The sequence below is a fragment of the Hyaena hyaena genome, unplaced genomic scaffold (genome assembly GCF_003009895.1).
Source record: "Hyaena hyaena isolate Hyena2069 unplaced genomic scaffold, ASM300989v1 scaffold_1553, whole genome shotgun sequence".
In the NCBI taxonomy this organism is placed as follows: Eukaryota; Metazoa; Chordata; class Mammalia; order Carnivora; family Hyaenidae; genus Hyaena; species Hyaena hyaena.
This window is the reverse complement of record NW_024082190.1, coordinates 34,731-296,890: the sequence shown is the minus strand read 5'-3', so window position 1 is coordinate 296,890 and position 262,160 is coordinate 34,731. Positions and strand designations below refer to the sequence as shown.

At 34.5% G+C, this 262,160-nt stretch overlaps 2 protein-coding genes across 6 annotated transcripts; one reads left to right on the top strand and one right to left on the bottom strand.

The window, feature by feature from the left end:
- Positions 1 to 19,233: 19,233 nt before the first annotated feature.
- On the bottom strand, positions 19,234 to 225,715 carry LRRIQ3 (leucine rich repeats and IQ motif containing 3). 4 transcript variants are annotated; one of them, XM_039224202.1, is made up of 8 exons: positions 225,578 to 225,715; positions 199,136 to 199,384; positions 195,790 to 196,113; positions 165,558 to 165,691; positions 109,912 to 110,089; positions 82,890 to 83,019; positions 28,537 to 29,260; positions 19,234 to 19,492 (listed from the first exon to the last, which is right to left on the bottom strand). In XM_039224202.1, exons 2-8 carry the CDS (start codon positions 199,382 to 199,384, stop codon positions 19,363 to 19,365), a joined length of 1,869 nt encoding a protein of 622 aa, XP_039080133.1. In that variant the 5' UTR covers positions 225,578 to 225,715; the 3' UTR covers positions 19,234 to 19,362. The 4 variants fall into 4 exon arrangements, with proteins under 4 accessions (XP_039080133.1, XP_039080135.1, XP_039080134.1 ...); XM_039224204.1 differs by having other exon boundaries at positions 109,912 to 110,065; XM_039224203.1 differs by lacking the exon at positions 225,578 to 225,715 and adding an exon at positions 225,488 to 225,536.
- Positions 225,716 to 225,845: 130 nt separating this feature from the next.
- FPGT (fucose-1-phosphate guanylyltransferase) lies at positions 225,846 to 233,463 on the top strand. Of its 2 annotated transcripts, none has more exons than XM_039224200.1 (4): positions 225,846 to 225,969; positions 227,414 to 227,581; positions 228,951 to 229,043; positions 230,845 to 233,463. In XM_039224200.1, exons 1-4 carry the CDS (start codon positions 225,888 to 225,890, stop codon positions 232,293 to 232,295), a joined length of 1,794 nt encoding a protein of 597 aa, XP_039080131.1. In that variant the 5' UTR covers positions 225,846 to 225,887; the 3' UTR covers positions 232,296 to 233,463. The 2 variants fall into 2 exon arrangements, with proteins under 2 accessions (XP_039080131.1, XP_039080132.1); XM_039224201.1 differs by having other exon boundaries at positions 231,656 to 231,822.
- The last annotated feature ends 28,697 nt before the right edge of the window (positions 233,464 to 262,160 follow it).

Below are 262,160 nucleotides of genomic sequence, written 5' to 3'. Positions count from 1 at the left end.
AAAAAAAAAAAAAAAAAGACCTAAGTATAAGACCTAAATCCATAAAATTATAAAAATTTTATAAAAATTATAAAAATCCTAGAAGAGAACAGAGGCAGTAATCTCTTTGACATTAGCCATAGCAACATTTTTCTAGGTGTCTCCTTAGGCAAGGGAAACAAACAAGTAAACAAACAAAAATCAACCAAAAAAACAAAAACAAAAAGTAAACTATTTGGGACTACATCAAAATAAAAATCTTCTGCACAGCAAAAGAAACAATCAATGAAACTGAAAGGGAACATTCAGAATGGGGGGAGATATTTGCAAGTGACGTATTGGATCAAGGGTTAGCATCCAAAATATATAAAAAAGTGATACAGCTCAACACCCAAAAAACAAATAATCCAATTAAAAAATGGGCAGAAGACACAGATAGACATTTCTCCAAAGACGTACAGACAGCCAACAGCACATGAAAAGATGCTCAATATCACTCATCATCATGGAAATACAAACCAAAAATACAATGACATATCACCTCACACCTGTCAGAATGGCTAAAATCAACAACACAGAAACAACAGGTATTGGCAAGGATGTAGAGAAAAAGGAACCCTCATGAACTTTTGGTGTGAATTGAAACTGGTACAGTCGCTGTGGAAAACATTATGTAGGGTCCTCAAAAAGTTAAAAATAGAACTATCCTAGAATCCAGTAAACATACTATTAGGAATTTACCCAAAGAATACAAAAGCACTAACTCATGGGGTACATGCACCCATGTTCATGCAGCATTATTTCCAATAGCCAAATTATGGAAGCAGCCCAAGTGTCCATCAATTGATAAAAGAATAAAGAATATACGGCATATATATATACATATATACCATGGAATATTATTCATCCATTAAAAAGAATGACATATTGTCATTTGGAAGAATATGGAAGGAACTGGAGAGTATAATGCTATCATTCAGAAAGAGATAGATGTCATATGATTTCACTCATATGTAGAATTTAAGAAAAAAACCAGGGGCATGTGGGTGGCTCCGTCAATTAAGCACCTGATTCTTAATTTCAGCTCAGGTCATGATCTCACAGTTTGCGAGTTCAAACCCAGGGTGGAGCTCTGTGCTAACTTCACAGAGATGGCTTGGGATTCTCTCACTCCCTCTCTCTCTGCCCTTCCTCCAGTCTCTGTTTTTCTCAAAATAAAGAAATAAACATTTAAAAAATAAGTGAAAATGAATAAAGGAAAAAGAGAGAGACAAACCAGGAAATAGACTCTTAACTATAGAGAACACACTGATGGCTATCAGATGGAAGGTGGGTGAGGGCATGGGTCAAATAGATGATAAGGATTAAGGAGCACATTTATTATGATGAGCACTGAGTAATGTACAGAATCATTGAATCACTATACTGTACACCTGAACTAACATAAAACTGTATGTTAACTATACTGAACTTAAAATTAAAAATTCAATAAAAGAATAATAACAGACACAAGATTAATGAAAAGAAATTGTAAATAGACAGCAATCAGATTATCTGAATTACATTGGTGAAAGGTATACCTCTAAATGACTTCCCAGGACCAGGAAAGGACAACAAAGTGTGAGTGAATAGCTTGCATTCTGCCTATTATAACGCCTTGCCCTAGAACAAAGTCCTCTCAACACATCTTCTAGGACCAAATTCTATAATAACATGAGAACGATGGTTCCAAGGAGCCTCCAGACCTGAGCTTTCTAGTGGGCCATGGTGGTTATAGGGCTGTTAATTTGGGGACTTGCAGTTCAACTTCTACTCGTTTCAAAAGCTTCCATTTTACGTCTTCTTATTCAATAGGGCTAAATTAATATTATTCTTAGGATACGAGGGTTTATTTAGGAAAACTAATAGAAACCTACCACTCTTTTTATCTTCCTTTAGATCAGTAGGAATCCTGAGCCCCATATAAATCCAACAGTATTATGTTTATGAATGGTACTTCATACCAGTCAACTTCAACCAGTCATAATGAGTCTACATGCAGAGCAGTATTGGTATTTAGGGAAGTCAATCTCAGTGAACAGTACTATTTTCTCCTTTCTTTAAGAAGAAATCTGAGTGGAAGGGAGTAGTTAAGATGGCAGAGAAGTAGGGGGACCTGGATCTTCCTTGTCCCTCAAGCACAGGTGTATTGAGGTCAGATTACTTGGAAGACCCAGGAAATATATCTGTGGAACAGTAGAAGGATCTCCACAGTTGGAGGGAGACAGGTTGGCAGGACAGAGGTGCATGTATGTGAGATGGAGAAGATAAAAAGGTGGAGCTATGGAGGAGAGGGAACCCTTTCTATGGAGAGACAAAAGGGAGAGAAAGAGAAACATGTTGTAAAAGTGCAGCATCAAGTTAGCACAAGAGGGAAACCTCTCTGGACCAGGGACTGGGGAGCAAGAAATACTGAGTGTCCCAATTCTTTTTTTGCAAACAGCCTTTGGAACTGAAACTCTAAGGTTTTGGAAGTTTGCAACTTTCTCTGGAGCAGAACCTTGGCACACATTCCTGGGGAGGAGAGAGCTGGCCCCTGAGTGCATAGTGTATTGTAGCAATCTCTGGGGCACACTGTGAGAGAAAAGTCCCTTTCCTGGAGCACTTTGGGAAGAGGGTTTATGGCCTCCCCAAAAACAAAAGACCTTGTAAGTGCCAACCAAAGGCCTTATATCAGCAGTAGAGAGGCTCTATTCCAGAGAGGAGGAGTGGATCTGCACCACTTAGGGTCCTTTAAGACTGGTTTTGGATCCCAGCCACACACCAAGGAGAAGGCACAGGAGAACTGTGGTGCAGGGCAAGCTGACTGCCCTCTTTATTCTGTGAGGGCTGCCTGAACAGTGTGGGTTGAGATCCCCACGGGGGAGGAGAGATTGGGGTGATGCCATTATTCCCCCAACACCAACATTGTGGGACTTCAGAGAGCAGTACAGTGGCCATCAGTGGAGGCAGGACATGCTTACACCAAATGCTGCCTCTCCGTGCCTGAAAACTGCTTATTTATTGGAGCAAGACTGACTGACCAAATGCAGCTACCCTCTCCTCCAGACTAGCACAGCCACTACCCCTCAGGCACCAATAGACAACTCTTTTTCTTTTCTTTTTTTCCTCCCTCTTCTTTTTATCCTTTGGAATCAGGCTCATAGTTTCTGATTTGTTTTTGTCATTTATTACTATATATAATAATTATTATTATATATTAATATATATTTAAGTGTATACATATATATATATTTGATCAGGCTTTTGTATTCTATTCTTTGTCCTTCTTTTCTCCTCTGCTTTTTTTTATTCTCTTTTTTCCTTTATTTTACCCTGGAATCAACCTTATCATTTTTTATTCATTTTTGGTTTTCTTTTCTCCCCTTTCCTTTTTCATTTTTAAGGGGATCAGGTTTTTCCAACACTCTACATCTGCAAGCAAGGAGGAGCTCTGCAGAGGACTGACCAGTAGGGTACAGCAGCCAAATGCAACAGCAGAGTGCATCAGCACACACCAGAAACACTTGCTGAAGTACCAGTCCCTGGACATTGTATGACCCTTTTTAAATATAGGATAACTCTCAGGTACAGGAAACATAATAAGCTTTCAAAACACACAAAAGACAGAAACTCACCCAAAATAACAAGATGGAGGAATTCTTCCCAAAAAAAAGGTCAAGAAAGTATTACAGCCAGAGACTTGCTCAAGACAGATATAAACAATATATCTAAACAAGAATGTAGAACAATAGTCATAAGACTAATAGCTGGGCTTGATAAAAGCAAAGAAGACACCAGAGAAAACCTTGCTGCAAAGGGCAAAGTTTTAAGAACTAATCAGGATTAATTTAAAAAAAAAAATGCTATAGCTGAGATGCAAAATAAACTGAATACAGTGACAGTGAGGATTTAAGAAGCAGAGGAGAGAATAGGTGAAATAGAAGATAAAATTATGCGAAATAATGAAGCTGAAAAAAAGAGGGAAGGGAATTTTTAGATCACGAGGGGGGAATTAGAGAACAAAGGATTCCATGACTAAACAGTATCTGTATCATAGGAGTCCCAGAATAAGAAGAGTGAGAAAAGGGGGCAGAAGGTATATTTAAACAAATTATAGCTGAGAACTTCTGTAATCTGGGGAAGGAAACAGGTATCCAAGTCCAGGAGGCACAGAGAACCCCCTTCAAAATCAACATAAACAGGTCAACTCTAACATATCATGGTGAAACTTGCAAAAATACAAGGATAAAAAGAGAATTCTGAAAGCAGCAAGAGACAAAGGGTCCTTAACCTACAAGGACAGTCACATAAGGTTAGTAGCAGACCTGTTCACTGAAACTTAGCAGACTAGAAGGAAGTGGCAGGAAATATTCAATGTGGTAAATAAGAAAAAAATATGCAGCCAAGAATCCTTTATCCAGCAAGGCTGTCATTCAGAATAAAGACTTTCCCAGACAGGCAAAAACTAAAGTAGTTTCTGAAACCAGCCCGACTGGTTTAGAAACTCTAAGGGAGATTTTCTGAGTGTAAAGCAGCAAATACTATAAGGGACCAGAGAACGTCGTCAGAAACATGAAATCTACATTTAACACAATGGTACTAAATTCATATCTTTCAGTAATCACTCTGAATGTAATAGACTAAATGCCCCAATCAAAAGTCATAAGGTATCAGAATTGATTTAAAAAAAAAATAAGGTCCATCTATATGCCTCCTACAAGAGACTCATTTTAGATCTAAAGACTCCTGCAGACTGAAACTAAGAGAATGGAGAACCATCTAACATGTTAATGGACGTCAAAAGAAAGCTAGAGTAGCTATACTTCTGTCAGACAAATTATATTTTAAAATAAAGACTATAACAGGAGATAAAGAAGGGCATTATATCGTAATTAAGGGTTCTATCCACCAAGAAGGAACAATTGTAAATACTTATGCCCCAAACTTGATGACACCCAAATATATGAATTAATCACAAACATAAATAAACTCATTGATAATATTACCATTATTGTAAGAGACTTTAGTACTCCACTTACAGCAATGGACAGATAGAAAATTAACAAGGAAACAACAACTCTGAATGACATGCTGGAGCATTTTACACTAAAGCAGCAGAATACACATTCTTTTCGGGTGCACATGGAACATTCTCCAGAAGAGATCACATATTGGGTCACAAATTAGCCCTCAACATGTACAAAGAGATCAAGACCATACCATGCACATTTTCAGATCACAACATTATGAAACTTGAAATCAATCACAATAAAAATATTTGGATAGCTCCCAAATACATGAAGGTTAAAGAACATCCTACTAAAGATTTAACCAGGAAATTAAAGAAGAAGCTAAAAAATACATGGAAGCAAATAAAAATGGAAACACGACAGTCCAACCCCTTCGGGATACAGCAAAGGCAGTCCTAAGAGGAAAATACATTGCAATTCAAGCCTATGTCAATATTTGTGTATTGTATCCCAAATACACAACCTAACCCTACACCTAAAGAGCTAGAAAAGGAGCAGCAAATAAAGCCCAAAGCTAGTAGAAGGGAAATAATAAAGATGACAGCAGAAATAACTGATATAGAAATCAAAAAAACAGTAGATCAATGAAACTAATAATTGGTTTATTTAAAGAATAAACAAAATTGATAAGCCCCTAGCCAGACTTCTCAGAAAGAGAGAACCCAAATAGACAAAATCACTAATGAAAGAGGAGAGGTCACAACCAATATCACAGAAATGCAATTATTAAAAAAAAAACTATGAAAAACTATATGCCTGCAAACTGAACATTCTGGAAAAATGGACAAATTCCTAGACACTCACACACTACCAAAACTGAAACAGGAAAAAATAGGAAATTTGAACAGGACTATAACCAACAAAGAAATTGAATTGGTTATCAAAAAATCTCCCCAAAAAGAAGAGTCTTGGGCCAAATGGTTTCCCAGGGGAATTCTACCAGACATTTGAAGAAGAGTTAATATTGAAGTGCCTGAGTGGCTCAGTCAGTTAAGCATCCGACTTCGGGTCAGGTCATGATTTCATGGCTTGTAGGTTCAAGCCCAGCGTCAGGCTTTGTGCTGACAGTTCAGAGCATAGAACCTACTTCAGATTTTAGGTCTCCCTCTCTCTTTGCCCTTCCCTTGCCCACACTCTGTCTCTCTCAAAAATAAATAAATATTAAGAGATATTTTTTAAACAAAGAAGAGTTAATACCCATTCTCCTCAAACTGTTCCAAAAAATAGAAATGGAAGGAAAACTTCAAACTCATTCTATGAAGGCTTCATTACCTTTATTCCAAAACCCATTCTATGAAGGCTTCATTACCTTGATTCCAAAACCAGACAGAAGCTAAGAAGAATTACAGGCCAATATTCCTGATGAACCTGGTGCAAAAATTCTCAATAAGATACTAGCAAATCAAATTTAATAGTCCATTACAAGAATTATTCACAATGATAAAATGGGATTTATTCCTACACTGCAGGACTGGTTCAATACTTGCAAATTAATCAGTGTGATACACCACATAATAAATGATATGAATCATATATTTTCAATAGATGCAGAAAAAGCCTTTGACAAAATACAGCATCCTTTCTTGATAAAAAGCCTGAAGAAAGCAGCAACAGAATGAACATTCCTTACCATCATAAAAGCCATATATGAAAGGCCCATAGGTAATATCATCATCAATGGGGAAAAACTGAGAGCTTTCCCCCTGAGATCAGAAACATGACAGGAATGTCTACTCTCACCACTGTTGTTTAACTTAGACTGGAAGTCCTACCCACAGTAATCAGACAACAACAACAACAAAATAAAGTAAAAGGCATCCAAATTGACAATGAAGTCAAACATCCACTCTTTGCAGATGACATGATACTCTATGCGGAAAACCCAAAAGGCTCCACCAAAAACTACTAGAGCTGTTACATGATTCAGCAAAATCGATAGCTTCCCCGACCTGTGCTAAACTGTGTGTTATCAATGACCATCACTTCCACCAGGTATGCAGCCTCTAAACTTCTGCGTGGGCACCAGCCTCTCCACCTGTGCTTCTGGCTGTAGTACTCAGTGACTCTTCCAATCCTCCGGCTCTGCATTTCTGGCCTTCTCTTCCCCAGCTCCTCACATTCTTTCAGTGCTAAACTCCCTTTACTCACCAAACACTTTTTGAAGCTGAGGCTGATACAATCCGCAGTCTATAGAACTCCTCTTTCTCACCTTTATTTGTGTAATTGTGATCAATTTTCAAGAGACAATTCAAGAGAAAGGGAACTAGCATTAACTGAGGAGCTTCTGTGCCTTGAACTAGCATTAATTTAGACAATCTCTGCTGGCCCTTTTGCATATTACCTGGTTTTATTTCCAGGAAATCTTTTTTTTTTTAAGTTTATTTATTTTGAGAGAGAGAGAGAGAATGTGTGTGTGCACACAAGCTGGGGAGGTACAGACAGAGAGGGAGACAGAGAATCCCGAGCAGGCTCCCCACTGTCAGCGCAGGGCTTCAACCTATGAACCGTGAGATCATGACCTGAGACAAAACTGAGTCGGAAACCTAACTGACTGAGCCACCCAGGTGCCCCTGTTTCCAGTAAATATTGAAAGCTTAGGTAATTGCTTACTCTCCTGTGTGTTTATGGTATTTATTGATTCAATTTAACAAATGTGTGTCAAGTGCTCATTTTATATCAGGCACTGTGTGGGTTGCTGATTAGAAAATGATGAGAGGAGAGATGCCTGGGTGGTTCAGTCAATTGAACATCCCGACTGACTTTGACTCAGGTCATTATCTCAGGGTTCGTGGGTTTGAGTCCCACATCGGGTTTGCTTCTGTCAGCACAGAGCCCACTTCAGATTCTCTGTCCCTCCCTCTCTCTACCCCTCTCTGCTCATGTTCTCTTTCTCAAAAATAAATAAAAAACATTTTAAAATATTAAAAAGAAAAGAAATGATGAGAAGACATATCTCTAACCTCATGAACTTTACAGCTATTGGAAGAAAGTCAATAGGCAAATATATCACTGTGTAATAAGAAATAATGACAGCTATGTATAGGCCATAGCACATATGGTAGGGACATCACACTCAGAAGGGAATAAGAAGGGTGGACTGAGAGACAAAATTTTCCAAGAAAGGTATATGTAGGAAGTCTCTAAATTAGGAATACGGTAAGCCAAAGCATGTATGGTTGTGGGGCAGAACACAGGCAAAGTAGCACCATCTTCAGAATGGCTGTGTGTGACTGGAACACAGAGTGGTAAAGGCCAGGTGGAGATGAGGTGGGAGACAGGAGAATGGAAGTTTTGAGGGGCTTTCTGTGCCATGCTAAGTTGCTTGGATTTTAATCTGAAGGCAGCAGGGAGACATTAAGGATTTATTTTTTTAGTTAAGCAGGTCTGGATTTATATTTAGAAAGAGGTACGGAGAGAAAAGCTGGAAGGGAGTTTTAAGCAGCTACATTGTGGTATATCCAGGGAAAAGACGACAAGAGTTTGAACTAGCGATAGCAAATGTCCTTTGATTTAAGAGATAGATTTTAAATAGTTTATATGGAAAGAATTCACTGATTTTTAAGATGAAGGGAAAAGGGGGACCGTGAAGTAGTGGGATCCAGAATGATGCCCTGGTGTCTGCCTTGAACAGAAAGAATCAGGGAGGGTAGCCTTGGTGGGATGTAGAAGGAGATGAGGGTGCATCCTGTTATAGCTTGAGGTGCCTACCAAACTTCCAAATAGGGATGCCCAGTATACATTTCTGTGTGAATCAACTGGGAGGGATCACATGTTCCCTAGTATTCTACTTCCCATTTCATGGGCACTTTTTCTCTGACCAAGTTTTTTTTTTAAATTATTATTTCCTTTTTAAAAGTTTAATTCCAATATATACAGTGCTCTATTAGTTTCAGATGTTTCAACAATTCTATACATCACCCGGTGCTCATCCCAAGTGCCCTCCTTAATCCTTATCACCTATTTCACACATCACCCCATGCACTTTCCCTGATACCAATTTTTGTTTTGTTTTAATTCCTGGAGCAACGAAGAGGTACTGTCTTACAATTCTTTGTGTCCATCACAGGCCAAGCACAAATATATTTTGTATAAGTGGAGCTCCACAAAGATTTGTTTCTTGACAAATGGACTGATTGACTGATTGCTATGGGTTGACTAGTACGTGCTACGTGAGGGTGGATAAAGTTTTCCCGGGGAGGCTTTTATGAACATTTTATGTGGGAAGGTGAGAAGAGCAGCAGCACTGCAAATTCATGTATATCTTCTACCGTAAGTATTTATGTGTACCCTAAATACTTGGTTTCCTGGAAACTATTATTTATATATTTTTGAGAGCAAAGATTCTGTTGCACTCCATTTTGTCCCTAGTTAATTTCATGGTATATGGTAGGTATTCAACAAATATTTGTTGAATAAATGTACAAATTATAATCACCAAGTCACAGTTTATGTATCACAATCACTAGGTTATAGTTTATGTAAATAGTTACATGCACAGTTTATATGCCACAATTGTAAATTGTGAAAGCCCATATTTAATAACACTTACATTAAATAATAGATGGAGTTTATGTAATTTTTACCATCCAATAATCACAAAGTATCTTTGTTTGCTATCTTTGTGATATATTTGTAGTTGGAGTCTGTCCCTTTATATCTGAGCAATTCTGCCTCCATCTGTTAGTGATGCCAGATGGAGGAGAGGCAGGGAGACCAAGAGATTAATGAAGCAACTCATCAAGTTGTGTGAAAGGCAAAAATATATAAGAAAATCAAATCTGTTGAAATGCCCTTTCCAAAGAGTGATGGTTGCATATTGTATAAGTTTAAAGTTTCTGGAGAAAAAAAAAATGAGGAAACTTCTGGAAGATAAAATTGTTAATGACTTGTAAAGATGTCCAGTTTGAAAAAACAGAGGGTATCATCTTCTCCCCAGTGTATACGTTACAACCTGGTAGCAAAGGACATTAACTCTTTCTGACCATAAGGGTGAAATTAAATACACTGGGTAGTACAGAGTCCATTAGTGAAAATGGTTTCCCAAGGCTCTTAGTTGGTGATGGACTCAGACACCATGAAATAAGGGTGCAAGCTAGTTTTTTCAAAGAAAAGTCAGTACTTCTCTGAACAGGGATATTGCTTGTAATTTATTGGAGGAAGGAAAGACAAAATCAGGTGAACTCTGTTGGATCTTGCAATTCTTTGGAAAGCAGTAGTAAAAAATGGGAAATGGGGAATCCCATACACAGTATTTTAGGATAGAACCATACCTCAGCCAGTGGAAAGCAAATGAGAAAATGTCCCTCAAAGAATGCTATAATGCAATAAGCTATATAATACAACTCACCATACAAAATATATTCCAGTAGAAATTAATTCATTTAAGATGGGAGTAACTTAAAAAAATCCCATGACAAGGAAATGATATTGGTAGTATTACAAATAAAAAATATGGAATGAGAAAATACATTTAAGTAACAATCAAAAGAAATGAATAAATCTGCAAATCAGCCCAAACAAATGTCATTAAGAAAGTAATCATGGAAATATATTCATTAGAATTAGATAATTCTTCTCTCTAAAGAAAACTCCTATATACTTGGCTCCTTCTAAGGCAAATGCCATGTAGACCTATTAATTGACAGTCAAATTCTCCCTGGGCCTAACTTTACTTTTCTTTACATTACTTGTCTCAAGGTCAATCCTAGTAAGAATTTTGAGTTCAAATTCTTTATTAAGCCTGGCTGAGTGGGCAGAATATAAGATTTTGATATGCAAATAATTTTATTCAGCAACAGTGATAATCAGGTCAGAACTGAAAAGAGATATGGGTAAGGGGGAAGCACAGAGTTAAGTATTAGGGCTTTCTTGATGGAGATTTTAGGAACACATTCTTGCTTTTTGCTTCTTATAGGAACTGAAGTCATTACGAACGATTTGCACTCAGTTCATCTATTTCTCATTCACTTGTCTATTCAGCAAACATTTTTAAGGGTTCACTGTGTATCAGTCATCATGCTCATTATTAAATATATGTAGCTTAGATCTTAAGTTCCCATATCTGTATAAAGATTAGAAAGGAAGTCTTCTTGTGATGATTGGTTAAAGAGAGTGTCCAAATATTACCCATATTATAGGTAAGTATGGCTATGCATGTACTCATATCATTTTATCTACTCCCCAGCATTTTCCAAAGCCCTTATGTCAGGCAGGTCCATGTGAAAAGTTCTGAAATAAAAGGCTGCAAGCAGATGTGGCATATATCATTGGAGCCAGCGCATTTAAGTGCTGTTGGACTACCTTCTTTCCACCATGCTCTCTTTCTTGCCATAACAGACGTGGAGGCCATGTGTAACAGATGCTAAAGCTATAAAATGGTGACACTTTCCTCAGTCCCACTGGACATGTAGTTTCAGTGAGAAATGAACTAAATTGGGGTAAGCAGCTGAGATTCAAGCATCTTTTACTGTAGCCTGACAATTTCTGGATGTTAACTGGAGATTATCCTGAAATGATAGAGGAGGTGTTGTATGAAATCTAGAGGTTATTAAATATCAGTTCAAAGATTTCTTGATGTCGGGGCACCTGGGTGGCTTAGACGGTTAAACGTCCGACTTTCGCTTAGGTCATGATCTCTCAGTTCGGGGATTCGAGCCCCGCGTCGGGCTCTGTGCTGACTGCCAGCTCAGAGCCTGGAGCCTGTTTCAGTCTGTGACTCCCTCTCTCTCTGACCCTCCCCTGCTCACGCTGTCTCTCTCTCTCTCCTAGAAATAAATAAAAATATTTTTACAAAAAACATTTCTTGATGTCTAAAAACCATGCATATCGATTCTGAAGTATTACTGCATATTATACAAATGTATCATTCAGTTCTTGCCTGGTTGGTAACCACTTCTATTCGTGAGAAGATAAATGAAGGTTCTATAGCTCCAATAGTGACATTTTCTCATGAATTCTTTTCATCTTCTTCAAGAGATTTCTAGTTTTTCAGGCTGCAGGAAAATCTAGAGTGAAGATAATGAGGCTTAAGGTTAGTACCCCTTGTTTTATAAGCCCTGAGGTCTTCTGCCTAACTTCATATCTGTAATTTCAGATAGTTTTCCTAAAATATAACTCTCCCAAGTTGAATAAACCTCAAGTTTCACAAAAATATGAATCCAGTCCTAACTGGTCTTTCATAATACAACCTCTTATCTGGCACTATTCTTTTTTTTTTCTTTTCACTACTTATTTATCACACTCTCCAAAACTAAACTAGTTAATAAGTCATCTTTCTTCAAGGCCTGGGAATTACTGTATATTTTTCTCCTTTAGGCAAATTGAACTCAAAAGATGTTTCCTGTGGCTGAGTGTCTGAGCCACTGCTTTTCCTATCTGTAGTCCTTTTTAGTAGCTCTTATTTACACATACAGACTGGCACCCTTTGTATTTATGTACACATGGAAACACATGCACACACCCATAGACTTATGAGTACACAAAGGAAGTACATTTTATGATGCATTATGGTTTTTCCATGTATTAAGACAATTTTGTAATAGAGAACTTATTACATGTCAGTATCAAGGGAATGAGGCCAACAGCTACAGATTTTCTGACATATAAGTCAGCTATTTTCATGAGGTCCAGTTCATCTCACAGGCATGTTGTAATCTGAGGCAAATTAGCTAAGCAACTAAAAACCTGTTCTAATGGGATTTTTTGGAGTTCAATGTCCCTGGCCCTTCAAATAGAAGAAAGCCAATGTCTGTATGATAAGCAGTGGCTTTCCTCTTTTCCAATGTAGTTTACTTTGTGAATCATGAGGGTTGGGTCATGACAGTGGCTGACATTTTCATAGGGAGCCTGATGGCAATCTGTATTCTGGCTAGCAAAAGAGCAGCAGGAGGAGAGAGAAAGGGCCAGGAAAAGTATAGTTAATAATTATGCATGCAGGTAGTATGTTAGGAACTCTTTCCAAAGCTATGATAAAGTGCTTCATTCTTTATTTAAACTCTCATAATCACTCTTCTTCTTTATCTAAAGAACCACATTTTTAGAAGAAGCAAAATTCTAAAAAGAAAAAAAAAAGTCAGCTTTCAAGTCTGTTTTTCCCCTCTAAATGTGGGAAAGAAGGGAGAGTAGGAGGTTTTTGAAATTGCTATAAATGGGGCTTTTAACCTAAAAGTTGATTTCTCAGCAGAACAATTGAGATAGTTAATTCAAAGAATAAAGCAGAAGATTGTTTTCATCTTGAAATTTTAGTGGTACTGAATGCCTATATCTCAGCTTTATCAGTCTGTAAAATATATTCATTAATCTGTTGCTCCTACACAGGTCAAAAATTTTATAAGAACAAGTATCTTGAGAGGTAATCTTTTGTTCTTGAAACTATTTGAAGGAATAAATAGTATACTCAGAAAATTAAAAATATCCTTCTTTCTTGACTTTTTTAGCAGTGGGAGATACAAAAATAAATAAAATACAGGGAATCTACAGTCAAATAGATGGAACAGAATGTAATCAATCTGTTTCAATGCTATGTAGTAAGTATTATAATGGAGCCATGCACAGAAACGATGTGAAAACTCTTACAGAGCATGCTCATTTGACTCTAGAAGGCCATTCAGAAATTCTGCCAGCAGAAAAGAGGATAACCAGGCAGAGGAACTTGAGAATTGTGAGTTGTCTGATATCTGAAAAATTGGAATTGGGAGTTTTGAAGGCAGGAGACAGCTGTAATGGTAGGAACTGGCAAAATGATTAAGGATTTTTTTTCCTAAGTGAAAAGGATTTTGACTTTATCTGATAGGGATGGGACCCCAACCAAAGGGTAGATTTGCATTTTAGATTTACAGCTAGGAACAGAAAGAGGGTGACACACATAACTGACTCCAAGGATTTTATAAACTAACTGGGGAAATTAAACAAGTATAAAGATGACCAGAATACAAGGTAAGATAAGTGTCACAGGACTGTACCAAAAACTACCATGATTGATGTTTAATTTGTGCCTTTTGATTATCGGCCTCTGATGCATCCTCTTCCAATTTCCCCAAAAAGTTAAAATATGACAGCATTGAAAATGAATATTAATACTTTATTAACATAAATAGAAATTAATATAATTATTATAATAATCTAGACATCTAATGGCTCTGGCACTGTTTTGGGTGATTAAGACAAAAAGCCTATTGTGTCAATTTTAGAAATAATCATTTAGATTTGAAAATCAATGTTGAAATGAACTAAATGTAGAATTCTTATTCTTCTTGGGGCACCTGGGAGGCTTAGTTGGTTAAACGGCCAACTTCATGATCTCACAGTTCATGGGTTCAACCCCCATGTCAGGCCTGTGCTGACAGCTCAGAGCCTGGAGCCTGCTTCAGATTCTGTGTCTTCCTCTCTCTGCCCTTCCCCGACTTGTGCCCTTTCTCTCTCTGTCTGTCTCTCTCAGAAATAAATAAACATTAATTTTTTAAAAAAGAATTCTTATTCTTCTTACAGGCAACTGAGAACATTGCTAGTGAGAGCAGGAAAAGATACTCAGTGGAAGGATATTAGGTAACATATGAATCACCAGGGAAAATCTGGGAATTAAGCTCAGAAGATGGGTAAAAACCAAACGGGGCTAGGTAGGAAGAATCCAGGCTGAGCAATGCCTCAAAAATTACCTTTTGGATTGGTAACTGAAAATTTGCTGGTGCCACTATTGGACTCTTAATGCCACTGTGAATGACTTATTTATCTCTGGTGTAACACTCTTTCAGAATTAAAATTGCCAGCATGAGCATCAAATGGCTGACTATATGCCAGAAACTGGGGTGAAACTTACTCAATTCCTCTAAATTTTGTGTTGGGACATGAGTCCATATCTCAAAACATGAGTTGGCCAAAGCTTATTTCCACAAGAAAGGGCATTCAGATGATTTAGATACAAAAATAAATAAAAGAACCTGACAAATTGTCTACCTATATCCATCTTCTGATACCAACACTTCTTATTCCCCCCCAAGGTGGCTCAATTCTAACATAAGTATTCTTTATAACAACCAAAAAAGTATACATACAAATCTCTAAGGGAAATAATTCCAAGTTTCATTAGTTACTATATAATACAGAGCCCATGATTACTGTACAGTGTGCATTACTCTGTAGTTCTATTGTGATGTTACATTAATATTTTATAAATAAGGACTGGGGAGGGGCACCTGTGTGGCTCAGTCGGTCAAGCATCCGACTTCAGCTCAGGACATGATCTCACGATCCGTGGGTTCAAGCCCCGAATCGGGTTCTGGGCTGACAGATCAGAGCCTGCAGCCTGCTTCAGATTCTGTGTCTTCCTCTCTCTCTCTGCCCCTCCCTGCTTCATTCTCTGTCTCTGAGAAATGAATAAATCTTAAAAAAAAAAAAAAAACCTAGGGGAAATGGAGAGGAAGGAAAGACATATTAAACTATGAAAATATATCTATGGCACAACAATGAAAACAATATGAGTAGAGGCTGTGATTTTTATTTTTGCATGTATACTTGACTCTTGAACAATGAGGGAGTTAGAAGTATGGACCCCCTACAAACTAAAAAATCCATGTATAATTTTTGACTCCCCAAAACTTAACTTCTAATAGCCTTGCACTGACCAGAAGCCTTACTGATAACATAGTTCCTAACATACAGTTGATTCATAGATATTTTGTATGTAATATATATTGTATTCTAGTGATTAAGTAAGCTAGAGAAAAGAAAATGTTAAGAAAATCATAAGCAAAAATTCATTTGCAGTACTGTATTTATAAGGCCATAGTTAGAATGTATGACTACCTCCTATACCACCTATCAGTGTACCTGATGTCTTCAGCTAACACTTCATTAAATCAGATAAGATTAACTTTAGGATTAAACTGGTCACAAGAGGAGCATCTGGGTGGCTCAGTTGGTTAAGCATCGGACTTCGGCTCAGGTCACGATCTCTTTGTTTGTGAGTTTGAGCCTTGTGTCCTGATCTGCACTGACAGTGCACTATCCTCAAAAAATCAAAAATAGAATGACCACATAATACAAAAATTCCACTTCTAGGTATTTATAATCAATCAATCAATCAATCAATCAATCATTATATCCAAGAGATATCCACACCACTATTTTCTTTGTGGCATTATTCACAATAGCCAATAACATGGAAACAACCTGAATGTGTAAGACAGAGATAGTTGATACATAGTTGAGACCTCTTTCCCAGCATCAACATTCCAGGAGCAGCAGCTACTAATTTCTTATGTCAACAGTACCAGAAGTTCTTACCGAGTTTTTCCTCTGTGTGCCATCTTTTTGTTTCATGCTGCCTAGATTCTCTAAGCCTGCACATGTGTTAGGCTGGGAATCTCCAAACTTCCTTTGATTAATAAGTCTCCAAGAAGGGGAAACAGAGCATGGGAGAATATGGATAGAGTTCCAGCCATCCTTGGAACATCTCCATATAATTCTCTATGTAGGGCTTAAGTTAATGGAGACTACTGCAACACTTCACAAGCAGGAGCTTGTGTTTCTTGGAAGTGAATGTTTGGGTAAATCTACCAGGTGAAATGTCCATATTTTCATTCTGAATGTTAGTTTCCTCACTATCCAGGAAGACCAACATCATATATTTTGTGATGACAGCACTCTTACTTTGGGTACCAAGTTATTTATTGATTAAATCACTAGTAACTGCTAGCTTGATGTAATTGATTGGGTTACAAAGCCTTTAACATAATTGAGTTTTCCTTTGGGTCATATAAGGAACAAAACATGGGTTCTTTTTTTTCCCCCAGAACAAGTGTTTTTGATCACACTAGAAGCAGTGATGCAGGAACCCATGACGCTCTTTTCATCTTATGGCTCAGCCATTTATAGCATATGTTTTCCAAGGTGGCCAAAGAAGAGAAAAGATTGAGGGGGACAGTGCATGGTACATACCTGAAGAGTTGGCAGTCACTTTTACTCAGATTTCATTGGTCAAATCTGGTCCTGTGCTCCAATGAACTGTGCAAGGGAGGCTGGAAAATATAGACTAACTGTGTCCTGGAGAAACAGGAAACAGGTTTGGTGAAAAGCCAGCCAGTCTGACACAAGAGACCTTCTGCAAATAGAATTTACAGGGTTTCATATTCCATAAGATGTGGTGGGGTAAGAGAAATAAATTAAAAATATCTTCTAAACTTTTAATTTGAAAGAGCATTTTGATGGTTATGAATCTATGGGAATTTGGCAATACAGAAAAAGAAACAAGATTGAGGAGGGAGGAAATAGTAAACAAAAACACAGTGAATTCCATTTTAATGTATGATTTAAAAAATCATTTTAGGCCTTCCAAGTTTAGCATGCTTTTGGAAATATAGGAGACATATTGTACACCTAGAGATATAACCTAGAGATACAGATTTATTTATTCTTCATAACAGGAAGTGGCAGTAAAGATCATTAGATTGACCTGGGACAGAGCTTAAATAAAAAAAGAGATGTAAACAAACAAACAAAAAACATTGTGTGTAATACAATATCTGCCTTAGTACAAAGTAAAAAACAGCCCACAAAGATGAGTTAAAAAAGTTTTTCCTTCAAGAAGTTCAGAAGTGGGTAGATAGAAATGATTAAGGATATTATTGATAGATAATCCTTATCCTTTATCCTGTTGTGTGATGAAGGTTATAAAAGATAAGTATGAAGTGGGAGAATAAAGGAAAGTAAACATTCAACAAATTTACTGATCAAATGAATAAATTATACTTAAATATATCATGCAAAAAATTCTATTTCTTGATGCTGTCTGTCTCTCTTCAAATCTTACATAAAAAGGTGACAAATCCTCCTGTAACTACACAGAAAGACTTCTGTCTTCATTACTACACATTTACCTTTATTAAGTGCATACTATGTGTAAGGCATTATGCTGCTTTATGTGTTTTCTTTCCATTTAAGTCTCATAATAATACTATATAACATGGATTGTTCTTTGCATTAAATCTCCCAAAGATATGTATTGTTTCCAAATACAGAATGGAAAACTGGGGTAGCAGAGAGATGATCTAATTTGTTATGGGAACCTATATCTGTCATGTGCTTTACCACCTCAGAGTGTCTACCTTTGTTTTTTTTTTTTTTTTTTTGAGAATAATTAGAAGTATCAATATGACATATTCATTGGTTATCTGCAAATTAACCAGAAAAGTGAGAGCTGGTGCCATGGGATTAAATAGATAGCTATTATTTTACCAAAATTAGGAAAATACTATAAGCAGTTTTTAGCAGTCCAGCATAGAAGCACAACTGAATAACTGCTGTTGCAAAATACTTAATATTTGACAATTTACCATAGACTAAAAAAGTAAGAGAATTTTAAAAATAAACACTTAGACATTTGTGTATATAACTGATGGGTATTAAAGGGATATTTAAATGGCAGTAGCTACACTGTATTAAGAATGTAAAAATAAATCTGAGGCATTAATTTTTCTAGAAAAATGAAAAAATATTGAACATTAACTTAAATTTTACAAAAGATTTTATATCTTCTTTCTATTTTTTCTAATTTTATACCATGAATATACATTAGATTTAAAATTAATATATATGCTAGTTTTATATACTTTGTAATCACAATTATATAATTATGTGTCTTCTGTCTCTCTGTTTCTCCTCTTTACCCTCAATTATATGCAAAAGGCAAATACATCAAAAGTAAATGTACAAAAATCTTTAATCTCCAAGGAAGCCAAAAGGAATGTTTAATTTCCCTTTTATATTTCATATTTTTAAAGTTCTTATAAGAATGTGAATCACTTATATAATGGTGAAATTTTACTTTGAAATAAAAAATTCAGATATTGTTTTAACAAAATAAACAGAAGATATAATTAAATATGTGAAAGTAGGTAATGAAACTAATCAAAGTACACAGTGTCTTAATAAAAGTCAGCGGCTGGGGCAGAAATTACTATGCTAAGATTGCCAGAGAAACTGAAAATAGCTTTAGGATTGCTATCCTTGGGATATGAAACAATTTAAGTAATGCCTTTCACCATTTCCTGCAATAAATGAAATAAGCTTTAATTGTTCTTTGGACATTTGGACATAGAAGGCACCTTTTGGGGTGCCAAGTTAACTTGATTTAAATTAAATTATGATCAAGAAGAGAAATACTTTAATTATTCTTTATATTTTTAGAAGATTTACATACAAATCCATCTTGTTACATACAGTATTTCTTCTTTCATAGTATTATTTCAAAGTCCTTTAAGTAAATATAATAGCCATAGTTCAAAATGACCATGGATGTGACATGGAATTGGTGCATTTTGTTGTTCCTTTGGGAATGTTAGACTGAATTCTTTCTCAGAATTGCAACTTTTGTATTAGCATCTTGAAATCTTTCACATGCTTTTTGAAAGGCAATCATATCAATAACAAATTTTTCTTCACAGTGTTTTCTATATGTTTCTTGAGTCCTAAGAGGAAAAAAAGTAATAGAATGAGATATTTTTAAATGACTAAAAGTATAACATTCATTCAGGGTGTAAATGATAAAAGCAGATGCCTTTAAGATACACATATACAAATGGGAAAAAATTAGAACTCCACTTAGTGCATATAATTTTATTATATCAATAATATCCATAACGTATTCAACAATATGTATATTGGGCTAATATTTCTAAGATTTCTCTTGGCTGTAGCATAATTCCCATAAGCCCTGGTTTAGATTGCCAAGAGGCATTGAAACCAGACTATGCTCTAATTTGCAGAACTTTTACTGAAGCCTCACTAAATCCAAGCTCCTTCTAGGACTCCATTAATGGACTGAATTGTGTCCCCATCTCCAACCCCCAAATTCATGTGGAAGTTCTCATCTCTAGTACCTTAGAGTGTTTCTGTGTTTGGAGATAGGGTCTTTAGAGGTAATTAAGTTTAAATGATATCATACGAATGGGCCCTAATCCAATGAGTTGTATCCTTATAAGAAAGCCTTCAGAATTGAAATAATCCTTGAACTTAGTCTTGAAAAATGTGTATTTTTCAGGCAGAAAGTGGAAGGGGAGAACATTTTTTTTGCGTATGTTTATTTATATAGCATGAACAGCTAAAATAAAGGCAATGATGAGACCATAGTGATAACACTCTAATTTCTGGGTCATGAAGTTCTGGGAAAGAGAACAGTGGAACAGATAAGCCTGGAGAAACAGACTTAGAGTAAGCAGATCATGGAACTTTTCATTTGTATTCAGATATACTCAGAAATCAGGACTTAAGGAGTAGATGAAAGGCCAAAGTCTAGAAAGTCTGCAACTTACGAGTGTGTGATTTTTGGACAAGTTATTTAAGTTCTCTTTACCTAATTTTCTTCATTTTTAAAAACGAGATATCCAACTCATGGGGGTTAGTAAAAGACTAAATGAGTTAATACATATAAAATCCTTAGAATTGTGTGTGACATTTAATAACTCCTTTTTAAAAATTTTTTAATGTTTATTTATTTTTGAGAGAGAGACAGAGAGAAAGCATGAACAGAGAAGGGGCAGAGAGAGAGACACACAGAATCTGAAGCAGGATCTGGTCTCTGAGCTGTCAGCACAGAGCCTGTTGTGGGGCCTGAACTCATAGACCATGAGATCATGACCTGAACCAAAGTCAGATACTTAACCGACTAAGCCACCCAGGCACTCGACATTTAATAACTCCTTTTATTGGATGGATAATAGTGGTATTTATCAGCATAGGAAATACATGAAGAACAGCCAGATGAAGAGAAAGATTGGAATTCTCTTTTGGTAATGTTATGTTTAAGGAACCTGGGTATCAATGTGGCAATGCACAGGAATGAGGAGAATGGCTTATGGTTTAAGAGAAGGGTAATAAAGCTATTCTGCTTGGGACTGGGATCCAGATCTGCAACTTACTGACTATGTGATTTGGGGCAAGTTATTTGAACTTTATCTGAATCAATTTCTTCATTTTAAAAAAGGGACAATCTAACTCATAGGGTTTAGTAAGGAGTAAATGAGCTAGTACATTTAAAGTCCTTAGATGGATGCCTGTCATTTAATACTCCATGAAAACAGCTGTAACTATTTTGAGTCTGGATCTCTGGGGAGTTAGCTATGTCTGGACATGTAGAAGAGTAGAAGTCACAGCAAAAGAGACTTTGCACATGTAATTAATAGTATTAATTAAGTCTAATTAATGTATTAAATACATAAAAATCATAAACTATGGACAAAATGTAAAAAAACAAAACAAAGCAAAAACTATTGAAAGCACTGAAGAGTGAGAGAAACACAATGAACTATTATATTTATATATACCAGGATCAAACAATTGGAAAGCAAAATTAAGAAAGAATTCTGTTTACAATAACATAAAAAAAACCCCACAAATACTTAGATGTAAGTTTAACAAAAGACACACAAGGCTTATGCGTGAAAATAATAAAATACTGCTGAAAAAATAAAAATGATCTAAATTAATGGAAAGTTTTACCATTTCAAGGACTGGGAGACAATATTATCATGATGTCAATTCTCTCCAAATTTATCTATAGATTCAATGCAATCCCAATTAATTTGCCACAAGTCTTTGGGGGTAGAAATTAACATTTAAATTTGTTTTAAATATATAGAAGATTAAATTTAGATTAAAATATTTTAACTTATTAAATTTAGGTATTTTGAATTTATTAAAATTTGTATTATATGGAAATGTTACGGTCCTAGACCAACCAAAACAAACTTGGTGAAAGGAAAACAAAGAGTTTGGATATTTCTACTGCTGTATAACACATTACCATAAGTGTTTTGGGTTACAACAACCACCATTTTATTATCTCATAGTTTTCATGGGTCAAAAGTCCAGGCACAGCATGGATTAGCTGGATTTCTGCTTAGGTTTTCACAAGGCTGAAATCAAGGTGTCAGCCAGGGCTGTGATTCTGATCTAGACTGTGAGGTCCTCTTTCCAAAACTGTTGGTTGTTGCCAGAATTCTTTTCTCTCACTTTTCCACATAACCCTTCTCCATCTTCAAGTTAGCAATGTCATATCAAATCCTTCTACTTTGAATCTCTCTGACTTTCTTTTCTGTCCCTATGTTTGAAGGCTCATGGGATGCATTGGGTCCACCTGCATAATATAGGATATTTTCTCTATTTTAAGGTTGATTAATAGTTCCCTTAATTACATGTGTGAAGTTTTTGTTGCCATGTGTGTACTTTGTGAGTAAAAGGAAAAATAGTAAGCAACCAAGGAAGCAGCTAAAGTTGGAGGCCATACAATTAACATTAGTGTAAATCTACAAATTAGTAATCACTTTCAGTCATTTTAACCTGAATGCAAGAAGTAAAGATAGCTGGATTATTCCAAGATGGGAGTTGGGGTTGTTAACATTGTGGATGCAATGAAAGGACTTCAGAGACACTGAACGAAATGGAGAAAAGAATACCTGATATGAACCCTGGATGATACACTAAAAATGAAAAGAAGTTTATTTGAGGGCCGAGTATCACAATATATTTGAATAATATGTGAAGTGAAAGTAAAAGAAGAAAAGAATTGAAAAGACAGAAGATTTTACCGATAAAATAGCATACAAGAACTTAAAATTTAAGAGGCCATTCAGTTCCAAGTGATGAGGAGGCTTTTACATGTCTATGTAAATGAGTTTACAGGCTGTTGAAATCCAAAAATATTCATTAGACAATTGGGAGGGTTGTTCTTATGAATTTGGAAGTTCACTGTGATTATAGCTATAGTTGGACAAAGAAAAGCTTTATAAATCAGAATATAAACATCACAGTGAACAAAGAGAATAGTCTAGGATGACTAAATGAAGGACAAGGAGAAGGTGATGCAATTAGCTAGTACCTTATGTGCCAGATCTTCCATGCTAACTGATAGTCTATTTCAAAATGGATACCCTGTTGCTCTGTCCTGAACAGTATCATCCCTTTTTCAGAGTGTGAACAAGAATATGTTATAAAGCTCATGACAAGCTTTTACCTGATATATAATAAATTCTTTCATTTCAATGTCTCTTTTTTATTCACTCTTAAATACCCTTGTGGGTATTTTATCAACTTTCTAAACTAGAGCTTTAAGGTTTCTCTTTCTTTTTTCATTCATCCTCATTCCACAGTAGGATCAGAAATTGGATTCTCAGTAATGACTTCACTGGTTATTGAGATTCATCAAAATGCTTTTAGGTCAAGTGTTTGATACATTAATGAAGAACCAACCAAGAGAAAAAGAACCAAAAAACTGCTGGGCTCTAGAAAGATTGTACTTTTTTGACTCACAGCTATTTTCTGCATGTTGATATAAAATCTTCACTTGGAAACATTTATAATAAAACTCAGTAATGCCTTTTAAGACATATTACCTAAATAACCAGAACATTTTCTTATTCCTGTTTGTTTTCAAGGATAAGGATATTATCTTTGCAGCAGCTTGCAAGGAAAGATAATTCAGTTAAGATACATTAGGAAGCTTGGGGCGCCTGGGTGGCTTAGTCGGTTAAGCGTCCGACTTTCGCTTAGGTCATGATCTCGCGGTTCGTGGGTTCGAGCCCCGCTTCGGGCTCTGTGCTGACTGCCAGCTCAGAGCCTGGAGCCTGTTTCAGTCTGTGACTCCCTCTCTCTCTGACCCTCCCCTGCTCACACTGTCTCTCTCTCTCCTAGGAAAAAAAAAAAAACATTAAAGATACATTAGGAAGCTCATTTGACTTTGTATCCTCAACAAATTAATGATGGCCAGGCATTCAATTTGCTGTGATAAAACTAAGCTGATTGAATTTCTCTAATGTTGATTTGCACTAGATTTGTATTTTGACATACTAGACTAGTTTTCATCATCTTTCCAAAATATATTTTTATTAAATTATAGAAAATTTCCAAAAATCTTACACTCATACGTGCGCTCACGCACGCACGCACACACACACACACACACACACAGTATGCATTAGTGAAAATATTTTTAAATTTTGGAAGAGAAAAATATGAAATATTTTTCATGTTTAAAAAGATATGTAAAGAACCTCAGTAAGTAGTTTAAAATTGCTTATGACTAGGAAAAGGCAGGTCCTTTCTCATTATTTTATCCTCCTTTCTAGTAGAATTTATTAAGTTTATTTATTTACAGAGAGAGAGAGAGAACACAAGTGGGTGAGGGCCAAAGAGAGAGGGAGAGAGAATCCCAAACAGACTGTCTACCAGCCCAGAGCCCAAAGGCAGGCTCCAGCTAATGAACTATGAGTTCATGACCTGAGCCGAAATCAAGAGTCCCATGTTTAAGTGACTGAGCTTCCCAAATTCCCCATAGTTTTTAATTATAGCATTTAAAAATGCAATTTATTTATTTATTTTTTAATTGGAAGGTGCCTTTTCATCCCTTTCACCTATTTCACCCCTCCCCCTACCAATCTTCCCTCTGGCAATAAAGAGATGAAAAGTTCAGCATCAGGAATATAGTCAAAACTATTGTGATAATGTTATATGGTGACAGATGGTAACTGTACTTAAGGTGGTAAGCACTGAGTATAGCATTGTCAAATCATTACGTTATATAACTTTGTATGTGAACTATACTTTATAATTTTTAAGTGTAGATGAAATAAGTAGCTATATGGATCTCTAAGTATTTCTAGGCAAGCCTTATACATATGTGTTTACATTCTTAGGACAGTTAAAATGTCACCAGGATAAAGCTGTGACTGATAAGCTTCAATCTAATGTTAGACAAAATTATGTGAAGGACTCTGAAAGAGTAAAAAAAAAAAAATTACTGGGAATTGTGTTTAGTGAACCTTTCCGAGTTACCTGTGCCTTTCAATCTCTTTGACCTATTCTACAACTCTATAAGTTGAAGAAAACTATGAGTAAATACAAATGATTATAAAGTGTAAATGAATTTTGTCCAATGGAGTTATAATTGATAATTGTTAGTGGATAATGACTAAATTTATTTTGACATTCCTGATTTATATAGACGTGCTTTTAAAACTGTCATTTGAACTGGTTGTAACATCTAACTGGTTCTTTAATGAGTTAAATAAAATCTTTGATGTGTTCATTTTATATTTGAGTCACAGTTTTACATTGTTTTTTAAAAAATTTTTAACATTTATTTATTTATGAGAGACAGAGAGAGACACAGCACGAGTGGGGGAGGGGCAGAGAGAGAGGGAGACACAGAATCCAAAGCAGGCTCCAGGATCCGAGCTGTCAGCACAGAGCCCGACATGGAGTTCAAACTCAGGGACCATGAAATCATGACCTGAGCCGAAGCTGGATGCTTAACCGACAGCCACCCAGGTACCCCGACAGTTTTACATTCTAAAAAATATCCTTTGTAAAGAAGATGTGGTATATATACAATGAATATTATTCAGCCATAAAAAGAAGGAAATCTTGCTATTTGCAACGAATGGATGGATCTTGAGGACACTATACTAAGTGAAATAGATCAGAAAGACAAATATTACATGATCTCACCTATATGTGGACTTTAACAAGCAACAAACAGAGCTCACAGATACAGAAAACAGATTGGCATTTGCCAGACGAAGGGGATGGGGAGTGGGTAAAGTGTAAGAAGGTCAAAAGGTACAAACTTCCAGTTATAAAATAAGCAAGTCATGTCATGTAATGTACAGCATGGTGACTATAGTTAATAACACTTGTATTGCATATTTAAAAATTGCTGAAAGAATAAATCTTAAAAGTTCTCATCACAAGAAAAACAATTGTAATTATGTGTGGTGACAGATGTTAACTAGATTTATTGTGATTATTTCACAATATATACAACTATTAAAACATTATGGTGTACACTTGAAACTAACATAATGATATATGTCAATTATACCTCAATAAAAAGATCCTTTGACAACTAATAAAGTTTAAATTTACTAAATTTAGTTTAATATATTTTGAGCCAAGGCTAATTTTCAGAGCCTTTGCACAAAATCATCATGAAACAATTTTCAAAAGGTTTGCGTTTGTTTGAGGCTGCTTTGTCCAAAACGTGTTCTAAACATTAGTGTTTTAAGATATTTCTTAAAAAGCAGCTTCTGTGGTAAAATGCATGTTTAAAATGCAACTTTTTTTCCTGGTAGGATTCCATATGGTCTTTGACATGTGAATTTCCACTGAGATTTACAGGCCATTTCTAGTCCAATTTAATGTTTCTTAAGCAATTGCACTTTCAACTACTCTCCTTCATAAACCTCCTCCATGAGTAGAGCAATATTCACGACACCCTTCTTCTCCCACCACATTTCCTATTCTGAAGTCTCCAATTTTGCTCATCCACTCTGCCAATAATGATTTCCTCTCAGCTCTCTTCTTTACCAAATTCAAATTGACAGTTGTAATTTTCCTTCTTCTATGTTTTGTAATGATTCAAATATATGCTTATATTTGCCATCGAACTATGAGTTCTTAGAGGATCAAGAATATGATAAGAATTTTCATATGGTTGTTGGGAAGAACTGAAATGAACTAACACTTTGATAAGTTTAGTTATGCCCTCCCTTTAAAGGTGTCTTAGATTATTCTCATCTATTTATTATTTACCATTTAACTGGAAATTTTAATTTTGTCTCTTGATAGATTTTATATTATTGCTTGCATTATTATTTAACTCTGGCAGTCTTATTGCCTGATGACTTATCTCCCACTTAGATTTTCAGTTTCCTGGGGCCAGATAATCTTTATGTCCCCACATCACCTGACATCTTCAATAGCTGAAAGTGAATTACTATGTGAATAATTTGAACTGAAGGTAAGAAACGCCAATGATCACAGAAAGAAAAAACTGTGTAGGAAAAATTTATTATCATGTAATAAGAACTTATTCTTGGATATGCATTCTAATAGCTAGTGAAGCTATTTTCAAAACTTGGTTAATTACATTTTCAGTATATATTTAATAATTCTGGTTACATATCTTCACCATACAAGCATTTTGAAAATATATGCATTATTTCTCATTGCAATGGCTTAAGTATTAATAAGTGTACTTATTGAGATATACATACATATAATGTAAAATTTGCCATGCCCCACAGGCTCTAATATATGACTTAAATGGACTTACATACAACTATTACTAATTAAAAAACTGGATTTCAAAAAAAATTTTTTTACCTATTTTCCTCAATAAATAATTACTCAATAATTTTGGAAGCTAGGTATTGTACTAGATACTGAAATGGAAAGATAGACCAAATTACCTTATAAAGGACTTTACAAGCTAATCTGATATAGGCTGTCTTAGGATAACTGCTGTAATTAAGATTTAAATAAAGTGCTATGAAAGAACCGCCAAATGAAAAGGATTAATTCAGAATGGAAGAGCAGTTGGGGAAGGGTTAAAAGTGAAGATCCTATTTCAGTTGGCTACTAAAGGATGCATAATAAAAGGATGAATTTTGTCAGTGGTTGTACAGTTCATACACTGAATGATGGGAAGAAATAGGAGTGAAACACAGTCACATTCAGGGAGCATTAGCCGCTAGTGATGATGTCTCCCTGGAGAAACAAGGTTCTTATTCTCACCAATCAGAACACTCCAAAGCACTCTAAGCTGCATAATAAAATAGAGACTTGTGATGCTTAATGATATGCAGATAGTACTAACTGTGTGGGCTGGTAGCACTCTTTGAGAGTGCGTATTTGAACAAAAAGGGGATAGTTTCAGTAAGGTCACTGGAATAAAAACTCCAAATCTGAGTAGAGAATAATTTAGTCTATCTGGAGCAAATCCAGAGTGCTGTTAGGTGAAGAGCGAGGAAGCCATGGCAGAAAACTTAGTGAGATGAGTCTAGATAAACTGAAACACAGCATGATGTCTGAAATGCCACTTTAGATTAGATCTTGTCCTGTGGACAACTGCAAGGTGTCAATATATATAAGTAGGAAGTGGCATGAACAGAACTGAATTTTAAAGACAGTTGAGGCTTGTAGGCTGGAGAAAAGCTATGGGTTGAGGAAAGGAAGTCTTGAAAATGAGATGGAGCTTTCACCTGAAAGGATAAAATGTGAATTCTTAGAGTGGTTATGAGATTCTGCATTCTAATGGGAAAAGGAAGATGGAAAAGGATCAGCTTGAGACTCTCTTGAGCAGGAAAATGAATAAGGAAACATACTAGATGTTGGTGATGAGACAGATTGAGTTGTAGAAGACATTGAGGTTTCTAGCATCGGTCAAGAGGCTGTGATGATGCCATTTGAAATAAGAAACATCACTAATCAGAAACATCACTAAAAAGAAGCAGATTTTATTGGATGAGGGTGGAGAGGGGATGAGATACAGCTGTTTTCTTGTCTCATCTTTGGTAATATATTAGAATGTATTTGTCCTTTTTTGTGGTAGTTTCTCTTTTTATAAAGAAAATATATCATGTTAAAAACAGTATTGTTTATTAGATATCAGCAGTTATTATGCAATATTTACATGTATTTGACTTAAAAGTTTCTATAATATCAAAACTGTACTTACCTAATTTCCTTCATTTGTTTAAGTAAATTCTTTTGATATTTTTCCATTTCTAGTCTTTGCTGAACAATCAGATGTTTCTCTTGTAAGACAGCCTGATTCTTCTTCAATCTGTCCATTTTAATCATTCCTTTGTACAAAAGAGTGCGCTCATTGCTTATGTTTTGAATTAATAAACGGTCTTCAGTCTTTTGTTTTTTTTCTTTTAGAAACAGAGCTCTCCTCTCTCTAACTTCTTCAAGGTATTTGAATCTCTCCTGCCAAAGTTGTTGTAGACCATTTTGAATTGTCTCATTATATTTTGCAATTAGTTTTTGTGTGGCATTTTTCTTCTTATTTAAGTTTTCTCGAACAGTTACGTTAACTTTTTCTTGGGCAACTTGCGCCAGAGTTATAGCTGTTATTTTTTTTTTATGGCTTTCCTGCTTCTTTTGTTCTGAATAATGTTTATCAATGTCACAAAGTGTTTGGAGTTTTATTCTAGTTCTGTGTGTTGTAAAAAACTCTTTCTTTACATTATCCTTCAATGGCATGTCTTTTTTTTTAATTGCTGGTTTTTGATGAGTGGTAGAAAATGGCTGGACGTCTGTAGGAAAATAACCTTCTTCCTTTTCTTTCAATAATGCAGCACACTTCAGTGAATCTGAAGTATGCATGAGTAGTTTGAACACTGATATCCTAAAACTGGCATCCAATTCTTCATCCTTAGCTTCAGATTCCTTCTGACCTACATCACAGGGAAGACAAATATAATACATTATATAAGTGCTAAGCACAGTTTATTTTCTGTACCTATTATTTCGAAAGCAACATTAATAAAGTTGACAAGAACCTGTTATTGGTTTTATTAAGAAGCATTTTTCCCAACTGATGTTCTTTTTAAACTTGTGTTTTAATAGTGATTTTGGAAAGGGAAATCACTATTGAATGCACTGATTCCTATATTTCCTGCATTACCTCTCACAATTACTTAACTTGCAATAATTTAATAAGTGTCTTACCTTACACTTAGTACTTCATCATGCATATTAGTTTTACATATATTTATTATCTCATATTGTAAAGGGCTTTGTAATCCACTTTACCATATTTGTCTTAACTCTGGTAGGAAATAATAGCTGCCATTAAAATTGTTTTTTCTTATATTGGACACAGGAATCCCTCAGCTTTGCTATTATGTGTGGTAATGAGACTAAGTCCTCTACAGTGAAGTGTGGGCAGAAGTGATATGTGTCATTACTGGTCCAAGGTTATTAAGAAACATATATATCTTCTTTATATATTCTCTTTTCTTCTGGCTCACCATACAGAGATAAGGACAAGGCCCTTAGAAGATGGCGAATGCACAAGGTGGAAGGTCACTGGCTCCCAGAATCACTGCTTGAAAAACTAGTTGCTGGGAAGGATTAATCAAACTTGGACTCTTATAGAAGCTAGAAATAAATGGCAATGATGTTTGAGCCAATATATATTTCTGGGTCTATTTGTTATTATAGCCAACCTAACTAATATAACAAGCTGAATCACATTATTGTTCACATATTTATTTTCTGACAACCCTAGTTATGAATTCAGTATCTGACAGCAAATACAGGTTAAAAGAAAGTTATGTTTATTAGACTTAGAAAAAGATGTTTTCCATGTTTGATTAATTCCCTCTATCAAAATTACATCTCTACTAACTGTAGTCTACAAAGATTTTAGTTTTTCTAATAGAAATTCTCTTAAAGTCTTTATATGTTAAATGCAAATCTGATGGTGGAGGTTTTATGGAAGTTGAGGTGGTCATAAAGAAGGTAGGACCTGTGGTCTAGGCAGGGAGTAGGGAAGGAGCAAAGAGGCAAGATTTTCTCTAGAGGTCATAAGAATGTCAACATTAGAAAAGGAAGTAGAGCCTAAAGTGAAGCAGAAAATCAAGTTTAGCAAATATAAAAGGTAATCCCAGAATACAGTCATCCAGGGGTGCCTGGGTGGCTTAGTCAGCTGAGCCTCCGACTTGAGTTCAGGTCATGATCTCATGGTCTGTGGGTTCCAGCCCTGTGTCAGGCTCTCTGCTGACAGCTCAGAGCCTGGAGCCTGCTTCTGATTCTGTGTCTCCCTCTGTCTCTACCCCTCCCTTGCTCATTCTCTCTCTCTCAGAAACTAATAAACATTAAAAATTTTTTTAATAAAAAAAAAGAGTTTGGGTCCAAAGCAAGGCACTAGATACAGGTTTGTGACTTCACGCCCCGCATAGGGCTCTGTGCTGAAAGCATGGAGCCTGCTTGGGGTTCTCTGTCTCTCTCCCTCTCTGCCCCTTCCCCACTTGCTCTCCATCTCTCTCTCTCTCTCTCAGTCTCTCTCTTTCATAAATAAATAAACTTAAAAATTTTTAAAGATTATTCATCTTTAATAACATAAATACTGCCATTTATTAAAGCCTTATCCTGCAGTAGTTACTAGGCTTACTTCTTTACATGTGTACTTAACATTTATTTTAATATTGAAAACCTTCTAAAGTAGATGTTATTAACCACGAGTCATAACAATACAGCTAATATATGCTTAGTGTTTGCTATATGTCACATTGTTCTGCATCCTTTAAATTATCTCATTTAGTTTCCTCAACAATCTTAGAGTAAGTACTGCACTATTTTCATCCCCATCGATCTTATAAAGAAACTGAGGCTTAAAGGAATAGCCAATATTTTGGAGTAAGATTCTAACATATAGCTGATGTCCAACAACAAAACAAAGAACAAATATCTGAGGACTCTGGAAAATAAACAAAAATAAATAGAATGTGACCTCTTAAAAACATCAATACTTTTATAACAGAATACAAAAGTATCTAATATAACATTTGTGATACCCACAATATAATCCAAAAGACATGATGAGTGAAAAGAATATCATGAAGGATATTACTTTATATAAAAAAAAGAAATCATGCAATCATATAGGCCATTTAGATTCTTCCTTTATGTATTTTATGTGAAGTGGTACAATATTAAGTAGACTGTGCAAAGCTAAAGATTTATATTATAATCTTCAGAGAAAATAAATATATAATGTAAAGAGGTCCAACTAAAAATCCAAAGGATAAATTGAAATAGATTATAAAAATATTTGAATGAACAAAAAGAAGATAAGGAAAAGGAAACAGAGGAACAAAAAAACTTAGGACAGAAGACAAATAATAAAATGGTACTGATCTAATGGGATTAATGTCCTCAAGAGAAGAAGCACCAAAGAGTTCCCTTTCTCCATCTCTCCATGCACACATGCCCTAAAGAAAGGTCATGTGAACACACAGCAAGATGGTTGCCATTGACAAGCCAGAAATCTCACCAGAAATCGACCATGCTCGCACCCTGATCTTGGACTTCCAGTCTCCAGAAAATAAATTTCTGTTTAAGCCAGTCAGTGTGTGGCATTTTGTTATGGAAGCTTGATGAGACTAATAACCTTTCTGGTGAGTTTCGAAGAACTACTCCCCTAGTGACACACTGGTATGTTGTTAATGAATAATGGGATTGCCCAGTGACACTCATCACCCTGGTGGGGCTGGAGTTGCTATAGCCTCTAGGCTCCCTTTAGCATAAGTTTCATCTAGAGACTTTGGAGTTCAAGTGGGGTCTGACACATTATTCTACAGTCATAGCAATGGGTGGGGGGGTCTCAGGAGGTATTTTAATGCTTAAAAATGGATTTTAGGCAGTGTGTTACTGTGTGTGGTGCTATATACTACTGACGAGAGACTTATGAAATAGGTGCTTAAAAAGCATGGCACATAGCCCAAAGTGCAGCGAATCTGGGGTGGGAACTCCCAAATTCTGGTATATGTATATCAGATACTTCAATCCATTTTTGGTTGATATACATTTCTAATGATAATATGCTTAGCAGCACAGTGGATCCTCTTCTGTTAGTTTCATAATTTTATTTATGTATTTATTTTATGAGAAAGTGCATATGCTCACAAAAGCAAGGGAGGGGCAAAGGGAGAGGGAGAAAAATCTTAAGCAGACTCCATACCCAGCACATAGCACGAGTTGGGGGCACATCCTCACAACTGTGAGGTCATGAGCTAAGTCAAAATCAAGAGCTGGAGGGCTAATCAACTGAGCCACACTGGTGACCCTCGTAATTATTTTAAAATATAGAATGATATTGGGGTGCCTGGGTGGCTTAGTCGGTTGAGCGTCCGACTTTCGCTTAGGTCATGATCTCGCAGTTCGTGGGTTCGAGCCCCGCGTCGGGCTCTGTGCTGACTGCCAGCTCAGAGCCTGGAGCCTGTTTCAGTCTGTGACTCCCTCTCTCTCTGACCCTCCCCTGCTCACGCTGTCTCTCTCTCTCTCCTGGAAATAAATAAAACATTAAAAAATAAAATAAAATAAAATAAAATAAAATAAAATAAAATAAAATAAAATATAGAATGATATAAAAACTCAATTAGATTGAGTCCATTAACATTTTCTCACACACACACACACACACACACACACACACACACAGTGTTACATATTTCAATATGAGAAATGGAAAAAATTCACACACGTGTAAAACTCCCTTGAGCCAAAAGGTGAGGGGCTTGCAAATGAGGACATACCAACCATTGTTTGATCTCAAACTCTATTTGGGTAAAAGGTCAGGGGTTGAGCAACCTAGCTCCTCCTGGCTGCAGCAATTCCCTGAGATATATATCTTTAGTGAACATTGTGATTAGAATTGTCAAACATGTTCTTCAAGTTACTGTTAAGCAACCCCCACCTCTAACTGCAAAATTCTCGCTTCTGTACACCGGCTTCGCCCCTCTCCCTATATAAACCCTGAGCTATGGCTCAATGGTGCGCTCTTTGAGGACTCTTTGGGTGCTCAGGAGTGGCCATTCGGCCAGACTAAAATAAACCTGAATAACCAACTCCTTTTGTGTTTGTGGGCTTTGTCCTTGGTAATTCTCCTTTGGAAAAGGTGGTCTAACACACAGAATCTTTCAATTATTAGAAATGCCTGAATGACTATAAAAATTATTTTATATTTTTATCAGTTAGTCAACCTAAGTTACTTCTTATTGGAGACTATCTAGGCTTTAAAAATATTATCCTTAAAACTTGGTATATTAGTTACCTATTGCTATTTAAAAAAATACTCTAAAACGTATGGGTTTTAAAACTATAAACATTTATACTTCACATTTCTTTCTGTTAAAAATTCAAGAGTAGCCCAGTTGGTAATTGTGGCTAAGAGTTTCCCAACAATGTCACAGTAAAAATGTCAGATAGGTTTGCAGTAATCCAAAGCTTAACTGGAGTTGGAGGCCTTCATTCCATGATGGCTCATTTACATGACTATTCAGAGGTCTGCATTCCTTAATAGCTATTGGCAGAAGGCCTCAGTTCCTTGCTCTGTAGGCTTTGAGAAGAAGTGTTTGGTGTAAGTATAAATTCCTTCTGACAAGGCAGCTAACTTCCCACAGATCAAGTAATCTGCCCAAAAGAGCCCAGAGCAGGACACAATATCTTTTATGATAGTCTTTTGAGACACACCATTTCTTTTGCAATATTCTATTTGTTATATGGAAATCACGAAGTCCACTCCACAAAGGGAGGAGAATTAGGCTCCACTTTTTTACTTTTTTGAAGGAAAGAGTGTCAAAGGATTTGTGAACATATTTTAAAATCACTGTGTCTCATATAAAGATTTTATGTTGGGGCACCTGGTAGCTCAGTCACTTAAGCATCTGACTAGATTTCGGCTCTGGTCATGATATCACAGTTCCTGGGATAGAGCCCTGCATTAGGCTTCATGCTGACAGTGCGGGGTTCTTTCTGCCACTCCCCATGTGTACAGTCACACATGCTCTCTCAAAAATAAATAAACAAAACAAATTTATGTTCATGGAAATCAAGCTCAAGTTCATCAAACATTTGTAAATTGATTATTTAAAAGTTTTATATAAATTCAATATTTGATATCTTATTTAATAATATAATCCTAGGTGCCTGGGTGGTTCAGTCAGTTAAGCATGTGACTCTTGATTTCAGTTCAGTCATGATCTCACAGTCCTAAAATAGAGCCCTGCGTCGGGCTCTGTGCTGGTGGCATGGAGTCTCCTTGGGAGTCTCTCTCTTCCTCTGCCCTTCCCCTATTCCTGCTCTCTCTCTCTTAAAAAGACATTTATATCCTATTGTTAACACTATAATTAAATAATACAAATGGAATATAATTACACATTTTTTCTCTAGATTACAAAGTCTTTTTTTTTCTTAACTCAGTAGACTTTACAAATATTATTATTGATTTGTTCCATAACTGGAAAAATTTGGAAGCACTGTCTTATAGCAGTGGGATAGAACTTACTCATAGACTTTATACAGAAGTCTGCTTATACTGCAGCTGCCCATCTTAACTCCTTGGGTAAATTTTAAGTTTTGGAGAATAGAGAATATATCTTTAAAAAAATTTTTTTTTAATGTTTTATTTATTTCGAGGAGAGAGAGAGAGACAGCGTGAGCAGGGGAGGGTCAGAGAGAGAGGGAGTCACAGACTCTGAAACAGGCTCCAGGCTCTGGGCTGGCAGTCAGCACAGAGCCCAACACGGGGCTCGAACCCACGAACCACGAGATCATGACCTAAGCGAAAGTCGGACGCTTAACCAACTAAGCCACCCAGGCGCCCCAGAATATGTCTTATATATCCTTGTGTCCTCCACTACAGTAGGTATAGTATTTTGCATTTTGGGAATTCAATTTTAAAAATTCAACTACTTATTGAATATGAATATTTGTACTTAAAAATTGGAATACAAGTTGTACTTATGGGGTGCCTGGATGCCTCAGTGGGTTAAGAGTCCCACTATGGCTCAGGTCATGATATCATGGTTCATGAGTTTGAGCCCCATGTTGAGCTCTGGGCTGACAGCTCAGAGCCTGGAGCCTGCTTCTGATTCTGTGTCTTCCTCTCTCTCTTCCCCTCCCCTACTTGTGCTCTGTCTCTGTCTTTGTCTCTCTCAAAAATATAAAAATAAACATAAAATTTTTTTAACATACTGACGAATAGATCAAGAAGATGTTTCTCATCTATACAAAGAAATACTACATGGCAATGAGAAAGAATGAATTCTGGCCATTTGTAGCAACATGGATGGAACTTGAGGGCATTATGCCGAGCAAAATAAGTCAGGCAGAGAAGGACAGATACCATATGTTTGCATGTATAGGAGGATTAGGAGGAACTTAACAGAGGACCATGGGGGAGGAAAAGGGGAAAAATAGTTGGAGATAGGGAGGGAGGTAAACCATGAGAGACTCTTGAATGCTGAGAACAAACTGAGGGCTGATAGGGGTGAGGGAGAGGGGCAGGAGGGTGATGGGCATGGAGGAGGGCACTTGTTGGGATGAGTACTGGGTGTTATATGGAAACCAACTTGACAATAAGCTATTTAAGAAAATAAAACAAAAATCAAAAAATAAAAATACATTTTGTACTTCTAAATATATTACTTTCTCTCAAACACAGTTGTTTTACATGGAAGTCAAGAGTCTCACTGAAACTAATATTGTGTGCCAATTATACTTCAATTAAAGAGTCCCATTATAAGATTTAGATATAGCAGATAACCAAGTTTAGATTAGTGATGATACTTCTTTCATTACACCATTAACTTATTTTACTTTCCTTTTCTCTTACTCTGACACCTTTTATCTGTTTATTATTCTATAGTCTTTTTGTTTTGCTTTTCCCATATCTTATACGAAAATGGCATCAAGAATCTTTATTAGATCCAGCTGACAGCATTGAGGGTCAAAACAGTGACTATAATAAGGTAGAAGATTAAAAAGTTAACTTTTTATACAAACTTTATAAGGTGTAATGTGTAACAGCTTTGCATCAGTTACATTTTTCCTGCCACTTTTGCATTATTCTAAGATAAGAAAAATAATCACAAAAGCCATTCATGTACAAGCTCAAATCTGTGAAGTAGAGTGGTGATGTGATATATAAGCAGCTTCAATCTGATAGAGAGCAGCTCAATATCCAGTAAAAACTTTTCAGTAACAATAGGACCCCAAATGGTATTCATATTTGTGAATTAGGGAATTGATAATAAATATAACCCAAAAGAGCTGAAGGTCATCTTCTATACATACAAGGAAAAAGGTAATGTAAATGACATTACCTTTGGATATAAGGGAATTGACATAAAGTAATGTAAACTGTCAAATCATAGTTCACATAGAAAAAGAAAAATGTGACATGAGGTAGTTTGGATACTGCATCTCTCACCCAAGCTTACCATAGGAAAATGCCTAGAGATAGAAATAATACACATTCTCCAAACATTGCTTGACATTAAGACAGAATTAGCCCTTTACCTAAATTACTGATTCTGATACAGACTGAAAATTGGGTACACACATAGGTGTTCTCAGAAACCCTTGGTTGAATTCTTCATATATCAGAAGCCCTTTAACACTCACCATAAATAAATGATTCTTACTGCCTCTTGCCTATAAAAAGAGATGTTTAACAAATTGTAACTATTAAGCAAATAATAAGAAAATCTGAAGTACCTCCCATGCAACATTCATCCTAGCTTTAAAAAAAAAAAAAGTTGCTACCAAAAAACAGAAAGGGATCTGCCCATTAAACAATCTTTGAGTAAAACAATGGAGCCATGATTACATGTCATGCCTGCCAGTGATTTCTGTCCCCAAACATGTATACATGGCCTGAAAATCTCCATTATTGTAAAGAACAGCATCACTGCAAGGAAATCTTTAGTATCTAACACATATTTCTCTCCCTAAAAACAGTTCAGAATCCAAATATGCTCAGAAATTTTTCTGTTTCTTCCTTTTTTCTTTTGTCTGTTTCTTAAGTAGAGGGTTGATAAGAGTGTACATAAATACAAAATGATGAAATATTGTCTAATTCTATTTTGGTAGATAATAAAGGAGCATAAAAATAACCTTTTGGTAGGTCTCTGTCTTGGAGACTTAAAGTGTCTAACTCAGTAATTATATTACATGTACATAGTTGGTCACATTGTTGGTTAGCATTATTTTCTTTCAACTTGAAGAACTCTCTTGAGCATTTTTTATAAGGCAGGTCTAGTGGTGACAAACTCCCATAGTTAATATCATACTCAATGTTGAAAAACTGAAAGCTTTTTCTCTAATATTAAGAACAAATCAAGGATGCCACTACTGTTCAGAATAGTGCCAGAGGTCCTTGGAGAAGTAATTAGATAGGAAAAGTAAATAAAAGGCATTCAATTCAGAAAGGAAGAAGTAAAGTTATCCCTATTTGTGGAAGAAATGATTTTATATCTAGAAAACTCTAAAAAAATCCCCCTGCCAACTGGGTTAGAACTAATAAATTTAGTAAAGTTGCTAGATATAAAATCAACATATGAAAATTGATTACTTTTCTATAAGTTAACAATAAATATTTTCAAAAAATCAAGAAAACAATCCCATTTATAATACCCATCAAAATAATTACTTAGGAATAAATTTAACCCAGAAAGTGAGAGATTGTACACTAAAAACATTAAGATACTGATGAAGGAAAATGAAGAAGACACAAATAAATAGAAAGGTAACTTGTGTTCAATGGATTGGAAGAATTAATATTGTTAAAATGCCAATACTACCCGAAGCAATATACAAATTCAATGCAACCATTATCAGAATCCCAACTGCATTTTTTATAGAAATAGAGAAAACAATTTTACAATTTATATGGAACCACAAAAGGCCACAAATAGTTACATCTATCTTGAGTACAGACAAACCTAGAGTCATAACACTTCCTGGTTTCAAAATATATTACAAAGCTACAGTAATCAAAACAGGAAGATACTAGCATAAAGAAAGATATATTGACCAGGGGCTCCTGGTTGGCTCAGTCGGTTAAGTGTCTGACTTCGGCTCAGGTCATGATCTCACAGTTTGTGGGTTTGAGCCCCTCTGTGCTGTGCTGACAGCTAGCTCAGAGCCTGGAGCCTGTTTCAGATTCTATGTCTCCCTCTCTCTCTGACTCTCCCCTGCTCACGCTGTCTCTCTCTTTCTCTCTCAGAAATAAATAAAAAAACAAAAAAAAATTAAAAATAAATAAATAAATACATCCTTTAGAAAGATATATTGACCAGTGGAAGAGAATAGAAAGCCCAGAAATAAATTCAAACACATACAGTCAAATGAATTTTAACAAAGGTGCCAAAAAAACACAATGGGGAGAGGATAATATTTTCAACTAGTTGTTCTGGGAAAACTGGGTATCTACATGGAAAAGAATGAAATTGGAACTTTTCACATACTGTACACAAAAAATCACTCAAAATGGATTAAAAACTTCAATGTAAGGCCTAAAACTATAAAATTCCTAGAAGAAAATATAGGGGAAGAGCTCCATGACATTGGTCTTGATAGTAATTTAACGGGTATGACAGCAAAAACACAGGAAACAAAGCAAGAGTAGACAAGTGGAGTTACATCAAACTAAAAAGCTTTTGCAGAGCAAACAATCAATGGAGGAAAAATGCAATCTCCAGAATGGGAGAAAATATTTGAAAACCACATATCTGATAAAGGGCTACCCTCCAAAATATATAAGCAAGCCCCTTAATTCAATAATAAAAATAATATTGGTATTTAAAAAAAAAGTTAAGTGGACTAAAGATTTTAATAGACATTTTTCCAAAGAAGACATACAAATGGCCAACAGGTATATGAAAAAATGTTCAATGTCACTAATCATCAGGAAAATGTATGTCAAGACCACAATAGGATATCACTTCACACCTGTCAGGATGGCTATTTAAAAAATACAAGATGAAAAATGTTGGTGAGAATGTGGTAAAATTGGAAGTCCTGTACTCTGTTGATGGCAATACAAAATGGTACAGACACTGTGGAAAGCAGCATGAAAATTACTTAAAATATTAAAAATAGAACTACCATTTGATCTAGTAATCCCACTCCTGGGTATTCCAAAAATAACTGAAATTAAGATCTTGAAGAGATATTAGCACTGCAATGTTCATTGCAGCACTATAAACAACAGCCAAGGTGTGAAAACAACTTAAATGTCTATCAACAAATGAATGGATACAGATAATGTGACAGAGACACATAATGGAATACACTTAGTATTAAAAAAGAAGGAAATTTTGAAATCAGGAGACAACATAAATTAGTTTTTGAGGACATTATGCAAAGTGAAATAAGCCAGTCACAGAAAGACAAATGCTGTATGATTCCATTTACGGGAGGTATCTAAAATAGTCAGATTCATAGAATCAGAGTAGTATATTTTTGCCAGGGCCTGGGGGAGAGGAAGTAGGAAGATCCTAATTAACTGGCATAGTCTCAGTTAAGCAAGATGAATGAGCTCTAGAGAGCTGCTTGTAGTACACCATTGTACCTTTAGTCAACAATACTATATTGCACACTTAAATTTTGTTATGAGGTAGATCTCGTATTAGGTGTTTTTACTACAATAAAATAAAAGTACACTGTTAGGACTAAGCCGCAAAATGCACACCTCCCCTCCTTGAATTTAACAAGTGTCTACAGTGCAAATAATGATGACAGATAGATTTCCTCATTCTCACTTTCACATTTTTTACATTTTTTCTTCAGTTGAAAGATATTTTGGTCTTCAGAGACCAAAAGATATTGCCAAATTTCAGTTCAGTGATAAGAGCAGCCAAAAAAGCTAGACCTTAAGTATTACTTTAAGTAATTCTTCGAATATCAGCCTCTAAAGGATGTAATTTTATGACAATTTCCAATGACACAAGCTTCAAAGTAGAAATCAATAAATAGAAATGTCAGAAGTTTCACTGAACCTTCAGAGACTATATATAGTCTACTATAAAATAGATATTTAGGATATTTAATTGCTACTTGTGTTCATATTAGAGTTCATTTTTCTCTTTTCCTCATTCCTAAATTATTGATTCCTATTCCATTTCAATTGTAATTCATCCTGGTATCTTAATGATTGTCCTATTTTAATTTCTTTTTAGATAATGTACCTAGTATGTCTAAGATTCTGTGAGCATTTATCCAGTCTCAGACCTCAAATCTCAATTTCAGTGTTTTATTAATGTAATAGACACCAATTTCTTCCAATGGCAGCTACTTAAAATTATATATGGTCTCAGTGAATAACTTAAAGCTTCTAACTTCCTAGAATCATTTTAATTTATTCATCTATTAATTCATCTATCTATCCATCCTTCCATCCACTCATTCATATTTTAGTAGCTTGCAAATTCAATTGAAATTCAGGAATTTCAATTATGAAATTATGAAATCTCTTATTAAAATTCCCTCTAGTTCTTAATTTTTCCTCTAATTTTTATTTTCCATTTTCATTGTTTGAGAATTATTTGGTTTCTATGGATATTAACAATTTTCTCTCTAATGAAAACATGTTTTCTTTGCTAACCATAGTATATATAACAAATATAATATGTGTGAAAAGTGTATACATAACATTGAATATTTGCTATGTGCAAGGCACTTTTGTATACAAGGGTACTATGAAAGGCATGATCCCATGTGTCATGGAACTTTTATTCTAGTGGTAAAAGATAGAAAACAAATTCATATATATAAAAATATCAAACAGTAATAAATGCTCTGTCAGGGTAAAATGACAATGAGTCTAGTAATTATACTAGATAGATAAGAAATATTTTTTAAGAATTCAATTTCACCTCAAATCTGAAAGAAAAGAAATAAGCAGTGGGGAATTTGGGGAGGAAGGAGAGTTTTCCACTAGAAATCAGAAGCTATTGTAAAGATACTAGGCAAGAACACATTTGGTGTTGTTAGGGATACAGAGAGAAAGCCATTTTTTGCTGGAACCCGGTTAACAAAAGGAGGGGTGTGTGAGGTGTGGTTAGAGAGGTAAGACAGGGTCCAGATTACATGTGACATTGCAGGCCACACACACACACACACACACACACACACACACACAGATTTTAGATTTTATTCTAAAATTTACAGTTACTTAAGTTGGGGAGTAATATAACATGTGATTTTACCATGAGGAAAATGGATCTGAATGTGGATCCAAGAGTGTAAGGAGAGAAACTGGTTAAACAACGAACTACTATAGAGGCCCAGGTAAGATTTGATAAGTAGGGCTAGAGTAAATGTAATGAAATTTCACAGTAGAAGAAAGATTTGGAATATGTTTAGATGCAAAGCTGAAAAGGCTTGCTGATAAATTAGATCACAAAGCGGGGATAAAAACAACACAAAGTCAAGGATGAATGCTAGCATTTTGGCTTGAGGAATCAGTTCAATGGTGGTATCATTTGTTGTGATACGAAATACTGGAAGAAAATCATAAACATAAGAAAATCATTCATAAACTAGATTAAATATTTATATATATATGATTATTTTTGAAGTTTATAGTTTTCATAGTCAAATGTTAACATTTCACGAATGTGTCATATTTATATTATTTATATTAAAAAATAATTTTAATCTTTCATTAAGACAATGTCATTTAAAAACATATTAACCTAGGAGCGCCTGGGTGGCTCAGTTGGTTAAGCATCTGACTTTATAAAGCTCAGGTCATGATCTCATGGTTCGTGGGTTCTAGCCCCACATTGGGCTGTGCTGACTGCTCAGAGACTGGAGCCTGCTTCAGATTCTGTGTCTCCCTCTTTCTCTGTCCCTCCCCAGCTCACACTCTGTCTCTCTCTGTCTCTCAAAAAATAAATAAACATTAAAATTTTCCTTAAATAAAAATATATTATCCTAAATAAAATAATTTTGAACTATTTGTTTCCATTTACATGATTCCTAATAACACTCTGGTAAAAATGAGGAAACTGATACCTTTGTATACTTTTTATTAATAATATTAATATCAATAAGAATATTTTGTATCAATAATACAAAATATATTAATTTTGAGGCACAGCCATAATTTCCACAACTGAATTTTTCAATACAAAGGCAACAGAATTATTTCTTTCAGGTATAGTTTTCATATTCTATGAAAGAAACATATTATATGTTTGCAAAAATCCCCCAAATTGTCCTTATATTTGTACTTTATATAAACTTCTCTGTTTAAGAGCAAAATAACTAGGCTATGTTGTAATCTATTTATTTTAAGTTATCTCAACAGATAGTGTTGTCACATGAAACTTTTAGAAGTCAGGAACACAGAGGCCAGTACCATTTGTGATCAACAGAGCTCGTTTGGTTCTCCTAAATATATTACAGATTTATGAGCCATCTGTGAGGAAATAAATGGTCTATTTTAAAACCAGTACAGATATGATCTGAATGTTCATAAATGGGTCTGAAGCAGTTGCTCTCTTCAGCAAAACTGTCTGACACCTTAGCACTAGCAGATGGCCTTGTGTGGTAAATAGGCTTTGAGGCAGCTTTGAGTTCAGGTAAAGCAAAGAATATGAGGAAAAGGAAAAATAAAGTAAATACAAAAAGAGAGAGTAGTGACATCAACTTCTGTCATGCATTGAGTTTTCCCTGATGTGTTAGGCACATAAATGTCATTGAAATTATGGTCAGAGAGGAGCCATTTTCTTCTTTTGAGATTAATTTTCTTAGTAACAATACAAAAAGGTTTGAGGTCTTCCTCTAACTCATCCATTTACATATACACACATACTGTGGTATAAATGGCCTGAGATATGAGCCAAGATTGCCACAAGAAAAGAAGTTTATTAAAAAAATCTACATTCATATATAACAGAACATATTGGGGATGATTCTAGTAGGATAGAAAGTTAAGAGAAGTAGACAAATTATTTTCTCATGTAATACCATTAATTAGATATTCTGTGTGAAAATGCTATCCAGGAATAAATTTCCCTATAGTCACATGGGAAAAATTATAATGCATTACATGTTAACCACAAAACCATAAATTAAAAAAATAAACACAAAAGCAATAAAACTGTTATTTATAAGTACCTTTCATTTAACATGTAAAATACTTAAAACACTCTTACTTGATCATCAACTGGTTGGGTTACTTACAAAAGTTGTTTCAATTGCAGTGAAAGGGCTCTTGTTAGTGACAGCAACATCTCAAATGAATATCCCCACTGTTGACATCCAGCATGCTTTAAAAACGTCTACATGTGACTTTTTTTCAAGATTTTTATTGAGATATATTTAACATATCATAAAAATTAACTATCAAACCATTAAAGTGTACAATGCAGTGGTTCTAAAATGTTCAGAGTTGTGCAACCATCACCAAGATCCAGGTTGACAAATGTTTCTTTCCACAATAAAGAAATGCTATAATTATTACAGTCAATCTCCATTCCCCAACCTCTACCATCTCCCTAACTCTATGCAACTGCTAATCTGCCTTCCATCTCTACAGATTTATGCATTCTAAACATTTATTATAAATGGAGTAATACGATATGTGGTCTTTTATAATCAGTTCAATTATTCTAAGGAAGTCAATTTCAGCTTTATGATTTCTTCTCTTTTAAGCTTGCCTTTTATACAGTTCTCTTTCACCTCCATCTTCACCTATCCCACCATGAGTTCAACTCATCTGGTTTATTTTAAACAGAACAAAATATTCAAACCAATTCTGCCTGGCCATAAACAGAGAAAAACAAATTAACTTCTGTCTGGGCAAATGTGGCTTAGTATTAAGGTCAAACTTCCTACAGGTTCCTGAATAGCTATGATTTGGTATTTTGATGATTATATTATTTTACTTTATCCAGGCTTTCTGTAATCTTCTAAAGAACATGATTCCTCAGTCTTTCTCCACTAATGTTGGGATCTTAATTAAAAGATCTAAACTTCTCAACTTATATTCTAGGATCAAACTTGTGTGTCCAACTTATACCACCCTGGCTACACAGACTGTACTAGTCCAATGTTTATTGAAAAAATGCTTTGCCTACACCATTCCATTGTTTCTGAGCCACTGTACAGTAAAAGCCACTATTGGATACTGCTTAGAAGTATAAAACTATGAGCAAAATCATTTGGATTTCTGAAATAGCCTATTTAGGCATTTAAGAAAGTAACATTAAGCCACTTACTTAACTCCACAAAGCTGTAGTTTCTTCATCTATAATGTTGGGAGCCGCATGGGCCTCCCTGGATGAAAGTCACAGCGAGGAAATGGCAGCGTTTGCACAGCTCCTGCCATGAGAAACGAAAACTGGTATCTCCTTCTGCTACTACTGGCTCATGGTGGAAATGAGCCTGATGGTATTGACCGGGCCTCACAATATTCCAAATCAGACCAATTTTCCCCACACAGATTCCTCATAAGGAAAAGCATATTCGTGCCTTTTCAAAAGAGACTTCAGATGAAAGCATTGTGGATGATTGTCAAAAGGCTCTTCCTATAGGCCTTGCAGATCCAAGACTTACGTAATAAAGGGGGCTAAGAACACAAGAGTTACAACTGAGTCTGGCTCTGAGACAAAGAGCCTAATTTAGAGTTAAGGAGAGATATCCACCCCCACCCAATTGTTTCTGCTTGGAGCACAGTAGTGACTTGAATATGCTGATTGCTCCCTGTGAAGGAACCTATTGAGGAACTTTTTCTTTTGTGATTATGGGAGCAAACACTTTGTTTCCTGAAAGACCTGTTTTTCTTGATACTTCTGCCTTAAACAAACAAGCTATTGACCCCTGCCCACAAAGAAGTAACTTCACCCTTTTTATGCTAAAAACATTGTCTGGTATGCTAAAGATACCTTCCTTCCCCATAGGATAAGCATCTAAATCCCCTACCTCAATCACTATTGATAAGGTCATGCATGAGTCTTCTACAAATCTATGTTCCAGGAAATTCTTACATATCAAAGAAGTTTGTCATCAGAAATCATTGTCTAAGGTAAATGCCACTTCTGTGCCATCCCCCCAAACACTTAATTATAAAATAAAGTTGAGCCCCAGTCAGAGTGGAGATGCCTGCCTGGTGACCAGAAAGAATCTTGCAGCTCTCTCATCCCTCCCTCGCCGACACCGTCCATCCTTCAGGGACCCCTGGACCCTGGGCAGAGCATGTCTCTATGAAATGTAAGAATGAAAATGCCAATCTTATAAATTAGCTGAGAGGACTGAGGGAAAGATGAGTGGCATGTAGTAAGAATGTTTATAGGATGGCCTGGGTGGCTCAGTTGGTTAAGTGTCCGACTTCGGCTCAGGTCATGATCTCACAGTTCATGGGTTAGAGCCTGGCGTAGGGTTCTGTGCTGACAGCTTAGAGCCTGGAGCCTGTTTCAGATTCTGTGTCTCCCTCTCTCTCTGCCCCTTCCCCTCTCATGCTCTGTCTCTCTCTCTTTGTGTCTCAAAAATAAACTATTTTTAAAAATTTTTAAAGGAATTTAAAAAAATCTAGATATTATTAGTTTCAATTATTATCAATTTCATTTTGAACTCTACAAATGAGAATTCATTTCTCATTTACGGAAATTAAGTATCACACTCCTAAATAACCAATAGGTCAAAGAGAAAATCAGAAATGATGTTAAAAAATACTATAAGATTAATGAAAACAATAAGAAATTATAGGTCAGCTAAAGCAGTGCTCAGAAGGAAATTTGTATCTATGAAGACCTGTATTCAAAATGAAAATCTCAAATAGACAAGCTAACCTAATGCCTTAAGAAACTAGTACAAGAAATCAAATCTAAGCCCAACACAAACAGAAGAAAGATAAAATTAAAGATTAAAGCAGAAATAAATGAAAGTGGTAACAGAAAAACAACAGAAAAACTCAGTAACATTAGTTGGTTTTATTAAAGGATTAACAAAATTTAGAAATCTTTAGAAAAAGGAGAGAGAGGACTTGAGTTACCAGAATTGGAAATGAAAGAGGAGCCATGACTACCAAATTCATGGAAATAAATAAAAAGGATTATAAGGAATACAATAAACAGCAATATGCCAGCAAATTAGATAATTTAGATGAAATGAAAAAAATTCCTAGAAGGACACAAACTGCCCTACTGACTTAAGAATAAATAGAAAATATCAATAATCCTATAACAAATTAAAAAATTGAATAAATAATTTGATTTTTTCCACAAATAAAACACTAGGTCCAAATGATGTATTAGCTTACCACAAATCTGTTGGATTAAAACAACAAAAGAATTTTATTTCACAATTCTAGAGGCCATTAATTCAACATTACTTTCACTGAGTTTAAATTGTCAGCAGGGCTGCATTCTCTTCAGAAGCTCTGAGAGAGAATCTGTTTATTGTCTCTTTCAGCTTCTAATAGCTCCCAGCATTCCTGATATGGCTTGAGGCCACATCATTTCTATCTGCCTCCTTCTTCACATTTCCTTTCTCTCTTCCATGTATGTATACGTCGTATCTCCCACTGCTTTTTTTTTTTTTTAATAAGGACACTTATGATAGAATTGAGACTTTAGAGATAATCTCAGATTACCTCATCTCAAGATTCTTAATTTAATCACATCTGCAAAAGCCCTTTTTCCAAATAAGGTAACACAGATTCCACTGATTAGTTCCTGATATATTTGGGAACACCATTAAAACAACTACAGAGGACTCCAGGGGTGAAATATGCCGAAATTTAAGGAATTTATACTAATTCTTTACAAACTCTTCCAAAAAAAATGGGAGGAAGCATTTTTCCAACTCATTCTGAGGTTAGTGTTACCAAAACCAAAGATAACCAAAAAAAATCTATAGACCAAAATCTCTTATGAATGTACATACAGTTTTAGTAGTTTATATGTTTCTAGAAATTTATCTACTTCTTTCAGATTGGACAATTACTTGGTATATATTTTTTCATAATATTCTCTCATAATTGTTTCTATTTATGGGGTGTTGGTTACCATTTCTCTTCCCTCACTTGTGATTTTATTTATTTGGGTCCTTTCTCTTTTCTTCTTGATAAGTCTGGTTATAAGTTTATCAATTTTGTTAATTCTTTCAAAGAACCAGTTCTTAGTTTTTTTGACCTGTTCTACTGTTGTTTCTGCTCTAATATTTATTTTCCCTCTTCTGCCCTAGGCTTTATTTGTTGTTCCTTTTCTAGCTCCTGTAGGTATAATGTTAGGTTGTATATTTGAGACATTCCTTACTTCTTGAGGTAGGCTTCTACTGGTATATACTTCCCCCTTATGACTGCCTTTGCTGTGTCTCAAAGATTCCGGACTGTCGTGTTTTCATTTTCATTTACTTCAATGTATTTATTTTATTTCTTCTTTAATTTCCTGGTTAACACATTCATTTTTTAGTAAGATGTTATTTAACCTCCATGTATTTGTAGTCTTTCCAAATTTTTTCTTATGGTTGACTACAAGTTTCAAGCCTTATAGTCAGAAAATATGCATGGTATGATCTCAAACCATCGATTTGGGCTGAGCACTGATTTGTGACCAAGTATGTGATCTAGTCTGGAGAATATTCTATGTGTACTCAAAAAGAATATGTATTCTGTTGCTTTAGGATGAAATGTTCTGAAAATATCTGATAAGTCCATCTGGTCCAGTGTGTCATACAAACCCATTGTTACCTTGATGATTTTCTGCTTAGATGATCTGTCCATTGTTGCAAGTGGGATGTAAAGTCCCCTACTATTATTTTAAAATTATCAATGAATTTCTTTATGTTTGTTATTAATTGACTTATGTATTTGGCTGGTTCCAAGCTGGGGACATAAATATTTACAATTGTTATACTTTTCTGGTGGGCAGATCCCTTTGTTATAATAATACTTATCACATCTTGTTACAATCTTTAGTTTAAAATCTGTTTTGTCTGAGATAAGTATTGCTGCTTCAGATTTCTCTTGATGTAGTATGATAGATGTTCTTCATTCCCTCACTTTCAATCTAGAGGTGTCTTTACATATAAAATGAGGCTCTTGCAGGCGTCATATAGATGAGTTTTGTTTTTTTAATCTGTTATGCTACCCTGTATCTTTTGATTGGGGCATTTAGTCCATTTACATTCAGTGTGATTATTGATAGATATGAATTTAGTGCCATTTTATTATTTGTTTTGTTGTTTCTGGAGATTTTATGTTCCCTTCTAGCCTTTGACACTTTTGGCCTTTTGTTCTCAAACAGTCCCCTTCAATATTTCTTGCAGGGCTGGTTTAGTGGTCATGTACTCCTTAGTTTTCATTTGTCTGGGAAACTCTATAATCTCTCCTTCTATTCTGAATGAAAGCCGTGCTTTTTGTATTCTTGGCTGCACATTTTCTCATTCATTACATTGAATATATCATGCCATTCCCTTCAGTCATGCCAGGTTGCTGTGGAGAGATCTGCTACTAACCTGATTTGTCTTCTCTTGTATGTTAGGGATTTCTTTCTCCTCGCTTTCAGAATTCTTATCTATTTAGCAAATCTTACAATATATCTTGGTGTTGGCTGGCTTTTGTTGATTTTCATAGAGTTCTCTGTGCTTCCTGGATTTGGATGTGTGTTTCTTTCCTCAGATTAGGTAAGTTTTCAGCCATAATTTGCTCAAATAAACTCTCCCTCCTTTCTTTTCTTCTGTGACTCCTGTAATACAAATGCTATGGAGCTGCTTAACTCCCCAAATCTACATTCATGTTTCATTATTTTCCATAATTTTATCTTCTGTATCACTTATTCATTCCTCTGATTCTTCCATCCTATGGTCATTATATCCAGTTGGTTTTGAATCTTTGTTAATAGCATTTTTTATTCTTGCCTGGCTAGTTTTTAGCTCTTTATCCCTGAAGTAAGTGCTTGGTTTCTTCTATACTTTCTGAAACACAGCCAGTATACTTATGATTATTATCTTAAATTCTAGCTTAGGTATAATACTTATATATATTTTGATTAGCTCCGTGGCCATAAATTCTTCTTGTTCTTTCTTTTGGGATGAAACAGGAAGAAATAGAAATTTTGAAGATCTATAATCAGCAAAAATATCGAATGAATAATCAAAAATCTCCCAACAAACAAAAGTCCAGGGACAGATGTCTTTCCAAGGGAATTCTGGTGAACATTTAAAAAAGAGTTAATACGTAGTCTTCTCAAACTGTTCAAAAAATTGAAATGGAAGAAAAACTTCCAAATTCATTCCATGAGGTCAGTAGTACCTTAATTCCAAAACCAGACAAAGACCTCACTAAAAAGAATTAGAGGTCAATATCCCTGATGAACACAGATGCAAAGATCCTCAACAAAATACTAGCAAATCAAATCCAACAGAACATTAAAAGAATTATCCACCATAATCAAGTGGGATTTATTACTGGGCTGCAGGGTTGGTTCAATAAATGCAAATCAATCTTGATATTCCAAATTAATAAAACAAAGGATGAGAACCATATGATCCTTTCAACAGATTGTGAAAAAGCATATGTCAAAATACTGCATCCATTCTTGGTAAAAAACATCAACAAGGCAAGGATAGAGGGAACATACCTCAAAATCATAAAGGCCATATACAAAAGACCCACAGCTAATATCATCCTCAATGGGGAAAAACAGAGTTTCTCCTTTCTAGTCAGAAAGAAGACAGGGATGTCAACTCTCACTACTGTTATTTTAACGTAGTACTGGAAGTCCTAGCCTCAGCAATCAGACAGCAAAAAGAAATAAAAAGTATCCAAATCAGCCAAGAAGAAGTCAAACTTTCACTATTCACAGACAATATTCTACGTCTAAAACCCAAAGACTCTACCAGAAACTTGCTTGAACTGATACACAAATTCATCAAAGTTGCAGGATATAAAATCAGGGTACAAAAATCTGTTGCATTTCCATACACTGATAATGAAGCAGCCGAAAAATAAATCAGGAATCAATACCATTTACAAGTTTGCCAAAATCCATAAAACACCTAGGAATAAACCTAACAAAAGAAGTAAAAGATCTGTACTCTGAAAACTATAGAATATTGATGAAAGAAATTAAAGATGACACAAAGAAATGGAAAAACATTCCATACTCATGTATTGGAAGGACAAATGTTGTTAAAATGTCTACATTACCAAAAGCAATCTACACATTTAATGCAATCTCAATCAAAACACCACAAGCATTTTTCATAGAGCCAGAAGAAATAATCCTAAAGTTTGTATGGAACCACTAAAGACCCTGAATAGGCAAAGCAATTTTGAAAAAGAAATAACAAAGTTATCTCACAATGTGAGATTTTAAGCTATATTACAAAGCTGTAGTGATTAAGACTGCATGCTACTAGGAAGAAAACACCCACACTGAACAGTGGAATAGAATAGAAAACCCAGAAATGGACCCACAACTATACAGTCAACTAATCTTTGACAAAGCAGGAAAGAATATTCAATGGAAAAAAGATTGCCTTTCAACAAATGGTCTTGAGAAAACTGGACAGAAACATGCAAAATAAAACTGGACCACCTTCTTATAACAAACAAAAAAATAAATTCAAAATGCATGAAAAACCTAAATGTGAGATAGGAAACCATCAGCATCCTAGAGGAGAACACAGACAACAACCTCTTTGACCTCAGCCCTGGCAAATTCTTACTAGACAGATCTCTGGAAGTAAGGGAAACAAAAGCAAAAATAGACTATTGGGACTTTATCAAGATAAAAAGCTTCTGCACAACAAAGGAAACAATCAACAAAACTGAAAGGCAGCCTATGGAATGGGAGCAGATATTTGCAAATGATATATCTGCTAAAGGGTTAGTATCTAGAATCTATAAAGAACTTATCAAACTCAATACCCCAAAAAGAAATAATCCAGATAAGAAACAGGCATAAGACATGAATAGATACTTTTCCAAAGAAGACATCCAGATGGCTAACAGAAACGAAAAGATACTCGACATCACTGATTATCAGGGAAATACAAATCAAAACCAAACCATGCTGAGATACCTACCACCTCACATCTGCCAGAATGGCTAAAATTAACAACACAGGAAATAACAAATGTTGGCAAGGATGTACAGAAAAGGTAACTCTCTTATCTAGTTGGTGGGAATGCAAACTGGTGAAGTCACTCTGGAAAACCGCATGGAGGTTTCTCAAAAAGTTAAAAATAGAACTACCCTAAGACCAAGCAACAGTACTACTAAGTATTTACCTAAATGATACAAAAATACTAATTTGAAGGGCCACATGCACCCTGATGTTTATAGCAGCACTATTAACAATAGACAAATTATGGAGAGTCCAAGTGTCTATCAACTAATGAATAAAGAAGGTGTAGTGTGTGTGTGTGTGTGTGTGTGTGTGTGTGTACATACATACATTACACACACAATGGAATACTCATCCCTATAAAATAAATCTATAAAAAATGAAATCTTGTCATTTGCAGTGACACTGATGTAGCTAGAGTGTATTATGCAAAGTGAAATAGGTCGGAGAAAGACAAATATCATACAATTTCACTCATATGTGGAATTTAAGAAACAAAACATGAACATAGGGGAAGGGAAAAAAGAGGGAAACAAACCATAAGTGACTCTTAACTGTAGAGAATTGAAGGTTAATGGAGGGGAGGTAGTTGGGGAATGGCTAAGTGGGCGATTGGTATTAAAGAGGGCACTTACTGTGTTGAGTGCTGGGTGTCACATGTGATAAATCACTAAATTCTGCTTCTGAAACCAATATTATACTATATGCTAACTAACTAGAATTTAAATAAAAGCTGAAAAAAGTATATTAAAAATTCCTTTTGTCAAAAAAAGAATATAAATACAAAACTCCTTAACAAAATACTAGTGACCTGAATCTAGCCATAAAATCAAGTATTATATGTCATGACTAAGTTGAAAATATCCCAGGATTTCATGGTTAACATCCAAAAATTAATGCAGTATACCAAATCAGTAGAATAAAGGACAAAACTACTTGATTATCTCAATAGAAGGAGAAAAAGTAGTTGATAAATTCCAGAACCCGTCATGATTCAATAAATTCAGAAAAGAGCTACTTCAATCTGATAAAGAGTATCTACAAAAATCCCATACCAAACATCATACTTAATAATGAATGCTTTCTCCCTCAGGTTAGGAACAAGGCAAAGATGTCTCTTCTTACCACTTCTTTTCAAAATTGTGCTGGAGTTTCTATCCAAAACGTTCTTGTACTTCAGCAAGAAATAAATATAAAAAGCATTATATTACTAAGGAAGAAGTAAAACTCGTCCATTTGTAGATGAGGTGATGTTCTCCAAAGAAAATCTAAGTAATACAATAAAAACTATTAGAACTAATAAGTTCAGCAAAAATTGTAGGATACATGATATATATAAATTTAAAAATAAATTATATTTCTACACATTAGCAATAAGCAATTCACAAAGAACTTAAGAAAACAATTACATTTATAAGAGCATCAAAAGAATAAAATCTTTAGGAAGAAGTTTAGTAAATGAAGTACAAGACTTGAATACTGAAACCAAAAAAGAATAGAAAAATAACACTGTTGAAATAAATATCTAAATAAAGGGAGAGAACACTATATTCTTGGATTGGGAGACTTAAAATTGTTAGAATAACAAATGCCACCCCCCAAAATCTATAGATCCAAACAATCCCTATTAAAATCCCAATGAACTTTTTTGAAGAGATGATAAGCTGATCTTATAATTCACATGAAATTGCAAGAGATTCAAATAGCCAAATCATCTTGAAAAAGAAAAAGCTGGAGCACTAACATTTCTTTATTTGAAAACTCTCTACAAAGCTACAGTAACTAAGAGTGATACTGGCATACACATAGGACATTGCATCAGTGTAACAGAATTGAGGTTCCAGAAATAAGTCCATTTCTGATCAAAATGTTTTCGACAAGGGTGTCAAAATTCAATGAGGAAAAAAATAGTCTTTTCAACAATGGTGTTGGGCCAACTAAATATCTCATTCAAAAGAATAATGTTGGACCACCCACCTCATCACTCCAAATGCAAAAATAAACTCAAATGGATTATAAACCTAAATTTATTAATTAAATCTATTAAATCTCTTTGAAGAAAACATAGGAGTAATTCTTCATAACTTTGGCTTAGGCAATGATTTCTTAGATATGATACCAAAAGTATAAGCGAATAATTCTAAAAGTAGATAGGAAGGGGAGCAAGAATAAGGAAGGGAGAGAGAAAAGAGAGAGAGAGAGAAAGGTTGGACATCAAAATTAAAGATAAACAGGGACACCTGCCTGGGTTGTTCAGTTGGTTAAGTGTCAAGATGTCACGGCTTGTGAGTTCAGACCCTGCCTCAGGCTCTGGAGTCTGGAGTCTGCTTTGGATTCTGTGTCACCCTCTCTCTCTGCCCCCCAACCCCAAATGGACTCTATCTCAAAAATAAACATAAAGAAACTTTTTTAAAAAAGACAAAAAACTTTGTGCTTCAAAGGACACCATCATGATAATGAAGACAACTCACAGAATGACAGAAAATATATGCAAATCACATATCTGCTAAGAGGCTTGTATCCAGAATACATAAACCTCTTATGTAAATAATCAAAAGGAAAAATATCTGTTATAAAAAGGTAAAGTATTTCAGGATAAATGAATCAAAAGAAGATATATAAATAGCAAATAAGTGCATAAAAAGATGCTTGTCTGGGGCACCTGGGTGGCTCAGTTGGTTACGTGTCTGACATCAGCTCAGGTCACGTCAATTGATGGATTAAAAAAATGTGTGATGTGCACATAATAAATTTTATTCATCCAGAGTAGGCAAATCCACAGAGACATACGGTAGGCTTATAGTTCCCAGGGACTAAGAAGAGTCAGAAACAGGAAGTTATTGCTGGTGGGTACCAGTTTTCTTTTAGTGGTGATTAAATTGATCTTGAACTAGGGAGTCATGATGGTTGCAATGCCCTGTGATTAAAAGTCACTAAAAAGCACTGAATTTTATACTTTTTGGGTGTGTGTGTGTTAATTAATAAATTTTATCTTCTAGAGCAGTTTTAGGTTCATAGCAAAATTGATTGGAAAGTAGAGTGTTCCCATATATCCTCTACCCAAACATAAGCATTCCTGTCCTTGACATTGACATTTCCCACTAGACTGTTAAATTCATTGCAATCAATGAACATCATTACTCAAAGTCCATACCATACATTTGGGTCTGCCCTTGGTGTTGCACATTTTTGGGTTTGGACAAATACATAATGAAATGTATCAGTCATTAGTAAATCATACAAAATAGTTCTACTGCCCCCCAAATCTGTGCTTCACCTATTCATCTCTCCCTGCTCCTTAACTTTTGGCAACCACTATTTTTTTCTGTTCCCATTGTTTTGTCTTTTCCAGAATGTCATATAATTGGAATTATGTATGTAGCCTTTTCAGATTGACTTCTTATACTTAATATGTATTTAAGTTTCCTCCATATCTTTTCATGGATTGATGGCTTATTAACAATGGCTTAATAATATTCCATTGTATAGATATACCCAGTTCATCCATTCCCCTACTAAGGACACCTTGGTGATTTCCAAGTTTTGGCAATTGTGAATAAAGTTGCTATAAATACCCACATGCAAGTTTGTGTGTGAACTTTTCAACTCTATGAGTAAATTCTAAAGAGTGTGACTATTCTTTTGTAATAAACTGTCAGACTGTTTTCCAAGTTGGCTGTACCATTTTGCATTCATGCCAACAATGAATGAGAGCTCCTGTTGCTCCACATGCTCACGCGCATTTTAAGTTTTAAGTGTTTTGGATTTTGGTCATTGGTGTGTGGTCATTTTATTTGCATTTCTTCAATGGCATATGATGCAAAGCATGTTTTCATATGCTTATTTACCATCTGCATGTCTTCTTTGGTAAGGTGTTAAGTCTTTGACTCTCATTTTTTAAATAAGTTGTTTTTCTTTTATTGTTAAGTTTTAAAATTTTAAAAAAATATTTTGGATAGTAGCTCCTTATCAGATTTGTCTTTGATAAATATTTTGTCCCAGACTATGGCTAGTATTTCATTCTTTTAACATTGTCTTTAACAATTCTCGAACTGTGTGTTTCTCCAATATTTTGTTGGCTATTCTGGGGCTTTGCCTCTCCATATAAAAGTTAGAATCAGTTTTGTCAATATGCACAAATTAACTTGCTGAGATCATGACTGGATTGTAATGAATCTGAAGATCAATTTGGGATCTTTTCTTTTTCTTAAATGTTCTTTTTATTTTTGAGAGAGACAGCGTGAGCAGGGGAGGGTCAGAGAGAGACAGAAACACTGAATCTGAAGCAGGCTCCCAGCTCTGAGCTAGCTGTCAGCATAGAGCCCGAAGTGGGGCTCAAACCCACGAACCATGAGATCATGAACCGAGCTGAAGTCGGACGCTTAACCGACTGAGCCACCCAGGCGCCCCTGGGATCTTGATAATATTCTGTCTTCCTATCATTTAGTTCTTTGATTTTTTTTTTATTGTATCAGCTATGACTTCTAAGATGACACTTTTTTCCTTCTGCCCTTGATCATATTATCTGTAAAGTTTTATTTCTTCCTTTCAAATCTTATTTCCTTTTCTTGCATAATTGCATTAGCTAGGACTTCTGGTATGATACAGAAAAGCAATGGTGAGAGGAGACAGCCTTGCCTTACTTCTGATATTTATAGGACAGTTTCTAGTTTCTCATTATTAAGTGTGATGTTAGCTACAATAGATTTTTGTATTCTTTTTCAAATTGAGAAACTTACCCTCTATTATTAAAGTTTTTATCATGAATATGTTTTGAATTTTGTCAGATGCTTTTTCTGCTTCTAATGATATTTTCTTAGCCTTTTACAGCTTAGCCTTAGTGATTTTCTTTCTTGGGCTGTTGATGTAATGGATTATGTTAATTGACTTTTCAATGTTGAACCAGGTTTGTATAATTGGCATAAATTCCACATGCTCACAGTTATATTTCTTTTGATACATCTCTGGGGTAAATTTGATAATATTTTGTTGAAAATGTTTACATCTATGTTCATGAGATATATTGTCCTATAGTTTTCTTTCCTTTTAATGTCTTTTTTTCTGGTTTTCTTATTAATTTTGTCCTTGCAGAAAGAGTTCAGAAATATTCCTTTTGTTTCCATCTTTTGAAAGAGATTATACAGAGATTTCTTCCTTAAATGTTTGGTATAATTAACCACTACACCTATCTAGGTCTGTTCCAAAACTTCAGATTTGGAAGTTTATTGATTTAATTTCTTTAGATATAAGCCTATTAGGTTGTCTACTTCTTGTGTGAATTTTGGCAGACTGTGTCTTTCAGGAATTGATCCATTTCATCTTGTTGTCAAATTTGTGGTCTTAGAGTTGTTTAGAGTATTCAATTATTATCCTTTTAATGTCCCTGGCATCTGAAGTGATATTCCCTCTTTAATTTCTGTAAGCCATGTCCTCCTTCTTTTTCTTAATTAGACTTCTGCGAGATTTATCACTTTCATATATATTTTCAAAGAACCAATTTTTTTGTTTGCTGATTTTCTTTATTTCCTGTTTTCAATTTCATTAATTTCTGCTCTTTTTTTCTGCTTACTTTGGATTTGTCTTATTTTCTTTTAAGGTGGGAACCTAGATTATAGCTTTTAGATCTTTCTCCTTTGCTAGCAGCACTTAGGTGGCTCAGTGGTTGAGCAGCCAACTCTTGATTTCAGCTCAGGTCATGGTCCCAGAGTCGTGGCATTGCACCCTATGTCAGGCTTAGCATGGAGCCTGCTTAGATTTCTTTTTTTCTCTCTCTCAACTTGCCCTTCTCTCTTGCTCAATCTCTTTAAAAAAATCTTTATCCTTTTCTAAAATATGAATTCAAAGCTATACATTTCCCTCTAAGCACTGCTTTTGCTGCATCCAACAATTTTAGTAGGTTAAATTTTCATTTTCATTTAGTTGAATATTTTAAAATTTTTCTTAAGATTTCTTCCTTAGCTCATGTGTTATTTAGATGTGTTTTGTTTACTTTCCAAGTATTTTGTGATTTTCCAGCTCTTTCTTTTATTGGTATCTAGCTTCATTCCTTTGTGGTCTAGAGCAGATATTGTATGATTGTTATTTTACATTTATTAGTATGTTTAATGACCCATACTGTGGTCTATCTTGGTGAATGTGCCATGTGAGCCTAAAAAGAATGTGTATTTTGCTGTTTTTGCATGAAGTAGTCTATAGATTTCCATTATATCCAGTTGATTGATGGTGTTTTAGGTCCAACTGTATCATTATAAATTTTCTACCTTCTGTCCTTTTCTGATGAAGAGGTGCTGAAGTCTTGAGATATTATAGCAGATTAATCTATTTCTCCTTGCTGTTCTATCAGTTTTTTCCTTATTTACGTGTTCTGTTGTTAGGTGCATAAATATTAGGGGCATTATATAAAGCTCCTCTCCTATGCCTCATAAATTTTCTATGGCCTAAAGTCATCTCTGTCTACTAATAAGTCAATCAACAGCATTCTTCATTTATGTTGCAGTATTTTTTATCTCTAGTATTTGTTTTTGGCTCTTTCTTGGAATTTCTATGTCTCTGCTTATGTTGGTCATCTGTTCTTTCATACTGTCTACTTTATCCATTACAGCCCTTAGCATATAAATCATAGTTGTTTTAAATTCCTGGTCTAGGAGTGCCTAGGTGGCACAGTTGGTTAAGTGCCTAATCGTCTGACTTCAGCTCAGGTCATGATCTCATGGTTCATGGGTTTGAGACTTGCATCGGGCTCTGTGCTGACAGCTTGGAGCCTGAAATCTGCTTCAGATTCAGTGTTTCCCTCTCTCTCTGCCCCTTTCCTGCTTGCTGTCTGTCTCTCTCAAAAATAAACAAGCATTAAAAAAACTAAAAATAAATAGATAAATAAATTCCTGGTCTAATAACTGTAATGCACATGCTGTATCTGAGTCTGGTTCTGATGTCTGCCCTGTCTCTTCAAGTTGTATTTTTTGCCTTTTAGTATGTCTTATAATTCTTTTCTTGATAGCTTCATGATGTAGGGGGGAACACTTTGCTATAAATAGGTTTTCATAAATGTGGTGGTAAGGTGTGGAGAATGGGAAGCATTCTGTGGCTCTATGATTAGGTCTTGGTCTTTTAGTGAGATTGAGCCTCTAGACCGTGAACCTCACACATACTTTCAGTTATTTCCCATCTTAGGTGGTATGGGAATGCTAGATAGAATTTAGTATTTCCCTTCTTCCATGTGGAAAACTAAAACTGGCTTTGGTTACCTACTTTTCTTCTCTCTCTGGTAAAAGCCAGTAGTTTAGACTGGTTATATAGCTTCTCCTGAATACAGATTTTGTTAAGAATAGACTGCTTTTGCATATTTCAAAATGATTCCTTTTACTCTCTCTTTGTTAGAAGCATGAAACTATACTTCTCTAATATTCATTGTGAGAACCTAGGAAAGCTCTAAGAGGTAAAACTTGAAACTGTGCCCACCCATCCCCTGATGACCAGGTCCCCTTGTAGTTTATCTCTTAGACTTGCTCACACTGAGCCTCCAGTAATTTGTCAATAATATTCAGGTTTTCCTACTCTGGCACTCATTCCTTGGAGGTTTCTGCTCATGGGTTTCTGTTCTGATAAGTTGTTATTCTATTTACTTTATGGGCTCTTCAATTTGGAGGCCATAAGTTTGTCCTGTGACCTCAATTCTCCAGTGTATATAAGAAGAGTTGTTGATTTTTAAGATTTTTTCAGCTTTTTACTTGTCAGGATGGAGTAGTGATTTCTAATCTTCTTACATGCCAGATTGAATGCTTTGTTCCTTTTATTTTTTATTTTTAGATAGAATAATCTCTATAGATTTATCTTCAAATTTGATGATGCTTTCCTCTGCCAGCTCCAATCTATTGTTGATAAGTGTAGTGAATTTTTTATTTTTTATTTTTAAATTTTTTTAATGTTTTATTTATTTCTGAGAGAGAGAGAGAGAGAGAGAGAGGCAGCATGAGCAGGGGAGGTTCAGAGAGAGAGGGAGACACAGAATCAGAAGCAGGCTCCAGGCTCTGAGCTGTCAGCACACACAGGGCTCAAACCCACAAACCGTGAGATCATGACCTGAGCTGAAGTCGGACGCCCAACTGACTGAGCCACCCAGGCGCCCCGTGAATTTTTATTTTAAATACTGCATTTTTGAAGTACAGAATTAACATTTGTTTGATTTTATAGTATCTATCCCTTCGCTGATACTTCCTATTTGATGAGACATTACCATCATACCTTTTATTTAAGCATGATTTACTTTAGTTTCTGAACATGTTTAGAACAACAGCTTTTAAGTATCTGCTAAGTCTACCATGTGGGCCTTGGGGTAGACTGAATAATAGTCCCCAGATATGTCTACATTCTATGCTTAGAACCTGTACATGTTACCTTAAATGTAAAGAAGGATCTTTGCAGATAGAAGTTAAAATTTTATGATGAGCTAATTAATTTGGATTATCTTAGAGGGTTGATATAATCACAACAGTCCAAGGGATGCAGGACGAACCAGCATCAGTGAAGAAATGTAATGAGACACACACACACAAAAAAGGTTAGAGCTATTGGGTCATTAGTCAATAAATGTCAGCCACCAGAAGTTGGAAGAGGAAACAATGAATTCTTCCTTAGTAACTCTGAAACCTATTTCCCCCTTAGTGTATGTCCCTGCTCAGATCCCTCCCCCCATTTTATCTTTTAGTTTGGCTATCTACCAAGTTCAGCCCAAACCACTTATTTATTTTTTTGTGTGTTTTATTTTTGAGAAAGAGGAAGAGAAATAGAGAGTGGGGGAGGGGTAGAGAGAGGGAGAAAGAGAATCCCAAGCAGGTTCTGTGCTGTCAGCATGGAGCCTGTTGTGTGGCTCATTCTCACAAATTGTGAGATCATGACCTGAGCCGAAATCAAGGGTTGGACTCTTTTTTTTTTTTTAATTTTTTTAACGTTTATTTATTTTTGAGAGACAGGGAGAGACAGAGCATGAGTGGGGGAGGGGCAGAGAGAGAGGGAGACACAGAGTTCGAAGCAGGCCTGACACGGGGCTTGAACCCACAGACTGTGAGATCATGACCTGAGCCGAAGTCAGATGCTTAACCGACTGAGCCACCCAGGTGCCCCTCAAGGGTTGGACTCTTAACAGACTGAGCCACCCAGGTGCCCCAAGTACAGACCAGTTATTTGTCAAAGACTATTCTTTATTGCCCTTGTCCAGTAAGGGTTTTTACCTTTTCCTGCTGGATGTTTGTGCATGTATGTGCCTTTGGAGGCTGCCATCACAGTTTAGAGATTTTGTTTTTGCTCTATGTTAAGCCAGGAACTGGTAGGTTGGAAGTGCTGGCCTATCCAATCATTTCTGAGAGAATGCATCCTTGAGCATGCAGAGTCTTCTAGACTACTAGATATGTGTGTAAATTCTTAAGCCTGGCTTCTTAGAAACTGATTCTGAGTCAAAGAAGCTTGCTGTTCTGCCAGTGTTTAGTCAGAGGTTTTACTTAAGCCCCTTGTACCAGTGAAAGATCTGTGTGTGGATCAGAAATATTTTTAAAACTGTCCCCTATCCTGTCTGATTTCTCTGAGTGGCTAAAACCTAGAACATGTGCATAGGTTTTTGATCCTAAAGGCTGAGTGCAATGCCAGGTGGGTTCTTTACTGTCACCTCCTCTGATCTCTCTGTTTAACTTCTTCTAGTCATTCTGTCATTTCATTTGTTGTTAATATCATGGAACCATCAGCACTAGTAAAATCTTCACTGGAGAACAGTACCATAGGGTAGGTCTGAGTTCTAATACTTGAGCTACTTTGGTTTAGAAAGCTTTGGTTATCCAACCTTACAGTTATTCACTCACTATATATCAGGTTTATAGGTCTTCAGTTTGAACTCCCAACATGTGAAGATATTTCTAATTTGTGGCTTTGCTTGATATACCTTTTCTTACAATCTTCACATGAATCATTCCTTTTCATCATAGAACAAATAATATCTCTTCAGAGATTATCTATCTAAAGTAGATTCCCTTTATAGAGAGAAGGCTGTGTTGTCTAACATACTCCATCAGCCTTACATTTTTCTATGTTTTATTCATAGTACTTACCACCATTTAAATTACTTGTCTATTCACATGTTTGTTGCCTATATTCCTGCTTTGGAATGTAAACCACATGAAATCAGGGAGTTTGATTCTATTGTCAGGGCACTAAGATCAATTTCTTATTCATAGAATCCTTTTAAAGCTTTCAAATTATTGAGAACCTCAGGGCGCCTTAGTGGCTCAGTCAGTTAAGCAGCCAACTCTTGATATTGGCCCAGGTCACAATCTCATGGTTCGTGAGACAGAGTCCCGCATTGGGGCTTTGGATCATCTGTCTCTCTCGTTCTGCCCCTTCCCTACTTGTGCTCTCTTTCTCTCTGTCTCAAAAATAAATAAGTGTTAATAAATAAATAAATAAATAATAAAAATTATTGAGAAACTCAAAGAGGTGTTTTGGAAGGAAGGAGAATTATATTTATTGATTTTAACAATATTATAAGTTAAAACTGAAAATTTTTAAAATATTTATTCATTGAAGTATAAAATTATAAACCCATTACATGTTAAAATCAGTGATTCCATCATCACAAAATTTATAGTATCTGGAAAATTCTACTTTATACCTATAAAAGAATGAAAATATAAAAGACAAATATTGCCATTATTATAAAAATAATTTAAACTTTGCAAACCTCTTGAAAGTACTGCTAACCTACAATGCCTGACATAATAGTAGCAACATAAAGACAATGTATTTACAATCAAAGAATTACAAACTATACAAGAGAGTTGGCACTACAGAGAATTTTCAATATATCCCATCTAATTACTTTTATTGTCTTCTTCATATAATAATCTCATCAAACGCTAGCCTAGCTTCTGTTTGCATACCTTCACTTAAGATGTTACTAATTCTTGAAGTAGCCCATTTTAATTTTGTGCTTCTCTAATTTTAAGAAAGTTGTTTCCTTGCTTGATTCCAAGTTCCCTTAGCATAATTATATTTCCCTAAATGAGCTTTAGTTGGTTATGAAGTTTTTAAATAGTGAATCATAATCTGAATACCAAGTACTACAAGGGGTGCCATTAGAATAAATAATAGGCTTTTTATTTCATTCTAGATGCCATAATTCATAAAACTAAAGTTCCATCAGCCATTGAAAAGCTACAAAATACACTGCTATGTTATAATAAAATTGAGGTCAGCTGAAAGACTAAGTCTGTTTTGTGCGAAATTGTTTTAATTTATGTATCCTGCAGCCTGTTTTTATTTTTTTTAATATTTATTGTTTAGCATTTATTCATTTTTGAGAGAGAGAGAGAGAAAGAGAGAGAGAGAGAGAGACATGAGTGGGGGATGGGGAAAGAAAGAGGGAGACACAGAATCTGAAGGATGTTCCAGGCTCTGAACTGTCAGCACAGAGCCTGACACAGGGCTTGAACCCACAAACCCCTGACCTGAGCAGAAGTCAGATACTTAACTGACTGAGCCACCCAGGCACCACTCAAGCTGTTTTTAAAGTTATTTTGTATGTGATAGATTTACACTTATTCTTTATTAGAAACATCTCTTATTCATGTGCTTATATAGAGTTTTTATAATTTATTCAGAAATAACTGCCAAATGTAATTATGTATGTTTAAAGTGTACAATGTGATGATGTGATGTACATAATCACTGTAGAATATCAAGATCAAGATAATTAACACCTTCATCACCTCACATAGTTAAGTCTTATTGTTTTATAAAATAAAATGTTGTTTTCTTAAACTGAGCTCATTGTTTCTGTCTCAATATTTATATCTTATTCTTTCCTTATATATTAGCTAACTCTCCTAGCCTCATAAAACATATAGTTATGTTATTTGCATTTTATTGTAGGTCTTTACTAAAAATATTGAAATAGAGTAATACCAAAATATTCCATTACAATCTTAGCTTCAAGTTAACACTGATTCATTTATAATTGTTGTTAACTGTTAGAAGAGGAAAAAAAAAACTATACTCATGTCTAAGTATTTTCCATTTTATCCAAAAAGTTATTATAAGGGTCCCATAAATTTAAAAACATTCCTGAAATCAAGATAGACTGGATAGATATTGTCTATCTAAATTATTATTTTTTGATATCAATAATAATGGAATCATATCTATTTGACATTAATTTGTATTTAGCAATCCCCTAGAGGCTTCATGCTTACTTCTTCTTTTAGTAAGTTTCTCAGTAAAACCACAGGGCAAAGTTTCATAGATAAATTTCAGGCCTATGGGTATATGAGATTTAAAAACAATGAAAATAACAACAGCAGCTAACATTTATTGAACAGTTACTACATGCTAGAAATTTTACTCCATGACTGTGTATGTGCTGAGCCTTACACCAAGTGCTATACATGAATTCTTTATTTAATTAATTAAAAAAATTTTTAATGTTCATTTTATTTTGATTTTTTTTATAGTTTATTTATTTTTGAGACAGAGAGAGACAGAGTGCTAATGGGGGAGGGTTAGAGAGAAGGAGACACAGAATCTGAAGCAGGCTGCAGGATCTGAGTTGTCAGCACAGAGTCTGGCGTGGGGCTCAAACTCATGAACTGTGAGATCATGACCTCAGCTGAAGTCAGATGCTTAGCCAACTGAGCCACACAGGTGCCCCGTAATATTTTATTTTTGTTAAAAAAAACAATGTTAACATTTATTATTTTTGAGAGACAAAGAGAGACAAAGCATGAGCAGGGGAGGTGCGAGAGAGGGAGGAACAGAATGCAAACCAGTCTCCAGGCTCTGAGCTGTCAACACAGAGCCTGACGCAGGGCTGGAACCTATGAACCAGGAGATCATGACCTGAGCTGAAATCAGATACTTAACTGATTGAGCCACCGAGGAAGACCAACAGGTCTTTCAACCAACAGGTTTGGGCCTTTGTCTAAAAGTCTATTAAAGTTCATGTTTCAGTATTTGGGATTATAGAGGCAGACAACTTTTCTGAAGATGAAAGTCTCTAAATTTCTGAACTCTCCATTCACTTTTACTTTGCCTTGAAAACCAACTGCTTTGCTGAGCTCTTCTTTTCTATACGGTAACTTGCCAAAACTCCAGTACAACCAACAGACAGAATCAATACTCTGCTTTTCAGCTTCTTCCCCTAGAGCCACTAGCGATATACAGTTTGCCTTCCAAGTTATCACAGGGAAATGCTTTGCTGTTACAAAAATTGGACTCACACTCGGACTGGAAATGAACATCAGTTTTCTCATCTGATCACTGAGACCAGATTTAAGCTTTTTATTATGGTACCAATTTCTGTATTTATCAGCACAATTAATCTTAATTTCTATCATATATAAACCCTTAAATCTCAGTAGTTTAGCACATAAAGACTTGACTATTTCTCATCTAAGAATGAATGTGTCAGTAGAAGCTTGCAGATATGCTAATTCAACAACTGGCCCCCAAGATTTTCTTGGCAGGGGAAGAGAATGATGTCCTTCTCAAGCAAATTGCTTTCACTCTTAAGTGATGTTTCACTTTTGCTCATAGTCAAATGGATAGAAATTATCGTGTAGTTCCTATCTTACTGTATGTGAAGCTAGGCAAAACAGGGGACTATATGGAATACATGGGATTGTTGCTTAGAATCAATAAATAATTTGGGGCACCTGGGTGGCTTAGTCAGTTAAGTGTCCAATTCTTGATTTTTTTCTCAGGTCATGATCTCACAGTTTATAAGACTGAGCCCTACATAGGCCTCTATGCTGACAGTGCAACACCTCCTTGGGATTCTCTTGTCCCCTCTCCTACTCATTCTCTCTCTCAGTAAATAAAATTAAAAAAGAAAAGAAATCCAAACATATCAGACTCAAAAGATTATCTTCTTTCCACCAAGTTGTACATATTTTTATTTGCATTTACATTCTCCCTCTCTGTTCTTGGTAGTAAGGATATTAAAAGTACTTTTTAAAAAATCTGAAGTATCATACTGATATAAAAGTACATTTTTTGTTTCTTCGCTTTTAATTTTAAATTTGGCAACAAAGATTTCTAGTTTTGTATGCATGAGTATGCTCTAATTGTTCATCTGAAGTAATTTAGTTGATACTATTTTATATCCTGGACTAAAATTCAGTCATTCTAGCAAACAATTTAAGAAAAATGAAGAAAAAAATAAAAAAGCACTGTTAAAATTGCCTAAAGCACAAGTGGATTGAAATCAGCAAGATATGATAAATTGGATGAATTTGAAAGAAAAATGTTAGAGGCAGAAAATGTAATGTGTTTCAATGGAAACCATAAAATCTGCTTTAGAGTCTTCATTTCAGACTTGTAAGTGGATTTAGAGCAAAACAAAATACATAATGAGGTAAAATTACTAAAGATTGTATAAATCTGATCATAGGCTCTTTGATATAATGACCCTCAAATAATTAACCCTTTGACCTTATATTCTGAATAGGAAATAACATTTTTTATTCTCAGAAACATCTTTTATATTACAGCTGGCACTTTTCATAGAAGATCTGAATTTACTTCTTCATAATTATATCCAAAATATAAATGTTGTTTGGAAATAACTGAGGATTGGCCCATCTTCCAGGTATACTTACTACAAAGAGTTATTTTTTAAAATGTTTATTTGAGATGGGTAGGACCTGGCAGAAAGGGAGAGAAAGAATCCCAAGTATGCTCCAGGCTTGTGTAGCCAAACACAGTGCTCGATCTCACAATCCTGAGATCATGACCTGAGCTAAAATCAAGAATCAGATGCTTACCTGACTCATTCAGGTTCCTTGTTTACTACAGTTAAAAAAACAACAACAACAAACAAACAGTAACATAGCACACACTTTTACAGTTCCAGTGGCTGTCTGGTATACCATATCTTTCTTTATAAATCAAGAAATTTACATGTTTAGGGGCACCTGGGTGGCTCAGTCAGTTAAGCATCCAACTTCAGCTCAGGTCATGATCTCAATGGTTCATGGGTTCAAGCCCCGCATAGGGCTCTGTGCTGACAGCCAGCTCAGAGCCTGTTTCAGATTCTGTGTCTCCCTCTTTTTCTGACCCTTCCCTGCTCACACTGTCTCTTTCTCTCTCTCTCTCTCTGAAATAAATAAAACACTAAAAAAATTTTTAAAGAAATTTACAGGTTTAATTTCTAACACTGAAAAAAATTCCTTAGAATACAGGATAGAATAGGTTTCATGAAGCAACATGTATCTGACCTACAGCAATATACAATTTTCTTAAAGAAAAATAAAGTATTGGGTTAGGAATTATAAAATAAAAACCAGAAGAAATAATAGGTTTAACTTAAGTGAAAATAACTATTTATTATAGGCTAAAAATAAAACAGAAATTTTGGATAATATTAACAACAAAAGCAATCAGCAGTTAAACTGTCATGTATAATCTGACTGATTTATTTGACAATGTAAATGAAACAATGTAATACCTATCTTTATTCACAAATTGCAGACAGGGCTTTTTATTTTCAGAATTTTATAGAAGTTCCACTGAAACAAATAGTATCATGCTTATCGCTTTATATGCTAGTTCCATGAGGGTAGGCTTTTATATGCCTTGTTTATTGTTGGATTTTGAATGTGTAGAGCTAATAAAAAATATATTTGTAATAATAACCTAAAATGTAGTAAAAATAAGTATAATAAAATACTCTAAATTTCAAAACCTGTCGTAATTGTGGGAGGAAGGAGGTAAAGTGTCTGGACTGTGATCCATTAATAGTTTATAAAGTGATGCTCATAGGAAAGGAAAGAAAGCAGGCAATCTCATCTAATTCCCACATCAACAGAAACTCCAGAAACAATGGACAAATGGTAATTTCTAGGTGGAAGAGATCTTATCTATTTAATGTCTTTAGCAGGATGGTGCCTATGTAAAGGATTACTTATTTCATCAAACAAAGAATCTTTAGGTTATGCATTTCAGAGAATGTCATATAAACTATACAACTCTCTGAAATAAAAATCAGAAATATTTCACAATGTAAACACTAGTGTCTCTGTGGGAGGTAAACCCGTAAACCTCACTAAAGATTTCATCTATTTTGCTGGGCCAAAGGTGTATGCTTTTTAAAGGAAGAAAGAACTGGAAAGCCACCTTTGATGTTTCAGGTCTCTCCCTGCTTTATTTAAGCCTCATGATTATTTGGATCCTTGACATTATTAGTAAAGTTTGACACAGGGATAAGATCTCTGGTTTGTATGAGTTTAATTTGAGAATCTATTATGTTAAATTGGCTTGTGGAGAAAAGAAAGTGAGGATAGCACATAATTTGCATAATTATAAAACTGGGACATGATTAAGACTAAGAAGTACTATTATTAATAATTACACCAGGACTGGGGTGCGTGGGTGGCTCAGTCAGTTAAGCATCTGACTTCTGCTCAGGTTGTGATCTGGCAGTTTGTGAGTTCGAGCCCTGCATCGGGCTCTGTGTTGATAGCTTGGAGCCTGGAACCTCCTTCAGATTCTGTGTCTTTCCCCTCTCTGCCCCTCCCCTGCTCATGCTCTGTCTCTCTCTTCTCTCAATAATTAATAAACACTAAAAAATTTTTTTTTAAATTTACATCAGGACAACAGGCACTAATTAAGACTTTCAAGGATAAACCTGAGATACATAATCATAGTTTATATAGCCCTGGGTCCTTCATTCATTAGTATATTTCTTTTCCTGGCAAATATTTTAAAGTTTTGTCAATTTGAAATGTCTTGATGAGAAAGTGAATGGGTATATATAGCTCCATGTAGGAGCTGCAATACTCCATAATATATGAATTATGAATTATTCTGGGTGACTTTAGAGTAACAATATAAAGATCAGAAAAGCCATATCACGACATAATTATATGCTAATTTTTTAAAGTTTAGTTTGAGAGAGAGAGCACATACACATATACACGAGGGGGAGGAAGAGGGAGAGAGAGGAAGAGAGAGAATCCCAAGCAGGCTGCACTCTGTCAGCCCTGACTCTAATGTAGGGCTTGATCTCATGAACAATGAAATCATGACCTGAGCCAAAATCAAGAGTCAGGCACTGAACTGACTGAGCCACCCTGAGACCCCTCTATGCTGTTTTTAATTAAATATTTAAAAATTATATAGTACTGCTATGGACAGCTTATTTATCCACAGTATATTTATATTCATGAATACTAGTACTTAAGAATGATATCTGAAAGTTGAAATTATGGTAAGAGGTTATCTGAATAGCATTCAGACTAATTTATATTCCTTTGGAATCTGTGAACATTGCATATGTCTCCGAGAAATCTTATGCAGTGCCTAAGGCTTAGGTGTTGCTCAAGGTATGAGGATATAAAAACACACAGAATGTGTAATTGATGATATTAGAACCATTACCTACCAGGACAGACTTTTTCTGGAGATTCTGGAGGTAGCATAAAAACTTAGTTGTAAGCTAAATTATGGGGTTCTTGATTTTATAAGGTCATTTAAGGATCATGAATAGGCCTTCGTAGATCTATGTACCCCCTGAAATTATATATCAAATGAATATGGGTCCATATCTGCATTTTGGGTGAAAAGAGAGGTTAATTATTTTATCACATTCTTAAATTTCCTCAGATTTGGATTTGTGACAAAAGGGGAAAAAAAGATTAAGAATCAGAGAAATGGTATCTAGGGGTCCTCTTAGCAATGACCCATATTAAGGCAATAATTGCTCACATTCATGCTCTGGTTAATAAATACATTTCTGGCCTATTAGGAGCTCAGTGCCTATTAGCAGACTATACTACGTTGAAAAATATTAACCTGTAGCCATTCATTCAACTTCTCTTTACCTTAAGAGAATAATAATTACCTAACTGTTTTACCAAACTTCCTTTCTCCTAGTTAACCACCTATATTTTGCGAACTTTCTGATATCCAGGATTCACTTTGGGTATAACATTTTGGTTATTCAAATACTCTAGTCACAATGCTCTTTTGTATATTATATATCAATTATCAGTTTTCAAATTATAAACATAATTAGATATTCATAACACTAAAAATGTCATTGGACCGTAATACAAGAATTCTTTAATTCAGAAGGTTGCTCTATCCTTTCAGTGTCATGAAGTTATTATGAACATGAAGACTATAGTTCAAAAAAAAAAATAAAATTTGGAAATGTCTTCACTTCTTTACTTCTATTCACTTCTATCTTTGCCAGACTGCTTCCTTTCTATGCTACTTTGCTGAACTTGGTCTTGTGAAGTTCACCACTCACTTCTCATGTTCAAACTCAATACATACTGTTTTGCTCTTTTATTCCAAGATGTTTCAGCTAGGATTTAATACAGTTGAATTCTTTTTAATATTTTTAATGTTTATTTTTTTATTTGAGAGAGGTTGTGCAAGTTGGGAGAAAGACAGAGAGAGAGGAAGAGAGAGAATTACGAAAAGGCTCCGAGCTGACAGAGCCCAATGCAGGGGTAGATCCCACAACGTGTGGGATCACTGAGATCGTACCTGAGCTGAAATCAAGAGTCAAGGCTCAATCAACTGAGCCATGCAGGTGTTCTTCTTTTTATTTTAAATTAGTTTCATCGATTTACGTATATATATAAATATATATGTATATAAATATATACATATTAAATATACATATATTATAAGGCATAGGATTTTTTTAAAACTTCTCACTAATAAAGACTATAAAAATAAGACAATACTAAATCTTAACCAGAAATAGTACAGTTATTTAATTCACGAAGCTTGATATAGAAACTCACATTTACAGAAAGAGGCTCCATATTCTTATTAAAAGTATTTAAGACATCTTATTTGGGAGTTTTAGTCATATGTTATGTGTATACACACACACATATGATGATATACATATATATTTAATATTTACTTCACAGATATATGTATAGAGATATGTATATTACCTAATAAACTATATTTTTATCATAATCACATAATATAAAGAAATACACTATAAAGAAAATATGACATTTTTATCAGCCCCCTGTAGATTCTCCCTAAACCACACATTTAGTCACAATGTGCCATAAATATTTTATCATTTTAAACATGTGTCATGATTTGAGTAAGATTGAGAAATATTGCTCTGTAAGCTTGCAGAATAAGTGTTAACTGAATAACTGTTCTCTCAAGTGCACATAGCTACTCTATAAGAACTTGTTGAAGAATTAAGGAGTAAAAAGGTAAAATCCATAATTAGATATGTAGGGCATAGGGAGATTTCTTTAAGTCCTAGTTGACTCTAGTGAAGCATGGATTGTTATGCTTAAAAGAGGAGAACAAGGGATTACTACTATCCATTTGCTTACTTGTCATGCAATTTACTTCTTTTGGATAAAGGTAGGATTCATTTACATATTGATACAAGATCACTTAAGAATACTTCCTGTGGGCACAATATTCTGCCAGATGTTATGAAAGATAGAAAGAAAATATTTAAACAGTTTCTGTTGTAAAGCAATTTACTTTTTGGCAAGAGGAAGTTTGCCAACACAACCATAACAAAAGGTAAAAATAGATTATTATTGGATGCATAAGACCAAGGCATTAATTGTGATTGTTGGATACAGCAAAAACTTACTGGAGAAAACAAATGGAATTGTGGTATTGCAGAATAAGTGGGTTTCAAGAGCTAAAAAGGTTGCACTTCCAGGTGGAGAAAAAGAATAAGCAAAACAGTACTATATTCTTGGAATGATAAGTAGTACTGTATAACTAGAACACGACTTTTATAAAGAGGGAGAAATACTGAGAAATGAGACTACAAAATAATCTAAAACCAGAAATGTGGGAATAAGCTTAGGAATTTCCTGAGCCTGCACTGATGGATTAACAAGTCATGAAGAATTAGAAAGCCATAGGATGTTCTCACCCAAGATTGGTTAAACAACATTAGGTAAATAGGTATAGACAGGGCAGGGCGAAGGCCCCAGGATAGAGAGGGCAGGGCAAAGTCCTCAATACAAAGGTATATGAGGTAAGTAAGATTAGGTGTTCAGTGCAGATATGCCCCTCAATTTAGTACTATAGCAGAAAGCTGCTTTCAGAGGAAAGAAAGACCAAATTAGGTAAACAGGTAAATAGGGCTATAGATTGCTGTAGGTGAAGTTGCCCAGAGTGGAGCTAATTAGCAAAAGAAAGGTGCCTTGTTGACCCTGAGGTAGCATCTGTCCTATTCTCTAGGCTAGCTAAGATAAACAGACAGAGCGCCTCCTGTCTGCCTTTAAAACCATCTCCCTGGAGCCAGGATTTTGTTTTATACTGACCCAAACCCCTAACACCGCATATATTCAAAACTCTCATTCCCTCACGCCCATAGTTAATATTCACAAATTTATTCTCTCTTTGTGCACGTCCATCACCATGTTTGTAAGCCTTCTGATCCTAATAAAAATGGAGCAAGGACCCTTAATTGGGGCTCTTGTCTTCTCCCAGACATTAGCCATCTCTCGAATTTTAACGTTTGTTTATTTTTGAGAGACAGAGAGAGACACACAGAGTGCGCACAGGGGAGGGGCAGAGAGAAAGGGAGACACAGAATCCAAAGCAGGCTCTAGGCTCTGAGCTGTCAGCATAGAGCCCAATATTGGGCTGGAACCCATGAACCGCAAGATCATGACCTGAGCTGAAGTTGGATGCTTAACTGACTGAGCTACCCACGTGATCCATCTCTCACATTTTAATCCTGTATCCTGCTTTCTTGCTAGACAAGAAAGACTATTGGACCAAGAGTCTACCACATGACACAGATAACCAAGTACCTGAAAGCCACACCAAAAAGTTTATTCTATAGGCAATTTCCCAATTGCTGTTGTCAAACAGAATCCAATATTCCTGGGAATATGATCTCACAGGCTAAAATAAAACTACATCAAGAGAAAGATAACAAGCTGAACAACATATGCTATTGGAAGTATAATCAGTAAAATCTTAGGTAGGTATATGATAGGAATAGTAAGATAGATGCTACTAAAGAATAATTCATGAGTTTAAAGATCAATTTGAGGCATTCTCCCAAAATAAGCCTGGAAAGGATAAAGAGATAAAAAAGAAAAAAGAGAAATGTTTAAAGATATGGAGAACAGAAGTAAAAGTGTTCAGGAACTTGGCGTTCCAGAAGGAGAGAAAATATGTGAAGAAATAATGGAAGGTATGCCAAATACAAATGAGCAAGAGCAGGGGAAAAAATAAAACAACACCTACATATACATATTATAATATACATATTAAGGATGCCAAAGCTAGAGAAACAAATTTAAAAGCTTCTAAAAGAATAAGAATTAAATGACATCAGACTTCTCAACAGCAATACTGAATGCAAGAATACAATAAAGTAATAGTTTCTGAATATTGAAAGAAAATAATTTTGAAAATAGACTATTTTTTAAAAATATTTTTATTTATTTCTAGGCGAGAGAGAGAGAGAGGCAGCGTGAGCAGGGGAGGGTCACAGAGAGAGGGAGACACAGACTCTGAAATAGGCTCCAGGCTCTGAGCTGGCCGTCAGCACAGAACCCGACGCGGGGCTCGAACCCACGAACCGCGAGATCATGACCTAAGCGAAAGTCGGACGTTCAACCGACTAAGCCACTCAGGCGCCCCTGAAAATAGACTTTAAAATTTAATTAATTATTCAAATGAGAAGGTAAAAAATAGTCCTCAGGATAAAAGGTGAAAGAAAATATTCTACTATAGCTTCACATAAACCTTCTGAAGGAAAGTGAGATGAAATGAGATGAAAAGTGAATCTAGGAGATGCTGTAAAGGATATGGAAAGTAATGTTGACCAAATAACTTGGTAAGATTTGCTGTTTCTTAAAAAAAATTAAAATATATAACCAAATAAACAGAAAGAGTATGTATATGATAGCACCATTAAAATCTAGATGATAGTAGGATTACGTCCTAGACAAGAAAAATGACATACAATTGGCAAAACATGAATATATTCACAAAGAAATTAATAGTATTGTATCAATGTTAACTTCCTGATTTTAATAATTATACAACGATTATATAAGATAATATCTGAGGAATGCATAAAGGATATTCAGGAATAATTTGTAATCTTTATATCATTTTTATAATTAGAAATTATTTCAAAATAAAAAAAATCCAAGAGAAGGGGGAAAAACAGATACCAATTATGAAGAAACAAGAAAGAAGAAAACAGAGTAGAACAAACTGGAAATAGGCCCAACTATCTCAGTAAATATCTAATACATATAACTGAACTAAATATGTGAGCCTATCTATTTGCTATTTCCATGATGAACATATAAAGCAAAAAGTTGAAAGGAAAGGGATGGAAAAACATATTAGGAAAACTTAAACTAACACATAGCTGGTACAGCCTTGCTAATATCAGACAATAGAGCATGAGGAAAAGGCACTATTAGAGATAAAGAAAGTAATTATGATCATAGAGGTAGTTAACAAAATTACCTCAAAATATAGGAAACAAAATTTGATAGAATTAAGGAGAAGCAAACAAATCCACCATTATAGCAGAGTATTTTGATAGTTTTCTCTTAATTCTTGATTACGTAGACGAAACGAAAATCAGCAAAAATAGAATACCCGACTCTTTTCAAAATCAGAATATTTATTTGAATAACAATGAAAATCTTGATCTAATGGACTTACTCATTTATCATAAGTAGATTTTAACAAACATCAAATAGGTAGAAGCAAGGATTGCAAATCATAATCCTTATGAAAATCATGAAAGTAAAGGAAACTGCTACTTATGGGACTGTCACAGCACTTTTAACCACCAAGTACTTCCAGCTTTGCCCATCTTTCAATTTAGAGGAAATGAGGAAGTAGCCCAGAAAGGGTCTACATATCAACCACAGTGTTATTACCTAATATTAACCAAGTGGCAGAAGGAGGAGACCACCAAACTTCATAATCTTCCAAAATGAGATTATTGAGCTTATTTTTGAGTATGGTTAGAGAAAGAAATTAGACTGGTCATTCTAAAAGGAAAAATTATATATTGAAGGAAGGACAAATGCCGCCAACAGCACAAGGTATTTCTCATCCTTTATGAGTCTGAGTATATGCTATTATGTAAAACTTGGTGAAATGGATTAAGATGATCCTAAAAAGAAAAAAAGCAATGATTATAAATTAACAGAAAATACTGCTTGGTAGAAAAAACAAAAGCAGTGTTTAATACTGAATTGATAAATATCCATTCCCCACCCCCCTACACACACACGCACACGTGAAATCTTTTCAAGAACATCAGTACAATTTCTGACCATTTGATGAAAGCAAGTATGAGGTAACTGGCTATGATTTTAATAAAATAAACATGGGAAATGTTATTTTTACTCTATTTCTTCTAATTATAATGATTTAAGATAAGTAAGTCTTCAATTTCTATAACCCTTTTAACAACAGAAATATTTAAAATAAATGGGAAATAATAGAATTTTATATAAAATGGGTGGTTCCACAATATTTGGAATGACAGAGGGAATGGCAGATTTTATTAGATTTCATAGATTTAGATAGCTTAATCTAATAGAGCCATATTCCCATGCACATAATTTAATTATTACATACTGAAACATTTACAGCCCTCAGAAGGCATCATTGTGAAACAAAAAGGACACTAGGCTTTAAATGAGGAAACAGACCTAGAAATAGTACCAGCTCTGTCACTTTTGGATTATGTGACCTTTTATAAATTATCTTAGCTCTTTAAACTCACTTTCCTCATTGTAAAACATAAATAATAAATTAAATTGAATATTACAATGTGCCATTATCTAGCAATGGCATGGCTAACACCTTTTCATTTTCATAATACATTGATTGTGGCTGCACAAAACATTCACTTGAAAGGGAAGTCAGTCAGGACTCAGTATGATTTATGAATGATGTTTTCCAAGGGTTCAGCCATCCCTTGCCTGGAACCGGATAGGTAATCCCAAACTCCCTACTTCTTTCTTCTTTCCTTACTACTTTTCCTTCCTCCTACATATTTAACATAAAATATGGCTCAATTTAAAGTGAGCTCAATTTAAAGAATCAATATGGATTTCAGATTAAACAAAGAGGTTTAAATAACTTAAACAACTATCTTTTTACTTTCTTCCCTCTTTGTACCCAGTACCATGATGAAAAAAGACACAAAAAAAACATTCAAAGACAATGAGAAAGACAGTAAGTATTAGTAACGCCAAATATCATTTGGAAGCTAGAAGCATACAGATCAAAGGCAACTGACAATCAGACATATGAAGTTGAAATTTAAGATTTGATATGGACAAGCAAAGAAGAAATGTGATTCACAATGCAGAACAGTAAAAAAGGTAGGGAATTTGAAACATGGTTTAAAAAATTATTTGAAAGGCCTAATTAGATCAACTGATCTTTTGAGTAGCACATATAACCAGGTGACTCTTTTATCCATTTGCCCTTAAAGGTGAATAAAGATTCACCCTCTGGAAAAGTTAAACCAGAAAAATTATGGACTCAAAAATACCAAATACAGGTAAGAATGGAGGTATGACTGAAAATTGAGAGATGAAAAAAAGGCTTCATATCAAGTTGAGAACAACAGTAGTTACTCAAAATATAGCTTAGACTCCTGGGAGAAAACTACTGAGAACAGAGAAATACAACAGAATATCCAAGTCCCCAAAAGAAGGTAGGGAGAGACCCTTTGAGAAATTAAGACATTTAAATGAACACGGAGAAAACTGAAAGAAAAGAAAACCATATACACAATGACCCAGACAGGATGCATGCCCAGGAAAGACCTAAGAAGTTACTTAAGCCTTTACCCTGAGCTGATCTTAAGGCTCAGGGGTTTGTTAAATAGTAAAATTCTTCCATACAAGTCTGCAAAGGTTGAAAGAGGTAGCTATTTTAAATGCTTAATTTTCAACAAAAAATTACAGTGCAGAGAAAAAAAGAAGGAAACAAGGCCCATTTAAAGAAACAAAATAAATCCCCCAAAACTGTCCCTGAACACACATATCATACTTACTAGACAAAAACTTATTTATAGATTTTTATTTTAACCCCAGGATAGTTAACATACAGTGTTATAATAGTTCAGGTATGCAATACAGTGATTCGACCATTTTACACATTACTTGGTCCTCATCAAGATAAATGTACTCTTAGTCCTCTTCACTTTTCCTCCCATCCTCCCACCCACCTCCTCCTCTGCTAACCATCAGTTTGTTCTCTATAGATAAGAGTCTGATTTTTGGTTTGTTTCATTTTTTTATTTGTTCATGTGTTTTGTTTCTTAAATTCCATGAATGAGTGAAACCATTGGTATTTGTCTTTCTGTGACTGACTTATTTTGCTTAGCATTATTTTCTCTCGCACCATCCATGTTGCTGCAAATGGCAAGATTTCATTCCTTTTTAATGGCAGAGTAATATTCCATTCTGTGTGTGTGTGTGTGTGTGTGTGTGTGTGTGTGTGTACTTTTTATCTATTTATCTATCAGCAGACATTTGGCTTTTTCCATAATTTGGTTATTAGAAATAATGCTGCAATAAACACCGGGCTGCATATATCTTTTCAAATCAATGTTCTCATATACTTTGGGTAAATACCTAGTAGTGGAATTCCTGGATCATATTATAGTTCTATTTTTAATTTTTTGAGGAAACTCTATACTGTTTTCTACAGTGGCTATACCAGTTTACATTTTCATCAAGAGTGCACAAGTGTTTTTTTTCTCTATGTCCTCTACAAGAACATTGTATTTTTGATTTTAGTGATTCTCAAAGGTGTGAGGGTATAATATTTCACTGAGGTTTCGATTTGCATTTCCCCAATAACTAGTGATGTTTAGCATTTTTCATGTTAGACAAAAACTTTAAAACAGCTGTTTAAAATATGTTCATAGAGACAAAGGAAAACATGGGCAAGTAACAAAAGCTTATAAATAAGGGAAACAATATATCAATATGAATATCAATGAAGAGATAGAAATGATTAGACAGAATTAAAAGAAAATTTTTGAAGGAGAAAAATAAAGTCACTGAATTGAAACATTCATTAGCCATTCAACAATATATGTAAACAAAAAGAAAAAAATCACTAAAATTAAAGACAGAGCTTTTGAAATCATTGAGCCTGGGAACAAAAAGATAAAAGGATGAAGAAAAGTGAAGAGGGAATAAGGATCTTACAGAATACTGTCAAATGTAGTAAAGTATGCATTATGGGAGTCCCAGAAGGAGAAGAGAGTAAGGAATAGATAAGTTTTTGAAGAAACAAATCCTCTCAAATTTGAGAAGACACATGCATTTACAAATCAAAAAGCTCTATAAATGCCAAGTAGGATAAACAAAATGGGGCCCACACTGAGAGATCTTATAAAGAAAATGTGAAAAGACAAAGAAACATCTTGAGAGCCACAAGAGAAAAGTGACTCATCACATACAAGGAATTTTCAATAAGATAATTAGCAGATATGTCAGCAGAAACTTGGCATGCCAGGAGGCAGCAGGAGGATATATTTAAAGTACTGAAATTAAGACCAAAGCTTCTCAACTGAGAATTCTATATTTAGTAAAACTCTCTGTGATAGTCAATTTTATATGGCAATTTGGTTAAACCATGGTACCCAGACATTTGGCCAAACATTATTCTAGATGTTTCTGTAAAGATATATATATATATATATATATATATATACACACACACACACTTTATTTATATTTATTTATATAAATAAACTTAACTTTTATTAAGTTAAACTTATTAACTTTATTTTCAGAGAGAGAGAGAGAGAGAGAGAATGAGTGGGGAAGGGGCAGAGAGAGAGAGAGAGAGAGAATGAGTGGGGAAGGGGCAGAGAGAGAGAGAGAATCTCAGGCAGACTCTGTGCTGTCAGTATGCAGGCTGATGTGGGCCTCAAATCCATGAACCATGAAATCATGACCTGAGCTAAAATCAAGAGTCAGATGCTCAACCAACTGAGCCACTCAGGCACCACTGTAAAGTTATATTTTAGATAAGATTAACGTTTAAACCAGTAGACCTTGAGTAGATACAAATAAAGGCATTATATTATAAAAGAGTCAATTCACTAAGAAGATATAATAATTATAAACAAATCCACCAAGCATTAGAAGAATAAAAAAATAATATAAACATTTACAGATTAAAGGTAGAAATAAACATTTGTACAACTATAGTAGGAGACTTTAATACCTCATTTTCAATATAGGATAGGACTACCAGAAAGATTAAAAAGTAAGCAGAGGATCTGAACAACATTATAGACAAACTTGAGAAAACAGACATATACAAAACACTACGAAAAATAGCAGAAAATACATTTTTATCGTGGAAGATTACCTCGTGACATGCAATATGTCAGGCCATAAAACCAATCTTCATAAATTTAAAAATACTGAAATTATTCTGTATTTTCTAAGCACAAATGAATGAAAGTAGAAATCAGTAACTTAAGGAAAACTGGAAAATTCACAAGTATGTAGAAATTAAATGGCACTCTCTTCAATAAACAATGAGACAAAAAAGAAATCACAATGGAAATTATAAAATATCTTGAGACAAATGAAAATGAAACACAATATAGTAAAACTTGTAGGATGTATCCAAATCAGTGCTAAGAGGCAAGTGTATGGATATAAATTTTTACTTTACAAAAGAACAACAATTCAATAAACAAACTAACTTTATGTTTTATGTAACTGGAAAAAGAATAAACTAAACTAAGTTAGGAAGAAAGAAAATAATAAATATCAGAGAAGAGATAAACAGAGTTATAAACATAGAGGAAAAAGTCAATGAAAACAAGACACAGTTCTTCAAAAATATAAACAAAATTGGCAAAATAGCTAGAAAGGCTAAGAATGAAAGAGATAAGCATCAAATAACTAAAATCAGAAGGGAAAGAGGGGATATAACTATGATTTCACAAAACTAGAAAGGATTATAAAAATATTGTGAATAAATGTATGTAAATAAATTGTATAACTTAGATGAAATAGACAAATTCCTATGAATACACAACCTACCAAACTGAATCATGAAGAACAAAAAATCTGAATACATCTATAGCTCATAAGGAGATTTAATCAGTAATCAAAAACTTCCCAATAAATAAAGTAAGAATCAGATGATTTTACAAGGCAGAAAGTAGTAACAACAATCCTTCTTCAACTCTTTCAAAAATTTGAAGAGGATGGAATACCTCCTTACTCCCATGAGGTTACATTATCTTGTACTGAAGCCAAAGAAACTACAAGAAAAGAAAACCTATATCTTTTATGAATACTAATGCAAAAATCCTCTACAAACTACTAACAAACTCAACTAAGTAGCATATTAAAAAGATTATACACCTGGATGTAGGAAGATTTATTCCTGAAACTTAAGAAATGTTACAACATATGAAAATCAATCAATGTAATACACATTAACAGAATGAAGGAAAAAACAACATGACCCATCTCAATCAATGCAAAAAAATATTTTGACAAAAATTCAACAAACTTTGATGATAAAAACACTAAAAAACAAACAAACAAACAAAGCATGGACAAAAACTACCTCCACACAGTTAAGAGATTTAAAAAAAACCCACAACAGCTAATACTTATTGAACGGTAAAATGACAACAATCTTTTGTCTAATGTTATAAATAAGACAAATGCCCACTTTTGCACTTGTATTACAATACAATGGAAGTCCTAGACAGGGCAGTTAGGCAAGAAAAAGAACTAAATGACATGAAAACTGGAAAGGAAAAAGTAAAATTATTTGTTGATAGAGAATAAATTTAACTAAGGAGGAAGACTTCTACACTGAAACCTAGAATATGTTGCTGAAAGAAATTAAAGATGACACAAATAAATGGAAAAAAAACCATCCTACGCTAGTGAATTGGAAGATAGAACACTGCTAAACTATTACTCAAAGTAATCTATAAATTCAATGAACTCTTTCTCAAAATCCCAATGGCATTTTAGCAGAAATAGAAAATTCCATCCTAAAATTCATACAAAATTTCAAGACACTCCAAAGAGCCAAAACAGGGGCGCCTGGGTGGCTCAGTCGGGTAAGCGTCTGACTTTGGCTCAGGTCATGATCTCACGGTTTGTGGGTTGGAGCCCCGCGTTGGGCTCTGTGCTGACAGCTAGCTCAGAGCCTGGAGCCTATCTTCAGATTCTGTGTCTCCCTTTCTCTCTGACCCTCTCCTGCTCACACTTTCTCTCTCTCTCTCTCGAAAATAAATAAAACATTAAAAAAAATAAAATTTGGCTTTATTTAAGAAAATAAAAACAAAGAGCCTAAACAATCTTAAAAAGTAAGAGAATTATGGTTCTCATACCTCATCATTTTGAAATTTACTACAAAGTTAGAGTAATCACAGCAGTGTGATTCTGATATAAAGACAGACATATGAGGCACCTGGGTGGCTCAGTCGGTTAAGAGTCTGATTTCAGCTCAGGTCATGATCTCACAGTTCGTGAGTTCTAGCTCCAAATCAGGTTCTTGACTCTCAGTCCAGAAATGGACTGAGAAGGAAACACTAGAAATTAGGACACAATAAAGCAATTCTGAAAAAATTCTGAAAGAAGCTCTATATAGTCAAATCATCAACCAAACCTAAGTGTAGCATAAAGACATATTTAGGCTTTCAAGGATTTAAAAATTTTACCTCTTATATATTCTTTCTCAGTAAACTAAGACAGAAGGCACTGTATTAAAATGAGAAAATAAACCAAGAAAGGATAAGATATAGGGAGTTCTGGAAGTTAGAGTCCCAATGTAGCATGGAGACAAATAAATTCTCAGGCCCACAGTTGAGGAGTCCCAAGATGGATGATGTAAGAGCACGTGTGGAGAGTAAGCAGTCCTGATTGTATCAGCAAAAGGAAAGACTTGAGGAAATATATCATGAAAAAAATATATATATATAGGTGTGCTTGGGGAGAGTGGTTGTTTGAATGATGTGAGATTTTCAAACTAGTTTTCAATAAATAAATAAATAAATAAAGAAGCAAACATACTCTAATACATTGTTTGGCTCAGCCATGAGCAATATGTATGTCTTAATAATTAAAACATTAAATATTAATTAATCCCCAAAGAGTGATGATATAATTCTATTGGGAGAATAGAGGAGGGGATATGTAAGTGTGTGTATTAGGGAGGATTTATAAGGGAATTAAATGTCCATCTTTCACAGTGCAAATTTGTAAACAGTATCTAAAACTAAACAAAAAAAATTTAGCAGAATAAGCATGTTACGTGAAAATATAAAAGTAAACAGCAGAAAAGTCAGCTAAAATTATTAGATGATATTGCCTGAGGGTATCAGGAAGAATATATAGTATATGGGATGAAAGAATAAAAGTATACTACTTTTCCATCATTTCGTTTTTAATTATAAATCTAGGATTTAAATAACTGGATTCAAAAAAAAAGATAAATAAAATTTAAGAGCGTTACGAAATATATAAAGTACAATGGATACTAATGTAAATTATTATTATATATAATAATATAAAGTACAATGGAAACTAATGGATGATGAAATAACAAATAAAGCCACTGACAACTAAGGAGCTGGCAGAGATAGACTAGTTCACGTACAAAGAAAATAAAAGGGAATAAAGACACCATTGTGAGCTTTTAAGAAGAGAAAGATTTGAATATTTAAGAATTAAAAGGCTAGAGAAAGACAGAAATGGGTACAAAGTTTCAGTCATACCAGATAAAAAGTTCTAGACAGCTTGCTGTGCAACATTATGACTATGTTTAACAATATTGAATTATGCATTTAAAATCTATTAAGAGGGTAGGTCTCATGTTGTGTTTTTATCACAACAATTTTAAAAAGGTTTAAGAGAAAACCTGTGAAAATTGATAATAATTTCAAATAGTTTTGTAAAAATGATTATATAACAATAAAATAACAAGTACACATTTGACAACCAAAATCTTATTAACATAAAATGTATTTTTATTGACAAATATAATTATGTTCAAATCCCGAAGGACATTAAATATCATTATTTAATTGAGATTATGTATATTAATTAATCTGATACTTGACAGATTTCCTGAAATTTGTGCTGATCTAGCCATACTGCAACAAAGTTATCAATTCAATATAGTTCTTGCTAATACCTATTTCTCTTAATCCCCACTTTATACTCAAATCCAGTTCTTGATATCCATGAAACAACTTTCTGAATATTTAAAAATATTAAATGAGATATGGATATTTTATCTAGAGATCTAAACATATATTTCATGGAGTCTTATATTTGCAGTTCAAAATTAACATGCCCAATTTCTAATGATTTGCTCTTCATCAAAAAATGTTCACACATATCATTTAAAAATTTATATAACTAACCTTTTTGAATGAGATGTCCTGATCTTTTTGATTTTTTACCAATTCCTTTTGTTTTTAATTCATATAAAAGAGAAGAACCATGTCTTCTCAGTTCTCTAGAGCTTTTTAAATCAATAGGAGAATGTATATTCTGTGGAAACAAAATAAAAACAATGACAACCATGATAACATCTGTTATATACATTTTAGAGTTATCAAAGAACTCTCACATTTATTACATACACCATGATTTGTTTTATTTTTTTTAAAAACAACCAAAAACTGTGAGATAGACAAAGTTAGGAAGATAGGAAAAGAGCTCCATTGTGTATGATTTTCATCAATTGTCTTTCTATTAAGAGTAATAATATACTTTGGACCATGTTCAAAAGGAGGTTGAGGGAAAAAGGGACATGTCAGGAGGGTGCCATGACTAAACAAAACACAGGGGGAAAGAGAAATATGAAATAAACAAAAAGCAAGATGGTGTGGTCCAGACAGCCTGAAGAAAAATCTAGATAAAGAAAGGGTAGGGGCACCTGAGTGGCTCAGTCAGTAAAGTGTCAGATTTCAGCTCAGGTCATGATCCCATGGTTTGTGGGTTCAAGCCCCACTTTGGGCCCTGTGCTGACAGCTCGGAGCCTGGAGCCTGCTTTGGATTCTGTGTCTCTCTCTCCCTCTGCCTCTCCCTGACTTGTGCTTTGTCTCTCTCTCAAGGGTAGAAAAAACTATTTTACAGCATACTAAAACTGATAAGTAACATAGGAAGAAAGGGAAATGGGACCAAATTTCTTAAAAGTACAAATGAATCAGATATGTGTAGAAGAAATAACAAATAAAATACTGAAAGGGAGTTTCATGGAGAGTTGGGGACACTTTCAGATGTAAAATACACAATGTCTGTAAATTGGCTGGGAATGTTTTAATAAGTAATATAGTGTCATCTGTCTTTGTCTTCACAGTTTTCCAGCACTGGTACAGAGGATCCACCAGATCATCAGGAACCCAGGTTCTTTCAAAATTTATCATCTCTGTCTTACTGCCTCTACATGGCTTCTATCTTCAAGGTTTACTCATGAGTCAAGGCAACTACTAGACTCCAAACCCCATGTCTGTATTTTAGTCAGTAAGATTGAGGAAAGGGTAAAAAATGACAAAAGGACATTGGCCATGGGTCTTAGGGTACTTTCCTAGAGGTCTTTCCAATAACTTCTGTTTATATCTTATGGGCCACACCATAGTGACAAAGGGAAGGGTAAGCAATACAAGTTTCTTGCTAGGTACTGTGCTGCCTGGAGTAAAATTTGGGGTTTATTAATAAGAAAAGGACAGATATTGGTAGGCAACCACAGTCTGCCACAGGGAAAAGATCAGAATTTGGGAGGGAATATACATTTGTATTTTAAGAAATCTTCCCAGGATATTATGCTTTCCTTGATGAATTCCACTGGGCTAAATTCTGAAGATTCTCAAATACATATTTTCAGATAGTACTCCATTCTGAGATGTTTGCTTTTTATGTAGTACTCATTACTAACCATGAGCCATGTTCTTTCACTCTGGAAAACAGACATGCCATATTCAATAGAATTTAAGTCCTATCTTTCCTCCAACTCTATTAATTCTTGTATCTAGTTTTGGTGAATAGCACCACCTTTATCCAAGAAGAGGAGAGTCACATAAACTCTCTAATATGTGATAGGAGATAGAATTTTGAAATAAAAAGTTCATTATCATATTTTCCCTACTTTGACCATCCATCCACTTGTCAAAACATCCTTTATTCTACAATTTAGAAAAGAAACTTGGATAAGTGTTTTGGTGCTGATATTTACAGTTTTTTGCCCAAATTTCTATTCAGCACAAAATAGATCTATTTAATTGAATATCCTTGAGTTTCTATCTTTTGAATTTTATATGTGATATTCTTTAATTTATTGAAAACAATCTATCTCTATATGGTGACTCACTGTGCAAGGACTTTTTTTTTTTAATGTTCATGATAGGTACTACATATTATGTGGTCCTGGAATGAATTTGTTTTTAATTCTTCACTAAAAATCCTTCACTAATCAAGTCTTACACAACACAATTTCTTTCCAATCTTTACATGACAAAAATACTGCTTTTTGTTAGAAAGACCAGCAGTTACTTCTGAGCCTGTATGTTCTTTTTACATTAGTTTTTTTCTTAAGTTTGTCAAGAATAATTATAATATAATAACACAATATCAACACATTATCAAAATATAGCACTACTTTCATTTGGGTTTGATTCTTCCTATTAAACAAAGCAAGACAAAAATAATATAGGCCACTGTTTTGCCATTAAATATGTTACAATCAATTCCAAATGCTTTTTCAACCTCAAAATCATCTATCAGTCCTCTTCAATTAGTCCTCTGCATCATCATTTTTGTCTTTTCTTCTATAAATTTTGCTCTATTTCATAACTTGTCTCTCTCTACTAACAAAGTAATTCATTATATGTTAAAATCACCTCAGATTCTATTTCAATAGAAATGGGCCCTTTAGAACTCAGGGATATGTTCAGCAATCTGTTTCTAATAATACCTATTCCTTTGCCTCCCCTGAAAGAATAAGGAAATTTTTAAAATAAAGGTATATCTGTGAAATCTGAATATCCAATGTCTGTCACAAAAAAGTTAATGTATAAAATCATGAAATTTAAAAATTAGAGAAAGAAACATCCCATTCACAATTGCAGCAAGAACCATAATATACCTGGGAATAAACCTAACCAAAGATGTAAAAGATCTATATGCTAAAAACTATAGGAAACATATGAAGGAAATTGAAGAAGACACAAAGAAATGGAAAAACATTCCATGCTCATGGATTGGAAGAATAAATATTGTTAAAATGTCAATAGTACCCAAAGCAATCTACACATTCAATGCAATCCTAATCAAAACTGCACCATCATTCTTCTCAAAGTTAGAACAAACAAATCTAAAAGTTGTATGGAACCACAAAAGACCCTGAATAGCCAGAGTAATATTGAAAAAGAAAACCAAACTGGCAGGACTCGCAATCCCAGATGTTAGCCTCTACTACAAAGCTGTAATCATCAGGACAGTATGGTATTGGCACAAAAACAGACTCAAAGACCAATGGAATAGAGTAGAGAACTCGGAACTGAACCCACAAATGTATGACCAACTAATCTTTAACAAAGCAGGAAAGAGTATCCAATGGAAAAAAACAGTCTCTTTAACAAATGATGCTGGGAGAACTGGACCGCAACATGCAAAAGAATGAAACTAGACCACTTTCTTACGCCATACACAAAAATAAACTCAAAATGGATGAAGGACGTGAGTGTGAGACAGAAAGCCATCAAAATCCTAGAGGAGAAAGCAGGACACAACCTACTTGACCTCAGCTGCAGCAATTTCTTACTCTACACATCTCCAAAGGCAAGGAAATTAAAAGCAAAAATGAACTACTGGGACTTCATCAAGATTAAAAGCTTCTGCATGGCAAAGTAAACAATCAACAAAACTAAAAGGCAACTGACGGGATGGAAACAGATATTTGCAAATGACATACAGGATAAAGGGCTAGTATCCAAAACCTATAAAGAACTCACCAAACTCCACACCTGAAAAACAAATAATCCATTGAAGAAATGGGCAGAACACACGAACAGACACTTTGCCAAAGAAGACATCCAGATGGCCAACAAACATATGAAACGATGCTCAATGTCACTCATCATCAGGGAAATTCAAATCAAAACCACACTGAAACACCATGTCACACTGGTCAGAGTGGCTAAAATGAACAAATCAGGAGACTATAGATGCTGGTGAGGACGTGGAGAAATGGAAACCCTCTTTCACTGTTGAAGGGAATGCAAACTGGTGCAGCTACTCTGGAAAACAGTTTGGAAGTTTTTCAAAAAAGTAAATATAGAACTCCCCTATGACCCAGCAATAGCACAGCTAGGAATTTACCCAAGGGATACAGGAGCGCTGATGCATAGGGGCACATGGACCCCAATGTTTACAGCAGCACTTTTAAGGCTAAGTGTCCATCAACTGATGAATGGATCAAGAAGATGTGGTTTATATACAATGGACTACTACTTGACAGTGAGAAAGAATGAAATCTAGCCATTTGCAACAACATGGATGGAACTGGAGGGTATTATGCTAAATGAAATAAATTAGTCAGAGAAAGACAGATACCATATGTTCTCACTTATATGTGAAAGGATTTTGAGAACCTTAACAGAAGACCATAGGGGAGGAGAAGCAGAAAATAAAGTTACAGAGAAGGAGGGAAGCAAACCATAAGAGATTCTTAAATACTGAGAACAAACTGAGGGTTGATGGGGTTGGGGGAGAGGGGAAAGTGGGTGATAGGCATTGAGAAGTGCACTTGGGATGATCACTGGGTGTTGTATGGAAATCAACTTGACAATAAATTATATTAAAATTTTTTTTAAATTGGATTTCATAGTGGGGCGCCTGGGTGGCTTAGTCGGTTAAGTGTCCGACTTTCGCTTAGGTCATGATCTCGCGGTTCGTGGGTTCGAGACCCGCGTCGGGCTCTGTGCTGACTGCCAGCTCAGAGCCTGGAGCCCGTTTCAGATTCTGTATCTCCCTCTCTCTCTGACCCTCCCCTGCTCACGCTGTCTCTCTCTCTCTCCTAGAAATAAAACATTAAAAAAAAATTAAAAAAAAATAAATTAGATTTCATAGATATTTAAAACTTAAATTTTAATATTTGTATTGTATTTAAAAATTGAATGCATAGCTAGTTAGTTCCTTTCAGAAATATATTTTCTTTAGTCATCCCACTTATCCTTTTTCATATATCCACATGCCATTGCTTGTCATCATTTAAAATAATTTTACCTTCCTTGGTTTTTATAAAACAATCCATGACAAAGCCTACATATGTGACAGTGAAACAAATCTAGGTAGATGAGCATCTAAAGTCCTAAGTGAACTGAGGCTTACACAATCTGCAAAGGTAAAGAAAATGGGCTTTTTTGTGTACACACTGCAAGAAGGAAAAGAAAGGTTGTGCCCACTTATGGATATTCAAACTCATGGAGAAGGTTAAAGTTATCAGAAGACTGGGGATGATCTAATAAATATCGTGTTTTCAATAACAGAAAGTATATTCTATTAAGTGAAGTACCTTAAATGTAACACTTGTCCTCAATAATTTTAGAAAATACTTTTGAGGATTTCTGGTAGCATTTGGAATAGGAATAATCACCAGAGAGCAGTATAAGTTGATAACTGAATATACCAGATATAATTTCATTTTTAACAGGGTCAAAATTGATTCAGGTCAAACATCCTCGGTATGATAAACCCGCATTTCAGTAATATGTTCGAGAAATGTTTCACAACTTTGCAAAGACAACATGATTAGATGAATATCAGACATGTTCAGTCATCATATGAAAAAGAGTAAGGATTAATACAATGATACAACCTGAAATAAGATCTCTAATATCTTACACAGACTTGTACTTATCCATATCATGATCAATATTTATGAGCAAATGATTGAATACATGAACATATAATTTGAATAATAATATAAAGGAAGTGTTTATGAAGTTTTTAGGTGACATGACAAAAGAACAAAATCAGTTAACGTAGATGGAAATTTTAAATATTATCAATAGAGTGGAGCAATCAAATTAAACATGAAGTATAACAGAAATAAATATTACAGTTGGGCAAAATGCATTAATCAGTGAAATATATAAAGTTATTTAAAGTCATAAATGATAAGAGGATACAATATTTTAGTTGAGAGTAAATTAAGAGTACATAATGACTTTATGCCTTATTAATCATTTTATCTCGAATGAAGAAAATCAGTCTTACCATATTAATTTCTGTTCAGAACCACAGTTGAAGCACTGTGTCAGGTCAGGGTAACATACTTTCAGATGACGATAGATAATCTGGAATGTGAAGAAAGCAGCCTACCTACTGAATTAGTTTTAAACTAAGTCCTATATAAATAAGCCATATTTAAATCCAAAGTAGAAAAAGGCAACAAAGAGAGATTCAGCCTTCTTCCCCAGATAGCCATCTCCCTCGTCTTATAAAATGATAGCATTCTTTTGTTCAAACCACAAAAACTTAGAATTTTTCTCTATTTTATCCTTATTCTGAAACCCTATATCTAAGCCATCAGCAAATCTTGTCAATTCTCCTTCCTAAATGTATTTCAAATCTGTCTACATCTCTTTATTTTCACATTACTTCTCTACTCTAAGCTATGATCATCCTTTCCAACCACAAATGGCCTCCTTTTGGTTTCTGCCTTCACTCTGGTTCTTACAAGATTCATTTACATTTATCAAAAGATAAATATGACCATATTTATTTTTAGATTTAAATCCCCTAATAGCTGTCCAAGGTGCCCAGTCATTGCTATAAACTGGAAAGCCCAGCAAAATATGGCCCTGGACCACAAAGCCAAATTCATTTCACGCTACCCTTGACTTTGTTAATCAGACTCCGGCAATACTGATGTCATTCAGTCCCTTGAACTCACTCAAATAAAACAAGGCCTTGTGCAAGCTCTTTGCTTTATTTGGGTCTTAACATTTATCAGAAAAACATTCTGTGAAAATCTTGTGAGACGTATGCTTTCTCCTATTATCCTCTATCTCAGCAACCTATTTATTTTATTTAAAACACTTATCATAATTTTGTTTGACTCCTTGGGTTACAACTTGGTTTTTTTGTTTTGTTTTGTTTTGTTTTTGTTTTTTCCTAGAATCTATTTCACCAGGGCAAAACTCTGTGCTTGTCTTCTTTACTTAGTGTCAAGAATGGTCCCTGGCACTCAGCAAATACTCAATGATTACATGCTAAATGTGTAATAAATAGTACCAAAAAGAAGTACTAGGAATGAGTGGAGGTTTAGGAACTCTGATTCACTATACTATAAAATGAAACTCCCTTTTATGGAGTAAGTCCAACAACCAGACATAATGAAAAGAAACTCCTAGCTTGTATTTTTTAAAGAACTCCATCCCAAGTAGCGTTTTTCAATATTCCCTCTTTTAATCCTGAAATCTCCATAATCTACAGTTGCATTTTACTCAGCAACTCTTTTACAACTCTCTCATTCCCTTCTTTATCAGGTATAGCAACGTAATCTCTTAATTTTCTAAAGTCTCTTCTACTTTACTTTACAATATGTAACACTTACAAAAAGTATAAAATAACCATCTGGTAAGAATAATTATACATCTATTTGGGTACATCTCTCTACCTATTCATTGTTCTACATCACAATAAGCCAGAGGACCAAAATGGCAATGGAAGTTTTCCTTTGATAGTATTGAGAGGAGAAGCTAAGAAAAAAATAATATATAACAGCTAGGGAAACGGGGAGAGACATGTGTATATTTTATAAATTTCATCTAATCATAATAAGAAAAAAATCTAAGAATATTACTGAAAATTGGAATATTAATTGAGGAGCTACGGAGTTCCCTATAATTGACAAACTAAATAAGTTCATCCTTGTAAAATATCAGATGGATGATCCTATCAGATGTTTATTTTCCCCAAGAGAGATGATAATTTCTCATTTAAAAATTGAAGAGTGTTGCAGCGATAATTTTCTCTACTTTCTAGACCAATGGTAAATATTTTATACTAAGTTCTTCTGTCTCTGAAAATTATGATTCATTTTCAATCCTTAATGGTTTAGTTTCCAACTTAGCCTAGTTAGTATTCTGAAGATTATAGTTTTGTTTTCATATTATGTATTATGCCCCAAAGCAGATTTTTAAGAGAGACTCATTGTTATAGTATATATCCATTCCTATACTATCTACACTGTTCTATAATTGATCAATCATTTTTCCTTTGTCTTCATCATATGTAAGTTCATTGTAAGTAGGCTCCATTTCAAGGATGAACCCCAAAACCTCTTTAGCATCACAATGAAGTCACTAGTCCTTTGATATCCTACCCATTTTCTGTTGTTTTTGTTGCCTTTCGTCTTCCCAGCTAAAACATCATCTTTAAAAGCACTAATCCAAATCTTAGGTTTTCCATATAACAGTCAAAGGAATAATTTTAGGGATATGCTAAAACCCCAACTAAAAAAGTTGTCCTTTTTGTCTGAAAGAAAAACTGTTAGCTCTAGTGTTTGCCTACCATTGTCTCTCATAACCTTAGTTAGCAAGCAACTTCTTTAACATAGAGGAGGCTAATATACAGAGATCCACTATGGCAGGTGCCACTTGAACTCTGCTTTCAAGAATAAGTTATGGTTAACAGGAAAGAAAAATCATGGAGAAAAAGGGATTACTTAAAATAAAGCTTTATAAGAAAAGTTACTTTTAAAGATACTCCCCTAGAAGCAACTGGCAGGTTTAACTGCAGTTTGAAAAATTGCTACTATCTTGTTTTTGTTCCCAGTCTTACTTTATCTTAACAAAGAAGACTAGAAACGATAATACTCTTGATACATGAGGAAAAGAATTCACAAAGGATGACCTGGATAAACAAATACAGGACACACAGTAGATACAGAAAGAAGTGTGACATTTCTCTTCTATACAAAATGTAGCCATGGGAAATGAAGGTGGCTGAATATTATATTTTGCTGCAAATGTCCAGTTGAAGAACACAAGGGAAAAAAGATAATAGAAAGGCATGCTCCCTCAGTTGAAGAATGGTTAAGGTCTAAGGTCTATTCTTACCAAGATTAGAGATGCCAATGTGTAAATTACTGAGGCCCACTCTGCTACATTACAGTGGATACTTGGTAGCAGCAGTGGTCAAACCCAGTAAAGAGAGATGCTTCAAACTTCCATGAAATTTTAGAATAGGTTATAACTTCAAGTTGAGAGAACACAGTGCTAGTTCATTAGTAATAATAATTGGTATTTGGTAGAGTAAGTAAAATGCATGAAAAATTTCAGAGTATATAGATGTTTCCCTAAAAATCTCTCCAAAAATGGATTTCATTAATTATTACTTATAAGACAATGCAATACTATTCAGAGTTCTATTTTTCACTAATTTATAGATTACAGTGGCTAATAGGCAATATATTGTATAGTAATAATTGAGAATGATTCTGTATCTGGTTTACCTAAAGATTGCATTTTTAAAAAAAAGCATAACTCTACATAATATTATTTTGTTGATAGCTTTCAAAGCACTAATTGCATTCTACCTATTAATGTATAGTTAAATACAGTTCTCACCCCTAGAAGAAATTATTCTGAGGATTGGGTCTGTGGTTTATTTATCTCAATATCCCTGTACCACTTTGGATTCTTCAACCTCTGTTGCAGTAGCAACCCAAAAATAATAAAAAAGGATTGAGAAATTTGATTAGTTTATGCAACATATATGTATTTAGTGCCAACTCTATCCATGGCATTATGCTATGCATCGGAACAATTATTATTTTGTGAATATTTAAAGTCTAGACTTCTCAAAATATTTCATAATTTAATGATTAATATTCTATGTAGCTGTAGAAAACATAAGAAGCAAGATAAAGACATTGAGAGTGGGGAAAACTCTGGTTCCAAAAAAATATGATTTGATTAAATTGAAATTGAGGGTATCTACAGAGAGAGAAAAACAGAGAGATAGTTGAGAATACAGATTTAATTCTAAATACATTCCTAATAAAAATCTGTATTTTATTAAATCTCATGTGTTAACTTAGTTGGTTACAATATTTTTAATTAGTAAATCTTATCATTTTGAAATGAAAAGAGACATAGTATATATTAGCAATATAAATACTGCTTAAGTAATCACCAAATGAGACAAGTTCATATATATGGTAGTGTGAAATTTATTTTTTATTTTTTCTTAAATGTGTATTTATTTTCTGAGACAGAGAAAGAGAAATCAAGGGAGGCAGAAAGAGAGGGAGAAAGGAAAGTGCAGGCTCTGCACTGACAGTGGGGCTTGACCTCACAAATCATGAGATCATGACCTAGCTCTAAATCAAGAGTTATATGCTTAACCAACAGAGCCATCCAGGCCCTCCTGTGGTGTAAAATTTAATGATAGGCAACAAGACAGAGTTTTCTAAAGAAAAAATAAAACTTTTCCTTACTATTAACATATATAGCTCAAGAGTCTATATTTCTATTATATTTAACAATGTCCACATTTATCAAAAGAGAAGAAAGAACTATAGATAGGGTCTACCAATGTTTAACTGATATTTAAGTTGTCCTTCTTTACTGTAAACACCGTAAGCAAATTCAGTATTTTAGAGAGTTTATATGTTTTAAAATAGGATTTAGAATCTGAGGAAAGGGTTATATTCATCAATAAGAAGACCTCAATAAATTAACATAGTAGCCATATATGTAAATATGTTTCTAAGTAAAGCATATTATAACTAACTTAAATATGCTTTATACCTACACATTGCTAAACTATCAAAGTTGATTCACTGGATATTTTAATTAATTCGGTTGGATAATATTTTTAAAACTAAGGTTTTAGCCTCCTGCAACTGGGAGTAATACACTCATCTGGGGGTTTAGAGTATAAGTAAATTTTGTTTCACATAAGATTTTTTTTACAAAACTAATGACTAAAACGACATTTTCAAATGCTGTATAAATATGCTCCTTCCTTCTGAATACTATGTATGTACTAGGAACCATAGGGAATCTTTTGAGAGAAAGGTGGATTATATAAAAAATAGATTACATAGCATTTATGTGTGTGTGTGTGTATTTATCTGTATGTGTATATATTTGCATGTACACATATATATACACACATATATGTATATCTCACATATACATATATGTGTGTATATATAAATATACATATACATATAAGTGAGAGACTCAGGAAGTGGTGCTATCATTCACCCAGGGTGCTAGCCCAAAAGTTCTATAGCACCAGTACAAAACTCAATCTGTCTGACCCCATAGAGTACTCAGCACAACTTCTTTAACAACTCAGTCCTACTGCTCTTGCTGGAAATATTTCAGCCTTGGTCCAGAGTTTATTATTTATGTGAGGTCCAATATTCCTGTGGCTAAATAAAATGACTCAAAACTATAGTCACTAAAACTTTCAAAGATATAAGCAGGCTTATTTTAGGTTCATAAGGTATCAAAACAGGTATTGTCAGAATCTTTATATTTCATTTAATGAAGACTTAAATATAAAGAAATCTCTGCAATTTACTTTGAGTACCTTGAGGCTTTCCAGGTGACTATTGTCAGCAAGCACCCACACTTAGCTTAGAGGGAATATCTCTAAAACTATCTTAAATACATTAGAGAGCAGCAGTGTGATTCAATAGTTAAAAATTTTCAAGTCATGGCACCTAAATTCGTTTTTAAAAAAATTCAGTTATGTCAATTTCTGGATGAATCATAAAACACAATTTTTTTTGTCATTCAAGGCATAGGCCAATATTGAAATACATTGAAATAGCTACTCTCCCTTACCTTGAACGAATAAAAATTCATTCTAAGTAAGTGGTAAAGAATGGTCATTTTATTGATTTTGTTATCTTTTTTATTAGAAAAAGATGGACAACTTGAAAAGTTCTGAATTATCAGTCTTTGCAAAGCAAAGAATTTTATGATGGTAAATTTCACTGGATTTAAAAATGGTAATATTAACTTTCTTGTATGAAGAAGTGAATAATTCACGAACATTTTTATGCAAGTTCCAAACTTGTTAAAATATGCTGGCTTGGACGAATTACTAAGTGTATTTCTCTTTTCAACTTTACACTTATCTTGTGAGTACAGCTGATATCCCTAGTGTCCAGAGACAGGCTTTCATCCTGTTGTCCGGGAATGACGTGCACAATTCCTTTTGACACTGATGAGAGGTGAATACATAAATCCAGCCCACTTCAGTGAAAATTGACCCATAATTTTTTTTTATCCTGAAGAAAAATACAGTGATAAAGTTTAAAGATGGAAAAAATACAGTAAAACTCTTGAGGTGTACCATTAGTTAATGATAGTCAGCAAACATTACATTTTGCCTTGAGGACAGTGAGCTCGGATTTGCTTTAGGTGCTCACAAACTAATGGCTCTGTGTGATAGCAACAAAACTAAAACTATGAATGATAGGTTCTTCATATTTCAAGAGTTAAAACTAAAGAGGAAAGACATGCTTTTTATATATTTTCTCCTACCACTACTCTCCACTAAGATGTTTCTTAAGAAATGAGTATATGCATTTCCTATAAAAATATTTGGTAGTTGAGAATATACACTGGAGTGCCTGGGTGGCTCAGTCGGTTAAGCGTCCGACTTCAGCTCAGGTCATGATCTCATGGTTCGGTTCGCAGGTTTGAGCCCCGTGTCGGGCTCTGTGCTGACAGCCAGCTCAGAGCCTGCAGCCTTCTTCAGATTCTGTGTCTCCCTCTCTCTTTGACCCTCCCTTGCTCATGCTATCTCTCTCTCTCAGAAATAAAATGAAAACGTTAAAAAAAATTTTTAATTAAAAAAAATAAAATAAAAATAAAAAAAGAGTATACACTATTTCCCACATAAAGACTATGCCCTGATTTTGAAAAGTATGTATCTTGCATAAAACTCTAATATTGTCTTTGAACTAATGTTTTCAAGATTTATCAGCATTCCTAAGATTTGGGGGAAAAATTACTTGGTACAGGAAACTCGATCAGTTGCCCCTATACCAAGTACCCCACCTCAAATAGTATCAAAAATAAAATGCTGTAAAAAGATAAGGCCATCCATTTTCATTTTCTTTAATAATACATTAAAAATTGATTCATTAATTTATCTATATAGTTCATTTTTAGTTTGTTTACATAATCAGGCTTTAGCATTTCTAGAATAATACATTTTATTATAATGACCACAGAATGGAGTAACCCCTTTAACCTTCTTTATCTTTGAAAGGCATTCTAAGTTCTAGCTAGTGTGTAATAGGACAGGCAAGAAAATCTTTTTTTTTTTTAATGTTTTATTTATTTCTAGGAGAGAGAGAGAGAGAGAGACAGCGTGAGCAGGGGAGGGTCAGAGAGAGAGGGAGTCACAGATTCTGAAACAGGCTCCAGGTCCTGAGCTGGCAGTCAGCACAGAGCCTTACGCAGGGCTCGAACCCACAAACCGCGAGACCATGACCGAAGCGAAAGTCGGACGCTTAACCAACTAAGCCACCCAGGCGCCCCAATCTTTTTTTTTTCCTAACATAGTTCATAACTGTGTAAGGTCTTTTTGCACTTCTTATTTTTTGACTTGCATCTTATTTTCATCTATCTTCTTTCAATGATAACCTTATTTCTTCCTGGCCTCATAGAGTTCAATGATAAGCAAATTTCTGTTAGCTACTTTTTTCGTAGTAGCACAGAATAATATTTTAAGAAAATATACTAAAATGGCTCCATGAGTTATAAATTATAACTCAAAACAGTATAAGTACAGTTTAGATTATATTTATTTTAAGTGCAACAAATGGTATTTTAAATCGGTATTTGTTAAGGGCTATGTGCATATCATTGTGCTAGGTAAAGGGTGACAAAAACAAATAAAATACAACCTGCCATAAAGTGATTTATATTCCTAGAGTAAAGACATTCAAACAGAAGTCACTTTCAAAAGAAGTAGTGTATAAATAAATTTAAAAACATACACAAGAAAAATATTAGTAACCATATTCCAGTTAAATCAGAGAAACTTATTTCCTCTAATATTGAAAAAGACCAAATCTTGGTTCTGGGACATTATCAGGGACTTTATTCTTTTATTTGATGCTGCAAGCTGAAGTGAAAAGGGAAACAGATAAAGAAGTACATACAATTCTGGGAATAATATCATTCATTGAAAAGAAGTAAAGAGATTCCAGGAAGGAGATTTTGGCCTTGGTGCCAAGAATTTAAGGTTCTTTAACAAAGAAAAAAGGCATTTTTGTGCTTACTTTGAGATAGAGACTGTTTGGTGGCATATTGTAGAAAGAAGGAAATGTGCTAGGATGGAGGTGAATTGGGGGTGAGGGGGACACAAAACAATGCTTTTATACATTAGCTCTGTCTATGGAAGAGACTTTGCCTTCAGTAATTGGCAAATTCATAGCAGCCAAGATCAAATATAGTTAATTTTAATACTGGAATCTCTCTTAATATGCAGTAATGGTTCTGTTTTGAAGAAAAAGCTGCTGGTAAGATATGCTGTTTCTGTAATCATTCTTTCCTCCTTTGGAGCTTCTAAATCTCCAACATACAGACTCTTCTTTCTCCTTCCAATTCTAGGGCCTAAGATAGGAGATAATTAGCCTCTCTATTATCTTAGACCAATACTTAGAATTCCCTTATTAATTTACCTTTGCTGATAGATTGACCCATAATTCTGGTTAATTATTTTTTCATCTCCTCCTTGAGCCTTCATCACTCTATCTGTCTTTGCACTGTTTCCTAGTTATAATTTGACATCTGCCTTGGGCTGTTTCCTGAGCCTTCATTCTAGCAGTCCAGTCTATGAAACCAGTTTTCTTCTTAAGACAGTCTGTTAACATAGTGTCTAGGCTTTGATACCTGAGGACAGACTTCACTAATACCACCTTTCAGTGACCAATTTCAATGTTGCTAAGCTTTTCATACCAGTTGGTCAACTGTTGCTAGCCATGTGACAGTGAATAGACTTCACAGTTCTCATTGGATGTGGAGCTACTTACCGAACTGACCCTTCTTTGCTAGTTTCTAGAATCATAACCATTCTGTGTTTCCTGTACTGGTCTAGTGGTCAAGTCCAATTTTTTTTCTTAACCTAACCAGTTTTACTTTAATATACCCTTTCCTGTGAATATGAAGAAAAAATGTAAAAGTTTCAATTTGAATGATATTTTAAAAACTGTAAACATCATCAGAAAGTTGAGCTGATTGTAAAGAATTTGAAGAAACTGGGAACACGAGTTAGGCAGAAAGTAGCTGATGCTTAATTTACATAAGAAAAACATCAGGCAAGGAGGTAATTTCAAATGAACAAAGAGACTGGAGACTGAACCAGCTGAAGTGTACTGTTTGTAATACATTGAGTAAAAAAAAACATTGAAAAGATAAAACGAAATAAAATTATAAAAGGCTCTTTCATTACTGAAACCTACAGTCTCTATTATGATCTTTCATCTTTCACCTGGAAATCTTCCTACATTTTCTTGTCGTCTGTGATATTTTACCATCGGGAAAGCTTTAGGCTGATGGGTATAAGATTTCATTCTTTACTTTCTTCTTTATATCATAAATTAAACAATTAAATAATCATCCTAACATTTGGTCATCCATTATCCTATACAAAAATTTGAATAACAAATGTAACTTGTTAATTCTAAGTAATTTCACAGGTATAACCACACAAAAGATATTAAGTTGTACAGAGAGACTACTCCTTGCCAAATAATCATTTTAAGCACTCAAGTGAAAATTAAAATGTCCATTAACAGCCCTACCAAACTTTACTTTCCACAATTCCTCTCATAAATCTCTTAATATAGTTAGGATAATTTCCTTTCCATTCACACATCTGCCAAGCTAATTCTCACCTTCACAGCTTTGTTCATATATTTTTTAAATGTTACCCTTGATCTTTTCTTTTTTGACATTCATTTTTTTATACATTTCACCAAACATCTGATGCTTAATTACACAGACATATTGTCCATTATTCTATTACTTCATCTAAACAACAAATTCCTAAAAAACAAACAAACACACCAAAAAATCTCCACTCTTCTTCATTTCCCTATAGGATGCTGAGATGGGGAGGGGAAAGCATTGAACAACATTAAACTTGAAATTTAAAATCAAGTTTTAACACTCCTAAAAAGTATCTATATTGGTAATTATATGTATAAAATTATTATGTATCTTTTGTCTTTAAAGTATGCAGCCAAAGCTGATTTTATGATTATAAAGGTCATGAAATCTATGCTATACCATATGGTTTATCAATGGGATAAAACAGTGTTCTATAAGTAGGAAAATCATCAATTGTTTCTACAGACTTTTAATATTTTTTGCATTTGTCAACTCTCAGAAACTTTCTCTTCATATCATATTTTCTACCAACGCATGAATCTTAAAATTACAAACTTTCAAAAATTTGGAGGTAAATAATACATCATTTGTACACATGGGGTGAGTTTGCATGTAAATTTTTAATTTGAGTATTATGATATAAAACACAAATTTTAGGATAATAGATTTCAATCTTAACTATAACACAATAATCAAACTATACTATTGAAGAGTCTTAGGATATTAGACTTTTTTCTTGAGTAGCATATTTTAATAACAAAAACTTTGTAATGCCAAAGAGTCCAGAAACAAACTCTTGCATTTGGCCGATTGAGTTATGACAAGAGGACCAAGATAATTCAAAAGGAGTAGGATAAGGGTATTTTTTATTATTATTATTTTAAAAAAATGGTGCTGTATAAACTGGATATTCACATATAAAGATTTATGTGGATTCCTAATTCATGCTATATAAAAATTAACTCAAAGTGAATTGTAGGCCTAAATATAACAGCTAAAATTATGAAATTCTTAGAAATAATACAGAAATAAATATTCAAGACTTTTGTTTAGATAATTGTTTCTTAGATGTGATTAGCAAAATATAAGTGATGGAGGAAAAAGAGAGATGAAATAGATTTTATCAAAATTTAAAAAAATTTTGACGTTTCAATGGATACCATTCAAAAAGTCAAAGCAACCTCTATAATGGGAAAATATTTTCAAATCATATATGTTATGAGACTTATATCAAGAATATATAAGGAAAATATATATATAAGGAATTCTTCAAACTGAACAATAAAAAACACATATTATGAAATAATGAAAGTATTTGAATAGATAGTTCTCCAAAGAAGATATAGAAATGGCCAATAAATATATGAAAAGATCCTCAGCATTATTAGTTATTGGAAAATGCAGGTTAAAACCATGGTGAAGTACCACTACATACCCACCAGGCTGGTTATAATAAAAAAGACAGATAGTAACAGGTGTTGGTGAGAATTTGGAGAAATCAGAACTCTCATATGCTGATGATATGAATACAAAATGATGCAACTGCTGTGGAAGTAAACGGTTTGGTACTTCCTCAAAAAGTAAAACACACAATTACCGTATCATCTTCCTGCAACTCCACTAGTAGGTACATACCCAATAAAATTGAGGAATATGTCCACACAAATATTTCTATGTGGATGTTCATAGCTGCACTATCAATAATACCCATAAACTGCAAGCAACACAATTAGTGAATACATTACAAAATGTGGCATAATCATACAATATTATTTAGCCATAAAAATGAATGAAATACTGATACATGTTACAACATGGATGAATCTTGGAAACATTATGCTAAGTGAAAGAAACCAGAGACAAAAGACTGCATATTTTATTATTCAATCTATATTAAATGTCCAGAATAAGCAAATTCATAGAGATAGAAAATAGATTAATGGTTGCCAGGGCCCATAGGGACTACTGGTAATGGTATGGGATTTCTTTTTGAGATTATGAAAATGTTCTGGAATTAGATAATAGTAATGATAGCAAAAGTCTGTGAATATACTAAAAACCACTGAACCGATACTTTAAAGGGATGAACTTTGTGTTATGCAAATTATATCTCAGTAGAGATATTATAAAAAACATTGTGGAGTTGACAATACAGTTTCAGTAGTGCTTGTCAGAGTTATAATAAAATGTCAAAGATGTGAAGTGTCCAAAATAATACAATGAAAAGAGACTGAGAAAAATCATTAACAATTTTCAGGTGATTTTAGGATTCAAGTTTTTAAAAATGTTAATAATTTATGTTAATAATAATTTTTTAGTGTTAATAATAATTCGTCAATGTAAGCAAGAAGCCAAATAAATATGCAAGTTAATTATTTAGCATTTGATAAAACTGAAGCAGAAAATAAATAAAGTGTGCAAAACAACACATTTATCATCAATTAACTATAACACTTTTGGAACTTCCATTTGAAATTGTTAAGAAGATTTTAATATATTTCTCTCTTTTTCAACCCTAAATATGAATTATTTAGCAATATCTATGAAGAGATAAAACATAAAAGTTTCACACTATATTACTTAGAACAGAAACAAGAACCTACAAAAATATACATTTTTTTTTGTTTTGTTTTGTTTTTTAAATGTTTTATTTATTTCTAGGAGAGAGAGAGAGAGACAGCGTGAGCAGGGGAGGGTCAGAGAGAGAGGGAGACACAGACTCTGAAACAGGCTCCAGGCTCTGAGCTGGCAGTCAGCACAGAGCCCGACGTGGGGCTCGAACCCACGAACCGTGAGATCATGACCCAAGCGAAAGTCGGTCACCTAACCGACTAAGCCACCCAGGTGCCCCAAAAAAATATACATTTTTTTTAAAAAACAGAGAAATAATGCTATTAGAACTTACTTGTTAAAAACGTACTGACAATTATTAGACAATTAATGTTCTCTAAAATACAGATCAATTACTGCCAAAACTCAAAAGAAATATGAAACATACAGACTGCTCATGGTAGTGGTAGGAAGAAGAAACACTGTGTAATAAATAATATTCACACCTTAAATTTTAAAATCAGTGTATAAAGTAAAACAGATATGAGATTTAAAATACACTTTAAAAAAAAGGAGGATGGTTACTAGGTCAAAGGAAACCATACTAGTTATTTAAGAGTAGAAAATTTGGAGAGTCAAAACATCCACATCCAGGATTGGAAGAATATAAATTTGGATCAATTCTGAAATTCAAAATAGCCATATGAAAAATTTGTTTAAGTCTTTGAAAAACAAGAAGGATTTTTCAAGAAAATTGCAATTTATTAGGTCAAAATTTAAAAGAAGGCAAGATTCCAGAAAGGTAAGCCCAACACTCAAAACTGCTTTTGTTTGAGAATATCTGTAGATCAGGAAGAAACAATTTATAAACTACACTACACATCTGATGGCTCAAAAGGTCAGGAATCAAAAATCCAAGCCCATGCCCACTCAAAGAGAGGATTCTGCCCATGTTCAAACTCAAAAGTCTACACCATGAGATAGAAGTGAACAGCCCTAAACTAAAATAAAACCTGGATAAGCCACAAAATCTCAAGTTTTGCACTTTCAGGTGGAACAATATTGATGGCAATCTTTAGTCCCTGGTAATAGCAAATGAAAATATTTGTAATAGCAAAAGGGAATAATTGTAACCCAGTTTTCTGCTTGGCATAAAATTATGCTTCCCCTTTGAGTTAGTTGCCAGAAAGACTGAGAAACTTTGAAGATAGAAGAGAGCTATGCTGAAGGGTACCAGGTAGGTTTCTTGCCTCTCCATGAAATAATTCAGGCAGAAATACTCTCTGTAGCCCTTGGAAGTGTGGACACAATATCTTTTTACACAGAGCAAAAGATTACTTCCAAACTGTATATTTTAACAAAAGGGAATCGATGGCTATATTGTCACTTGTTCCCTAACTAATTCTAGAGGGTCATGGTAGCATGCAGATATGTGAATGTTTTGTGTGAATAACTGCGATGGAGTTATGATTATGGAAAATATATTTTTCAATAATAGAAAAGATGGACACCTTACTGAGGAATATTAATAATAAAGAAACTTTTATTTACATTTGTATTTATGTTTGCCTTGTGACTCTTAGGAGATAATCTATTGCATACTATTGATATCAAACCCCTCATGTATGGAAATGGGACAAACAGAACTGACATCTGTAAGTAGACGTTAAAGTATACCAATAAAGTTACCATCTAGCATAATTTACAAGGATCTCCTTATAACTCTTTCTTAATTTCTATCTCTCTTGGGTTTTAATCATTTATTTCCCCTTTAAACTCACCTCAATGTACAAAGTATTTGCTGAGCAGTACTATCAGCACTTAATAATTCCTATCTCTTTACCTTTTCCAGATGTATTATGATATTAGGTGAATCTCTGCTTGTTTCTCTTTTTCCTACTGACCTTGGCAACTCCCAAAGTTTTCACTTCAGATTATGTATTATACCAGTGTCCACTTGCTGTTGCTAAAAATTAATTCTGCAATCCCTTGGTTTCAAATCTTTCCTATCTATATCTATGACACTAAGCATAATAAATGGTCACAGGTTGGTTTTTCCAGAAATGAGGTACCAAGACAGAGTTAAGTGTGCAAAAGTTTTATGGAGAAGTAACACCTGCTAAGGGAAAATGTAGGAAGTAGCTTAATCAGAAAAGTCAAACTTGTGCCAACCACCCTAGAGCTCCAGAGCAAAGTCTGTCTGAAAGTTTCACATTGAGCAGAAATGACAAGGTCCTTACAACACCGCCTGACTCAAAAATTGCCTGGAGTTTGCCTAAAGAAAATAGTGTGACCTCAACCTGAAAGCAGAGATGGACCCTAAAAAACCTAATCATTGGAGCTTTCAGCTAATGACACTTCTTACATCTGAGCAAACACGAATGGTAATATTGTCCTTGTATGGTTCTGTCCTAATCTTATTCATCTAGTTCCAAGTCTTCTCTCTTTAGTCCAAGTAAAATCTTGATTAAAGGGGACATGTTTCATTTACCTCATTTTTACTGTCAGTGATGAGCAGAGAACCTGATACCTAAAAACACACAATAAATACCTACAAGACTTTATTAAATGGCTAAATTTAGCTCCTAAAGTTCTGATGTGGTCATTAAGCTATCGCGTCACTTTTGAGTCATTATTATTAGTTCTCTGGGCCCCAAAAGAGGGCTGAACTAAGCTTAAATTAAATTATTCTTACCCTTAGGCAGTGCCAGTACCTGCCCTTATATACTCTTCTAATATCTCATACTACCACTATTTCCCAGAAGTCTTAATACTCAGGACAACTCTATCTCCTGTGGTCAGATCCATTAAATGTAGGCAATTGGTGAACTTGGATTTGAATTCGTATACTCTTTTCAGTTCTACGTTTTACATAATTAGTCCCTACCCAATGAGTTTTTCATAGTTCTTCCCTCTCTCTCTACAAGTTCCAGCATAGCACTTGCCTGATCATAATTTTTAAGGCTTTATAGTTTGTTTCACTGCTAAGAACGTTGTAAATATTCAAAAAGAACCCATTTTAAATAAACTGAATTGCTGATAGGGCCCCAAAATGACAGATAATAACAAAGGGCAATTTGTAAAGAATGTCATCACAAAGCTTCTTAGAATTACATAAATTGCAACAACATTCCAGAAACAAATTGAAAATAAAGGTTGGGGTGCCTAGACGGTTTGGTCAGTTAAGCATCAGACCTTGGCTCAGGTCATGATCTTGTGGTTTGTGGGTTTGAGCCCCACGTTGAGCTCTGTGCTGACAGCTCAGAGCCTGGAGCCTGCTTTGGATTCTGTGTCTCCCTCTCTCGGCCTTTCCCCCGCTTGTGTTCTGTCTCTCTCTGTTTCTCTGTCTCTCTCTCAAAAATAAACATTAAAAAAAAAGAAATGTCAGCTTCCAGTATAAAAAAGCACTCTTATTTCACAAAACAATGAAATTTAAAAATAAAATATCTACCCATAAGTTTCTTTTTTAACAATCCACATAATTAAAATGAGGTGACCAAATTCACATCTCCTGAATTGGATATAAGATCAATCTTCTCTATATTGTCTTAGTATCACTTGCTGTTAAATGAGACAGAGAGGGCAAAAGTAAATTCAATATTTCTTTGCCTGTAATATGGAGGTGATTATTTTATTTCCTTACCCTTAGACTGATCTTAATTTAAAGTAGGTGCAGGCACACGCACGCACGCACCCACACACCCACACACACACACTCTCTCTCTTCAAATATGATTAGTTACTTGGATTTACAAAATTAGAGCATACTCACACCATGCAAACTGTGCTCTGAACAATCCCAGGGATTATCCTCTAAATAGACTATGATGCAAATGCACTGTACACTGTATAATAACCCTGCTTAAAGTGAGCCTTTCTTGAGCCTAAGTGTCCATCAACAGACGAATGGATCAAGAAGATGTGGTTTATCTATACGATGGAATACTACATGGTAATGAGAAAGAATGAAATCTGGCCATGTGTAGCAACATGGATGGACCTTGAAGGTGTTTTGCTGAGCAAAATAAGTCAGGCAGAGAAGGACAAATACCATATGTTTGCATGTATAGGAGGATTAGGAGGAACTTAATGGAGAACCGTGGGGGAGAAGAAGGGGGGAAATTGTTGGGGAGAGGGAGAGAGGCAAACCATGAGAGACTCTTGAATGCTGAGAACAAACTGAGGACTGATGGGTGTGTGGAAGGGAGGGGGGAGATGGGCATGGAGGAGGGCACTTGTGGGGATGAGCACTGCGTGTTATATGGAAACCAGCTTGACAATAAACTATTTGTAAAAAAATAGTTTTTTGGTTTTTTTTGTGAGCCTTTCTCTTTCTCTTAACTCACATAGGCCATGTGATAAATCATCTCACCTTTTCAATAGTAAAAAGGGAACTACAGCTCACCGAAGATTACAGATGGCAAGTAAACTTATGAAAATATGTTCAGAACCACATGTCGTTAGGGAATCGTGAATTAAAGCAATAAGACATTATTAAATATCCATTAGAATAGCCAAAATCTAGAACATTGACACCACCAAATGCTAGAAAGATATGGAGCAACAAAACTCTCATTTATTGCTAGCAGGAATGCAAAATGTTACAACCACTTTGGAAGATAGTTTGGCAGCTTTTTTACAAAACTAAATAAACTCTTACCATATGATCCAATAATTATGCTCCTTGTATTTACCTAACCAACCTGAAAATTTATGTCCACACAAAACTTGCACATGGATGATTATAAAACTTTGTTAATAGTTGCCAAAACTTGGAAGCAACTCAGATGTCCTTTAATAGGTGGATGGATAAGCAGTAATACATCCAGACAATGAAATATTATTTACTGCTAAAAGGAAATGAGTTACTGAGCCATGAAGAGATGGCAGAATCTTAAATGCATATTGCTAAGTGTTGGAAGCCAATCTGAAAAGTCTCTGTATATCTTTAGCAAAATATATTTAACAACAATGGAATAGGCTGATAGGAGGACTATATTTGAAAACATTTTGTTCTATTTTGTTTTACAAAAATAGTGTCCAATATGGCATGTATATAGCTCCATCAGTATTAACTATGGGAAAAATAAATTTTTGGAAGCAAGAAAAAAATTAACAAATATTCTAAAATTCAACCAAATCAGCATTTCTAAAGCAATTTTTACTTCAGTATAGACAACTGCCATATTAGATTACTTCCAGCATTTCCAGGAACCATACAATGGTATAAAGGAATCTAAGATATTCAATGTGTTAAAAGTGGTTCTAAGTAAGAGATCCCTTCCAGAGAAACTGGTTTGCCTTATTGATCCTTCTCCTCACTGTATTGCTAATAGGTAAAACATATGCACCCTCTCCAGAAAATCAAGACAAAGCTATGACATTCCCACCTTGATGCTTCAAGAAGGCAAGGTGTTACTCAAGTTTTGAGAAAAAACAATTAGATCATGATTCTAGGAGGTAAGCTATCAAAGATCGATGTCTACAAGATAGACTTATTCTTTCTTTCCATGAGGTTGGAACAGTTATGGTTCTTGGCTGTCACTCTTTTTGACTTTTTAGATGGTTTCTCTCCTTCCTAATAACATCTGACTAAACCACTTAAGGAAGCTTCAAATGTGAGGGTTGTGAGGGTAGGAGGAAAGGAAGTAGCTAGGCTGCCTCTGAGATAAATATGTAGCAAATTGTCTACCTCTCCTCTGAATCTCTTCCTTTTGGCTCCAATGGGTGTGACATTCTCTCATACTATAACCCTTCTAAAATTAATGTTTGCAATATAGGAAATAAGTGAAGTAATACCATAAAGCCAACAAAGCATAAATAATGAAGAATATCTCCTACTCTAGCCGAGGTTACTAAAGTTTTGGAATAGAATTTCAGGTAAACACCCTAGTTAGAATTGTTTTGTTTGGGTCACCTGGATGGCTCAGTCAGTTAAGTGCCCAACTCTTGATTTCAGCTTAGGTCATGAACTCACAGTTCCTGAGGCTGAGCCCGACTTCAAGCCCCACATTGTAACCAGCCACTGGAAGAGCCCCACATCAGGCTCTGCACTGATAGCATGGAGTCTGTTTGGTATTCTCTCACTCCCTCTCACTCTGCCCTGTCCCACCTCTCAAAATAAATAAACATTAAAAAAAAGAAAAGAAAAGAAACTTCTCTGTTTGCTATTACTCTCTATACATACATTTTCCTCAATAACCTTTGAAGAAAAGGGTTGACTACGACAAAGCGAGTATCAAATATTTTGGGGTGTCCCACCAAAATCCATCATAATTGTTTCTAACTTTCCCTAAAATTCATGACAATAATATATGTTTTCCTAAAACTGGATCTAATTGACCATGATAATTCTATATTTATGTTGGCCAATTCTGCAAGAGGAAGAACCACATTTTGACCATGTGAGCCAGCAATAAATAATGTCTGTAGCAATTGTTCTAGTTCCTCAATTTCCTCTGATCCACTTTTTTTATCAGAGTCCTTACTCATGAATCCTGACTTTTGGTTCTGTATCTCCTTTAACAGCTTAACTGTGCACCATAAATGCTAGCTTTGCAGCACAGCATTTCTTACATAAATGTAACTGGAACTCACTCCTCTGGCCCTTTCCATTTTGGGTTATCATGAATATGAGAAGTTTTATGCCTTTTGGGCCAACCACATTTCAGCCTCAAACAGAAGAAAAACAGACACCAACTACTTATCTAATTACTAAAACTTGACTTCCACTCTTGACTGATCCTTTCCATTACTCTGCACACAGCATTTTAAAAAATGAACTCCCAGTATTAAATACTGTTATTTTATCACCTCCTCCCTTTTCCCTACTTCTTACTCTTTTTAATGTTTCTTGAATCCTAGGTTTTCTTAGGCACTCTATGGCATCACTTGTTCTTATTAATACAGTTTCTAATTGATCAAGTACCAAGTCACTTAATGACTAGATATGTAAGTAACAAAAACAACAAAAAAATATGACCACCTAAGTGAGCTGAAGAGACTATAAATGAAGCCAGTGGAAGATGGAACAACAGTTTTATACAGAAGTAAAGATTCAAAGATGAATCTTATGAGTAAGAATCATTTCAGTTACTCTAAGAAATTGAGCTAAAGACAACTTCTATAATGTTTTATGGATAATAGCTATAAACACTGAAAAATCATCAGACAATGTACATATTTATAGACTATGGAATAATTAATTGTGATATGGTTAGCAAAATTATCAATAAAATTAAGAGCTTTAGAAAACTTCTTATTGGGGTGCCTGGGTGGCTCAGTCTGTAAAGCGTCCAGCTTCGGCTCAGTCATGATCTCATGGTACGTGGGTTCGAGCCCTATGTCAGGCTCTGTGCTGACAGCTAGCTCAGAGCCTGGAGCCTGTTTCGGATTCTGTGTCTTCCTCTCTCTCTGACCCTCCCCTGCTCATGCTGTCTCTCTCTCTCTCTCTCTCAAAAATAAATAAAACATTAAAAAAAAAAGAAAACTCCTTATAATGAATATATTTCCACAAATTTCTTAACATTCAAAATACTTCCAAAGAGCTGACAATGATCCATTCTATGTAACTTCACAGATATTAAACAAAATACCTCTACAATATAAATATTTTATTCCTGTTTATGCATATAGTTACCTGCCATAATACAACATATATCCGTACATGTATATAAGATTTTGTATATGGATCTATGACTACATGTATATGTATATATATCTGTATGGGGGTGCAAGTATTTTATAAATATATATCCAAATTGTTTATATACAACATTCAGTGAAAGTGTCCTCTGCATCAAGTACATAAAAAAGTATGTGACATCCCTGAAACCAGTGAGTTGGTATTCTACATAGAGAGCCAAAAGACACTTCATATGAACTTTATACTTTTATAGAGCATGTCATCTAGGGCAGACTAATATAATCGGCACTGTGTGCTACTGAGGAAAAAGTTTTGAAGGGGATACATTTACCTTTTAAATCTATATTTTTATTCAGTGGATAATTGATGTGTGTTTTAAGGGCTTGAAGATGTTCGTCTGTTATTTATAAAACACATGTCCTCAATAACACTGAAATCAGACAAATGACGGTCTGGACCTTTTGTAGTCTTTTCTAATCATTAATAAAATGGAAATATTTATAGTGCAAGCCACTTAGAAACAGGTCTGTGTGAAGGGGTTTATTTATCACAAACAGTGCATTACACCTTATTAAAAGTTTGATCTAGTTAATTATACTAGAATGTCAAGTATTACATATTTAATGTCAAAAAAAACCCAAGCCTCTAAAGATAAAAGAAGTTTTTGTTTTTTTGCACAAACTCTGGTGTCAGAAGACCTGGAGTTAGGTCTTAACAATGGCCCTGAAATATGTGGCTTTTGGTAAGTTAGTTAACCTGTTAGAGCCTTAGTTTTCCTATTTATAAAAATGAGATGAAAACACCTATCTTACAGTTCTTTGGAAAATAAATTACAGAACACATGCAAAATATCTAGCAGAGTATAGTAGTAATAGGCAATAAATAAAGTTTCTATTTCCATTGTGTCTTCAAAGCAATACATAATTTATCATAAAACACTGAATGAATATTATACTATATATAGTATCATCAATCTTCAGTAAGCTAAACATTTCTTTGTTCTCAACTGCTATGAAGAGATTTTACATTACTATTAATAACTATTTTTAATAGGTCATATGAGAAAATATATACAAAGGCATAAAATTGTAAAATGGTTGTAAGAAGAATAATGTACTATCAAATTATATTTATGCTGTTATTACATGACTTTTCTTACATCAAGAAAGTCTCAAACAGACTATTAACAATATAATGGAAAATATTTAAAGGAAAATGAAGAAATTTTGACTAATGCTATGTAAATAATAACTATAGTATCTTAAACAGAAATACTTTAAAGATAAGTAATAAACTAACTATACTTACATGTCTCCAAAGTGCAAGTTTTCCTGTTGTATTAGTTTCAGGCTGAAAAAAGAGATGCTTAAAGAGACTGTCTTCATATCCTTTGGGTATAGAAATCCACTTTGTTTCACATTCACCAGTATATTTTTCCTGATGTTTTTTATACAACAAGGGGCTGAATATAAGAAGGGGGATTTCACTTAGTTTTTTTGCCATTAAAAAAAAAGAGAGAGAAAACTACTCATGAATTCACTTACATATTTAGAAAACATGGTACTAAATTTAATGTAGTATTTGTTTTCATATTTCTATTATATAAAAAACTACTTAGGCACTAAGGTTTACACATCATCAATCATCAAGGGATGAATGGGTGCTGAGAAATCACTAGCGATACGAATCCACAAACAATTCTGTACTCATGTCTTGCTACGTATTTTATCATAGAATGGCGAGGAGAATATGACTAAATTATCCACAGCAATATAAGGTAATCATTATGAATTCTTTTTATTATTCTTCTCCAGTAAAGAAGTAACTTTTTATTCTCATTTAAAAACTATTCTAGAGCAGTACTGTCCAACATAATATAATGTATGCCATCAAATAATTTTAAGTTTTCTATTAGCCACAATAAAAAATGTAAATGAAATAGATGAGATTAATTTTAATGTTTTATTTGAACCAATATATCCAAAATATTATCTGATAAATGGCATCAACAAATTAATATAAAACTTAATTTAAAAATACTAAATATTTCTCCTGTAGAATCAAAAACAAGGGAAGAATGTCCCCTCTCATCCAACCTACTTAACATTGCACTGGAAGTCTTAGCGTAATAAGGCAATACAAAGAAAGCCATGAACAAATCTCAGCTTTGAATACAAATGCAAAAATTCTAAATATTAATGAAAAGAATCTAGCAATATAAGCAAAGTATAAGAACAATATGGTCAACCATTACAAAGCTTATTATACAAGCAAATTAATGGAAGAAAAATGCCTGAATATACAAACAGATGTAGAAAAGGTATTAGATGAGATTTAACAGCCAACTTTACTTTAAAATTTTTGTAAGAGAGGATATCAGAGTAAACTACTTCAATATCATGGAGGCAATTTACCAAAAAATCAGTAACATTTATCCTATGTGATGAAATAGTAAAGTCATTTAAATTAAAATGATGAACCAAGCAGGAAGATTACAGTTATCATTATTATTAATTAGCAGAAGTAAAACAAAATTAAAAGGAAAGCATTTTTTTCCATTTTTCATATTTTAAAGAGGGCTCCATCTATTTATTTCTTCATGCAAAATGCTTTCACTAGTGATCTAAAAATTAGGGTAAAATATATTAAGAGAATAAAACATATAATGGCTTATGGCTTAAATAACATAGGAGTTTACTTTGATCTAATGATGACCAGTGTAAGCTGGGTTCAAGCCCCATGTCAAGCTCTGTGCTGACAGCTCAGAGCCTGGAGCTTGTTTCGGATTCTGCATCCCCATCTCTCTCTGTTCCTTCCCCATTCATACTCTGTCTCTTTCTGTCTCTCAAAAATAAATAAAAAATTGTTTAAAAACAGGAGGCAAGTATATACACTTGGCAGGTTTGAAAAAGAAGGAAGTCACTGGGATGGACAATCATCAAGTTTTGAGCAAAAAAGCAGCTTTGAATAGAATCACATTGGGGAAACGATTTCTGGAATATGGTTGTGAGGAGTTCTGTGGATCCTCTCCTCAGTGAAACAACCATTTAAAATCTCTGGATATTGTCCTAAGGGCATACAGCAAATAAACTATTGTTCATGGAAATCAATTAAATCTTAGTAAGAACAGTGAGACACTGCTGAATTTAAACAATTCACCCACTCTTTTCTCTCTCCCTCCCCCAACCCAAGTTCAGACTAACAGAAGTTGCACTCCAAATAGTTGAAACCAAGAAAACAGGATCCCTTCCCTAGCTGGTCCCAGTTGAGGCCTACAGTAACATTCCAAGAAATACCCTAGCCTGAATCCATGTTTTAGAGAATCTATTCTCAGCAAGAATGTCTGAGAGATCGTGGACTTCCTTCCTCCTCTCAGAATTCACGTATAAGGCAGAAACTCTAACCCAGGTGCAATAGGTAGAGAATACTGGAACCCTGACAGCCCTTGCCCTCAGCAAGCGGAAAACAATTAAAAGGAGAAGGGTGCCTCCAAGAGAGTAGAAAGCTAAACTGTAAACCATCCTGAGGTTTACCAGAGAGAACCAGGAGAAGGGATAGCTAAGAGGAGCCCTTCTGGGATCTGAAAAGCCTGCAAAAACTGGCCTCAAAGATTACTTTTATAAAGAACCCAAATTTAAAAGATCACACCATGGAGCAATTTATTTCCCAGAGAATTGCTGAAAATAATAGAGTAGTTAGCTGGCAATTAATGAAAGCTAATAATAGTTGTGACATCAAGGAAGTGCAGAACAACTCAAGAGAGAAATCAGAAAAAGAGACAAAGAAAGGCCTACTAAAATCACTGTCATGCCAAGGCTGACTGCACCTGGCTGAAGGTTTGCCCTCTAAGAAGCAATATCAGAGGCTACCCAGTGCAAGGGAAATAAACTTTAATACAAAAGTCTACCCAAGTTATTAAACAAATAAATAAGGCCTGGGTGAGACATTCAGTGTCAAGAGTGGTTATAATATACTATTTAAAATATCCAGTTTTGGGGGCACCTGTGTGGCTCAACTGGTTAAGTGTCCAGCTTCGGCACAGTTCATGATCTCATGGTTTCATGGATTCGAGCCCTGCATCAAGCTCTGTGCTAACAGCTCAGTGGCTGGAGCCTGCTTTGGATTCTGTGTCTCCCTCTCTCTCTGCCCCTCCCCCACTCACATTTCATCTCTCTCTCTTTCAAAAATACACATTAAATTTTTTTAAATGTCCAGATTTCAACAAAAAATTATGAGTCAGACGAAGAAAAACAAAAGTATAACCAAAGAATATTTCTTTGAAACTGCCTTTGAAAGGGTACAAATGACAAACATAACAGATAAATACTTCAAGGCAACTGTTATAAATATGCTTAAAGGAAATAAGCCTCAAATAAGTAAAGCAATGTATAATGACAAGGCCTTTTCAAATAGAGATTATTAATAAAGACATAGAAATTATAAAACAGAACCAAATGGAAATTCTGTAGTTGAAAAGTACAGTAACTGAAAGTTTTGCTAGAGTAGTTCAAAGATTTGAATTGGAAAAATAAAAAAATTTAAAAAAAAAATTGAAGAGGTAAAGATCATGCTGATAAACAGAAAATAATAAAGACAAATGAGCAGAACCACAAAGAAATGTGGAGTATAATTAAGTCCATCAACACATGAATAATGGGACATAGCAGAAGAAAATGAGGAAAAAGAGAGAAAAAATATTAGAAGTGTTAAAACATTCTGAAATCTGATGAAAAACATTAATCTATACATCCAAGAGCTCATAAACACTAAAAGTACAATAAACACACCCAGACACATTATAGTAAAATAGTAGAAATCCAAATACCAAGGTAAAAAAAAAACACAAAGGGAAAATCCTGAAAACAGCAGAAGAAAAAAGACTAGTCACTTACAAGGGAACCTGAATAAGATTAACTGCTGACTTCTCAGAAGAAACAATGGAGGTGAACAAGTACTACTATGACATAAAGTACTAAAGAGAGGAGGAAAAAATCTTTCAAACAAGAATTTTATGTACATCAAAACTATCTTTTAAAACTAAAAGTGAGGGGGGGTGACATCACCAAGATGGTAATATATGTCTTTCTTGACTTTGTTCTCCCACACAAGAACAACTAACAACTATTCATGGACAAAACACCATTGAGAGAATCCCAGAACACAGAGGAAAGGCTGAAGCCAATATACCACAGAGCCCAAGACAGAATTCATTAGAAGGGTAAAAGGAGTGGCTACATGTGAACAGCAATCCTCTTCCTTTAGGCCAGTGCAGCACCACGCTGAGAGGTCTCCCCTGAGCCCACAGCTCTGTCAGCGGGGAAGAGAGCCTAGAGGTAACATCCAGCCCCTGCAGTGTTGTGCATCACTTTGTGGAAGTTTCTACTCTGGTCTTACACTATGGGGATTACAGGAGAGTCTGTGGTGCTCAACTACTGGGAATCTAATTGTGATAAAGCAGGGTGGGACCAGCACTGGGATCCTGGCAGACTGAATTCCTACCTGTAGAGCCCTTACAGTAGTCCAAAACATTTTTGCTCATTTGCGGAATCAAGTCAGTGGCATAATATGACCAAGGACCTGGTAGGGTACAGGTCTGTCTCATTTAGGTAGTCAGTCAAACAAAGAGGTTTACTGGCCCTGGAAGCTGGTACACCCATGCCAAAGAGCTAAGTCATAGCCCCATCCCTTTAGAACATGGCTCCTGGGGGCTCCTGGGTGGCTCAGTCGGTTAAGCAGCCGACTTCGGCTCACGTCACAATCTCACCGTTTGTGGGTTTGAGCCCCGCGTCTGGCTCTGTGCTGACAGCTCAGAGCCTGGAGCCTGTTTTGGATTCTGTGTCTCCCTCTCTCTCTGACCCTCCCCTGCTCACGCTGTCTGTCTGTCTGTCTGTCTCTCTCTGTCTCAGAAATAAATAAAACATTAAAAAAACAATTAAAAAATAAAGAACATGGCTCCTGGTATCATCTGACAGTAAGGGAATACCAGTGCTCAAGCTGAGAGGTAGATGGGCAGAGCTGATCACCCCCAGAGTAAATGCAGCACCCAGTATACAGGGTTCACTGCTTTGCCCAGTCAAAGGAGTTAATTCATAGCTTCTTTACTGCTCACTGTATGTTGCAAGATCTGAGGGCCATAAATGTTACTATGGAAACTATGGGCTTTCTTCAACCAGGGCTCCCATCCCCTATAGCTGTACTGGATAGATATCAGATAATTGTGAAGTTTGTTGACCAGGCCCTTAAACCAGTTAGACAGGCTCATGATAACCTTTAACACAAGTAGATTATGGGCTGCACACTTAGTGTTCTGTGTTAACTCCGTGCGGTCCCAGCCAATAATAAAGACTCCCTTAATTCAGCTTCAGTGGTCTCGGTTGGTCTCTGTGTATCTCAGCATAATATTTTGGAGGTCTCAGAGAGATTATGGAGACCCCAGACCTCCAAATTCCTGTCTCATTCGCCTGCACCCTCCCTGGCTCCTGAAGATGTCCTGGGACCTGAGGAAACACTCTTGTCTTTCCTGCCACCCCCAAAACGGCCCCAGTTAATCAGTGGGAGTCACCTTTCTAAATCTCCAGAGCTAAGTCAATCTACCATCTGAATTCTGAATGCACATGTGCTTTTGTCTGGGGGATTAAGTGGAAGGCTGGACACAGCTACTTCCCACCCCAGGGTGCACCGAGACGTCAGTGTGGCCACTTCTGTAACCTGCAAACATGTTTTATGTCCATGTCTGTACCTGTTTTGTCCTGTTGTCGTTGTCATTGTTTTTAGTCTCATCTGTAGGAATTCTGTGAGAGGGAATGTAATAACCTCTGGTGTGTATGTGAGTGTGAATGTGCGACTCAGTCTGGCTTGCTTGCCGGGTTCGATTCTGACAGATAAAATCAGACTGAAGAGGAGTTAATGCTCTCTGTTCCTCTGCATAGTAGATATGAGGGTTTCTCACTCATTCATTTCCCAAGTCAACAGCTATAATTGGAGCCAACTGTGGTTAGTCTACCTCGGGATGGGGACTTTAAGGAATATTCCCAAGCAGCTGCCGAGACTCCTTTTGTTTTGGGGAAATTCCTTGTCTTCTCCAGACTGACATGGACTGCCTAACAAAAAAAAGAAACCTGGATTCTGTTCCTCTGTCTGAGCTGACAAAATTTAAAACTGGGAATTCTCTTTTTCTGCCCCCTGCTGTCACCTTGCCTCTTCTGCCTTCCCTTCCCCCTCCTGTTTCTGCACCAGCTTGGGTGTGGTCTACATAACTGTTTCCTATGCCATCCTCAGTGCCTTGGGCACATTGGCTCCTCTTCCCACCCTCGAGGCCAAGGAGCAAAATGCACTTCCATGGAAATCTAGGTCTTGATTACTGAACATAGGTTTGGGCTTTTTAACTTCCTATTGCAGAGAAAGTAAGGCTATTTGGACCCATTGGAAAACATGGTTTGTGCTTACTTGGTTCCTGAATTTACCATCTAGAAAATTCTTGTATAAATACCTCTCAGTTGGAGACTAAGATTTCCTAAGAGTTAAAATTCTTCTACTGTACTTAAGACTGATGGAAAATAAGGAAAGCAACCCTGTATATAGGAAAATGAGAGATATGTAAGAAAGTAATTTTGTCCTAAATGAGACTGATTGTTTAGAGAGAAATGGCTTTGGGACAAAGTTTAAAGGCAAAGGAAAATTGTAGAAGGTTCATGAAGGGAAATCTTTAAAAAGGAATTTTTTGTGTGCTCAGGATAGACTAAGGTTGAGATGAATGGAATTTTAAAAGTACCCTGGTATAAGGTTAAAACTCTGCTCTTCTCTCTGTTCATAAGACAAAGTTTTCTTGGATTGTAAATCTGCTCTTGATAAGACAATGTAAACAAAGGTTTTCTCCTTTGTCTGCCAAGAAAACCAAAAGTTTTAGGCTTCATCTTTATCAGATCTTTGATTGCTTATTCAAAGGATGAGGGTCACCCCTTTCAAAAACATAGAGGTGTACTTCACAGATATATAACCAAAGGATTCAGCTCTTAAAGTTTCAGGCATTGCCCCATGGACCCATCACTCTGGAGTTAAGTAGGCCAACTCAGAAGAAACCTCAACCTGGCAAGGTGTTCCAGATCCAGTCAACCAGCTTTAACTGACCCTCAAAAGGACACTGGCCCCTGAGATCTCCAGCCCTGCTCCAGCCACACCCAGGAAGCTGGCTGGTCTACGCACAGCAGAAGCTTGAGGAATCACCTGTCTGATAAGATAAACTCTCCTTACTCCTTGCCCAGAAAGCTGGGGAAACAGCAAAAAGTTCTTGTTTACACTCACCTTCCTCTTATGTTCTGTTGGTATTAATCGCCTCTAATCTAGACCCCATTTGTAAGAGCGGGGCTCATGGAAGATTCTGTTAAACTAATCCTTCCTTTGTATGATGATTATGAGTTACAGGGTGTATAGGAGGTTAATTCTGCTCTCATGTCCAAGGCGATTCATTGAAGCTCTAATATTGGGCATTAGTGCACTGATCGCCATCATAGGGTCTGTGGCTGCTTCCACTGTCTCCCTTGTCCAGGAGGTACACACAACCCAACATATTGACCAATTAACTAGAAATGTCTCTTTTGCATTGGCCACTCAAGAAATAATTGACAGGAAATTGGACACTAAGTTTAATGCCTTAGAAGAGGCAGTACTGTTTATTGGAAATGACTTAAGTTTTCTAAAATCTCATTTGGCTCTTCGACGTCACAAGGAGTATAATTGAATCTGTGTTACTCCTCTCCAACATAATGATATCATCCACACTTGGAAGAATATCTAAAATCACCTACTTGGTATTTGGAATCATTCTAATTTTAGCATTGATGTCCAAACCCTCCATGAACAGATTCAGGCTATTAATGCATCCTCTACCTTTGTCTCTTCTTCACAGGTTGCAACCTCATTTCTACAAGGGCTACAAAATTTCTTTAGTGCTCAGGGACTAAATTCTCTCCTGACAAATGTTGGCATGGTGGCCGGAATGTTGGTGCTTATTTTGTGCCTGGTTCCCTGTATCTTCAAAATAACTAATCGAAGCCTTTACAGGGTAAACGTTGAGCTGCACGATCTTCTTTTACAAAATAAGAAAGGGGGAGATGTTGGGAGCCATTCTGAGCCTACTAGTCGAGAAAACTCCTGGTGAGGTTAAAGCAAGTTTGCACGGTCTCTTGCCAATCAGATGACTACCGACATCTACTCCCACTCAATTATTTCTGCTTGAGCACTGACCCCTAGGGTACCTTGTTGATCAATATCGGGAGTGACTTGTCCCCTTATTCCGGCCCTGGTATGATGATTGCACCTTGTGAAGGAACTTATTGTGGGAACTTCTTCTTCTGATTATGGGAACAGACATCGTGTTTCCAGAAGGTCCTGTTTCCCTCCATACTTTCCCTTGAGCTATGAACAGGCTAATGACCCTTACTCATAAAAGACATGTACAATTCTGTTTCTACCGTTGCGTTAGTCCAAGATGTTCATACAGCTCAACATGTAAATCAACTAACCAAAAATGTCTTCTGTGCCCTAGCTATTCAAGAAATCATAAAAGTAGACACAAAGGTAAATGCACTTGTAGAGGCTATTCTACATATTGGGAAATAAGCTAAACTCTTTAAAGGTATGGTTGGCTCTCCGGTGCAATAAAGTATATAACTGGAAAATCAAGTCTTGCCTGGAGACAAAGAGCCTAACCTAGAGAGAAGGACAGAAGATAAGTTAGTACATACACCTTTGCTAACTGATGGTGTAGAGCAGCCCCTTCCCTAAGGCCTACATTGCACAAACACCTTCCTTTACCCTGGCAGCTGTGATGAGGATGGATAAGAGTATCTACAAACCTATGACTTAAACTTAGCATTATTAAAATGTGAACACCTTGTTATTTTCTGTTATTCTACCTCACTATAATTGGGGCAGTTCTACAAGAAGACTTCTGTAAAACCTGTTTCTGTACATTTTCCAAAAATATCTTATCACAGAGTATCCATTGTAAAAATTCCATTTCCTGATGCCATGTTAACATTTGACCTATAAATAAAGACACCAAAACCGACAGGACAGAGATGCCTGCCTGGTGATCAGAAAGGATCTCGGGGCTCTCTCATTCTCTTTCACCAACACCGTCCATCCTTCAGGGACCCCTGGACCTGTCGGAGCTGGCGCAGTCTCCGACAACTGTAGCTCCTGGCCTCTCCCATTGGGAAAGCCTGTTTAAGAAAACTGAAGAGTTGTCTAAGGTGAGTCCACACATAACCCCACCTACTGCAGAGCATGATTCCTGGCCCCATCTGACAGGAAGACTGGTGATAATACTCAGAAGCCTCTCTGTGACCTACCAAAAACAGCAGCAGGCAAGTAATGCTGACTGACCCCAGAAGAAAGCCAGTAGTCCTTGTTCAGCCAGGGAGCTTGCAGAGTGGGCAGTTTGAGTCAAGGCCATAAACAAAGAGACTTACTTCCTTGGAGCTGATTCTCCCACTACACCTGGGCAAGGAAACTAATTTGTAGCCCCACTCATTGCTGAATACAGATTTCAGCCTGCCCAACCACAGAACCTTACCAGAGCACACAAGAAGCTATGTAGTCCATCCCATAGCTCTACTTATAGTGTCACTTGAACAGAGAACATAGCTCACGGCCTTCCCTATTTGCAGAGCAAAACTTGTAGCCTCACCTGACTAGGATATTCAGTCACACTCTTGCCTGATTCAGATCCCTAAATAATGAGATGGGCAGGTCCTGACTCCTATTCTACTGTCCTGTTAGAGCAGAGACTTCTGCCTGGCTTCTATGGCTGCTGCCCAGGGGATACCCTTTGATCACCAGGATCTGGTGGCTGGGAGTTGGGGAAAGAGCTTGTATTCCTGGGTCTCAAGAGACTATAACAATCAGAGAGACAGTTCTTGGCAGATTAGCACCCACAGAACACTACACAGATAACAGACAGAAACGCATCCCCAGACTTTTTGTAAAAGAGACCTACTTGCTAGTCCTGGAATTTCAGATATAAGAGCAGACTACAGGCATGGCACACACCTGAAGGCCACTGAAGCCCTCTCAGGGAATACAGGTTTAGTTATTCCATATTTGCCTTTTCCCTCTGACTCACTACAACTTATATTTATCTTCCAGAAAGGAATTTGTGTACTCATCTGGAGTCAGTATTATTGCCAGTGCTACCAGGGGATATATCCAGATCACCAAGCTCAAGGGCTAAGCAGAATTTATGATTGCAGTCCTACAGTACAGTACATATTTGATTCTTTAAAAGCTACTGCCTAAGGGACACCTGGGTAGCTCAGCCAGTTAAGCATCTGACTCTTGATTTTACCTTAGGTCATAATCTCACAGTTCATGAGTTCGAGCCCCACATCAGGCTCTGCACTAGCAGCATGGAGGCTGCTTGGGATTCTCTCTCTCTCTCTCTCTCTCTCTCTCTCTCAAAATAAGTAAATAAACACTAAAAATTGAAAGGTGCTGCCTTAAGGTCCAGCTTCCAATCAGCATCAACCTAGATGTTGAATGACATACTCCCCTTTTGGACACTGACTGGTCTTGGCACACACTCAACTACTGGGAGCTACATAAATAGGCTCTTTGAATAATCACAAAGGTGTGAAAGACAACCAAGGGCTAGGGCAGGGTTGAAAAATAAGGTTCATATCTCACACAAGTCCAATCCTTCAAGATTAGAAGAGGTAGCTATTTCATCTAATACATAGAAATCAACACAGGGAGTCAAGCAAAATGTGGAAGCAGAGGAATATGTTCCAAATGAAATAATAAAGTAAAACTTTGGGGCTTAGGGGAGGAAACATTAACAAAATGGACATAAATAATTTACCTGACAAAGTTCAGAGAACTGGTCACAAGGATGCTCATCAAACTCAGGAGAAAAAATAGACTAACATGGTGAGAACTTCAACAAATAGAAAATATAAGAAAGTTCCAATCAGAAGAACTCAATAACTACATTGAAAAATATACTAGATTCAATAACCAACCAGATGAAGCAGAATAAAGGATCAGTGAATTCAAACACAGGGCAGAGGAACTCATCCAATCAGAGCAGCAAAAAGAAAAGAATGGAAAAAAGGTAAATAAGGATTAAAGAATATATGGGACAATGTCAAGCAGGTAAACATTTACATTATAGAAGTCTCACAGGAATGCAGAAAGAAAGGGGCATTAATGATATTTGAAGAAATAATGGTTAAAATTTCCCTAATCTGGGAAAGGAAACATCCAGATCCAGGAGACACAGAGAATTCCAACTAAGATTAAATGAAAGAGACCCATACCAAGACACATTATAATTAAAATTATAATTAAAATTCTTAAAGAATTTTAAGAAGCAGGTTTTTAAAAGCAGCAAAAGAGAAACAACCTGGTATGTTTGAGGGAGTCCCTATAACATTATCAGCAGATCTTTCAGCAGAAACTGTAGGCCAGAAGGGAGTGGTATGATATACTCAAAGTGCTAAAAGTAGAAAATTCTCAACTGGAATACTCTAATCAAATGTATCATTCAGAATTGAAAGAGAAGTAGAGAGTTTTTCAGAGAAGCAAAAGCTAAAGGAGTCCATCTCTGCTAAATTTGCCTTACAAAAAATGTTAAAGGTATTTCTTTATTCTAAAAAGAAAGGTCATTAATTAGTGACAAGAAAAAACAATAAAAACATGAAAGTACAGTTCTTACTGGTAAAGGTAAATGTATAGTAATGGTAGTAGATTAATCACTTATACAGCTAGTATTAAGGTTAAAGATAAAAGAAGTAAATATAATGGTGACTACATTAATTAGTTAAGGAGTGCATAAGATAAAAATATAAAATGTGACAATAAAAACAAAGTGTGTTGAGGGAGAAGAGTAAAAATGCAGGAACTTAAAATGCTTTGAAACTGAAGTTATCAACTAAAAATAAGTTATTTTAAGTTGTTATATTTAAGCCTCCTAGTAACCATCAAGCAAATACCTATAGCAGATAAACAAAAGATAATGAGAAAGAAACCTCAGCATATGACAAAAGAAAGTCATCACAACGCAAAGGAAGAGAGCAAGAGAAGAAGAATGAACAGAACTACAAAACAAAACAAAACACCCCATAAAAACAATTAACAAAATGTCAGTAAGTACTTTAAGGAGGGCACTTGTTGGGATGAGCACTGGGTGTTATATATAAGTGATAAATTACTAATTCTACTCCTGAAATCATTATTACACTATATGTTAACTAACTTGGATCTAAGTAAAATTTTAAAAATTAAAAGCAAATTTTATTTCAAAAAAAATAATTAATTAAAATGTAAATGCACTAAATTCTCCAAAAGGCATAGAATGGTAGAGTGGATTTTTAAAAGACAAATCTATATACTGCCTATAAGAAACTCACTTCTGATGATATAAGATTGAAAGTGAGGGGATGAAAAAGGTATTCAATGAATACCTAGATATTCAACTGAAAACCAAGAGAAAGCTGGGGAAACTACACTTATTTTGGACAAAACAGACTTTAAAACACAATGTAGTGAGATATAAAGAAGGGCATTCCATAATGATAAAGAAGGGGATATATCATGTGTAAATACTTATGTCCCCAACATAAAAGGACCTAAATAAATAAAACACAGATTAACAGATCTAAAGGGAGAAAGAGCAAAACAATAATAGTAGAGGGCTTCCATACCTCCAGTTACACCAATAAATAAACCATCCAGACAGCAAATCAATATGAAAACATCAACCTTAAATAAAATGTTAGGCTAGATGAATTTAACAGATGTATATAGAATATTCCATCCCAAAGAAATACAATACACATTTTTCTCAAATACACAAAGAATATTCTCTAAAATAAATCATATATTAGGCTACATAAGAAGTCATAACAAATTTAAAAGATTGGAATCATATCAAGTATCTTTTCCAATCACAATGGTATAACACTAGAAATCAATTACAAGAATAAAACTGGAAAATTCACAAATATTTGGACACTAAATGACATGCTACTGAACAACCCAAGGGTCAATGAAGAAATAAAAAATAAAGTTAAAAATATATGGAGTCAAAATAAAATGGAAATACAATATACTAATACTTATGGGATATAGCAAAGGCAGTTCTAAGAGAAATGTTTTTAACAATAAGTGCTTACCTCAGAAAACAAGAAAAAAATCTCAAGTAAACTAAGCATGCATTTCAAGAAATTAGAAAACTAAATACAAATGAGCCCCAAATAGTAAAAAGAATGAAATAACAAAGATCAGAGCAGAAATAAATGAAACATAGACTAAAAAGACAACAGAAAGGATCAATGAAACCAATAACTGTTTCTTTGAAGACACATACAACACTGACAAAACTTTATGTAGACTCATCCAGAAAAAAAGAGAGTACTCAAATAAAATAAAAAATGAAAGAGGTGTTATGAATGATACCACAGAAATACTACACATAGTAACAGACTACTACATTTAAAGGCTAATAAATAGGTTAGCCAAGAAAAAATAGATACATTCAAAGCAACATATAACCTTCTGTGACTGAATCTTGAAGAAACCAAACATTTGAACAGACCAATCACTAGCAAATAGAATTTGTTTTTTAATGTTTTAATGTTTTATTTATTTCTAGGGGGGAGGGGAGACACAGAATTGGAAACAGGCTCCAGGCTCTGAGCTGGCTGTCAGCATAGAGCCTGACGCGGGGCTTGAACCCACGAACTGTGAGATCATGACCTAAGGGAAAGTTAGACGCTTAACTGGCTAAGCCACCCAGGTGCCCCACTAGCAAATAGAATTTGAATCAGTAATTTTAAAGTTTGACAAGATGGTTTCCCTAGCAAGTTATACCAAACATTCAAAGTAGAATTAATACCAACCCATCTCAAACTATTCTAAAAAAAAAAAAAAAAGAAGTCTTGAGGAAACACTTCCAAACTCTATTTATAAACCCAGCATCATCCTGATACTAAAACCAGACAAGGACATCATAAGAAAAAAAAATTACAGGCCAATATTCTTGAGGAACATATATGCAAAACCCTCAACAAATTATTAGCAAACTGAATTCAACAATACATTAACAAGATTAGATACCATGATCAAGTGTGATTTATTCCAGGGTTGTAATTATGGTTCAACATCTGCAAATCAATCAAAATGATACAAAACAGTCACAAAGCAAAGGCCAAAAGTCATATGGTCATCTGAATTGATGCAGTAAAAAACATTTCACAAAATTCAAAATCCTTTTATGATAAAAATTCTCAACATAGTAGGTATAAAGGAAATGTACCTCAACATAATAAGGGCCATCTATGACAAACCTACAGCTAACATCATACTTGATGTTGGAAACCTGAAAGCTTTTCCTCACAGATCAAGAACATGACAAGGATGCCCATTCTTGTCATCTTTATTCAACATAATACTGGAAGTACTACCTAGAGCAATTAGGCAAGAAAATACACAAAAGCATTCAAATTAGAAAGGAAAAAAATATTGTCACTGTTTGCATACAATATTATATTATATAGAGAGAACCCTGAAACTTCACCAGAAAACTGTCAGAACTAATAAATGAATTCAGTAAAGCTGAAGGATACAAGACCCACACACAAAAATCTGTTGTGTTTCTGTATAATAATAAACTATCAGGAAGATAAATTAAGAAAACAATCCTATTTGCAATCACATCAAAAAGAACAAAATACTAGCCATAAGCTTAAACAGGGGAAAACCTGCATACTAAAACTATAAGACATTAATGAAAGAAACTATAAAAGCCTCAAAGAAATGAAAAGATATTCTTTGTTCATGGACTGGAAGAATTAATATTGCTAAAATGTCCATAACTACCCAAAGCAAACTTCAATGCAATCCCTATCAAAATATCAATGGTGGAACTAGAATAAACTATTCCAAAATTTGGGTGAAACTATAAAAGACCCTAAATAGCCAAAGAAATCTTGACACAGAAGAACAAACCTGGAGGCGTCAGGAATGCTGATTTCAAACTGCATTATAGAGCTACAGTAATCAAAAGAGTATGGTATTGACATCAAATATACATATAGGTTGATGGAACAGAATAGAGAGCCCAGAAATAATGTCGGCATATATGGTCACTTATTTTACAAAAAAGGAACCAAGAATATACAATAGAGAAAGGTCAGTCTCTTCAATAAATGCTAAAAAAAAAATGAACAGCAACATGGAAAACAATGAAATTGGACCATTATTTTACACTTTACACAAAAATTAACTCAAAATGCATTAAAGACTAGAAGATAAGTATTGAAATCATAAAATTACTAGAAGAAAACATGTGGCAAGCTCCTTGACACTGGTCTTAGTTTATAATATGCTAATGATAGTGCCATAGTCATTTACAGCCCTAATTTAAAAGTTTAAAAAATGTTGTAAAAGTAAGCACAACTGCAAATGTGTTATTAGCTGTTGGATATAAAAATATATAAATTGTAACATAAATAATCTAAAGGTGAGGGGGAAGAGAAGAAAAGTGTAAGTTCAGGAGTTCTATTGAAGTTAAGCTGTTATTTGTTTAAACAAGGTGTTTTAGTTTTAAGATATTTTATGTAAGCCTCCTGGTAACCATGAGTAAAATACCTATAGTAACTACAGTAGAGAACACGATAACAAAATCAGATCATACTGACGCCAAAAGACATCAAACATCAGAAAAAGACACCAAAAGACATTGAACTTCAGAAGAAGACAGCAAGTAGGAGAAAAGGAATAAAGGATCTACAAAACAACTGTAAAACAACAAAATGGCAATAGTAAAGTCCTCAGCAGTAGTAAATCCTATTCAATAATTAGTTTATCATAACTGGTTTAAATTCTTCATTCAAAAGATATAGGATCGCTGAATGGATTAAAATCAAGATCCAACAATATGCTGCCTATAAGAGACTCACTTTAGCCTTAAAAACATGCACAGCCTGAAAGTAAAGGGATGGAAAAGATACTTCAACCAAATGGTAACAACAAAAAGTGGCTATACCTATATCAGACAAATTAGTCTTTAAACTAAAAATGTTATAAAGAGATAGAGAAGGTCATTATATCATGATAAAGGAATCAATACATCAAAAAGATATATCAATTGTAAATACTTTCCAAAATTAGAGCCCCTAAATACATAAAACAAAAACTAGCAGTTAAAAGGAGAAATAAACATCAATACAGTAAGAGATGGGGTCTTAAAACCCCACTCTCAACAATAGATAAATTCAGATAGAGATTCAGTAAGGAAACCATGGATTTGAACAATATTAGAGACCAAATGGACTTAACAGATAAATACAGAATTTTCTATTTGACAACAGTAGAATATACATTCTTCTCTTGTGCACCCAAAATATTTTCTAGGACAGAGCATTGTAGGCCACAAAACACGTCTCAGCAAATTCAGTTAAGACTGAAATCGTACCAAGTAACTACTTTCACTACTATGCTATGACTAAAGAAAGGACAATTGGGAAATGATGAATACATAGAAACTAAACAACAGTCTCCAAACAACCAATGGTTCAAAGAAAGCTAAAGGGAAAATTTTAAAAAGCATCTTAAGAGAAATCAAGATGGAAACACAACATATCAAAACTTATGGGATGCAACAAAACAACTCTAAGAGGGAGGTTCATAGCAATAAATGCCTATATTAAGCAGCAAGAATGGTCTAGGGGCGCCTGGGTGGCTTAGTCGGTTAAGCGTCCAACTTTCGCTTAGGTCATGATCTCGCAGTTCGTGGGTTCTAGCCCCGCATCGGGCTCTGTGCTGACTGCCAGCTCAGAGCCTGGAGCCTGTTTCAGTCTGTGACTCTCTCTCTCTCTGACCCTCCCCTGCTCATGCTGTCTCTCTCTCTCTCTCCTAGAAATAAATAAAACATTAAAAAAAAACAAACAAACAAAAAAAAGAAGAATGGTCTCTAGTAAACTGTCTAACTCTACACCTTTTTTCAAAAGTTTTTTTAATGTTTATCTATTTTGAGAGAGAGAGACAGAGAGAGAGAGAGAGAGCACAAGCAGAGGGAGAGGAGAGAAAGAGGAAGAGAGAGAATCCGAGCAGAGAGAATCTGCACTAACAGTGTGGGGCTCGATCTCACAAACCTTGAAATCATGACCTTAGCTGAAATCAAGAGTTGGACGGAGCCACCAAGGCACCCATACCTAACTCTACATCTTTAGGAGCTATAAAAAGAAGAGCAAACTGATCCAGAGTTAGAAGAACTGTAAAAATGATAAAGATTAGAGCAGAGAAATAAATGAAATAGAGAACAGGAAAACAATAGAAAAGATAACCAACTGAGAGTTGTTTTTTTGGAAAGATAAATAAAATTGACAAACCTTTAGCTAGAAAAAAACAAGGGAAAAAAGAGAGAGGACCAAAATCAACAAAATTATAAATGTAAAAAGAGACATTACAACTGATACCACAGAAATATCAAAAGGACCATAAGAGACTATTGTGAACAACTATTTGCCAACTAAGTGGACAACCTGGAAGTAATGGAGAGATTTTTAGGAACATACAAATTACCAAGAATGAATCAGAAATACACAGAAAGTCTGAATAGACCTTCAGTAATCAAAATTATTCCAAAGAAGAAAACATCACAACCAGATATCTTCCCTAGTGAATTTTATCAAACATTTAAAGAAGAAAGAATCAACACAAATTCTTCTGAAACCAGATACTAACTTGAATCCACAGGAAAAAGAGGAGAATGAGAAATATGATAAATAGGACTCTTAATATAATAAAATCAATGAGTATATATTTGCTCTTCTTTCTTCATTTAGCTCCTTTAAAGTACAAAACATTTTATAAAGTGATATTCAAAACAACAACAACAACAACAATGTAATTACCTTCCATCAGTTATTTGTCCATTTACTTCCTCATTTACTACTCAAGCATTTATTTCTTCAAAGCACACTTCCTGACTCTGGGGATATGTTCAAAAATTCCAAAGTTCCTGGTCTTTTTTTAATTATTAATTTTATTTATTTTGAGATAGGAGTGGGGGAGAGAGAGGGAGAGAGAGAATCCCAAGAAGGCTCTAAGCTGTCAGTGAAGAGTCCAAGGCAGGGCTCAATCTCACAAATCATGAGATCATGGGCTGAGTTGAAACCAAGAGTCAGACACTTAATGAACTGAGCCACCCAGGCACCCCCCAAGTTCCTGGTCTTAATGGAACTCACACTGGAGTTATTTCTTGTTGGGAGATTCTTTTTCATTCATTAATATGAATTATAAGAAAAAATCAACTAAAAAAATTTTAAAGAGATCACTTATTTCATCTCAAAAACATTTGATTAATATCTCCATCTCATTCATTTTATTTTTATTTAAGAAACCATAACTAATATTCTAATTAGGAACTGGCTCTTTATTGAACTACTGGCCAAATATGTGAAGTATCTAGTCTTCTTAAAAATTAAAACTCTCCTTAGAAAATAACAAATAGCTCATGAGTTTTAAAAAATGTGGTGGTTGTAAAACTTAGTTTGTTTCTAACAAATGAATTCATTAATCCATTAAGATTCCTGTTGGACAGTGTGAGACAGTATAGATCTCAAGAAGTCAAAGGAACATGGGGAAGGGTGGTCTTGAATGCTCCGTGCAAGTATTCCACTGACTTAATTTTTTAAGAAGAATGCTAAAATGTGAAAATAAAAAGGTTAAGCTATATGCTAGAGTTTAACTTCAGGGTCATGCACTCAGTGAAATTATAAGTAAATTTTATTTGATTATGCATGTAAAAATCACACTGGGAATAATGCTCATAGTTTTATTGAATTCTCAAAGGAATCTGTGACACCCCTCCCAAATTAAAACTTAGGACACACATTGAAAGAAAGATGCATAGAGGAATAAAAGAGTATTACAGAGGAATAAAAATAAATAATAAAAAGAACACGAAAAGGCAAGTCTCAAATATTTAAAAGGCATGAATCAGCAAGATAACAGAAAAAGCAGCCCTGGGTCCTCCCTTCCCCCTACAAATCTACCAATTTAGTAACAATTCACATAAAAATTTCTATTGTGAGAAATCCACCAACTAAGTGAAAGGCTCCTGCATCCTGGGCAAACATGAAACAAGACTCATTCATGCCCGAGAGGAGATTCAGGACATCCTCTCTCCAGAATCTTTACTCATGGCATAATATATTCAGCAAGAGAAGCCATAGCTCCCAGCTTCTCCCAGGGGTGGGAAATAGTTGGTTCACATGTCCAGTGCTCCCAGCTTTTCAGAGGTGACTCCCCAGAGGACTGGCTTCTGACTTGCCTATAATCAAGTGCTGACAAGACCTGGCATAACCTTCCTGTCTAGAGACTAGTGAGAACAAGAGACAAAGATCTTGGCTGGCAGTCACCATAAACATCCCATTCCAGTTTTGCACAGAGCAAGCGAACAAAATCTCTAGCTTTCAGCTTCTCCTTGGGAGAGAAATAGCTAGATACCTAACCAACTTTTCTGAGGATATCTGAGGAACTGGCTTCAGTTACATTTGTCCCAGTACACTAATGAGACCTGGCTACTCCAGGCACCCGGGGGAATATGGAGAACCCAGAAAGCGGCTGAATTATTATGAAGGTTGAGAGGCCACCAGAAACCCTATCGGGCTGATTGGTGGGGGTATTCTCCTGTATGAGGTCTCTTTATAATAATTGGGAGATGTGCCTACTTTGTCAAAGGTGCAGAAAGTAACACAGAATCAAGGAAAATGAAGAATCAGGCAAGGATGTTTCAAAGGAGCAAGATAAACCCCAGAAACTGACCTTTATGAAAGAAGATATAAGTTACCTGATGCAGAATTCAAGATAAATGTCATAAAGATGTTCACTGAGGACAAAAGAATAGTACAGGAGCAGAAAGAGAACTTCAACCTAGAGATAGGAGGAAAAGGAAAAAAATAATGCACCAAACAAATCGTGGAGCTAACAAAAACAAAAACTGAACTGAAAAAATTCAAAAATAGACTACGTCAAGCAGAAGACAAGATCAGCAAACTCAAAGGCAAGTCATTGAAAGTAATTCAGTAAGAGGAACAAAAACACAAAGAATAAAAAAGAGTGAAGGAAGCTTCAAGGAGTTATGAAAATACCAACAAACAGACCATTGAAAATAAGCTTACACCCTTTTCCTATTGAATTAAAATATTATTTTTATCAATACTTAAAGATCTCCTATATACACAGATCATCAGACTCTTTATTCTGTTCATCTAATTTCTCTATCCATATGTCAATATGAACAAATATTAATTATAATAACTTGATAATAATTTTATTTTCCTCAGGAACTTTAAGAGCATAGTTTCCAGTGTTCCTACAAACCAGTGCTTTTAATTAAAATCGCTTTAAGTTAAAAATATGAACTTGGAAAGAAGGTTATTTGTTTATAGTGAATCCTAACCTGAAAACATGGTAATTATTAATATTAATATTTGTTTCTATATATTTACATATCCACAGCCAAATGGATTTATTAATTCTATTAGTCTCTATGGTTTACCATTCTATATAAATACTTCATGTAAAAAAATAATATCTTTATTTCTGAAATAAGACCCTTTCAATATTATTTTATGATATAAACTTGAAATTCTAAAACAATGTTAAAATTTGGTGTTTTATTGCATTAGCATTTCAAAATTTAGTATTCTAGTATTCAGCAAATAGCCCAGTCCTATACTATTCTTATTTTTATTATAAATGGTTGCTGAATTTCATTAAATTACTTTTTAGGCTCTTATTAATATGATTTCATTTTTCCTTTAATTTAAAATAAACCGTCTACATATGGTTCCATTATTCTTGGAATAAACCTTATTTGCTCATGATTTATTAAACTTCTCATGTATTTTTGGACACTGTGATTCATTAATGTTTAATTTTTGTATCTACACATATTCTTGATACTGGATGTAATTTTCATTTTCATTATTCTGTCATGTGTTAGATTTCATTATTCTGTCATGTGTTAGAAAAATAAGACACCTAATATACAAACCTTATAAAATTAACTGGTATTTTAAAACCTTTTTCCTGTGAGAAAGAATAGTTTAAATATACAATATTGTTAAAGATTAAACAGAATTCAGTGCTAAAACCATCTAGGTAGGCATAGTGTCGTTTAAAAATGGTACTTCTTTATTCTAGTGTTTCTTGGTCTACAGAGATACTATATTCTTCTTGGGTCAAAATTGATAGTTTGTATTTGCATAGGTCTTCTAGTGAGTAAGTGCCACCCAATGTTTTACATGTCATGGCTCACAATAGAAAATTATATTGTTTATTAGTGAAAACAAAGCAACTTGTGGCTGGGAATTAACCTCCCAAAAGGTGCAGGGGAGTTTTGCTGCCCCAGGCTTTCCCTGACTGCTCACTTGCAACTCCTTCTGGAAATCTCAATATGTCACAGTAAACCAGTTGAGAAGTTATTCTAGATTTTCAAATTTCAGGGTTTCACATATTAGTCATTTATATATTTTTTTATCTGTAATTGTGGAGATGCCTTCTCTATTTCTCGATAAACAAAGACAGAGAATTTCTTCCTAGATTTGCTTTACAAGAAATTCCAAAGGATACTTAGAAGAACTGACAGCAGACAATAACTCAAATTTACATGAAGAAATAAAGAACAACAGTAATTCCAATTATATAAGTAATTACAAAAGAAGGTAAAAATGCATTTTCTTTTCTTATCTTCCTTTTTTTAATGTTTACTTATTTATTTTGAGAGAGAGAGAGAGAGAGAGCATGAGCAGAGGAAGGACAGAGAGAGGGAGGGAGAGACACAGAATCCAAAATAGGCTCCAGGCTCTGAGCTGTCTGCACAGAGCCCAATGCAGGGCTCAGACTCACCAAACTGTGAGATCATGACCTGAGCTGAAGTAGGATGCTTAACCAATTGAGACTCCCAGGTGCCCCTCTTCTCTTAACTTCTTATAGATGTACATACATATATATAAACATATAAACTGAAAAGCACAGAGAAAGGTAAAGGACATGGGAGCTATATTAAAGCAAGGAAACTTCCACTTTAAGAAACATGGGAAAGAAGAGTACAGTAAACCCATAGCAGGCAGAAGGAAAGAATATAAAGATTAGAAAGGAAATCAGTGAAACAGAAAATTCAAAAAAAATAAATAATCAATGAAATTAATACTTGATTCCTTGCAAATACTAGGAAAAAGAGGCAAATCTCTAGCAAGGATTATGAAGAAAAAAAGAGAAGTCATAAATTACTGAAATAAAAAATGGACTAAAATAGTTTACTATTGACCTTACAGAAATTAAAAGTATCATACAAGAATGAATATTAGGATTCATTCATAACCAAGAGTTAGACAATTTAGATGAACTAGAAAAAGTGCTCAAAGGACACAAATTAACAAAACTAACTTAAAAAGAATTAGAAAATCTAAATAGACCTCTAACAGTGAGGGAAAAAAATCCTAAATCAGTAACTTACTCAAATTTTTTCAAGAAAACAAAAAACTAACTTAGTAATTTAAAATATTCTCATGAAGGAAGAGCCCAGGCCAAGATGGCTTCATTAGTGGATTCTACAAAACATTAAAAGAAGAAATAAAATCCTTCATGAACTCATCCAAAAAAATAGAGGACGAAACACTTCCCCCTATATTTTAGGATTCTAAGGAATTTTGCCAGCATTCCAGATGGCAGCTTTTTTTTAAAGGAATGTGAAATTCTTTGTAATATAAGGTTTCCATGGTAAAGACATTTCCTTTAACAGAATTACCCTAGAAGAAGGAAGAGAGACTACTTTTTAAAATTATAGGATCTAGCTCCCTTGCCAAACTTGCTATCAGAAAGATAGTAATTTTAATAGAAAATAGTGAACTGTGGAATTACAGGAATCCTAATACCTTCTAAGAACTAACATTTCTGGAGTGTTGACTATGCATCAATTATTGCTGTGGAGCACTGAACAGATATTATCTCAGTTCATCTTCAAAACTGTTCCTACTTTGTGAACTTCAAGGAGAGTCAACTCACTCAAGGGCCAAGGGTTGGAGCAAGGGCACACCAGGTCTCCTTACTCCCGGGTCAGAGTGTTTCTCATCCCACTCAGAGACTTATTAGCACATCAGGAGGCATCTTCCCAGGGGAGTCATGGTGCTCTGGGGGAAGCTTAACAACAATTTCAAGAATAAAGAATTGCATAGACATCTGAAAAGAATAAATATCTAATTCAATCTATATTAGAAATGGCGAAAATTCCTCAGGATTTTTGGTTATGTGGTTGGCACTATTTCTTATTTTGAGGATTAATAAGTTCTAATTACTTTCTCACTCACCACTCACAATTTTTGCTTTCACTTTGGTTATTCTAGTCTTTTCCTAAAGAGATGTGCTAGGAAATCTGTTCCTAGTCATTAATTTAAAAAAATTTTTAAGTATAAAATTCCCTTATCCTGTTTTCATTCTTTCTCTTCTCTTCACCACCATTCAGCAGAAACGAAGGGTGAAAAGGGAAACCACTTCATCTCATTTTTATGCTGCAACAGTATAAAACAGTTGGGAAAGGAATGGATCCTTATTACTTTATACTAAAGTACTAAATTAAACTTATTGTTTCACTATCTTTGTGAAAAATATCTCAAGTATTTTTAAGTATAAAATTTATATCTGTGTTTTTCATTTATGATTGATTTTGTTTTCTTTTTTAAAATATTTTTAATGTTTATTCATTTTTGAGAGACACAGACAGAGTGTGAGCAGGGGAGGGGCAGAGAGAGAAGGGGACACAGAATCTGAAGGAGGCTGCAGGCTCTGAGCTGTCAGCACAGAGCACAACACAGGGCATGAACCCAGGTTTTAGCAATTATGAATAAATCTTCTATAAATGTCCATGTTAAGTTTTTGTGTAGACATAAGTTTACAACTGCTGTGGGTAAATACAAGGAGCATGGTTGCTGTATCATAAGACAAGAGTACGTTAGTGTCAAGTTTCACTGATTCATGTCTAATTTATATTAATGCTTACTTTAGAATTAATTTGCTCTTTTTTTTCTACTTTCTTAAAATGGAAGCTTAGATGATTATTTTTAGGTCTTTCTTCACTTCCAATATATGTAGTTATGCTATAAATATCCTTCTATGCTCTGCTTTCACTACATCCCATAAATTTTGATAAGTTGCTTTCATTTTCATTTAGCTCAAGATACTATAAAATTTCCCTTGAAATTTCTTCCTTGACCCATTTGTTGTTTAGAAGTATTAGAAACTGTTTAATCTCTAAGTAATTTGGGATTTTCTAGTTATAATTCTGTTATTGATGTAGTTTATATTGAGAGTAGGTTTATTCCATTGTGTCTGACAGTAGATATTAAATGATTCATAGTATTTTAAGATTAAGGTTGTGATTTATGGCCAGAATCTCTCTGTTTTGCTGAATGTTCTATGGTACATTGGTGTACTGTGTACTATGGTAAGCTTGAGATGAATGTGGATTCCACTGCTGTTGCATAAAATAGTCTATAAATGTCCATTATATCCAGCAGGTGAAACTTTGGAGTACAACTATGCCCTTAGTGATTTCTGGCTGCTTGACCTATATCTGATAGGCAGGTGTTTATGTCTTCCTCTATTTCTCCTTTGTAGCTCTAGCACATATTTTGATGCCCTGTCATTTGCTGCATACGCATTAAGGATAGTTACATCTTCTTGGAGAATTTACCCTTTTTTTGTTATGTAATGCCCTCTTTATCTTGATAACTTTACTTTTCATGAAATTTTCTCTCTAAAATTAATATAGCTAACTCCAGCATTCCTTTGATTAGTGTTAGCATGGTATGCCTTTCTCCATCCATTTACTTTTTTTTTTTTAATGTTTATTTATTTTTCGGAGAGAGAGAGACAGGGAGAGACAGAGAAAGAGAGAGAGAGAGAGAACACCCAAGCAGGGGAGAGGCAGAGAGAGAGGGAGACCAAGAAACTGAAGCAGGCTCTCTGCCGTCAGCACAAAGGCCAACAATGGGGATCGAACCCACAAACCATGAGATCATGACCTGAGCTGAAGTCGGATATTCAACTGAGCCACCCAGGTGTCCTTCCATCCATTTACTTTTTATTTATATGTGCTTTTATACTTATGGTGGCTTTTTGTAAACAGCATATAGTTGGGTCTTGTTTTTCAATCCACTCTGACAATCTCTGTATTTTCATTGATACATTTAGACCACCAGTAATCAAAGTAATTAATGATATATTGGGATTAAATTTACCATATTTCTTACTGTATTTATTGCCCTTGTTCTTGTTCCTACCTTTGTCTTCTACTCTTTTTCCTCTTTTTTTGAATTTAACCAAGCATTTTATGATTCCATTTTCTCTGCTTGCTTACAAATTGGTTATACTTTTTTCTTATTATTTTTTTTAGTATTTACCCTAGAGTTTGCAACATGTATTTACAATTAATCTAAGTCTAATTTCAAATAATACTATATTGCTTAATGGATACACATCATAATAGACTATATTATTTTGAATAAACATTATCTGTTATATCTATTAAGAAAAAATAAGTTATTGTATCTTCACTTATTCTTTTCTCAATGCTCTTCCTTTCTTTATGTATATATGTTTCTAATCTGTATTATTTTCCTTCTAAAAACTTCTTTTGACATTTCTTACAAGTCAGGTCTAATGACAACACATTCCCCAGTTTTGTTTATCTGAGAAAGTCTTTATTTTCCTTCACTTTTTAAGGATAATTTTGCAGCATAAAGATTTCAAGGTTGGTGGCTTTGTCTCTCAACACTGGATATTTCACTCCACTCTTCTTGCTTTCATGGTTTCTAAGGAGAAGTCAGACGTAATGCTTATCTTTGCTCTTCTATAGTAAGGTGGTTTTTTCTTTTGAATTTTCTGTGAATTTTTATTTTATTGTAATTTTTCTATAGCTTGAATGTGATATACTTAGGTGTAGGTTTTCTGGCATTTATCCTGCTTGGTATTCTGATCTTCCTGGATCTATGGTTTGGTGTCTAACATTAATTGGGAGAACTTATCTGCTTTACTCATTTCAAATATTTATTCTTTTCCTTTATTTCTTCTCCTTCGGATTCTTTCTACATGTATTTTATACTGTTCTTACTTGTCCCATATTTATTGTATATTATATTGCATGTTTCTTCAATCTTATTTTGCTTTTTTAGTTTAGAGGCTTCTATAGAAATATCAGAGATTAATATCAGAGATTAATCTCAGAGATTCTTTCCTCAGGCATATCTAGTTTTAAATCAGTAATACTAAATTATTTTGCAAAATCTTGGGCACATTCTGTTGTTCTGTAAAAAATTTGCCTAGTCCATTACCACTAATGTTTTTCACTATTAAAGAAGCAGTATGTAAACTTAATAGTAATCTTATTATTTAATCCTGGAGAGAGTAACTAAGAATTATTATCTAAAGGAAGAAGTAAGTACTATTCAAAAATATTGGTTCTCAAATTCTTAGTTATAGTATTAAATGAGATAATGAGATCTATATATTCCTCAGGAAGTTTTAAAGCTTCACTTTAGGCATGATCTCCTGAAATTAATCTCTGACCTTCCACAAACAAAATTAATTACATCTATCTCAATCCACCTCAAAGAAATGCTTCACTATAATGAGACTTTCTGACTTTTTAAAATAGCCTGTCCTCTGAATCAAGGAATCAAAGCATATAGGTCATGGATACAAAATTGGCTGTTGGAGTAGCTTAAGTTTAAATGCCACATGTTGCATGTGATTTCTCTTAAATTATATATTTTCAAAGATAATTGTTTCTGAAATGGCCACAAATGCTTGCTTATGAGTCAGAACTGTACTCATCTGGATACATAAGAGGAGGCAGACAATGGTGATCCTGCTTTGATAGCTTAAACCATGAGGGCACGTACCAAGCCCACACTGATGTTATTACACTTCCTGATCCTGCTAGTGGATTTGCTGTTCCTGCCCCAAGTGTAGGAAGACTCACACACATGAAGCTGGAATGAGTCTTTTTACCTGTCTATGCCATGACTCTGCTACTGAGCTTAATGAGGATAAAAATAAGACAATAAAACTCACTAGGTGTGTACATGTAGAATCCCACTCATTTTGAAAAACAACTAACGTATAAAATATTTTGCTGCTTGCACCACTTCTGAAAATGGAAAACTAACTTCTAAAGAGACTCAGTATAGCAGTCCAATTTTCTATCCTGAATTTTAATGGAATTAAGACATCTTATAAAATATAGTACAATTAAAATTACTCTGCATAAACTTGAAATAAAGACAATAAATAATTCAGTCTAAATCTGAAAACTTAAGTAGAGCTATTATTCAACTCAGTAAGATGAACATAAGACCAGACACAGTCCACTGATATTAAATTACTAAAATTATTTACCTAATCATAAAATGTTATTGATCTTTTAGTAATATTCTAACAAAGATGATTTATGGTTAGCAAATAGTAGAAAAAAGGCACATTTGTGTTCCAAGATAGCATTAAACTAAGTAAATGTAAGTTTAAAGCTGCAAATTTTAGAAAGCATTGGCTTAAGTATGTACTTGGTTTTTACATATTATGATTAATGATCACCACCTTATATAAAGCTAGATATTATTTAGTATCTATATCTGGCAAACTTAACTTACTAAATTTTTTCAAAATAATTTTGACCTAAATTTATTATTTAAAATAAGATTTACTTTGAAAAACATTTGTACTACTGCTATCTTCAATATACCTAATTTTTATGGTAGGAATATAAAATCATCCCTCTTGTTTTACAAGCCATATCTGGTTCTGCTTATAGGCTTCAGTTTGCCAAACTCTGATCTGTATTACATTTGAAAACATATAGGTACATATAGGTACAAACACATGCGCGTGCGTGCTCGCGCGCGCACACACACATACACACACACACACACACTCCCATTCTGCCTTAGAGACTTCTGGGGGAGAATGGAAAACAAATGCATATACACATATCTGGAGATAGACACATATATACATATACAAACTTGACTGTAAATTAAAGGAGTATTATTTCCCCAGGATTCCAGCAAGAGGTAGCAGAATAATGAAAATGTCTTATTTAGCTTTGATTCATAAGATATAGACTTGAGTATCTATAACTTATTAGCTTTATAACCTCCAGGAAGCTATTTATAGGATTGTTTATAGGATTAAGTCAGGTAGATTACCTAAAATATTTGGCACCTTATGCCAAACCAAGACTTGTCTACTGACTTTCATCCACTGCCAACTTTGGATAACATCAAAAAAATTCACAATAGTTAATGATATGTGGTTACACAAATGAATTTACATTATTTTTTAATAACTGAAAAAGAGGGTAAAAGGAAGTTTTTAATAAGAATTGCCTAATGGCTAATAAAAATTAAAACCAAATTTGATTTGGGACATTTAATCTCTAAGCCTTCAATGTTTCTTATAGTATAAACAAAAACAAAAAATATTTAAACTCTCTATAACAAGACTTTTTTTCCTTTTTGATATACTCATTTTATTTGAGCAACCATCAGGAACTCTAAAATACCTGATGGATAAAAGTTGTAAGGTATTATTTGAACCAGATAATTTGATATCAGTAATAACGAAAGTTGCTACATGATCATCATAGAAGAAATAATAATTTTATGTCACAGTGCTAGTCAATTCAGGAGAGTTTTCCAATATCCAACATAATGTCCAAAAATATAGTGAAAGTGTCACAAATCTTAAAATTTTAATAAATAATGAATACATAACTGATATACAAATAAAATGTGTGATACAGCTTTAACAAAGTAAGCATTCTACTTTCAAGTGAATTAAAGTAACAAAATACCTTTCTCAAGAAAAAATTGCTCAAAATTGGGCAAGAGCAATTAATTTCATTTTATTTTTAGTGTTTTAGTAATTTCAACATTGAAAATGTGTGACAATGGCAAAATCAAACTAGGTAAGGTCGTGTGCAAGTAGCAATTGTTAATTATAACTTACAATCCTTAAAAATAAACTAAAAAAATGAAGTTACATGCAAGAGAGCTATACTTGAAATATTTTGCTAATTTTATAATAGTTATAATTGAATTAAGTCTCTGCAGATAATTTGTTTACTACTCAATAATTCAACAAACACATTTCTAATAAACATACTTATCAATTAATATTGATATTAATTTGTCTGCATGGAACAAAACCCCAAAGTCAGATTAAGCACACATGAGAAGTTATTGGTTTCCAAAACTGAAAAATCCAGGGGTAGGATTCCAGGCATGTCTTGTTTGGGGCTAAATCCCATTCCTCTGGAGTTCTCTTGGCTCACCCTTTTCCCATATGTCGAACAGGCAAAACGTTGCAAAAATGGGCAAAAAAACCAAAACAAAAACCTCTTTCTCCCAGCATGAAGGTGTTATTATGCTCTGCCCTCCCTGCAGGATTCAGCTTAGTGACCTGTATCTTCATTTGGGCTCTGGCTAGACTTCCACTAATATTTCTTTAAGGTGCTATCATTGACTGAATTGGAGGCTTTATTTTCCTAGTGATGTTGACCATGCCTTAAGTCAGGCAGAGAATACTTAATAGTAGATATTAATTTCTTCTAGCAGCTTATCCTTCCATCTTTCCAAATCCTAACTTCAGTTTGGTGTAAATAAATCATCTTTTCTACTTAACAGGCTCCCAAATTAACAAACATTTCATCAAAGTGAATTATAGATCAGTTATAAATCTATAAATCACTATAGATTTGCCCTTTTTAGCAAAGTCATATTTCCTCCCCTCACTGCTTTCATTTATACCCATTTCAACTAATTATGTGTCTTTCCTAAAATAATCTACTATAGACCACAAGAAGCAATCAAAATATATCAATATCTGGGATTTTTCCTACTAATCTCTCTAACTTCATTCTCTGTAGGCAAAAGCCAATGTATAATATAAATAAACAGCTCAACCAAGTACTTCTTAACACTGTAAAAATGATTACCAATGTCCTTGCCCAGGATAAAAGGTTTCTTCCTCCTCATGATTCTTCTCTACCCCAGTTTATCAATTTCACACTATTAAGTCTGTCCCTTATAGTATCTACTTCTTTTTAAACACAACAACAACAAGTTCAAAATGCTTTAAATATCAAAAAGTTAAGTTTAAGTTAGGGTAGAGGCGCCTGGGTGCCTCAGTCAGTTGAGCTGCCAACTTGGACTCAGGTCATGATCTCACCATTCGTGAGTTCGAGCCCCACATCGGATTCTGTGTTGACAGCTTGGGGCCTGGAGTCTGCTTCGGATTCTGTGTCTCCCTCTCTCTCTGCCCTTCCCCCACTCCTGGTCTGTCTCTCTCTCTCAAAAATAAATAAACATTAAAAAAATTTTTTTTAAAGTTTATGGTAGGGTAGGATTCAGAGTTTATTCAGGATTATAAAACAATTTCTTTGGGACATTTCAGTCATGTAAACCAATATATCGCTTTTATTGTTTACAGTAGTTTTTCTTGGATATTCTTTTATTTCTTCTACCTCTTTTATTAAGATAATCAAAATAATTCTAATAAAACATACAGCCTTATATTAGAAATTACTCATCTGGGTGTGAAGTATGTTGTCAACCAACCCAAATCACACTGCACATAATGAGGAACATTTAAATGTATAGGAGGCAAGCAGACTGCTGATGATACAGAGGACCATTGGTTTTATTTATATAATTTCTTATTCTTTGAATCTTTTTTAAAAAAATTTTTTAATGTTTATTTTTGAGAGAGACAGAGCACAAGCAAGGAAGGTACAGACAGACAGGAAGACACAGAATCCGAAGCAGGCTCCAGGTTTTGAGCTGTCAACACAGAACCCAGTGCAGGGCTCTAACCCACGAACGACAAGATCATGACCTGAGCTGAAGTTGAACACTTAACCAACTGAGCCACCCAGACACCCCTTTATACTCTAAATCTTATCAATTATATAATATTTAACAATAGGTGATTAACATTGTAGAATTATCAATAATATATATGTCTGAGTTTATTTTTAATATTATTAAGAAGCACTTTATTCAAATTTAAGAATATAGAATATATAAGAGTGGATGCTTGGGAAGAGCCTCTTTATTTTAACTAGAGTGTAAAGAGGTAAAAATTGTGGCAATTATCTTTCTTATAAACATATATTTTAATTCAGAAATCTAGATCAATTTCTGTAATCAATTTTAATCATTTCTCAGTTCATGAAAACCCAAGGTAAAAATTTAATTTCCTAAGGTATGACTGATACTCTGATCAATCTTCTTGTTAAAAACATGAAAAAATATGGATAAAATATAATGCATGAGTGAGGAAAAAATATGTATGTATTCCTTAGAATCTAAACCCAAATTAAAGCAACAGTTCAAATAGATAAGCAGGGGCTCTGAGTCCAGCTTTCAGCCTTAGGCCATTTACTTCACTCGATAATCTGGACCTTTAGTATTATGGATAGTTTGAGTACACAAGTAGAGGAGAGTGTAAGGTCTGATTAGAATGGAGATTATACAAAGAAATGTTCCCAAAATCTAGGATCCAATGGGATGCACCTCCAGTGTAAAGGTGAGTTATAATAACTACTGACATCACTATTTTCCTCACTTTACAAATTGTCAGAGGAAGAAAATTGCTTTCTTGCACTTACCTTGTCCCTAGATAAAAGAAAACTGATAAGATGCCAAGTGTAGATACTGAATAAGCAAGTGTGAGATATAGGCAAAATTCATAAGATGTGTTAAGTATAGATAGTAAGTAAGCTAGTAACCTGAAAAAGCCATTATACAGAATAGATGAAATAGGTATATACAGAGACTGGTTGACAGAAAGGATGAAATAATAGTATTATATATAGATAGAAAACTATCGGAGAACAAAGTAACATCTTTAAAAATTTATAGAACATTGATCACATCATCTCCAGATGGACAGCTATGTCTCCCAACAAATCAAGCATCCATCAGCAACCTAAATGACCCCAAGCATACTATGTGCAAAACATGCAAGTAAAATTCAAAATTGCTTCGTAGGTTATCAGTTATCACCTATGGTGAGACACACTTGTTCCTGCATCTCTCTAATTAATAAAGAGTGTGTTGGCTCCATCCAGAATACTTTCTGACTGCTGAAGACCCTCACTCATCTAATTCTGATCCCTATAACCGAATCATCATCAGTGAGGCCTGCTGAAACAGAGAGAAAAACATAGGGATTTTGTATAACACAGGATTCAGATAGTGTGGTCATTTCACCCCACTTTTACCCCCATTTTCCTCCTTTATTTCTTACTCTATGTTTTCAGTAAATTAAATAAACTATGATTCAAACCAACTAATTTTGTCTGGGAGGCATTCTATTCTGTTGCTTGTGAAATAGACTGCTCTGTAGCTTACTTGGAGGCTATCATAGCATCTAGATAATTTCCCACCAATACAGCTGGTGATGAAGATGAAATCAACTAATAAAATTCATCTTACACGTGCAAAAATTCTCAATAAAATACTAGCAAATAAAATCCAACAACACATTAAAAAAATCATTCACCTCAATCAAGTGGGATTTACTTCTGGGTTGCAAGTGTGGTTCAACATTCACAAATTGATCAATGTAATACACCACATTAATATAAGAAAGGTTTAGAACCATATAATAATTTCAGTACATGCAGAAAAAAACATTTGACAAGATACAATATCCATTCATGATAAAAAAAACCCTCAAAAAGTCGGTTTAGACTAAGAAAGCTCAATATAACAAAGGTCATTATAAAAAGCCCACAGCTAATATCCTTAATGGGGAAGAACTGAGAGTTTTTCCTCCTCAGTCAGGAGCAAGACAGGGATGTCCTCTCTTACCATTGTAATTTAACAAAGTACAGTCAGCCCTAGCCATAGCAATCAGAAAACAAAAAGAAAAGGCATCCAAATCTGCAAAGAAGATGTCAAACTTTCACTATTTTCAGATAACATGGTACTCTACATAAAAAAAACAAAAGATTCCAAAAAAAAAAAAAAAAGATTCCATCAAAGACCTGCTAGAACAGATTAAAAAATTCAGTAAAATCACAGGAAATAAAATCAATGTACAGAAATTGGTTGCATTTCTATACACCAATAAAGAAATGGCAGGAAGATAAATCAGTGAATCAATCTCACTTACAACTGCACCAAAAACAATAAGATAGTAATAAACCTAATAGAAATAAAACCTAATAATAGGAATAAACCTAACCAAAGAGGTGAAAGACTTGTATTCTGAAAACTCTAAATCAAAGAAACTAAAAATGACACAAACAAATGGAAAGACATTTCATGCTCATGTATTGAAAGAACAGATATTGCTAAAATGTTTATACTAATCGAACCAATCTACACTATTAATGCAATCTCTATGAAGATACAACCGATATTTTTCAAGGATCTAGAACAAACCTAAAATGTGTGGGCAACCACAAAAAGACCCTAAGTAGCCAAAGAAACCTTGAAAAACAAAAGCAAATCTGGAGGCATCACAATTCTGGACTTGAAGTTATATTAAAAATCTGTAGTGATCAAAACAGTGTGGCACTGGTGCGAAAATAGACATATATATCAGTGGGACAGAATAGAAAACTCAGAAATGAATCCCCAATTATATTGTAAAATAATGTTTGACAGAGCAGGAAAGAATATGCAATGGGAAACAGACAGTGTCTTCAACAAATGCTGTTGGCAATACTGAACATCTACATGCGTAAGAATAAAACTGGATCAGTTTCTTACATCATACACAAATGCATTAAAAATCTAAATGTGGGGTGCCTGGGTGGCTCCGTCGGTTAAGTGTACGACTTCGGCTCAGGTCACGATCTCATGGTTTGTGGGTTCGAGCTCCACTTCGGGCTCTTGTGCTGACAGTTAGCTCAGAGCCTGGAGCCTGTCTTCGGATTCTGTGACTTCCTCTCTCTCTGGCCCTCCCCTGCTCATGCTGTCTCTATCTTGCTCTCAACAATAAATAAAACATTAAAAAAAATTTTTTTAAGTGCTAAAAAAAAAACCTAAATGTGAGATCTGCAACCATAAACACCCTACAGGAAACACAGGTAGTAAACTCTGATAACAGCAGTAGCAAATTCTTACTGGATATGTCTTCTGAGCCAAAGGAAACAAAGGCAAAAATAAACTATTGGGACTTCATTAAAATAAAAATCTTCTGCACAACAAAACAAACAATCAGCAAAACTAAAATACAACCTACAGAATGGGAGAAGAAATTTGCATGGGACATATTCAATAAGGGTTCAGAATCCAAAATATATAAAGAATTTATAAAATTCAATGTGCAAAAAATGAATAATCCAATTAAAAATGAGCAGAAGACAGGAACTGACATTTCCCCAGAGATGACAAACAGACAACCAACAGACACAGGAAAAGATGCTGTCTTACTCATCTCAGGGAAATGCAAATCAAAAGGACAATGAGATATCACCTTACACCTGTCAGAATGGCTAAAATCAACAACACAAGAAACAACATATGTTTGCAGGGATGTGGAGAAAAAGGAACCTTATGTACTATTGGTGGGAATGCAAACTGGTGCACCACTCTGAAAAACAGTTTGGAGGTTCCTCAAAAAGTTAAAAAGACAACTATCCTATAATCTAGTAATTTTTACTACTGGATATTTATCCAAAGAATACAAAAATACTAATTCAAAGAGATATGTGCACCCTGATATTTATAGCAGCATTATCTGTACTAGCCAAGTTATGGGAACAGCCTAAATGTCTACTGAATGATGAATGGATAAGGAAGATGAATAAATGTGGTGTGTGTGTGTGCGCGCTCACACACGCGTGTGTGTGTGATGGAATATTATTCAGCCATAAAAATTAGTTAAATCTTGCCGTTTGCAACAACATGGATGAAGCTAGAGGTACTATGCTAAGTGAAATAAGTCAGTCAGAGAAAGACGAATATCATATGATTTCATTCATAGGCAGAATTTAAGAAACAAAATAGACAAACAAAGGGGAGAGGGAGAAACCAAGAAACAGACTCTTAACTAGAGAACACACTGATGGTTACCAGAGGGGAGGTGGGTAGAAGGATGGGTTAAATAGGTAATGGAGATTAAGGAGTATACTTGTTGTGAGGAACACTGGCTGTTATATATAAGTGATGAATCACTAAATTCTGCTCCTGAAGTCAATATACTATATGCTAATTAATTCAAATTTAAATTAAAAGTTGAAAAAAAAACCTTAAAAAAAGAAGTCATCCTAAGTGAATTATAAGAGTAATAAGATCATTCTTCATAAGTGATCTTTAAAATCAAAACAATATTTAAGAATTGCAAATCAAGAGAGCTACCAAAATGTATTCATAATATATAAAGAAAAAGATAAACACAAGAAAATAAAAACAGACTTAAACTCAGTAGAGGTCTGTTTATCCTCCCCAGTAAGAGTTTGGAATCTATAGAAAGAAACCTCCAGCCAAGAGTGTTTCCAAATACAGAAATATTAGTCTGTGAGGATGACCTCTGCTGTGGTCAACCTATTAATACACTTAGATACACCACTGCAAATAGATAATTTCATATAAGAAAGTTTGGGAGAGATTATCAATGATATGGTGACTAGAAATCATCCAGAACTGATAAAGAGAAACCAATTCCTACATGCATAAAGCTCCGCAAATCTCAAATTGGATAATAAAAAGAAATTGATTCTGAGAATTTTCAAAGTAAACACCTTCAGAAAACAGAGATATCTTACATTTACAAGTAGTAAGAGAAAAAATAAAGATAACTTATAAGGGAACAGTTAGCCTGATAGTTTACTTTTCAACGACAACAATGGAAGCCAAAAAAAAAGAAAAATATATTCAGTGAATCAATAGAAAATATCTATCAGCCTAAAATTACACACCCAACAAAAGTACATTGCAAGCATGAGAGGGAAAATATGCTCCCTAAACTGTCTCTTAATATGCATTCCTTTATTTTGTTTGTTTTAGTCTACAGTTACAGAGGCATTAATCAACATCTAGCGATCCTTGGCTAACTTTTCATCTCTAAGTAAAACACTAACTATTTCTCTATATTTGGATAATTACCAACTAAGTTTTTTTTAATTTCAGTATTTAAATTTAATTCCAGTAAACATGCAGTGTTATATTAGTTTCAGGTATATAATACAGTGATTCAATACTTCTATACTTTGTTCAGTGTTCCTCATGAGAAGTGTACTCCTTAATCCCTATTAACTATTTCACACATTCTCCTTTCTTCTGGTCTGTGGTAACCAGCAGTTTGTTCTCTATGGTTAAGAGTCTGTTTCTGGGTTTGTCTCCTCTTTATTTTTTTCCATTGTTCATTTGTTTTGTTTCTTAAAGTCCACATATGAGTAAAATCATATGGTATTTGTCTTCCTCAGATTTATTTCATTTAGCATAATACTCTATAGCTCCATCCATGTTGTTGCAAATGGTAAGATTTTGTTCTCTTTGGCTGAATAATATTCCATTTTACATTCGTATCACAACTTCTTTATCTGAGCCTTTATTGAATATGTCACATGCAAATATCTTCTCCCATTCCTGTAGGTTCTTCTAGTTTTGTTGATTGTTTTATTGTGCTGAAGATTTTTATTTGATGCAGTCCCAATAGTTTATTTTTGCTTTTGTTTCCCTTGCATCAGAAGACTTATCTAGAAAAATGTTGCTAAGGCCAATATTAGAGACAATACTACCTGAGCTTGCTTCTAGGATTTTTATCGATGGAGGTCTCACATTTAGGTCTTTAATCTACTTTCAATTTATTTTTGTATATGATGTAAGGAAGTGATCCATTTTTTTTTTGCATGTACCTGTCCAATACTGCCAAAAGTGTTTGTAGACACTGTCTTTTTCCCATTGCATATCCTTTCCTGCTCTGTTGAAGATTAATTGACCATATAGTTCTGGGTTCGTTTCTGTGCCTTCTGTTCTGTTCCATTGATTTATGTTTCTATTTTTGTGCCTGTACCACACTTTTTTGATTACTGTAGCTTTGTAGTATAACTCAAAACCTGGATTATGATACCTCCAACTCTGATTTTCTGATTGTTCAGCTATTTGGGTCCTTTTGGCTTGATCTGCTTGTACATCTGTCACCCCAGCTGATCTGGGAGGCTAGGTGAGTGATCCTCTCCTCCTTCGCTGCTCCCTATGTATCCTCCCCAACGCTGTATGGTAGGAGGAAGAGGATGATTTATTCTGATAGATAAAGACTATTCTTTGGTCAAGGGTAAATGAGTAGCTGTGCTCCCCTACTAGAACCTCCAAACAAGCTCTCTGCTTAGTTTTATGTGGGGTGATCTAATTACTGTTTTACTGGGAGAACACCAACTATCAGGCTTTTATCTTGAGATGGCAGTTTCTCCAGAAGGAAATATCTAATCTCTATACTAAAGAGTAAAGGCCTACTATTTTGTAGAGAAGGTAACTAGGAATCTCATAAAATTTTAATAAATTCCTACAATTTTGTTAAAATACACTGCCATTTAATATCCCAAGCCCACAGTGTAAGGATTGTTTTTAACCACCCTAGAGAATAGAGTGGAGATGAGGAATTAACGAGAAGAGAGTGTCAGCTGCTCAGCAGTTCAGGATCAGGTAGGAAAGTCTGACTGATGCTAAAACTGAGATTCAATAAATGTTCTTATTTGCAGCAGCATTTATGCTTCTACTTAGAGAGGCTCCTAGCATCTTTAATTTCCATTAAACCTGTGTTCTGCAGTATCAATCAGCCTTATTCTTGGGCTATCGGGATAGGCAACAGAGCAGAGGTTGGCAAAGTTTTTCTTAAAGAGTCAGATAACAACTTGGGACCAGATGTTTTGAAGTCAGAGGTCTGGACTTCTTGGACTACTGACTCTTCAAATATGAAAAAGAAAACTTCTCCCTAATTCAAGCCATCATTTTGGAGGTTTCGGTTACTGAGAACTGAATCCAATTATGACTAAAACATACAATATATAGTTTCTTCTCTTAAATAAATTATCAAATTAGATAAAGCTTTCAGGAAACTATGGTATAATAGTAATGATTATCTTGCTCCAGTCTGAATAGGATCACGTATTATTTACATAGGAGCTTAATCATATTTATTGAGAAATAGAGTCTAGGTATTTTTAATGTTATATATAATGAACACTGACTTCTGCTGAAATCCAATTTATTACAGCCATGGTATTCAGACAGCTCCTACTTTAGTACTACATATCAAAAAGTTTATAACCATACAATTCATATAATCATAACAAGAGATTTTTCTTAGACAAGATGCTATCTGTCTTTCTGAAAACTTCATCCCTATACTTGATAATTTTATCTATTTCAAACACTATCTGTATATAGTATACATAAACTAATAGTGTTCTGTATAAATACTCTTTCCATATACTATGTCATATACTATTCAATGGTTTTAAATTACCCTTAACTCTTCTGATACTTAAAAATTCAAGTTCCTCTATTTCTTTCTTAATGTGAATATAGGATATTTCATTTTTATACCCCCTTATATTTTTAATCAACAAATTCAGATAATACATATCACTTAAAATATATAAATCACAGAAGTTTGGTTTGGTGAATATATATTGCTGGTAAAGCTGTTTTGTGAGAGCACCCAGGGATAAAAGCAGACATAACAACTAGATAGCAAAGATTTTAAATTTTTCTATAACAATATTACATTACAGGGTATCTTTAGGAAATCCAAAATGTGAAAGAATGGGTAAAAAGCAAGTGACATCCATAAGATCACTGTGGTATTAGCAATTATGCAGGAGGAAATAGACAAAAGCAATCAGGCATCTGGATAGGAATAAGACAGAAAAGCAAAAAACATTCCCTGAAAAGCTTAGAGAGATAAGTTAAAATCAGAACCTAAATCTTGGGGATGGTTTTGCATATTTTAATACTGTGTGAATACAAGGGACCAATGGTAAGATTGGAAGGGTTTGGAGTATTCTGGGTCTATGAGCCCCAAAAGTAGCCAATGCTCCCCTCTAGGTCAAAACCCAAAATTTAGAAGAAACTCCTTGAAGACAGAATCAAAACTGAAGAGGAAAGAGAGAAAACAAATCCACATTCAAAAGGAGGTACTGCAGACCATAGTATGAGAACTCACAAAGCAAGCCATGATACTTTCAGAAACTACACACACATAGGTGCACACACAACACACAATAAACAAACAAAAACAGAAATAACATTAGAACTTAAAGGAAAATTTCTTTTTAAAGTTCAGAAAAACTATTTTGTCATTAAAAGGGCAATACAAAAGGATCACAATCTAATCCTATATAGTTATTATACAGCAAAAAGAAGAAAGAAGAGGAGGAGAAGGGGACAGAGAAGGAGAAGAAAAAGAAGAAGAAGGAGGAGGAGGAGGAGAAGGAGGAGACAGAGACAAAGAAGCAGCAGCAGCCATCGCCAGCACTGCCACTGCCACCACCACCACTGATAACAGCACTAAGGACAATAAAGCCAGCCAGACAGTGAAGCCTACAACAAAAATAAAAACTCTAACCCAGAATTCTATTCACTATGAAATTATCCTTCAAAGTGAAGGAGAAATACTCTCTCAGACAAACAAAAGAGGTTCTTTAGAAAGAAGAAAAATAAAATTGGTCATCATCGTGGACCTATAAACATTAAGGAAGAGCACCAATGAAGGAATAAATGAAGCTAAAATTAAACCTTTCTTTTTCTTTTTTTTTTAAATCACCTTATTTTCCTTATTCTTAATTGATCTAACAGATAACATTTCAGATAACATTTTGTTCAAAATAATGCCAATTATATATTCAATTATGTATATATTTATACCAACATACAAATTATGTATCTATATGTATATAGATATATATCTAATGTATGCTTTATATATGAGTTAAATGAAAGGAAAAAATGATACAAGGGACAGGAGCAAGGAATTATGATTATTTTGTTCTTATAAGGTATTATAAGGTACTAACAATATCTGTGAAGTAGTATAATATTATTTGAAAGTGGGCTTGATTTGCAATAGCATGGATGGAACTAGAGTGTATTATTCTAAGTAAAATAAGTCAGTCAGAGAAAGACAGGTATCATATGACTTCACTCATATGTAGAATTTAAGATACAAAACAGATGAACATAAAGGAAGAGAAGCAAAAATAAAATAAAAACAGGGAGGGAGACAAACCTTAAGAGACTCTTAAATGCAGAGAATAAACTAAAGGTTGCTGGAGGAGTTTGGGGTATGGGGAAGGGCTAAATGGGTAAGGGGCATTAAGGAGGGCACTTGTTGGGATGAGCACTAGCGGATATATGTAAGTGATGAATCACTAAATTCTGTTCCTGAAATCATTATTACACTATATGTTAACTAACTTGGATATAAATTTTAAAAATAAGAATAATTTACAAAATGAAAGTGGGCTTGGGTTATCTGCAAATGTATATTGCAAACTCTATGGAAAATCTTTAAAAAGTCAACAAAAACTTTTACAAAGGAAGGAGTATAACTGATAGGCTAAGAAAGAAGACAAAATGAAATCATAGAAAACAATTAAAACTACAATAGGAAGAAAAAGAGTAACCAAAATAGAAACAAAGAACAATGACACCAAACAGAAAACTGTAATGAATATGGTAATAAATTTATCTAAGTATATCAATAATCACTATAAATGTGAATAGTCTAAATGTACAAATTTAAAAGACAGATATTGTCAGAGTGCATTAAAAAGAGAACCAACTAAATGTCTAAAATATAATAGATTGAAAGTAGCTTGCTAGAGAAATGTATACCTTGGTAACACTAATTAAAAGAAAGCAGGAGTAGCTATATTAACTTCCAAAAAAGTACTTCCAAGCAAGGAAACTTGTAATGGATAAATAAGGGCACTGCATTCTAATAAAGGGGTAAAATTTCCAAGAAGACGTCACAATGCTTAATATGTATGTGCCTAATGAGAATATAAAACTGAATGAGGCAAAAGCTAATAGAATTGCAAAGGGAAACAGATTAGTCCACTACCATAGGGGAGGCCTGAAAAACTCTCTATCAGAAATGGACAGATACAACAGGCATAAAATCAGTAAGAACATAGCTGAACTACACAGCACCATCAATCAACAAGTTATAACTGACATAGTAGAATACATATTCATTTAGTCTCACATACGACATTCTCCTAAACCACATTCTGGTCTATTCTGCTTCAAAAACACACCTTAACAAACTTAAAACAAATAAATCTTACGATGTCTGTCTCAGACCACAAAAGAATGAAACTAGATATTTATAATAGAAAGATAGGGGTACCTGGGTAGCTCAGTAGGGTAAGCTTCCCACTCTTGGTTTCAGTTCAGGTATGAACTCATGGTTTGTGAATTCTAGCCCTGCCCTTGGGCTCTGTGCTGACAGTGCACAGACTGCTTGGAATTCTCTCTCTCTCTCTCTGCCCCTCCCCCACTTGCTCTCTGTCTCGCTCTCAAAATAAATAAACTTAAAAACAGGTTTTTTTAATTAACAGAAAGATACCTGGAAATTTTCAAGATACAGGGATAAAAATAGCATACTTTTAAATACTGTAAGGGTCAAAGATGAAATCTCCAGAGAAATTTTAGGATATTTTGAACTGAAAATGAATCGTTTCTCAGCCTTTTAGCTAAGATCAAGTGTGAATTGAAAATGAAAACACAACTTATCAAAATTTGTGTAATGCAGTGAAAGTAGTGCTTAGAGGAAAATACATAGTATTGGTGGCATATGTTAAAAAATAATGAAAAGCAATAATCTCAGCTTCCACCTTATGAAACAAGCAAAAGAAGAGCAAATTAAACTCAAAGTATGAGGAAGAAAAGAAATGAAAATTATAGGAGGGTCACCTGGGTGCTTCCATTGGTTAAGTGAGAGCCTCTTGATTTCAGCTTAGGTCATGATCTTCCAGTTCACAGGATCAAGTCCCATGTCAGGTTCCATATTGACAACACAGAGCTGGTTTAGGATTCTCTTTCTCCCTTCTCTCTGATCCTCCCTAGCTTGTGTGTGCTCTCTCTCAGTCAAAATGAATGAATAAATTAAAAATATAGGAATTATATGAATTCTCTACAATTTCTTCTAATGGATAGGAACAGTCTTCCTAACCTTTCTATAAAGCCAGCTGCTCTAACATGAAAAGTAGACAAAGACATACAAGAAAAAGCTGCAGACCAATATCATGCAGCAACATAGATGTAAACATTTTAAATGAAATATTAGCAAATCAAATCCAACAATATATAAAAGGAATTATACACTACTACCCAAGGGGATTTATCCCTGGTACGAAAGGCTGGTTAAACATTCAAAAATCAGTTAATTAAATCCATTAAATAAACAAGAGAAAGAAAGAAAGAAAGAAAGAAAGAAAGAAAGAAAGAAAGAAAGAAAGAAGGAAAGAAAGAGAAAGAGGGGGAGAGGGAAGGAGGTTGGGGGGAGGAAGGAAAGAGGGAGGGAAGGAAACAATCACATGATCCTAATCAATAGAGTAGAAAAAAACATTTTAAAAAAATTCAATACCTATTCATGATAAAAATTCTCAGAAACACAGGAATAAAGGAGAACTCCCTCAACATGTTAAAAATAATATCTACCAGTGAGGTGCCTGGGTGGCTTTAGTTAGTTAAGTATCTCACTTTGGCTCAGATCACGATCTCAAGGTTCATGAGTTCGAGCTCCACATCAGGCTCTGTGCCGACAGCTAGCTCAGAGCCTGGAGCCTGTGTCTCCTCTCTATGCCCCTCTCCTGCTTGCACTCTTTCTCTCTCTCTCTCAAAAATAAAGAAAACATTTTAAAAATTTTAATAAAATAAATAATATCTACTGAACATCTTTACCACTAATATCATACTTAAAAATGCAAAACTAGAAGTTTTTCACTAAGATGAGGTCCAAGGTAAGGGTGTCCTCTCACCACTCCTTTCAACACCTGTCCTGGAAGTTCTAGCTAATATAACAGGAAAAGAATATTGAAGGTATACAGACTGCAAAAGAAGGAAAATACTGCCTTTCTTTGTGAATGATTGTCTACATAGAATATCTAAAAAAAATCTGACAAACAGAAAAAAAAAAAACTAAAAAACTCTCCAGGCACTAACAAGCAATTATAGCAAGATTGAAAGACACAAGTTTAATGCACAAAATTCAGTCAATTTCTGATATGCCAACAATGAACGAGTAAAACATAATACCATACATTAGCACCCTCTTAAAATGAAGTACTTAGGTTCAGATCTAATAAATATGTACAATATCTATTTGAGGGAAACTACAAACAAAATTCTAATGAACAAAATCAAAGAAAGATTAATTAAATGAGAGATTTAATGTTTCATAGATAGGAAGACTCACTATTGTCAAGATTTCAGTTTGTCCCAACTTATCTATAGATTCAGTGCAAGGTCAACCAAAATTCCAGCAGATTATTTTGTGGATATGGACACACTGATTTTAAAGCTTCCACTAAAAGGCAAAAAAAATCCAGACTCAGTAACAAAACATGGAAGAACAAAATTGAAGGACTGACATTACGCAACTTCAAGATTACTAAAAAGCTACGGTAATCAAAACAGGATGGTATTGGCAAGACAAAAGATAAATAGATCAGTGGAACAGAATAGAGACCTCGGAAATAGATATGTATGCATAGAGTCAACTAATCTTTGACAAAGAAGCAAAGACAATACAATGGAACAAAGACAGCCTTATCTATAAATGATGCTGGAACATACATTTGCAAAAGCTAAATGAATCTAGATACAAACCTCAGCATTTCTTTCATGAAAATAATCAAAATGGATCTGTGACCTAAATGTAAAATGCAAAACTATAAAACTCTTACAAGATATAACATTGGTGAAAACCTAGATGACCTTGGGTATGACAAAGACTTTTTAGATGCAACACCAAAGACACAATCCATGAAAGAAGAAATGATAAGCTTGATTTCATTAAAATTAAAAACTTTATCTCTGTAAAAGACAAAGTTAAAAGAATGAGAAGACAAGCTATAGACTAGGTTAAACTATTTTCAATAGACATACTTGATAAAGGACCGTTTTCCAAAATTAATACATAATTCTTAAAATTCAACAATAAGAAAACAATACAGTTTAAAAAAGGGTCAGATATCTTGAAACACCTCACAAAATAAGATATACAGATAGAAAATAAGCATTTTTATTTTTATAATAAATACCTAGGTGGCTCAGCCAGATAAGCATCCAACTTCAGCTCGGGTCATGATTTACAGTTGGTGGGTTTGAGCCCCCTATCGGGCTCCTGTACTGACAGCTTAGAGCTTAGAGCCTGCTTGGGATTCTGTGTCTCAGTCTCTCTCTGCCCCTCTCCTGCTCGCACTCTGTCTCTCTCTCTCTCTCAAAAATTAAAAAAAAAAAAAAAAACATTAAAAAAAAAAGCACTCTTTCTTTAGAAAATAAACTTATGAAAAAATGTTCCACATAATATGCAAATCAGAAAAATGCAAATTAAAATAACAATAAGATACTACTACACATCTATTAGAATAGCCAAAATCTGAAACAATGACAACTCCAAATGATGGCGAGGAAGCAATGCACCAGAAACCCTAATTCACTCCTGGTGGGTATTCAAAATGACACAGCCACTTTGGAAAACAGTTTGGCAGTTTCTTATAAAACTAAGCAAATTTTACCATACAGTCTAGCAATCATATTCCTTGGTATTTATACAAAGGTGTTGAAAACTTATGTCCAAAACAAAAACCTGCACATGGATGTTTATAGCATCTTTATCCATAATTGTCAAAATTTGAAAGTAACCAGTATGTTCTTCAGAAGGGGAATGGATAAAAAACAGGTACATTCAGACAATGGAATATTATTCAGCTCTAAAAAGAAATGAGCTTATCAAGCCATGAAAATACATAGAGAAACCTTAAATGTATGTTACTAAGGGAAAGTCAATTTGAAATGTCTACATACTATATATATAACTGCAACCATATGATATTCTAGAATAGGCAAAATTATGGAGACAATAAAAAATCAGTGGGTGCCAGGGGTTTGAAATGGGAAGAGAAATGAATAGGAAGAAGAAAAGAATTTTTGGAGACAGAGAAGATACACTATGTAATTCAATAATGATGATGTGTGCCATTATACATGTGTCCAATCCATAGAATAAATAAAACAGAGTATATTATAATGTAAACTATGGATTTGGGTGATCATTATGCATCAATGTAAGTTCATCAATTCTAACAAAGGTACCACTCTGATGGAGGATGTTTATAAAGGGAGAGGCTATAAATGAGTAGAGGCTGGGAGTATATTACAAATCTCTGTACCTATTGTTTAATATTTATGTGTAACTTAAACTTCTCCAAAAGAAATTAAAGTCTTATCTTTTTAAATAAATTAAAAGGTATCAATAAAATGATAAAAGGCATACAAGACTACATATATTAGAAGTAGGTAAGTTTAGAAATACAGTGATAAGACTCAGAAAAGAACCACAATGTTAAAATTCATTTTAAAAATAAATACCAAAATAGAAGGAGCATAATAAACAGCACAGAAGATGCCCAAAGGGAGAAATAGAAGATGAAAATAGATATTTTAAAAATTTAAAAGAAATGAAATTATTAGAAAAGGAACTAATAATATACTATAATAACACCAAGTATCTAGTCAACAATTATTTTAAATATACATTCCCAGAATAAATACAAAAAACACCTGCAACAGATTTTAATTTTATTAAATAGGTTTGCAGTTGATAGTGGTTTATGTATAGCAATTCTGAACTATTTTATTTCTATTAGAATTAAGGTAATGAGTAAAATAATGATAATGTTGGCAACCAAAATTCACACGTAGAAGGAAAGTATAAAGTGGAAAGAAAAAAGTACAGAACCCCCTTAATAGATTAGTGTTAGAGGTGTCAGTATGAATTCATGATGTAAAAGATAAACCATTTCCTATTGTGTCTATCAAAATTCCCTAGGAAACATGACATTCTAGTAGTAATGAACATGTCCAATTCCCAGATACCAGTTTCTGAAAACAATTCTCTGCTAAAAAGACTGGGGCTCTTCAGAAAACACTATAGGAAGAAAAGTAAAAAGAGCACAGAATTTGGAATAGCTTAAACAATAGAACTTGACACAGTTTCATTTCATTTCTTTTTTTATTTAATTCAAGTTAGTTGATATACAGTGTAGCCTTGGTTTCAGGAGTAGAACTGAGTGATTTATCTCTTACATGACACCCAGTGCTCATCCCTAAATATACCTTCCATAATGCCCATCACTCATTTAACATATCCCCCTACCCTCTCCCCTCCAGCAATCCTCAGTTTGTTCTCTGTATTTAAGAGTCTCTTACATGACAAAAAGCCTCTGCACAAAAAGCTTCTCAACATCACTCATCATCAAGGAAATACAAATCAAAACCACAATGTGATACCGTCTCACACCTGTCACAATGGCTAAAATGAACAACTTAGGAAACAACAGATGTTGGCAATGATGCAGAGAAAAAGGACCCTTTTGCATTGTTGGTGGGATGCAAACTGGTACAACCACGCTGGAGAACAGTATGGATTCTCTCAAAAAATTAAAAATAGAACACTCCTATGACCCAGCAATTGCACTATGAGGTATTTATTCAAAGGATACAAAAACGCTGATTTGAAGGGGCACATGCACCCCAATGTTTACAGCAGCACTATCAACAATAGCCAAGTTATGGAAAGAGCCCAAATGTCTATTGACTGATGAATGGATTCAGAATATGTGTTGTGTATCTATATGTATAATGCACCCAGCAATCAAAAATAGTGAAATCTTGCCATTTGCAATACTGTGGATGAACTAGAGTGTATTACACCAAGCAAAAGAAGTCAGTCAGAAAAAGACAAATACATAATTTCACGCATACATGGAATTTAAGAAATACAACAGATAAACATAGGGGAAGGGAAGGAAAAATAAGATAAAAAGAGAGAGGGAGGGAAACCATTTGTTCATAACTAACCACAATGTCCAACACACAACAGCTGTCTGCCACTGGATACATATCCTTCCCTTCCCCACTCTACACTCTACATACAGGAACACTAGTAGGAACCAGCACAGCCTAAACACTCTTCACCTAGCTTGCTGACCAGTTGTGCCCTGCTCCTGAGCTCTTCTGCAGACCCACCCCTCCAGCCCAGCGTCAGAAGGAATTTTCTGAGGTGACTGCAGGTCCCTCCCACAGCAGACTAGCTCAGACTCCACTAACACTGCATACTTCATCCTTGCACTCTCCTGCAGACCGTCCTCATCCAATATACCTTTGGCAGGAGTGCATGCAAACCACAAGCCTGACAGGGGTCAGCACTACCTGAAAGTGACTCCTGCCCCAGGTAGAGGGGAAGAAAGACACACATACCAGTTCAACTGCAGCCCCAGCAGCAGGAAGGGACAAACATCTAACCTGACTGTAGGCCCCACCCACCAAAGAAAGCTTCTCAGGGGAAAACATGGAAAGTGCCCTGCAGTTTAGTGATCCCACAATTCTGGCAAATGCCTGGTCTGATTCAACTCAAATGCAAGATGGCTCCAACAACATAAGACCAAATCCTGCCCCAAACAAGCAAAGAGAGCCATTGAAGATGACTGAACTGAAGGCAACATAAGACCACCAAATCCTGCCCAAAACAAGCAAAGAAAGCCACTGCAGATGACTGAACTGAAGGCAAATGTGGTTCAGGCAAAATAGTAGGGTGCATACAACACACATAGAAGTCACCCCTGAAGTGCCAAGTACAGTGAACAGGGGACATTGCACTATATGACCTGTTCTTCATAAGGCCTCTACTTTCAAATGTAGGAGATGTAGCTGGCTTTCCTAACATAGAAATCCACACAGAAAGTTAGACAAAATGAAGAAACACAGGAATATGTCCCAAATGAAAGAACAGGACAGGACAAAATCACAGCAAAAGAGCTAAATGAAATGGAGATAAGCAATATTCTTGGTAGAGAATTTAAAGTAATGGTCATAAAAATAATCAATGGACTTCAGAAAAGAGAGGAGGACCTCAACAAAGAGACAGGGGGAAAAAGTTTATAAATTAATAAATCTGTAACTGAAATTAAAATTACACTAGATGGAATAAATATTAGAGGAACCAGAAGAAGGGAATTGCAACTTGGAGGACAGAGTAATGAAAGCAATCAAGCTGAACAGAAGAGAGGAAAAATTTTTTAAATGAAAATAGACTAAAGGAAAGCTACACCATCAAGTATAATAACATTCACATTAGAGGGATCTCAGAAAGACAAGAGAGAGAAAAGGGGACAGATAATTTATTTGACGAAATAATAGCTGAAAATTTCTCAAATCCAGTGAAGGAAACAGAAATCCACATCCAGGAAGCACAGAGAGCCCCTAACAAAACCCAAGGAGGTCCCCACATAGTAATTAAAGTGGCCAAGAGTAGAGATAAATAGAAAATTTTAAAAGCAGCAAGAGAAAATAAAATAGTTACATACAAGGGAAACCCCATAAAGCTATTAGGCTGATTTCTTTTGTTTTTTCAGCAGAAACCTTGCTGGCCAGAAGGAAGTGGCATGATATATTCAAAGCGCTAAAAGAAAAAAAATCTGCAACTGATAATACTCTATCCAGCAAAGCTATAATTCAGAATAGAGAGATAAATAGTATCCCAGGCAAACAAAAGCTAAAGAAATTCATCACCACTAACCCAGCATTATAATAAATGTTAAAGGAGACTCTTAAGTAGAAACATATAAGTAGGAGTAAGAAAAGTAGGAAGAACAAACTCAGTAAAATTAAATATATAAAAATTAGTCTAGGGATTCACAAAATAAGAGGAGGTAAAGTAAAGCAACATATACCTAAAAATTGGGAAGGGGAAGGAGTAAAAGTTAGTGCTTTTAGAATCATTTTGAAATTAACTTACTATACATTACCTAATGGTAACTAAACACAAATCAAAAACTGGTTATAGATATGCAAAAATAAAGAAATAAAGAGAAAAGCACCCAGGCATATCACTAAAGGAATCGAAGTATATCACTAAAAATAAACCAACAAACTTAGAAAAGAAAGCAAGAGACAAAGGAACAGAGGAGTCTATAAAAACAATCATAAAACATTTAACACAATGGCAATAACTAAATATCTATCAAAAATTACTTTGAATATAAATGGACTAATCAATCAAAAGACATAGGGTGACAGAATGGATAAACAAGCAAGACCCATCTATATCATTTCAGGCCCAAAGATACAGGCAGATTAAAAGTGAAGAGTTGGAAAAGCATTTATCGTACAAATGAAAGTGAAAAGAAGGCTGGGTTGGCAATACTTATAATGGACAAAATACACTTTAAATCAAGGGCTGTAACAAGAGACAAAGAAGGATAGTATATAATCCTAAGGGAAGCAATCCAACAGGAAGATAATTTAAATATTTATGCACCCAATATGAAAGCACTCAAATAAATAAAGCAACTAATAATAATCATAAAGGAAGAAATCAATAATAATACAACAATAGTAGGGGACTTTAACACCCCACTTACATCAATGGATAGATCACCAAACCAGAAAATCAACAAGAAACAATGGCTTTGAATGACACATTGGACCAGACGAATTTAACAGATATATTCACAACATTCTATCCTAAAACAGTAGAATACATAGTCTTTTCAAGTGCACCTAGAACATTCTCCAGAAGAGATCACATGTTAGTCTACAATGCAAGTCCCAATGTAATCAAAAAGGCTGAAGTCATATCATGTATCTTTTCTGACCACAACACTATGAAACTAGAAATCAACCAAAAGAAAAAAAATTGGAAACAATGTAAATAGAAGTCAAATAACATACTACTAATAATGAATGGGTCAACCAAAAAATCAAGGAGGAAATAAAGAAATACATGAGAACAAATAAAATTGAAAACATATAAGGTCCAAAACCTTTGGGATACAGAAGAAGCTATTCTCAGATGGAAGTTTACAGCAATACATGCATACCTCAAAAAGAAAGAAAAATTCCAAATAAACAACCTAATCTTACACCTAAAGGAGGTAGAGAAAAAAAAACAAAAACAAACAAAAAAAGCCCAAAACAAGTAGAAGGAAATAATGAAAATGAGAACAGAAATAAATGAAGCAGAAACTTAAAAAAATAGAAGAGATCAATGAAACCAAGAACTGACTCTTTGAAAAGACGGACAAAACTGATAAACTTTAGCCAGACTCCTGTGAGAGAGAGAGACTAAAGAGAGAGAGAGAGAGAAGGATTCAAGTAAACAAAATTAGAAATGAAAGAGAAGAAATAATATCCAACACCACAGAAATACAAAAGACTGTAAGGAAATATGAAAAATTATATGCCAACAAATTGGGACAACCTAGAAGAAATAGATAAATTCCTAGAATCATATAATTTCCCAAAACTGAATCAGAAAGAAATAGAAAATTTGAACAGAGGATTACCAGGAAAGAAATTGAATTACCAATCAAAAAACTCCCAACAAACAAAAGTCCAAGACTTTATCAGTGAATTCTACCAAACATGTAAAGAAGAGTTAATAGCTATTTTCCACAAACTATTCCAAAAAATAAAACAGGAAGGAAAATTTCCAAATTCATTCTATGAAACCAACATTACCTTAATATTAAAGCCAGATAAACACATCACAAAAAAAAAAAGAGAACTACAGGTCAATATCTTTCATAAACATGAACACAAAAAACCCTCAATAAAATATTGGCAACTGAATCCAAAAATACATTAGAAAAAAATTAATCACACCATCAAATAGGATTTATTCCCAAGATACAAGAGTTGTTCAATATCCACAATTCACTCAATTTGATAAAACAAATCAATAAGAGAAAGGATAAAAAATATATGCTCATTTCAATAGATACAGAAAAAGCTTTTGACAAAGTACAACATCCACTCATGATAAAGACTCTCAACACAGTAGATGTAAGGAAATATGCCTTAACATAAAAAATGCCATTTAAAAAAAAAAACCGGGGCGCCTGGGTGGCTTAGTCGGTTAAGCGTCCGACTTTCGCTTAGGTCATGATCTCGCGGTTCGTGGGTTCGAGCCCCGCGTCGGGCTCTGTGCTAACTGCCAGCTCAGAGCCTGGAGCCTGTTCCCGTCTGTGACTCCCTCTCTCTCTGACCCTCCCCTGCTCACGCTGTCTCTCTCTCTCTCTCCTAGAGATAAATAAAACATTAGAAAAAATTTTAAAAAAATAAAATAAAATAAAAAAATTAAAAAAATTAAAAAAAAAAACCTACAGCTAACATCTTACTGAATGGTGTGAATCTGAGAGATTTCCCTCTAAGATCAGGAACAAGACAAGGATGTCCAGTTTCACCACTTTTATTTAACATAGTACTGGAAGTCCTAGCCACAGCAATCAAACATGAAAAACCAACAAAATCATCCAACTTAGTTAGGAAGAAGTTAAACTCTCTCTTTTTTCCAGATGACATGATACTATAAATAGAAAATCCTGAAGACTCCGCCAAAAACCTACTAGAACTAATCAATAAATTCAATATAGTCACAGGATACAAAACCAAAATACAAAAATTCATTGCATTTCTATACACTAACAATGCAATAGTAGAATGAGAAATTAAGAAAACAATCACATTTATAATTGCACCTGATATAATAAAATATCTAGCAATAAACTTAACAAAGGAAGTGAAAGACCTGCACTCTGAAAACTATAAAACACTTATGAAAGAAACTGAAAATGACACAAACAAATGGAAAGATATTCTATGCTCATGGACTGGGGAAACAAATATGTTAAAATGTCCATACCACACAAAGCAAACTACACATTTAATGCAATCCCTATCAAAATACAGACAGCATTTTTTAGAGAACTAAAACAAACAACCCTAAAATCTGTCTGGAACCACAAAAGACCCTGAAAAGCCAGAGCAGTATTCAAAAAGAACAACACTCGAAGTATCACAAGTCCAGATTTCAAGATATACTGCAAAGTTGTAATCATCAAAGCAGTATAGTACTGACAAAGAAATAGACACAGGGATCAATGGAATATAACTGAGAGCCTAGAAATAAACCCAAAATTATATGGCCAAGTAAAATTCAACAAAGCCGAAATGGATATGCAATGGGAAAAAGACAGTCTCTTCAACAAATGGTGTTGGGAAAACTAGACCACTTTCTTATAACATACACAAAAATAAATTCCAAATGGGTAAAGACCTAAATGTGAGACCTGAAACCACAGAAATCCTAGAAGAGAGTATAGGAAGTAATGTCTCTAACACTGGCCATAGAAACATTTTTCTAGATCTGTCCTCTGATGCAAGTGAAACAAAAGCAAAATAAACTATGAGACTTCACCAAAATAAAAATCTTCTATAAAGCAAAGGAAATAATCAACAAAACTAAAAGACAATCTCTTGAATGAGAGCAGATACTTACAAGTGACATATCTGGTAAAGCTTTAGTACCCAAAACATATAAAGAATTTAAACAATTCATCATCCAAAAAATAATCCTCCAAATAATCTAATTAAAAATGGGCAGAAGACATGAACAGACATTTCTCCAAAGAAGACATACAGATGGCCAACAAACACATGAAGACACACATCACTCACTATCAGGGAAATGCAAATCAAAACTACAATGAAATATCACCTTAAGCCTGTCAGAATGACTAAAATCAAAACACAAGAAACAAGTATTGGCAAAGATGTGGAGAAAAAGGAACCCTCACACACTGTTGGTGGGAATGCAAACTAGTGCAGCCACTGCAGAAAACAGTATGGAGTTTCCTCAAAAAATTAAAACTAGAATTAATATGTGATCCAATAATCACAGTACTGACCCAGAGTATGAAAACATTAATTTGAGAAGATATATATGCACTCCTATGTTTATTGCAGCATTATTTCCAATAGCCAAATTATGGAAGCGGCCCAAGTGTCTCTTGATAGATGAATGGATAAAATAAAAGAGTACACACACACACACACACACACACACACACACACACACATTACTCAGCCATGAAAAAAAATGAAATTTTGCCATCTACAGCAGCATGGATGGATCTAGAGGGTAAGGGTATAATGCTAAGCGAAATAAGCCAGTCACAGAAAGACAAATACCATTATGTTTTAGTCATATCATATGTGGAATTTAACAAACAAAATAAACAAACAACAACAAAAAAGAAACAAACCAAAAAACAGACTCAACTATTGAGAACATACTGATGGTTACTGGAGGGAACTTGAGTTGGGTGGATGAATGGGTAAAATAAGTAAAAGAGATTAAGAGTATAGTTATCATGATGAGCACTGTGGAATGACTGAATCACTGTGTTATGCACCTGAAACTGATACTTTATGTTGATTATACTGGATTAAATTTTTAAGAAAATTAAAAAGTATACCTCCTTTGCACTGTATCATCCCTATTGGAAGCATCATCACTTTAAAAGATAACAGTTTTTTTAAATTCAGGCAGTATGTGGTATTTCAACACGGTGTATAAAATTTTAAGCAGTTTAAGTGAACAGTTTCCGAGCAAGGTGTGAAATATTTGCCTGTGGTGAGATATTTTTCATGGCTAGAAATAGATATATGATAGGATTAATCACTTGTACCTTTAGGTTGTGGGAATCCATAGGCACTTCTCATAGTAGCTTAGTATGTTTCCCACTTCCTTTCTGTTTTCACTTTCCCATAGATGAATCCAGACCTACTTTTCTGATTCTAGTTTCCACAATCCATTTATTTATGTATTTACCAACTGTGCAAAGTATGTTTTGAACACCTAACATTGTCAAGCACTCTATTATATGCTAGAGATACAGAATGTACAGTATATCTGGAGATATAGATAATTATATAGACAACTGCAATATAGCATGGTAAGTGCTAGTGATAATAACAGTATGTTATGAACATTGTAGAGGCAAATATCCCAGCTGTTTCCCCTAAGAAAGCTAGGAGAAATTGGAGGATTTTAAGTTGGTGAATAAAATTAGATTTACATTTTTGAAAGATTACTATGTGTGTGCTGTCATAAATGTAATTAAAAGGTGCAAGAATCAAAAAAGAAAATACACAGAGTATGTTTCTTAGGGAATCAAATAATGCACATAGAACAAGATATAACAACAGTGATGATATTTAAAATATAGCAGCTAGTAAGAATGAGTTATGCTTTATATTCATGATTTTAATTCCCATAAGCAAAGAGTGAAATAAGACCTGTTTTTAGCCTCTCCTCTGTATCATTCAATGTATGAGGAAACTCAGGCTCAGAGCAGTTAAGTAAAGGGACTAATAGAACATCACTTTAAAGAGAAAAATAATCAAAATCAGTCCACCTTGAACCACTGATCTATTACCATTACTGAAGTCTCTTTCCACCAAAGCTCATTTAAACTCTGTTCACACATACTAAATTTTCAGAAATTGTTTCCATGCACAAGGTTTTTTCTCATGTTACATGAGTATTAGAGGAAATCTTGATCTAAGAGAGAAAAATTCAATCTCAGGGGCATAAACTAAAGACAAGTCCCTTTCATTAGATATTTAATTCCTGTAAAATGCATACTAAATCTAAATGGAACTTATGAGATAGAAAAAATATGTACCTATCAGTAACTGCCTGAAAAACTTCCCACATCTTTTACTGCAAATCATTTTATGTGCCCCCACTTTTCAGCCCACTCTCTCTTGCACTGTTACCTGGTTTGAAAAGAATATGAAACTTCTTCCTCAGAAGTTGCCGGCACTATATTATGGTCAATTTTCCTACTTGTCCCTCATACTTATTTCTTTATCAGTGCTATTGCCCTGTGATTTAGCACATGCAAGCTAATGCATGAGAACATTCTCTTAGCCTCACTGCAGAATGCTGAACGTCATTTCAGTGAAACTTTCCAATCTCACTTTCTCAGGCCATGCCCATTTCCCAACTCTAGATCTATTTAATCCTATTTTTCAGGGCCAAATTTCATTTCTGTCTTCTGAACTCTGTCATTTTAGCATCTGGAGAATAAACTATATGTGAATGTTCCTTTATTTTTTTCATGTTTGATGTTTGTCGTAACTAATAAAGTAAGTTGATGGCAGAGTATCCTATCTGATCTCCCCAATTAAAATGTTGAGAGATTCTTGCAAGAAAAGTTTTCCTTTATTTGCAATGCCAGCCATTGGAAAGGAATACAGGAAACAGAGAGGAAAAGACAACTAAATAAAGGGTATGTAGACTGATGTGGTGACAGATATTTCAGCAAAATTATCTTCACATCCCCTCAAAATATGAAATCTTCATATGTTTCATGATTTATATTTCTACTGTATCCAATAATATAGTATATGGCTTATATTTCTAATACATCCCATAATATGAGAGAAATTAGTATGTTTTTGACTGAAATATTTAAGTTCAATAAAAGAAAAACTATCTGAATTACTCCAACAATGAGTAAAATACTCCAATTTAATAAAAACTTTATTGATTAGCTATTTATATGATAAATTTAAAATAAAAAGTAAAATTATCATTTTTTATTATCCTAAATATTATAATACCACTATAGAGTATATGGCATTTTCCATAAACTAGTTCAAATAGTCTCTAAAATACCATTTTGGTAGAGAATACAAAAATGTGTTTTATTGAAAAACTTCCTTTTTATCACTGATTTTTTTATTATCTTATTTTAATATTCAAATAATAAAGAAAAGAAAACATACCTCATGTTTTTCCTAGCCAAGAAACCACGTATCCATCTTTGAACAATCAAAACTGGTGAATTATGAGCCAGAATTTCATTAATTTTTGAAATAACATATTTGATATTATTAATTTCATCATCATAGGTTGATCCCTGTATTAATAAAATATATTTAATATTTATATTTCATGAAAGTATTTCCAAGGGATATTTTAAAATTGGTAGTCTAATAATATAAATATAAACTATTAAAATGTTCACAATTGTCTTGTAGGTATAATAGTTAATAAATATATTTTCATATCTATTTCATTAGATCATAAGAATTAGTAGAACAGAATAATTTCAATTTTCTACACAAAATGCAAGACGCATGACGATAAATGTGTCCATTCTAGATTCTTTTCCCATTCTGACATCTTGGTATAAAATTTTGACTATATATAATCATGTTGATCTTTAAAAGGTGGTGGCAAGAATACGTATTCAATGAAAGCCCAAAAGTATTCTTTGGATTTTCATAGGAAACTAACATATGTTGGGTTCACAGAATAATTTACAGTAGTTCAAAATTTTGTTGCAGCTTAACTAGAATGTTGGACACTTTTATTAGTATTCAGTTTATCCCCTGAAGAAAAATATTACTGTCTTTAAAGAAATTATCTTTAAGATCTCTGTTCCTGCAAAAGTTTAGATGTGGGATCATAGACTCTCTATATCCTATTGATCATTTGAGTGGTTAGAAATAAAACTACTTTACTTATATCTTCAATGGAAGGATTATACATTAAAAAACAAAAACTTCTATTGTTTTTAAGGCAACTACCCAACCCCATCACTTAAGTGTCCCCTTTTCTGCCTATATACTCAATCTGCTAAGTACTGCCAGGAAAAAAAAAATCACAAAGCCTTGGAGATTAGTGCTGCTTCAAATTTATATTTACAAACAATCATTGTTAATTAGCAAATGCTTTACATGGCCCTGGCTCACTTCCATTCCCAAAAGGAGATATTGCAAACATTCAATACTGTTCTCAATACTCTTTAAAGCCTTTTCCCTAGGACTCTCTAAACACCTTTCCCAGGCGAAACAAGGCCATCAATTCTGAAATCCATCAACTAATCCTCCTCCATTCCTTAAATTTAACTATACGCCCATTTAACTATATTCCTATTTGTTCTGAATAGAAGTGCCTCCTACTCAGTCTTAAAACAAGAAGTATTTCCCTTCCCGTCCAAGACAGGCACTCCATTGCTGTTAAGTCCCATCTGTTTCACTATCACTTATCTTCTACTGTCACAACCCCTTTACCTATTAATATGATGTAGACTCTCCCATCCTTAAAATTGATTAATTTAAATAAACTAAACTTAATTCATTAAAATAAATTAAACTTTAAAATGCACCCATGTAAATAATCGTACATATCCCAACCCCCCATCTTTTGTATTTAACTTTCACTAAAGCCTAAATTCTTGGGGCACCTGGGTGGCTTAGTCAGTTAAGTGTCCAACTTTGGGTAAGGTCATGATCTCACAGTTCATGAGTTCGAGCCCCAGGTCGGGCTCTGTGGTGACAGCTCTGAGCCTGGAGCCTGCTTCAGATTGTCTCCCTCTCTCTCTGCCCCTGACCCACTCGCACTCCGTGTGTCTGTGTCTCAAAAATAAATAAACATTTTAAAAAATTATTAAAAAAGAGCCTAAATTCTTGGAACAGAATTCCATTATTTGCTGTTATCTACTTTCTCCTTTCTTGTGCCTCAATTTATTGGATTTTACCTCTACAAATGTATCTGATACTTTTCTTACATTGAATTACTCCTTGAAATACTACCCTTGGCTTCTATACACTACTCTTCTTAGTTTTCCTAGAACTCTTGTTTACCTCCAGACTTTTTAAAGACCTATTCATACCTTGCTTAATGTCACCATTGAAAGGATTTTCTCTTTGTCTTTTCTCGATTTGAACACTCTCTAGATGGTTGTATCTAATTCATAGTTTAAATAGTTATCTAAGTGCTAATGACTCTCAGATTTCTAGCTTTAGGCCTGAACTCTCTACAGAGCTATACAGAAAAATATGATCAAACTGATATCCAGTTAAATTTATTTCCCAGACATGAATCTTCCTTTTTGAACACTTTTCTCATGTGCTTTTAGTAAATGGCACTAGTGCCTATAGTTACCTAACTCAGAAAACCTGTAACCACCCTAAGCTCTCTTTTCTCTTAGGCTTCTTCATACTCAAATGTTGCTAGATCCCATATATTCAACATCTCAATATCTGACTTCTCCCTTTTCTTCTAATCTCTGTCATTGCTTTTTTTGCATGTCTTTATCACTTAATTTAGTAAAAATGTCCTGACATCTGAAATAATCCCTATTCTCCTACTCCCTTTGAACCATAATACAAACTATTGCTACAGTGAACTTTCCAAAATGCAAATCTGGTCATTTGGCATTCTTGCTTAATATATTTCACTGGCATATCCCTGAAAGATCGGTTACAAATTTCTTGAGTCAGCACACAAAATCCTTGATTTAGAACCTTCTTACTTCAACCTCACATCCCTTTGCCATACATAAGATACCTTCCACAATGGCAATATACAACCACTTACACCCCTGAAAATTACATAATAATCAAACCTCAGTGCTTTTTATAGACACCATTCCAGTTTCTTCACTGCCTCTCTCAATTACTTGTCTCACTTAGTCTTTTGGAGATTCAATTCTTTCCTCCGAAAAGCCTTTCTTGACATTGATCTAAGTTCAATATCCTTCTGTGATATTATCCTGTGCCACAACTCATTTGTCACATTTCACAATGTTGAATTTTACCTGAGCCCTGTGATCCTAGAAAACAGAAAAGCTTAAGGAATCTCCTCACCCCTTCCTTTCAGAAAATGGTTTACTCCAAAAAAGCACCTTTCCCCCATATTATTACTTAGATAACATGCATTGATGCCTCTCTAGTTTACCTATGACATGGCCCTGACACAGACTCCCTAAATTTTCACTTGCCTTTTAATGATTAAACTACTTTGTTCCCAATGACCAATCTTTGGCTAAGATCCTTTCTTTCTCATAGGTTTCTGAACTTTGCCCACCTTCAGCCTGAGGCAACATATAACCCTCCCTTAACAGCTCTTCCTGAGATAAGTAACTCTCAAGGTAAAACATTCTTTGATCTATATAGTCAGATCATGCCACTCCCCTTCACCCTACTTACCCACAGCAGTTCTTTCCAGTCTTATTTACTCCTCCCAATAAAAGAAAAAACCTTTGTTGACTAACCTTAAAGATGTTGCAGATCACTGATCAATTAGAGCATTCCACCTATCGCAACAGACCCTTTCCTTTCATTGTAATAATTCTTCGAATAAAGTCTAAGTCCTGATTTGTTTTTTATTTGACAAGTTTATGCGGGACACAATTATTGATCTTCCCCACTTGCAACATAACTCACTAAGTTTAACAAATCTTTCTTTATCCTATATCTCCAAGACTAAGTAAACTACTGGTCCATAACTGGCATTCAATTATTAGTTGACTATTAAATCACTACATAATAGTAACTTATACATTCCCACATTTGTTCTCCAAGCCTAATTTGGTATTGTCAACATATTTTTGTAATTCAACTCTTATCAGGCTGTGGTAGCATCATAGTCCTAATTTTTCTACCTTTTAAATTTTTATATCTCAGTCTGTTTGGCTGGTTTCTTTTCTTCTTCAAACTATTTAAATATAGATATAATTTAGGTTTTCTTTCTTTTTCACCTCTCTGCTGATTCCCCTTGAATGATCACCTTCCTTTCTATATCTTACTATCTCACATATGCTGAATATCCACATAGATATATCTCCTATTGGGAATTACCTCTTAAATTACAAATCTATAAAATAAAGTCCAATTCTATTTCTCTACTTACCTGTCAAAAACTGAAATAATTATAATTATCTCATCCCTTTGAACATCCCCAATCCATACTTCATACTGCATTACATTACATATATAGTCACTAAAATTATTCTTCACTTTGTCATGTTAATAATAAATCCTTCCCCTAAACATTCCTCCCTTCCCCTTACCATCCTATAAATCCACTGATTTCTATCAAAACAATATCTCTTTAACCTGTTCCCTATAATCCATGCCCTTTACTGATTTAATAAATCATTGTTATAAATCAGAGCCCACTCCTCACTAATTTCTTTATATAGAATTTGCCTCCACTCCAAAATTACAGAATACATGATGATTTTTTTAGTATGAAAATTGGATCATGTTAAATTGTTAAATATTTTCCCCATCTCCCTAGCATTACACATAACACCCTTTGTCATAATACTCCTGCTTTTGTATCCAGTACCATTTGATATGCCCAACTATATCTTCTAAACTACAAGAACACTAAATTATTGTTGGCAGTTGACTGCCAAGCCTTACCCCTGCGCCTTTGCAAATATTTTTCACTTTGCCTCACATGCTTTACACTTGCCAACACCTCAACTTGCCCAATAATGTATTAAAAAATCTCATCTGAAGTAGACTTTTGCTTTTTCCTTCCATGACTAGAGAGCTGAACTTCAAAGATTTTTAAAGAAAACAGATGTAGTTCTTTCACAATTTTGCTCCATATTAAGATCCATGACATTATATATACATATGTAATGTTACCTGCCTATATCTATCTATCTATCTATCTATCATCTATCTATCATCATCTATCTATCTATATTTCTTTGATTATTGCTTCTCCTTATTTTGATTCATTTTCTCTACTAAAATTCCTATTTATGGATAGTAGATATCCTAGAACCCACCTCCATGTTTTATATTTTTTATCATTTTCATGTATATATTCTCAATTTGTTAAAGCCATTCTGTCAAAGGCCATCTTTCCCCTATTGAGTTTACTATTAGCTTGTCAACTACTCCAGTTAAGTTATGTGGCTGAGACTAAGCTCCTTTCTGATGCTCCTGACTTCCCTATCACAAAGGAGTCCTGCCTCATATCAGCATACTATTCATTGTAACCTCCTGCTACTATGGCCTGTTAAAAAGAAAACCACAGGCCCAGGATAGAGTCACCTGTGCCAAGCCAAGTCACCAAACTTCGACTTAATCTAATTATAGTTTCGACTTCCCCCAGAAATGAAGACTTAACCAGTCAGGAATTTTCTGGTCAGCACCAATGAGGTAATCTATCATATGGGCCGTCTCCATATCCCAAAGGAAGATGAGGTAAATCTCCCTAATAAGACCCGTTGCCTGCTCTTCTACCTGTAGAAAGGTGATCTTACCTGGAACAATGCTTTCTTTCTGCTAATAACTTCTTTGCCCCACACTCCTTCCTATAAAGACCTTCCATTTTGCACAACTCCTCCTTGGAGCTCCCCCATACTTGCTAAATGAGATGCTGCCTGATTCATGGATCACTTAATAAAGCCCATTAGATCTTTAAAGACACTGAGTTCAATTTTGTTTTTTAACAAACCTCTCTATGAAATTTATTCTGTGACTTGTAACAGTGGATCCTATCTGCCACTGTTCATTCCACTATTACCCTTGACAAATACAGGGATTTACAGAATCTCCTCTACTTCACATAGTTTTCTTATATGTATCAAAAAGAATGGTATAAAGACAAGCTGAGCTAGTTTCTACCTTTGACTTGGCCTCAGTAGCATCTTCATTATACCTGCAAAACAATCTTGACTATGATTAAAAGCACTTTCATGAAGCAATCTTCTACTTAAATGTTATCCTTAACTGGTTTCTAGAATACATGTAATTTCTTCTAATTTGTATGTTTCTTTATTCATTGCATTTGGACTCATGGTATATATATATATATATATATGAGTGTGCCTGTGTGTGCATGTGTGTGTCTTTAAGGTACCAAAATATGCCACCCCAAAATATCACTGTAAGAGTTGAAGACATATCTCCCCAAAATGTGCCCCTGTGGTATACTGATTACTTTGATCAGTAGGCAAATGCAGAGAGAGGCTTTGCCCAAATTTCTCTTATCTACTTAAAGACAGATCCTTCAAAAGGCATTCAATTGCTCTAAATCCACTCCCCAGGAGTTTCATCAAACGGGAGACAAACTCTTATCACAAGAAAGTGGATTAGGAGAAAAGAGTAGGAGAGGGTACCACACCCAGAAGAACTTTGTCATAAACTGCCCCCTATTCTTCTAAGGAACCATTTACCTTTTTAAAAAATCATTAACTCTCTCTCAAGAGGTCTACATCTTCCCTCCCCTTTCCCTATTAAGATGGTACTTAGGGAATTTAGATGACTAGGTTTAAAAGTGGTCCTGGTCAATGCTAGATTTGTCACCAGCAGAGAACCATTAAGCTCACTCTATAGTTTACAGCACAGTTCAGCTTTCTGCCAAAGCATGAATAATTCTCTCTTTTTAAAGAGATAAACAGAATAATCATCAGCTTTGGGAAGGGTTAGTGTCCTTGCCAAAGAACAAGTAGCCTCTAGAGAAAAAGCTATCTGATATCCTAAAACAATTATCTTATAAAATGCCAATGAAGATATCACTGGAAATTTGTACAAATGCCATAAACCATTGGATATCTGAGGACAAATGGACATATCCTGTTTCTAAGGGAGTGTAATGCATCTCCTCCAGTAGAGGAGTGATGGCAATGGAGAAAAACTGCTTGGATTTAAATTCCATTTCTACCTCTTACCAGGGTAAGTAACCTGTCTCCTCTTCATCATCTTTAAAATAGAGACAAAGATGGTACTACCTCATTGGGTTGTTGTGAAGGAATATTTGTAGAGCACTTAGAACAAAAGCTCAAACATTTCAAGCATCCAAACAATGTTGCCTGCCAAGAGTTTTACAGTCATACTTAAAGTGATATAGTGTTTCAGAGTTCACAAAGAATTTCTATACACCTTATTTGATACACACACAAAAAAAGTAGTATAAAGGAATTTACTAAGCAATTTATCCAAACTAACACAATGCAAAATTATGATATCAATAAATTAACTATGAAAGACAATGAGCACTAGTATTTTCAATTTAATAAAGGAATTAAAGTATTACAGTAAAAGTTTGGCAAAGAACAACATATGCCTAGGCAAAAAAAAAAAAAAAATCAACAATCAAGGAAACAGATGGTACAATAGTGAAATATCAATACTCCACAGCTTGCTATTGCAAACTTAGGATGAAAATGTTGCTAACCCTGGTATAAACCATAATGAAGCATTTCAAAGAATTTTTTTTTTTTAAATTTTTTAATGTTTATTTATTTTTGAGAGACAGAGAGAGACAGAGTATGAGCAGGGTAGGGGCAGAGAGAGAGACACACACACAGCAGAAACAGGCTCCAGGCTCTGAGTTGTCTGCACAGAGCCCAAAACGGGGCTCGAACTCATGGACCAGGAGATCATGACCTGAGCCGAAGTTGGATGCTTAACCAACTGAGCCACCCAGGTGCCCCCACAATGAAGCATTTCAAAAGAAAAGTAAGGATTTTTATATGACTCATATGGAAGAGAGTACTTTGTGTTGTAACAGGAAGAGTAGTTTAAAAAATAAACTCTAAAATTATATTCTAACTCATTTATAATTATACAAAAAAGATTACCCATTATTTTTATATTCTAAATATATTCATGCTTATCTAAATTTGGTTTTTTATCCTAGTCCCATGTTTTTATTTCTTCTATATGTAGCTGGTCCTCAAGGTCTATCTGTTTCTATTTGATTTGTGATTTTGCCCATCAGAATTTCCTAATTTGGCACAGATTTTCCCAACATATTTGGAATATGTAAATCATAGTAATCCCAAAAGTATATATTGTAAATAGAACAAACCCATAGTTTTTATTTTTTTATTCCATAATAAAGCATATCATGATGGGGTTTTGGAGTGATGGTGGGGTTCAGAGCCAAAGACTAGGAAAGATTTTTTGAAGAAAGAATTCTTGAAGACAGATTTCTTCAAGAATGTAAAAAGGTGATTTCATTAAAGCATGGGGACAGGACCCTTGGGCAGAAAGAGATGTACTGGGGTTGTGAAGAGTGACTATTTATATACTGTGGACTTAAAGTCAAGAGGAAGTTTCTTAAAGGGATCTCCATATGCTAAAGTGGATTTACAGATTACCGGATGCCTAGCCATTGTCAAGCTAAGGCTATTTTTCTCTCTAGCAAAACATTAAAATTAAAATAGCAGGGTGTTCTTGGAAATTAGGGTATTGAGATATTTGTAAACTGATGGAGACTTTATCAGTTTAACCATTTGTTTTCCTCTTTCCTTTGTTCTTGGGCAGCCAGGAGTGCAGGAAGAATACCACACATATCCCACCTGGGGATGGGGAGTGGTTTGCTTGTGTCAAGTTGCCTTAGGCTCCCTCATCATTATACCCATGATATACTTACTTTAATAATCACATAAAAATGGAAATCTATGTGAAATTCTTCACAGTAAATTTTTATTATTTTCAATCAGCATTTCTTAGGATTACTTGGTAAATACTTTAGAAACACTCTACATTCTATCTTTAAGTTAAAAAAAAATATTCACCTGAGTCAAATACCATTAATTAACTTAAAATAAAATTTAGAATCATAATAACAGTATAGAAATTTCAGAAAAGAAGCAAGTAGAAAAAAAAAAAACCCTACTAAATTTCCACCAGTCAAATTAACTATTATCAGTTTGAAAATATTCATTTCTAAATACTTTCCCGACTCTAACTTATCTTTTCATTCATTGAACAGACTCTTTTATAGAAAATAAAAATTTTTAATTTTATCATTTTTTTTCTTTTAAAGATTATGCTTTTTGTGTCAGGTTTAAGAATGCTTTTCCTACTCATAGATGCCCAAAATTTCCTTATTTTTTTCTCTTTCTAAAAGTTTTATAGTTTTAAGTTGTACACTTAACTCCCTGATAAATTTTGAGCTAATTTTTGTATGAAGTGTGAAACTTAGGTTGAAGCTCGTGTGTGTGTGTGTGTGTGTGTGTGTGTGTGTGTATGGATACCCAATTACTCCAGCAACATTTATGGAAAGGTTATATTTTATCCATCAAATTACTTATACCTTTGTCAAAATTTGGTTGAACACGTTGCATGAAGCTATTTTTAGGTTTTCTGATATGTTCCATTGATCCATGCCTCACTAATGTCACACAATCTTAATTACTATAGCTATATAAATATTAAAATCAGGTAAACTGATTTTTTAAAAAAACTTTAAAGTTTTTTTTCTTTTCTTTTTACTTTTTTTTCAAAGTTGTTTTAGTCATTCTAGTTCCTTTACTTTTACGTAAAAAGCTTAGGATGCTCTTGTTTTCACCTACAGAAAATTTTGGAAGATTTTAATAGCAATTGCATTAACCCTATATATATATATATATACCAATAAACCCAATATATATATATATATATATATATATATATGGATAGAATTGAAATGTTATTGTACTGAATATCCTGTATCTTTCCATTCATGAATATCCAATATGATTCCATTTATTTAGATTTAGTTTTTCATCAGTTTTTAACAGTATTCAGCATACAAGTTCTGTGCAAGTATTGTTAGACATACCTAAGTATATCATTTTTGGGGGGGTGAATATAAATGGTAGTGTATTTTTAAATATTAGTGTCCATGGGGTTGTCGATAAATAGAAATGTGATTGATTTTGCATGTTTACCTGGCATCCTTTGGACTTACATTTTACTTCTATGAGTTTTTTTGTGTATTACCTACATAGGTGATCATTTCATCTGCAAATAGAGTTTTATTTCTTCTTTCTTTATTTGTAGGTCTTATTTCTCTCACCTTATTGTACTAGCTAGACTTTCCAGCACTATGTTGACCTGAGACATGATGGTGAGAATCCTTGCTTCATTCCCACTCTTAGTAAAAAAAATATTAAGTCTTTTACCATTAAGCATACTGTAAGATGTTAGGTTTTATTTCATGTTCTTTATAAACAAGAAAAAGTTCCCTTCCATACCTATTTTTTCTAAGTTTTCTTTTTAAATCATGATTGGATGTTGAAACTGGCCAAATGCTTTTTCTCCATTGATATGTATGATATAATTTTTCTTTAGTCTTTTGATATGGTCAATTGCATTAATTGATTTTCAAATACTGAACAAGCCTTCCATCTCAGGAATAAGCACCATTTGATAATATAGTTATTTTCATACATTCCTGAATTCTATTTGCTAACATTTTGTTAAAATTTTTTATGCTTCATTTCATGAGGAATACTGACTGGTCTGCAGTTTTCTTTCTTGGTACTGTCTATGGTATTTGGTTTTGGTATCAAGGTACTATTAACTTTATAAAATAATGGGGAAGTGTTCCTTTTTATTTTCTAGAAGAAACAGAATAAAATTTTAAATGTTTGGGAGAATTCCCCAGTGAAAGTCTCTGGGATTGAAGATACCATTTTTTTTAAATCATTTTTTTCCTCTCTTTTTAAATTTTTTAACTTTTAAAAGTTTTTTTTTGTTTTTTGGTTTTTTGTTTTGTTTTGTTTTGAGAGACAGACAGAGCCTGAGCAAGGAAGGGGCAGAGAGAGAGGGAGACACAGAATCCTAAGCAGGCTCCAGGCTCTGAGCTGTCAGCACAGAGCCCAAAGCGGGAGTAGAACCCATGAACTGTGAAATCATGACCTGAGCCAATGTTAGACACTTAACCGACAGAGCCACCCAGGCGCCCCAAGTTTTAAAGTTATGAACTCAATATCCTTCATAAGAAGACTATTCAAATGATCTATTTCATAGTGGATGAATTCTTTTTTTGTTGTTGTTTGGGGTTTTATTGGCATAAGATAGTTTATTCATCTAAACTGTCAAGTTTGTGTGTATAGGTTCTTTGTAGTATTCTCTTCTTTTGATGACTACAAGGTCTGTAGAGATCCCTATTTTGTTCGTGACATTGGTAATTTGTGTCTTCTCTCTTCCCTTCCATGCCAGTCTTGCTAGAGGTTTGTCAATTTTATTGATATTTCAAAGAATCAGACCTTTGTTTTACAATTCTCTCTCTCTTTTTTTTTTGTTTGTTTTTTATTTCACTGACATCTGCTCCTCTCTATATCACTTCCTTCCTTCTGCTTACTTTGTATTTATTTTGCTCTTGTATTTCCAGGTTCTTGAGGGGGGAATCTTAGACTTTTGCTATGAGTATTTTCCTTTTGTACCATATACACATTTAGAGCTAAAATTTACTTCTTAGCATTGCTTTACCTTTGTCTCACAAATTTTGGTAGCTTATATTTTTAACCTTTTTTTTTCTTTGAGACTATATTTTGACCTATGGATTTATTAGAAGTGTGCTGCTTAGTTTCCAAGTGTTTGAGGATTTTCCTCTTATCCTCCCTGTGTAGTCAGAGAGCATACCCTGCATGCTTTAAATTCTTTTAAATTGGTGAGGTTTGTTCTATGAAACAGGAAATGACCTACATATGATTGGACACATGAAATGAATGTCTATCTTGCTGTTGCTGTGTGGAGTGTTCTATAAATGTCAGTTAGACTTTGTTAGTTGATGGGGTTGTGGAGTTTTGTAAATATCTAGTTGTTCTAATTGTTGAGAGATGAATTTTGATGTCTCCAAATATAATCATGCATTTATTTATTTCTCATTTCAATATTATCAATTTTTGCTTCACATATTTTGTAGTTTTGTTTTTGGTGCATTCACATTTAAGATTACTATGTCTTCTTGGTGGTTTGCACCTTTTATTGTTATATAATGTCCTTGGCTATGATAACTGTCTTTGCTCTTAAGACTAATTGATCTCATATTAAGATAGTCAGTCAGTCCAATTTTACTTTGATTAGTTTTGGTGCAATAAATCTTTCTCTATCCTTTTATTTTCAATGTGCCTATATCATTATATTTGAAATTTCTCGTAGACACCATATAGTTGGGTCATATTTTTAAATCAGCTTTGCCAATATCTATGTTTTAGTTGATGCATTTAGGCCATTTAGGTTTAATATAAATTTTAATGTAATTACTAATAGAATAGGACTTAAGTCTGGCATCTTATGTCATTTTGTGTTTTCTGTTGGTTTTCTCTGCTTTTTATCTGTTTTTTAATTCTTACTCTCCTACTAAAGAATTTGAGAACTACTTTTATATTTATCTATATTGTTTTTTTGTGCATTTTTTTTTTAAAGAGAGAGAGTTTGAGCCAGGGAGAGTGGCAGAGGTGGAGACAGAATCTTAAGCAGGCTCCACATCCAGCGTGGAGCCTGGGGGAAGGAGGGAGCACTTGATCCCATGACTGTGAGATTATGACTTGAGCCAAAATCAAGAGCCAAATGGGATGCTCAACCAACTGAGCCACCCAAGAGCTTCTGTGCATTATTTTTTAGAGCTTTCTTATATACACACATACATACACACATGCAATCACAGACAAATGATGTCACCAATTTACCTGTTCAAGTGAGGTACAGAAGCCTTACTTTCCTTTATAGCTCTCCCTTTTTAACAATTTTCTTTTTTTAAGTTTTTTAATGTTTACTTATTTTTGAGAGAAAGAGAGAGAGTGTGTGTGTGTGCATGAGCAGGGGAGGGGCAGAGAGAGAGGGTGACAGAGAATCCAAAGCAGGAACTGCACTATCAGCGCAGAGCCCAACTCAGGGCTGGAACTTAAAATCGCAAGATCATGACCTAAGCCTAAGTCTAGCACTTAACCCACCAACACATGCAGACACTCGCCCCCTTTTAAAAATTTTCTACAACATGGCAATGAGAAACAATGAAATCTGGCCATGTGTAGCAACATGGATGGACCTTGAGGGTGTTATGCTGAGCGAAATAAGTCAGGCAGAGAAGGACAAATATCATATGTTTGCACGTATAGGAGGATTAGGAGGAACTTGACGGAGGAACAAGGGGGAGAAGAAGGGCGGAAATGGTGGGGGAAAGGGAGAGAGGCAAACCATGAGAGACTCTTGAATGCTGACAAAAACTGAGGACTGATGGATGTGGGGGGGAGGGGGGGATGGGCATGGAGGAGGGCACTTTGGGGATGAGCACTGAGTGTTATGTAGAAACTAATTTGACAATAAACTATTTGTAAAAATAAAAAAAAAATAAAAAAAAAATTTTTCTAAAGTATTTCCTATACATATATTTAGAATATTAGACAGTGTTATGATTTATTAGATATATGATTTGCCAGTATATTCTCCAATTTTGTCAATTGACTTATCGTTTTGTAGATAGTTTCCTTTTCTGTGCAGAAGCTTTTTAGTTTGATGAAGTCACACTTGTCTACTTTCCCTTTTCTTGCCTTTACTTTTGGTGTCAAATCCAAAAAAATCATTCCCAAGACTGAAGTCAAGGAGCTCATCCCCTGTTTTTTTTCTAGTTTTATGGTTTTAATAAAGATTCAAATCTTTAATTCATTTTGAATTAATTTTGTGTATGGTATATATAGGGGTCCAGTTTTTCCCAAGACCACTTATTGAAGAGACTGTCCCCTTGCCCTGTTATATATTCTTGGCTCCACTGTTGTAAATTAATTGACCATATATTCATTGGTGTACTTCTGGACTCTATACTGTTTCATTGATTTGTGTGACTGTTTTTCTTCCAAACCATACTGTTTTACTATACCTTTGTAATATAGTATGAAATTAGACATGATGCCTCCAGCTGTGATCTTCTTACTCATTGCTGCTTTGACCATTTGGGTTTTTTTTTTTTTAATATTTTATTTATTTCTAGGAGAGAGAGAGACAGCGTGAGCAGGGGATGGTCAGAGAGAGGGAGACACAGACTCTGAAATAGGCTCCAGGCTCTGAGCTGGCAGTCAGCACAGAGCCCGACGCGGGGCTCGAACCCATGAACCGCAAGATCATGACCTAAGCGAAAGTCGGACGCTTAACTGACTAAGCCACCCAGGTGCCCCATGACCATTTGGGTTCTTATAATGTCCCATATGATTTTTTAAAATTTCTGTGAAAAACGCCATTGGAATTTTGATAGAGATTGCACTGAATATGAAGAATGTTTTGGGTAGTACGGACATTTCAACAATAATAATTCTTCCAATTGATGAGCATCAATTATCTTTCCATCTATTTGTGTCATCTCCAATTTGTTTCATCCATGGCTTATAGTTTCAGTGTACAGGTTTTTCACCTAGTTAAATTAAATTTATTCCTAGGTACTTCATTCTTTTCGATGCAATTGTAAATAGAATTGTTTTCTTAATTTCTATTTCTGATAGTTTATAGTGGTTTACAGAAATGCAAATGATTTTTGTATATTGATCTTATATGCAACTTTACTAAATTCACTTATTAGTTCTAAGAGTTTTGGTGGAGTCCTTAAGATTTTCTATATAAATCATGCCTTCTGCAGTCAGTTTTTCTATTTCCTTTCTGATTTGAATGGTTTTATTTCTTTTTCTTGCCTAATTGGGTCTGCATAAGATTTCCAATACTATGTTAAATAAAATTGGTAAGAGTGTGTACCCTTGACTATTCCTGATCTAAAGGAAAACTTTTTAAGTTTTCATTGTTGAGTCAGATGTTAACTTATTAGATGTAGGCTTGCCATATATGGCTTTTATTAACGTTGAGGTATGTTCCCTCTATACCCAGTTTGTTGAAAGTTTTTATCATGAATGGATGTTAAATTTTGCTAAATGCTTTTTCTGCATGTACTGAGATGACCATATCATTTTAGTTTTCATTTTGTTAATATGGTGTATCATGTATATTAAATTGTGAATGTTGATCTATCCTTTCTTCCCAGGGATAAATCCCACTTGATGATGGTATATAATCTTTTTGATATATTGCTGAATTTGGTTTCCTAATATTTTACTGAGGATTTTTACATCTGTGTTCAACAGGAGTACTGTTCTGTAATTTTCTTTTCTTGTGGTGTTTTTGTCTGGTTTTGATATCAAGGTAATGCTGGCCTTGTATAATGGATTTAGAAGTGCTCTCTCCTGCTTTTATTTATTTATTTATTTATTTATTTATATATTTTTGGAACATTCTGAAAAAGGTTGGTATTAATTCCTCTTTAAATGTTTGGTAGAATTCTCCAATGAAGCTTTCTGGTTCTGAACTTTTGTTTGTTGCAAGGTTTTTGATTATTGATTTAATATCCTTACTAGCAATTGGTCTGTTCAGATATTTATTTCTTATAATTTCTTATAATTCAGTCTTAGTAGGGCATATGTTTCTAGGAATTCATCCATTTCTTCTAGGTTGGCCAATCTGTTGGCACATAATTATTCCTATTAACCTCTTATGAGCCTTTGTATTTGTGTATCCATGTTGATATATCCTCTTTCATTTCTATCTTCTTTTCTCTTTTTCTTGGTCTTACTAAATATGTATCTTGTTTATCTTTTTAAAAAAGCAGCTTTTAGTTTCATTGACCTTTATTATTTTTTTAGTCTGTATTTCACTTATTTCGACTCTGATCTTTTCATTTCTTCCCCTTTACTAGTTTTGGCTTAGTTTGTTCTTTTTGCCAGTAACTTGAGGTATAAAGTTAGGTTCTTCATTTGAGATTTTTCTTTTTTGTTAATGTAGGCATGATTGCTATGAACTTCCCTTTTGAATTGCTTTTGATGCTTTCCATAAGTCATATTTTAATTCCATTTTCATTTGTCTCAAGATTTTTTAAAATTTTCATTTGTTGTTCACCAGTGTGTTGTCTAATCTCCACCTAATAGTGAATTTTCCCATTTCTCCTCTTCTAATTAACTTCTAGTTTGATACCATGGCGGTTACAAAAGATGCCTGATACGACTTCAATCTTTTTAAGTTTATTAAAACTTGTTTTGTGGCAAAGACATATAATCTATCCTGAAGAAATACCTCATGTATGTTTGAAAAGAATGTGTATTCTGTTGCCGTTGGATGGAATGTTCTATAAATAGCAGTTAAGCCCATCTAGTTTAACATGTAGTTTAAGTCCAATATTTCCTTTTTATGTTCATATCTTCTGTCCAGATGACCCATCTGTTGTTGAAAGTGGAGTATTTAAGTTCTTATTACTATTGCATTGCTGTCTTTTTCCTTTAGGTCTATTAATATGTGACTTATATATTTAAGTGCTTCTATGTTGAATGCATATTTATAAATGTTATATCCTCTTGATGGATTGACCCCTTTACCAGTATAATGACCTTCTGTCTCTTATTATAGTCTTTGACTTAAAGTCTATTTTATTCTAAGTAGTGCTACCTCTGCTTTATTTCGGTTTCTATTTGCATAAAACATGTTTCCATTTGCATGGGATAACTATTCTTTTTATTTTTCAGTGTATTTTCTCTCTGTTGTTTGCACTGATTAACGTCCTTTCTCTCATTCTTTAATCATCCCCCTCTATTCTGCTAAGTATATCCACTGAGCTTTTTATCTCGGTTTTTTATTTTTGTGTTCTCAAATTACCATTTATTTATTTTTATCTATTACGCTGCTGAAACTTGTTATTTGTACATGATTCAAGTATGTTTATAATTGATCACTAAAGTATTTTTATGATAACTGAATTAAAAATTTGTCAGAAAATTTTAACAATTCAATCATCTCAGGGTTAGCATCTATTGATTGTCTCTTTTCATTCAGTTCAAGATTTTTCTAGTTCTTTGTATGTTGAATGACTATTGACTGAAACCTAAACATATTTGTATTATGTTCTAAAACTTTTAATCTCATTTAAACCTTCCATTTTAGCTGGCTTTCTCTTATATTGCCACAGCAGGGCAAATGGAGGTCACTATCTTGTTAGTTCCAGGAGGAGACAGAAGTCCAGATTCATCACCACTTAAGCCTCCATTAACCTCCAACTGGATGTGGGCTTTTCATTACTTCTGGGTAGAACTGGGAATCCAACTTTCATATATCTTCATTGACATGGCTATGGGGGTGATCTTGTTACAGCTGGCAAATGGTAAAAGTCCTGATCTCCACTAGGCTTCCTATGACACCACACCAGTGAGTACTATGTTGCCTCATTAGAGCTTCACGAGAAGGAAGTCTAGGCTTTCCACTCAGCCTTTGCTGGCATTAGTGAAAGTGGAACCAAAATGTTTATTATGGTTTTAACCAGAGTAGAGTGGTTATTGTCTGAAAGTTAACTGTCTTATTAGACTCATTCTTGATTTGTGGTTGTTTGGATAGAGACAGCAGGGATTTTTGGTATTTGTTTGTTGGGTTGCAGTCTTTGGTCTTTAAGTTACTGACTTCTTTTGCTTCAATTTTAGGTTATAAAAAAACAAACTAAAACAGCAAAAGAGGGAACTCATTCACCACTGTGTAATTCCTCAGATTCTGATTGTCCTAGCCAGTCAGCCTCTGCTCTTCACCATTCCATCTTTTTATGTTTATTTCATACATAATGTCCAAGGAATTTAGATAAGATACAATATATACAGACATACCTTGTTTTATTATACTTTGCTTCATTGCACTTCACAAATACTGCATTTTTTAGAAATTAAAGGTTGTGATAACCCTTAATTAATCAAGTGTACTGGTACCATTTTTCCCATAACATTTGCCCACTTCCTGTCTTTGTGTCACATTTTGGTAATTCTTACCAAATTTTAAACATTTTCATTATTATATATGTTACGGTGATTTGTGATCAGTGATTAAAACTCACTGAAAACTCAGATAATCTTAGCATTTTTAGCAATAATGTATTTCATATTATTGTTTTCTATACATAATACTATTATTATACTTAATACTATTATTATACACTTAATAGACCATGGTATAGTGTAAACATAACTTTTTTTTATTTGAGAGAGAGAGTGCAAACAGAAGGAGAAGAGGGATAGAGAATCTTTTGTTTTTAATTTATATATTTTGAGAGAGAGAGGAGAGAGAATCCTCAATGGGCTCTGAGTTCACAGCAGAGATGTAGGGCTCAATCCCATGAAGCAGTAGATCACAATCTGAGCCAAAATCAAGGGTCAGATGCTTAACTGACCAAGCCACCTAGGTGCCCCAAGAGAGAATCTTAAGCAGCCTCCATGCTCAGCATCCCACAACCCTGGGATCATGACCTGAGCTGAAATCAAGAGTCAAATGCTCAACCAACTGAGCTGCCCAGGTGCCCCAGTATAAACATAACTTTTATATGCACTAGAAAACCAAACAGTTTACTTGACTTGCTTTATTATGATATTCTTCATTATGTTGGTCTTACATGAACCTGCAGTATCTCCAAGGTGTGACAGTCATATTATGTAGTGCATTATATCATACGTAATAATTATATAATACATATAAAGTCCAGGGAATTGAATTATACTTTGCAAGAGAAACATCTTCTCTATCTTCCTAGAAGTGGAATCCTGTATGTTTATTTTTTAACAAAATAATTCATTGAGATAAATATGTTGTCCCTCTACTGTAATATTTTCTATCTATTTAGTTTTATATTTCCAAAAATATTTGTTATATGTTTTTGTATAATACTACTTTGTACATTAATACTCAAACAAGAATGTACTTATTGTAGCTATTACTTTTATATTAATTTAAAGGGTTCCTATTTGTATCATTTAATGCTTTGTGTGCTAATTTTTTTAATGTTTTTATTTTTTTTATTTTTGAGAGGGAAACAGAGCACAAGTGGGGGAGGGGCAAGGAGAGGAAACACAGAATCCAAAGCAGGCTCCAGGCTCTAAACTGTCAGCATAGACCCCCAACGCGGGCTCGAACTCACAAACTATGAGATCATGACCTGAGCCAAAGTCAGACACTTAACGAACTGAGCCACCCAGGTGCCCCTTGTGTGCTAAATTCTACATTAAGACTAATATTAACTTTTTTGTTTTATTCTACTTAATATATATTAGCTCGTATTTTACTTTTACTTTTTCTGTATTATCTTAATTTTTGGACTTGATCTTGCTATAGTCACATTGATGTTGGTTTTTATACATAATAAATTTATAATTATTTTATTTACTTACAATCATACTACATTCATAAATGTAAATATAGATCAATTTTTATAAACATACTTACTTTTGACACTGTTTTATGATTTTTTGCATGTCATATAGGCTACATTTTTTATCTTTTTTTATTTAAAAATTTAATCTTACAAACATTATTTAATCCACACAATTTATTGAGTCAAACAAATTCATTGTTAAATATTTATTTGGTTGTTATATTTGGGTATTTTTCTTTTTCTTTTGATACTTACATTGGAATTAAGGAAAAAAATGCATGCTAAATGATTGATCTAAAAATCTCTACCTTGAAGTAGGAGCTAAGATGACAGAGTAGTAGGAAGATCCTAGACTTGCCTCATCCTTCCAACACAGTTAAGTAAATATCACATAATTCTGAGTACCCAAAACCGATCTGAGAACTGACACAACAAACTGCAAAACTAGAAGGAGAGAAGAGGCCATGCTGTGGAAGGTAGGAGGTGCAGAGATGTGATTTAGGGGAGAAAAAGACTGTGGGTGCTACAGAGGGTAGGAAGCCCTGGTCATGGAGAGAGGTAAGAGAGAGAAAAGCACCCAGGGGATCCCACAAAAAGAATACTTTCCCAAAGCCACTGACTGGGAAAACGAGAGGCCCTGATTTTCCTGCGTTTTTACAACCAGCAGAGCGAAAAGACTGGAATTTTAGAGTTCAGAGACAAGTAGTGGCTGGGTGCGGAGCCCTGAGGGCACTGCAGTGCTCCTGTAGAGAAGGAGGGCACATAGCCTGGGGGCAGATGGCACAATCTGAGGACCCCCTGGGACACATGGGAAGAGACATTTCCCTCTTCTTGGAGTGTATCTGAAAGAGGGAGCATTGCCCTCTGGGAGAAGAAACTGAGGGCACCATTTCCCCTTCCTGCCCCTCAGCATAGGTACTGAAACACCTGCTAAGAGTGGCTAACCTGGACACTGCCTTTTTGCTGCACTTTACTCCAAACTCCATGCCCCTGAGCTTCATTGTGACTGCTTCTCTGGAATGATCCTGCGTCAGTCCCAGCACATTGAGACCCTTCTCCAGAGGACCAGCATGAATCCCTGCCACACCAGGTCCATAAAGATTGAAATTTTAAATCTCAGCCGGCCAGACTGAGCCCAAAGTGCACTACACTGCTGGGCAGACAGATGGCCCAGACACACACAGTGTGAAGGCAATGATCTGAGAGAGAACTGGGAAGCATGAGGGGGAGATTGTTTGTTCTTCTGGAAAGGCTACTTGGGACAGGTCCGGGTACAAACTCCCCTCTCTGTGGACTAGGGAGCAGGCTGGTCCCATTTCCCTCTTCTGCACCTCAGCATAAACTAACTTCAGTAAGCAGCATAGTGCCAACACTGGCAGCCTAAACTACTTGCACCACCGTCGCCACCCTCACCCCCCACCCCATGCTCTACTGGTGCTGCTCTTCTCCAGCAGGTGTACTTGAGAATTAGGGCAGTGGGCCACTCACACAGAAGACCAGCACAAATCCCCTGCACACACCACGTCTACTGTACATAGAGTTCTGCAAAGCTTCAGCTGTACTAGAAATAGCACCAGGTCTCTTTTAACAAGCAAAATGGAACACACCTAGTTAAAACTCACCACACTCTGGCCAATGTCCAAACAGTCCCCACTGCTGGCAAGAAGAAACTGCAGAGTACTGACCAAAGGAAAGAACAGCCAAAACATGGCAGCAGAATACATACAGCATATACCAGAGACACTTCCAGAAGCACCAGGCTCTAGACAGTATAAGATCTCTTCTTTACAAAGGCATTACTCTCAGAGCATGAAACATAACAGGTTTTCCTAACACCGAGAAGACAGTGACCTAGACAAAATGCCAAGATGGAGGAATTCATCCCAAAAGAAAGAACAAGGAAAGGTCACAGCCAGGGTTAAAATCAAAACATATATATATATAACAAATCTGACCCACAATTTAAAGCCACACTCATAAGGATACGAGGTGGTCTTGAGAAAAGCATACAGGACACCAGGGAGTTCCTTAACACAAAGATAAAAGACTTAAAAACTGGTTGTGCCAAAATGAAAAATGCAATAACTGAGATTTGAAACCAACTGGATGTAATTAACACAAGAATGAAAGAAGCAAACAATAAGTGATACAGAAGAATTGTGGAAGATAATTAAGCTAAAAAGAAGAAGGAAAGAGAAATATTGGATCACAAATGTAGACACAGGGAACTTGGTGACTCCATAAACCATTATAACATTCATATCATAGAAGTCCCAAAAAAAGAAGAGAGGGAAAAGAGGCAAAAGGTTTATCTGAGGAAACTAGAGCTGAACATTTCCCTAATTTGGGAAAGGAAGGAGAGATCAAAATCCAGAAAGTACAGAGAACTCACATCAAAATCAACAAAAGCAGGCCAACACTATGACATGTTGTAGTTAAACTTGCAAAATATAGTGATAAAGAAAAAATCCTAAATGCAGCAAGACAAAAGAAGTCCCTAACTTACAAGGGAAGAGAAATAAGGTTAGCAGCCAACTGATCCACAGAAACCTGGCAGGCGAGAAGGGAGTGGCCTAATAGATTCAATGTGCTGAATGGGATAAATCTGCAGCCAATAATACTCTATCCAGCACAGTTATCATTCAGAATAGAAGGAGAGAGAATGAGTTTCATAACAAACAAAAACTAAAGGAATTTGTGACCACTAAACCAGTCTTGCAAGAAGGGACGCTTTGAGTGGGAAATAAAGATCAAAAGCAAGAAAGACTAGAAAGGAACAGAGAAAAAGTCCAGAATCTACAATAAAGCAAGTACTACAATGGCACTAAATTCATATCTGTTATTAATTACTCGAAATGTAAATGGACTAAATACCCTAATCAGAAGACATAGGGTTTTAGAAATGAATTAAAAAAATAAGACCCATCTATATTCTGCATTCAATAAAGTCATTTTGGACCTAAAATAAACTAGATTTTTTTTTCATTTTTCCTTTTCACCTGTAGATTGAAAGTGAGAAGCTGGAAAAATATTTTATCATACAAATGGATGTCAAAAGAAAGCTGGAGAGGGGTGCCTGGACAGTTCAGTCGGTTAAACATTCGACTTTGGCTCAGGTCATGATCTCACGGTTCGTGGGTTCGAGCCCCCGTCGGGCTCTGCGCTGACAGCTAGCTCGGAGCCTAGAGCCTGTTTCAGATTCTGTGTCTCCCTCTCTCTCGGACCCTCCCCTGCTCACACTGTCTCTCTCTCTCTCTCTCTCTCAGAAATAAATAAAACATTTAAAAAAATTAAAAAAAAGAAAGCTGGAGTAACAATACTTACATCAGACAAACTAGATCTAGATTTTAAACTAAAGACTATAAGAAGAGACAGAGAAGGGTACTGCATCATAATAAAGGTGTCTTTCCAACAAGAACTAAAAAATATTTATACCTCCAACTTGGAGTCACCTAAATATATAAAACAATTAATAACAAAGGAACTCATGATAATAATACAGTATTAGTAGGGGACGTTAACAACCTGCTTACAGCAATGGACAGCTCATCTAAGCAGAAAAGAGACAGGAAACAATAGCTTTGAGTAATATACTGAACAAGATGGACTTAACAGATACATTCAGAACATTTCATCATAAAGTAACAGAATACACATTCTTTTCAAGCGCACATGGGACATCTCCACAACAGATCACATACTATGTCACAAATCTGGCCTTAGCAAGTATAAAAAGACTGGAACCATGCCATGCATATTTTATGATCACAACACTATGAAACCTGAAGTTAATCACAAGAAAAAAATTTGGAAAGACCCCAAATATATGAAGACTAACAAACATCCTACTAAAGAATGAATAGGCCACCAAAGAAGTTAAATTAGAAATAAAAAAATACATGGAAACAAATGAAAATGAAAATGCAATGGTCCAAAACCTCTAGGATGAAGCAACAGTGGTCATAAGAGAGTAATAAATAGCAATACAGGACTACCTCAAGAAGCAAGAAGCCTTACACCTAAATGGCCTAGAAAAAGAATAATACACAAAGCCCAAAGCCAGCAGAAGGAGGGAAATAATAAAGATTAGAGCAGAAATAAATAATGTAGAAACAAAAAACCCATAGAACAGATAAATTAAACCAGGCACTGGTTCTTTGAAAGATTTAACAAAATTGATAACCGCCCCCCCCCCAGCCAGGCTTATCAAAAAGAAAAAAGAAAGGACCCAAATAAATAAAATCACTAATGACAGAGGTGAAATCATATCCAATACCACAGAAATACAAACAACTACTGGAGAATATTATGAAAAATTATATGCCAACAAACAGGACAATTTGGAAGAAATGGATAAATTCCTAGAAACACAAACTACCAAACCTGAAACAGGAAGAAATAGAAAACTTGAACAGACTGAAAGTCAGCAAAGAAATTGAATCAGTAATCAAAAATCTCCCAAGCAAACAAAAGTCTAGGGCCAGATGGTTTCAAAGTGGAATTCTACCTATTTCCCTGTGAGTTATTACCAAATCTCAAACTATTCCAAAAAATGTAAATTGAAGGAGACTTCCTAACTCATTCTACAAGGTCAGCATTACCTTGATTCCAAAACCAAAGACCCCAGTGAAAAAGAGAACTATAGGCCAATAACCCTGATGAACATGAATTCAAAAATTCTCAACAAAATACTAGCAAAATGAATCTAACAGTACATTAAAAGAATCATTTGCCACAATCAAGTGGGATTTATTCCTGGGTTGCAAGGGTGGTTCAATATTTGCCAATCAATCAATATGATATACCACAGTAATAAAAAAAAAAGAATAAGAACATATGATCCCCTCAATAGATGTAAAAAAGCACTTGACAAAGTATAGCATTCATTCTTGATAAAAACCCTCAACAAAGTAGGATAGAGGGAACATATGTCAACATCATAAAGGCCACATACAAAAGACCCACAGCTAATATCATTTTCCTCTATGGTCTGGAACAAGACAGGGATGTCCATTCTCACTACTCTTATTTAACATAGTACTGGAAATACTCACCTCAGCAATTAGATAACAAAAAGAAACAAAAGGCATCCAAATGAGCAAGGAAGAAATAAAACTTTCACTGTCTGGTAAAAGAATCATTAATACTTACTTATTGAAAAAGATCATGTGAACTTTATAAGATTCATTATTTTCCATTTTCATAGTGTTCTTACATTCAATAAGTGCAAAGAAATGTTTTGAAATATATAATTCAAGCATTACTAAACAAATGTATATCCTTGTAGATTGTCATTTATTCAAGTGTTTTATATTGCTATAAATTAAATGTATCTTTGAATAATCAAAGAATAATCAAAATAATATTCTTTATAGCAGAAATAATGAATAAAAATGTATCAGTAAACTGAAAAGCTATAATTCAAATAATATCTTTAAATCTCTGCAATAAAATTCTGCCATAAATTGGTTTAGCTATAGCTCTTTAAGGCTTACTCCATTTGTGATGCCTTCCATTCATGTTTTCTGGACAGTGCTTTTTTTTTTGTTTGTTTGTTTCCGATGATTCTATTTCTGACATTTTCAAGCTCTTTTTTAATGTTTCTTTATTTTGGGGGAGGGGCAAAGAAAGAGAGGGAGACACAGAATCTGAAGTAGGCTCCAGGATGTGAGCTGTCAACACAGAGCCAGACATGGGAATTGAACACATGAAGTGGAAGATCATGACCTAAGATGAGGTTGGATTCTTATCCGACTGAGCCATTCAGGTGTCCCTCAATCTCTTTTTCCTTTTTTTTTTTTTTTTAAATGTTTATTTATTTTTGAGACAGAGCGTGAGCAGGGGAGGGGTAGACAGAGGGAGGGGTAGACAGAGGGAGACACAGAATCTGAAACAGGCTCCAGGTTCTCAGCTGTCAGCACAGAATCTGATATGGGGCTTGAACCCACAAATGGCGAGATCATGACCTGAGCTGAAGCCAGATGCTTAACCAACTGAGCTACTACCCAGGTGCTCCCCTCAATCTCTTTTTTCGAATGAAAATTTATTTCCCTCAGCCTAAAAATATGTTGAAATTAGTATAATCTCACTTAAAAAAAACCCTCTCCCATTAATCCTTATTCTGGCAGTTAAGGCATTATCATTCTTCTGTCCAAAATTTTCTCAGAAAATGTTCTATACTTAGCAATTACATATTAACCCATTACAATTCCATATCCATTCCTGTAATTTACTGAAAATTCCAAAGATGCATCAACCTCTTCAACAAAAGGTTTTCAAAATAGTTTTGTATCCATAATTCTCTTTGACCTTTTAAAAACATCCTTCATTTTTTATTTATTGTTTTCCCTTAACCTAAGTGATAATAAGCCATTCTCTGTTTTTCCTTCTACCTCCTGGAATTAATTTCCTATTATCCTCATTGGTCCCACTTCTTTCTATCCTTAAAGCGAAACTGCCCCAAGGCTTTGTCCTTCAGCTTTCATTCTGATTACTTTATTTTCTTGTGACAGCTTGGCTTCAGCCATCCCCTTAAATAAACAACTACTGAATTTACATCTTAGACCTAGAACATTACTTCTGATTTCTAGTTCTTTATTTCCAACGCCTGGTTAATATCTCCATACCAATACCTTGTCTCAATAAACATGACTAAAGTTAACTTTCTAACAAAACACTTCAAATGCCACCATTTCTATAATATGTTACTTTTTGTCTCAGTCACTCAAGTTCAAAATATCAAAAGAGATTTTCTCACTTATTATTCTTATCCTCCCATATTTAATCAGTTTTTAAAAATCCTGTCAAATATTTGCACTGTCTGTCCTTTGTGATACAACGTGGACTGTAGGACCGTGAAGCTAAGACAGACTTGAAATCCCAGCTTCATGACTGATTAGATGTCTGGTATTGGGTAAAGTCTTAACCTTACTATATTTCATTTTCTTCTGTGAAATAATAATAATAATATCTTTCCATAACAAAGAGTATGATGAAGAACAAATGTTTTTCAGAAAGCCCTTCAATATCTAGTCCAAGCCTCCATTCCTTTTGTTCTATGTTACTTACTTTATTTCATTTTCTTTAGATATTAACAATATCTAGAATTCAATGCTGGGTTTGTTTTTGTTCTTGTTTCTCAGCTTACATGTTTATTTCCTGGGCCTTCCCGCTAAATTTTATGAAAGCAGAGAATCTGTCAGTATTATTTACCACCCAGTCCAAAATAACCTTTCTCACATATTAGGCGATCAATACATATTTGGTAAAGGAATGAAGGAATAAAATATATAAGGTGCCTACGACAATGACTTTTACCAAGTGTCTGTCCTCTTCTTTACACTGTCTTCTTTTGTCTTTGCCACTACTGTTGGCTTAAATCAATCCTAATCACATCATTTCTGGCCTATAGTAGTCTCTCCACCCTCATCTGTCTCCTAACCCCCATTAATCTGCTACAAAACACTGGATTAAACTCCTTTATAAAAAAATGTGTCAATAACATTTATTCATAGAGCACCAACTATGATAGAAATACTCTAATTTCCTCTTCAAATAACTTCAATAGATCTTCACTACATTCATTTAGAAGTTTAAACTCCTTAGTATTCACCCAACGTTCTTTGCATATTCCCACTAACTTCCTATTAATTGCTTAAACAAATATCAGTCATTTTGATTGTCCCTAAAAAAAGTCCAGTGTAGGGGCATCTGGGTGGCCCAGTAGGTTAAACATCCATCTTTAGTTCAGGTCATGACCTCACGGTTTGTGAGTTCAAGTCCCGTGTCGGACTCTGTGCTGACAGCTCAGAGACTGGAGCCTGATTCACATTCTGTGTCTCCTTCTCTCTCTGTCTCTCCCCTGCTCATGCTCTGTCTCTCTCTCTCTCTCTAAAAAATAAATAAACATTAAAATATTTTTTTTAAAAAGGTTGTATGTGCCCACCTTTGATTATACCATACCACCCAACTAGAATATGTAAATGAAATTCTTCTTTTATGGCCCAGGTTAAGACACCCAGAATTAAATATTGTCTCACTGGTGCAGCAACTCTGGAAAACAATGTGGAGGTTCCTCAAAAAATTAACAATAGAACTCCCCTATGACCCAGCAATAGCATTGCTAGGAATTTACCCAAGGGATACAGGAGTGCTGATCCATAGGGGCACATATACCCCAATGTTCATGGCAGCACTTTCAACAATAGCCAAATCATGGAAACAGACTTTATGGCCATCAACTGACAAACAGATCAAGAAGATGTGGCTTATCTATACAATGGAATACTACATGGCAATGAGAAAGAATGAAATCTGGCCATTTGTAGCACGTGGATGGAACGTGAGGGTATTTTGCTAAGTGAAATAAGTCAGGCAGAGAAAGACAGAAACCATATGTTTTCACTCATGTGGAACAGGAGAAACTTAACAAAGGACCATAAGGGAGCGGAAGGGGGAAAAATAGTTAAGGAGAGGGACAGAGGCAAACCATAAGAAACTCTTGAAAAAAACTGAGAATAAACTGCGGGTTGATGAGGGGTAGGGGAGAAGGGAAAATGGGTGATGGGCATGGAGGAGGGCACTTGTTGGAATGAGCACTGGGTGTTGTATGGAAACCAACTTACAATAGACTATAATAAAAAAAATAAACATTGCCTCACTTTTTATTTGTCTAAAATTTTTAACTATTATTATAAAAGCATTAATATACTCAAAATTTTTATAAAGAACTGTATGCAGTTACAAAGTTTTCTAACATCCTAATCTCATGCATAACCACTGTTCATTATTTATGTATCCTTTCAAATGTGATCACTTCAAATGATTTTCTATTCATCAGTTGTCAATGCATATATATGTAGATTTAGATATGCATACAACATATTATAAATACTGTTCTGCAACATACATTTTTATTTCCTGTATCTTGGTACTTGAGCTTTCTAACACCTGCAGAGCTCACCCCTTTATTGAACTCTTACCTCATTTATTTGCTCTAATATTCATGTCATGAAGCATGTTTTTTAAATATTTTAATCTACCCCTTTAAATATTTTGTAACCTCCAATTAGATATCATTTCCTAATCACTTCTTTCAGCATTTTAAAAATCAATATATAATGATGATTTTGTGCATGTCACCAAATTAATTAAGAATTTAATAGTTTTATCCACTTCCATTAATATTCCAAATTGTCCTTTCAGGCATTAGGAAAAGAAAAAAAACTACTTCCGAATGAAATCATTCAAATATAAAAACCTGAAAATTAGAGATCCACTTTCAGTTAAAAAAATATTTTGAATCAACAAAAAAATTCTAGAATTAAGAAATGAGAATAACAAGGTGGAAGAATATAAGATTTAATTAAAATATCAATTGTATTTCTATACATTAGTAACAATCCAAAAATTAATTGAATATCACTTCCCTATTTCAAAACTTAACTACAAAGCTACAGTAATCAAGACTGTGTGACACTGGCCTAAGGATAGATATAAAGACTATTGGAATATAATAACTGAGAGTCCAGAAATTAACCCTTACCTTTTTATGGCCAAATGATTTCTGGCAAAGATATGACAATTCACCACGGAAAGAATAATGTTATCAACAAAATGGGGCTGTTATAATTGAATATCTACATGCAAAAAAATGAACTTGGACCCTTACTTCACACCATGCATAAAAATTCACTGAAAATAAAACATAGGTCTAAATTTCACAGCTAAAATTATTAAACTTCTAGCAGAAAACATAGACAAATTTAGGCAGACTTCTTAGACACAACATCAAAAGCATGATCCTTAAAAGAAAAAATTCATAACCTGGATGGCTTAAAACTCAAAATTTTTCTGCTCCAAAAGAGACCACTAACAAAATGGGAAGTTGGCTGAGAGAATATTTGCAATACCTATATCTGGTAAAAGACTATGTCCATATATTTACTCTTACAACTTAATAATAAGACAACTCACTTTCAAAATGAACAAAAAATTTATATAGATATTTGATCAAAGAAAATCTATGCATAGTTAATAAGCAGATAAAAATGTATATCATCATTACTCAGAACGGAAAAAAATTAAAACCAAATTAAAACACCACTTTATATCTACTAGAATGCCTATAGCATAAAACAAAAACACTAACTGGTTGCAAGTTCATAAAAAAACTAGAACCCTACATAGTTGTGGTTTCTGCTTTTTAGAAAGCAATTTAGTTTCTTACAAAATTTAGCACAAACTTATCATACCTTCTGGTAATTGCACTAAGAATCTCCCCAAGAAAAATGAAACATGTATCTGCACAAAGACATGTAAGTAGGTGTTCATAGCAGCATCATTCATAATAGCAAAAACTGAAAATAATCTAAATGTCTATCAATTGGTGGATAGACAAAAAAAAAATGTAGTGTATTCATATAATGGAAAATTACTCAGCAATCAAAAGGAACAAATGACTGATATATGCTACAACATAAATGAGCCTCAGCCACATCACACTAAGTGAATGAAGGCAGGTGCATACGACTACATATTGTATAATTTGACTCATGTAAAATGTTTAGAAAAGCAAATTTATAGAAACAGAAACTAGATCAACAGTGCCTAAGACTACAGGAGGAAGTTGAGATTAACTACGAATGATAAAGAGGAAAACCTTTGAAGTGGTGGAAATTTCTAACATTGGATTGTAGAGATGGTTATACAGCACTATTAATTTACCAAAATAATTAAATCATACATATAAAATGGGTGAATGTTATAGTATGTAAGCTATATGTCCTTAAAGCTATTAAAACATATTAGGGACCAAAATACTTCTCTATGATTTCATATTTTTATGTTCAGCAATTTTTATGCAGTAGGCATACAAGCTTCTACAAATTCTCAGTTATAAAACATTACTAATATATTCACTAGTTTATGAAATTTTAGATAAATGAACAGTATATATTAGTTTATATACTTTAAGTATAGAACCTAGAACTAAAATTTGACTTCTATAAATTTATCCATAATGAAACTCTGATGAATCCAATTACCTTTTTTTGTAAATATTTTTACATCTTTTTATTTATTTTTGAGAGAGAGAGACAGAGACAGTGTGAACAGGGAAGGGGCAGAAAGGGAGACACGGAACCCAAAGCAAGCTCCAGGATCTGAACTGTCAGCAAAGAGTCCAAAACGGGCCTTGAACTCATGAACTGTGAGATCATGACCTAAGCTGATGTCAGATGCTTAAATGACTGTGCCACCCAAGAGCCTTTTAATTACCTTTTTCAAAGCAGGGCAGAAATTAAAGAAAAGTCGGGGGTTATATGTTCTGAATCTTTCAGGAAGATGCCAGTTCTGAATTATTTCTTCATCAGAAATCACATGATGATCCAGTGCTTTGAGAGGCCATATACTGTTGACAAGAACATGTCTATATCCTTTTTTAAGACTCACTGGACAATCAAACATAGTGAGGGCAATGAGGGTTGGACAAGCAGATAACATACATATATTTTTTAACTTTGCAAACCCATTGTCATGAAGATAGAGGAGTTTTAGATTCTTCAGTCCACTCCAAAATTTGGTATCTGGTATACTCTTTATCTGAAATATTATTAATAATAACATTTTAAATATAAATGTTAATTTTCTATAAATTGCATGGAAAATGGAAAAACATTAAACATCTTCTAAAACTCAGTATTTTTCAAAATGGCAAATTTCTCATTAATAAGCCAAAAACAATCTCTAGTTTTCCAGTGGTGACTGGAGTAAAAACACAATACATTGTTCATCTGGAATAGGTTATCATTATTAGTATAATTAAATGAATGGACATATATACTTTGTTCAGTAAAAAGTTCTTTGCAGTAGGCCAATTCTAAACTTTTCTAAAGTACTTTCCTGAAAGAAAGAATTAATGTTATATACCTCATTAACAAAACGAAGGATAAAAATCATGATCATCTCAATAGAAGAAAAAGCATTTGACAAAATTCAACATTCATTCACAATTGAAACTCTTGGCAAAGTAGACACAGAATAAACCTCAATATAATAAAAGTCATATATGACAAGCATACAGTGAACATCACATTCAATGGTGAAAATTGATTTCCTCTAAGATCGGGTACAAGACACAGAGGCCCACTCTTGCCGCTTTTCTTTAACACAGTATTGGAAGTCCCAGCCGGTGTAATTGAGCAAGAAAAAGAATCAAATGATACAGAAACCAAAAAAGAAGAAACAAAACTATCACCATTTGCAGACAACATATCATATACAGAAAACTCTAAGCCTCCACTGAAAAATTCTCGTAACTAATAAATGAATTCAGTAAAGTTTCAGGATACAAAATCAGTATACAAACATCTGTTGCATTTCTATATATTAACAATAAGCTATTAGAAAGAGAAATTAAGAAAACAATCCCATTTACAACTACATCAAAAAGAATAAAATACCTGAATAAATTTAAACAAGGAGGTGAAAGATCTAGATACTGAAAACAATGACACATGGATGAAATAAATTGAATAAGAGAAAAATAAATGGAAAGATATTCCATGCTTATAGACTGAGAGAATAAACGTTAAAATAATATTGCCCAATGTAATCTACATATTCAGAGCACTCCCTTCTAAATTGCAAAGGCATTTTTCACAGAAATAGAAAAAAAGAATCCCAAAATGTGTATGGAAACACAGAAGTTCCTGAACACCCAAAGCAATTGTGAAAGAATAAAGCGAGATGGATCCTGCTCCCTAATTTTAAACTATACTACGAACCTATAGTGATCAAAACAGTATAGTACTGACATAAAAACACACAGATCAATGTAACAGAACAGAGAGACCGGAAATTAACCTATGCATGAGTGGTCCATGATTTATGATGGCCAATTGATTTATGATGGAGTCAAGAATATACAATGGAGGTAGGGCAGTCTCTTCATGAGACCATGCAAAGAGACCTTGTTAATTTTCTCTATATCATTCTAATTAAAAATTTTTTTAATGTTTTATATATTTCTGAGATAGAGAGAGAGAGAGAGAGAGACTGTATGATCAAGGGAGGGTCAGAGAGAGAGGGAGACACAGAATCCAAAACAGCCTCCAGGCTCTGAGCTAGCAGTCAGCACAGAGCCCAATGCAGGGCTCAAACCCAAGAACCTCAAACCCACCAACCATGAGATCATGACCTGAGTTAAAGTCGGACACTTAACTGACTGAGCCACCAGGCGTCCCATATATCATTCTAATTTTAGACTATGTGCTGCTGAAGCAAGCAGAAATGGCAATCTCTTCAATAAGTGGTATTGGGAATATTGGACAGTAACACAGAAAGAAAAGAAAAAGAAAGAATGAAAGAAAAAGAGAGGGAGAGAGAGGGAGGGAAGGAGGGAGGAAAGATATCGAACTACTATCTTACACCATATACAAAAATTAGCTCGAAATGGATTAAGGGCTAAAACCTAAGACCTAGAACTATAAAAATCCTAAAACAAAACATGGGCAGTTACCTTCTTCACAATAGTCTTGGTAATGAATTTTGGATATGACACCAAAAGCAAAGGGCACAAAAGCAAACATATATCAAGTAAACGTATATCAAACTAAGAAGCTTCTGCACAGCAAAGAAAACCATCAATAAAATGAAAAGGCAAGCTCCTGAATGGAAGAAAGTATTTGCAAATCATATGTATAATAAGGAGATAATATTGAAAATATATAAAGAACTGACACAACAGCAAAATAAAATCCAATTAAAAAATGGGCAGTGAATCTGAATACATATTTTCTAAAGAAGACTTCCAGATGGCCAACATGGTACATGAAGGGATGCTCACTATCTCTAATCATCAGGGGAATACAAACCAAAACCACAAGGAGATACCACTTCATACCTGTTAGAATGGTTTTAATCCAAATGACAAAAAAAAAAAAACAAGCGTTGGCAAGGATGTGGAGAAAAGGGAACCCTTATGCACTCATAATAGGAATGTAAATTGACATGACCACTGTGGAAAACAGCATAGAGGTTCCTCAAAAAACTAAAAATAAAACTACCATATGATCCAACAATTCTACTTCTCAATATGTATCTGAAGACTAGGAAAACACTAACTCAAAAAGATATATACACGCTCAATATTCATTGCAGCGTTATTTACAATAGTCAAGAAATGGAAGCAGCTTAAGTGATATATATATCTCAAATCATTATGTTGTTCACCTGAACTTAATGTTATATGTTAATTATGTCATTTAAAAAATTTTAAAGTTCAAAGCATTTTTAATCCAGGTTATCAATTTAAAAAGTAAAATATACCAAATCACATAGTATTTACATATTTCTAATTCAAAATTTCTGCTTAAATATAAATTTTTTAAAAGTAGTATCTACACTCAATGCAAAGCTCAAACTCATGACCCCAAGATCAAGAGTTGCATGCTCTGAGTAAGCCAGATGTCCCTTAAATTTTGTATTTTTATATATTTTACTTAAAAAAATTTTATTTACATTTTATATAAAGAACTGGGAGAAATATTGTAGATAGATAACATAAGTGTTTTTAAACATCAATTTCATTTACACACAAATATCTAAAATGTCTATTGCTTACCTGGTTTCCATGAAGATCAAGTTTGACTAATTTTATACAACTTTGAAGTGGATGAATATCTGTGATAAAATTGTTTGAGAAGATGCATACTCTCAGAGAGATACAAGAGTGCAAATTTTCCATAGATTTTAAATGAAGGCCATTATACTTCACAAAAACAAAATCTTTCTGATCTTCAATCATGTTGTCATTATAGTGTCTCCATTCTTCATGACTGGTTAGCTCTTTTGTGATTGTTCCATGAAACATCTAGGAAAAATGGGAAATTGCTTTGAAAAGTTTTTTCACCTTCCAAAAATAAACTTGAAAACAAAATATATTTGCTAATAGATAGAGTAAGATGGATAGAAAAGTTAAAATTAAAGAAAAATCTAATTTGTAGGTGGAATCCAAAAACATTAAAACAACAACAACAACAACAACAAAGAAACAAAAAGCAGAATCAGACCTACAAATACAGAGAACAAACTTATGGCTGTCAGACATGAGGGAGTTGGGCAAAATGGGTGAAGGGGAGAGGTGATAGGGACCTCCAGTTATAGAATCAGTAAGTCACAGGAATAAATGGTATAACATAAGGAATACAGTCACTGATACTGTTAATAGTAATGTATGGGAGAAACAGTAGCTACACATGTGGCAAACAGAGTATAATGTATAAAATTGTCAAATCACTAAGTTGTATACCAGAAACTAATATTAACATCATGTTATCAAATATACTCAAACATTTTTTGCAAAAATTGTAATTCCCTTAAAACCTTCTAATTCAAAGCATTTTAAAAGTATAAAATGTACATGACTACATATAAAAAACATTATCACTGCCCTCACCAATCAAATAATCAGTAAGAAGGAAAAATAAAACCTTACTTTTTGGTGAAATAACTGAGATAAAAACATCACTTCTAGGTAAGAAAATTAAAACAAAGAAAATTACACCTTCACATTCCTTGTGTAATAAATAATATTGGTCAAAAAAATCTGCTAAATAAAGAAATGAACTGAATGATAAACTTCCAACACAGGATAATGATAACCTTTGTGGAAGAGGCTGAAAATGTAGCTAAATGAAATTAAGGTGTCATACAATGTTTCAGCTGTTATAAATTCCTTAAAGAAACAATTTACAATCATATTACTTATTTCTGTGTTCAACTAGGCAGTTAAAATCTGGAATTCTATTAGTTTTAAAATTTCACTAATTTAGGTTTATCTAAAATTTTTTGGATCATAGCTTTTTAAAGTAATTTTACATAGGGGTGCCTGGGTGGCTCAGTCGGTTAAGCGTCCAACTTCAGCTCAAGTCATATCTCACCATTCGTGGGTTCGAGCCTGGCGTCAAGCTCTGTGCTGACAGCTAGCTCAGAGCCTGGAGACTGTTTCAGATTCTGTATCTCCCTCTCTCTCTGACCCTGCCCTGCTCATGCTGTGTGTGTCTCTCTCTCTCAGAAATAAATAAAACATAAAAAAAGTAATTTTACATAGTATAGTACACATTTGAAATTTCCCTAACTCTGGGAAATTTAAGCATTTATAAAACACAGTCACCCAGTGATAGTTTCGAAGAGGCTATCTGAGCTCAAGTGGCCTGAGAGCATTTAGTAAGATTAATCACCTTCCCTATTGGAAGAATCTTTCTACCAGGTGAAGGTAAACTAGGTTACCAGAATCCAAATGAAATTAATGTGAAAATCCAGGTAAATCTTTGTGCTCTTTCAAGACATTAGTTCCTTTTTATATGCTGGCCAAGGCCTAGAACTATAATTAAATTCTAAGTGCCATCTAAGGAATTAAACAAAAAGCAGATTCCTAGGCCCCATATCATATCTATGTTATCAGAGTCTCTGAGCTGAAGGTCAAGGAATCTGTAATTGAGAATGTACCCAGGTAAATCACGGACATCTTGAGAAAGACTAGCCTAAACTACAGATAGAACATTCTTCCAAACATAAAGACCCTGATATAAAATAAACACATATGAATGAATCTTTATAAACTTACTAAGCTCTATATGTCCTGAAATGAAAGGCAATATACAAAATGTATTCCATCATTTGGACTCCCTATTTAGAAAAGACCTCAAGTTGGGGCGCCTGGGTGGCTTAGTCGGTTGAGCGTCCGACTTTCGCTTGGGTCATGATCTCGCGGTTCGTGGGTTCAAGCCCCGCGTCGGGCTCTGTGCTGACTGCCAGCTCAGAGCCTGGAGCCTGTTTCGGTCTGTGACTCCCTCTCTCTCTGACCCTCCCCTGCTCATGCTGTCTCTATCTCTCTCCTAGAAATAAATAAAACATTAAAAAAAAAAAAAAAAAGACCTCAAGTCTTCAGGCTCTCCTTTCAAAAAACTATTTTTTTTACATTCTGGCCTAATAGAGGCAAACTCCAGTTCATAACAAGGGTGTATAAGAGACCATATAAACAGGCATAAATCAGGATGTTTTAAGACAATGGAGTGCTCAAAAATGTCACTTATAGAATCCAAATTTTGAGTCAATTACAATCCTGGAAGAAATCTGCAAAGTGAGAGTCATATACCAAATGAAACCTTTTTTTTCCTTTCTATTTTTGTAGCCAAGTGATTTTTTAAAGTTATTAACAGACTTTCTTCTTTGGAGCCGTTTTAGGTTTACAGAAAAACTGAAAGTACACAGAGATCCCATATATAACCCCATAACCCCCTGTACCTTGAGTTCCCCTATTAACACCTTGCATTAGTATTCTATATGTGTTACAATTAATGATCCAATATTAATGAATTATTATTAACTAAAGTTAAAGTTTTCTAGATCATAACCTATAACAAAATCTCTAGATGAACAAAACACATCAACATGGAACAGCAGAGATCCCATTTCTTCATATAAAGCTGAAGTTGAGCTGACTTTATATCTTTTGTCACAGCATTGGTGTGTGTGTGTGTGTGTGTGTGTGTGTGTGTGTGTGTAATATATATAGAAAGAGATGCATAGATTGATAAAACTATTTCAATCATTCATTTCTCACACTGATTATTCCATCTCTAATATACTTCTTTGTAGAAGATATAATCTGCCGACCATTTATTTTTAGGGATTCTAAATAGTGTTATTAACTAAGTATAGTTAATGTCTATAAACTTATCACAAGCAATGAAAGATTTTTATGTTAAACTTTTCTGTATTAATGTTATCCATATGTCACTTAAATGTGATGTCGATAATCTACCACTAGTATTATTCAAAAGTAGACTTTTTTTCTGTTTCCTTTATTGATCTCAGACATACTAGATAATCTGACTAAATAAAAAGTTCTATAATTAGTTAAGCATTCTAACTTTAGCTATTAGTTGACTAACATTGTTCCTAACTCTGTGAAATTCACTAATCCTGTTTTGTGAAGTTAACTGATACTAATACATGAGATAATATGGTCCCTTTCCTCAAAATGCCTAAATATGTTCAAAATAATTTTTTAATAACACCCAGTGAGAGAGTTAGTGTGACTGGTACTATTGCCTCACTTAAAAACTCTTGCAGATAAAACATCTATGGTTTGAGGCAGAAATGAATTATTAAGTCACACAAATCCAAATTTGAGATAATCTTCATGATAGTGCTTAAATGAATGTCTTTTTGCTCATTTTGGACAAGCACTTCCTAGATTTAATTAAAAGATGCCAATTACAGACATATAAAATCATCTGTAATAATCAAACAGTAAGGTGATTAGGGAACTCTAAAATGTCATGGTCTCAAAATTTAGAAAAAAATCTACATTGTCTAATTATTTTATGATTAAATACAAACCCATGAAAATAATAAAATTAACCATGTGGTAAAGTAAAATAGAAACTTGAAATATTAATTTTTATTTAATTCAGTAATTAGAATTCTGAACAGTTAACAACAATGGCTTCTTAGTTAATGAAATATGGTAAACTATGCTATTTAAGGATGTCATATTTACTTCTCTCTCTTGGTGTAATCCATTTCAATAAGTCATTGTCTATATAACTCTTAGTCTTTATATTCCTGTACCATGCCTACATCCCCAATTTAGAAATTATATATTTTATGTTATATAATTGTTGTCTTTCCAATTATATTACCTGCACCTTGAGGTCAGGGCATTTGTTTTGTGGTTAGCTATATATTTTTCATAGTTTAGCATGGGACCAAAATCAGAAAAGAAGAAGTAAATTTTCTGTTTGCAGACAACATGATGTGAGGATACAGAAAATCCTCAAGACTCCATGAAAACCGTTAGAGCTCATAAATGAATTCAGTAAAGATGGGGGCAGAAAATAAACATGCAAAAATCAGTTGCATTTTATATATACTAACAATGAGGTATCTGAAAAAGAAATAAAGAAACCAATCCTTTTATAATACCATCAAAAAGAATAAAATACTTAGGAATAAATATAATCAAGGAGGTGAAAGATCTATACACAGAAATCTGTAAGACATTAATGAAAGAAATTAAAGATACAAACCAATGGAAAAATCTTGTGCTCAGACACAGTTAATATTCTCAAAGTGTCTATTCTATCCTAAGCCATTAACAGATTCAATGCCATTAATAAAAATCAAATAGGAAAATATTTTTTCACAAAAATTTTTCAAAATAATTTTTCACAAAAGTAGGAAAAATAATGCTAAAATTCATATGGGACAACAAGAACTCAAAAATCTCAACTAGGCAGATGTGCCTGGGTAGCTCAGTTGGTTAAGATTCTGTCTTGGTTTCAGTTCAGCTCAGCTCATGATCTCCTGGTTCGTGAGATAAGCCCCACATCAGGCTCGGTGCTGATAGCATGGAGCCTGCCTGAAATTCCCTCTCTTTCTCTTTCTTTCTCTTTCTCTCTCTCTCTCTCTCTCTCTCTCTCCCTCCCCCCACCAATCTCTCAAAATAAATAAATTTTTTTTAATCTCAACTAGGCAAAACAATTTTGAGAAAGAAAGTGAAGCTGGAGGCCTCATACTTCCTGGCTTAAAACACATTACAGATTCACAGTAATCAAAACAGTATGGCACTGGAAAACAAGTAAACAAACAAACAAAATAAACAAACGAAACAGGCATACAGACCAAAGTATAACAATTAAGAGTCCAGAAATAAACATACCCATATATGTCAACTAATATTTGACAAGGCAACAAAGAATACTCAATAAAGAAATGATGGTAACTTCAATGAATGGTATTGAGAACAATGTTTATTCACTGGAAAAAGAATAAAATCTGACCTCTTATACCACTTATAAAAAAACACTTCAAAATTAAGTCAAAAATGAAATCAAAAGACTTAAATGTAAGACTGGGGACCATAAAATTCCTAGAAGAAAAGAGGGGGAAATGCTCTGTGACATTGGACTTAGCAATGATTCTTTTTTTAATATTTTTATTTATTTCTAGGAGAGAGAGAGAGAGAGAGAGAGACAGCGTGAGCAGGGGAGGGTCGGAGAGAGAGGGAGACACAGACTCGGAAACAGGCTCCAGGCTCTGAACTGGCAGTCAGCACAGACCCTGACACGGGGCTCGAACCCACGAACTGTGAGATCATGACCTAAGGGAAACTCGGACGCTTAACAGACTAAGCCACCCAGGCGCCCCGCAATGATTTTTGGATATGACTTCAAAAGCACAGGCAATAAAAGCAAAAATCAACAAGTAGCACTATATCACACTGAAAAGCCTTGGCACAGAAACAATAAATGAAATGAAGGTGCAAACATTGGAATGGGAGAAAGTATTTACAATAATCTAATAAGGGATAAATATCAAAATATAAAAGGAACTCATAGAAATCAGTAGCAATATCATCATCATCATTATCATCATCATCTAATTTTAAAATAAGCAAGGACTTCAACATTTTTTCCCAATAAAGGCATACAAATGGGCAACATATACATGAGAAGGTGTTTAATATCACTATTGTCAGGAAAATGCAAATCAAAACCATAGTTTTGATATCACCTCATACCTTTCAGAATTGCTAAATTCAAAAAGACAAGAAGTAAGCATTGATGTAGATGTGGAAAAGAGGGAACAAACCCTTGTGCACTGTTGGTGAGAATGTGAACTGATACAGCCACTATGGGAAATGGTATGGAGAGTCCTCAAAAATTTAAAATGGAACTACTATATAATATAACATATAATTATTTCATTTTCTTTGAACATATACCCATAATAATTATATTGCAGAGATATCTTCAACTCCCATGTTCATTATTCACAACAGCCAAGATACAGAAATAACCACTGACTGATGAAACAATGTGATATATGTAGATATATTTTACATAGTATATACACACATACACAATGTGATATTGTTCTGCCATGAGAAAGAAGGAAGTCCTGCCATCTTATACAATATGATGGATTTTGAAGGGTTGATAGCAAGTGAAATAAGTCAGACAGAGAAAGACAAATACTGTATGTTCTCACTTAATGTGAAATCTAAAAGAGCTTAACTCATTTAAAGACAGTAAATTGGGGGTTTCCAGGTGTGAGCAAAATAGGATACAGGAAATGGGGAGATGTTGGTTAAAGGTTACAAACTTCCAGATCTAAGATGAACAAGTTCTAGCAATATAACATATAACATGGTAACTACAGTTAACAATATTATACTGTATACTTGAAAGCTGCTCAGAGAGTATATCCCAAATGTTCTCATCACAAAATAAATAGTAAGTATATAAGATAGATAAATGTGTTAACTAAGCTTATTGTGATTGTCATTTTGCAATATATGTGTGTATCAAATCATGATATCAAACACATTAAACTTACACATTATATGCCAATTATATCTCAATAAATCTGGAAAAAGACTTATTTTTTTATGTTTATTTATCTTAGAGAGAGAGAGAGAGAGAATGCACACACACACAAGCAGGTCAGGGGCAGAGAAGGGAAGAGAGAGAATCCTAAGTAGACTCCATGCTGTCAGTGCAGAGCTCGATCCCATGACCTGAGATCATACCCTGAGCTGAAATCAAGAGTCAGAAGAAGCTTAACCAACTGAGCCACCCAGGCACCCCTGGAAAAAAAGACTTCTAAGTACAACTGAAAAAGTATCTCTCATATAGATTGAGATCCATTGTTAATTCCTTGAAATCCTTCCCTTTGAATTTCTACAACCAATATCTAAATTCCTGCAAAAAAAGAATACATTTTTCATTTACTTATGCTGCATAACAAAACACCCCAAAATCTATTAGCTTAAAACAACTACCATTTATTATCTCCCAGGATTTTGTGGGTTGACTTGATTTAAGTAGGCAGTTCTTTTCCAAGTGATATTAACTAGAGATTCAGTCTTGTGGGGCTCATGTGCACTGTCACCTCAAAAATGGCTAATATGTGGGTGTGACACATTGGCAAGGACATTGGAAGGGAGGGTCAGCTGGGGTGCTGGCATGTATGGGTCTCTCTCACCATACTGTCCTAGGACTTCTGTTCATCCACACCAGCCTTCACTGTGTCTTTCTCTCACACGTCTATTTTTGTGTTCCCACAGTAGAATAGCAAGATCAAACAGTATAGAAGCAGAATCTGTCAGAACTTCTGAAGGCCTAACTGGCACAGGTTCACCTCACTACATTCTATTGGTTAAAGAAAGTTATTTTGATTTTTAAACTTATTTTTTTATCTTATGAAGTAGTTACAGAAAGAAGAAACAAACATAAGTTGTTCTGAGCTTGGTAACCTCAGGCAAGTTACATACCCTCAGTTTGTTATACATCTAAGCTATGTGCCTCAGTTACCTCATCTATACAATGAGCACTGCAATAGTACTTAATGGATAGAATTATTAGGAAGACAAAATTACTTGGCAGAAAGGTTTCAGAATAGTGCCTGGCATGTAACAAGCACTATAAATAAGTGTTGCTAAAATAAATCTGACTCAGTTAACAACTCAAAATAGAATGTAATCTTCAAAAAGTTAATTAGGGCACTTTTGGTTTCTGGTCCAGAATAGAAGAAGCTTAGAAGTTGTCACACCATCCTAACAAATACAAAGATGAACAAAATGAAAAATCAACCACTCTTCTTAGATTCAGAAGAAAAGTGAGGTTACATGAAAAACTACTGAATCAAAATTGAGAGATAGGCAGGTTTAGATTTAGAATTTACTAGAGCAGAAATTCACCAGCAGAAACCTCTGCAGTAACCAGTGCCAGGGTAGGACTGTGACTGACAAGTTACTAGGGGCTTAGTGTTGACAACTCAGATTTAGAAACTCCAGCCCTCATATATCTGTGAGATTAATATCCAGGAGCTCTACCTGGACAAAAATCGGCTCATGCCTCTGAGAGGAGAGAGGTAACGAATAATTTTGAAATACACCAGATCACCCTGTTCTTCTTAACAAAGGCTACCCTAAAGAGAAAATATTTAACACACAATAAACAAACTGAGGTTTTACCAGAGCCTAACTGATCTGGAAGCCTAACTGATCTGGAAGTAGGGAAATATCCAACTACATTTCCATCAAGCTTTCCATTCGGGAGAAAGGAGATACACAACTCCAGCCTACTCCAGCCCTCTTGTCCCACCTAAGGTGTAGGGAGGCTGACGAGCACTTATGAGATTCACAGCCTATGGAGCACAACCTCACTAAAAGCCTGAGACTTATCCATACCTTACTACCACACCACATATTATTTTACTGTAGTTCTTTTTACCAGTACATGGTGTCTGGCTTGCAATAAAAAAATTACAAAGCATACTAAAAGACAACATAATGCAAGTAGTAGAACCAGATTCAGACACTGCAGGGATGTTGGAATTACCAGACAGAGACTCTAAAACCCACTGATCCAATAAGCTCAGAAAAAAATCAAACAGGATTAAGGCAAAAAAAAAAAAAAAAACACTGGGGGTGAGGGGGACACTTTACCCAAAGAGCAGCAAAATTCAGAATTATATCCGACTTCTCCTAAAAAATCATGCAAGCAAGGAGTGGAGAGAGTGAAATATTTACTGTTAAGAGAAATTAACTAATATAAAAATCCATGCCCTGTGAAATTCTCCTTTAAAAGTGGACAAGAAATAAAGAATCTCAGGCAAACAAAAATTGAGGGAATTAGTTGCCAATATATCTGCTTTGCAAGAAATGTTACAAGTAGTTTATTAAAAGAAAATAATGTAGTTCAGAAACTCAGATCTACATAAAGAAAGGAAGAGCAGTGGGGAAGAAACAAGTGAAGACAAAATAAAAAGCTTTTATTTTTTCCTATTTTTAGTTGATATAACAGATGACAGTTTGGTCAAACACTAGTGGCAAACTGTATTAGAATATTTATGTATATATGTATATTCATGCATGGATATGTATAAATAAAATGAATGGCAGCAACGATACAAAGAACAAGAGGGAAAAATTAGAAATATCTTGTAATTAAAAGCTATTTAAACTACACCTAAAGCAGTATATGTCATTTGAGAGTGGACTTGAGTTACTGCAATAACTAGGGCAGCTAATTAAAAAAAGAAAAGAAATACATTGAGATAAGACAGAAAATGAAATCTCATACAATGCTCAATGAAACCACAGGGAGAACAGAGTAGAAGGCCAAATTGGAACAAAAACAAGAGCAATGAATAGAAAGAAAACAGCACCAAAATATAGTAGCTATTACTCCAACTATATAAATAAACAATTTAAATATCAATGGCCAAAGCACCAACACAAAGACATAGAGGATCAAAATTAGAGTGGATCAAAAAACCAAGTTGACTATATGCTGTCTATAGGAATGGTACTTTAATTTTTTTTTAATGTTTTTTTAATTTATTTCTAGGAGAGAGAGAGACAGCGTGAGCAGGGGAGGGTCAGAGAGAGAGGGAGTCACAGACTGAAACAGGCTCCAGGCTCTGAGCTGGCAGTCAGCACAGAGCCCGATGCAGAGATGGTACTTTAAACGTACAGACATATAAATTAAAAGTAAAGTGATGGAGACGAATTCTACCAAACATTCAAATAGTTAATTCCAATCCTTCTCAGACTCTTTTAAAAAAAAAAGGAGAGAACATTTCCAAACTCATTTTATGAGGTCACGATTAGCCTGATACCAAAACTAGAGGACACTACAAGAAAATCACAGACTAGTATCCCAGATGAACATAGATGCAAAAAATTCTCAACAAGATATTAGCAAGCCAAATTTTACAATGCATTGAGAGGATCATACACCATGATGAAGTGGGATTTATGCCTGGGAAGAAAGGCTAGATCAATATCACAATTGAGTACATGCAACGACACACCACATTAACAAAATGAAGGATAAAAATCATATGATCATCTCAAGAGTTGCAAACAAAGCACTTGACAAAATTCAACATCCTACTATGATAACTTCAGTATTTCAACAAATGGTATAGACAGAACATAACATAATAGAGGTCATATATGACAATCCCACAGTAAACATCATATATAGCAGTAAAAACTTAAAGCTTTTCCTCTAAGTTCTGGAACAAGACAAGGATGACCACTCTCACCAGTTTTATTCGACACAGTATTAGAAGCTCAGACAACAATTAGGCAAGAAAAAGAAATAAAAAGCATCTAAATTGGAAAGTAAAAAGTAAAACTGTCACTATTTGCATATAACATTATATAGCAAAAACCCTAGAGACTTCTCCAAAAAAGTCTTAGAATAAAGGAATTCAGTAGAGTTGCAAGAAATACAACTAATGTACAAAAATCTGTTGTGTTCCTATACACTAATAATGAATTATTAGAAAGAGAATTTAATAAAACATACCACTTACAATTTCACCAAAAAGAATAAAATACCTAGGACTAAATTTAGCCATGGAAGTAAAACACCTATACAATGAAATTAATCAATTAATTCATTAATTGTTAAAGAAGAGACAAATAATTGGAAAGCTATTCCATGCTCATGAACTAGAAGAATTAATATTGTTAAATGTCTATAGTACCCCCAAAAAATATATATTTAGTGCAATTTTTATCCAAATTTCAATGCTATTTTTAAAGAAATATAATAAATAATCCTATATTTGCATAAAACAAAGAAACTAAATACCCAAACCAATCTTAAGAAAGAACAACAAAGCTGGAGGGATTATGCTCTCTAATTTTAAACTGTATTACATAGCTATAGTAATCAAAACAGTCTGGCATTTGCATTAAAAATATAGATAAATGAGACAAAATAGACACAAAAAGTAAACCCATGCATAGATGGCCAATTGATTTACGACACAAGAGCCAAGAATATACAATGGGGAAAAGAGAGTTTCTTCAATAAATGGCGTTGGGAAAACTGGACAACAACATGCGAAAGAATAAAACTGGACTACTATCTCACACCATACACAAAACACAGCTCAAAATGGATTACAGACTTGAATTTAAGATCTTAAACTCCAAAAGAAAACATAGGCAGTACACTCTTTCACAATAGTCTTGGTAATGAGTTTTTGGATTTGACACCAAAAGCAAAGGACACAAAAGCAAAAATATATCAAGTAAAAGTATATCAAACTAAGAAGCTTTTGCACAGCAAAGAAAGCCATCAATAAAATGAAAAGGCAAGCTAATGAATGGAAGACAGTATTTGCAAGACAGTATTACATATATGTAATAAGAGGACAATATCCAAAATATATAAAGAACTGACACAACTCAACAGCAAAATAAAATCCAATTAAAAAATGGGCAGTGAATCTGAATACATATTTTCTAAAGAAGACATCCAGATGGCCAATATGGTACATGAAGGGATGCTCACTATCTCTAATCATCAGGGAAATAAAACCACAAGGAAATATCACTTCATACCTGTTAGAATGGCTTTTATCTAAAGAACATGAAATAACAAGTGTTGTCAAGGATGTGGAGAAAAAGAAACCCTTATGCACTGTTAATGGGAATGTAAATTGGTACAACCACTGTGGAAAAGAGTATGGAGGTTCTTCAAAAAACTAAAAATAAAACTACCATACGATCCAACAATTCTACTTCTTGATATTTATCTGAAGACTAGGAGAACACTAACTCAAAAAGATATATTCGCCCCACATATTAAATAGCCAAGAAATAGAAGCAGTCTAAGTGACCACTGACAGATGAATAGATAAAGAAAATGTGGTATATACATAGAATGGAACAGTATTCAGCCATAAGACAGAATGAAATCCTGTCATTTGCAACAACATAGATGAACCCTGAAGGTATTATATCAAGTGAAACAAATCAGACAAAGAAAGACAAATGCTGGATGATCTTGCTTATATGTGGAATTTGAAGACAGAAACAAAATATCAAGCTCATAGGTACAAGGAGATTAGTGGTTCAGAGGCAGGAGTAGGAGTTGGCAAAATAGGACAAGGGGGGAAAAGGTACAAATTTCCAGTTACAAAATAAATAGGTCATGAGGGGGTAATGCACAGTGTGATGTCTTTGGTTAAAAATATTGTATTGCACATTTTAAAGTTGCTGAGAACCTTAAAAGTTCTCAACATATGAAAAAAAAATTTTGTGACTACATATGGTGAGGGATGTTAACTACACTTATTGTGGTGATCATTTCACAATATATACAAATATTGAGCCATTATGTTGCATATCTGGAGCTAATGTAATATTATGTGTCAATTATACCTCAATTAAAATGTACAATAAAAATAATTTAATAGCAAAAATAATAATTTAATAGCAAAGCTTCCTTAATGTTCTTTACAGTGTAATTAACTGCAAAACTATATAATACCATCAATGGAATACTATAAAAGCATTAAAACTGATACTGTACAATAGTTAGCAACATGAAAAGCTGTTGATAAAAAAAACAAGTCATTGTTTTCATTTATATATATTTTTCACTGAGGGGTATCTGGGTAGCTAAGCTGGTTAAGCATCTGACTTGATTTCAGTTCAGGTCATTATCTTACAGTTCATGAGACTGAACCCCATGTCAGGCTCTGTGCTGACAGCATGGAGCCTGCCTGAGATTCTCTTTCTCTTTTTGCCCACCCCTCCTCTGCTCACTCTCGCTCTCGCTCTCTCTCTCTAAAAGAATATAAACATTTAAAAAATATTTTTCATTAAGTATACAGTTTAAGGGGGGAGAGTTTTATGATATGTGAATTTTCAATTAAAATTATTCTTCTGTGGCACACATTTAAAAAAGTAAAAAAAAAAGTTAAATGATGGAGAAATGTATACTATGCTAAAACTAATCAAAAGAAAGCTGAAGAAGATATATTAGTTCAGATATAGTGCATTTTAGAGCAAGGAAAATTACCAGGGATAAAATGGAAGTATTACATAATGACAAATTCTACAAGAACACCTAACAATCTGGGGCGCCTGGGTGGCTTAGTCGGTTAAGCGTCCAACTTTCACTTAAGTCATGATCTCGCAGTTCGTGGGTTCAAGCCCCACGTCGGGCTCTGTGCTGACTGCCAGCTCAGAGCCTGGAGCCTGTTTCAGAGTCTGTGATTCCCTCTCTCTCTGACCCTCCCCTGCTCACGCTGTCTCTCTCTCTCCTAGAATTAAATAAAATAAAACATTAAAAAAAAAAAGAACACCTAACAATCTTTAATGTGCATGTGCCTAACCACAGCATTAAAACCCTTGAGGCAAAACTGAGGAATTTAAAACACAGATGAATCCACTAATAGATTTGGAAATTTCAATATCCCCTATCAGGAACAGATAGACAGAGCAGGCAGAAAATCAGTAAGGATAGTTGAAGTCCACAACACCATTGGTCAACTGGAAAACTGACACTTATCTACTACTTTATCCAACAGCAGACGATTATACAGTCTTCTCAAGTTCACATGGAATATTTGCCAAGAGAGACCATAATGTGGGCCATAAAACATACCTTCATAAATCTAAAAGAAGAGAAAACATACAATGTCTATTTCAGACCACAGTGGAATTAAACTAGCTATTAATAAAAGATAGCTGAAAAACATCAAAACATATCGAGATTAAACAACATATTTCTAAATAATACATGGCTCGAAGAGAAATTTAAAAATATTTTGAATTAAATGAAAATACACCTTATCAAAATTTGTGGGATGCAGTCAGGGCACCTCTGTGGTTCAGTCAGTTAAGCGTCAGACTTCATTTCAGCTCAGGTCATGATCTCACAGTTCCAAGGGTTCTAGCCCTGGTGTCAGGCTCTGCACTGGCAGCACAGAGTCTACTTTGGATTCTCTCCCTCCCTCTGCCCTTCTCCCACTTGTACTCTGTCTCTCTCCAAATAAACAAATAAATTTTATTTTTATTTTTTAATGTTTATTGATTTTTGAGAGAGACAGAGCACAAGCGGGAAAGGAGCAGAGAGAGAGGGAGACACAGAATCCGAAGTGGCTCAGCGAGTTAAGCATCTGACTCCGGCGCATGTCATGATCTTACTACAGTTAGTGACTTTGAGCCCTGCATCGGACTCTGTGCTGATAGCTCAGTGCCTGGAGCCTGCTTTGTGTCTCCCTCTTTCTCTGCCCCTCCTCTATTCACACTCTGTCTCCCTCTGTCTCTCAAAAATAAACACTGAAAAAAATTTTTTTAATGTTTTATTTATTTCTGAGAGAGAGAGAGAGAAAGAGAGAGGCAGCGTGAGAAGGGCAGGGTCAGAAAGAGATGGAGATACAGGATCTGCAACAGGCTCCAGGCTCTGAGCTGGCTGTCAGCACAGAGCCCAACACGGGGCTCAAGTCCATGAACTGTGAGATTATGACCTGAGCCGAAGTCAAATGCTCAACCGACTGAGCCACCAAGGCGCCCCCAAAATTTTTAAAATATTTTTAAAAATTGTGGGATACAGTGAAAACAGTGCTTAGAATGTAATTTATAGCATTGAATTTACATATTAGAAAAGAAGATCTGCAATTCCCAAGTTTCCATCTTGGGAAACTAAATCAAGAAGAACAAATTAAATCTAAAATAAGCAGAAGAAAAAAATCAGCAATAAATATATTTTTAATAAATACATTTGCAAAAAAGTATAATCTTTGATTATATTCTCAAATATTTGGGTTTGGGATCATTTTATCATTATCTTATCCTATAAGTCTCTATTCTAAAAAAAATTCTATAAATTCTAGAAATGTTAACTTAAACCAGATCATATGAAGCTTCTTTTATAGTGAAAACAACCAACTTTTTACTTATTTTCAGATCTTAAGTGAGAGGAGAAAAAAATGTTTGCGTATACTTTGTGGTTCCCTTTATCACACAATAAGAAATATTACTACAGAGTATCTCTTCCTATCTGCCAGGTCATTCAGAGTTAATGAAATGCTTAAATACTGAATCTCACCCCAGGTGCCTGCAAATATGTTTTTGATTCTTATTAACTGATCTTTGCTTTATATAGTTTAACTTTTAAATCATTCTCAACTAATTTTTTTAGTTGGAAATATGAATTTCAAAATAATCTTAAAATCAGTCTTATATAATAGAATCGTTTGTAAACGTGGCCTCTATTGCATTAGTAATACTTATTTGCCAACATATAAACAACCTTAATATTAAAAAATATTTCAGATTGAACATTATTATATGAGATTAGATGAGATCAAGTTATTGCTCTCCAAAGGAAAGATTAATCTATGGTTAGTAAGTTATAGGATTAAATGTAGTATATTATCTTTCCATTTTTTTAAGAACTAGCATTCTATGTTCAAAATATAAGGTATTTTTCAGTTATTCAAACTACTTAATTAGTCTGTCACATCCTTGAAGAAGTGAGGAAGAAATGTTTCATGCAACATTTAATTTTATTATTTATTGCACATCAGTATAACTAGAATAACACAAATTCCTAAGCCCGATCAGTATACCGCTTGAATCTTAACTCTGCAGTGATGGGCCCAGATAATTATGCTGCCTGTCAAGGAAAGCCGAAAACCACTGCAATTGAGAACTCCTCCTATACCTACTTAACAAGTCTATGTACCAAGTGCTGTCAGTTTTAAATATGACAATAAAAGACGAATCTGGGTACTTTTGTTCCTTTTAAAATTTTGATAATTTTACAATTGCTTGTAAAATGCACATATAAATGTGTATATCATCAAGTTCAAATAATAATATAATGTTCAAAAGTCAAATTTAAGTACAGCAACACATTACAGAAAGCATCAGAACTCTAATTACAACTTCAAAGAAGTCCTGTAGTTAAAAAGAAATCATGGGTTCCTGGGTGGCTCAGTAGGTTAAGTGTCTAACTTCGGCTTAGGTCATGATCTCGCCATTCTTGAGTTCTTCGAGCCCCACTTCAGGTTCTGTGCTGACAGCTCAGAGCCTGAAGCCTGTTACGGATTCTGTGTCTCCCTCTCTCTCTGCCCCTCCCCCACTTGTGCTCTGTCTCTCTCTATCTCAAAAATAAATTAAAAAAATAAATTTAAAAACAGAAATCCGTATTGTTGACAGCAAACCTAGTTTGTATGTACAAACGTACTAATTTTAAAATTATCATACATTTTTAATCACACTGTAAAAACCATGTCTTTATGAAATACAATATATATTAATTATAAGTTTCATCTTTATTCCCAACTTTTTCCACTTAAAAATATTAGTAGCAAATACTTGCAGAGTAACTATACGAGGTGATAATTAATCAACACCTAAATTAAATATTAAAAAGTAAAAACTCCTCATTCTGTATGTTTATTTCCTTTTGAAATGGATATTTAATAAATATTTGAAAAAAAAATTTCAAGTACAGTGTTTTGCTAGGTCAGTGACCTATAGGCATTACACTTAGTCACTGGAATGTTAGGTGCTAAGTATGCAACTACATTATTATTTTAAATCAGAAGTATATTAAAACATAACATAACACAACATCATAACCTGATGATCTATCAGGTTTGTTACAGTACCTTATTTATTTGGTAAGCATTATGACATTATCAACTAAGTTGAATTCTGTACACTAGACTCTAGAATTACCACAAAGTTTGCTAAGACTCTGGAAATTTAAAAAATCATAAAAAAAAAAAAAGGGGGGGGTGGTGCCTGGAGGGCTCAGTTGGTTAAGTGCCTGACTTCTGCTCAGGTTAAGATCTCAGTCTGTGAGTTTGAGCCTTGTGTCAGGCTCTGTGCTGACAGCTCAGAGCCTGAAGCCCTTTTCAAATTCTGTGTGTGTTTCTCTCTGCCCCTCTCTCACTCATGCTCTGTCCCTCTTTCAAAAATAAATAAACATTATAAAAATATTTTTAAAGGAAGGATATAAAGATTATTTGCAAAACTCTAACTATAAGAAATATAACTAGTAATATTTTATATCTACTATGGTTGCAAACTATTTTGAGTTTAGAATGTATACAATAAATTAAGCCCATCATAAACACAGTAAATGTAATTTAAAAATACTTTTATTTGGCCAAATAGTTCATTGAGTCAATACTGTTTTGATGAAGAAAAACAGTATTTTGATGATTTTATATCACAAACAAAATGTACTTTAAAAATTAAGGAGAGGGTTCTAGTAGAATAGTCAGAATATTACTAATCTCCTGGCAAATGAAAATGGAATCTAGTTGGTTTGTAAGTTTATATAAAAAACATGATTCCTTAAAACACTGTATTTTTGGGGTGCCTGGGTGGCTCACGGTTGGGCGTCCATCTTCGGCTCAGGTCATGATCTCACAGTTGGTGGGTTCAAATCCTGCGTCAGGCTCCGTGCTGACAGCCAGCTCAGAGCCTGTTTCAGATTCTGTGTCCCGCTCTCTCTCTGACCCTCCCCTTCTCACACTGTCTCTCTCTCTCTCTCTCAGAAATAAATTTTTTTAAAAATTTAAAAAAATAAATTAAAAAAGCACTTAAAAATTAAAAAAAAACATTGTATCATTGTATTCTTGTCGTATATTCCACATTTCAAATGACATAAAAAATTATTTGGAACAAAGAACCTAAGATGCACTTGGAATCAAGACATCTTATTTTCTGTCCATTAAATGCATTTGGTTTCTAAAATTTAGAAGGCTGTATATTTCTGTGCAAAATTTTTAAGAAAGCTTTTGTGAAAACACCAGTTTTCAACTTTTATTTTTACTCCATGCTTGCATACTGTAGAACCATAAGCCTGAAAATACTGAAGGGTGATGAACCAGAAGATGAATATAAAACAGTAAAAACTAATTTAAAAATCTAGTAAAACATCTGCATGGAAAACAATACTTCTTAAGAAATCATGTAAGCAAGAATGGAATGGAATAAAATATTTAAAGTACTTAGAGAAAAAGAAATAAAAATAAGCTCAGAATAAAGATTCCTTAGTTTAAAAAATGAGATTCTTTACAAGCATGTTAATGTGTATATTTATTTAAAATGTTGTATTATTTTAAATGCTTATTTAGTTAAATATATAACTCAATATTATTTCTTCAGCACCCTAATCCTATCTTAATCAAGTGTCCAAATAGACTCTGACAATTTTTTCTTTTTTTTTTAAATTTTATATAAATCCAAATTAGTTAACATACAGTGTAATAATGGTCTTAGGAGTAGAAATTAGTGATTCATTGCTTACATACAACATCCAGTGCTCATCCCAACAAGTGATCTCCTTAATGCCCATCACCCATTTAGCCTATCCCCCCACCAAATAGCTCTCCAGCAACCCTCAGTTTGTTCTCTGTATTTCAGAGTCTCTTAATCAAGAATGTAATGAATTCAACATAAAGCAAAGAAAAATATTCTTATAAGACACAGAATATTTGCTACCTAGACAGATTACACAGATGGTCAAGAAAGGAAAATCTTTTACACAGTAGGGAAAGGAATGAACCAGTAAGTAAAGAAAGCAACCCATTAAGATAGGGCAAGTGTTACTAAAATTTTAGTACAGTCCATCACCTCTTTTCAAACCCAAGTACTGTAAGCCACAGCAAGTAGTTTACTTCCAAATTTGCCCTTTATTTTGCTTTTTCTATCACAGCAATTCTTAGGGTATCCATGAGCTCAAAATAATTTTTATATTAATATAAGATGTTATCTCTCCTAACATTTTTATTCACAGTCATCATTGCTCTAGTCAAATGACTCAGTAAGTAATTATTTTAAAATTTCTCAATTTCAACTTCCAATATGTAAATATGATAGTTATAATCCACATAAAAGTTCTTTGGAGTCCTCAGTAAGTGTCAAGATTGTACAAGGGCTCTGAAAAGGAGCAAAAAGAAGAGGGGAAAAAAAGGCCTGAAAAACATTACTGTATATATTTATACAGTATATATGTATACATAAAATCACTACTATAAGACAAAACTACTTTCTCTTTGGAACACAAAAGCCTGTAGACAATGGTATTAGTCTGTCCCTATTATTTAGTGTAATCTCAACCATTCATGTTAATTGTGACTTTTAATCAAAGTAACTTCTATTTCTTTTTTGTTGTTGTTCATATTACATTTGGGTTTTTTTTTTTGGAAAAGAAATAATAAAACTATATTTATTTTTCAATGGCAAATAAATAAATAAATAAAGTATTCAGAGGAAAAAAATCCCTACCGACCTAGAATTCTGTACCCTATGAATTATCTTTCAAAATGGAGAAATAAAAGACCTTTACAGACAAACAGTGAGATTTATTACCAGTAGAGCTATCTTATAAGAAATATTAAAAGAAGTTCTTTAGAGAAAAGGAATGTAATATTGTTCAGAAACTCAGATCTACAGAAAGCAAGGAACAGCACTGGGAAAGAAATAAGTGTACATAAAATAAAAATCTATTATTTTTCTTATTAACTGATCTAACGGATAAAAGTTTTTCAAAACACTAGTAGCAAACAATATATCCAATTATCTAAGCTTATGCATATATTATACACACTTGAATGCTTACATATAGGATAAAGTAAAAGCAGCAATTGGGGGCATCTGGGTGACTCAGCTGGTTAAGCATCCAAATTCAGCTCAGGTCATGATCTCATGGATCACGGGTTGGAGCCCTGCATTGGGCTCTGTGCTGACAGCTCAGAGCCTGAAGCTACTTCAGATTCTGTCTCCATCTCTCTCTGCCCCTCCCCTACCTCAAATAAACAGGTTTTGGTTTTTTTTTAAGAGCAACAATTATATAAGAGAGGAACTGGGTTTATTTTTTAATTACAAGGCACTTAACACTAAGTGGGAAGGGGTATAGTGCTATTTGAAAATGGAAGTGAATTAGTTATAAATGTTTATTGCGAACTTTAGGATAGTCACTAAAAATGGTAAAATAAGAACTAAAACCAATATGCTATAAAGGAAAGAAAATGAAATCATATGTAGTGTTCATTTAAAACCAAAACAGCATAAAAAGTAAAATACAAAAGATAAAAAAAAGAATAATGGCAACAAACAGAAAATAGCATATATTAACCCAAATATATCAGTAATCATTATAAATGTCAAAGGTCCAAATGAACCAATTAAAAGAGACTGTCAGATGAGATTAAAAAAAAAAAAAAGACTCAACTATATGCTGTCCAGAAGAAACTCAACTGAAAGGTAAAGACATATAAAGTGAAAGAGAAAGATCTATCACGCTGACAGTAATCAAAGGAAAGCAGGAGTAACTATGTTAACTTCAAACAGAGCAGTCTTCAAAGCAAGGGATGTTATCAGGATAAAGATGGACATTACATAATAATAATGAGGTCATTTCTCCAAAAAGACATACCAACTGATAATGTTTATACACCTAACAAAAGTGAAGCAAAACTGATAGAACTTCAAGAAACAGATGAATCCACTATCACAGTTGGAGACTTCAACTCTGCTATTAGAAATGGACAGATCTAGCAGACAGAAAATCACTAAGAATATAGTTAAACACAACAACACCATCAATCAACTGGATATAATTGACAACTACAGACTACCTCATCCAACAACAGCTGAATGTATATTCATCAAAAGCTCACATAAACATTTACAAAGAGAGGCCACATTCGGAGCTTCAAATATAACTTAAGAAACTGAAAAGAATAGAAATCATATGTCTACCCCGATCACGATGGAATAAAACTATGTATCAATAACAGAAAGATAGCTGGAAAGAGCAAAATATGTGGAGATTAAACAACACATTTCTAAATAATACATGGGCCAAAAAAGATCTCAAGAGAAAATTTAAAATACTTTAAACTAAATGAAAATAAAACTACAACTTACCAAGATCTGTGGGAAGTATCAAAAGTGCTTAAAGGGAAATTCACAGCAATGAATACATACATCACAAATGAAGAAAAATCTAAAAGCAATCATCTAACTCACCTTAGAAAACTAGAAAAAGAAGAGCAAATTAAATCCAAAGTAAGCATAAGTAAAGAAACAATAAAAATTACGGGAGAAATCAATGAAATTGAAAACAGAAAATCAACAGAGAAAATCCATAAAACCAAATCCTGTTCTTTGGAAAAAATCAACAGTATTAATAAGCCACTAGCCAGGCAAAGAAAAAAAAATATTAGTATCACAAATTAAAGTAAAGACAATACTACAGATCCCATGGACATTTAGAAGTATAATAAAGAAATACTATGAACAGCTTCCATGCACACAAACTTGACATCCTAGGTGAAATGAATCAATTCCTTGAAAGACACCATCTGCAAGACTCACACAAGAATAAATAGACAATCTGAATAGGCACATATTTATGAAAGACATTGAACAAATAATTAATAACTTTTCAAAACAGATAGCATCAGGCCCAGGTGAGATCACTGGGGAATGCTACCAAATTTAAGGAAAAACTTATACCAATTCCCTAAAATCTCTTTCAGAGAATAGAAGCAAAGTCTAACTTATTCTATGAGGCCAGCATTATCCAAACACTATGGCCAAAGACATTATAAGAATGGAAAGCGGCAGATCAATATTTCTCATAAAAACAGATGCAAAAATCCTGAAAAAAATTAGTAAACTGAACAATGTATAAGAAGATTCTACGAAGTGGGATTTTTCTCAGGTATGCAAGTCTGGTTCAACATTCAAAAACCAATTAGTGTAATCTGTCACATTAACAAGCTAAACAACAACAACAACAACAACAAAACACAGGACCATTTGGGGCGCCTGGGTGGCTTAGTCAGTTAAGCGTCTGACTTTCGCTTAGGTCATGATCTCATGGTTCGTGGGTTCGAGCCCCGCGTCGGGCTCTGTGCTGACTGCCAGCTCAGAGCCTGGAGCCTGTTTCAGTCTGTGACTCCCTCTCTCTCTGACCCTCTCTCTCTGACCCTCCCCTGCTCACTCTCTCTCTCTAGAAATAAATAAAAAAAAAAAAAAATAGAAAAAAAAAAAAAAAAAAAAAAAACACAGGACCATTTCAATAGATGCGGAAAAATCAATTACTCAAATCCAACCCTATTCTTGAGAAAAATTTTCAGTAATCTAGGAATAGGGGACAACTTCCCCAATTTGATTAAAATATCTATAAAAATTCTGCAGCTAACATCATATTCAATGGTAAGAAATTAGCTTTCCCAGTAAGATCAAGTCCAAGCAAGGATATCCCATCTCATCACTGCTTTTCAACATCATATTGGAAGTCTTAGCTAATTCAGTATGAGAGGGAAATTAAATTAAAAATATACAGATTAGGAATGAAGAAATAAAACTGTGTTTGTTCACCAGTTGGTCATCTATATAGAAAATCCAAAAGAATCAACAAAAAAAACAAAAGAAAGAAAGAAAAGACAATCCTGGAACTAATAAGTGATTATAATAAGATTGCAGAAACAAAAGCTAATCACTTTCCTTTATACCAGCAATGCACAAGTTAAAAACACAAAACTATTTACATTAGCACCCCTCAAAATGAAATATTTAGGTATACATGTAATAAAATATGTACAAGAGGAAAACAATCTGAGATGAGCAAAATCAAAGAACTAAATAAATGGAGAGAGATTTCATGTGCATCGATAGCCTTAATAGGAAGACTCAATACTAAGATGTCAGTTCTTCCCACTTGATCTATAGATTCAATGCAATCCCATTCAAAATCTAAGCAAATTATTTTATCAATATCAACAGACTGTAAAGTTTACACAAAAAGGCAAAAACCTACAATATCTAACCCACTATTGAAGAACAAAGTTGGAGGAATGAAGCTACCAGACTTCAAGACTTACTATAAAGCTATAGTAGTCAAAAACAGTGTACATTGTCAAAACAAAAGAAAGTAGACCAATGGAGTATAAGAGTCTGGAAATAGAAATATAGTGAACTGATCTCTGACAAAGAAGCAAAGATAATACAATGGAGCTTCAACAAATGATACTGAAACAGTAGGACATCCACATGCAAAAAAAATGAATCTAGATACAGACTTTACACATTCAGAACAAATAATTTAAAATGTATCTATGACAACACAAAACTATAAACCTCCTAGTAGATAACCTAGAAGAAAATCTAGATGACCTTAGGTATAATAATGACCTTTTAGATACAACATCAAAATCGTAATCCATGAAAGAAATATTTTATAACCTATATTTCATTAAAATTAAAGGCATAGAGAGATAAAAAACAAGAAACAGACTCTAAGAGAACAAACTGATGGTTACCAAAGGGGAGGTGGGGGGAGGGCAGTGGCTGAAGTAGGTGATAGGGATTAAAGGGGACACTTAGAACAAGGAGCACTAAGTAATGTATAGAATTGTTGAGCCCCTACACTGTACACCTGAAATCAATATAACACTGTATGTTAACTGTACTGGAATTAAAATTAAAAACTTAATGAAAAATTATTTTCTTTAAATTAAAAAATTAATTAAAGACAGTTTGCAAAAAATAATGTCAAATGAATAAGAAAACAAGCCACAGACTGGGAGAACATATTTGCAAAAGATACATCTGATAAAGTACTTTTATTTAAAATATATAAAGAACACTTAAACTAAACAATAAGGGAAATAAACAAGCAGATTTAAAAAATGGGCCAACTCCCACACAACAGTCATAGTTATGCCCATAGTAATAGGAACAACCTGACTGGCATTAACTCTAAACAAGCATAGGCATCTTATTGTGGTGATGGTTGCACAACTTAGTAAACTTGGGAAAAAATCATTAAATTATTCACTTACAACAGGTTAAGTCAATGGCATATAAATTATGCCTCAGCAAAGTTCTTTTAAAAAATCTATCTCACTCTTTTTTGTGGTATTTCCTCAGACACTCTCTACTCTCCTCCTATAGGAAAAAAAGCCCAAATGCCTTTGCAGAGTACCATTTTTCATCTTATGTAGTTTAATTTGCCTGATGTCCCTTTTGAAATGTGGAATCCATGATTAAATATGTCATTTCCAACGTGTTTTGCTTATAGAGAATTAATGGATTTGCTACTTTGGTGTGTTGCTATATTTTATTCCGGTTACCATAGCTAATGACTATAAACAACCATATCACACCATTTGATTATATTAAACATAAACTTAAATCCCTAGACTTTTTTACCCACCCCACAATCAACTTCCAAGGAAATTTACTCCCACTCATATGGTGTTCAATATTTTTTTCATTTTTACTTAAAAATATTAGTAAACAGTTGGGAAAAAAAAACAGAAACGAAGGAAGAACAAAAACCAAAGTTGATAATGTGGTATATTTACTTCTAACACATTTTATATGAATAATATAATCATATTAGGAAAAAATAATATCAATTTCTATGGCCATCCTTCCTAGGTCCCAAGAAATGCTATATTTAATACTCCATGTAATACAGTCTTTTATATCAGCCTGTTCTAGTCCCCTCACACTTATCACTATCCAAATTTTTCTTATTTGGTCACTTTTTCATTGTTTACCTTGTTAGTAGGCACAATCCTTGAACTGATAAGCTCTATTCACCTTTCTTCCCTTAGGACCTCATCTAGTTGAGTAGTTTAAAATTAACTCCATCTAACCCTTAACCCTAACCCTAACCTTAAAGTTATCCCTCTGGAGAGTTCTGTGAACTGCAGAATCGCAGGCACGCAGCCTCACACTGTCTAACCCTCAGGACTCAAAAACATCATCTCTCTAGCCCAGACCTCTCTCATGAACTCTGGACTCATATCTATAATGTCTACAGGCACAAACTTCCATTACATATGCACGGCATACACATACATCCGTATATTCTACATGTCCAAAAGCACACTCTGGACTCTCCCCACTACTCAATTGAAAGCCATTCTATCCTTGAGGCAGTCAGTCCTGACCCCTCTCATTCTCTAACATTCTACAGCCATACCATTAGCAAATTGTATTCATTGTGCCTTCAAAAAAATATACCCAGAATTTAATCAATTTCTCAGCATCCCCAGTTACCATGTTGCCAAGCCTTTACCAACTCTATCCTTACCTTACCCTACCCTCCACTACAGTCTATTTTCATATTTCTGAGTGATCTTTTTAGACATAAGGTCAGTCACATGAAAACTCTGCAATGGCTTTGTTTAACTCAGTATAAAACAAAATCCCTTCTTTAGGCGTTTTTCACCTCTCTGATCTTTACTGCTCACTTTCTTTTGCTTACTTCACTCAAGTCGTCTGTTTCTTATAAGTATTCTTAATGTTTTGTTTTTATTCACAATAACTCAAAACGTTTAAGCACTAAAACTATGAAAGAATCTCCATCTTTACTGAAACGTTCTTTAAGTGCAGAATTAAATGCAGAGCCAAATATTTAGAAAAAAAAGTTAAGTTCATGGCAAGAATTTATAGGGCCTTGAATTCCTGCCTATGCTATTGATGAAGACTTTAGGAAGACAGGTTTCTAAAATAAATCAAACTGCATGGTGTGATAGATGATTTCTGGTTTTGGGATTGAAGTATACTGCTTAAATCTTCTCTACTACTGGTTGTGAGACCTTGACTTTTATTCCGTTTCTTAATTTTGTTATATGTAGGGATAAACAGGTTAATCTGTAAAACTCATTCTAAACGTGTTTTACAAAAGAAATACTTACAGATATCTACCAAAATACATCTAATAAGTCTGACTTATTCCCACTGTTATTGAAAGTTCTTGATCAATCCGCATGTACAAAAAGAATGCCAGCTGAAGCAACCAAAAACCACAAATATTAACGGACTTGTTACAGATTGAATTTTATACGATGTACAAAACCCTATGAAGTTAACTCAAAACTGAGAGGGGTGGAGGCTCACTAAATACAGGAGCAAATAAGCCAAAAACCTAAGGTTCCCTAAGAGAATACAGATCTTGAATGTTTCAGACTGTACTCAGGACCTGGACTTGGTGCTGACTGTTTAGATGACGACCCTGAGGGAGGGATTAACTATCAAGAGGTCTTAGGTAACTGCCCCCGGCTGAAACAAATCGCGTTAGAAAGGACGAACCACCTTTCAAGAGAAAACTGGAAGCTAGCTTGTACTTTCGTCTTCTCAGCGGGTCAGTTCCAGCAATTTTATCGCCCAACTCGAATAACTTACCGGGTCAACTGGGCTGCAAAGCTTTATGAGTTGGGAACAAGCGGCCCAGACCCGGCACAGTCCGACAAGTCGCTAGGTGGCCATCTGCCCCAGAGACGTTGCTAGGGAAACACAAGGCTCTGCGCTCAGTTCCCCAGGGTTTTCTCACAGCAGGCCACCACATCGGGGGCGTGGTTACATGAGTGACGCACGTAAGGGGCGGGACAGAGGAAAACAGGACCCAGGCGCGGGTTACGTTTGAGGCGCATGCGTGCTGCGCCAGCCGGCGGATACCTGGAACGTTTAAGCTGGTCTCGGAGAGGGTGTTGCTATGGCTGCTGCAAATACACTCTTAGGCGTAACGCTGCGAGAAGCCACCCAGCGAAAATTGCAGAGGTTTTCAGAGCTGAGAGGTAGCAAAGAGGAAACCCCAGCTTTTCCCGGCAGTGGACAGGGAGTGTACTTTACGTGCCGGGAAATTTGCTGGACTATCACTTCCGGTCTGCTTCTCACCTTCGGGTTTAGGACACAGGCCCAGGCATAGCTAATACTTCGCTTGATTTTTTATTCTTCTGTCACTTTCCTTTCTTTGCGTCATGTTGTTACTTTATTTCTTTGACCTTATTCCTAGTAACATGTATATATCAAAACAAAGGAGAAGGAAAAGAAAAAAATACTCTTGATTAGTGAGGCTGTGAAATCCAGTTACACATCTGTTTAGCTCATTGACAAAAGTTATTTTAAATAAATCTAAATTGTCTAAAGCACAGTATTTGACCGTTACAAATATGATTTTAACCTTCTCCAATCCCCTTATGTACTTCGCCATTTTGTTCCATGCTATGAATGCATGCTGAGTATAAAACAAGACATGGAAGAATTATGGGTCAAAATTTAAAAGGGGAAATTAGTATCAATTTTTTTTAAAGACTGCTATTTGTCATTCTTTATGCAACTATCTAATAAAGTTAGTTATATTTTTGATGAAGTTTCTGCATTTAAAATATAGTAAAATGTTTAGGAATATTAAGATTCTGGCTGACAAAAACTGTTAATTAATAAAAATCTTTATTCATCTTTTTTTTTTAACCAACAAAGAGCTTCATTTTAGTCTGAATTTAATGAGTTCATCAGGGACTTGGAAACTTTTCCGTTATGCAGAATTTTAGGTCATACTTCAAAGCCTTTGTAAACTTGCATGGCTCATCTTAAGGTAATAAAAAATAAAGTACCTGAATTTATAAACAGTAACATTGTAGGAATGGATCCTTGGGTTGAATCTTACTTAGCCAACAAACACTAAGTGGTCCTAAGATATGAAAATCGATTTTCACAGCTGTAGATTCATTTAATTTTTTTAAGGTTTATTTATTTATTTGAGAGAGAGGGAGAGAGAGAGAATCCCAAGCAGGCCCTGCATTGGCAGCATACAGCCAGACTGGAGCTCTATCCCATGAACCTTGAGATCATGACCTGAGCCAATATAAGTGTCCGACACTTCACTGACTGAGCCACCTAGGTGCCCCCATGTATTCTTTTTGTCTCCTCTGCTTAAGAATTGAGGTAATTTTTAGCAATGCAAGAATACTTCTCTTAAGAAACATAACAAGTTTCAGAATATTTAATTAAATTGACTGTAGACCATGAAAGGAGCAAGTAATCTAAAAGGAAAAAATGCAAAATTTGTGAACAATCTTCAGTAGAACTAATTTGAATCATACTAGCTATCCACTAATTATTCCCTAATTCTGAAAAGAAGTTAAGTTTATGAAGATAATCTTTCATTTTTCTTTTTAATAGTTAAATTTATAATAGCTAGAGATTTCCGATACCTATTTCCTTGGTTTTTTTACACAGGCAAACCTGTGGCGGCTGGAGAATTCTGGGACATTGTTGCAATAACAGCAGCTGATGAAAAACAGGAACTTGCTTATAAGCAACAGCTCTCAGAAAAGCTGAAAAAAAAGGAGTTACCCCTTGGAGTTCAATATCATGTTTTTGCTGACCCTGCTGGAGCCAAAATAGGTATGCTGTATATAATCAGATTTATATCATAGATTTGAGGCATAATGATTACCAAAGAAAAGCTTTACTATGGCTCACAGTTGATGACCTCTGTATCTTTCTACCCATAATCTTTCCAAACTTTAAAAATTTAATGTAAATTTACTATTTCTTTTAAAAAAGACATACCAACTGTTTACACAATGTGACTTCCATGAAAAACTTGCAGAATGCTATTTAGAAAAGAATATTATTATTTTTAATAAGATTTACTTGGTGATGGTGAATATTCTTTTGGACTTTGTCAGTAGGGCCCTTAAGGTCCCTCCTAACTCCATAGTTTGTTAAGAAATTTACATAAAGTTTGCAAATCAGGACTATATATATATAGTTTAATGGCCTAAGTATCATAGATACTACTTTCAAGACCCAGTTTAAGTTAGCTATGCCTTTTGACCTTCCATTGCAAAAAAAAAGTATGTGCTATTTTTCTGGAGGCCATTTTCCATATAGTACTGAAAGCTAAAGCCCCTGATACCATATGAGATATCTATATCTGACATTGGCATTGTTCTAATTAACCAGTGTTTTAATCCTCACAGTGGTGTAGTCAGTACTTTTATAATTCCTATTGTATAGATGAGAATCTGAAGCACAGAGTGTTAAATAACTTGAGCAAGGTAACTAGTAAGTGTAGTTATATTTAAGATGTTTTTAGAACACCAGGTTCTAAGAAACTTTTTTTTAAATTAATTAATTAATTAATTTTGAGAGAGCGAGAGACCAAGAGCAAGCATGAGCAGGAGAGGGTCAGAGAGAGGGAGAGACAGAATCCCAAGCAGGCTCCCTGATATCAGGGCAATCCTGGGGTGGGACTTGAACTCAGGAATCTTGAGATATGTCCTGAGCCATCATGACCTGAGCTGAGATTAAGAGTCTGATGCTTAACCAACTGAGCCACCCAGGTGCCCCTCTAAGAAACTTTTTAGACAAAAATATCTAACTCAAATATTTGGTTATGTCATGTGGGGGGAATTATTTTAATGGGTTTTTCAGTTTGTAACTCCAAATGAATGTGTATACTTAAGAGTATTCGAGTGTTGCAGATTACCTAATTTATCATTTCTTCTTTTTTTCATTACTATTTTCAGAAGATTATAATCTCATCATTTATTACCAAGAGCTGATCTCTGGGTTTCATTGCGAATTGTTTTTTATTTAAATGCTGTGAAACATGTACTTGATTCTTTTGCCTTTACCTTTGCTCTCTGCCTGCTTTAATTATACCTAGAGGCCATATCCTCAAAATTATGACACCTAACTTTACCATAGTAACAAATTTTCATTAGTTTCTATGAAATAAATTGTGGCTTTTACTTTTATTTTTAAGGAAATGGAGGATCCACACTTTGTGCGCTTCAATGTTTGGAAAAGTTATATGGAGATAAATGGAATTCTTTTACCATCCTATTAATTCACTCTGGTAAAGTTATATATTTTCTTTTCACTAATTTACATATTATCTTTGATATCTTAGGGACTTTTTTTTACCTTGCAAATACTTTACTCTCCTTTTTAAAATTTTTGTCTTTGAAGTTATTCTGCTTTCAAAATAAATATTTCATGCTTTTCTTGATATTTTCAAGTTATAAGCAGCATAATGTTTTTTGACAAATTTATCTTTAAAACTATAGATTACAAACATCATCAACTTTTCATGGATATTTTTTTTTTGGAATGTATATAGAAAATTATTTTCCTAAGATAGAACTCATCAAAATATGAACATTTCTCAATAATGCTTTAAAAGGAATTATTGTTACAGGGGAGGGGCTGGTTCAGCACTGTGATTTCCAGACTTTCGCCAAAACCTTCTATCATGCATTTTTATCTGATTATTAGTGGCAAATATCTATAATGCTTAAGATAACTTAAAAATAAAAGAAAAGGTAGTGACAAAACATGGAGATGACAAAACAGTATGTAAGAGGAAAAGTCACACACAAAAGAGAACTTTATATAGAACAGAAAAATAGGAAAGAAATAATCTCATAATAAAAGATTTTTTTTTTTTAATTCAACAAATGTATGAAAATTTTGGTTATATGAAAACCTTCATTTTCCTTTACTGGGGGCTGATGGAAACCTTATTATGGACTGGCACCAGTCCAGAAACAGGTATTTTAGAACTACTTATCTATGTCATTTCCAAAGGATTTTTCACTTCATATGGTTTATGTATAGAACAGGATTCTTTATAAAGATGATATCAAGTAAAGCATCCAAGTTCTGATTTTTAAGACTAACTCTAAAAAAGTAGAAAAATTCAAATTTATAGCTTCATTCTAGAACGAGTATGATTACAAATTTAGTAAAAATTAAGTTAGACACTCAGAAATACATAGAAAGAGGTAATTCTTTCAGTTTTAAACTTAAGTTTTGGCTAGCCTTTGGAAAAGGAAAAAAATGAAAAGTATTAGCTCTCATTTGTTGAACAACATACTCTGCCAAGTGCTCTACGTAAAAGATGGTAAAGCAAGTATTATTCTACATTTGCTGATTTGGAGTAAATCCAACGATAAGCAATTAAAAAGTGGTGAACTAGAGTTTGAACCCATTTTTGTCTACTCTACTATGTAATGTTGCCTCTCTTTATAATTAGTTACATAAAAATGATGTAAGCTATTTAATGTACTTAAGAGAACATGCTTTTCAAGGAATTAAGAAGTCATAAGACATTTTAGAGGGAAAAAGACTGTTCAAATTAAAAATAAGTATAAATTTTAAAATGCTTTTAAGTAAACATACCTTTACTTCCTTTGAGTGTATGTAATAATTTGAGGAAAGACACTGCATTTGGTAATAATTATATTTTGGATTGGTATATTAGTTTTTTATTGTCATTTTTCCCCCTCTATAAAGTGCATACTTAATGTAGGAGTTTAAAAGTCATTGAAATTTACTGTTTAAAATGTAGATATAAGACCATGCTTTAGCCCATGGTCCTGTTTACTAGTTGTGCAGTTGATTCAAAATAATTCACAGCCTCGAAAGTATAATAGAATTGTTTCTTAATCTAAAATTACATTATATCAAATCACTAGAGAATTGTTCTTTGAATTTGTAACCTGGAATTTACTATTTTTTTCTTAGTTACAGGAATGCATTATATACATTAAATATCTTTAGATATATTTTGAGTTGTAACTGATGCCCCTGGGTTTTTAAAATCTTATAGTCTTAATAAACATTTTAAAACAGTTATTTTGTTTAATTTTATATAGGTGGTTACAGCCAACGCCTTCCAAATGCAAGTGCTCTGGGCAAAATTTTCACTGCGTTACCTTTCGGTAACCCCATTTATCAGATGTTGGAATTAAAACTAGCCATGTACATTGATTTCCCCTCACATATGAAACCTGGGATTCTGGTTACCTGTGCAGATGATATTGAACTTTATAGTATTGGAGAATGTGAGTTTATTAGATTTGACAAACCTGGCTTTACTGCTTTAGCTCATCCTTCTAGTTTGACTGTTGGTACCACACATGGAGTATTTGTCTTAGAACCTTTTAATTATTTAGAATATAGAGACCTTGAATACAGATGTTGCCATCGTTTCCTTCATAAGCCCAGCATAGAACAGATGCGTCAATTTAATGCTGTATGTAGACCTGGAAATTTTTCTCACCAGGACCTGGCTGGGGGTGACACTACCTCTCTAAACTCTGAGTGTGTCTACACGGACAGCCTGTTTTACATGGATCATAAATCAGCAAAAAAATTACTTGCTTTTTATGAAAAAATAGGCATATTGAACTGTGAAATTGATGCGTATGGAGACTTTCTGCAGGCTTTGGGACCTGCAGCAACTATGGAATACACCAGAAACACATCAAATGTCACTAAAGAAGAGGCAGAGTTGATAGACATTAGGCAGAGAATATTTCATCTTCTTAGAGGAACCTCATTAAATGTTGTTGTTCTTAATAAGTCCAGATTCTATCACATTGGAACAACTGAAGAATACTTATTTCATTTTACTTTAGATAGCAGTTTGAAGTCAGAGCTTGGCTTACAGTCCATAGCTTTTAGCATCATTTCTGCAACATCAAAATGCTCTGGTAACACATCCTGTATCATTCAAAGTATACTGGATTCAAGATGTTCTGTGGCAACTGGCTCAGTTGTGGAGTATTCCAGATTGGGGCCTGATGTTTCAGTTGGGGAAAACTGCATTATTAGTGGTTGTTATATCATAACAGCAGCCGTCCTGCCTGCAGATTCTTTTGTGTGTTCCTTAAGCTTGAAGATGAATGGACACTTGAAATATTCAACTATGGCATTTGGAGTGCAAGACAACCTGAAAAGGAATGTTAAAACATTGTCAGATATAAAGTTACTTCAGTTCTTTGGAGTCTGTTTCCTGTCATGCCTAAATATTTGGAATCTGAAAGTTACAGAGGAACTGTTCTCTGGAAATAAGACATGTTTAAGTTTGTGGAATGCTCGTATTTTCCCAGTGTGTTCCTCTTTGAGTGATTCAGTTACAACGTCCCTAAAAATGTTAAATGCTGTACAGAACAAATCAGCATTCAGCCTGAATAATTATGAACTGTTGTCCATTGAAGAAATGCTTGTCTATAAAGATGTGGAAGACATGATAACTTATAGGGAGCAAATTTTTCTAGAAATAACTTTAAATAGAAAACAGTTCGATTTAGAGGCATCTTAAATACTATATACCCTACCTTTCTTGACAGAACAAGATTCCAAATACAAGTTTTCTATAGGCTTTTGTTTTATTGAAGTGAATTAGTGAAAATTACATTAACATAATTGCTGTACCATAATATTAATAACAAAATCATAAAAATTTTTGATGAAGGAATATTTCAAGGCTATAAGTTCAGAAAAGGGTTTTTTTTTGCTGTTTATCACTATTTTAATTTTTTTTAATAAAGGTGGATTTGTGGAGCATTGTGTTGATACAGTACACAAGAAGTTTTAAATGATTTTTTAAACATATTTAGAGTTTTTCCATCTTTTTAGGCTTTGGTTTCAGTACATGTCTACGTATTAATTGGGATGGTAGCAGTATAGTAATATACTATAGCATGTACTATAACATGAACTATAGCATATACTAGTAGAATAGTAGTAGAACATAGTAGTCCTAGCCCGATGAACTGATAAAAATGGCTTACATACAATAGAGTCTTAGAGGAACACTGTAAGAATTGAAATAGTTTCTTGGAAAGAAATTCACAGCTTACAAAATCAGATGAGAACAATGCTTCAAATATGGTTATTATTTAATTAGTAAGTAATTAGATACAGACATCTCTGGAATTAATGATTAAAATCTTGTCTCTTGCCAATGTGAAACTAAAAGTGTTCATGTGTTATTTTACCTTATAAACTTAGAAATGTTTCCAAATCTTAAAATTTTTCCTAAAGTTCCATCCATACTAAAGCATGTACATACACAAAACTCAAATATCTGTGTGCGGAAAATGTCTCATTTTATGACTCATTGATAATCATAAACTTTTTGGGGAGAGCATTATTTGCAATCTCTTTTTAATCCCTTTAATAGAACTATTACATCACCAGATGGACTGATTTTACTTTCTTTTTCTTATTTTTTGTCCTTATACTAGTGAAGATACTGAGAAGCAATAATTGACCAAAAGGTAAGCAGCAGGAAGGAGGCAAAAAAATTAAAAAATGAGAAAACTTACTGATGATAAACAGCTTCCAGAAAATAATTGACTAGAATCTCAGGTTATGTGCTGCTATTTTGCTGTAAGCATGTATGTGAAATGTCACGGTCTGGTAATAATTAGAAAACTGATTTATAACTTTTGTGTTTTAATATGAATAAACTGAAATACGAACTAGTCTGTGCTAACTTTTGTTTATATATTAATATGTCAATATGAAAATAACTGGTAAACCAGAAGTGGCTTACCTGCAATTCTCAATTAGGCTATTTATGTGTTTTATTTTGGTTTGGGTTTTTTTTTTTTTTTTTTTTATGTTCTTCCCAGGGAGGAAATACAGATACATGATAGCTACTCTTTAGCATTTACTGATTTACTTTTGGAGCTTTCAGGTTGTTATATGTCTGTTATTGATTAAATGTTTAATACTGCATTTCACCTAATGTAAAATGCTACCAGTTATTAAAAATTACCATTATTTTATGTTCCACTAAACAGAAAACACTACAAAGAAAAATATACAATGCTTTCTTTTTTACTTGGAATTTTTATATTTACTTATTGAAAAACCTTTTTAAATGCACTTAAATATAGATTTTTATTATTCAACCCTCTCATGCATATATATAAAAAGAGCAAAAAATGAAACGTTGAGATATAGTTAAGACTTTTCTAAGACTTTACACTCAGTGTCAAACTCTTCTGAAACACTGTTCAACCCAAGAGTTACTGATTCCCATGTGTTTCTACCCAGTACCATGTTCTGTGCTATCAAAGGTATTGGTAAAGCTGTATGCCCTAAGAATGCCACCAGCTCACTGCTATCTGGATTGCCTCAAAACTGTCAGCACCAGATACCTGCCCTGTAAGGTTTGATGCTGATGCTTTACTATTTGGCAAAATTCAGTTTTGTGTGTGTGTGGTATAATCACGTGTCTCTAGAAGATAGGTGGCTTTTATTCAAAGTCAGTGGGAGGTTTCTGACAAATTGGTGATCACTGTTTTAATCATAATTCTGCACAATGTATGCATTCTAATTGCTTGAAATGTTATCTGTTCGAAAGAATGTGATACTGTCTCTTGCCTTGAGATGCATCGCTTGGCATGCAGTACCACACATGTTTCCTGAACAAGTACCCTGACTCAACCAAAGTGGTAGTCCTATGCATGTATAAGTAAAAAGTTGAACATTTCCTCTTGATATAACATTTTTATTTCATAAAATAACAGGCTTTACATTTCATATACTCTCAAGGTTTGTAAAGGATGGTTGTTGTTATTTGTAACTAAATAGAGTCCATAAACTTATTGACTAGTTAATATGAACAATGACCAAGGAAGGCATAGGGAAAAAAAAATCCAACATTCAGTATTAATCTTCTACCTCAGCCATTTACTCTACCAACTAAACAAAACAGTAATAAAGTGTGCATCAGTATATGCTGAGTTGAAGTAAAGATTCAAATATCCAAGTGATATGTTGAAAATCACAAAAAATTGATAGTTTTAATCCAGAATTCCTATAATCTGTGATGATCTATTCATGTTTTGAAGCTAAGCAACTTCCCTATTTATATTAATATTACCAAATTTTGATACAGCCAAAATCAAAATATATGCAAAATGTATATGACTGTAATAGCTACCAAAATCAAAATGTATGCAAATTTATATATGACTGTCACAGACAGCTAGTAACTGGTTTACAACCCAAAATTAGGGATGCCATTCACTAATTTTGGACTTGAACAACTTAGAGACCCAGAGTTTAGGCAGTTTGATATAGTCAAGCAGAATTAAGATGGAAACAAAATGTTTTTAATTTGCTCAAAATTGTCTAAGGGATTTCAGATGCTTTCTTTTTTGTTTAGCTGAAAGAAACATGTTTTCATCTATATCAAGAACTCAATTATTCTTTTTAAAGAAAAGACTTTTTAAAATTTACTTGAGGGGCGCCTGGGTGGCTTAGTCGGTTAAGCGTCCGACTTTCGTTTAGGTCATGATCTCGCGGTTTGTGGGTTCGAGCCCCGCGTCGGGCTCCGTGCTGACTGCCAGCTCAGAGCCTGGAGCCTGTTTCAGTCTGTGACTCCCTCTCTCTCTGACCCTCCCCTGCTCACGCTGTCTCTCTCTCTCTCTCCTAGAAATAAATAAAATACATTTAAAAAAATTTTACTTGAAAGCTACCTTTTAAAAAATTTTTAGTACAAGAGAAAACACTGAAGTAATTCTTAGCTTCTTAGTTTACCTTAAATCTTTTGAGCATCTACAATTTTGTTTAGACAATGACAATTTCTTTTGAGGTTGAAGAACACAACTTTTGTTTATACTTAGAAAGAAATTGTATTTTTTCTTGTAATGAACTTTATTAGAGGTTATTGAACATTCTTCTTTCCAATACCAATGTGCTGAACTCTATATAACATTAGTGTTCATCCTCTCATTTGTTTATATTTACAGAAATTTCTGACCTTTTTTTTTTTATGAAGGGCAAAACATCATCTGAGAAAGAAACAGTTCTTGTTTCCTTAGCAGAGCTGTTTACATGAGCCACAACAAAGAAAACTTGGCACATCATTCAACTTACCATTTTGGTTGTAGTCTAGCAGATCACAAGTTTGGGTCAAGTTAAAAATTGAAATAAAAGATCTGAAAAACAATATGGAGATTCCTCAAAAATTTTAAATAATAACTACCGTATTCAGCAGTTGCACTTCCAGTTATTTATCGAAGAAAATAAAAATGCTAATGCAAAGGGATACATGCATCCCAATGTTTATAGCAGCATTATCTACAATAGCCACAATATGGAAATAAACCAAGTGACCATCAATTGATGAATGGATAAAGAAGTGTGTGTGTGTGTGTGTGTGTCTGTGGTGGAATATTACTCAACCATAAAAAGAATGAAACCTTGCCATTTGCAACAACATGGATGGAGCCAGAGAATATTATGCTAAGTGAAATAAGTCAGAGAAAGACAAAACACCTTAATTTCACTCCTACGTGGAATTTAAGAAACAAAACAAATAGGCCTAGGGGAAAAAAGGGACAGAGGCAGCTGAGAAACAGACTCTTAACTGTAGAAAACAAGCTGATGGTTATCAGAGGGAAGGTGGGTGGAGGGATGGGCTAAGTACATGTTGGGCATGAAGGAGTGCACTTTTTGAGGTGAGCACTGGGGTGTTGTATGGAAGTATTGACACACTAAATTGTATACCTGAAACTAATATTATACTGTATGTTAACTAACTAGAATTTAAATAAAAACTTTTAAAAATTGATTGAAAATGTGCAGAGGGTTTGAATAGACACTTTTGTTTGCTTGTCCTGGAGCTTCAGCCTCAGGAGCAGGCTTCAAGTTTGACACACATCTACTGGCCTACCAAGCTGCTCTCAAGGAACATAGGCTATAGGTCCGATCTTAGCACTCCCTGCCTGCCTTGCTCCAACTCGCTGGTATCTCCCAGAAAAGAGCTTAAACACTTGTGTGGACCCCCAGTTTTGCAACTCCGGCCCAAGGGACACCTCCAAATTGCCTGGATCTGGTGGCCAGTGGGGCTTATGCTTTCCAGTCCCACAATAGTATACTATTAAAAGCTGCAGCCGGAGGGTCTGGCCTCTAGTCAGCCTGGATGTAGGCATTGAGATTCTCTCCTTTGAGACACTGACAGGTTTAGCACATTTTCAACTGCTAGGAGTTATTAAAGATATTATAGGTTACTTAGACAAGCACAAAGGTGTTGGAGGCCGGCTCCGGCAGGTCCAGGGATCCCTGAAGGATGGACGGTGTCGGCGAGAGAGAGAGAGTGAGAGAGCCCCGAGATCCTTTCTGATCACCAGGCAGGCATCTCCGTCCTGTCGGTTTTGATGTCTTTATTTATAGGTCAAATGTTAACATGGCATCAGGAAATGGAATTTTTACAGTGGATAGCTCTTTGTGATAAGGTGTTTTTGGAAAATGTACAGAAACAGGTTTTACAGAAGTCTTCTTGCCCCAATTATAGTGAGGTTGAGTAACTAAGAAAATAACAAGGTGTTCACATTTTAATAACACTAAGATTAAGTCATAGTTTTGTAGATACTCTTATCCATCCTTATCACAGCTGCCAGGGTAAGGGAAGGTGTTTGTGGAAAGTAGGCCTTAGGGAAGGGGCTGCTCTACACCATCAGTTAGCAAAGGTGTATGTACTAACTTATCTTCTGCCTTTATCTGTTCCTTTTCTCTAAGTTAGGCTCTTTGTCTCCGGGCAAGACTTGATTTTCCAGTTATAGGCTTTATTGCACCAGAGAGCCAACCATACCTTTAAAGAGTTTAGTTTATTTCCCAATACGTAGAATAGCCTCTATGAGTGCATTTACCTTTGTGTCTGCTTTTATGATTTCTTGAATAGCTAGGGCATGAAAGACATTTTTGGTTAGTTGATTTACATGTTGAGCTGTATGAACATCTTGGACTAACGCAACGGTAGAAACAGAATTGTACATGTAAAGGTCAATCTTTTATGAGTAAGGATCATTAGCCTGTTTATAGCTCAAGGGAAAGTATGGAGGGAAACAGGACCTTCTGGAGACACGATGTCTGTTTCCATAATCAAAAGAAGAAGTTCCCACAATAAGTTCCTTCACAAAGTGCAATCATCATACCAGGGCCAGAATAAGGGGACAAGTCACTCCTGATATTGATCAACAAGGTACCCTAGGGGTCAGTGCTCAAGCAGAAATAATTGAGTGGGAGTAGATATCGGTAGTCATCTGATTGGCAAGAGACCGTGCAAACTTGCTTTAACCTCACCAGGAGTTTTCTCGACTAGCGGGCTCAGAATGGCTCCCAACACAAAGGGTTGAGAGAAAACCAAGAGCTGGGACACAGTTGAACAATATGCTTCATCTCCTACATTAGGCCACTTCTTTAAGACCGAGGTGTTTGTTTTATCTCCTGTATATAAACCAACACAGAGAGTCAAGCAAAATGAAGAAACAGAAATGTGTTCTAAATAAAAGAATGATATTAAACCTAAGGGGGTGGGGGGAGAGATACTGAATAAAACAGAGATTAGTAATTTACCTGATGAAGAATGCAAAATACTGGTTATAAAGATAGATTGTTCACTGAACTGGAAGGAAGAATGGGTGAACACATTCAACAGAGAGATGGAAAGTATAAGAAAGTACCAAAGAGAAGTCACAGAGCTGAGGAATAAAATATATGAACTTAAAAAGCACTGAAGAGTTTCAACAGCAGACTAGATGAAGCAGAAAAAAAGGATCAGTTAACTAAAAGACAGTGCAATGGGTCAACAATCAGAGCAATAACAACAAAAAGAATGGGGAAAAATGAAGAAAGATTAAGGGACTAAAAGGACAACACCAAATGAACTAACATTCACTTTATAGGTCTCCCAGAAGGAGAGGAGAAAGGGAAAGGAGGCAGAAATCTTATTTGAAGGAATAATAGCTGACTATTTTCCTAACCTGGAGAAGGAAACAGACATCCAGATCCAGGAAGCCTAGAGTGTTCCAAAAAAGATGAACCAAAAGAGCCCCACACCAAGACATAATTAAAATGTCAAAAGTTAAAGACGAAGAGAGAATTTGAAAAGCAGCAAGAGAAAAATAATTTGGTATATACAAAGGAAACTCCATAAGACTTTAAGCAGATTTGTCAGCAGAAACTTTATAGGCCAGAAGGTAGTGGCACAATATATTTAAAGTGCTCAAAGAAAAAAAAAATCCAACCAAGAATACTCTACGCAGAAAAGTTATCATTCAGAATTGAAGGAGAGATAGTTTTCTAGATAAGAAATTCTGAAGATGTTCATCATCTTTAAATTGGCATTACAGTATAGTAAAGGAATTTTGTTAAGCTGAAAAGGTGCTAATTACTAACAAGAACAACATGTTAAAGAATTAATTTCAGTGAGAAGGTAAATACATAGTAAATATAGTGGATTAATCACTTTTTTAAAAAAATATTTTTTATTTATTTCTAGGAGAGAAAGAGAGACAGCGTTTTTTAATCGCTTTTAAAGCTAGTTTGGAGCTTAAAAGACAAGTAGAGGGGCGCCTGGGTGGCTTAGTCGGTTAAGCGTCCGACTTTCGCTTAGGTCATGATCTCGCGGTTCGTGGGTTCGAGCCCCGCGTCGGGCTCTGTGCTGACTGCCAGCTCAGAGCCTGGAGCCTGTTTCAGAGTTTGTGTCTCCCTCTCTCTCTGACCCTCCCCTGCTCACGCTGTCTCTCTCTCTCTCTCTCTCTCAATAAATAAAAAACATTAAAAAAAAAAAAGACGTAGTAAAAATAACTATGTAGTACATCACATTAACAAAATGAAGCATAAAAATCATATGATCATCTCAGGAGATGCTGAAAAAGCTTTTGACAAAATTCAGCATCCATCTATTATCTCAAGATTTTTCAATAGTGATTTAGGTTGTAAGAGAATATACCTCAACATAATAATGACCATTTGTTTTTGTTTTTTTTTAATGTTTATTTATTTTTGAGAGACAGAGTGTGAGCATGGAAGAGACAGAGAGAGCAGGAGACACAGAATCTGAAACTAGCTCCAAGCTACGAGCTGTCAGCACAAAGCCCATTGTGGGGCTCGAACTTTCAAACTGCAAGATCATGACCTGAGCCAAAGTAGGACACTTAACCCACTGAGCAACCCAGGTGCCCCTAAGACCATTTGTGAACAGAACTACTCAGTAGTGAACAAATAAAAACTTGCCTCTAAGATCAGGAATAGGACAAGGATGTCCACTCTTGTCATTTTTATTTAACATATATTGGAAGTCCTAGCCAGAGCAATTCAGCAAGAAAAAGAAATAAAAGGTATATAAATTGGAATGCAAGTAAAACTGTCACTATTTGTGGAAGACACAATACTATGTATAGAAGAATCCCAAAAACTACAGCAAAAAGAAAAAAAAAGTTAGAACTAATAAATGAAATCGGTAAAATTGCAATATAAAAAATCAATATAAAAAAACTATTGTGTTTCTATACATTGATATCAAACTATCGGAAATGAAGAAAATAATCCCATTTACAATTGCATCAAAAAGAATAAAATACCTAGGAATGAATTTAACCAAGGAGGTGAAAGACTTGTATGTTGAATACTGTAAGGCAGTGGTGAACAAAATTGAAGAAGTCAGAAATGGAAAGTTATTTCCATGCTTATGGATTCTAATAACTAACATTGTTAAATGCCCATACTACTCAAAGCAATCTACATATTCATTGCAATCCCTATCAAAATTCCAATGGCAGTTTTTACAGAATTATGGAAAACAATTCTAAAATATAAATCTGCAGAGAATCTCTAATAACTGAAGTGTTCTGGAGAAAGAAGAAAGTTGAAGGCATCATGTTTTCTGATTTCAAACTATATTACAAAGCTGTAGTAATCAAGACCGCATGATATTGTCATAAAAGCAAACACATAGATCAATGCAACAGAGTAGAATCCAGAAATATATCCATGCATATATGGTCAATTAAGTAATGATAAAGGAGCCAAGAACATACAATGGCGAAATAACAATCTCTTCGATAAATAGTGTTGGGAAAACTGGACCACAACAGCAAACCATACACTAAAATTAACTCAAAAATGGACTAAAGAATTGAACCTAAGACCTAAAATCATAAAAATCCTAAAAGAATACATAGGCAGTAAACTTCTTGAAATAGGTCTTGGTGATAATTTTTTGAATCTGACACCTAAAGCAAAAGCAACAGAATAAAAAATAAACAAGTGAGACTACCTCAATGTATAAAACTTCTGCATAACAAAACAAACTGTGAACAAAATGAAAAGGCAGCCTACTAAAGGGGAGAGAATACTTGCAGATTATATATCTGATAAGGTGCTTATATCCAAAATATATAATTTCCCTTCAGGTGTTTGAAGATTTTTTTTAAGTAGCCTCTACACCCAATGTGGGTCTTGAATTCACAACCCTGAGATCAAGAGTTGCAAGATCTACCAGCCAGGCACTCTATCCAAAATATATGAAGAACTCATAAAAACTCATAAAAACAACACAGTTTAAAGATGAGCATAGGATCCAAATAGATATTTTCCCAAAGAAGATATACATGCTTATGACCAACAGGTTTATGAAAAGATGCTCAACATCATTAATTATCAATGAAATGCAAATCAAGACCATAATAGAGTATCACTTCACACCTGTTAGATTGTCTATTGTCAAAAAGACAAAAGCAAGGGGCGCCTGGGTGGCTTAGTCGGTTAGGCGTCTGACTTTCGCTTGGGTCATGATCTCGCGGTTCGTGGGTTCGAGCCCCGCTTCGGGCTCTGTGCTGACTGACAGCTCAGAGCCTGGAGCCTGTTTCAGAGTCTGTGTTTCCCTCTCTCTCTGACCCACCCTTGTTCACGCTGTCTCTCTCTCTCTCTCTCCTAGAAATAAATAAAAATTAAAAAAAAAAAAAAGACAAAAGCAAGTGTTGACAAGGATGTAGAGGAAAGGAATGATTGTGCACTGTTGGTGGTAATGTAAATTGGTGCAACACTATAGAAAACAGTGTTAAGTGTCCTCAAAAAGTTAAAAATAGACCCACAATATGATCCAGCAATTCTACCTTTGGGTATTTATTTAAAGAATATGAAAACAATAACTCAAAAAGATATATGCACCCTCATGTTTATTGCAACATTAATTTATTATAACCAAGATATGGAAACAATCTAATTGTCACCCATTGAGAGATGAATGGATAGAGAAATTGTGATACACACACACATATGTACACACACAAAGATATATACCATGGGATGTTATTCATGTGGGAAAAGGAATCTTGCCTTTTGTGACAACATGCATAGACCTTGAAAGCATTATGCTAAGTCAAATAGTTAGACAGAGAAAGACAAAAGCTGATCTCACCCTTAGGTGGACAAAAATACCTCATAGATACATAAAATAGGAATAAATTGGTGGTTATCAGAGGTGAGAGTAGGTGTGGGCCAAATGGATAAAGGGAGTCAAAAAGTAAAGACTTCCATTTATAAAATAAGTCATGGGAATGTAAAGAAAAGCATGGCAACTCTAATTAATAGTACTGTATTGCATATTATAAAGTTGATAAGAGAGTAGATCTTAAAAGTTCTCATCACACACACACAAATTCTGTAACTATGTATGGTAACAAATGTTAACTAGACTTATGGTGATATTTTGCAATATATACAATTATATAAAGTTATCATCTTGTATACCTGAAACTAATGTAATGTATGTCAATTATATACCTCAATACAGAAAATGCACTAAAAATTGTAGTTAAAGGTTAAAAGAAGCTTCCAATTCCCTACCACACTGATATTTTCATGAAGGGGAGAAATGGCTGTAAAATAGTCTTTATTATCATCCACCTGTAAAGCAGCTTGATTATTGACATTTGTGTCTAAAGATGTTCATCCCAAAGGCATTGTTGTCTGTGCAAGTATATGATTGAAGCTAACAGACTTAATGTTTCCTTCTGGGCTGGTTGGACAAATAGTCTATCTTTTGAAGCCTCTGGCTGCAGGAATCTAGTAGACTTCGAAAGTATAAAATTCAACCATTCAAACAGAGCAATTCATCTCTGATTGCTACAGACTGGTGCAATCCATTCACTACTGTCATTTCTCAGCTTTCTGTGCCTAAATTATATTTCTTCAATTGTGCTTAAATGTATTGCTAAAACAATCTATACTCTAATGTATGTATTTGGGCACTGTTATATGGTGTGTTACTGATCTGCTTGTTGAATCTCCAACCTCCTTAAAGGCTCTTAAAATCTTCTCTACAACCAACACTTTGTGGTAATATGAATGATTTTTTAAATCTTTTTTTTTTTCCACTAGTATCCACTCTTTTCTCTCTGCAGAGCATTCAGATGGTTCAAGTTAGTTTTCATTTAACACTGCATTGTAGGAGAGTATCATATTGCCCAGAAAAGAATTAAAGCATTTACATCTTGCGGCAAAAATCTTTTAAAACACAACTCTGTAAATCAAGTAAGTGTTCATTTCATTTGCAGGTTGAGAAATGTTGTACTACTCAATGAAGTTTTACATGATTGGTTTCTTTTCTATTATTTTTAGCCTTGGGGTTTAAGAAAGTAAATTATATCCACCAATATCCTGTTCTTCAGAGATGTTTCAAACACTTTTATTAAAATCTAGAACTGGACAACTTTTACTACACAAAGAAATACTTAGGATATAACAAGTGGTCCAAGTGCAGAGTTTTAAATGTATAGGCACATTGACAAAGTCATAAATTATGTTATAGAATTCACTGTTTATATATCACCGGGATCAATTTTTAATGAGATTTAATAAGAAAGATCATCACTCATTATAACTGGTTAAAGTTAATAGAGTTTCTAATTAAATATTATCCAGTCAAATCAAAAGCTATCTATAAAAGCTAGCCTATGAGAAGGAGGAATAAAGTATACAGTTTTAGAGAAAGTCCTTTTTACTTGTTACAACAGCTGATGTTTAAGTACAAAACATTTGCCATGAGTTCAGTTTAAAAAGAACAATTTGCAAAATTATCCATGTTTCCTGTATCTGTAATCTATTTCTCCCATATCTCTAGACTAAAAACATGCTGTAATTTCCCAAAACATGAAAATAGATAAATAAGCAACAACAAAAACAAACTTCTTTTAGCCATATCATTTCATCAGGACACAGTCGCTTTTATATGTTTAATTTACAGGAGGTTTTTTTTAAGTTTGTTTATTTATTTACTAAATGAGGCATCCCTAATTTACAAGAGTTTTGAAGTTATCTCTACTAGCCATGATAATATATCAATACTGGGTTCTAGATTTGTATACATACCTGCCTGCTTCATCTCACTCCCTCACTGAAAACAATCCAATAGGCATCCCTGTTTAGAGGGTCTTGTCTTCCATTATCAATCCTGATGGATTTTTCCATCAGGTAAAGATGGAATGCTCGGTCCATCAGGTGAAGATTACTAAATTTTAATTACTCATGGCAAAAACCTAGAAGTCATTTATGACTCCTCACATACTTTCCTTCATCCTTTTCATCCAATTCTCCATAAAGTATAGTCTACACATTGAAAACAACATAACCAAACTCCAGTCACCCAATTCTTATGCAAACTGCCATCTCCTGTTACCTAGGCTAGTGTATTCTAAAACCTTCTTATGTGCAATTTTCAGAAATAATCATCTGATTTGTATAATTATACATGAAGGTAAAGCTGCAGAGAGACTGCTAAAGATTGACATTAATGGACACCTGGGTAGCTCAGTTAGTTAAGCATATGACTCTTTTTTTTAAAAAATTTTATTTAAAAAATTTTGTAATGTTTTATTTATTTTTGAGAGGGACAGAGGCAGACAGAGACAGAGAATCCCAAGCAGGCTCCACATTGTCGATACAAAGCCCAACATGGGGTTCAAACTCACAAACCATGAGATCATGACCTGAAACAAAATCAAAAGTTGGATGCTTAACTGACTGCACCACCCAGGTTTCCCTAAGGGTCCAACTCTTGATTTTGGCTCAAGTCATGATCTCACAGTTGTGAGATCAAGGCTTAAGACTATCTCTCCCTCTTTCTGTGCTCTTCCCTGTGCTAAGATACGCATCCGGGCTCTCTATCTGTCTGCCTGTCTCTCTCTCTCTCTCTCAAACAACAACAACAACAAAAATATCATCTGGAATGTTATTTCCCCTTTAGATATAGGGGACATTAACTCAACCTCTATCCTAAGCCCTATGGAAGTCTAAATTTTCCCCAAATATCTGTTCATTCCTGGAGAGCATATAGTTTCATAAACTTCCACTTATGGTGATTTAGTTCTGCTTGGACTTTCATGTGATATTCTCACAATTCGGTGATCTACCTGCCTGTTTTTCACCATGTGAGTCATTGTGAATCTCACACTTTTCATCTTTCCCATACCTATCACGTCACCCAACTCAAGTGGGAAAAAAATGCCCTTCTCACACAAATTTCTTTGAATAATTGAAGCTATTGTAGTGAGAGGAAGATGAAAATGTATTAGACCAATGAAAGCAGCAAATTGAATAACTATTTTTGTTCTTAGAAGTCTTTTGGCATCCTCATTACCCAAAATTTCTTCACTGGTCATTTTGTTGAATCTAAAATTATATCTGACAAGTGTCCCTCCCTCATGTCCCTCACTATGTATATACACAAGTTCCCATATTATTCCTGGGAACTTAAATCCTTACTCTAATAGGTTGCTCAGTTATACTCTCTCCAGTCCATATTTCAAACCCTAGGCTGATGTTACCATATCCAGACACGACAAGAATTTTAACAGAATCTGAGGGCCCTTCATAACCAAGATCCACTTTCATTATAACTTTACAGATATAAATATCCATTTCCCCTGTGGTACAGATGCTTTCTTTAACTTTGAAATATGGGAATAAAGGAAACTAGTACAACTCAAAAGTGTCCTTGTTATTAGTAACTGGCCACATATCATTACTACGACACTTTTTAATTGTTTCTGCTGTGTATTATTGCATGATGATTCCTGTAGTTTGGCAAGGAGGTTAATAGTAAAGAACACTAGTAATAGATTCTATGAAGAGAGTTTTGGTCTATAGAACTAAGATAGCTTATTCTTATCAGTGGGGCTTGAAGCATTTGATTGCCTACTCATGATGCAAGCGTGCCCCATAAGGCTCTGTACTCATGTCACTGGCCTTGCTGCAGTATGCTCCTGACTCCAGTGAGGCTACAACTTTTGAAATTGGTTTTGGGAATGCACCATATTATTCCTAAGGCTGCGTACCCTCAAATGAACATATATTTTGAGTTTTTAAAAGCACTACCATTTAGCAAACCACATTGAAATGTGATGATTTCTCTGTAACTTGACATTCTTCTGAACAAGGATACCATTCCAGCAATTATCTCTTCTCTCTCTAGTTTCAACAATTTTCCTTCTCTAATGGCTCATTTTCATCAGTACACAAATATGCTGCTATTTTTCTAATTAAACGTTTCTTTCTCAACTCTGCTTCCTTCAGTTATTTATTTCTTTGCTCCACATACAATAAAAATTTTAGAATAAATTGTTGACATTTCCATTTTCCAATGTCTTTTCTCCCATTCAGTGTTCAACCCAGTTCAAACAGTCTTTACCCTCATACCCCCACCTCACTGTACTTGTTCTTATGAGGATTCCCAGTGCTCTCCATTTTGAAAAATCCACTACTCTTTGTACTTCTCATCTTCATTCTGCTTTAGTAATATTTGTCTCAATTGATTATTTATTCTTTGAAATGCATTCTTATTTGGCTTCAAGGTACTCCATCATACTTTTTTTTTTCCCGAGCTCATTTGCCATTTTCTTCGAATATACTTAACTCATTTCTTATCATCATTCTTAACTCAATCACTGGAAAGTCACAAGTCTTTGTGTTTAGGTTTCTCTGTCCACATTATATCTCCTTTGGCATATCATCTATTCTCATATCATCTATGGCCTACCAACTCTCAAATTTGTAATTTTAATTATCAAAGTGTAATTCTCAAAAATGTTAAAATCACAATTCTATAAGTTGTGAGCATATATCAGAATGTCATTTAATCTACTAATGATTAAATCAGCAGAATGATTAAGTTGATGTTATATTGTTCCAGATGTTACAAAGAAAAAACATTGAGACAGTGTTAGAAATAACTTTTTCCAATAATAAGTGGGTTGCCTCCTAGGAAAATAAGAAGCCTAAAACCAGAAATGTTTAAACAAAGTGACTGGAAGTCTGTTTATCAAGAGTTTTTCCAAGAAGCTTTTGTTTTAGGTAAGAGATAGGATTAGATAATGAGAGCTGGTTAAGTTTCCTGGAAAGCAGGACCTGAGATGGAATTTAGAGTATATTAAGTAAAGACTTCCCTTGGGACTAATAATTGTATAAGGAAAGGACAGAGCAGGATTGAGCAGAAGGGAGTAACCAAGCTGTGATATAGCCCCAGTGACAGTCTTGACAGGCTTATCCCAGGAGGATTGTTGGTGCTGGAATGACAGTTAGTGCTATCCTAAGTTGGCCCTGACTAGCCACAGTTTATTCTGCACATCAATCATCATTGGATATTCCTTGGAAAAGAATATCGTGGGCAAGATAGCTCTCTGTGGCTGAGGCCATCTGTGAATGGTGCTGACAGCTGAAAGCTCTCTACTGACACCATTCCCAGTAGCTGAGGTAATAAGCCCTTTATTGGAAAAAAATTTAGGTGCCACATCATAGTGTTCACTACAATAAACTATGAAGTCCAATACAGCACCAAGATTCTCTTTTTATATGTAACTATTTTAATAAAGCATTTCATGTTCTGATTCAAGTTGAATTATGATGACTTCCAAATTTCCAAGCATGCAATATTGTACATAGTTTAAGTGGACTCAATCCATGATGAAAGAAATAAACTATGCTTTAGTAAATGTGTCAATCATTTATTTATAGAAGCAAAAATTTTTATAATATATGTCACAAATCTACATGATAATCCCAAGTGCCAGATTTTACTTTTGACTAGCTGAGCAAGCTGAAATATTCATAAATTCACATGGAGCCAGATGGCTTCCCACTGAATATGCATTTGAATGATTCCTGTATATTATTTATTTCAAGAAGTACACAAAATACACCATCGTCATAGTAGGAACTCCTAATGTTTGTTTCAGAAAGGAACAATAAATAACAGGTGTCCAAGGCTAACCATATCTTAGGTTGAGCTTTGAGTCTATGTGTATTTGAAAATTACTGAGACAAAATGTAGTTACTTCCCAATGTCTCTTGAATATCAGGAATCTCAAATAAAGAGGTGTAAGCAATAAAAGTTAGTATTGGTAAAGAAGAGAGCTAAACATTGTGAAGATCTTTTTTTAAGCTAAATTGCTAGGTCTCTAAAACTTCAAATGTATAACACTTAACCAAATTGTTAACCAGTTATTATGAAGTTTATCAGTATTTTTTGAGGGTGCATATATTTTGTTTTCCTTTTCAGGTTGGAGTTCCAGATGTGAATTAGAAACAAAAACATAATTTAATCATTGTTTCTTAAAAATATTTTGGGAAAGATGAAATGGTAAATTTCTGACTTTTTCTTATTTTTCAATTCTTAAAGTTTCCTTTCACTGAAATCTTCTTTCCCCTTTTTAGAGCTTCCTGTCCTCTAAAGACATCATTATTATCTCTCTCTCATTCTTACTCTTTTTTCCTTTCAGTATGATAAGCAAGCACAGTCGTTTTATAAACTGTATTTATAATTTTGCTACCTGAAGTCAGTGCAAAATCTTCATATGAGGTAGTTATTTGGCTCATGCTGCCATACTTTCTTATATGTCTGATTACCTTTGATTGTTTGCTGGTCATTGTCCTTGGTAATGTATCTGTAGTTCTCCATGGCCTAAAACGAATGCATATTCCTCCAGGGGTTTTGCATTTGCTTCTGCCAGGAGATTGGAGAGGCATTTACCAATTGAGAATAATTTTACATAGTTTAGCTGAAGTTCTGTAGTCCACCAGGCTTTGCATATCCAGAAGGAAAATCCATAGTGAGTATATTTATGGCCATAATTTCTCAGGGACCTTATTTTACTTTTTTAAAAAAAAATTTTCCTGCTTAGTACCAAAGGAAACTGTCATACAATTTCTTTGGTCTGCAGTAAAGGATGACAGATTTACTTCTAGTTGATCCTTAATCTGAAGTTTTTTGGGAGGTTCCAGCTTAATATGTCCAAGATCCCCTCTTAAGAATCCCCAATCTATGGGAGTCTTGGGCTACCCTTTGATTCTTCTCAAATTTTTGCAAATGCCTCAAGGCTAAATTTGATTCCACATTCCAGTTATATTTCTGGGTTCAAGCTTTTCCCTAACATGGCTATGTTTGCCCTTTTATTATTTTTATTTAATCAATATTTTAATATTTTTTAGCTTTTAAATATCAATTTTCTATTATTTGTATGATGCATAAATTATAATTCATTATTCTATTGACATATTATTAAACATTTTTGCCAGCAATGGTGTATATTTATCAGTTAGAGGTCAAGGTATAGTAGCAAAGGGAACAGTACCAGTTAATGGTATATTTTAATAACGGATGTTACCATCACCAAATGTAGTGAACACGAAAATGCTGAACGTAGGAAGAGAAAAAAAGGAAAAGAAAAGTGGGATAAGGTAAACATCTAGACCTTCATCCATTTTAATCCACGTTAAAGAACCGATATAATGATAGCCAACAACTAGCAAAATGCCTCCTATAAAATAAATCACTTTAAATCTGTTACAGAGGAAGTCAAAGTGTGCATAAGCAGACAAAAGATTTATTAAATGTATGTGCTTTTAAAAAGGAAGTGAGTGTACATAATTTACTCATGGATAAGTTACTATGTAAAACAAATAATATAGACCATTGTTGTGCTCTCTATGACTTCAAATTATCACATATATATTGAATGTTAATTATGTGTTAGCGCCTTTTCTAGACAGTAGGGATATTTTTCATTGCTTTCAGGGTTTTCCAGTCTAGAAAATGATAAGACAGGGAAAGAAAGTAATTGCAATACTTGTGACTAGAGCTACAATAAACAAACTGCAGGGCATCATGAGGAGCAGTCAGCATAAGGCATTAATAAAAGGTACATGATCAAGACAGACCTCTCGGGGAAGTGAAATTTATACTAAGACCTAAAGGAATAATAAGACCCGGCATGTTTATGAGGGGTTTTCTTGCTTGTTTGTTGCTAAGATGGGTTGAAGGAGAGTGAACAGTGGGAACAGCATTTTTAAAGATTGATAGGAAAGAGTACGTGGCTCACTGGAGGCTCTAAAAGAAGCCCTGTCTGAAGTGTAGTGTGTGAAAGAAAGAATTGCTTGAGGAAATGTCTCAAGTTTAGTTTAACTTATAGTCCTTTATAAAAATGTTCAGGTACTTTCTTAGAAATTAAATAAGGTCAGTTATCTCTTTCAGAGAATGCAGAAAGTGGTATAGTATGTCAACATGACAATGTTGACTCTTTGACAGTAAGGAATTGGAAAATCAATCAATCAATCAATCAATCCATTGTCTTCCCATGATCACTTCCTTGTAAAACACTGTAAATTAAGGGAAAGTGGTGATCCACGTGATAACTTTGCCTAACCATAAATAGTGCACACAAAATAGTATAGAATTGAAATGAGAGAACTGGAAAAGAGGAAGTTTCCAAGTGTATTAACATAGTACAAATATTGCACAGAAGCTTATTTCCTCTGAACTTGAAAAAAAAAAGTTTGATTTCAGAACTTTAGTATTTAATCCTTTATTTTATATTCTCTTTAAACACATATTTCTGCTAAATATTTTTGCTTAGACATGAATAGCTACCTTTTGTCTTTACGAGACTTTATCATCATTTGTGCTGATCTAAAAATTCAGTATGCAGGTGGCTTTTTTATTGATACAGAAATGACACCACATACAATATTATTATATCAACCTGATTTAAAGAGCAAAAAGAATGTGTTTATGTAGTTAGCTACACTGCATAAACCTTTTCTTTCATGGCTCTTGGTAGAAAAATAACATCAGTAACAACTAAAATACTTACATAAATGCATGTTTTATAGCCCATAATCAGACATTAGTTAAAGCAATGAAATAATCTTCAAAGTTTTCCAGTGAATAAAAACAGAATATAATTTTCTAGTTAAGCCTAAAGCTCAACATAGGGCAAAGTACAAAAATTGGACAATGTTTTAGTTGGTTCTTAGCTCTACCATTAACTCACTGTGGTCTGCATTAGGCCAAAAGTCAAGATATACAAACACTAAGGGCCACTGTCCACGTGAGTATGGAATGGTTTGATAAAACTTTACAAGGAGGCTTTTTTTTCATTAAAATAAAAACAAACAAACAAAATTTCAAAGTGGGTGAAAGTATGCTGCCCATTTAATTATGATAGGAAATTTAATGGATTAAAGGAGCATTTAGAAAATATGTTCAAATACTCTCTTTAGCTAGGATAAATATATTTCATAGTCCCTTTTTGCATATCCAAAAAGAGTTTTCTTTCTATGGTCTCTTTTTAATAATAATGAGGTAGATGTCCTGCATTAAACACTACATTTCAAATGTAATTTCAGTAGACTTACATGCAAAACTTTTATGATCCTTTTTGTAAAATGATGCTTCTGTTTAAATCACTCACTTTCTTCAGTGTGTTTCTTGCCATAATATACCATGAATTCATATATAATTTACATATTCTTCTCACTGATAGAACTCTGGCTTATGCTACTCCCCAAGTGCTTCCTTCCTTGGATAATTAGGTTTCTTCGTTTTTCCAAGCAATGTTTATTTGTCTTTTTATTTTCCCCTTTTGAAGCTCATGTTTTCTTTCCTGCTCCTATTTCCCACTGTTGCTCCCACTTTATGTAATTTTTTTTGTCATTTGGTATTTATGACTTTGCCTAATTTAATCTCATCAGTTGTTAGTCTCAAAAAAAATATCCAAGTTGGAGTTTAAATTACTTTGATCTCATCAGCTTGTTTAATTTGTTTTACTGTGCAGAGCAATAATAGGCATTTTAATGAACACTGTCTTAATAATTTCTCTGAATCCTCTGAAGTGATATAATGATTTAAATTGTGTCCAAGCTCTCAATTTATCATCTGCTCAAGATTAAATAGTCATTTCTGTTAAGATTTTAAAAACTCCTCAAGCAGCAAAACTTATTTCAAGTCATGCTGTGCCCCACAAAACCTACAGTAGCCAGCCCAGTAACATTTTCCTCTTCTTAACTTATATAGTGTGTGATTTGTGCTGTCCATTTGGCATCATCAAAAGCTACTTTGTAGAGTAAGCTATACTTTCAGATATAAAATTAGGTTTTAAATTCTTCACAGGCAGGAGCCCTGCTGTACACTTATAGACAAGCTGTGTCCAAAACTTTTGGAGTTTTGTCTTTTCCTAACTGAAGGGGCTAACTCTGGCAGATTCTGATTTAGCTGATCATGAACAGGTCCTGGTAATTGTAGTGTTTAAAAGCTTCCTTAGAGTCTGATTTGTAAATTATTGTAGGAGCATCAAATGTCTTGTATAAATGACAAATGCCAGTAACTCCAAGTAATTCAAAAACTTCTTAAGATAGAGGTAAATACTTAAAAAGAAGATGAGAATAAAGAGACTAAAAATTGTTTGGATTATGTCTGCATGAAATTTCAAAATGCTGCATGTTTGTCTGCAGAATTGGCAATGGCTTCATCTAAATTCACTTTACCTCTTTTTCAGACCTTAGCAGTATTTCCCTTAGTAAAAGGATTGATTCTATTCAATTCAGTTGGTTCAATCCAATTCAGTTTGGTTCAGTCAAGTTCAATTCAATTCCATCCAAAACAATTAAATGTATATCTCTCAGGCACTGTGCTAGGCTGTTGTGAATGCAAAAATGAATAAGCTACAATTCTTGTTTTTAAGTTGCTTGCAGCCTAACAGGAGAGGCAAAGACATTATTAATTATATCTTATGTAATAAGTGCTTAATACAAATAGGTATTGCATTTATATATGCTTAACTTAGAGTACGACTTAAGAATGTTATCAGTTTATACTTACCTGGCAGGGGAGATACCATGATCAAGAATGTTATCAGTTTGTTTTATTTTCCTGTTACTTTTGAATTTATATATGTATATATTTATATATGTATGATAGATATAAAACATATACATATATAATGTACCTGTGTATCTAATATATACACATTTATGTATAAATACTATTTACGTGTACAAACATATATAATGACAGATACTTGTCAAATATAAATATATTTGGCCATCAGATAGGAACAGATATAACAGCTACCTTTAATAACATTAAAGGATCCAGCCCTGATATGTCATCTTAAGACAATTTTCTAGATTTTTGCATATCCCGGACTCAATAGAAGAAATGAGAATTATGGAATAGTTCAAAGAGTAAAAATGTGGTCTTTAGAGGATCTGTAGATAACTATTGTGATTAGTTAACAAATTAACTATTATGTAGCTAAATGAGATGGATGCCTTTCAGCATCATGGGAAATGAAAGTTGTAGAAAGATGATGATAGAATTAATTTATTAAACCTCAATTGATGACATGCACTTATAACATGCCTAAGGCCCTCACAAATTCCAAATACGTTGTAACCCTTCTCCACAGCTCTGCCATTTCTTCTCTGGCTGCATATATGAAGTAGTGAAAAATGGGGACGCTTTTAGGTTACTCTTTGTGTAATCAGAACTAGATATCAACTTGGGAGACTCTGGGCAGCAGTGAGGAAATGGTATCACATTGAAAGCCAACTTAAACAATTAGACTCAAGACCTGGAATTTATGTCCAACATATTCTGTCATGACTTAATAATCGAAATTAAACACCCAAATTAGAAGTGTCTGCATCGTTTGTATTAGCTCTCAGAAGGCAGTGATTCTAAATGGTCATGTTTGTACTGTGGGAAAAGTAGGGAATCCTTAAGCAAGATGGAGGTGCTTCTAACAATTTCTACCACTCTGTAATTGCAAACATGCATTTCTAGTATCAATGACAAGATTTTAAAATGGAGCTAAATCTGATTTACATTTTTTTCCTCTTAGAATGAACCTCAAGTGATCATAATTATGGGCTCAAGAGGCAAATCAGGGTACTAGATACAATGAAAACAACAAGGAAACAGTGGTCTAAATAGTTTATGGAATTATAAAGTCTCCTCAGAGGTGCTGACACCAGATATTAGTTCTTAAGTAACAGTATGACTTTTCATGGGGTTATGGGCAAAAATAGTGTAGGCAATCACTCTCCATATCACCAAACTAGGAAAGTCCAGTACACATTTATTTTAATGCAGTGGTAGCTTCTAAAAATGGCTTTACCTGAAACAAATTATCTTGAAATTCACATTTATAGTCTACTCTTGATAATTCAAGAAGGGGAATAAAATTTTAAAGAAAACATTATGTAACTTGTTCACAAATTATAATTGAAAACCTTTATATATATATATATAAATTATATATATATGCTTATATATATATGCTTAGATTATTAAACTTGAATATTGAATGGAAAAGGTATATTATTTGGATACAAATAAAATAAGATACAAATATATTAGGAAATATGCTTAATATATACAATTAGAAACTTGTGTTTATTATCAAAAGTATGCCTGGCATTAGAATGCACTCAAACATTACTTGCTATAACAAGTCCCCTTGGCTTGTTGCCTTCAGAGACAATAGCAACAAGAAATCAGAATGCTTTGTGGCCCTATAAACTGAGACTTTCTATTGATTCACCCAACCAAATGTATTGATACATTAATGGAGTTGTGAGTAAAAATTGACTTTTTTGTACCCCCAACAGTTTCACGCTAACTTAACCATAGCACTCCTTTTAATTTATACTTAGGACACTCAAGGTTATATGTATATGAAATTTCAGCTGAGAAGGGAGCCCGCCTAGTTCCACAACTATAGTCTAAAATGGATATAAAATGTTACACAGTTGAGTCAGTTTCAGTTCTATTGGTAGGATGCTGAGCTGGACTGCGTGAACAGAAGGGAGATCGTGAACTTCTGAGTATGTGCCAAGGCTGATGCAATTTCTGGCACTGATATGATATAGAACTGCAGGAAGATGGCATGATAATTATTATCACCGCTCTTCCACTAAGAAGATACAGGAAGAGATGTAATAAGAAATAATGATAACTATGCTTGAACAGACTACTTACTGAGATTGTTTCTGCTTAGAGGGACTAAGCAAATAACTGGTCATGTGGAATCACTCAGCAGGCTCTCTAACAAACATGTTATATAGAGCCACTTTTTGAACCTTTAAGTAATTTGTCAAGTCTACATCAAATTAGTTGTCTTTGCACTTTGAGGAATAGCCACAAGTGTTCCAAATAGAACTATTTTTGCTTCCCTCCCTTACTTTTTCTTTGTTTGTTTGTTTGTTTGTTTTTAGAAAGGATTGGGTGCATTCAGAGTGGTGTGGCTGTAGACTATTTGTTTCATATTTTGCAAATGTTTATCTATTTATTTTTAAGGGAAGGGGCATAGAGAGAGAGAGAGGTAGACAGAGAATCCCAAGCAGGCTCTGCACTGTCTGATGTGAGGCTAAAACTCACAAACTGTGAGATCATGACCTAAGCTGAAATCTAGAGTTGGATGTTTAACTGACTGAGTCACCTAGGCCCCTGACTATTTGTTTGATTTTTAAGTGACAAATCTCAAGCATGGAAATGTTATGCCCATAGACAAAAATTACTTATTAATTGAACTATAATTATGACATTGTGTTATTTCCTTATCAGGCCAGCTGACTCAGGAAAGGAGAAGGAAGGATGAAAGGGGAACAGAAGTGGCCTGTATCATGATGTTTAGATTATTCTGGAGGTTTTGATGCCTGAAAGATGCTTTTTTCTGAGTGAAATTTAGGCTTTATTAGATATACTTTCTCATTACCAATCATGTATATCTCCATCATAGGACAAATGTTTTATTGCAGTCACCTGTTTAGTTGTCTATCCCAGGCCCCCCATGAGCTTTTTGGAATGCTTGTTATAGTACATGCTTATTGAATGAATAAATGAATCAATCCACCAATGAAGAGCTGAACTGACAATAAAAGAAGCCCTATCAGTTTGGAAAAGAAAGTTTTAGCCAATGACAGAGATTTGACTTATCACAGTTTAACTTAGATTCTTTAATAAACATTACTTAGTGTTTACCCAGCAATAAAGGAAGGCATAGGAAAGATTAAGATCTTTGCATTTGCAGTTATAGTATATAGAAAACAAAATTAGCAATATATTTTTTCTTTCTTTAATATACTCTCACAGTTTAAGATACTGAGAACACCTGTTTAAATTACTGTGAAGTTAATTTTTTTTACCTTTACTTTCATCATTATATATTCTCAAGTCCTATTTATTTTTTAGAATGTTACCTCAGCAATGTTCAGATTCATGGTGGTAATTTATAGCTCCATCCAAAACACATTTAGATATTCTAGTGGAAAAGAAAGGAAACTTGTTTGATAAGTAAGAATCTTACAATTATGCTTCTTTAGGAAGAAATATATTGTTTAAAAGGAAATTAATCAGATAATTTTAATTGATTAGTTTACCTTAGATAATACACAATTTTTCTTTTAGAAATTTTCCTTTTAGTAGAAGGAATTTAATGTTTATTAAACATAAGGAAAAAGCCTAAATACCTACCAATTAGTAACTCTGGGTTATTATGTTTAAAGTAATGATTCTCTTAATTGCTTGTCAAACGGATGTAACACATAAAAATTCTAAACTTCCCTAAAACTTGGGAACACAATAAGAATTCATGTACAGTGAAAGAACAATTTAGGATTTAAGTGTAAATGAACTCAGACTTCTAAATTTGATAAGAATTGTTCCAAGTGCATCAGTTTGATTTCATAGGATATATGTTCTTTAAGGTTTCTCTGTAGAAATCATAAGGGTAGAAGTGTCAAGGTCAATTTTTGTATTTTTCATCTTGAAAGCATCCTTTTAAATATTTATGAACAGACTTGTATTAAATATAAATAGCAGAGGCACAAATGTAGATTGGGATAAATAAATAATATGAACCCAAAATAAAGGAATTCAGAAAGAATGTAAGTAGGTTTATTGAAAGAGTATTGGTACATATCTATGCCTTTGCTGAAGTCATCTGATAAATCAGTTGAAAAGATGGAGACATTAACATTAGATTTAGGCAATTCAACAGAACATGAAGGTTGTTCAAAATAGGAATAGTTGAAGAACTAAAGTATTTACTAAATCTACCCTGGTATTTTGAATGAAAAAAAATGTGAAAGAAAAAAAATACTGTTAGCTATATACAGTAAAATCTTGGAATGTGAGTAGCTTATTCTATGAGTGTTCTGCAAGACAAGCAAACATTTCTAATAAATTTTAACTTGATAAACAGTGTCTCGCAATACAAGTAGTACATGATGCCAAATGTCACATGTCCACAACTGAGCCAATGGTTCCCACCCACCCCCACCCACCCTGTATTGCTGCAGGATTGCGGGTGATCATCTTTCATGCTTCAGTGCTTGGTCTCAGGTTGAGGTGTTTGGCAGAAATCAGTGATTTTTCAGAACATTGGAAGGTGCCCACAACTGGCACTAGTGTATTTTTTGTCACCTCAAAGCACCCATGGACAATCCTTTGCTTCTTCATACAAGAAGATGTTTTGCTTCTTTCTAGATTGGACTGCCTGCAGATACACACCCTTCTGCTGCTGCCTTATTTCCAGTTACATTAAATACAGCATATGACAAGAGTTTATTAATATGGTACTATAGTCAACATCTGTGTGAGCATATAAAATGGCACCAAGGCAGAAAAAGATTCCATTGAGCCAATGGACAGCAGTGATTTCATTAGTGATAGTGAAAGTCCTCCTACACAATAAACCTCCTGTCTCTTGTCTCCCTCACACCAGCCACAAAAGTTTTCAAAAACAAGTGTTAATTTTTCTTTATATTTTGTATTTTCTTTATTATTTTGCATTATATATAGTATGGTAATCATTTTTATATAAATATTTTTGGGTTGTGGAACAAATCATCTAAGTTTCCATTATTTCCTGTGGGGAAATATCCTTTGATATACAGTGCTTTGGATTACAAGCATATTTCCAGAATGAATTATGGTCACAAACTAAGGTTTTACTGTATTTTTTAATTTTAATTTTTAATTTTTTTCTTATATAGTTTTTTGTCAAGTTGGTTTACATATAACACCCAGTGCTAATTCCAACAAGTGCCCTCCTCCATGCCCATCACCCCCCTTCCCCTCTCTCCCACACCCCCTCAGCCCTCTGTTCTCAGCATTCAAGAGTCTCTCATGGTTTGCCTCCCTCCCTCTCCCCGGACTTTAGCTTCTACTACAAAGCTATAATCATCAAGACAGTATGGTATTGGCACAAAAACAGACACATAGGCCAATGGAATAGAATAAAATCCTCAGAATTGGACCCACAAATGTATGGCCAACTAATCTTTGACAAAGCGGGGAAGGGAAAAGCATCCAATGGAAAAAAGACAGCCTCTTTAACAGATGGTGCTGGGAGAACTGGACAGCAACATGCAGAAGAAGAATGAAACTAGATAATTTTCTCACACCATACACAAGAATAAACTCAAAATGGATAAAGGACCTGAATGTGAGACAGGAAACCATCAAAACCTTAGAGGACAAAGCAGGAAACAACCTCCTTGACCTCAACCACAGCAATTTCTTACTTGACATATCCCTGAAGGCAAGGGAATTAAGAGAAAAAAGGAAATACTCATCAAGATAAAAAGCTCTGCACGGCAAAGGAACAATATAACCAATAGGCAACTGATGGAATGGGAAGATAGTTGCAAATATTTTTTAATTTTTTTAATGTTTTTACTTTATTTCTGAGAGAGAGAGAGACAGCATGAGCAGGGGAGGGTCAGAGAGAGAGGGAGACACAGAATCTGAAACAGGCTCCAGGCTCTAAGCTAGCTGTCAGCACAGAGCCTGATGTGGGGCTCAAGCTCACAAACTGTGAGATCATTACCTGAGCCAAAGTTGGCGGCCCAACCGACTGAGCCACCCAGGTGCCCTAGGTTTTACTGTATTCTTTAGAGGAGGCTTTTCCTTATAGGTTATAAATATTCCTTGAAAAACTCAAATGGCTTTAGTAGAGAATTATTATTTTTGGTTTTATTTATTTTAAACTTTTCCTTAATTTTTAAAGCTTAATAGATTTTTCTGTTAAAACATTTTTACATTTACAGAAAAATTGAGCAGAAAATACAGAGAGTTCTCATATACTCTTTATTTCCTTCCTCACCCCCACCTCCCATTGTAGTTTGCTTTATTATTGACATCTTAAATTATTGTGGTGCTTTTTTTTTTACCATTGATGAGCCAATATTGATATGTTATGATTAATTAAACCCCATAGTTTACATTTATGTTTTACAGTTCTATCGGTTTTTCCAAATGCCAAGCAGTCACTATCAAATGCCAGGTAGTCACTATTACAGAATCATATGGAATAATCTCACTACGATAAAGAACCCTTGTGCTCCACCTATTCATTCCTCCCACTCCTCCTGCTGTCCCCACACCACTGATCTTTTTGCTGTCTCTTTAGTTTTGCCTTTTCCAAACTGTCATATAGTTGGAATTAGTTTGTAGCCTTATCTAACTGGCTTCTTTCACTTAGCAATATTCATTTAAAAGTTCTTCTATGACTTTTCTTAGCTTCGTAGCTCATTTTATTTATTCCTGAATAAATTACCATTGCATGGATTTATATACAATTTGTTTATTCATTTACCTATGAAAAGGCATCTTGTTTGCTTCCATTTTTGTGATTCATTTTATGATAGAGACTATACTTGCATATCCAAATAATCTGTTGCCCTAGTGATTAGGATAGGATGGACCTCTGAGAATCTGAAGAATCTTCCTTTTTCTCTCCACTCCAGTGTTTTCTTCTCTCTTCTCTTACATTGAATTCAGAGATGCAAAAACTTTTAAGTAAGTAGGTACTTCACTTTAAGCAACCTTAAAGTGGTGCTACTCAAAGTATGCCTCAGGTAGTATCTACCTGAGTGATTAGAATCACAAGGCATTTATGTTGAAATTCAGATTCCTTGGGGCTAGTACTGATCTACTGAGTCAGAATTTCTGGGAATGGAACCCCAGTTTTTATTTTTTTAGTAAGCTCCTCAGGTGGCATCTATGCTCACTAAAGTTTAAGAAGATTACCACTTTTGCACTTGAGTTGTGTTTTTGATAATATATGAGATGACATGCTTTCTGAACTTTTGGGAGTCTCAGAGCTGAGAAGAGGATTCAGTCTAGAGCATGTAGCCAACTCAAGGTAGAAAGAAGTAATTTTTATAGAATTGTACTCAGGAGCAGAGAAAATATGTCCTGCTTCCATGTGGATTCCCTCCAACATTCTTTAGAGAAAAAAAGCAGAATATATAATTTTGGGTCATTTACCTATTCCAGCCTTTTCTTTACATTCCTGAAGGCATTCAGGAGGATTATTCCACTGCCCTCAACCTGTGACCGAAATCACATTCATAAAAGTGGTTTGTAGATATTGTCCCTTTGAATGTAGGAAATTGTTATATTTCAATAACATTTACTATTTTAGATATTGAGATTATCGTTTCCTGAATTTTTATGTTGTTATCCTACTCTTTTCGGGGGGGGGGTGGAGGGATTTATAGAAAAATTCAGTTGAGTTACTGATTGAATTTTCAAACTGATAGCACAAATTGTAGCTTTTAAAAGCCAAAGCTTTCACTTTTAATAGCGAGCCTTTCTGAAAGAATAAAAATATTGTTGAAAAGCAAAAGGAAAAATCCTAAAAATTAATGCATCAAATTATATCCTAAACAAGAATTTGGAAAAATAATGCAAAATTATATAAGGACTAGTTTTTCCTCCACTGGTACAGGCACTAAACACACACACACACACACACACACACACACTGGTGTAAGGTTTGAGGGAGAAATAAGAAAGAAGATAAGGAAAAATAGATAGATGTCTTTTAGAAGGTCTGCGGCCCTGCTTCCCATCCCTGTCCCTCTGGATTCAAGGTATGGAAACCACAGATTGTTTAAGGAAAGTTGAGAGAAGGGAGAGCTTGTGCATTATTTCCCAAGATGTAGTCTTGGAAGATTGCAACTCTCATAAAGAAGACTAACCAGTATGGTCTTCAGGACTATACTGAATGCTTGATCTTCAATACCAAGCATTGAGGACATCAGGTGCCTGGGCCAATGAGGCTGAAGGCAGTATGTCAAGGGAAAGCAAAGAATTTCTTATCTGAGGGGATGAGAGTCCCACAAGGAAAATGCAGAATGCATGGACCAAGTAACCAGAGGCCCCTACAGAATAGCAGACAACAAAAGCCATGACAGATGAAGAGAGGTAAGGAGAGTTTTATCCAGGGGAGGACAGAGATATCCATGAAGTCAGGTAACTACTTCTCTAGCTATATATGATCAGTAGGGAAGCCCTCCTTTTGCTGAGAAAAGGTGTGAGGAATCTTAAATTTGTCTAAGCATTTACTTCAAAAAGAGAAAATTCTTTGAATATTCAACTGTGATGAATGTGAAATTCATACCTGTTACATTAAAACTAGATCCTCTGGAGATGTATTTCAAGATTGAAATCTATATCTCTTAGGTTATAATTACATTATCCAAAAGAAATACATAGTTGGGGCACCTGGGTGGCTCAGGCGGTTGAGCATCCGACTTCAGCTCAGGTCATGATCTCACAGTCTGTGGGTTTGAGCCCCACATCGGGCTTTGTGCTGACAGCCGGGAGCCTGAAGCCTGTTTCAGATTCTGTGTCTCCCTCTCCTCTGCCCCTTTCCTGCTCATTCTCTCTCTCTCTCTCAAAAATAAGTAAACATTTTTTAAAAACTTATAAAAATTTTAAAAAAGAAATACATAGTTAAAAATCAGATAACTTTTCTTTCTGTGTTTTCCATTTATTCTACATCATACCCTGAGTTCATTTATATCAATAGAAATATGCATGCACAAAGGGAAATATCCCCCATGAAGTAAATGGAAGGTGAAAAAAAATAGGAATTATGAGAGATTTAGCATTAATATCTAGCTTGAATTTCAGAAACATATAGACCCAGAATTGATTCCAGACTCTTCTACCTACTAGCAAATACGGATTTTCTCATCCATAATATGGGCATAATATATACTTTGGGGGATTCTATGAGGTTTAAGTGATAAA

Bases quoted from the DNA above. Each gene is read 5' to 3' on its own strand.
- LRRIQ3 (XM_039224202.1), bottom strand. From the start codon at position 199,384: ATGTTTCATGGAACAATCACAAAAGAGCTAACCAGTCATGAAGAATGG. The intron at 165,692-195,789 runs GTAATTAAAAGG...TTATTAATACAG, and splicing joins TCTGCCCTGCTTTGAAAAAG to GGATCAACCTATGATGATGA. The intron at 83,020-109,911 runs GTAAGTATAGTT...TTGTTTCCACAG, and splicing joins AACTTGCACTTTGGAGACAT to AATATACATTCTCCTATTGA.
- FPGT (XM_039224200.1), top strand. From the start codon at position 225,888: ATGGCTGCTGCAAATACACTCTTAGGCGTAACGCTGCGAGAAGCCACC. The intron at 227,582-228,950 runs GTATGCTGTATA...TTTATTTTTAAG, and splicing joins CCCTGCTGGAGCCAAAATAG to GAAATGGAGGATCCACACTT. The intron at 229,044-230,844 runs GTAAAGTTATAT...AATTTTATATAG, and splicing joins CATCCTATTAATTCACTCTG to GTGGTTACAGCCAACGCCTT.